This window comes from Camelus ferus, chromosome 23 (genome assembly GCF_009834535.1).
Source record: "Camelus ferus isolate YT-003-E chromosome 23, BCGSAC_Cfer_1.0, whole genome shotgun sequence".
NCBI classification, from domain to species: domain Eukaryota; kingdom Metazoa; phylum Chordata; class Mammalia; order Artiodactyla; family Camelidae; genus Camelus; species Camelus ferus.
In genome coordinates this window covers 31,938,536-32,153,532 of record NC_045718.1, presented here as the reverse complement: position 1 = coordinate 32,153,532, position 214,997 = coordinate 31,938,536, and the positions used below count along the sequence as shown (strand labels likewise).

Below are 214,997 nucleotides of genomic sequence, written 5' to 3'. Positions count from 1 at the left end.
TCTGCAGTGCACCACATCACTAAGGCACAAGTCTGTTCCATTTAGAAGTTACGTTTCTTCCTGCTCTCCTTAGGGCGCTGGTCCCCAAACTGGCTGGCACATTATGATCCCCCAGACAGCCTCAAAATAACTGATGGCCTTGTCCCACCCCTAGAGATTGTGGGTCTTGGGTGTGTCCTGGCCTTGGAATTTTTTAGAAGGACGCCCAGACAATTCTAACTTGAAGACAATTTGAAGGCCACTGGGTTTAGCTACTGCCAAATGTGTAAATATAACTGACCTTCCCACAACTCAAATATGTCCCACCCTGTTAAGACACATGCAAGAGAACATTTCCACGTCAGCACAGTCAGGGGCTAGTTTTACTCATTTATCACCTGCTGAACAACTTCTAGCACCAAATTTTGCACTCCTTTCAAAACCAAACATTAACTGCTTTAACACAATGTAAGAAAAAGCAGAGGAACGCTGTAGGTGAGTTGTTTTTTGAAAATGTTTTTATTTTCTTCTGATTGTTATTATAGAATATGTTTTATTTCTCGTGGCACTGACAATATCCATTTTTGCAAATAGTATTAGGCTCAGCATATTTTAAACATCAAGTTAAAATGGTTATTTTTTTGCTGCTCTTTGGCATCAGAAATAAGTGGTAACAAGTCTTCCTGCTTCTTACCCAGGCTCTTCTGTGACACACCAGCCACTAAGTCAGGGAAAACCGCAGGTGTCCTTTAAGACTTCTCAGGGAACCCTGGGCTGGGAAGATCTCACACCATCTTGGATAACAAATTTAACCCTTGACAGGTTTTTTTGCAACACTGACCTTTGACAATGGTGTATACTCAGCATTATACCAATATTTGGTGACTTATTTATACATACATAAACATATATATGTATGAATATATATGTATGTGTGTATTCAATCATGTTTCTCTTGCCTGTAAAATCTTTTTAGAATTCAGTCTACTAGACTTCATAGATAGATGGCTGATCATTCATTTATATGTATTATGATTACTGACTTATTTGGAATTTTTCTAATATTTTATTGGTGTTTTCATTAATCATGCTTTTCCTTTGCTCTCTTTCTCCCCTCTTTCCTGCTTTCTATTGGATTGTTTATTTTCCTTTTTTTTCCTTCTACTAGTTTTGAAGCTATACATTCTAATTCCATTATTTTTCTAGTTACCTTTACGTATCTTTTTTTAATTGAAATATAGTCAGTTTACAATGTTGTGTCAATTTCTGGTGTACAGCATAATGTTTTAGTCATACATATATATTCATTTTCAAATTCTTTTTTCATTATAGGTTACTACAAGATATTGAATATAGTTCCCTGTGCTATACAGAAGAAACTTGTATATCGATTTTATACATAGTAGCTAGTATCTGCAAATCTCAACCCCAATTTATCCCTTTCCACCCCCTTTCTCTGCTGGTAACCATAAGTTTGTTTTCTATGTCTGTGAGTCTGTTTCTGTTTTGTAAATAAGTTCATTTTCTAGTTACCTTTAAATTGTCAACATGTTTGCTTAACTTTCCATATCCAACCTACTTCGAATCAATGCTTAAAGAGGACTAATCCTCATATGTTTCTTATTGTTGTCTGATACTTAATACTTCTTTGTTTTTATACTGTGCCTTACCAAAATAGTGTTTTTAAGAGTCACTATTAAGATTTCTCACTTTGTTTACTAGTTTGTTTACATTTGTTTCTCGCATCTCACTCTTACGTCTTGGTTCAGTTTCCTTCCAGTTGACATACAGTCTTATTCATCATTCAGTGAAGATGCAGGAACGGTCAATTCAGTTTTTACAGGTTGTAAAATTTCATTATTTTACTTTCCATAATTGTTTAGCCAGACATGGAATTCTTTATGGCAGTAATCAGTTGTCTTCTGGTCTTGGTTGTTGCTGATTTGAAGTCAGCCTTTTTACCCTAATCTGTTTCTATTGTAAACGTTAAGATTTTCCAAAATTTCTATGATTTATGTTTAATTTTATTTTTTAGCCACCTTAGTATATTCTTCATGTTTCTCGTATTTGAGGATTTGCGTGTTTCTTCAAATATGGAAAATTCATAGCCATTCTCCCTTCAAACATTACCTCCCCCATTATTTCTAGTCACTTCTTCTGGAACTTCCATCAAACACATATTGAGCTTTCTCACCTATTCTTTTTTTTTTTTTTTTTTCTTTTTTTAATGGAGGTACTGGGGATTGAACTCAGGACCTCATGCATGCTAAGCATGTGCTCTACCACTGAGCTATACCCTCCCCCTCTCACAAATCCCTGCACTCCTGTTGGCCTTAAGTTCACCACAGCTAAATTATTAGAACATTCATTCTCGTACACCCAGGCATCTCTTGTCTGTGTGACCCACTGTTGTCTATGGCAGTGTACCTAATAAACTCCTTTTCTATACTCAAAAAAAAAAAAAAATCCAGTCTTTGTGTGGCCAATTTCTCAAATGGTCCCCAATAATCTTTACCTCCTGGTATTCACACTTCATGTAGCCCCTCCCATACTGAACCAGGGCTGTCTCTGTGACCAGTGGAATATATCAGAAGCAATGTGGGTGGAGCATATAGCTCAGTGGCAGAGCCCATGCTTAGCATGCACAGGGTGCTGGGTTCAATCCCCAGTACCTCCATTAAAATAAATATATAAACCTAATTACTTCCCACCCCAAAAGGAGAGTAGAAGAAAAAAAAGCAGCAGCAGCTATGTATGACACTTCTCAGATTGTCATAAGAGACACTATGGCTTCTGTTTTGGTCTCTCTCTTTCTCTTGGATCACTCGCTGGGAGATGGGGCAGGGGGCAGCTGTCATGTTGTGAGAATCTTGCAGCCTGTGGAGAGGTCCATTTGGTAAAGAACTAAGGTCTTCTTTGAATAGCCAGCGAGGAATGGTTGACTTCCGACAGGCCTATTTCCCCTCAAAAGCCAACCATAGCGCCCCTAATCCTCTGAACCTGGTCCTGGCCCAGTACTTGTCCTGGGCTGGGTCATATTTCCTCTTGCTCCAGAAAATACCCAGGACCATCTGCACAGCACACACACATCCCTTCAGCCGGCCTTGGGCAGCCGGGGCCCTCCGGCCCCAACCAGCACAGTCCTCAATGTGGAGAGGAACCACGCCCGGAAAACCACCCTGAGGCAGCAGCTACTAACCTGTGAATCAGTCCCCTTAGGACTTGCTGCCTGACATGGCACCTGGCTTCTCTTACATCACCATAGCTCTCAAGTGTCTCTTCTTAGAGGACACCCCAGCCAGCCTGCCTGCCCTTCCCCACCCTTGGCCATGCGGTCCAGTGTCCTCCAGCTCTGCCTTCAGGGTAAATAATGTGTGGATTAGGCCCTGTCCCTCAACATTCTGCCGTCGTGATCAGGCCACTCCCAAGCCTTGCGGTGTCCTGGATCCCGACCCTCCGGAACAGCTCAGCACCTGCAAGCGCACTGTTCATCCCGTCCCCCGACCTGGGGCAGCCACGTCCCCCAAGATCCAATCATATACGGGGAAGGGCTAAATGACTTCCCTTTCCAGTGGTATTTAAACCCTAGATTCTTGCCAGCCCAAAATATCCCCAATTAAACAAATGATGTAGCGAAAGTTTGATTTAGTTAAGTGAATAAACTAAATTTAAATGATTTCTCTGATTCTTGATGTTTTAGGTTATTACCACCATACTTCATTGTGTGCAACGTAGGCAAATTAAAGTTAATTTTATGGTTTTTCTTTTCTAATGATGGAGTCACCTAAACCTTAACCTTAGGAGTGGAAATTCAAGAGGTGTGAAGTGATCAGAGAAGCTCTTTGGCAAATGCACACAGGCACCTACCCTTTATCTCCGTATCTCCAAAAATCATATGAAAGTCTTTCCCTGGATGAACAGCCTGCCCAGAATCGTTTGGGTCTTTTTCATCTTTGCAGGCTTGTTGGTGACGAGGCCCTTCAATTATCTCATAAAAGTTTCCATCCTCTGCCAAATTGCACCACCTCCAACCACAAGATACAATTAATTCTTATACTTAAAGCAAAATGAAGCCAACCACACCTTTCAACATTTTTATTCTCAGGCACCTTGTGCAGGTTTGCCAAGAGCTAGCAAACACAGTAGTCAGCTTTTTAGGCAAAAGAGGGGGAAAATGGTGAAAGAATTAAGAGAAAAAACTGAGTTTCAATAAAGAGGAAGAAATTCTGCCTCAAGACTGCAGTTGGGGGTAGTTATAGCTCAGTAGTAGAGTGTGTGCTTAGCATGCACGAGGTCCTGGGTTTAATCCCCTGTACCTCCATTTATAAAAGAAAATAAATAAAAAATAAAAATAAATAAATAAACCTGATTATCTCCCCTTCAAAAACAAACAAAAAATAAAAAAAGACTGCAGCATCAAATCCAGCCAGTTTCCAGCCTACTGGCCTCCTAAAACCCTTGGAATTTCCTACCATGAGAGGGGATAAAGGAATTAAAAAAAAAAATTATGTTATGTTGCTAAGATGACTTCTGGACCCATCTAAGTTTGGGGACTGATTCCCAGAAGGACCAATCATGTGATTAGAGGGTTGGAATTTTCAGCCCCACCACAAACCCCTTTGCTTCCATACCCAACCCGAGACCTCCAGGGAGGGGAGAGGGGCTGGAGCTTGAGTTCAGTCAACAAAGCCCAATGATTTAATTACTCATACCTATGTAATGAAGCTTCCCGAAAAACCCCTGAACTATAGGGTTCAGAGAGCTTCCGCACTGGTGGACATGTGGAGATGTGGGGAGAGCAACAAACTCAGCGAGCATGGAGCTGCACGCCCTTCCCCATGCCCAGCCCTGTGCCTGTTCCCGAGCTATACTAACCCAGCAATCTGATAAGTAAAAATATTTCTCTGAGTTCTGTGATCCGCTCTACCAAATTACTGGAACCCAAGGAGGAGCTCATTGGAACCTCCCACCTGGAGCCAGTTAGCAGCACAGGTGACAAGCGGCAGAAGGGGGCGGGCAGTCTTGTAGGACTCAGTCCTTATGCTGTGGGATCTGATGCTGTCTCCTGGTATCTACCAGTGTCAGAACTGAGTTGAATTGTAGGACACAGAGCTGGTGTCGGAGAATTGCTTAGTGTGGGAGGAAAACCCATACGCTGGAATTGGAGGCAGACTCATACCAGCCCTTGAGGGTGAATTAAGGAGCCTCCTGCCTGAGGTGGGAGGAGATCTGAGAGGAGAGGGCAGGATGGATGGAGTCTTAAACCCTCTGGCTGATTGTAGTTTAGGAAAGATACACAAATCACGTTCGTATTAATTAGAAGCCTAATTAGAGGTGGAAAGAGGCCTGGATAAGAAGTTGTAAAAATTAGATTCTAGTTTTGGTTCTGCTACTAGAAAGTTGTATAACTTGGAAAAGTCATTTGGAATCTCTGGGCCTGGTTTTCTAATCAATGAAATGAGGAGTTTGGACTAAACTAGCTTTTGGAGAAAAAATATTCTTCTGACTATTAATAAACTTTATTAAAAAAAGGTCTGAGAAACTTAACAAAATGGAGAAAATTTCTTTGCTGCAGAAAGTGGCTTTTCATGGTGTTTAGTATGTTACTGTGTATTGTTAAGCTCCAAAAGGCAGACGGAGTATACAATATTTCACAAGGTATTTGCTTGTGAACTCACTTGTGCCTGGGGCATTCTAATCAGCTGCAATCTGAGGATCTTACTTTGAGAAACACTAAACTAGATAATCTGTAAAGTGTCTTTTAACTCTAATATTCTTATTCCATCAAGCTGGAATGGCACCAAGAAAATGGGCATGTGTCAGGTGTATGAACGGCATGCTAAAGTGGGAAACATGTTTTATTTTTACCAGTATCTTCTTTGGATTTTTCTCTCCTCCTAATTGGCATCGCCATTTTTGCCATCAGCCCAGCTGGAAGCTTTTGGTATTTCAGGGGCAAATTTGACTCTCAGCTGTCAATCGACCCATTGCCAAATCCTGACCATTCATCTTTAGTGTTATCTCTGAAACTCATTTCCATGTCAGGAACCCTGCTTCCAGGATTTACTGATGGACGGATTTCTGGATTGTTGCTTCAATGGTGGGAACACTGAAAATCTAACTCGTGAGAGCATGAAAAGTCAGTCTCGTTCTCTCTGCTTGTCCATTCTTTACCATGATGCCAGAGGTTTTTCTTCTAAACTGTGAATCTAATCAGGTCACTCTCCTTGGCAAAAATCTTCAAAGGTCCCACGTTATGACAGAATAAAATTAGAAATTCTTCAAGGTCTTTCATGGTCCAGCCCTAACTTATTCTACATTTCCTATCTCTATGAGCCAAGCTCCCTGCTCCTTGAAAACATCTTATTTCATGCCTTTTTACCTCTATTAATATAATTTTGTCTCTTTGGGCTTCCTACCTTGTATTTTTTGTTATCAAAACATTGTCTCCCGTAAAACATTTGTTTGATTCAAAATTCGGCTCTAATGCCATGTCTTCTTTGAAGCTTCTATTGAACCCTTATTTAGATATGTGCTCTCTGTACTTAATTAGACCCTCCTTTATCTAATGTGTTCCCTGCCAGTATTGTAGTGATTCGTAAACTCATGCTAATCATTCTTCAAACAATGGGCGAGGTGGGAGGGTATAGCTCAAGTGGTAGAGTGCATGCTTAGCATACATGAGGTCCAGAGTTCAATCCCCAGTACCTCCTCTAAAAATAAAACCTAGTTACCTCTTCCTACCCACCCCACCCCCCCCCCAAAAATCGAATAATGGATAAATTGAACACAGGGGAATAGTAAGTGCCTGGAAGAGGCTTATTAAAAGCTCTGCCTCCAGTTTATGTATAATTCCATTTACTTGTTCACTCATTGGACAACTATTTATTCCGTGCCAGGCACTGGGGAATATAAGCATGGGTAAGATCCTGCAACCAATCCCTGGGTTCCCCCAGGACAGCTCCAGGGGCTGGAGGAGAGACCCAAGTGAGCAGCCCATCACAGACCACCCACGCCCTTCTTGAGCAGTGACGAGCAGATCACACTGCACAAGTGCCAAATGCCAATGCTCTGATGGCTCCTTGGCCCAGGTGGTAAGATTCTCTCATTTGAGATCCTTAATATTCCTTAAAACCCAACATTAAAAAACAAACAAACAAACACCTGTCCTTTGATCAAACCTCCAAAGCCTCATTTTCAGATTCATCCTATTAAGTCTCTAAAACAAGCCTCTACTAAACACTCCGCAAATCCGAGCACACTTACTGGAGTATTATTTACTGTAACCTCCATGAAGTGTGCAATAAACACACAGAAGTCCCCAAAGCTGAAGGCTGGAAAGATGCAGCAGGAAGATAAGTAAGCTTTGATGATGATTTCAATGGATGGTAATTTCTTGCTTCCACGGATACTCCACAAACACAGCTGTCAGATATGCATTGTGTAAATCAGATGCTAATTAAATTAAATTCCCACTAGAATTAAGGCAGCAAAGTAGTTTGTCTTATTTTCTTGCAAACTGGGCCTCTCCATCAAGACAGCTGGGGCATTGGCATTTCAGGTACGTGGAGAAAACAGCTGCAGTGAAGCACAGCGACTGCTCTCGTAATGAAACTGCCATCATTAACAGGAAAATAGATGGCATTTATTTTCCAACTCTCATTTTATTTGTACTCATCCCCACCCCAACCATGAGTTTCTTTTCTATGTCTGTGAGTCTGTTTCTGATTTATAAATAAGTTCATTTGTGTCCTTTTGTGTGTGTATGTGTCCTTTTTTTTTTTATTCCACAAATAAGTGATATCATATGGTATTTTTCTTTCATTTTCTGGCTAGCTTCACTTAGAATGATGGTCTCCAGGTCCATCCATGTTGCTGCAAATGGCATTATTTTATTCTTTTTTATGGCTGAGTAGCATTCCATTCTATATATATACCAACAGCTGCTCTACTTGGTCATCTGTTGATGGACATTTAGGTTGTTTCCATGTCTTGGCTATTGTAAACAGTGCTTCTATGAACACTGGGGTGCATGTATCTTTTCGAATTAGAGTCCCCTCTGCATATAAGCTCAGGAATGGGATTGCTGGATCATAAGGTAAGTCTATCTTTAGTTTTTTGAGGAATCTCCATACTGTTTTCCATAGTGGTTACACCAAATTATATTCCCACCATCAGTGTAGGAGGGTTCCCTTTTCTCCACAGCCTCTCTAGCATTTATTGTTTGTGGACTGCTTAATGATGGCCATTCTGACTGATGTGAGGTGATATATCATTGTAGTTTTGATCTGCATTTCTCTGATAATTAGAGATACTGAGCATTTTTTCATGTGCCTGTTGGCCTTTTGTATGTATTCCCTGGAGAATTGCTTATTTAGGTCTTCTGCCCATTTTTGGATTGGGTTGTTTGCCTTTTTGTTATGAGCTGTTTGAGCTGTTTATATATTCTGGAAATTAAGCCCTTGTCTGTCTCATCTTTTGCAAATGTTTTCTCCTAGTCAGTAGGTTGTCTTTTTGTTTTGTTTATGGTTTCCTTTGATTCACCCTCATAATAAATTTGCCATCAGTAACAGGAAAATAGACGGCATTTTTGACAACACTAGTGATGTTTAAAATGTGAACAATCTAGTGGAAACGCAGCTGGACTGGGAAAGAAGAGACCTGGGTTCTGATGAAAGTTTTGACAAAAGCATTTTACAACTCTAGCTTTAGTTTCCTGCTTCATCCCCTCCACCTTCCATCCTCCCCTCCTTAATATTAACAAACTTCTGTTTGTTAGTATCAACAAGTATATCTCATACATTCATGGGAGAAACTCAGGGAAGAGTAACTAGAGGAGGTAGCTTAAAATTCAGGCTTATATAGGATCTTTAGCAAAGAACAATAAAGTTGTAGAGAAGTAACAGGACAAAAGAAAGCGGTTTTAGGCTTCTAAGGAAGGAAACTGTGGGAAGGTAAACATATGGGAGGAAATTAATGGTAGATAAAAGTCTAGTTGGTAAAATTTGTTATGTAGATTTCTCTAGTGCCATCTTTGGACTGATAAGAGTCTAGAGTTGACTCCCAAGATTTCCTTTTGTCTTTCCTGATAGAGAGGAAGGAGGGACACCTTGGGTAATTTACATCCTGCATTTAGGCAAATCAGGGGGAAGCAAGGAGCTTTTCTAGTATCTGCTTCTTCCTGATTGCCTTCAATTCAAAATAATCCTTTTGGCAAAGTGGCCAAAAGGATTTGGGGGTAATGTATTCTCATTTCCTTCAATATCATGCTCCAGAAAACTGTTCAGATATCCTGCTGTTCCTCTGGTCACCCCAAGGACAAACTGCTTACCTCGACCTCCTATGTATATCATCCATAAGTGTTAGGGTTTCAGAGCTCAACAAAACTCTACACTCAAGGAGACCAGACCAGAAGAAGAGACAGAAAAAGCAAATAAACCATTACAATCCAATGATAGAAAAAAAAATAGCTAGCACTTATTATAAGATAAACATGTTTAAGCATTTGAGATATTAACTAGTTTAAACCTCATAACCAGCCTTTGAGGTATGTTCTGTGATTATTCCCAATGTATAGATGGTGAAACTGAGACACAGAGAGAATAAGTGATTTGTCCAAGGTCATTCAGGAAGAAAGTGTTGGAACTGGCATTCAAACTCCAGAACAGTCCTGGAGTTCAGGACTTCAGAGTAGAAAAGGTTTGGAAAGATTGTTGAGGCAAATTCAAGTGGAAATCAACAGAGTGCTTGACAAACTGGAATAACTTTCCACCTGAGATTAAAGGGGAAAAAATGTGTTTGTGTGTGTGTGTTTTGTGCATATGTGTGTACATGTGTGTGAGCCTATGAGTACACAAGCGTGTGTGTGTGTGTGTGTGTATGTGTGTGTGGTGTGTAGCTGTTTAGCTCTCCTTGGCGCTGCTTCTTCCAACAGTGGTGAGGGGTTGCAGTGAGTCATCTGCTGTCTCCCGTCTGCCAATTCTTATCGTGCACCATTTCTGGGACAGACAGCACAGGGTATTCAGCCATGCCAAGCAGCCCAGACCCCAACCCTCTTCTCTGTATTAGCCTTGATTTTATTCAACAATATCTATCTCAATTACCAAATGAGATAAGGTATAGAAGAGTGTTTTGCAAACAATTAAGTGCCATACAAATACTAGTTATTATTGTCACCACCACCTGCAGAACTGGTCAATTACTATCTCTTTCTTTCCCCACATGTCTGAATGCTGTGAAAAATCCTCACTAAGAAAGTCATTGAGAAGTCCCCGTGTTGTTTTTGGAACTGGTCACTAGGTGTTGCTATTTGTTAAGTTAATGTATTACTAACCTTCTCCGCTGGTTCCAAAATGCCTGGGTTTTTTTTGTTTGTTTGCTTGTTTTGGTTTTTGGTTTTTGTAGTGGTACTGAGATTGTTTCTTCTCTATGTGATTTTGAGAATTACCCATTGTGTTTTCCATAATTTACAGTGAGATAATTCAAAATCAAGTGAGGGAGACTAAACATCCTTAGACTATCCTCTTTTTCCTCCTTTCTTGCCCTTGATTTTAACAATGATCTTTTTGACTGCAGTGTCTGCAGTGCAGATTATTCCTCAATCTTTATTTCATTCATTCAACAAATATTTATTGAGCATTATACATAGGCCAGGCATTGAACTAGGAGCTGCAGATACGAGAAATAAATAAATAAAGTGAAGTTTCATCCATCACACAGCCTACCCCAATAGCTCTTTCTTGGACAACAGACCCACATTTCCAACTTTCTGTTGGGAAATGAACTAAATAAACACACATGTCTTTCTAGTTTCTGCACTGAAAATCCCCTGCAGTAGCATCCATGTAGCTCACCTGCACCTCAAACTTATCAAATTCAACTCGAGTACAATCTCTTGCCTTGAATGGAACTATAACTTTTATGCCATTGGGCTCAAAAAATTGACTTTTCTCTCCTTTCCTCCCACTCCCAGTTCATTGTCGCATCCAAGCTTTGGAACAGGTCTTCCCTTCATCTCCCTCCCCAAAGCTACTAGCATTCAAATCCTCAGGCTCCATTGCACGGACCACAGTGAGAGACTCCTAACTGATTTCCTGGCTCCGTTTCCTCTTGCTGCCAACGAATCCTCTACACCGTTGACAGCATGATGTTCTTGATCATACATTCTTTATTCTAAAATATCTGCATCTCTCTTTAGCACCTAAAGCTCTTCATCATCTGACTCCAGCCAACATAATCTGCACTCTACTTATAAATTAGCAAAAAGTGGGCCGAGAAATATTTCTGTGCCAGACATTATGCTAAGGCACATGGAGTAAAGAGATAAACAAAACCAGACCCTTCTCTCAGGTTAAACAGAAGAAAGGCATTAAATAAGTGTTATAGACTGAATTGTGCCCCCCCAACCTGAAATTCGTATGTTGATACCCTAACCTGCGGTGCCTTAGAACATGCCTATTTAGAGATAGGATCTTTAAAGAAGCAATTAAGGTTAAATGAGCTCATATGTGTGGCCCTAATCCATTATGACTGGTGTCCTCATAAGAAGAGGGAGTGACACTAGGGAGGCACTCACCCAGAGAAAAGGCCACACAGCAAGGAGGCAGCCATCTGTAAGTCAAAGAGAGAGACTTCAGGAGAAACCAAAGCTGCTGACACCTTGATCTTAGATTTCCAGTCTCCAAAATTACGAGAAAATAAACTGTTGTTTAAGCCATCCATTCTGTGGTATTTTATTATGGGAGTGCTAGCAAACTAATATAATAAGTAACTACAAAATATTTTGGGGAAAAGATTGCTGGCTTGCATACTGGGACCACAAGGAGGGACTAGTTAACTTAGTTCTCTTTTCTGAGCCCAATGGTGCAATATTATCTGTTGTATTGTTTATTGCTCTCCTCATATGTCCAATTTTGTCCAGTCTCCATGGATTAGCCCCTTGATATTTTCTTCACCTGATACCCCCCCCATCCTAGCTTTAATATCAAAATTCTTAACCATCCTTCAAGGCCAACGCCATTGCCAACTTCTCCACAAAGTCCTTCCTCTGCTCTGAGCTTGATTTCATTTCCCTTTCTGTTTGGTTCCCGGACTATTTTGGGGGTATGTTTCTGATAGTCTTCATCTCCCACAGATTTGTTTATGAATCCATATTTTTGACTTATCTGTTCTTCTCAATTATAAATGTCTTAATAGAAAGAAATGTCTCTCACTTATTTTTATATTCCCGATGGGACTTATTACAGCAGATACTCAGTAAATATTTATTTCATTTGATTAAGGGAGGAATTCTGCTGGAATAAAGAGAATTATATATTTTTGCTTGACATTTTAATGAAAATATATTGTTGTTCTCTTCTCTAAAAAACAAAAATAACAACAAACCTACAGGTTCCTTTTCTGTTCTCTTGATCCCCTGGTGGAAGATTCAGCCACCTCGTTGGTCCTGCAGCATCACCGGTCTCTCCACATGTTCTGTCTCCTGATGATACTGGTGAAGAAAATATTTGGCCAAGTTCTTCAAAGCCATGTCAGTCATCACGGTCAAAGTGGTAAAATGTTAGATTTAAAGGGGATAACCAGGAGAAGCTGACTATCCAAATATCTTGACTTGTCATTTTATCTAAATCTAGATAAAGTCTGGGTTAAACAAACATATGCAGAGTCCATCTTGAGCACACCGCTCTGGGAGTGTGAGTTCTAAGAGCTAAAAAAATAAACGTTAGTATTGAAGTTACCTTGGAAGTTTCTGGAGAATGAGAACTCTTACCTAGAAGTTTTTCTGTCTCTTTTGCCAAACTTTCTGAAGATCTAGCCTCCACCTTAAAACTTCAGGGAGTCCAGAGAACAGCTTCCGAATTCCCTCACTTACTCTCAGTCGCAGGCAAATAATCTCAACCCTAAATGTTTTCTTCTTCTTTTCTACCTTTCAGCTAAGCCTTAATAATAGTGGAATTAGAATATCCCTGAAGAACTTCACAAACACAAGCATGAGTAATCCTGGAATGAAACAGGAGAAAAAGCTCTCTGTTTTGCTCTGTTGTGCTGTTAAGACAATAATCTTCATATAAACCTAAGCTGGGGAATCTTGTTCTCATTAACTCAGGGAAATTCTACACCACAATGAAAAGGAATGAACTAAAGTTACTCCCCCAGCAGTTTAGATGCATCTCACAGACATCGTGTTGAGTAAAAGCTTCTAAAAGAGTCCATACTGTATTATTCCATTATTACAAAGTTCAAGAACAGGCAAAATGAACTTGAGTTATTTAAGGATTAAGTGAGCAGATTCAGGCAAAGTCCTTGGAACAGTAGATTAATTGAAACTCATCAATAAGTGGGAGCCACTTTTATTCTCATGGCAGACAGTCACTAAAACCTCTCTGAAATAAATTGTACTCATTAAATGGTCTTAATGAAGAGCCTCAGAGTGCCCTGATGAAAGAGTGACAAATGAGCCGCCACTAAGGTAACTACTCAGAGAAACAGAGTATCAGGACTTGCAGACAGAGGTGATGTTAGCGGTGAAATGAGGCTTACTGAAGGGGAGGAGGCAGAGAGGGGTTGGGGAATAAAGATCTATGGCACCTCTTGCCTGGCTCAGGCGAGGGGTGGGCTGGGGGTCGGTGGCTACCACGGAATTTCTGAGAGAAAGATGGGGAGGTTGGGAGAAGGAGGAAATCATGTGTAGGAGAAGCCCCAGAGAGGGATGTAGAGGACCCTTACATCACAATGCCAGCAGCCTTCCTCAGGCCACTCCAAATAAATACAATCTAGGACCAGCACTTTTGATAGTTTAAGAAAACCCCCCAACAAGCTTGATTTGGAAACAGCTTCAGGAAAAGTCCCCTAACTCTAATCTAACCAGATCACTGCCAGAACCCTCCCTCCTTTAAATCTGGAGCAGCCCTGGGTCCTTGATCTCTTATTCTCTAAGGCATCAGCCCACTCGCTCATCCTGTCTCTGATGCTCTGATGAGGCTGATGGGATGGATAGGACCACAGGCCTTCATCTGGTTCCAGAGTTATGTCCCACGGCTGTGTGCACCATTGCACTCAGGCTGGCTACATACCGAGTCCACCAGTACCTTGCTAATGCTTGGGTCTCTTTTCATCTTTGGCAACACTGTATGCATGCTCAGAAGTGTTGAGTAACAAAAATACCATTAAGAAAAAAAGTTGGAGCATTTCTTTCTCCTTTTCTATTTACTTTCCTTTTACTCAGGCATTTTCAGGTTTGAAGAAATGAAAATAGTGGTTTGGGGGTTTATAACAGATGTTATCAAGAAGGCTTTGAAAGTGCTTTTTAAATTACTATATTCCTTATACTTACATTTCAATGTTTAAATGTAAAAAATGTCTTCGTAAAGTGCCAAACTGCACTTAAACTGTCATTGTAATCTTAATGGACAATCATAATCCAAAAGTAATTATAATCCTTAGTAATTATAATGGCACCATTAAGTTCTTCACGTCTCGAGATTTGTTCTACATGAGAATGACTGTAACTCGATTATACTGCCACAACCCCAGGTCATCACATAATCGCACTCATGAAACTCGTGACTGGTGACACCATAGATATTTAACAAATACTATTTGATTTTCTTATCCTGATCGTATTTCCTTCTTCTTCACCTCTAAAGAAAAGTATGAAGCAAGGGGAGAGTATGGGCTTGGAGAAGGAAGAACAAACTATTCAGGAGATTTTTCTAAAGAAAGCACTAATTCAAATTATGTTTTGGTAATGGAAACGCAGCCTTAGGCAAAAATCTGCGGACTGGTTGGCATTCCTGTAGCTAAAGCAAGCACAGGACCTGAATCTTTCATGCTGGAGACCTTGAGAATAGCCTAAGGTAAGTAGACATTTTGGGTTGGCTGAGATAGAGTGAATTTCTGAAGACTAGTCTCACAAACTTTGGCTCCCTAATGAGCTGAACTGTGTTGAAACATTTCAAAGACTATTTATACCTGTAGGATATTCTTTGTCCCCAATATATTGTGTCAATATGTTTACAGAGTTAAAGTTTCTGAAGATAAGACCCAGACCACAGGATCGTCCATGAGCACACAGAAATTGTATGTGAAATTGTGTGTATGTGTGTGCATGTGCTTGGGGGAAGAGGTGTATGTTTTTCATCATATTCTCAGAAGGGGCCATGACTGGGATGAGACTGAGAATCACTGACCTCTGGGTGAAGTCCTGAAAACAGTAACAAGCAGCCCAAAAGCAAAGCCCGACACTCCTACAGATCCTTCTGGTCAAGACTCTCCACCCAAGCCCTGTGGAGAAAGAGAAATTGCCTGCTGTGGACTGCGGGCAGGTCAGCCCTTCAGCAAACACGCAGAGGGTGGATGAAGGGGAGGTGTCCTGGCTGAGTTCATGAGCTTAGACCTTAACCAAGGATGAGATAAGGGGCTTGACTTTTAGGCTGATCATTTCAGGTCTTTGGGGTTTATGATCTGGCCAGAGGCCAACCTTCTTCAAAGTAGCACATCTTTTTCTTAAGCATCCTGCCTCAGGTAGGAACTCCGGACACATGGTGACACTGGAACAGATGCAGGCACGTGGAGAAGGAGAGAAGGGAGGAGAGGACAGAGAGGTAGGGAAGGTTGGCCCAGAGAGACCGCAGTCTCAGGCTTGCCCCAAACTTCATGCCTCCTTTTGGGAAGGGTGGAAAGGCCTGGGGCTATAGAATTGGCCTGGTAAATTGAGGACCTCGTGTGCCAGTGTCTCAGCCCTACTACTAACTATTACTGCTTCTTTCAGTTAATTCTTGAAGGCATTTTTTAAAAAAAGAAATATTTTTCAAGGAAATAAGGACCCATGTTAATACTTCTTCAGCTAATACCTCAATTATTAGTTAATAACAAGGGTTAGGAACAGGGAGGAGAAATGGAAGGGCGGATAAATGTCTCATAATTGAGCCTAGGGAATCCATCTCCCTCAGAATTCTTGTTCCAGCCACATTAAAAGATATTAGTGGTCTAAGTGTCAAAGGTTCAATAATCATATTTTTGAAGGAAAAATTTCCTCAAGTGATCTGACAAGTCTAAGTGTACTTACACAGATAATGGGATAGGATATTTGAGATTATAGTGAACTTCAGCCAAAGGTAGCTCACTCCCATTTGGTTTACAGGGTTACACCCTTCCCAGCCTAACAATTAGATCTGCTGGCTAGATGCCATGTGAACTGTAAGACAGGAGTTATTTTTTTTCCCCTTGAAAACTGTAGGGAAAATTACTGCTTTAAAACTTGAGGTATTATTATACTTTTTATTTGGGCACTTTTGTTGAAAGACTTTCATTTTTTTAAAAAAATTCTATTTTATTTTCATAGGTTTCAAAAATTAAACTATTACATTTCAAGAAAAAGCGATTATTGGCCGTAATAAATTCATTTGAGCCGCTAAGGATGAACTCTTAAGGAAGGTGCAGCGAAGTCCTCTTGATGTTTTAAAGGGCGTGTGAGGGCTTGGAGTTCTGGAAGTGTCAGGCCAGTCTGTCTTTTCTGAGAAACTGGCATTTTCTAAGATATAGAAAGAATGTTATCTACCTCTGTCAATTGAGATCTCTTTGGGACCTTAAAAAGAAAAAAAGCAGGGAAGTTTATCTTTCTCTTTGGTCTATGAATAAACAGGAAGAGAAAGGTGAAAACTGAGTTAGCTGGGTAACCCAATATTTTAAGTGTTTCAAGCTGATTTGTCCAAAACAGTTGATTCTTTTTGTTAATTAAAAAAGCACACAAAACAACCTACATTTCACATCATGACTGAACAATTTTAATATTTCAAACATACACTTGTTAAAGTCACTCTGGATGATTTTATTTCCAGGCTTATTCTTTCAACATCTGCTTCTACAAAATGATTCATGCCACATTTGTATGTAAAGTACTCAAGTCTGAAAAAAGGAGTAACCTCTTAAACGAAAAGAGGTCTTTTTCAAGCCATATGTGCTGCATAGCACGGTAAACCTGCTACTGATTTTACTGCTCAGCTTTTTTCATTTTATGTATTATTTAAATAAACATTCATTTGAGATTTGGAACTGTTTGACAGTTAGCTTTCCTCAGTCATCTAGAGTCACTCACTGTTCACCTTACTGTTGAGTGTCTATTTTTCCTTCTAGTCACACTGGCAGCTCCTTAACTCTCTTCTCATAATGCCTACCTTGTTTTTTTTTTTTTTTTTTGATGGGAGAGGTAATTAGGTTTATTTATTTTTATTTTATTTATTTTTAATGGAGGTACTGGGGATTGAACCCAGGACTTTGGGCATGCTAAGCATGCACTTCACCACCAATGCCTACATTTCTTCATCTATCATTTTATCATTCCTCTCTCTCTGTATTTGACTTTCCTTAGTAATAGGAAGAGATTAAATTTACATTTTTCAGATCTTCCGGTTGGAAGAATGACCCCTTGTGTGTAATACAAGTAAAGTTGAGCTCTTCCTTCCGTGAACTTTTGCAAAATTCATTAGCTTGAGAGCCAGTTTTTGGTATGTCATATGCATATATATGTGCCTTTTAGCAGAGGCAGGGAATCACAACTTCATTTGGAAAGCCAGCGGACACAAGAAGATGGTGGACTAAAGTCCTAAAGAACCATCTTGCTCAAGTTTGAAAAGTTTCTTTTATGAAAGAAACAAGGTGAGGTGAGGAAGTAAAGTAAAAAGGTGATAAGTTGCTGCAAATATTTCCTGGTTCCTGCAAATACTTCCTAGTTCTGGCCAGACTCTGGGGGGAATGTGTTAAATTCTCTCCTTGCAGTCATTCACAGGTTGGTGTGGTCAGGATGTTTCCTGTGAGCTAAACAAAAGTATTTTAGCTTAATGCTCAGGCATGGGAGGCAGGGTTCCTGGAGATGGGCCATTATGTATGTATGTATGCTTTAAGTTATAGGCAACATTCCTTTTGTGATTAACTTATACACAAATTTTTTTGTTTAAAAATAGAGTGATAAGATGAAATGATAATATTGGTGTCCAATTTGAGTTCACTTGCATCAAGCAAAATATATTAACACACACACACAAACTTTTTCCTGGATTTCTTTTGGAGTCTTAGAGTCAGAAGTTAGGTTATCTGATTCAAACTCTCACCCATTTCTCGTTAAAATAATGGTGGCAGAGGGTCACTCAGCTTCTGCTTGAAGAGGTCAAGTAATGGGCATCTCCTTCTGCCTGTTTTGAGTTACTTTTATTTCACTGATTCATTTACTCATCATTTACTGGACACATACTATGTCAATCACTGAGCGAAGGCACTGTTGTGAAAAAGACAGTCATCTTTTTTGGTATATTTCCTGTCCTCCAGGAAATGTAAATTCCTGTGAGGAGAGACAAATATGGAAGTGTGTGAGATGCAGTACAGTGTGGTCCTTAACACTTCAGAAAGATGAAGTCCTTTAGTGACAGGAGTCATTACCTCTTCTTGGAGGACACTGAGAGGCTTCAGAGAGTCACACCACACGTGGTCTTGAAGGTCAAGTGGAGGCAGGTTGAAGAAGAGGAAGAAGGAGGACATTCCAGGTAAAGAGAAAAATACATTAATTTTAACCCAAAGACAGTCAAAAGAAAGACTGGAAAGACATGGTGGTGGTGGTGGTAGTGATAGTGGTGGTTAGAGGTCCATCTCATGAAAACTTCCAGTGGGAAAGTAGGTTTTGTCAGAGGGGATGAAGAGACAGGTAATTATGGAGAGAAATATAGAGGGAAAAGGTGGAGGATGAATCTGGAAAGACAGCTGGAGGTTCTGAGTAGGAAAACCTATATCTACTAAGGAACTGAATTTTATCCTATCAGCAACAGGAACCCAACTTGTGTTTTCAAGTGAAATAATAGTAGCTGTCACCAATATTGCGATCTCAATGTGCTGTGCATTGTCTTTAGATCTTCCTGCCACAAGTATCTTAGATCTTTTGACTTATTTAGAAATTATACCAATCCTATGAGGCAGGTACTGTCCTTATCCCTATTTTAAGATGATGAAACCAAGGACAGAGAGGTTAATTAAGTTACTTGAGGCCACACAGCTAGGATGTGACAAAGTTGAAAATTGAACCAAGCATGAGAGCTTTGGAAAAATAACTGAAAGTGCTGTGGACTATGGTCCAGAGTTAGTGGCAAGAAGTCCAGTCTGAAGACTATTATAAAAAAAAAAAAAGGCAAATTTATACCAAGATAGTGGCTGGGATGGAAAAGTACATCAAAAGGATTCTGTGCCAGAATTCTATCTCGCACATGCTAGTTACGGGATCCAAAGCACTCCGAGTTCCTCCGAGTTCTCTAGGATGATTTCACCAGACAGCTGTGATGGAGAGTCCCATTAGCAGAACTTAACAATGATTTATTACACGCTCACTGCATGCAGGGCTCTGGGCAACTTTACTTTCAGGTATCATTTGCTTCATTTTGATTACAACCAAATTTCCTTACAGGAATATAGTCTAGCGTTTAAAACATGGCGTGGTATTTCCTCACTGCACAAGTGTTCCCAGAGAGCTTTTCTTTTATATTTTCTGACTAAACTGAAATAAGCTGCTCAGTGTCTTGCTATGAATCCCTGTAAGAAAGTGGCTAATGTTTTGGCAGCATTTTGGTGGGCAGTGGACCAAACACTAATGCTTTTGGTATATAATTTTAACCCAAACACTTTCTTCTTGTTTCAAAATTTCCCTGGACTAATAGTAGCCTGCCTAAGGTCTGATTTTTCCTGACTTCATTCTCCGTGCATGCCCTCTTCATTCTGCACATACTCCCTCTTTGTAGGGGACGGGACTAGGGGTTGGTGGGTGGGTGTTGCTGTTCACGTTAAGAACCTGCTGTTGGTCTACTCTGACAAGGCAAACCCAGGTGATTTGCTGAATACTTACAGGGATAGTTAGGGATGGCTGTCACACGCCCAGGCATTGGTCTCAATTTATTTTGCCAGGGAGTAGATATGATATTTGTTTATTATTCAGTCAACAAACTTTGATGGAGCACTATTATATGCTAGGTTTTGTGTTCAGTGCTTGGAGTTGGAGATGAATAAAACATGGTTTGTGACTTCAGGAATGTTACATTCTAGCTCCCATATCAGTTAAGTTCCAGTCAGGAAAAAGAAGCCACACCAGTTATCTTAACAGAGAGAATTTAGTATTGGGAATCTGTTATATGGGTGATGGACCACTGAAAAGGGGAATTAACTGGAGCACTGAGATCATAGAGAGACAGTAGCTGCAGGAAGCAGCTCATGCTTTGGGGGCTGTGGGAACAGAAGGAAGAGCAGAGTCTGCAGGAGTGGGGCCTGGGGCTTGGAGGTAAGGCTGCATTTCCATAGCAGATACTCTGAGGGGCCTGATGAGGCTGGCTTTAGGAGTTGGGCAAAAGATGCTAACTAACTCCTAAGAGCCATTTGCAAGGTGAAGGGCCATCAGAAGTGACGCTGACAGGAAACAGGAAGTAGACTGGATAAAACAACTCCCTCTCCTGCCTCCAGGCTTCCAATCTCCCTCTCACGCCCTGTGCTGGGAACGTCTGCCAAAGGAGAAATGTCTCCAGAGCTGACACCCCTGTGGAGACAGAAATGCAAACAAATCCGTCATTCTAGCAGGGGGTCCAGGGTGAGCCTAGCTGGAAGTGAGAAACGTTGGAGCATGTTGCAAGTGTGAGAGCTGGATTTCCAGAATTTGATCTGTATGCTCTTGTCTCAGGGCCTTTGCCCTGGCTTTTCTTTCCATTTTGGAACATTTTTCCCCAGACAGGCCCTTTATTTCACTTTTTTCAAGCCTCTGTCCCAGTGTCACTTTTTGATTATTGTAATTGCAACTGCCACCCTTTTATTGTGCCCTATTTTTTCCTAAAGTATTTGGAAAATACTTTAATAAGTATAGTACTTATTATAGTACTTAAGTAATAAGAAATAGCCCTCTATGATCCTGTCTTATCTACTCAAGGCAGATACAACCAACCTGTATAGCATTGTTTGCTTATCAAAAATTTTAAGAGAATGTTAAAAACAAAGGAAGTGTCTTTTTACGAATTAATCAAGATACTTTTGTAGAGAAGGCATATTCCTCTTTAAGACATATATCCAGTCCATTGTGTTTCACAGAGAAACTTTTTTTTTTTTTTTTTGGAAGGGGAGGTAACTAGGTTTATTTATTTATTTTTAATGGAAGTACTGGGGATTGAACCCATCCTGAGTTCAATTGATTGAACCTCACTCTACCACTGAGCCATACCTTGTCCCTCCTATAGGGAAAGTTTTGTCTCAGTCTTCTCAGCCTAGCTAATTTCTTCTTGGAAAATAAGTTTGCATCATTGAGACTCAGAGCTGAAAAGTCAGTCTATTACTCTACCCAGTGGTCAGACTGTCAACCTAAGAGTAGAAGTGCATGTCTATTTCAGTTACCAAGCCTTGGAGTGAAATCTTTATTGAAGAGGAAAGACTTGTTTTCCTATTACTGTTGGAATTTAACAGGTAAAGCTTTCTCTGGCAGGAGAATTCCTGCTTAGCTCTGATTTTGTTGGGAAGAAAACAAAGTGAGGTTTGTGCCTGAGTCAGATATGCAGAATGCCCATTGCTTTTGCAGAAAGAAACACAAAGATTGGAGTTTAAAATCATTAACTTGCATAAAAATCCTTCCAAACACACCCACCCAAACTTTCGGTTAGTGAATATCAAGCCAAGTTTCCCTGTTGGGTTTCTCTTTGACACATGGAATCGCCATTGGTGGGGGTTTTAAAGAGGTAAAAATATCTGATTATTATACAGTGTGTCCCTGTAGAAATCACATGTTTCATTTGAATTCCACAGGGGAAAAGAGGTGAATAAGGCACAATTTTATTTCTATTTATAAATATGTTTACTTCTAGAGAGTATGAATCAGTGTTGAAAATATTTTAATGGGATATACAAACTTATAAAATTAGACCAAAATTAGACATTGTAGGGGGTGAGATGGGGAGCTAATGTTTAATCGGTATAGAATTTCATTTTAGGAAGATGAAAACGTTCTGGAGATGGATAGAGATGATGGTTATATAATGTCATGAATGTTAATGCCAACGTAGTGTGCACTTAAACATGGCTAAAGTGGTAAGTTTTACATTTTATATATCTTTCCACAGTAGAATCTAGATCAAACTATTGAAAGTCATGTTCTTAGATATTTCAATTGAATTGAAACATTTCTGGGGCAGCTCCTTTTTTAGGAAGGAAACACCATCCTTAATGTTATGAGTCATTTTCCTCTTTAGTCTAAGTGATACTATTGGATTATAGAAGATTGATATCTTCATAGAAAATACCTTGCTTTTGGTGCCTGGCAGTAGAGTTGGGAATTATTCATTGGCAAACACTGGGTGATCTTAAGTATCACCCAATTCATAGTCTTTTACTAATATAATTTTATACCAAACTGTTTATACTCCAGGAAACATGCTGTTGGGACTGCCTCCAACTATGGACTAGTTAATTTTGCCACAAATTACTAACCTACTCCGTGTCCAAAGGGAAGAGAATATCGTTTTAGACATAAGTGCTAATGATGTTATTGTTTATGTTGGTTGTGAAAAGAATAAATAAATATAAGGAAAACACTCATGTATGAACTAAAGAGAAAGTAGAATGTGTAAATAAAGTTTTAAAACATCTAAGCTTATTAGCTTTGTTAATTAACCCATCCATCTGTCTGATCCAGTTGGTGAGTTCTGAAAAAATAAAAGTAGGAGAGATTTCCTTAAAATACTCTTCTGGTTCAAAGTAACATGTCTATTACCCACTGTCACTCACCAGTGTCTCCTGAATGGTTGTCATGATTCTGCAGTCAGGCTAGTACCATTATGTAGATACGAGTAAACACCAAAGGCCAGGAAGTGGCTGGGAGGAGGCTGGGCAGTAGCACACTTTTAAGGATTTCACAGTAGCCTCCTGGGGTTTGCACTCTCTGCACATCAGATAATCAGGTAACTGGGCTGGGAGAGAGAAGATTTTGAACTAGTCTTATCTCTGGGACTATTGAACCATTTGACCTTGGAGAAATCATTGTGTCTAACTAGACTTTTAGGTCCCTCCTCTGCATAATGAAGAATTTGAAATACTTGGTTTCTAAAATCTCCTTCCATATTTACATACTGATCATATGATTTGCCCCACCCATCAACCCCATGGTGACTGTGACAGTTTTCCTGTAGGGACCAGGCAGCAGTGGAAATGTGCAAATCTTCCTTCTGCCGTTGGCTTGGGGAGAGAAGCTGATTCCAAAGTTCTGGTGAGAAGAGGTGGATGCAGAAAAGAGAGCGAGCAGGCAACCTTATATCTTGGTGTCTTGTGAACTGATATCTTGGTGTTTAATTGCTAGGAAAAGAAACCTAGTAAAACGAACCCAAGTCAAATGGGAAATTTACTGGAAGGACACAGAATTTTCATAGAGGTTAAGGACAAAGTTTAGCTAGACCTCATGAGGGACTAGAATCAAAATTGAAAAGATGGGAACTCAGATGACCACCTCTCAGATAATTCTGTCTTCTTTTTCCCCCTCTTTCTCTCTTCCTTATCCTTTCTCTCTCTCTTTGTGCTAGTTCCTACCACCCTCATTTCTCTATCAGTGTGGGACACTTTGCTCATTCCTAACCCAATCCTAGGTTTACATGACATTTCTATCTCAACATGAAAACCAGTTGGAGCTCTGTATGTCAACTCTAAAATCCATGCATGCGAGATTCTCTTAGTCTATTTGGGTTGTGTCTACATCTACTCCAGTTTGCTGCAACAATAAGTATGGATCATTTGGCTCAGTGCCTATTCAACAGGGGCTCTGGGGGCACATTATCTTAAACAAATTACTTTGGTTACAAGAAGCAGAAATCTTCTTTGGCTGATAAGCAAAAAAAAAAAAAAAAAGTTTTGGAAGTACACAGGGATATCTCCCATAATCGAAGAAAACAGGGCAAGTCATGGGTCCTTGGTAAAGGGTGTCAATAGATCTTTTTTTTAGGGCACCACCATTTATATGATTCAGCTCTAATAGCTGTCTTCTCTCTGTGTTTCCCTACGCCATATTTAAAATTCCTTGAGTGAAGAGTCTAAATGCCCTAGTTTAGGATGTGTTCATAACTGAATTAATCTGTTATATAGGAGATGTGATCATGTGACCGACCACCTTGTCCCAGTTTTTCCAGGACTATCTCAGTTTAAGCACGAGAAGTCCAGCTTCCAGGGATCCCCCTCAATCCTGGGCAAAGTAGGATGGTTGGTCACCCTAGAACATGATCACTTGGGCATCCATAGGTGGCTCTTTAAAGGATTGCCCTATGTATTGGGCCATTCCTACAAAAAGGAATTGTGGTGAGCTACAGGGAAATATCTCATAAAAAGTCTATTACATTTTATTTCTTGGTGGCCCAACACACTCCCCCACCTACACAAACCCCCCACATACACACTCTCTTCCTATTCTTTCAAAGACACACTTCTCCACTACATGATTCGGTTATTTCACATCCTACCACAAATTGACTGCTAACCTTCTCAAAGGGAAAAAACTCAAAACCACGTCCTTCTACTCCAGGCAGAGGAGATTTTGTGCCCTTTAGGTACAAATTGTCTACATGGTATCCAGTCTTCCTTTCTGTTTACCCTAATCCTATCTCCATATATTGCAACATAGTTTGTTGCTGGCAAAAGGAAAAGAGATGAAGGGGGGAAAAGGTTGCACAGTTTCCTTTTAAATAGGAAAAATGGGGCATGGTGTGTAAGAGGGTATTTATTAAACAGTAGTAGCAAGCAAGAAAACAGCAATAGAGGGAACAGGTCTCATTAATGTAGCTGGTAATGAGGTTTCTTCCTCCTCGGCCCCTTCATACCATGGTTCCTATGGCTTCACCTGGCAACTTGGTTGGGGTGATCTGCCCAATGGGCAACCTGAGGGGTCTGTACTCTGGTGGCCCTGCCTTTATAGAGTTGAAGTAGTCATCCATTATTTGTACACCTGGGTATGGCAGTTTGAGAAAGCATCCTCACAGGTAAAGTGTTCTCTCCATGACTTTCAAGTTCTTATTTTTATTCGATGACTATATCCATCACCCTAGTCAACCTCATAACTCAGCATTTTGTCTGTTCCCTTAGAGATCTACACTGATTTCGTGTTGCACAGAGTCTAAAGTCCAAATTCCTTAACATAATACACAGTAGTTTTCCTGATCTGGGCTTGCCTCCTCTCTTTGTGCTTCCTCTTGCATCTCTGATTTCAGACTTTGCCAGATTAACTGTTCCCTCCTCCAGCTCCCTGATCAAGCCAACTCTCTCTCTGGCATATTTCTTCTCTGCATGCCCTTCCCCACCTTGTCTGACCTTTAACTCTTACTCATCATTCATTTGCGTCTCAACTGAAGAGCCATTATCTCTAGAGTCTTGTATCTGCCCAGCTCCCTACACCCCACCACTGCCTTTAGCACTGCCACAGTTCCTCTAATGCTTGATAGTTTCATTGCACTTGTTTCCCATATATCTGTCCCTATACTACCCTAAGCTTCCCGAGGGACAATTTGCTGTTTGATTTATTCTCTGCCCAGTTCATTGCCCTGAGTGCCTCCCTCGCTCCATGATAGGGACTTTCATCTGTTTACAGCCTAGTTGTTTAACGAGTGATATACAGCAGGTGATAAATTTTTGGATTAAGGAATGAAGCAAAACTGCCTTGTGGTGTGATTAACCTCTGTTTATATTTATGTCAACTTTCAACTAGATAGCGAGGGCAGGGGTCAGTGTCTGAGTCATCTAGTTCCACACGGGGCGTGAGCAGAGTAGACCCTTGGTCAAGCGATTGCAGATCGGTTGACTGATCCGCTGGAGAGCGAAGCATAAGAAAGCCTTTCGGAGCCTCGCCCCTTCAGGGCAAGCCCCTCCGCTCCCCGCCAGCCGCCGGCGACCCCCTCTCTCCCTCCACTCCTCTCGGCGCTGTAGGCAGACCCCGCGGTGCCCCGCAAGCCCACAGGCAGGCGGGGAGCCGGCGGGGCGGGACTTCCGGTCCCGCTCTTGAATGCCTTCCGGCTCGAGGCGGAAGCCGGGCTCCGGTCCGGATTGGAGCCGGAGAGTCTCAGGCACTTGTCTCCTCAGTGGATGTCTCTCGGCCCCGCCGCTCCCCCGCGCCGCGGGACGGGGAGACCCGGTAGGGACGGGAGAGTCGGGACTCCCCGCGCGGGCAGAGGGAGAGCCGGGACCCCAGGTTTGAGGGAGGGGGCCAGGACTGGGGGTCGGGGAACGAGGGGGAGCCCTGAGGGCAGCCGTGAGGGGCTGGGGAGGGAGGCACCGGGGACCCTGAGGCCGAAGAGGCCCTGACCAGGGGAGGGGACTGGCGGGTGACACTAGGCAGGATGCGTCTCGGAGGAGAGCAGTCCCGCTTGGGGGAGTGTCCCAGGACTTGGCAGACTGTGAGGCGGCACGAGTTGGCAAAGGTTGACTTCCAGGGGAGGTTTGAGAGGAGGCAGTCAGTCCTTCTCCTAGAGTCGTAGATGAGAAGGACGTCTTGACCTAACGGATCAGAAAGATGACCAGCCACCTATTGGATGCTGAACTTGTATTGCTTCATTTGCAATTACGCTGGCTTTTTGATGTGGGTTTATTTATTTATTTATTTTACCCGTGTGGATTTCGGGGAAGAAATTTTACATTCTCAGGGAAAACTTGAACTCTTCCTTACCCAGGTCCAATTTATACTGCATTTCTTTGTCAAACAGATGGTGCTTTGAAGTTGTCTTCATACAAACAAGCCTACCAAAGTTTTCCTTTTGGAATCTTCTCTACCCTGCAGAGTTTAGGTTGTCTTATTTCCTTTGTCATGGAATGAATTTCTAAGTGCGTTTAGAATTACAGTGATAATTACATGGAAAACCAGTGCTGTCACGTTTGCGATACAGTTTATTGTTTTTCTGCCTAACTTTCTAAAATATTTTTACTGAAAATTATCCTGTTGCGTCTAGTTTTTTAGTTTAAACGGTAAGGCAATTTTAGATTAGGGTGAAGCCAATTACTAGCAGTTCCTAAGGATTTACTGTTCCTTTTTATTTCTGCTACAAGGAGAACATATTTGCTATTGGCAGATTTCTAAAAAATATTGATAACCCAAAATCTGTTGCTATAAACACATTAGCATATGTAGTTTTCCTTATTGGCCATCGTGTAGTACGTGGACTTGCTTTTATCATTATAAGGGGTAATTATTATTAGTTGTAATTATTGTCTACATTTTACTCATGTTTTATTGACTGTAATTAATATGTACTTCCTAATCTACATCATATAGTGTCTCACTTCTGTGAATTACAGACTCTTTTAGCTTTGGGTAGATGGCAGATTTGGTTTTTGTCACAAACTGAGCAAGGTAACTAGGGAGAACCCTAACATTGTCATTGGTTGAGGGTGATATCTGATGATTGAACCTTTTGCTTGTTTCCAGTATTTCATATTTCAAGTGTTACAGTTTTTTATTTTTAAAATTACTGTATTGGTATAAATAACTTTTAGATCTGACTTGGTGGTCTGACTTGTACTAATTCAAGTGAACTGGACCATTTTATGTTTATTGCTGCCTTAGTGTCTTGCTAGCTTATAAACTCTTTTTTCCCCCTGGCTTTATTGAGGTATAATTGACAAATCAAAATTGTGTTTGTTTAAGATGTACAACGTGATGATTTGATATACACATATGTTGTGAAATGATTACCACAATCAAGCTAATTAACAAATCATAACTTCACATAGTTATAGTTACTAATTTCTCTCTCTCCCTCTCTTTTTTTTTCCCTCTGGTGAAAACACTTAAGGTCTACTCTCTTAGCAAATTTCAAATATACAACAGTATTATTAACTGTAGCTTATAAACTCTTAATAGCCTTGGAAATTTATGCTTGAATAAGATCGATGGTTGTAATTTCCTTATGTTTAGGGGCACAGCTGATACGGCAAGTGGAAGCATTGCCTAAATACAGATAATGCTTTAACATGTGATTGAGCATATTGAATAAATTTTCAAATTAGAAAATGAAAAGATGACACATGTTTAAAGTTATTGAATTAACTGCTATGTAGATTTGTATATGTCTTAATTCAGTCTTACTTCTTTAAAGTAGACAATACTGTTTTTTTCTGATAAGGCTTGATCTGATTTTTCCATATAATCTTGCTTTTAAAATGTGTTCTTCCCCCGTTTTCCTTGGTTTTGGGAGATGATGTAGTTGAGAAAGCCTGCAGGACATTAGATGTTAGTTCTTAGGAGAGGAAGTTCTCATTGTTGACACACATAATCCCTGCCTTCTGTGGCAAGTTTCTAGTTATATATCTGAGTAGTATGTTTAAAATTTTATGCCTTCTGTTCTGGATAATCTTTGAAATTTTTGTTCTTTGTTCTAATTGTTGAGTCAATTTCTTAGCTTTCTCAAGTTAAATTCTATGTGTTGTTCTATAAGATTTAGATGTATTTTATAGTTTAACCAACAGTGGCTCTTTTAAAAATCAGGGTGCAGAAAATTGCTAGTTATTCTTATGGATTTACTTATTTCTGCTGCAGTGAAATATGTGTCTGTGCATTGGAAACACTATTAAAATAGCAATAGCCAATACTGTCTTCATATATACATACTAACCCATTTTGTTTTCCTTAATCACCAGTTTGTAATATATGAAGTAACCTGCTATATTGAGTTTTCTGGTTCTAAACTCTTGTGATTATCAATTTTGTTATTATATTGTCCATTCTCAGTTACCTGTATACCCTAGTTAGAAAGTCATTCCCTGCCTTTTGATAGAATTAGGAGGATTTGTTGCAGTTGAGAATACAGCTTTTGGACAACAAGGTACCAAATAGAGTGTTGACCTTCTGCTGATTCACCATCCAGCTGCTGCATTGCCTTTTATGCAAGATGGCCCTCAAAAAGATTGACTGAGACATAATCGACCCCTTCTTTTAGTATCTCTTTTTGTCCTTTTGCTGAGTTAGACCTTTTCTCTCATAGTGACTAAGATGAACTGGGCCTCAAAGTGACACCAGGGAGTCAGAGCAGCCAGAAATACTGCAGTCCTGTTAGTAGAGCCTTATCCATCCACTGAGTCTGATCGCATAAATCTTGGCCAATTTTCCAGGCTCCTGGTTTGCAGTTATGGCTGTGAACCACTTGTTTATGTTATTGTTGTTTGAAAAATAGTTTTAATACTAAATCATAATTGATCAGAATTAGATAAGTGGACACTACTTAGTTTTGCTTAGAGTGAGACATCACATTAATTTATACATATGCTTTTCTATTAAATTGATAATGATATACCTCACAATTGCAAATACAGTAGAAAACAGATTGATTGCCTTTAGTCTTTGTGTTGTTTTTATTGTTTTTTTTTTTTTTTTTTTTGTAATTTGAGATCCTGAGGAAAAGAAAAACTATTGGATAAGGGGTTTCTGCAGAGGTTGGGGAGGCTGACAGTTACTGGTGACATATTGAGTGGATGATGTTTGGAGCTGTCTGCACTGGTCAGAAGGGGTGTCTTCACACTAAGGTTGTTTAGAATTGCCAGTGCCTGATGATAATAAAAAGCAGAAAGACTTTTAGTTGCCTTTATTATTGTTTTAAAATACCCTACAGGCAATGTGCCCCCTTATTGCCTATAGCAGGCAGGGAAAGAAATCCCTTCCACCTCTGTGAGAATGACCTGGCGGAGATTCCTGAAGTCAGAATTTTTATAGTAATTAAGAGTCATGGAGAGGTTTGAGGGAAGGGTTGAAATATGAATAAAGAACTAATTTTGAAGGTTATTTTCAATTCTTAGAGGATAAAGGCACAGAGATTGATGAGAACACTGTAGATGCGAGATGACCAAGTGCTGTATATGAGTTTATTTGTCTTAGTTAAAGCCGAGGAGGGAGGGAAGGCCCTAGGAAGTGGTATATAATCCAGTTCTAGACTTCCCCATAAGAACTAATAAGAATAGAAGTATTAGTCAACTCCTAATATTTTAAACCTAAATGATGACTATTTCATAGTAGTTAAATAAAGTTGCAAAAATAAAACAGTGCAAGGAACCACCTGTATACCCTTTATTCAGATTCACCTGTTTTTAACATTTTACCTCATTTGCTTTATCACTTAAGAATAAGAGTACTTTTGATGAAAGTAGAAAACTCGCATAAAATATACTCCCAGGTTCAACTGCTAACTTTTGTTCTTTTCCTAATGAACAGTTATCTCTGATCTAAGTCTCTGAGTTCTCAAGCTAGAAAGGACCTTGGGAGATAATCTGATTTGACTCCCTTGAGGATGGTAATGTTGACCAATCCCAGACAGATGGGTTTTGAATTCTAAACCTCCATAGCCCCTCCAGGGTCTTATCATCCAGACAGGTAGGTTTCCTGGGTCTTTTTGTTGCTTTGTGGCTTATACATTTTAATTTGATCTCAAAACAAGCATGTAAAATGTTATTTCCTAGACCTACCTGAAATCTCACTTACGTTCATTTAAGTCCACCTCTTCTGAATCTCTTTTCCTTTTCCTATAGAAAACAACTGAACAACATCCTTTTTAAGAACACTTAACTATTCTGTAATAAATACCTTGTTAACGTTCCTTGGGTAAGACTATTTTTTTTTCCTTTAGACTTTCTACCTAAAACATGCTTTCTATCTCTTTAGTCAAGTCACAAGGCTTTATCTTGGTGGATCTTTTAAGATTCTGGGTTTTTCATATCCTTTTAAAAGTGTGGTGAACAAAGCTTAGAAGAGTCTGACTAATGTAGAATAATAACAATGATGCTTTATGTATAACTTATTTAGGAAGTTCTTTTCTTATATAGTCATTTGATCCATGGGGCAGGACAGGTGGTATCCCTGTTTCAGAGGCAGAAAAACCTGACCTACAGAAAGGTCCAGGGACTTGCCCTACGTCCTGCAGAGCTAGGCTGTGTTGGAAGTGGGATGCAAGCTCAGTCTTCTAACCCTAAATCCAGTTCCCTTTTCCACGGCATCTCCTTGGAGGTCCTTACATATCGTGTATTGTTAAGTGTCCCTTAGGGTCACTTAGGCTCTCTCATTTCTTCTCCCCTTTCACCAGTGTCACTTGCTGTTAGGGAAATAAAGTGTTTGTTGACTCCACTTGTACTTTTTCTTCCACACTTAAAATAATATCACTGCAGAATTGGAGTGAACCTGTAGCAGCCCCTTAATCCAGTCTTCTACCTGATTTGGGTACCCTCATAACACTTCCTGTCCCAGAGGACTTGAGGCCCTTGCCTGGATACGTAAAATAACAAGGTGTTCACTTCTATTTTATGCAACCTTGGCTCATTGTTGGGTGGCTCCAGTTATAAGGTTATTCTTTTCTTTATAACAGATCCAAATTACCTGTTGTGTAGTCTGTTGGTTTTAGTGATATCAGCTAGAGAAACACAAGATCTGTTTTTGCTTTGATACATAAAATTGTCACATATTTAAAGATAACTGTCTCTTAAGATCTCTTCTCCAGGGTAAATAATGCTAATACCCAGATCTCTCACTATCTTAATCATCTTATTCTGGATGTGCTAGGTTGTCTGTATTTTGAAAATACAGCTTCTGTAACGTGGACACTATTTTAGATGTCTGATCAAGGCAGCAAATAGTGGGACTGTTACTTCTTGTAAAGTGGGCACCATACTCTCTCTGTTATTGCATATTCAGTATTATGAAGTCCAGATTACATTAATATTTAAGTAGACACATCTTGCTCTTATATTAAGCATTTGGTAAGCCAAAGCTCCCCAAAGTTTCACAAGAACTGTCTGTTAGTCTGGTCCCTGTGCTTGTACAAGTGATTTTTGAATAGAAATGCAAGACTTTATACTTATTCCCTATTAAATTTTATCCTGCCAGTGTTTCAGCAGTCCAGAATTTTAGCCTATAGAGATATATTTTGGTCTCAATATTCTTGTTTGCTATTAGCCATCCTTTTCAGCATTGTCTTCTCCACTTATAATACCCCTTAAAGCTTGTGTTGAGTCAGGGCTGGCTTTGGGCTGATTACAGCTAGGTAGCTAATGTGCCTTGTAGGGCTTAGAAGCAGATCATTTATGGATGATTTTATACAAAGTTTTCTGCAAAGAAGTGTGGCAAGTGCTAGTTCTCTGGCCCTGGTTGCCTTATTCCCTAGGAGACCCAAGAATTACTTATAGGCAATTCCAAAACCTTTACTGGTTTTACTGCATGTCTCTGAAGAATAGAAAAGACAAATTATTGGAATTATGTTCCAATATACCTGTCTTTATCTTAGCTTTCAAAGCTAAATGTAACCCCTTAAACCTAGAATAGTTGAAAAACGTGGTTTAGAGAAAGTATCTGGGGCCTGCCCTTGCTTATGTCTATAATTTTGCTTTGGAGTTTAGTCTTTGAACGGTGTATGACCTCTTATCCACACTCGAAAGATGTAAAAACTGCCATGAGCTATAAAAAGATTTTTAAAAAAGACTTGTAGAGGGAAACAATAATTAATATTCTTGGATTAGGCTCGCCAATGGCCTTAGTTCGTTTTATACACACACACACATACGTATATATAATAGGTTTATATAGAGGTTGTTTCCACTTTTAGTCAACGTCAAACCTTTCCATTTTAAGCTAGTAATCTTATGCAGACAGTGCAGATGTCGAACATTTCTGCCCTCTCGGAGTGTTCTGTTTGATGCAGTCTAGAGCCTGCTCTGTGTAAAACAAAGGGCAACTCTCAATTACATAATTTAATGTGGAAAATGGACTCAGTGTAGAATCTTTGTGTCTGGTGCTCAAGGGAGTTTTCTCAGTGATGACTGGGTTCTTTCATTGACACTGTTAATCACTGCCAGTTCTCTTCACAGTTGGGTAGAAGTAATCGCAGTGACAGATACAATGTGCTGGAGGACTTAGAGGTCCTAAGCACTTGGCTTTCATAGACATTTCTTGTATATTTTATACAAATGGGGAAAGGAGATGCAGAAACTGCTCCTAAATTGGGAGCTCTAGTATTTTTCTGTAAAAATTGTTTCATATAGACAGTTAAAGCTGTGTTTGCACCCTTCCTTGAAACACATTATTACATTTGTTTTGCCACTTAATTTTGGAGTGGGGGGTAATTAGGTTTGTTTATTTTATAATTTTTTTTTAATGGAGGTACTGGGGATTGAACCCAGGACCTTGTGCATGCTAAGCATACACTCTACCACAGAGCTATACCTCCCCGCCATTATTACATTTGTTTCAGAATCATGGGCAAGATTGGTGTCTGTGTTAATGAAATTTGGTCAAAAAGGTGCCAGTGATTTAGGTCAGTGGTTCTTAACCTGTCAGAGCCAACACTCTATTTTTATAGTAAATATTTTGCAGTCCCTCTTTTACTATCCTGAAATGAATTCGTAGACATACTGTAACTACTTGCAAACCTGACTGCAAAGAAATGAACATAATGTTCCAGCCATAATATAAAGGAGAAATAAAAATAAAGTCATTAAAAATATATTTTTAATATGTATATACTCTACATATATTAAGTGGTTAACTTTTTGTACCTGTATCTAGGATTGCTATGAATGAAATCATTACAAATGCAGACTTATGTAGGTAAATTGTACTTACATACACTGAATTATATTGCTGTCATTGAGATGATTTTCCAAAATGGTGAATAAGTCTTGACACAATTTAGAGAAAAGCTAAGTACAGTCTTATCTTGACTTTCAAAGCAGTTACCTTTTGGGAGAACTTAATGATTATTAAAAATGTGAAAAAGAGAATTCCTGTTTATATGTTAAATGGAGTTACAGTCTAGGCTTTGATAATTTAAACAGCTTTTTCATCCACATCTATTATTAGTGGAATTTAAAAAAATCATGAGGGATGCAGGATTGTCCTTTGTCGTGCAGTACTGTCCCCAGTGTTGCAGGACATCTGGCATTCCTTGCCTCAGTGCACCAAGTGCCTTCAGTGTCCCCAGTCATTGTCACGACCAAGAGGTGTTTTCACGAACTTTCAAAACATCCCTTAGGGTTTAAAATTAAATCATATTTTTCAGCTTTGTAAATGTAAAGGAAACCAATTTCTTTTCAGAGTGGGTATGTAGAACTATCTTTTTAGGTTAGGGATAACAGATATGTTTTAAGGTCACAATTCTGGTTCATTGGAGGTGGTTATCTTGAACATTGTGTTAAAAATTCTGAGGCAAAGTCCAACCTCAGTAGGAAAGAGTATTGTGATTGATTAGTCGTATCTGCCATAGGTAGACAGGGGAATGGCTGCATGGATAGCTGCCGATATCCCATCTCGATACAGCGAACTGTGTCTTAACCCATTGGGTACCAACACCCTCACCCCATGGGATTAGGAAATATGTGGGGAAGTTTTTGGTTGTCCTAGTGATGAGTGTATATGTGTGCGTAGTTAGCATTTACTGTTTGGGAACCAGGAATGCTGAATGACCCACAGCACTCTGGACAGTCCCACTCTGTGGGAAAATATCCCATCTAAACAGCCTTAAGTCCCTCATTGAGGAATACTGATCTAGCTTGGAAGACAGTCTGTTTCTGGAACCTGTTCTGAACCAGATGGTCACTGGCACTAGATATAGAGGTATCTTGGCACTGAATGGGAGCCTGCACCATAATGACCTCCGAGGTCTTTTCCAACTCCATGATTTCATGAGTGTAAGTCAAGGTTAGCAAACTCTGGCCCTCAGGCGCCTGTTTTAGTAAATAAAGTTTTACTGGAGCACAGCTGTACTCATTTGTTTATGTACTGTCATTGGCTACTTTGGGGCTACAATGACAGAGCTGAGTGGTTGCCAAAGAGACCGTATTTATGGCCTACAAAGCCTGAATCCTGCTGACCCTCTATAGAGAAAGTTTATGGGGACCTGGTATCAGTAATACTTCTTGAATGGAACCAGCATGTGGACTGATGTTACTAAGTGTGTCATTCTTGTGACCTTAATAGTTCCTGTGTATGTTGTGATTCTGAAATCTTTTTCTATGTCGGTGTAGCCCGGAAGACTAACCAATTGATGGATCAACAGTAAAACTTAGAGCTGGAGAATTCTCAGCTTGATTCTTCAAATATCACTAGATAAAGTAGTGCTAGGTCTACGACTTCTATTTGACTGGTTCTTTGGTCTTTAAAATTGGGCTGATAAATGACTTTCTTCACTGTCATGTTATACTAACTGCTAGTTATAAAACACTTTGAAAGCCATGAAAATGAGAAAAAAATGGAATCTCAGAATCTTCTGAAATCAGTTTCGGAGCTTAAAAATTCAGTGTAGAAAATATCACTGTTCTTTTTCTTCCCACGTATTTTAATAAAGAAAAGCACAGTGAGATAATAGCGTGGCTAATTTGTTGGCATTGTGTAGTAAATACTAACTTACAAAATAACATTCCGAGCACTTATTTAAAATACTTTAGTATTTTAATGAGGTTACAAGAAATAGGCATTTGTTAATCTTTACTTAAAAAAGAACAACTTACCAGTTTAAGTATTTAGTGTGTTAGTGTATCAGTCAGGGTTCTCCAGAGAAACAGAATCACTTGTGTATGTGTGAGTTTTTAAAAAAAGGTTTAATTTATTGAATTGGCTCACAGCATTGTGAGGGGCAAGTCCAAAATTTGTAGGGCATGTTGGCAGGCTCTAAGGTCATGTTGATGCTTTGTTCTTGAGGTAGAATTCCTTCTTCTGCGGGAAACTTAGTTTTTGCTCTTAAGTCCTTCAACTGATTAGAGGAGTCCCACCCACATTATCAAGGGTAATTGCCTTTACCTAAAGTCAATTTACTGTAGATATTAACCACGTTTACAAAATACTTTCACAGTAACACCTAGATTAATGTTTGATTAAATAACTGGGTACTATAACCTCACCAAGTTGACAGATAAGACTAATCATCACAGTTAGTATTTAGAATACTTTTGGTATGTTAAACACGTGGTGTATAAAATATTACATGATTAGTTAATGGGAGAGTGTGTATATTCATAGCCTAATAGTCTAAGGGGATTACCTGGGTTTTCAGTCATCTATCAGATAAAGAATGGAAAATGAAAAATTTAATCAACTATGTCACCCTTTGAAATGTAAGTTATCTCTTTTTTTGGTGGTTTTAATATGTTGTGTATGAAAATTTTTTAAAAATTTAAGATGCCTTAAGTAATTTTAAAAATTTATAACTTAAAAAAATATTTTATTTTATTTTAATAATAAAGTTTATTAAAAATTATGAATTTCTGTTTTTAAAAGTTAATGCTTTTGGTAATCTTTTTGCATAAAAAAAATTGTAGAGCTGGGAATTAGTTTTGAGCTTATGTAAGTCTAATTCCCCTCATTTATGGCTGAGAAACTGGTCCTAGAAAGGTGGAGTGATTTGCCTAGGTAATCTATCGAGAAAAAGAACCATGATTAGAAGCCAGATCTGGTTTCTGATCCTGGGCCTTTCTGCTACTAAAGTGATTAAATTAAGTTAAGTTAAGTGATGCTAATCATGGTTAGGTTTTCTGAGGAGAGAGATTTTGAGTCTCTATTTAAGGGAGTGAATATGAATGAATAGTTAAGAGAATAGTGGTGATATTCAGGCCATGCAGTGACCCTGGGGGGAGGGTGGGCAGGGAGAAGTGTGTTTATCATAAGATATATCCAGATGGACAACATATCCACTGCGGCACACAGTGACATGTGATACCCCTGCGGCTAGAAAAGATTTTGCTAGTAAATACAAGCTAGCCATTGGATGATTCATAGGGGATATTCCAGAGGACCTTAAGTGTAGTGAGTGCATGGACCAAAAGAAGTTCCTGAGAGAGCTTTCTTTGTTGAAGAGGTTAAGAATAGAGAAACATGCTCTCTTGAAGCAGCATAGGGCAGGAATTTGGAAATCCTCTAGGAGGGAATTTTAAGGATACAGGGCACAGAGAAAATATTGTAGGATGTAGGTGGATCCTTTAGAAGGCTGCTGGGTTTCAGGTACCATCTGAGCTTTCTTACCTGCAAAATAAGTGTAATTATACCTGATGCACATAGTTGTTATAGGAAGTAAAGGAGATAATGTATATCATGTGCTTAGCATAATGCCTGGTACATGGTATTCAATAAATAATCGCATTTATTATATTACATCATGGCAACTGGTTAAGGGTCTTGTAAAAGGTATCACTAGAGTAAGATCCTTTTTTTCCCCCTACTTCCCTTCCCCTAATTTTTTATGTAACCTTCACAGCTCTTTAGCATGCTTTTTGCCTCAGGTTTCTTATTTCCAGGCAGGTGTATATCTTGATTATGTGTAGTACTTCTCTACCTCTGTGATCCTCCAGCCTGTCCTTTTTTGAATAAACTGTGTATCTTTTGGGGGCCATACTTCAATTGCAAATTCCATTTCATCAAACTGAAAAGATGTACTTGACTACAGCGCTATCTCCAATTTTACTGCCCCTGTTTTTATTTCCCCCTTTTGGAATTTAACTATGAAGATGTGGTTGGAACAGGAAGTGGAAAGTACAGAATTTTGAAAAAACATCTCCCTTTTCTCTTCAGAGGGTTAGTCCCTTTAGGTTTGAGTAAAAACCAAAATATTTTGATAGATGCCAACTCCAAAGATAACTGGTTAAATAAAAAGATGTTTTCTGTGATAACTGTATCTTAAGATATGAAAAAACACTTAAGGATGTAGACTCAGTGGTAATCGGTGTATGAGCCCAGGATCCAGTAGTGAGATTACTAGATATGAGGCATAGAGTTACTTGTCTTAACTTTATAGTGTAACTATTTCTGAACCAGACCTGGAAACCACTTCACTTGTGTCTGGAAGGTTGGTAGAGTTTGCACCTGATTCAGAGTAATTTAGTGTGTTCAGTTATCATTCTAAGGAGCCTTTGCAATGCTTGATGATCTGTTAAGGAAGGATTCTTTCTTAGAACCCCCCTGAACTGGAAGAGAGCTTCTCTGCACAATTTTGTATGCTAGGTTTTACATTTAAATTGAGAAATCTGTGTTTGTGTATATTCATAGGCAAAAGGAGTTCAGAAAAGCTTGAAAGAGGTCTTTAAGAAGTAAGTTTGAATATTTCTTTCTAGTAATCCCTGTTTTTTTTCCCCAGAGATGCTATTAAATAAACATTGCTTTTTGCATGATAATGATTTTTCTGTAGTTTGATCATAAGGTAAAACAGCTTCTTATTTTCAGACCCCAGCGTTTCAAATTATATGGTATTCTGTTTCACAGTCCTACAGTTGGTAAGTATTGGTAGTCTATATAGGTCTATAGTAGCATTTGATTTTCAGTGAGAAATGTTGGCAATTATTGTCTCTTAGAAAAGCAGGTAAGTGGTGTGTTGGTCATTAGCGCTTGTTCTGTAGCACTTGGTGTACCCTCTCCTGCAGTCTCTTTCTTTCCCTGCTGTTTTCTCTTCCATTGATAATGATGCTTTCTCATCTTACACGTGCCCCACACATTAAAAGCACTCCCTTCTCTTTCTTTTGTCCCTTAATCTCTCCTCCAAGTGAAATCTCCATTTCTCTCATAACTGATAGCTAATCCATAATTATTTAAGTTAATTCAGAGTAAGGATGGAATGACATAGACCTAACCCTAAGGTACATTATGTAAGTTACCTGTATTTTAAAGTAAAACTTGTAAAACTAAAGACCTATTGACTCAAAGAATTAGCAAGTGGTTTAATATATAGATTGCTTGTTTGCCTTCCTTTTTTTTTTTTTTTTTCCTGGACTCTCAGTTTCTCAGAGAATGTATTTCTTTCCTAGAGGAGTTAAGAAGAGGAGAAAGAATAAGAGGAAGAGACAGGACCTTTTTCAGTTTAACAGATGGGTATAGCTGCTGCTTGACTTTTTCCTTCTCCAGATTCTTCTTCTGTAATCTCACTATAGATTTTTTGTTGGTTGTTTAAATACTCCTGTTATGGAATACAACTCACGTCTTAGTTACAGGTTCCTGTCTCCCAACCTGCCAAAAGAAATTCTCCTAATTTATATGTTGTCACGTTACATGTTCTTCTATGAAACTTGTGATTTTACTTTGTTTTTCAGAACAGCTGTAAGTTCTATTGACATGAATTTTTTCCATTTCTTAATATGCCCTCTTGAAAATGTCTCTAATTATACTGATCTCTGTCCATTGATAATATACTATTTGCCAAACACTGCACGGGGCATTTAATATCATTATATTCAGTCCTCACGACAACCCTTATATAAGGGGGATATTTGTATTTCCCTTTTGTAGATGAGGAAATTTTGGGGAGAGTAAATAATTTGTCTAATTTTATGCTACTTGTAAATGGTGGAACCAGTTTTAAAGCCTGTCTGCTTTCGCTTATGCACGCTGTTTTCCTCTGCATCTCAAAAGCACCCCAAATATTTTGGTGCCTTACCAATAGTACTTTTTAGAGAGTGTGAGCAGCATGTTGAGTCTATAATTTTTTTTGTTTTGTATATCTATGTACTCCTAAAAGTGTTTTATGACCCATTTGTTCCACTTTAAACTTTTATTAAAACAATCAGTTTATTATTGATGAATTTTTTTTCAAGGATGGTACCATAATTAATGTAGCATCCAACATAAAATAGATGCTTAAGAAATATTGGCTGCATGGATCAAAACAATAACAAAAAGAGAGGTGACAGTTATTGGGAGTCGGTATTCATATAAAAATTCATTTCTTTTGGAATGTGAGGCAGGAATGTTGCCCATATTACAGCATGCTGCAGGGCAGCGTTAGAATCCAAGCTTTGATTAAAATCACCCCAACTCTATTATTTCTTTCCTTTACAACCACAGGTTTTTGCCAGCTGAAAAGAATAATGGAGAGGAATGATGAATGCATTTCCATCTGCTGCAGAAAAAAAATTTTAGACAGTTTCGTTCTTTTTAAACCTAGATAAAAAGGGTGCTTTGAAATGAAGAGTAAATTAGTGGCTTACCTAATGAGTAGTTATTACATTCCTGCTCTAGAAGCCTGTTCAGGTGGTACTGACGGTGGTGGTTGCCCGTTAACAGTTCAGTCGCAAATAGTTTCTCCCTGGGGGATAGTATAAGCCTTCAGGCATTCTTAAGACTCTTTCCTTTTCGCCCCCAACTGAGAGGTTTCAAAGAAAGGTGTTACTCTCCCTGAACTGCTTAGGTTTTCTTAGGCTGTCAAGGTCAAAAGCAAACCAAACTTTTAAAATTATGTGCCGTAGATCCTTTTACTCACTGCAACGTGAGAGAACTAAGCTGTTTTGAAGAGCTAATATCTCGAATATATTGCCCTCCGCGCCAGCCGCTAAAGCTGTGGTGGTGGTGGTGGTGGTGGGACTCACTGATTTACCGCGCTCGCAGAAGAGTTGGTGGCTCTTGATTCTTTTTGACGTTATGGTTTATCATGTTGCCCCTCAGGATCACTTCAGTAGCAATGTAGTGTAGAGGAATTGCGTTAGTCACTCAATACTGCAGTCTAATTATTAGTGATTAGATCTCTGCGCTCAAGTGAGTAGATTAGTAGTCACCTTTATGCTTTAATAATTTTTAATGATTTCATTTGTGGTTCTTTGGTGTTGACTTCCAGGTTATTGTATTGCTGAATGTTGTATGATGGGCATTAGGATTAACTACTCCCATCAGGGAATGAGAACATAATTTCTTTAATCACTGCTTTTGACACTTTTAGTGTGGTGTCACAAAACAATTTTAGAAAGAGGATAATTATACTACTGGCTAATAATTTAAATATTTCCTGTGTGCCAATCATTGTGCTAAGTGCTTTACATCTGTTATCTAATTTAATCCTCACTGTAGTCTTATTAAGGGCCCTTATTATGCCAACTTCACAGATACAGAAACTGAGGTGTATGGGAGCTTGTTTAGCTTGCCTAACTTACACAGTGGTTAGAGCTGGGATTTGATTTGGGGTAACCTGACTTCAGGGCCATAGCCCTTTAACTGCTCTGCTGAACATCAGGCAATGCCTTCTGTTTTATACATAACTCTATTTAAAATTTCCACTCTTAAAATTCCCCCGTGTTGTTTCCTATTAGAGTCTATATACGGATTTTCCATTTCTATTCTACTAAAACTTTCATCTTTAGTTTTAGTGATTGCCAATTGGTTTCCTGCAAAACTTTGAAAGCTTGTACCATTTTTATTCCAGGTAAGGGGATTGTGTCACCTTGCTGACTGTTTGGCATACGTGTTTTCAGGTTGGGGGCACTCAATCCTTTGTATGGGTAGAAATGAACAGCTAAAGCATTTATGCTTTATTTTGGATTATAACTTTGGGGGCAGATTTGCCATTTTAAGTTTATCTTAGACATATACAGAAATTAATTTTTACTCTGTAAATGTGCAGATGGGGAAATTCTGGAAGCATCCTGTGCAGAAGAGAAAAAAGGTCACTCAGAATATGAAATTGGTCATAAGAATTTAAAGAGGAGGTGTGGGGATGTATAATCCCTGTGTAGGTTGTTGAATTAAAAGGTTTTCACTTTTTTTTTTGTCCTTGGAGTCAGCCTTTATACACTGTTATGGGAAATACTTGATTTACTAACCCCTTACTGAACACTTTTAATTTAATTCTAAATCCATGAAATAGTCTTCATACATCAAGACGCTGTTTTATTGTGCTTTGAGATTACACCCTCATTCTGAATTTTGACAAATTGTAATTAGGTAAGGTGAGTTACACATCTTCGAGGTGACATAATTCATAGTCATTCTTTTTCCTCAGAAAGTAGGAGGTGGCAAGAGCAGGTAGCTATTTAATAAAGAAGCCACTGAGTTTTCTTTATTTTATATGAAGTGTTAACTTTTACATTTTGCTATGGAAGGAATATTTGCTTCAGATTGAACTTAATCTTTCTTTTGAAAACCTAAATATGTTTAAGCATAGTTTGAGAACAGCAATAAGCTTGAGGTACTACACATAATATAATTTTATTTGCAAGCTTTTTAGTCCTGAATAAGGAAGGAATAGAAAGCCAGGGAGACTGAATTCTATGTAATAGTTGTAGTGTTCATGATTAAAATGTCTGCTTCAGTTTAAAACAACAACCTGCTTATTAGTGAATGTGCTTCAGTGTCATGAAAAGAAGGGAAAGGAAAAAGTTATTTGTACATTTTTGTGGCAGGCACTCTGCTAGGTATTGTGTGTTTATGTGTTATCTCAAATCCTAGGTTAAAAACTTTGTGTTAGTCTCTCTCTCTTTTTTTCTTTTTAAAGATGAGGAAACTGAAATTTAAAAAGCAGCGGACTTGTCTGTGGGTAGAGTGAATGCTTGCAGACCTGAGGGTTTGAACCTGGGGATATCTTATTCTAAGGCCTGAATTCATGTCATATGCTTTCTGTCTTCTTTTGAATTTTCTTCTTTTCTTAATCCATTTTTACACTTCAACTCCATTGGAAGTTTTCAGTACTATTTCTTTTCTTTTGGTAGTTACCCTAAGAAATATTAATATGTATACTTACCAAAGTCTAAATGTAAATACTATCTTTACCTTCTTCCTGAACAGTAAGATCAACCTCCTTCTGAAATAAACTATGTTTATTAGATGTTATAGTTCTGGGACTTGGTCTTTTAACCTCAGAAATAACAGAGTAGCAGTGTTTAGATTTACCCATATGCATTTATGTTTTCTTTTTTCTTTCTGATCATTTGATCGTTCCTTCATGCAATTAGCTATAAGATGAATTAGTTTGTAACCACCCCCCAACCCCCATGGGGCTTGTGTGGGAGGCCTCTGCTCTGGCTTGCCACCTTGCATAGGCCCTCGAGTTTTGCCTCGTATTAGCCTGTTTCATGTAGCCTCCCTTCTCCCCTCATCAAGTTCATACCATCAGGACTATGCAGATGTCCCTAGGGCATGCTGGCTTCAAAACTAACTCAGCTCTCTAAATTTGTACTTTCTTATCATTGCTGCCCTGGGAGCAATTCTTACTTCATTTATATCTAGCTCTGCCATACATTTTTTGGGGGGTGGGGTAGAGGTAATTGGACTTATTTATTTCTTTATTTTTAGAGGAGATACAGGGAATTGAACCCAGCACCTCGTGCATGCAAAGCATACACTCTACCACTTGAGCTATACCCTCCCCCTGCTGCCATACATTTTAAAAATATTTATTCTAGAATTTTTTTAGGTGATCTCCAGGCACTGGGTCCACATTGCCAGGAGTAGAAGTTCATATTGTCATTGTGCTTGATTGGAGTATTTTGTACCAGCCCTGAGAGGTAGGGAGAGGACTTGATTTATTTTAATCTGTCATGCCCCTACCTAGTAACTGGCAAAACTCTTTAATTGAGAGCATAAGAAATAACTGTTTGAAGGAAAATGATGAAGTTCAGGACATGCTACCTCAAAATATGGCACCTTGGCATGTTGAATATTTTAAGCTGAAGGGATTTGAGAAGTGGCAGGTCCAGGAGGGACCTTCTGACCTTTACCTAAGCAGCCCACAAAACCCTCAGTGTATGAGGTGTCCTCCCTGTACAGGGAGGAAAGGAGCGTCCTCATCTCCAAAGAAAGAGGAACACCAGAGGAATCGGAATGAACGGCCCTTGCTAAGTTCCCCCAGTTTACTACCCTTAGCTCATACCCCTTTCTGTCTTATCACATTTTTCCATGACTCTACTACTCTCCACCAAACTTGGTATAAAAGCACTCAGGCTGAACCATTTCTTTGCTTTTCATTTTCTGTGAAGTCTCCTGTGTCACATAAAACTTACATTAAATCAGTTTGTATGCTTTTCTTTTTGTTAATCTGTCTTTTGTTACAGAGACTCAGCTGAGTTAGAAGGGTAGAAGGAAAAGATACTTTTCCTCCCCTACAGTCCCTGGTGACCATGAAAGGATGGCTGGGACACCCCACTCGCTCTGGAAGCTGACAAAAGTCAATGAAAGAGCTTCCCCTGAAGATCATGTGAGAGATGCCCTTCCTGTATCCAGAGGAAAAGAGCATCCCTCTCTTGGAAGATGGATGGACACTGAGAAGAATTTGAAGAAACTGGCCCTGCTAAGTTTCCCCCAGTTTACTACTCTTAGCGCACACTCCATTTTGTTCTGTCATATTTTTCCATGACTCTCTACTCTTCATCACACCTGATATAAAAACACCCAGGCTGAACCATTTCTTTGGTCTTTGTTTCCTCACAAAGATTCCCGTGTCCCATAAAATTTATATGAAGTAAATTTGTATCCTTTTCTCTTGTTAATTTGCCTTGTTTAGAGACCTAGCTGAGACCTTAGAAGGTAGATGGAAAAGATATTTTTCTTCCCTTGCAACACTAAGTGACTTCCGTCAAATGACCCCTCAAAATTTTCTTAAAAACTCCCTTTACTGGAAGCTTACATTGACTGCCCTCTGGAGGCAGAAAAAAAATCTGAAAACAGATCTTTTGATGGGACATTTAAGTATTGTTTTCTTTTGCGTCTTATTCTGAGATAAACAGGAGCCAAGGATTACTTGATCTGAGCATGGGTTGCCACATGTGGAGCTCAGGTAGGACCAGATATACCCTAAGAAAGTTTATAGCATTAGGCTGAAATTGCCATGAACACGTGAAAACTTATTTGTGTTGGAATTTTGCAGAGTTTGTTCTGAGGACTTGTCTTCTTCAAGGGCCTCAGTGTTCTTCAGAGAGATGATAACCGTCCTCCCATCAGTCCTCTTTAAATCTTAGGCTCAAAGATCGTTTTTCCTTTTTTACAAAAAATCTATACAAGAGAAGTTCTTCTCATGTGTATTTTAATTTATTTTTAAGTGAAAAAAACCACGCATTGTGAAAGATGGTGCCTGTAACTATTTTTACTTATTCTTCTTTCTTAGCAATAAATATTAGGAGGACATCCAGAAGTAGAAACTAACTTTAGAATAGTGTTTCCTATGTTCTTCTTTCTTTCATATAATCCTGTGATAGGATTATCTAAATGAGATGTGTTTTCCTTTTCTCACTAGATAAACACTGTAAAAATAATATTTTAATTGAAAAGATGCTTAACCCATATATTTTTTAATGGGTTCAGGTCAATGTTTTATCAAGTTGTTATTTATGTAGCAGGCGGTGTTAATTCAGTGTTTTTGGCAGTGACTTTAAATCAGTGCTGATGGAAAAGATGAGCATCCAGAGGGAAACAATTGCTTGCTTTGTTAAGTGGCAATGTTGAATAATGACTAAGGACATTCATTTGCACAGCCAGTATAAACTCCGGGCAGATATTTTCATGTCTTTTCCTCAAGTGGGTCATGTGATTTGGTGTTTATCACTGACTTGAATATCTTCAAGTCTTAAAAAAATCACATAACTTGACCATGAAATCAAGCAGCTGTTTCAAAGGACTCTTTGCAAGTAGATTTAATTTTTTTATTTTTGGAGGCCATCGCAATGAAATGAAGATTGTGCAGTTTGTGTATACATAATGGAACGTTCCCCACCCCCCCTTTCCTTTCTTGCACTTTCTTTAAAGCAAGTTTCAGTGCAGAGATTTCGACTATACGTTGTGGTTGGTCTTCTCCACATGGTCCCTGCTGTCCGCAGAGTTAGCTTTGTGCCAAGGCTAATAGGCCATTACATTCTTGTAAGTCTAATAGTGGGTATGGTGATGGGCAGCCCTCTTGCAGAGATGACAGTTAAGTCTGCATCCGTGAGATTGCCGCCTGTGCATTTTATTTAGATCTGTTCTCTGTCCTTTTGTTTTAGGCTAAATGGAGGAGGAGCCTAATGCCTAAAGAAGGGTATCTGAGTTTGTGAAGAACCTGCCAAGGTTGTTGTGGTGACACGTGTGACTGATGGATCTTTTGGATTAGATATCTGCAGTGTTTTCAACATATGTTTAGAATTAAAATTGTTCCTTGGTTCGTTCTTCTGCAGGATATGCGTACTGATTTCACTGTAGAGAATCTTTAATATGATGACCTTTGATTGTGCTAAAGTGAAATGCTTCTCTTAAAAACTAAGTCGTTTCAACATTGAGAATTTCAGTATTATTATCTGGTAAAAGCTACTACTCCTTTTTAAGTATTACACAGCTTGGCATTTATATACACATACACACGTGGAATTGTAAGTTAAAGTTAGGCAATAACATTAAAAAATGGGAAGATCATATCAGAGGCAATGTTTATTTCTTGGTAATAAAGTATCTTAAATTCATTTAACAGATATATGCTAAATGTCCATGATGTATACAGAACTATATTTGATGCTGGATATAATTTATAAATAGCCGTAAATTCTTATCCCTTATCCTTAAAGGTCCTACAGCTGTAACTGGTGAATGTTAGTGTTGTAGCAGGTCACATGAAAGTGATACTATTCCAGGACAAAGAGACCAGAGAAAACTTTATAGACATAATGACCTGGGCTGGGGCTTGACAGGATTTGGAGAGGTGTGTGTGTAGAGGAGGAAATATCCAGTAGTGGGAGCCAGGGTGAAGGTGGGACATTTGCAGGTGTGTTTGAGAGACCAGTTTGTCTGCAGAATATGGGACACGTGTTAGGAGGTGGAGATTGGAGCTGGGACACATAGGACACCAAATACCATCCTGAGGAGATTCTAAGTCTTGTGAAACTGTGAGATGCTTGATCATCCATTCATTAACCAACCAGCAGAACAGTGTGATGGATAAGAGCACAGACCCTGGAGGGACTAAACGTCCAGATTTGAGTCTTGATTGACTACCTGATGACTTAGTAACCTGTACAAGTGTCTGGACTGTCTCTGACAGATCTAGATTGTTGTGATGATAAATTTGCCAAATCACCAAGTCATTGATTTTACTGTATTTTCTAGTGTTAAAGGTCTTAATAGCTTTTATAGAAAGGGCCCTCAGTTAGGGTTACTGAGCATAAAATATATAGATATCTTCTCATCACTAACAAGAAGTTTACTATTTTGTTTAGTTTTTTAGTTGATTTTTTTTCAGTTGAGAATTTTTTAATGGATTGTTTTAGATAATTTTGCTTTCTTTTGGATACTGTTGAATTAATTTTAAGTTAAATTTTAAATGAAGATAAACGTAAATTAAATTATATTAAAAATTTAAGTTTAAATTTAAATAAAAATAAAATCCAAAGCACCCCAAAGAAATCACAGTTAATCAGAGCAATCTTGAACCCATCCTGTGGCTGGAATGGAGCCTTTGAGGGTTCTGTGTTTGACAGCCCTAACCATACCACATGTAGTGGGGAATGATTTTCACAAAGACAAAGTGGATGGATGTTTATTTGTTTTGTCATTCCTGTTGTTTGCTTAATCAAAAAAGGGAGTTTGGAAAGCATGCTGGATAGCCAGAGTTACAGCTTCTAGAGAGCAGACCTTTAATTAAGTGGTAAGGATAGCTGAGCTGTGTCACAAAGACAGCCTCACAGAAACCTTAGAGTGGCAAATGTGTGGGCATTAAGTAGGTCCTTCCAGACTATTAACTTTTTGTTCAAAGACACTTCATAGGCTCTGATCTTGGGCTGACAGTATTTAATGTTTGGATAGCCCACAACTGCCCCCTTGTACTACCTTATAATATGACCATAAACTACCTTTTGATCTCTGACGCTGTTGGGCAGTTTAGTTACATATTTCAAACTGTATTGCGAGACTTGTCATGGAGAGTGGCACGTGGGGTTTGGCCCAGGCAGAGGGGAGAAGGAAAGGCTCAGGCCCGGTGCTGTCCTTGGCCTCTAGTATTTATGTCCCTTTGGTTGCGTATATGACCACTGCTTTGCCATGACCATTTGAAACTGCAATGTGATGGATGGATTATAAGGCATTCATTTCAGATGTAAGAATTGGGCTCGAAATTCACCTGACAGAAACCAGACTTCTCCTCAGAGACCCCCAGTGCGGTAGAATTGGAGCCAGAGGACCTGGGCTTGATTGTTGGCTCCACCTCTTACTATTTGTGTCACTTTGTGCAAGACATATAGCTTTTCTTAATCTGTTTTCTCTTTAATAAAGGGAAGGATAGTTATTTCTATTGCAGGTTGTTGCAATGAGGCATAACTAAGATGCTAAGAGAGCACTTTATAAAGTTCTAAAGAGCTATTTAAACGTGAAGTGTCATGGGTAGATTGTGTGTCTTTGGGGGCAGGCAGTGTGTCCCCAGCCCCCACAGTGCTAAGGCACAGGGCTTGAAGTTGTGAGCCCCGTGAGGGCAGGACCTTGGTGCCCTACTGCACACCCAGCCTTCTTACAGAACTGTGCTTATCTCATGTTCTCTGTTTCTATGTTTAAGAACTTTTTAACTGCTTTTTATTTTTCTATTTCTCCATTTCCTCAGAAGTTTTATTATTCCTTCTCCATCTTAGGAAAAAGGTATAGCAGAACATAGCACCCTATCCTCTGGCTGGGTAGATAAGCTGACTCTTTGTAGGCTATCCCCTAAAAGTAGAGAGGTGGGAGGTTAACAACAAGGTTCACTTTTAGTTCTCTGTCTGCCTCGGATAAAAAGGAGTAAGATAGTAGATGGGAATCTGGAGGACACAAACATTGAAAGGAAAATGTTTGGGTAAAAGCTAGACAGACAGAGATAGGTTTAGCAGCTGAACGGAGAATTCAGAAATGGAGTCTGGTCTGGGTCCAGGAAAGATAATCTAGGCAGTAACGGGGTACACAAGGCCTTACCGTCAAGGCATTCTGTCACAGCCAGTAGTGCAGACCAAGCTCCCACATCTCTCGTATCACCCGGGCTGCACGCTGCCAAGATGCTACCCTCTTTGTATTTTTTATGTATGTGAACAGTGTTCGAGTACTGATCATGATAGACTTTATGTTTTTAAAGACATGCTCCTGTGATTCTTTTTAGTAAGCTAAAAATATCCTTCAAGTTAATTTTCTTGAAAGGGAACTGTTGACTCATATCCTGGCTCTCTTACACATGAGGTATGTGATATTGGGCAAGTCAGTCAATTTCTTTTGAATTTTTTTAATCAGCTGCAAAATAGAATAATACCCTTGCAGAATTGTTGTTGAGGTGGAAAAAAATACGTGAAGTACCTAGTACGGTGCCAGGTGCATGCTAGGGATTCAGTTAATGATGGGAGTTATTTTTTGATCTAGGCTTAATATGTGACTTTTTGTATATCATTTGGCAATACATTCCACTGATAGAATATGAGCACTTGCAAGTGTCGCTCTTGTGATTTGTTTTTTTGGCTAAATATGTATTATGTTCTTGCATAGATTTCTGGGAGAGCAGACACCATATTAGTTCTGTTGAGATATTTGCAATAACTCAAAAGGCATGTATTAAGCGTCAGAAGCAGCTTCATGGAAAAAAGATAATTTCAGATTTTGAAAGGGTCACTTATTTTTTAATTATATTTGTATCCTTGGCAAAGATAACCGATAGTCCTCTCGAACTAAATTGGAGTCAGTCAGGCCTATGCAAGATATACCAATTAAATCATCATCTCTCTTTACTGGAGTTGTCACCTCTCTCCCAAACCCCCACCCATCTTTGGTAATACAGTTGATTTTCCTGTTGCTGTATGACATGGACAAAGTAGGTCGTTGCCTCGCAAATATTTAATTTTCCCCCCAAACTATTTAAAATATGTTTTGTCTCAAGACAAAACATCAGATATATTTGGTATCATCCTAGTGGGGACTTTGTTACTAGGGTGGAAAGAAGATAAGCTTGAAAGAAATTGTGTGCAGTGGTAAATTTTATACTCCTTTTAGGTAACTTTGGCATCTATTTAGAAACTTAGCTTAATTCAGCAGACTTTCTGGATTTCTGTTTTGTACTTAGGGTAGTAGCAAAAAGTATCAAATAGAGCAAATAGAGCTTGCCATAGAGTATGAGTAATTTTGACTCGAGATAGAAGGAATATGATGTCTTACTCTCTAAGGACAAACTTGGGACTGGGATCTTTTAGTGACCACGAAGGAAAACACAATTGGGAAAAAAAAATCAGGCTTAAATTCTTCTATTCTAATGGTGTTTATAAGTGTGCACACTAGATTTTTGAAATATTCATACAGAGAAAGTGTTGTGACTGTGAAGCTTTATGCTCATTCAAAGATAACATTGCTGGATGAATTCTCAGTTCAATGTACAGAAGTAGTAATGTATGACCAGACTTTAGGTTTTACTCAAGACTAGTGCTTTATTATCACTTGGAAGAAAAAATTATCATTTAAACCGTGTAACACCTGGGAAGGACTATAATTGTGACCGGACAAACCTTACTTCCATTCGAAGACAGAATAGGATAACGAAAGGAGCCCTGGAGTGGAAGTCACGAATCTAGGTCTCTGCTTGTCTTGCATATCCAGCAGAACCACCTGTCAGCCAGGCCCGAGTCTCCTCTTCCTCCGCAGGTGATGGTAGGGAGCTCCTCACGCATAGGTGAAGGCTGGGTGGGGAGAAGGCAGAGGCAGCGTAGCAGGAGTGGGGCCCATGGGCGTCTAGGCCACTTCTTCATGTATCTTGCTTGGGCCTCTCACCTGGTCACACGTACATCACTTCCACTTGGCAATGGGCTATTGCTGTGCACAGCCAACTTTACGGCTTGGTGGGTCAGATGACACTCAGTTCATGATGGGCAGCTCAGGTCTCAGGGTAACTTGGTGGCCTGTGGTCAAGTGTTCGATTTCTGCTAAGGCCCAGTAGCAGGCTAGGAATTGTCTTTTAAAAGGAGAATGGTTATCTGAAGGTGATGTAGGGTCTTGCTTCAGAATCCTAAAGGCCTGTGCTGCAGTTCTCCTGTAGGGGCCTGCCGGAGGCTCACACAGTGTCCCTGTCTGCCACCACCGCTTCAGGCACTTGGGGTCTGCTGGATCGTGTGGCCCAAGTGGCAAAACAGCTTGCCCAGCAGCCTAAACCTGATATAAAGCTTCTTTTGTTCAGGGCTCCACTCAGACCAGCAGTTGTTTTGGTCCCTTGGTCAATGAGCCGGAGCAACACACCCAAATGAGGAATGTGTTGCCTCCAAAATTCGCATTGGCCCACTAAGCATTGTGCCTCTTTCTTGGTTGTAGAAGGGGCCAGAGGCAGCAACCTAGCCTTCGCCTCAGGAAGAATATATCACAACATGCCTCACAGCACTGGACACCTAGAAATTTCACTGAGGTGAAAGGCCCCTGAATTTTAGTCGGATTTATTTCCTACGTTCTGATATGCAAATGTCTGACCAATTAATCTGAAGTAGTTGCTGCTTCTCACTCGCTAATCCAGCCAGCAGAATCTCATCAGCGTAATGTACCAGTGTGATATCCTGAGGAAGGGAAAGGCAGTCAAGATCCCTGTGAGCTAAATTATGACCCAGGGCTGGAGAGTTGATACACCCCTGAGGTAAGACAGTGAAGATGTCTTGCTGGCCTTGCCAGCTGAAAGCAAACTGCTTCTGGAGGGCCTTATGGCCGGGTATGGAGAAAAAGACATTTGCCAGGTCAGTCGCTGCGTGTCAGGTACCAGGGGATGTGTTAACTTACTCCAGCAATGAAAGTACAGCAGCTGTAATTGGAGTTACCACCTGGTGAAGCTTACCATAATCCATTGTTCTCCAAGAGCCATCCGTCTTCCGCACAAGCGAAATAGGAGAGTTGAATGGGGCGTGGTGGGAATCAACCCCTGCAGCTTTCAAATCCTTGATGATGGCACTAGTCTCTGCAGTCCCACCAGGGATGTGGTATTGCTTTGGATTGACTGTTTTCCTAGGTAGAGGCAGTTTTAATGGCTTCCACTTGGCCTTTCCAACCATAAGAGTCCCTCCCTACTCCACAGGTCAGGGAGGAGCCAATGTGGGGACTGCTAAGTATGTGTATTACAATTATGCATTCTGCAGCTGGGGAACCCACAGGATGGGTTTGGGGACCCACTGGGCCCACTGTGACATGGACCTGAGCTAAAGCTCTGTTGGCAGTCTGTCCTCCGTAAGCCCCTTATCTGACTGGGGAGCAGTAATTTTTGGGTCTTCTGGACTCGGTGTCAGTTCAGAGCCAATGTCCATTAGTCCCTGAAAGGTCTCTTTATTTTGTTTTCCCCAGTCCACACTAACCCTGGTTAAAGGCTGTAGGTCTCTTTGGGGAAGACTGGAAGAAAGATGAACAGTGTACATTTCCAGTACACTGGAAATGGAAAGTACACTTCCTCAAGCGGTCTGGCCTTCTTTTCATTTAAGGGTTCTGGTCTGTAAACTGGCTAATATCTAGAAGTTGATTGAGGAGCCATGACTCTGTGTTTTTATAATTTGAGTTACACTTTTGTTCCTTTGACCTAGACTTTTCTGCTTATACAGATCAATTAAGAAGTTAGTAGGCTTCCTATCTGCTTCACTTCTTACGATACTGTGATCAGCCAACGCCACAGGTCTGTGTGAATCATACTATTCTCACTGCTGCTTGTTCATTACAGTAACTACTCCCACCTTGCCTTTGGCAGCTGCATGCACCACTTGGCCCTGGCCATCCTGGGACCCAGTCACTCCCACTGCATTTAAGTTTTCTGGTTGAATGGTTGCAGTTCCCAGTGTCAGATCTGACTTACAGAGAAGAGTGATCAGGCCGCACTTCGGGGATGCTAGGGCTCCTCTCACAAGTGTATTTCGCAAAGTATCGGTGAAAGGTGTATCTCCTGGACACTCCCACTGTGGGTGAGTAGGTATTAAATGACAGTTCGCTCTAACATTCCAGTTTCACTAAGCCTTTGAATCTCTTTCTCTTCATGAAACCAAGGGAGAATGAGGAGTTGGGCATTTTTAATTTGCTCACAATGAGCCATCTTTTGATGTTTCAGCCAACCAACCAATCTGTTAGAGCCCTTTCTGACTTCCCCAGCTACAACATTAAATGCAGAATCTCTGCTTAGTGAGCCCATATCAATAAATTCAGCCTGATTCAACTTTATGTTCCTTGTACTATTACCGCACACCCTTAAATATCCATTCCCCCACTTGTTCCATGGATTTCTGCTTGTATGAATTAGAAAGTAGTTCTTTTAGAGTGCATGTAGCATACCCCACTGTGGGTCACACTTTGTACCTCACCTTTAGGGACCTGCTGGGACTTTAGTCTAGTTATAAATCTACAAGATGGGTGGTGGAAATGAGTCAGCACTGCCTTGAGTGGCAACTGCCTCTAGGAAGATGGTTACTGTTTCATTAGGCAGTGTGGGGTTCATCCCTTCAGAGGTGGAAAGGCTGATATAAGTGTGGGGGATGTGGGCAGAGGCTGCTCCTGCTGGACACCCAGGACTGTTTGGTTAGACCCAGTCCAGTTGTGCCACATTTAGCAAGAAATTTTAAAATGTATGTACATTCCTATTGTTATTTAACATGATTTAATGGAAACGGTGTAGGATCAAGGTAGAGTTGAATTCTGGCTTTATAATTAGCCAAGTGGTTTTAGGCAAATAGTTCTGATTTTTAATTTCTGCATTTATAAAGTAGAGGTGATAATGCCTACCTGTGATAAAGACTGCTAACTATACCCTAGTAGCCATTTTTTCCCCTTTTTTTGAGAAATGCGATCCCCAGTCTCGCCCTGAGTTTTAGCCAGCCCACGATCACCCAACTACAGCTCAGCTAGATGTACCTAAAAGGGGCCCCGTGCCTAAGTTTGGGACTTTGGAATTCTAAAGGAAGAGATGTGAGAAACTTTTGGGGTCATCTTCTTAAAAAATATGTCATTTGTCCTGGATGTCCTCTTCTTCTTTTTCTTTTTGGGAAATGACAAGAATTGAAGCAGCAGCCTTGGATCCAGAGATGGATGCCAAATGATGAAGATGGCAGAACTGACTAGCTAGTCTGGGTTCCGTAAAGCAGAGCTGTTTACCCACCCCAGATTACTCACTTATCTTTGAACTATTATATGAGAGGGAAATAAACTTCTATCTTAAGCCCTTGTATTTCTGTTTTCCTTTGTTATAGCTGTTAACAGTTGGCTACAGTCTACCTCCTGGCTTAAATAAAACACGACCTTAAAGAGCTGTGAAGACTAGAGATTATAAATTGGCTAGTTTAATGTGTGACACCTACTAAGCGCTCTGTCAGTGTTTTCTATTATTTGTTAAATATTTACTTTCTACTTGTTGTGGGGGAGGCACAATGCTAAATGAAAGGCCATGATAATGATTTCTATTGTCAGTGGATTTTAGAAAATTGAGAACAAGGATTCTTTCAATTAAAAAAATGTAAAATAACTAGCAACAACCACTTAGAGAACATAATTTTTGTGGTGTCATTCATAATAGTAACCAAAATACACTTTATCTAGAATGAAATAAAAAGAAATGGGCAAGAGGACTTGTGTGAGAAAAACGTAACAATCTAATTTAAGACATAAAAGAATGTAAAAATGTATGGAGGAGGGGAGGGTATATAGCTCAAGTGGTAGAGCTCATGCTTAGCATGCATGAGGTCCTGGGTTCAATCCCCAGTACCTCCTCCAAAAGTAAGTAAATAAATAAATAGACCTACTTACCTCTCCCCCCCAAAAAATAAATTTAAAAAATTTTTTTAATGTATGGAGAGATTAAAATATTAAAATATTTACATTCTTTTATGTTGCTTAATGTTATAAAATGTCTTATAAAGGTTAGTTTATAAGTTTAATTAATGTTAAAAGCTCAAATAATGAAGTAGTGTATAATGAAAACCATTGATCCTTGGCCAACTCCTTCTCAGCCCTGGGTTGTTATTCCCAGAGGCAACTGTTTTTAATCCTTTTAGCAGTTTCTTCTGGTGTTACATCCATATTTTGGCTTTCCTGGATTTTGATCTTCTAATTTTCTAGTGTCTTGGCGACTTGCTCAGCCTTATCTTCCAATCTTACTATTATATATATTTATTTTAAGTTTCTGCTCTCAATTTAAAATTTCCAGAAGCTTTTTCTTGTTTTCTGTGTGTTCCTTTTTATAATCCCATATTCTTGTTTTATGGATACAATTTCACTTCATCTTGCTAAAGGTATTAATTACAGTTTAAAAAAAAACAATTTCTTTTTGCACTGTATGATCTCTTTTTTGTTTTTCTATCTGAGTTGGGTTTCTTTTTTTCATGTTAGAAGCATCTCTCAATTGTTTCTCAAATGTTTAGTTAATGCTGGAAATCTTAGTGGAAATTTTGTGTGCATAAGTTTTACTCTAGGGCTGTTAGGTGAAGACCAGATTTATTTTATTGAGACATCTCTGACTCTTAAAACTTAATCTTTTCTCTTGGGTTGATTTTTCTCCCCAAGGAGGAATCCATCTGTTTCCTGCCTAGGTGATATAAGGCTGGCCACCAGTTTCTGGCAATCGAGTAGGAGAAGAGAGCTGGTGGGTAGTGGGTGATTTCAAGGCTGAGTATAAATTTGTATTTACTCTCCTTGTTTTCAGTACAGTATCTTATCCTCACACTCAGTGCCTGTAGTCCCTAATTCAAGTCTGTCAGATTCAGTTTTTACCAGAGAATTGCTTTTCTTTTGTCAGAGTGAGAGTTTGTTGGAGAATTGGAAAGGAGCATCTAGTATCTGATGGTTCCTTATGGGAACTTTCTATCATCCTCCTGATTTTAGCCCACACATAACTCTGCCCCATCCTTGCCTTTCTAGGCTTCTTCATTGTTGGCATCCTTCTCCTCACTACAGATAGTTAGTTTTAACTTTCTGTTCTGCTAAGTCAGAAACTCTTTAACTTTCTGCTTTCCATCCCCCCAAATTTTATTAACTTCTTTTCTCTTTAACTTCTTCCAGGCTTTATCCTTACTGTTTAATGCTTACATTTTTTCCCCTTTACTGTCTTTTTAGTGGCGTTTCAGGAGCAAGTGGAGATAAATGCATGTATTATCTTTTATCCAGAAATCTTTGAATTTTTAAAAACAGTAAACAAAGTTTAAACAAAATAACTTGGAAACAAAAACACTGGTAAGAGGAGGTAGTTTGATGCTCTCTGGGTTTCTCCAGGGGCAAATCTCATTTAAGAATGTCTCCTTATCTCTCTGTCTCCAGCATCTTTACCCTTTTCTGCACAATTTGTATTAGCGCATGCAGGGCCTTTGATGTTTAGAATGCTCAGTTTTCCTGGCTCCTGGCAAACTGCTTTCCTGTGACTACTGAAAATCTCCCATGTCCAGCATATTCTTGTTTTTCTTCTTAAGCCATTTCTGTATGATGTCTGAATAACTGTCTAGTCTAAAACTTGTGCTGAGTCTAAATCAGTGGAAATTTTAGTGATAAACAGAGCTTTAACCTTATACCATATGTATCAGATAATATTTCTAGTTGTGTGTAACAAAAAACCTAAGTAGCTAAAATAGAGGGGATTTATTTGGTTTACCTATTTCCACCCCCTCCCCAAAATCTGCCTGTAGTCTTTTTCCCCCTCAGGTTTTATAATGTCTTTGGTGTTTTTTAAAATAATTTTAAGGATACTTATTCTGTAAGTTCTATCTGTACTATTAACTGAAGCTTTTTTGGTCTAATTTTATTGTTTTTTGTGTCTTCCGTTTCCCTCATGGTGGGTTATTTCTTCACGTGCTTTGTAACTTTGGACTGTGGGCTCATCTGTAGTAGGTCCAAAGTAGTTTTACGTTTGTTTTTGCTAGGTTACCTCTGGGGCATTATTGGCCTGAGGTTACTCTTTTTATAAATTCCTGAACCTCGGATTTCTTGGACCATGTAGGTAGTATAAATTTGAACTTCAGACCTCTGTGAAGGCTGGCCCACAACTTAAGTTCTCAGTGTAGACTTTTTTGGTCCATCTAGAACCCTGGCCGAAATAGTTAAGCTTCCTTGATGGGGAACTTGGTTTTATGAGAGCATTTTGTTGTAACTCTGTCTCTCAAGATTAAGGCCTCATTTCTAGCTATTTGACAGGTGTTAAAATTCAAGCCTCTTTGTTCCTGAAACTGGCGTATCTCCCCACAGCAGCCACAATCAATTCATAGTATGGTTTTCAGTTCGTGTCTCATTTTTGGATGCTCAGTATTTAATTTCCTTCTATGCATTTAAAGGAACATTTGTTTTATTTCATCCAGCATTTTGAGATGTTTAACGTCTTAGGTCTGGTTCCCCAGGGAATAGAGATTTGAGGCAGAGATTGGCTTGTAGGCGGTTTTTGAGGCAATTCTCTTGTTAACAACACCAGTTGGGAGGTGAGAGATGTAAAGCAGGACTGAGCAAAGGAAGAAGCCAGCTCATAGTGCAGTTGCAACCAAGACTTCACTTCTCTGGGGAGCTCTGGACCTGGGATTCACTGTCAGAGATATCCCAAATCCAGACACAGGGCCAGGTCTTCGTACCTCAGGGGATTCTGCCAACAGTATTTTTTATGGTCAAACTGACCTACAAGGACAGCTGCCACTGAGCTTCTGAGCAATACTGGTGCCTTTCTTACCAGTGCCTTCTTTACCTCTATGGGGAATGGAATGTCCTCTGTGCCCTCCTGTGGAGTACGGTCCGTGGGCAGCTTTCTCTCTCAGCCTTACCTGGTATATATGCTCTCTAGCATGCCCACTTCTCTGAACCTTTCATTTCCTTATTTCACTGTCTGCCACAGCAGTTCTGCATTTTTCCATCACTGATTGTGGGGCTTCACTTCTTTCAAACTTTCAAGAGCCATCTTAGTAGTGCATTAGTATCACTTCCAGGGGCCTTGCCATGGTGTTGAATCCTGTATCATGGGAGAATTCCCGCTCCCGGCTAGATAAGCTCTCCTTTGTCCAACTTTTCAATCTCCCGTGATCCAGCATCTTCAGGATCCAGTCCTACATATAGTCTTCTGGCTTCTGCTGGTACACATTGGCTAAGTAAGGCGTGCAGCTCCTTCTGCAGACAGTCCTTTTCCTTCGTGGCACTTCAGCCCTTCCCAAGCATAGCCATTTGTGATTGGCCTGGAGGCCAGGAGGGGAAGTGGAGGTTGATACTGGAGGACACAGGTTGTCTTGTAAGACAGAAATCTCTGCTGCATCTTCAGGCAAGGGAAGTGCTAATCCTGCAGGGTCAGATTTCTGGGAATCTGGAGGTTCAAGATTTTCGAGTGCAACACCCAGATATTTTCATCTTAAGTCTCAGGGTTCCATACCTTCCTAGCCAGAACACTGACCTTGTCTGTATGCTGTCCAGGAGGTCCTCTGACTTTTGTACTTCATCTTCAGTTGTTGATTAATCAGTCAATTGCCCATTGCACCAGTAACACCCAGTAAGAGCCATCTGATTCCATAGTCCTTATAATTCCTGCTTTCCCTTAACTTCTCAAAGCCTGAGATGTGATATCCACCAGTGCATTCCCCTTCTACTGGTATTTCATCCCAGATCACTAGTGGTGGAAGCTTTAACAGCTGTACTGCCACCTGCCAGGGGCTAACAGTACTACATCGCCCTCTAGTGATAGGGACTTTTGGGGGAGGTCAGTCAGTTCCTGGAGTGATTCTTGGTTGTGAGTCAACAGTAGCTAACACTCTTGGCAGCTGGGGCATTGAGTCTTAAGGCCTAAGACCTGGCCTAAGGCCTAAGTGAACCATAGTGTCCACTACAGAATGGTTTCAAGTATCCTAGTGTGCAGTATTGCCAGAAAGAAAAACTAGCCCAAGCATTTAGAACATACATTCTTATGGGGACTCTTTTTCTTAATAAGTAACAAGTTTGGATATGATTTTTTTGAGTCATTGAGTCCTCATTTTAGCAGAAATTTCATTTTCAAAGAAGTATATGAATCACTAATCATATTACTGGAATGAAAGATCATGATTTTGAGATAAACCTAGGCATAATTGATTTATTACTTTAAGGGGTAGATATTACTTTTTTGGTGATGGTGATACAATTTCTTTTTTAAGGAAGTTTTGTAATAAGGTATCATATTGCCAGCTTATTTAAAAAAAAAACCTTTTTACAGAACCAAGTCCTGCAGCTTTAACTTCTGAGATTCATGAAAAAGAAAAGTCAGAAGACATGCTCATACAGTCCAGTGGCTTTTAGTATATTCACAGATGGTTGTGCAACCATCACTTCTAATTTTGGAAAATTTTTAGCACCCCCAAAAAGAGCCCCATACACATCGGCAGTCACTCCTCATCCTGCTCCTTGTCCTTCCTTCCCCGCCTCAATGCTAGGCAACCACTAACCTACTTTCTGTCTTTATGGATTTGCCTGTTCTAGACATTTCATATAAATGGAATCATACAGTATGAGTCCTTTTGTGACTGGCTTCTTTCACTTAAAGCTAATATCTTTTTATTCTACTGTATATTCATCCTAGTAATAATTCTCTTTCTTATACTCAGAGAGTTAGAACATTGCAGCACAAAGCTGAAACGCTTTAAATACCATCTCTCCTTCATGCCACTACTGCTCCATCAGCTGTGGCTTGGTGAGGAGTGTCTAGTTATGGGTAGCAACCATATTACATCACTGCAGTGGCTGTATTTTAGCAGTCTAATGAATTACTCAGTAATGGATGAAGTCATTTCAGTAATGTATTTCTTAATTGATTCATTGATTCATTGATTCACTCGTCCATTCAAATTGACTTTCTGGAAGGATAGGAATGAGGTATCATGTATATTTCAGCCTGCTCTCAGAAAGAACTGCATTCCAAGTGATAATGGGTGGTGGGTTTGACTTTTTTTTTTTTTTCAAAAAAAGAAATAGCCTTTTTTTTTTCAATAGAACAGTCTAAGTTCATTTCTTCTATTGTCATCTGATTGTAAGAGAAGAAGAGTGCCTATTATCCTCATTGTTCTTATCTCAGTACCATCTATTGGTTATTTATAATGTGTTGGACACTATGCTCAGTACGTCACATGATTTATTCTCTATTATTCCAACAGCCTTGTCTGCTAAGCATTATTATCTTCATTTTAGAGGTAAGAAAAATGAAACCCAGAGGTTGAGTAACATTCAAATCCACCTCTGTGCCAGCTTAAGTGATCATGCAGTTCTTGATAGCTGTTTCCTGATTATTCTTTTATAGTCTGTGGTATTAATGTTAACCCCTACGAAGCTTCTGTGTAATGTGTTGGTCACAATTCAAATGATATCTTCACGGAAGCCAATGGAACTTTGTGGCTGTGTGCCCTGAGGCTCAGTAGCAGTGTTCCTGTGTGATACTGTGCCTGAGAAACTATATGCTCACAATTATCGCCTCATATTAATAGTGTCTTTTTTTTTTCTTCAGGCCGACATTTATTGGGTGTTTATAATGTGCCAGCCTCTCTGCTAAAGTCATGATCTCATTTGAACTTTAAAACAATCTATTTGATAATGACTTTTAGTGTCTTCATTTTTTCAGATAAAGCAGCTGAGGCTTTGAGAAGTTAAGATGCCTCTCTTAGGTACCCTAAGTTACATAACTGTGAAGAGACAGCACTGGGATATGAACCCGCATTCTAGTGCTAGAGCTCACACCCTTAAGACACTAGGCTGTGCTGGCTCTCTGTCCTTGAATGTTAAGAACAGTCATTTTTACTTATCTTTGGTGAGCTTGGTCTTTTCATTCCTATGTTGTTTCTCCTTAGAGAAAAAATCTTTATCTTCTTTCAAGGCCACTGGTCTTATCTTTTCAATTTTGATAGAATGGTGAATTGATAACCAGTTATTTACAGTTGTAGATTAATTGTATTTTAGTAAGAAAATTGGAAAGATAATGCTTGATCAAGCCAATTAAACTTTTTTTTATTATAAACGTCTTTCCATCGCAGAAGTAACACTTTTACTATAAATAAAGGGGAAAACACTGTTAAACCTATTGGTATATTTCTTCCTGAAATTTTAAATTTCATTTTAAATTCTTTTTATCCATAATTATCATGTAAAAGTAATTATCACCTTAAAGAAATTTGAACAATCAATAAAGTGCAAAGAAGTTATTTTTAAGTGGCTGCTGCATTAAAAACTGCACTGTGTATATATGAAATCCCAAAGGTAGAACCTGGTTTACCTTTAAGGATGGAGGGAGGCAAGGGAATGCTCTAATCTATTTTCTTTCTCTTAATTCAAGTAGCCTTTGGCTCTTTCAAGGAAGATAAACCCAGCAGTGGAGGTCTGTATGTATTAGAAGCATACTTTTCGGAGATGCTGGGTGCAGGAGAACATGCGTCCTGTTCCTACTGGCTCCTTTCAGAACCTGTTCCATGTTGCCCCATAACATGCATATGTCAAAAAGGCCCTCTCTCCTTCCTCCCTTCCCTGCTGAGTACAAGTTACACTTTCCTAAATCTCAAGTTTTCCTCAGTACTCCTTGATATATTCAGTAGGTTTCCTGGCACACTTGTACATGTTCTAATATTTAGTAATATTTTCTTAAGGAAATCCCTTCTCTGGAATTTTGGAATGCTTTCCTATGCCGCTCCTTTTTCTTTTTTTTTTTTAACCACCTACAAAAATTCTCTGATAAGGAAGTATTTCATTAGAAAATATAAAGGCTGGTAGAGATTTTACTTATGCTCCTTCTTTTAGCCTACTTTTCTAGGCTAAATGAGCCCTAAATATTTTTGCTAAAAACATCAAAAAGTTATAATAATTGACATGTCCTCCTTCTGTACCTACTGAAACAACTCATACATGTTTTAGGTAAGTTAGGTTTTAGAATAGAATAACTGATGAGTGATTTGAGAGTATTTATCCAAACTTTTAGTGCCTGTTTTCTGGACCTTATTGTGTGCAGTTTGGTGTACCAGTTAAAATTTAATTAGAGGGGCCGATTAGAATTGAGTGCATCTTTTTTTGCCTGTAAGATACAGAAACAGGCAATTACAATATAGTATGTGTAGGGGTAGGTGATTATTCACAATAGTATAAATGAAGTCAGTATATTGGGGGGCATTAAAATTTCATGGGTGAGCATGGTTGGGAGAAAATGTCTAAAAAGGCACCTTAGGGAGATGATAATGAAAAAAATGGTAAGAAGCAATGATCTGGAACGTAGAAACTTCTCGTGTAGTACACTGTGCTTAGATGGTACCATAAAGTAGGACCCACCTATACAGGATCCTCCTTATCTCTTATTTTATATATACTGTGTATTTTTATATTCTGGATGCTAACCTACTTTATTTTTTATGGTTTTTTTTTTTTACATTTTAAAATTTTCTTTCTTTCTTTCTTTCTTTTTTTTTTTAATGGAAGTAATAGGGATTGAACCTAGGACCTTGTGCGTGCTAAACGTACACTGTACCACTGAGCTATAGCACCCCCCACCCTGATGCTAACCAACTTTAAATGGCAAAATATCTTCCATTGATTAGAAAACCCTGCTACCACATGTTGTGTATTTATTTCGTCTCCCAAATCTGCATTGTGAGATTAAAATATTTAGAGTTCTTAACAGTTTTAGAATTTGTTTTTCTTAGCATGCATAAACTTGTCATTTAAAACTAAACAGTACAGATTTCTTTTCCTTTTTATTTAATAGGCTTATTCTTGTAGAGCAGTTTTAAGGTTACAGAAAAATTGTGTGGAAGTACAGAGAATTCCCATGTTCTGTTCCCACTTTCAAGTCCCACCAGTTTCTCCTACTATTGAAATCTTGTATTAGTGTATATGTTTGTTACAACTGAGGAACTAATGTTGTTACATTATTATTAACTTAAGTCCATAGTTTACATTAGGATTCACTTTCTGTGTTGTATGGTTCTGTGAGTTTTGACAAATGTATAATATTGTATATACACAATTACAATCTCATACAGAATAGTTTTACTGCCTGAAAAATCCTCTGTGGGATGGTAAATAAAAATAAGAAGTCCTTTTTTCTACCCATCATCCCAGTCTGACTCTAAGGAACTACTATTAGTATTTTCTTGTGTGTCTTTTCAGGATTGTCTTGCAATTTGACCTGTTAATAAAACAATACATTTTGGATCTCTTTCCATTTGGTACATATAGATATTTTCTGGTGGCAGTAGAGTCAACAATGTGGAAACCTCTTGAAGGAAGGGATTTTTGGTGGTGGCCTTGGGGACCAAACCCACGATGCCTTTGCTGTTGAGCAGTGCTTTTTAGAAGGAGACTGTCAGGTAGCAGAACTGATGCTACACAATAATGCCACTTAGGTATGGAAATTGAAGGTTATAACATATACTTCAAGGTTTTAGGATTATTGAACACAAAATAACATATTATTAACTAGAAGATGAAGAGAGTGCTCTGACATATGTGCATAATACATGTGTGTATTACATTCACCTCGTGAGTACCTTTGTCTAAAATAGAAAAGCTTTTATCTAAGACTTAATAATAGTTCCTCATTCTTGATATTTTAAACCTTTAAGTAGCTTTCATTGATTTTGTGATTAAATGCTTGTCCAAAAAAAAAGTGTATTATGCATTCTCTTTGAAATATGGAGCTTGAAAAAAATGTGAATCAGTCAGTGAAGTTGTAAGGATGTTTCAGGAAAAAAAAAATCAGGCATCATTTTAAACTTTCCTGTGAAATTTATTGTAAGAGTATTTGCCATGGAAAAATATTTCTGAAGGTTTCTGCATGTTAAATTCTTGATATGTATTAATTTTAAATATCAAAATTACATATTATTCAATTGACCTGGTAGACTTTTAACACTAATTGTGAAAGAAGGAGAACTTAGTGACAATTCAAATAAATGAATAGGCTTTTTGCTGTTTTCTGTTGACGATTTCATTGAGTAGAAATCAGCACGTTTTATTGAAAAACCAAGTGATGCATTTGTTTTCCTCGACTTTTTGTATTTTTCTTACCTTTCATATGCAATAATTTGGTAATGTGAACTTTTGATGAATCATTTAATTTACACTCATGTTCATAGCAGCATTATTTGTGATAGCCAAAACGTAGAAGCCACCCAAGTGTCCACTTGACAAATGAGCAGTTAGACAAAATGTAGTATAAATATAGAATGGAATATTATTCAGCCTTAAGAAGGAAGGAAAAAAAAAAAAGAAGAAGGAAATTCTGACACATGCTACAGTATGGATAAACCTTGAAGACATTATGCTAAGTGAAATAAGCTAGTCACAAAAAGGCAAATACTGTATAAGTCCTCTCGTGTGAGGTACCTAGGCATCAGATTCATGGAGATAGAATGGTGGTTTCAAGGGGCTAGAGGGAGGAGAAAATGGAGAGTTACTGTTTAATGTGTATAGAGTTTCAGTTTTGCAGGATGAAAATTTCTAGACATTGGTTGTACACAGTGTGAATGTATTTAACAGTACTGAACTATCCACTTAAAATGGTTACTAAGACAGTAAGTTTTATATGTTTATCTTACCACAAAATTAAAAAATTTAAAAAATCAATTTAAAGATAAACACATACAACTAATTTTGTCCAATGGAGTAGTCTGTCAAGGAGACGAGAAATCTAGGAGTTTGAAAGGCTTTTCCTAAGAACGTACTATCTCATTTCCTAAACATTTGGGAATATGCTGCTGATTTCAACTGCTAAGGCAGTGCAGGGGGAGAGCATCATTTTCGTAATAATTGTCTGCTCTTAAAAGGACCGTAGACTTAAAGCTCTAAAAATTTCTGTATAAAGGTTTCCTTTACATACCATCTGACCATTTATTTATATTGTTTATAGTTTTGTGTGTATGGTGTCTGCTTGAATAATCGAATCTAGAGATTATAAAGAGATACAAAGAAGATATGTATACTGCAGTGCTAAGATGCGGGTTGAAAAGTATCAGCCTTTCTACAAGAAAAATTTGAGGATGTAAAAAGAACCATAAATCTGCTTCAGAGAAAAAAGGGCAAATCACATGCTTCAAATTACTCCTGCTCATTTTTCTCAGAGCGATCAAATTATTTGATAACAGAAGACAGTATTAGTTTCTTTTAAGTGTAGCCATCAGAGCCAGGTTTTTATTTCCAGCATTCTTTAGTTAGCTGCTGGGTTCTGAGACAAGAGGGAAGAGAAAATGTGTTTGGCTATGCTTGTCCGTCCTTTTCACCAGCCATCAGCTTGTATTTGCAGTGTGTTTAGAAGGGTTCTTAAAAAATGATGACAGCAACAAAACCACATTACAGTGCGTAGTTATACCGCTTAGTTAAGTACTATATACGTATCACATTTTCTTTAAATTCTTAATAAATGTAAAAGTGAGCAGAGTACCTGATTAATCTTGGGTCAAAGACTTTCTTTTATCTTTGTAACACTAGTACTTAGCACAGAGGTAGGCAAATAAGAGGCTATTAATAAATGTTTGAATGAGTGACTAAATTAATGAATATGTACCAATTTGTGAATTGGGATAAATACGATTTTCATCTATAAATCTTTCTTTTATGAATGTAATGTTTTGTTTGCTTTCCCAAGATGTTCAACTCATTCCTTTTGAGTGTTTTGTACACATCAATCCAGTAAAGTTGGGCAACAATATTTTCTGATCTTCTACACTTTTATTGATTCTGTGTCTCCTTATCCTATCAATTATTGTAAAAGAAGAACTGAAGCCACCAAACAGAAATGTGAATTTGTCCCTTTTTTTCAATTTTGTCCAGTTTTGCTTCATGTATGTTGAATGTCTGTTTTTATATGCATATATATTTAGGATTGTTAAGTCTTTTTGATGAATCAACTCCTTTGTCATTATGCAGTGTTCCTCTTTACCCCTGGCAAGATTCCTTATTCTGAAGTCTATTTTGTCACATTTTAATAAAGCTACTCTGGCCTTCAAAAAATAAAATAAATAAATAAATAAATAAATAAAATTTTAAAAAGCTTACTAAGCTTTATTTAAAGTAATTTTATTTTATAATAGGACTCCATAACAAATAAATAAAGGTATATTTAACAAACATTTATGGTGCTTACTGTGTGCCTCATACTATTCTCCATAAGTCATATAAAACTCATAAAAACCTGATGAGGTGGTGGTTATTTTTATTGTTATTCCATTTACATGGGGAAACTGAGGTACAGACAAGTTAGGTAAGCTGCTCAAAGTTATCCAGCTAGTAAGTGTCTCAGCTGGGATTTGAACCCATGTCTGGGTTCCAAAGTCTGTTTTTAACCACCACACTAAGCAGACTCTTTATTTTTAACATATACCACCTCTAAGGATTGTTTCATCTCCCCAGAAGACTGCCCATATTGCTGGGGCTTATCTTATTATTATAGTAAATTTTGTTAAAATAGAAGTTTTCTAGCGGTGATAGTCAGTGTACTTAGCATCAAGCTATTTAATGAGTATTGCCATGTTATTTAAAAAGTTATGTTTTATAAGCTTATTTAACATATGCCTAGTAATATTTATATTAATAAAATGTTGATAGTGGGAAGTGGGTATTATTTTAAAAATTAGTTGTATGTGTATTGTGACTGTTGGGGTGCTTTAACTTTCTGTTGGTTTGGGTAAAGTGTTCTTTCTGCCTGACACACCTTTGAAGTGTCAGAGAAGAAGTGGGAGGCATGGAATCAGAAGAATTGGATTCTTAGACATCTAGCAATTATTTTTGACATCTGTGCTAGGTATTTAATGAATTTTGAACCTTGTAACGCCCTTGGTCTGCTAATTGTCTTGGTACCTGTGGAATTGGAGTGTTTCTGTTTCTTGCCCAATTCTGTTGTCTAGGAAAGAGTTCTGAAGACTCAAGCTCTAGTCAACTTTGAGTTTCAAATTTCATAAATCAAGACACTCAATTCCCATTTTATTTATGGTTATACACAGCCCTTCTTTAAAGCTTTTTGAGGTATTTCTTAATACTTTGATTGTTTCAAGTCCCCAAATAGTCTAAATTAAAAAAAAAAAAGAAGACATGTCTGAATTCACTGTGGCATATAGTAAACAAAACCTGTCATTAAAAAAAAAAAGAATGAACTGTTATATTCAAATATAGCTACAGCAGAAGGGTTAAATATGGATGGAGCACTATTTGTCTTTCCAGGTGTTAACTGTTTTAGAGAAGAATAATAACTACATTTCTGTTTTTTTTTTTTAACCTTTATGCCTTCCTTCTTTCCTCAAATAGCTAGACTTTTACAAATATAGTATCTGACAGAAATTGCTTTATATTAAAGATGAAAAATAGCAACTAGTATAATCATCTTCTATAAATACTAGTATTTTTCAAAGTATATTCTGTGGGATTTAGTCTTGGGAGACGACCTGCTAGAATACGGTATTGTAATCGTAAACTGAGGAACAGTCACGTGAACACTGCCTTCCCAACATACACGGATCCATGTGTCAGCACGCGCCTGGAGGACTTACAGTGTACATTAACGTATTAATGACACTGAGAAGTCCTGTAGTAATAAAAACTGGTTTGGCTTTGTTTAGCTCAACATCTCCTACAACTAGGAATCTTTTTTCTCCTTAATATTAGTTGGTTGTTGGATGCCCTTTGTGTTCCGGGGACTACTCTTTGAATAATGAGGCTCTCCAGTGAATAATGTAACAGTATGTTACTTTGATGAAGTATCAAGGTAATGGCCCATCAAAAATCCACCATTATATTTCATTTATAGCTAATAAATGGACTTTAGGGAATCGCATTTAGAAGCTGTTAGAAACTTAAGGTGCAGTGAATCTTCCCTGAATTTATTTTACTATAGTACCTTACATTTATTGACATGAACTTTCCAAAGACTTAATCTCTCTACTTGATAGAATGATAAACTTCATTAATTCCAACTATTTGGGATAGCTATGTGAACCCAAGATATTGTAAAAAAAAAAAAAAAAAGATTTTTAAAGCAATCCAATTTTACCACTGTAAACACTTCATGTAAAATTATACCAGCAAAATATTCCCAAGTGAAAGATTCTGGATGGAAATTCTTTAAAGAATAAATAATAGTAACTTGTAATTAGTTCAGGTGCAAATATATAGGCACTTTTGAAATACTTGAGATTATTTTAAAACATTACTTTCAAAAGTTTTAGCTTTTATTACATGAATCTTATTTATAGTATTTGCTTGCTAAACTATTTCTTTATAGATTAATCTAATGCAAATTCTTATGTCTTATAAAACCTTATTTAGCAATCTGTATCCTAAATGAGAGTAGAATGAAACATGGAAATAAGGCAGAGGAGAGATCTTCTCTAATGGTGCAGAAGGAAAAAACTCTCTTGAGCACTGATAAAAACAACAAACAAGAACCAAAGACTTGACTATTACAGCTAAAAGGAGTAGTTAGTAAATAATAAACCAAAAAGAAAGGCATCTGCTTGTTGAGTTCTGTAAAAAATCCAGAATGCAAGCCAAGAAGTGTTAAATCACAAAGAGCAATCAAAAGATGACAAAGAAAACAATGAAAAGATGCTGGAAAAGAAAGATGAGGTTAATAGTGGTGGTTGTAGCAGCCAAGATAGTTAGATGTTGGGGAGGTCTGAAGCAGGTGCCACTTCACAGAAGAGTCAGCATCAAAAGGAGCTAAAGCAGCAGCAGAAGCAGATAAATGGTGTCCCTGTGACGGTTGCCACTGAAAATTGGCGTAGTACACCCCTGTTGTAGTGTGGTGTTGGGACTAGGAAAGACGCCCCAGGGGACTGCAGTAGCTCTTCACGTGCTACCTTTTTACATGCAAAGCATTTATCTCAAGAATAGATCCAGAGTAGCCCATTCTCTACTCTTTAGTTTTGTATTTTAAAAATAGTATTTACACATTTTTGTTTCCTAAAATTTTGTCAAATCAAGTGTTCTTACCAGATTTAATAGACCTAATGTGTTGAGATTTCCTCCAATTCCTTTTTACTTCCTTTGATATTTTATATTCTTTTATGGTATAAGAAAGTATAGTAAAGGAGAGGGTATCACCCATTTTGTAGAAATGGGGAAATGAAGGTGGAGGTTAAGTGGCTTTTCAAGGAATGGAGGGAAGGATTCTCTCAAACGTAGCTTAGAAACCAGGAGTTTGGTATTTTTTAGTATATGTGCTGCTGAAATGAGCACAGGAGTTTGGTATTTTTACAGGGAAAAATATGATGGCTAATTGAGCAGACTTTCTCGAATTTAACTTTTTAATGCTTGATTCTACACTTAAGTATTAAATCTTTCAAGTGTTATCTATATCAGTACTGACTAATCTGCCTTTTCATTATTAATGGAGAGCTGATCCAGCCTCTCCTTTTAAAACAAATTCTAACATTTGGTGTTCATTAGTGTTGTAACCGAAACAAAAACATTTTAATGGTTGATCCCAGAGTATTCTGAAGTTAGTGTAACTTTGCTGGGAAGGTATTTAAGCTATAATATCAATTGCAAATAGGCCATGAGCCAATTTTCAAAGCTGTTTCTAAGTAAGACATAGAGTATTTCAGAATGCAAAAAAATGCATTATATGGCACTGTGCCACGTGGCAAGGAAACAGAATGAAACAATTACAACGGGATTTGTATTGATAATTGTGTTTTTAAGTGAGTACTTTAAGATACTGTAAAGCAGAGTTTAGAATAACTCCCCAGCGTGTTCAACAATTGTTTTTTTTTTTTTTTCCCAGTTGTTTGAAAGAGGTGTTTTGAATATAAAGAAGAATAGGAGTTGCTGGAGAACAATTAAAACAAACCCGACATTTAGGGTTTACAGCTAATTAACCTGACTAAAAATGGGATGCTTCAAGTTTTCTGACTGTACATTTCAAGAACACTGACAGTTAATGTATCTATCAAGATAAAATAATGACTTTTTATGATCTAGTAATTAAAAAGGTAAAACTTTCACCGAAGATCCCTCACTGCTTGTTTTCAGCTGGGCAAAAGATTTTGGCAAAAGGATTCTTCTTTTAAAGAAGTTTATGTAGATGCCAAAGAAAGGTACAGTTAAGTATTACTAACATTATATGTGCAATCAAAAGTGACTTTGCGCTTCATTTGTCATCCTAATGCAAAAAAAGAAATGGAAGACAAAATAATTAGATTGATAGTAAATAGAATCTAATGGTTTATATGTGTGTTTTGACATTTAACTATGGACATTATTGCTTGCGAGAACTCTTTTTTTTCATCTCCGTATTTTTTATTCAAAGTTGTTTTCATTTGTGTAATTTTTAATGGGAGATAAAAGGCTTAAAAAATCACACAACTATTAGATCTATTTTCAACAAGTATTTTCAAAACATTATGTGGATTTGCAGTATGTATTCACAGTAGCACAATAAACATTTCTTAACACAGTTCTTATGAGTTTCTGGTTATTTAAACAAGATGTTTAGGTTGTTTTGAATTACTTTGTTATGACTATGAACTGATTTGTTTTGTGTGTGTGTGCATTTGTGTATTTTGGCTTTATCTGGATCTCAACTAGATAGTTTAATGCCAATTCTATCATAAAATTATTTTGAAGCTTTACTCTTTACTTTCTGCCCCCTCTCTGTTATGCAACTTTTTGGTTGGAAATATGTTTTGCAGTATAGTATTTGGAATGTGTGAATCACTTGACATGCTTCAATATTTAGAATAGTTTACAGCGGAACTGAATTTTCAGTGACTAGTCAATATCATTTATCTACTATTTTTAAATTAAATAAATTGCAGATTTGTCAGGTTTAATTTATAGGATGAAAAAATGTTGGCTTTCTAACAGTTTAATTTTTTTAACATTTTTTATTGAGTTATAATCATTTTACAATGTTGTGTCAAATTCCAGTGTAGAGCACTATTTTTCAGTTATACATGAACATATATATATTCATTGTCACGTTTTTTTCTCTGTGAACTACCATAAGATCTTGTATATATTTCCTTGTGCTATATAGTATAATCTTGTTTATCTATTCTACAATTTTGAAATCCCAGTCTATCTCTTCCCACACCCCGCCCCCTTGGCAACCACAAGTTTGTATTCTGTCTGTAAGTCTATTTCTAACAGTTTAATTTTTAATTTAAAAAAGTCAACTCAGTTAAATATAAAGTTTTACTTTTTAGTTTATTAACTTGTTTTTTAAAATTTATGTCGGTTTATTATTTATTTTGTTCTAGATCCGCATTGTAGAATCTTGCTCTTAGAATAAAACATCATTAGATCCAGATAGGCTTGAGTAATTTTTTTAATCATCCCAGTGATACTTGTATAGTGTTCTGTTGTTTCTTGAGCCTTTTGTTTTGGGTGAATGTTGCCTTCGGATTTTTCTTGTCTATGCTGGCCAGTATGATTTGTCTGCAGAGTAAGAGCTATGGGTGTTCATCAGGAAGAAAAAAGACTAGAAAGCGGGTTGATTTGTTTGGAAAGCATTTTCAATGATGTCAACACTGCCATCCTGATTAATGAAATCAAAATGTCAATTTTATGATGATGAATAAGGATAGGCAACAAGTATGGGAGAGTTTAAGAGCTCAATGTCAATTCTTGACACTTTCTGTTCAAAGGTGAAGTAAAGCTGGAAATCTAGAAAGCTGTAAGAGGACACGATCTCTAAGTTCATTTTCTGATCATACAAATATCACTGTGTTTTATGTTATGGCTTATGTATCTTTCAGATTACTTTAAAAAATAGATGCTATATGCATGTAGTACAAAATTCAGAAGGAATAAAGGTATAGAGTATTAGTCTCTCTAACCTTGCCCTTCAGCCAACCAGTTCCTCTCTTGGAGGCAATAGCTGATACCAGTTTCTTAAATTTCTTTCCAGAGATTTTATACCAATGCATGCATATATGTAATGTGTGCGTATGTTTTACAACTTATTATTCAAATTGTAGTACAATAAAAACAGTGTAATATCCCCCTTTTCCTTTTTTCCCCTATTCAACAACATATCTTGAAGATCATTTATTTGAGATACATTAATTGAATGTGTAGTGTATATCCTAGGAATACAGATGTAAGCAAAGCTGACCAGATCTCTGCTCTTCTGGAGCTCACATTCAAGTAGGAGAGAGAGAGAGAAGAGAGAAAGAGAGAGATGGGGAGGGGAAGAGAGAGAATATTAAAATAGGGTTATGTGGTAAAAAAATAACTAAACTGGGTGACTTTTAAATGGAGACCAGAATGATAAGAAGGGCCAGGCTAGAGACCTAAAGAAGGCCAGTGGAGATGGGGTTTGGCGAGTGAAGGGGGTGGATGGGCAGGAGCCAGACCATGTAGAGCCAAGGTAAAGGATTTCATTTTAAGTGTGATGAGAGGCCATTAACAGGTTTGTTTATTTGCTTGTTTGTTTTATCAAGAGTGTAGTATCTGCTTTAGGTTTTTAAAAGATAGTTCTGGCTGCTATGAGGATTGTAGATTGTAGATGTATCAGTGTATGAAGAGCTGCTTGGTTTCCATTGTAGGGATGGGCAGAATTTATTAACTTATCCTCTTTGATGGACCTGTCTGTTGTTTCCATTCTTGGATTTTATATGAATAATACTGCCATGAAACTTTTTGTGTCCAAATCTTGTTTAAAACATTTAAAAAATAATTTGGAACAATGCTGAAGTGGGATGACTCATAAAAGAGAACTAATAATATGCACCTAAACTTTGTACTACCTAACAAAATTTTGTGGAAGGCCAAATACCTTCCCCCTGAATAGTGTGAGGGGCTTGGCAAGTGTCAGAAGCTTTACGTGACTTCAGTAACCAGTGTTGAACGTTTTTGAGTGTCTCAGTTTTATTTTCTTTTAAAATTAACTATTGAGATGTAATTTGTGTATAATACAATGATTCATTTTAACTGTTAGTTTTAGCTGATTCACAAGTCTATACAGCCATGTAACAACCACCACAGTCAAGATATAGAACATTTCATCATCTAAAAAGTTCCCTCGTGCCCCCATACTCCTCAGTTTCCCCTCCCGCTACCGGCCCCAGGCGACCACTGATCTGCTTTTGTCATTGTGGATTAGTTTTACCTGTCCTCAAATTTAACACAAATGGCATCACATAATTAGTTCACTTTTGTGTCTGGCTTCTTTTGCTCAGGGTAATGTTCCTGAGATTCATCCATGTTGTGTGTACGAGTAGTTTGTGTTTTTTTATTGCTGAGTAGTTTCCATTTTATGGGTATACCACAATGCATTTATTCATTTGTCTGTTGATGGACTTTGGGGTTGTTCCTAGCTTTTTGGCTATTACGAATAAAGCTCTTATGAACATCTATGTGTAAGTCTTTGTGTAGAAATATGTTTTCAGATCTCTTGGATTAATACTCAGAAGTGGAATTACAGGGTCACATGTTAAGTTTATATTTAACTTCTAGAGAAATTACCAAACCATTCTCAGAGTCATCGTACTGTTTCACATTCCCACTAAAAATACATGAAAGTTCTAGATGCTCCACATCCATGTCAATACATGATACTGTTTTTTCAATGTTAGCCATTTTAGTGGTTGCATGGTGGTATCTCATTTGGCTTGAATTAATGTCTTTTCATCTGCTTATTTTCCATCCATGTAGCTTCTTTTGTAAAATGTCTATTCAAATCTTTTGCCCATTTAAAAACTGAGTTTTCATCTTGTTACTGAATTGTGAGAGTTCTTTATATGTTCTAGCTACAAGTAGTTTATTGGATATATGGATTGTGAATACTTTCTCCAGTTTGTGACTTGCTTTTTCATTGGCTCAATGGTATTTTTTGAGGATATACATTTTTGTTTTGATGGAAGTTTAGTTTATCAATTATCCTTACATGGTTTGTGCTTTTTGTGTCTTGTCTAAGAGATCTTTGCTCAGCCTAGGATTTTGAAGATTTCCTCCCAGATTTTCTTCTAGAAGTGTTACAGTTTTTAGTTTTTAATTTTTTACTTTTAGGTCTGTAATCCATTTTGAGTTGATTTTTGTATCTGAGTACGAAGTTTTGTATGTGTTTAGTCAGTAGAAATCCATTGAAAATGTTTGTACATGGAGACAGCTTTAAAGACAGTGTAGAGGTTACAGTGAAAGGAGGAAAAGACAGATGGTGTGAGTTGATAACGACCTGAACTAGGACAGCAGTCATACATGTGGAGAGAGCAGGGAAGATGACAGATTTTATGGCACTTTAGAAAGAATTGGATGGATAGTAAGCATGAACTGGATGGGGAATAAAGATGAGAATAAAGCTTTTGGTTCCAGGAAATAGTATGACCTGTGACCAGGACTGGAATATAGGATAAGGAAAAGATTTATGGTGAGTGAGAAGGGTTCTGTTTTCACACTATTGACTTATGTGATAGCAGGACACTTAGTCCCTGTCCACATGCACACATGTTGGAGCATAGCCAGATTCTTAGTGAAAACATTTCTTTCTTTAACCCTCAGTAACCAAATTTCTATGTTGTTACTTAGCCTCCATTATGTTAATTTTTATGGCTTCCCAATATTAAAGTTTTGAGTGAAGCTACTATATCTGCTGTATAAAAGAATGGTTAAAGGAAAAAACTGATGTCACCAAAATGGTTTCCGCTGTATTTCTCTCCTGTTTCCATTACAACATAACCAATAATACAGTCTTTCAGGTTTTGTCCAGATATGTAGACATTGCATATCATACTTTTCACATGAGTAAGTTTGAATTATTTTTTATTTATTTTGATGCTCAAATTATCCCAAGAACGGCCAGTGAAAACGGGCTGCTTCAGGCTGACACTTGTGTCCTTTTGACATGTCCCTATGATTGCTTGAGCATTTTCTTATATTCTGTCCTAACAAAATATTCTAGACTCATTTTGTACTTTCCTTTCCTAAGCCCTGTACTCAGTCATTTCTCCAAGCAGCTCTGGTTCTTTTCAGTGGAGAATGATATTTGGAAACAAAGATCTAGATACTAGCTGTGCTCATGGCTACTAAGTCCTCATTGCTTTTAGGTCCTGTCAGCAGACAGAGCTTGGACATTATATATAAATGTGCATGTATATACACACAGGTGTGTATTTATATAGTACATATTTATACTTATTTTTATATCTATCCATCTATATGAATAGCCATGAGTTCATATCTGTACCTTTAACTGTAATCCAGTATCATGGGATTCTTTTCCTAGGCTTTCTTCCCTATGTAAGGAAACCTGTCTCCCATTAACTGTAATATATTTACTTATTTTCTCAGTTCCCTTGACTAGAACAAATCTTCTGGCTATAATTGGCCAAATTTTTGCTGCAGGACATGCCGACTTTTCTCTCTCCAGCAGCCATGCCCAGCCCAGGGCAAAGGAAAAAAGATGAAAGAGAAGGCAGAGGGAGGGAGGTCCTCCTAGTGAATTTTGGCTCAATGATTCCATTAAATGAAAAGAATTGAAGGAAGAAAGGGGTTATACCGAATTTGAAACCTGAGAATAGTCAGTCTCTCTTCTAAAAAAGAATTTGTTTCTGGCTTTCATGTCACAAGCTAAATTCATAAAAATATATTTTTTAGTACTTTTTATGCCTTTTGTTTTATTTTTGACATTTTAATCTTTAATCCCCCTAAGAGTTTTTTTTAGGGGGGGAGTATTTTAGGACTTAACTTTAATTTTCTTTTTCCAAATGAATAGCCAGTTATTTCAACACTAATATTGACTAATCTATCTTTTCCCCACTGATTTGATTGCCATCTCTGTTGAATCCTGTTTTACATTGTTTTGTTTCTTTACTTTTATGTTCTATTTATATGTTGGTTTCTTCCACTGCATGCCTGATAGCGGGGCAGTGTAATATTACCTCAGGATGATTGTGATCATTAAATGAGAATTGCATATAAAATGATGAGGGCCAGCCATCTAGTAGAAAGTAGTCAACACACATTCACCATTATTATTGTCTCAGTGTAAAAGGAATCAATTTTTAAAATAGTAGGAGAGTAAATTGCAATAAAAAGGGAAAAAGCATAGTAAGAACTACTGACATCTCTTTTCTTATATAAGAATTTAGAGCTCCTAATTTTTCATACCATGCTTATAGAAATGGCAAGAGCTCATATTCTTTATGTACAGATAATTTATATTAAAAATGCAACCAAGATTAAATGACACTCAGTTATTCAGGATTATAGGTGTTCCAAATTATAAAGTCATTGAAAATTCTGTATTCCATGTTTAATCTTGAATAGTGAATGCATATACTATATTACATTATTAACAAAATGTTGCTGATTTCAGTACCTCATTCTAATATTATTTTCTCTGAATGCTTCCTTTAGTTCTGTGACTAAAATCATGTAAATCATTTGTATTTTTATAAGATCAAATCAATACATTTTAAAATCCAAGCATCTGTTCTATATATGTTCCACACCTGTGACAAGATGATTTTAACCATTCACTTATAAAAGAGAAACACATTTCTAGGGGTACCACAGCTTTGAAGCATACGTTCTGTTTTTTGCTTAGTAACCATGTGAAAAATACCAATTACTGAAACTCTGAGAAGAATGAAGTTACTTGTAAACCTAGTATTCATACAAAAAAGGCCCTCTAAATCAAAACCATACTGAGATGCAATAGACCAAATCTGTATAACATAAACCTTTCAAGATCAATGTAACTAAAAAAATATCCATGATCTGGGAAGGCAGCTTTAACAAAACAGTATTGTTAAAAATAACTAAAGTGAAACAGCTGGCAACCAGTCTGACAAACATGTACCATGACAGGAAGCTTTGGAACCCAAACCACCTTAGTGAGTGTGCAGAGTAAATGTTAGCGGACTGTTAACAGGCCATTTTTTTTTTTTTACATTTTTAATAACATCTTAATGCATTTGAAGTATTTTGACAAGTGGAATTATGGAATTTCCAAAAATTAAAAACCTAAATAAAAGTACCATTTCAGTTGAAATGAAAATCATGGTATAGAATGTTAGAAGTCAATTATATCTCAATAAAGCTAGGATAAAAAAGAAAATCATAACAGTTTCAGATCTTGATGAGAGTGCAATTTAGATGTTGGTATAGTGTCTACTAAGAGAGAGAATGTATTCTAGTGCCATTTTCATGATTAGAAAATTGTCCTCAAGAGGAATACAAGTATAAGAGGTCTAGGGATGCCTTTCAAGTGTCCGAAAGACAGGCTGTATAGTGAGCATGGCTATAAAAACATAGAGTTGGCTTTGAGATCCAACAACAGGTCTGTTTAAATCCCAGCTCTGCACTGGTCCGTTGAACGGTATACTTAACATTTCTGTACCTCAGTTTCTTGAGCTGTGTAACATATACGGTAGATCTTCTAAGGTGGTTGTGAGATTTAAGTGAGTAAATACATGAAAAATGCTTAGTGTGCTATTAGCACTCGAGCAACGCTTGGTGGACGTTGGCAGTAAAGTTCAGTGTAAGCAGACGTTCTCCCCTCATGCATTTTTGCTCCATCTTTCCTCTCTCTTCTGCTCACTCTTATTTTTTCCTCTTTCTCTTTTGTTTTCTAATTTTCCCACTTCTGTTTTTATTTCACTAACTTCCTTGTTGTTCATTCTTTCTTTTAACTCTCTTTTCTCCCACTTACCCCAAGTTTTTATTATCTTTAAAAATTTCCAAGGGGATGGGTATAGCTCAGTGGTAGAGCACATGCTTAGCATGCACAGGGTCCTGGGTTCAGTCCCCAGTACCCCGACTAAAAAATAAATACATTAATTAAAAAAAAATTTTTTTTTATATTTCCCAATTCCTTTTATTTTTGTCTGACAGACCCAGTGGCGACACTTTCTTCCTTTCCTAGGCCTGCCTGTATCTCTGCCTCGGGGGCTCTTAACCTGAGATCACTGAACGCCCTTCAGAGGGTCTAAAAACCCCTGAAACTGTATACAAAATCTTACGAAGAAGCATTTTTTAAGGGAGAGGGTCCATAGTTCTTTACCAGGGTTTCAGAGGATTTCACGAATTCTCCAAGGTTGAGAACCTTTGCTCCATAGGATGTAACTGCTCCCTCCCAGATGACTTGCTGGGCTTCTGTGCCATTTGCCTCGCTGGTATCTGGGGACCTTTTTTACGTATGGAAAGGTGCTCATCACTCTGCTCTCTACACTTAGAGAGTACATGAGATTTGTACCATTAGAATTTTTTACAAAGGAACTTAATTCTCAGGTAATTTATTAATTGTTGCATTACTACACTGTGGTTTCATGTTTGCATGCAAACAGCTTTATTTTTCAAAATGTTAGTCGTCTTAGAGATACAACATTATGTATTCTGTAAAATTTATTTTCCCTATTTCAAATATTCATAACAAATGGCCAGCTTAACGTAAAACAAAGGAGATATTTTTGAAGTTAATTTTATTTTTTTCCATTTCTATATGATGCACACAAGCCAACTTGGAAACAAAGCATTCAGTATTTTAGGTGCTAATTGTCTAGTGAAAAAACAGTATATTTGGAATCAGTTATAAATTCATAAGGAAAAAAATTCAAAACTGACAGCATTTGGGGTTTCTTTTAAGCCTTTGAAGAAAGGCATGTCGACTATAATAAAACAGTAATGTAGATTTTTAGTATGTTTTTTTCTATTTGGCCAAAGAGCCAGAGTTGTTTTCTTAACTTAAATCGTCATACACATGAATCATCATGACAGCCTGAAAAATTTAGAACTCCTCTAGGAAAAAGAGATACCCAAGTATCACATTCTTCATACATCTTAGCACGTGGGAAAGTCTAGAGAAGAAAAATATTCCTTTGAAAATAGCGTTTCTTTCATCTCTGCACTGGTAATTCTGACCTCAAAAAGAAAATGCCTGTCTTCAAGAGTCTTGATTCTACTGGGGAAAAATCAAACCAAATTAACAAACACAACTCCCCTCCCCCACCCCCTTAAAAAAAAATACTGGTGATTTGGCTTAACTAACTAGGTGCCATAATTGTGTGGAGCTTAGTTAACACAGCACCATATACATATGTAACAGATATGAGCTGAGTGCCTAGCACACGCTGGGCTCTGGGTGCATAATACTAACATGGAGCTTCAGATCCTTGCCCTTGAGGAAAACAAATACACATTTATATATATATGTATATGTATATGAATATATGTATACATATACTATATGTGTTTGTATACAAATAGTGAAAAGTGCAGTGAAGAAATGAATAGGGTCTGAATTTTGCTTTAGAATGCCATCTACCATTAGTAATTTGATAGAAAAAAGAGAGCCCTCACTTACTCTTTTTTTTTTTCCCTCACTTACTCTTGATGAATCTGTTTTCTGTGTTTTAATAATAAAGTTGATGGCCGGCTGTGATTTTTTGGCTGTTTCAAAAAGAAGGCACTCTAGTCATCCAAAAAATGTTTGTGCCTTGAAACATAAAATTTGCTCTGGAAGTGAAAACACGTAGCCATATATGCAAGAGATGTTGGCCGCCGCCTGTACAGGGGAGTGAAACTGGAAGAGCTTTATTATTTTTCATAACTGAGTTTCTTGACTTGTAGATCCTTTAACAAGGCTGAATCATAGAAGCTGATGTCCCAGAGTTCCTGTTTTGGAGAAAGCTCTGAACTCTGGGCTCTAAGGAATAATATGACTATTACCAAAATAAATCAGACCCTTTCATTTTTCAGGTGATAGAGTGATGTGCTTTAGTGCCTTCCTTTTAGGTGATTAGAGGAGGACCCTGTTGCGGAGCCTAAAGAGTCTGATTCAGTTTTTCTTTCCCCATTGTAAATGGCTAATTGTATGCCTACCCAGAAGACTGTGCTTTGAAACCTGAGTGTTAAGGGTATGATGGTGGTACCCAGCTTCTTGAGATGATCAAGATCTGGGGGAATGGGAGAATGGCTTCCCTAGAGCACTAACATTCTGTTTTCTGGGGAACTGAGGCAGTTCAGTCTAAATCATCTGCAGACTTGTCTTGGGAGCTTAGGGACCCTTCAGGGAACCCTCAGGGCTCTCAGTGGGAGTAGGTTTGTCAAGAAGGGAGAGGTTTCTGCCTGTCCCCCCCACTATTCCCCTTAACTAGGGAACTAGATACAAAGCAAAACAAAGAACTGGAAAACAGTACACGAATTCCTTGTCATAGAACCTTCCTGAGTTAGAGCATTTATATACCAGCTCTTGGTATGAAGAGGCACCTCGTCAAGACCTTTCACCTGGGCTCCCCTCTTCTTTTCTCCTTCTGCCACTCCTCCTGTGCCCCTCTCCTCACACAGCCCTTTTGTAGAAAGGAAAGTAAGGAAAAGAAACACAACATTTGAATTTCCACACTGTGGGAGCTATGTGAGACCAGTTCGAAATGATAGATGTAAACAGTTAATTGATATTTGAAAGCCCTAAAAGCTATAGTCTTGAATCTTCTAATTAAATGGGAAAATATATTATCTTCATTAAGAAGAGTATATATGGAAGTAGCCAGCACACTGAACTATTTAGCAGGCAACATATTTTAGCCAATAATGAGTTTTAACCTTCACAGGACTAGCACATGGAAGTCGTTATTATGTCCCAGTAGATAGGTCCATGTCACCATACTTCTTAAGTCAAGAAAGCAGCCCTCATTATGCACGGCTTTCTGATTTTCTCAGTTCATATTATTTGGTTGATAAATGCTTTCCAGGTTTAATGAAACAAAATTTAGAGAGATGACTAGCTTAACTTTGCAACGTTAAATGCTTCCTCCTTTTTATTTCAAAACATGTTTTTCTCCCTACCTTTTGAAGAGATTTTGACTTACTCAAATTTTGCATAATATTAAGAGTACCATAATTTATAAGCTATAAAAGTTTGAGGGCTTCCTATCTAATGTGCCTGGAATTTTTCTTCAATTATAGGAGTGGCAAGACCATCATTCTCCAGTTTCAAAAAAGAATGCAGCTGCTTGCAAGGGGAAAGCTAAACTAACAGAACATTTAATATTTTGAAAAATATGTCCTGGGGGAAAAGGCTTTTCTGTTCAAAAAGATATTAAATGATTTAGCTTGGCAGCTCCAGGGTGTGAATATTTTGAACCCCATCACTGTCATTTATTTTTTACTGAGTTCAATTGGAAAAACTGAAAACTATTCTGACATGTAGTCCTTTATTAGAACTCAAATAAGCCTTTGGCTGCAACTGCCTCCACGTTACTGTGATCTGCGTAGGCACATTCCACTTTTAGTGGATCAGTGTTTAATTTTCAAAATTCTCAGCAAATAGCAGAGCTGCAGCCAAAAATTCCTCCACTGAGATTCCTTCCGGCCCAGATGAAACTAATAGTTCCAGGCGATGTTGCTGTCATTCATTACTAATCCAGGTATGGCGGTTTACTGTTTTCAATTTTCTTTTTCTGAACTTAAAGGCAGTGTGTGCCTTTTTTCCCATGAGAAGCCAGTGATAATGTGCCTGAAAGTCCGGCAACTGGAGATCGTGGGCCTTTTCTACACTGAAACAGCTAGGCTTTGTTTTAGGGCTATCGTAGATACGACTTTGATGATAGACATGATACAATGGAGGACCGGCTTAGAGTAGGGCATTAAGGAAAAATAAGGACGTATTAGGGATTTGCCCCAAGTGTTTGAAGTCAGTGTCGCAAAAGGCAGCTGTTTCCTACCGCAAGTTATCGCTGATGCCGCTTTCCATTTGGGACAGAATGTTGAATTGGATGGACAGTTATGTTTTTATGCTTCTTTGAATTCTTGTTGTAAAATTAGTAGAATTTTTCAGAAACATTCAAAATGTTATCACCAATGATCGTATTGTTAAAGTCAGAATTATTTTGCATTTTGACCTGTCTTACTTGATACTTGAAAACTGTATGTACAAAATGAAGATCATAGAATTTGGAATCGAACAGTTCTGGCTTTATCTCAGCTGGCTCTGTGACCTTAGGCCAGTGATAGAAGATCTCTGAATTTTTTCATTCATAAAATGGCCTAATAGATGACAGAGTTAGTGTGAGGATAATAATATGGTAGCTATAAGGTACTTACATAAAGCCTAGGGCATATTTGGTACTCAGCAAATGGTAGGTTATATATTTATTATAAATTATCTCTGTGCAATCTGTCTACCCACCACCCATATACCTGCTTATCTGTTTATATTTATCTTCTAGTTGTTGGGTGGCCTCCCCATTTTTGCTAATCCAGCTCTAGTCTGTTGAAATTTAAAATATGAAAATATTCAGCATAATAGATAAATGAATGAAAAACTAAAGGGTTGCTGGCTATCTCCCGAGAGGCTTCTAAGGTTGTATTATCTTAGTGTGGCTTTGGTCTGGTGGTGTGCAGCATCCTAAGAGTAGATATCTCTCCTGGGGAGACTTTACCAAGGTCATAGACCAATGTGTGTGGAGTTACTACCTGCTAAAGGGAATAAATAGGATGATTTTTCTAGCTAGTACTGGAGTTTACCTGTGGGAGAAGTCATCATCATAGGGCGATTCCTTGGGGAGCAGGGAATGTAAAGAAAGGGAGTTGGTTATCGGATTCAAATATTTAGCCGTAAGGGTAAATATGGTAGATTGACCACATGTGGCATTTTCTGCTCCCAGTGAAATGATTGTAATAGAATGGAGAGGTGACAACAGTAGAAGAAAGTTGAACAGAATTTTGGAAGCTGGAAAGTAGATGGACTGATACTAACTGATTCAGGAGAGCAGAGAACATAGAGTCCTAAACATTTGAAGGGTGGAAGCAAATAAGAAGCAATGTATTTGAAGAGCAGAGCCCTGGAAAACCACAGAAATGGAGGATACCAGATATTTCTGAAGGCCAGCATGCTGGTGGAGTTGAAGACAGGATTGTTCGAAAATTATATGCGGAAGAGTAGGATTCCTGGGCTCCTGCCTGTACTGCATGCTGCCCTTTCCCCGCTCTAACAGAAGACCAGGGCATAGTTGAGGGCAGGGGCATATACCTGTTATGTGCTTGGCATTGTTGTAGGTACTGGGGATATACTGGTGATCAAAAACAGACAAAACAAACTCTTATTTTTGTGGGAGGAGACAAACAATAAGCAGGAGACACAATAGTGATTTGTATGGTATGTTAGAAGCTGATCAATACTTACGGAAAAAGAAAACAGGAGGGAAAGGGAGGGCAGGATGGGAGGGGTTGTAGTTTAAAACGAAGTGGCATAGCAGGAGTCATTTGAGCAATAACTTGGAAGACAGGGAACAGGAACGAGCTGTGGGGGTCACAGGGGAGTGTCGCAGGCAAAGGAACTTCTAGTGCAGAGACCCTGCTGTGGAGGCAGGCCTGAAGCAACAAGGAGGTTGGCTGTTGAAGGGAGTGAGAGATGAGGAGCATGGGGTGGGTGGTGGAGATCACGTGGGGCCTTGTTGGCTGTTGTAAGGATTTGAGGTGCTCAGAATCAGGGGAGGTAACAGGGTCTGACATAGGTTTTAACAGGATCATACATCAGAGTCTGCATACTGGGTTGTAATACTCTCTACCCGCTTCCGGGTAGCACCCAGAAGGCCGCCAGGCTTACTACCACCTCTCTCCCTCTAGCCCAGCAAACACACTCAGGAGCATGGAGGAGATCTCCAGGGAAAGGGAGCTAAAGAAAGAAGAGCTACAGGTAGGCACACTGCAGTCCCCAGTGAAAAAGGTGATTTGTGATGGTTGAATCTATCAGTCAGTAAGTTCTACCGTCCATATATAGCTTTTATTCATCTTTTTGTTGTTTCACTGTTTACTTTAACAGACATGTTAGAGGAAAGCCTCTGACACGAAAGAAACCAAAACAAACAGGAAAATTTAAAAAAAAGAATGTGAAAGGAACAGAAACAATGTAGGAGCAAAAGACATTTCAAAAAACTTTAATTAAAATCCTCAGAGGTAAGAGAAGATACTGTATCTATAAAATAACAAGATGCTCTAGAAAGTATCATTTAAAGAATAAATAAAGGCTTTTGGGTATTTAAAAGATTATTATTTCAGTAGAAGGTTTGGGAGATAAAATTGAGACCATCTTCTAAAAACACTAGATTAAAAAGACAACGAGACAGAAAATAAAATGGTGATGGAAGATAAAAGAAGATATAATTAAAGGAAAGCCAGTGTGTCTATTATTTGACTAGTAGGAGGAATTCCATGAAGAGTTTGGGGTAAATTAATGTTGCTTCAGTCAGTGATAAATTCTAGACTAAACTCTGTGAGGTCTTGTTCATTATCACAGCATGTACACATAATAGGTCTTCAGATGTTTTGACTGAAATTATCCTCATATTGAGAAGATGTATAGAAAACTGAGCAAATTAAAAAAAAAAATAGGCGGCTAATTAGAAGGAAACATTTTTTTTTCCAGGAAAGGAAATCTGATCATTATTCTTTAAGTGGTTCAGTTGTCATAATAATAGTGTAAAACACCCAATATTGATTTAACCAACAATTGTGATGTAATTATATTGAGTAAGTAGGGAGGGAATGCTGTAGATGGCTAAATCCACATCACCTATAGTAGGAAGTCAACATGTAATGCTTAAAATGTAAAATTGTAAAAAGCAATTATGAGCATGTTTTCTAGAAGTACTAGTGGAAAAAATAGAAAGTGATAGCTGGAGAAAGGAGAGGTAGGGGCCACTTTCCCCCCATTGTATGTCTTGTAGAACTACTTTTTAAACTATGTAAATAGATTGTTTAGATAAAAAATAAAAATTAAAGATATTTAATGGCACTGGGCTACATCTTGCTGCACACTGAGGCAATGCTCATCTCCAGACTGTGACTGTCCGGGGGTGAAAGAACCTTCTCTCTGGACAGCCCTTCTCTTTTTTCCCCTCTGCTTCCAGTGTCGATGCACCTCTCTTCTGAATTAATGTATTTCTTTAGACATGTTAATACAGGCAGTCAAATCATAGCCAAGTGGCCAGGAATATTCTGCCTCCAAGTTCTCGCCTCTATTTTGCGGTGACTTTACATTTTAATTCTGAGGATACTTTCCCCCAAGACTTTTAAGTCATTGATGGTTATGTTATTGTAACTTCTAAGGACTGGTAACATATTTCACTGTCAAGAAGGCTACTAATGTTTCACTGTTGTTCCAGTCAGTTACATATTGTAGACTCTGAATTCTGTGAAATCAGGGACTATGTTGTTGCTTTTGTTCGCTGTCTTCTATTCAGTGTCTATCACAGTTATGTGCATATAGTAGATCTTCAGATATTTTGACTGAAGTCATCCTCTTATCTCATTGGAAAGCAGATTATGTAGTGTTTAAAAGCATGGCTTTTGAGTTAGAAAAACCTGGATTTGAATCCCATCCCTGTCACTTACTAACCATGTTGTTCCACTTCTCTTCCCAGACCCAGTCTCCTCATCTGTGCAATGGGGTCATTGCTCCTACCTAATGGGGGTTGTGATGAGGACTGAGTGGAATAAAGCAGGTGAAGTACTCAGCACACAGTAAGTGCCCAGTCAATGTTCACTATTGCCATTTCTACCTTATTTTTGATTGATGTTACTACCATTTGCTCAGTCTTTCAAAAACCCAGTCTGGCTGTGAAGTAAGAATTTTTCCTATTTGTAAAGCATTCAACAAGTGTTAATGACTCGAGCGTATTTCTTCAGTTCTGTCCTCTTATTCTGTGTCTGAACCCATGTCTTTCTTAAGTATTATCACTTTTTGTTTTCAGTTAACACCTAAAAGCCATCCACTTCACAAATATATTTTCATCTTCTCATCATTTGTTGTTCCTGATCATTGTATTATTGTTCTTTCAAATCACAATGAGTGATTAATTGGTCATTTAAAAATATTTGGCATCAATAAAGCAAGTTATACCCTCCCTAATCCAAATTCCCTAGTAATGTATTGCAATGTAGATCCCATTACAACTCAAATATTTTTTAAAGCAAAACTTCTGTTTTACTTATTTTTAGGAATGTGTATTATCTAACTTCTAGTATAATGGGGAAGATGTTCTAGTCCTTCACAAAACATTTTCCTCATAAGGTGTTTTGGCTGCATTAAAAGAGAGCGGTAAGAAGATAATTCTGCAACGTGCTTTTCTGAAAGGCTTAGAAACCCTTGTAAGACTGGGATGTACTCCAGAGTAGGGATCTTGTTTTCCACTTACCTTTGTCCACTGTCTGACATATAGTACAGTCTTAACTGTTGACTGAATGACTACATTGATGAGTGAATTAGCTATAATGTTTTGTTTGTTTATAACTTTTTATTTGGATATCAATTTAAACTTAAAGAAGAGTTATAAAATTAGTATGAGGAAACCCTATATGCTGCTTACCCAGATTTACTGATGATTTTCTAACTTAAAACGTGCTTATATATGTATAATGTTTTTCTGAACCATCTGAGAAAAAGTTGCCAACATGGTGCCCCTTTACCCCTGAATTCTTCAGTGTACAGTTCCTAAGAACATTCGCTTATATAAAATACAGTACAGTTATCAAAACCAGGACATTTTGATTATATAGCCTCGATATAATACTGTTTTCTGATTTGTAGTCCATATTCAGCTTTTCCAAACTTGCCTCAGTGGTATCTTTTATAGCCTTTTTTCCCTCAGTCTGGTATTTATTCCAGGATCAAACATTCCATTTACACTTGACCCTTGGATAACATGGGCTTGAACTACATGTGTCCACTTCCGCATGGGTATTTTTCAGTAGTCAGTGCTACAGTACTGCTCTGTCTATGACTGATGCCGAGGGACCACAGGCAGGGAGGGCCAGCTGTTAGTTATATGCATATTAGCCCCTGTGTTGTTCAAACATCAGTTGTAATTTCCATGTCTCATTAGCTTTCGTTAATCTGAAACAGTTACATAGCCTTTGTTTTCCTTTCTTGACCTTAACCTATTTTAAAGAGTAGAGCTCAATTATGTTGCAGAATCTCAGTTTGGGTTTGTCTAATGTGTCCAAACTGAGGGCAGTTTTGGTGGAAAAACCATAGAAGGGAGGTTGTGCCCTTCTCAGGACATCTTATCAGGCAGCCCATGACATCAGTTTCTACAAATATTACTGATTTGTCACTCGGCTAAATTCTATCCATCAGATTCCTCCACTGTAAAATTACTGTTCTTCCTTTGTAATTGATATGTAATTTGTAGGAAGGTCTTTTGAAACTGTAAATATCTTGTCCTTCCTCAAACTTTGACTCAATAGATGTAGCACCCATCATTCCATTCTTCCACATTTATTACTTGGCATTCAACTCTAAGGAAGAACTTCCTTTTCTTCTTTATTTTTAATTTATGTTATTTCAAACTCATAGACTCTTACTTTATTCAAGGAGTTATATTGCATTACTGTCATTAATTATTTTGATGCTGGAATTAGTCCAGATTTGGCCAGTGAGAGCTCCTACAAACTGCTCCTCTGTCCTTTTGATATGTCTTTATCATTCTTTGGGAATTTCTCACTTTCTGGTACAACAAGATGTTCTAGGTGCTCTGTGTGCTTTCCTTGCCCCAGTTCTGGACTCACTCTTTTTCTTAGGTGCCCTGGTGCCTTTTACTGGAGAATGGTATTTTAAAGCCAAGATGTGGGTTATTGGTGTGCTCATTGCTACTAACGTGTCATTGGTTCTAGACCATCTCAAGTCTCAGATCTCTCAGACTGAGCTAGGGAATATGTGTATGTATACTATGTCTAAATTAAAGTTCTGTATCTAAGAGTTCATATTAATTACTCCATTGAAATCCAGCACCCCAGGATTCATTCTAGTCCCTCTCCATGTTCATAACTCCCACCTCCAACAATGAGAAACTTAGCTCTGTGATATTGTTTTGTATTCCCAGTGTCTTATCCAAGCCTTGTCATTAAATGATAAATACACGTTTTAAGTATCTGAGTAAATGAATGAGTAAATGAAATAGTTATTATGTCATCTTTGTACATCCTCATGGCTGTGATCAACGCTTGGCATGAGGCAGATGATTAAAACTTTCTTGAACAAACAGTTCTCTTCTCTCCAGTATCTTCATTTTTCACTTTCAAACTAGATGAGATATGACTCCATAAGAGTACCCTTATTTTCTACCATTTACAGCATGAATCCAGATAAATTATTCAATGAATCTGAGCAGTCAATCCTTTTTCTAGTAAGAAGTCATAAAGAAAAATAAAATTTCTGTATAGGAAAAATAGTTCCTTTCTTTTTTATTTAAAAAAAAGAAAAACCCTCGAATGTGGGCAGCACCATTGAGAAGGTTTCAGCATTTCTAATTACAAAAACTGTAGCTTGCAGAGTTTGTCTGGCATATATTTTACATTTGTCAGCTCTGGCGATGTGAAATATGTTCTTCATCTGAATTCTCTTCCTATACCCCGTGCCGTCAGGCAAAAAGAATGTCCATCTCACTGCTGCTTGTCATTAAGCTGCTATAAACAAGAATGCTTGAAGATAACTTATGAGCCAGTGACTGAAAATTTCTGATAACCTTAAGACTCATTGCCAAATTATATTATTAACTCTGTGAGTAATCTGGGGGAAAAACAGTAGGGTTTCATTTACCTATGCCCTCAAAGGTTTTAGATTAAAATTTTAGGACAGCTATGAATGATGTTACCTCTTGAAGTGGATTTTTTTTTTTCTCCTTAAACCTCAGGAAATGTGGTCTATTTTTCTCTCTGATGTAATTAAAACTAACAACTCCTTGCTCATAAACTCTAAGTTTATCCCTAGAAACTTGCTTAAAACTACTCTCTTCTATTTTTGCTTTTTCTATTTAACTAAAGTACGTTAAAGATAGCATGTGCATTGTAACTTCTAGTATATAATTCGCAGTGTATAATTCCTCATGTCATTCTGCCACAAAAGTGGGAAAGAAACAAGGGGTTTAGTTTTATATTCAGGATGACTTTTCCACAAGATTGGCTGAGGATTATTTTTGTTTTAAAGATGTTTTTCTCCAGCATAGCTTCTTTAACCCCTTATGGAAACATTTATTTAAAACTTTGTCCCCCACGCATGTAAGGGGGAATTGCCGGAGTCTGCTTCTTTTAAAGTGAATAGAAAAATCAAGACATTTAAAGCACTTCAGTCTGGAAAGCCTTTCATAAAAAAAAACTTTATAGCAGTTTACATAAACAGTCTTCTTTCCCAAGATTAAATTTTTGAGGGCAAAGTTTTAAAGGTTCTATGGATTCATCTCTTCTTTTTTTTTTTTTCTCATAATCATGTTTTTATTTCAGTCTAAAGGTTTCCTTTTATTTTCCCATCCAGTTTTATTGGGATATAATTGACATACAGCACTGTGTAAGTTTAAGGTGTACAGCATAATGCTTTGACTTACATGCATCATGAAATGATTACAAAAATAAGTTTAGTAGACATGCATTATCTCATATGAAAATTTTTTTTTCCTTGTGGTGAGAGCCCTTAGGATTTACTCTCTTAATTTTCATATATAACATACAGCATTGCTAATTATATTAATCAGGTTGTACTTAACATCCCTACTACTTTTTTATTTTATAACTGGAAGTTTGTACCTTTTGACCACTGTCGTACACTTCTCCCTCCTCCAACCTTCCTCCTTACCACTGGTAACCAAAATCTGATCTTTTTTTTCTATGAGTTTCTTTGTTTTGGAGGTATAATTGACCTACAACCCTCTAAATTTTTGATGCACAATATAGTGACTCGATATTTCTGTACATTACAGAATGATCATCACAAGTCTAATTATCATTTGTCACCATACAAAGATATTACGTGATTATTGACTTATATTCTTTACACTGTACATTTCATACCCATGACCCACTTATTTTGTAACTGGAAGTTTGTATCTCTTAATCTCCCTCACCTATTTCTCTCACCCCATACCTCTCTTCTCTGGCAAACACCTGTTTGTTCTCTGTATCTATGACTGTTTCTGTTTAGTTACTTTGTTCACTTATTTTGTTTTTTAGATTCCACATGTAAGTGAAATCATACAGTATTTATCTTTCTTGGACTTATTTCACTTAGCATAATGCACTCTAGGTCCAACTATGTTGTTGCAAAAGGCAAGATTTCATTTTTTATGGCTGAGTAATATTCTACTGTGTATATATATACCACTTCTTTATCCATCATCTGTCAGTAGGCACTTAGGTTGCTTCCTTATCTTGGCTATTGTAAATACTGCTTCCACGAACATAGCGATGCGTATATCTTATCAAATGAGTGTTTTCATGTTCTTCAGGTAAGTACCCAGGAGTGGAATTGCTGGATTGTATGGTAGTTCTGTTTTTAATCTTTGAGCAATCTCCATACTGTTTTTCATAGAGGCTGCACAAATTTACATTCTCACCAATAGTGCATGAGGGTTTCCTTTTCTCCACATCCTCACCAACACTTGTTATGTGTTGCCTTTTTATAATAGCCATTCTAATAGATGTGAGGTGATATCTCACTGTGGTTTTAATTTGCATTTCCCTAAGGATTAGTGATATTGAGCATCTTTTCATGCACCTGTTAGCCATCTATGTGTCTGATTTGAAGAAATGTCTATTAAGGTCTTCTGCACATTTTAAAATTAGGTTGTTTGTTTTGTGGATGGTGAGTTGTATGAGTTCTTTGTGTATTTTGGATACTAACCCCTTGTCAGATATGTTGCTTCTCCCATTTGGTAGGTGACCTTTTCATTTTGTTGATAGTTTCCTTCACTTTGCAAAAGTTTTTTAGTTTGATATAGTCCCAACTGCTTATTTTTTATTTGTTTCCTTTTTCTGAGGTGACATATCCAAAAAAAAAAAATATTTCTAAGGCCTATGTCAAAGAGCATATTGCCTGTGTTTTCTTCCAGAAGTTTTATGGTTTTATGTCTTATATTTAAGTCTTAAATCCACTTTGAGTTTATTTCTTGTATATGGTGTGAGAAAGTAGTCCAGTTTGATTCTTTTGAACATAGTTGTCGTGTTTTACTAACACTATTTTTTTAAGTCTTTTCACCATTGTATATTCTTGCCTCTTTTGTCATAGATTAGTTGCCTATACAAGTGTGGGTTCATTTCTAGACCCTCTTTTCCATTGATCTATGTGTCTCTTTTTGTGGCAGTACCGTTGCTATTTTGAGTACCGTAGCTTTGCAGCATAGTTTGAAATCTGGGAGCCTAGTACCTCCAGCTTTATTCTTCTTTCTCACTATCATTTTAGCTATTCAGTGTCTTTTATGAGTTCATTCAAATTTTAGAATTATTTGTTTTAGTAGTGTGAACTATGCCATTGGCATTTTGATAGGGGTTGCACTGTATCGGTAGACTGCCTTGGTTAGTATGGTCATTTTGACAATATTAATGCTTCCAATCCTTGAGCACAGTGTATCTTTCCAGTTGTTAGTGTCACCTTTAATTTCTTTCATCGGTGTCTAAGAGTTTTCTGAGTACAGGTCTTTTACCTCAGATTGATTCGTAGGTATTTTATTCTTTTCGGTGCAGCTGTAAATGGGATTGTTTTCTTAATTTCTCTTTCTGATAGTTTGTTGTTAGTGCATAGAAACACAACAGATTTTTGTATATTAGTTTTGTATCCTGCAGCTTTACTAAATTCATTGATGAGGTTTAGTAGTTTTTTGGTGGCATTTCTAAGATTTTCTATGTTTAGCATCATGTTATCTGAAAACAGTGACCATTTTACTTCTTCTTTCCCAATTTAGATTCTTTTTATTGATTTATTTTTTGTCTGATTACCATGGCTAGGACTTCCAATACTATGTTAACTAAATGTGGTGAGAGTGGGCATCCTTGTCTTGTTCCTGATTTTAGAGGAAATGCTTTTAGCTTTTCACCACTGAGTATGATATTAGCTGTGGGCTTATCATATATGGCCTTTATTATGTTGATTTTATCACAAATGGATGTTGAATTTTGTCAAAAGCTTTATCTGTATCTTTTAAGATGATCATATGATTTTTAGTCTTCAATTTGTTAATGTGGTGTATCCCATTGATTTGCGGATACTGAACCATTCTTGCATCTCTCCAGCCTATCTTGTTGCTCCTTCTTTATATCTTTAGTTGTAGAAGATCTTTTCTGCTAGTCTTCATGTTTTTCTCATCAGTAGTTGCTCTGTAAATAGTCGTACTTTTGTTGTGCCTGTGTGGAGAAGGTGAGCTCAGTGTCTTCCTACTCAGCCATCTTGGCCACTCCTCTGGATTTATATCTTTTAAGTATAGGCATATAAAGCTAAAATCCTAAAATTGTTGCTTAAAAAGGTACTTTGGGGTGGGTGGTGTTGTCATGTCACAGATTCCTTGCTGCCTGTTTTGGTTATCTTTAAATAGCTCCAGCATCAGCCTAGTGTTAATAATTTTTATATAGCTTAGTGTTAATGACTTTCATTCCACACATGTACACAATATTAACTATTAAAGGCTGCTATACTTGGCATATTTCCAAAAATGTCTGCACTTTTTAGCCAAAGTTATGTTTTTATTTTCTCTTCGAATTTTTACTTGAGGGCTCTTTCTCCGATTTTTGTTTGTTTTGTCTGGAGCAAATAGCATTTTCTCTCCTTCACTGTCTTTATTCTCCCTTCATCTTTTTTCTGTGGCTTCTTTTATTTTCACTTCTTTATTTTACAGGAGAATGTAACCTCAGAAATATGATCAGTGCATGGTATTCTTGAGATAGTTTTGTATTTCCTTCTTCTGTACATGTTTTTAGCTCTTTTTTTTTTTTTAATTTTGGGGTTAGGTAATTAGGTTTATTTATTTACTTTTGAACCCAGGACTTCATGCATGTTAAGCATGCACTCTGCCACTGAGCTATACCCTTCCTTTGTGCATGTTTTTAAAGTGAGCAAAAGATCAAGCAAATTAAAACCCAGGCATATCTTAATATCACTTATGAGCTAAAGGTAATTACAGATATTAAATTACTCATTGCCATCCCTTTCCTATAAACTTGCAGTTTCCTAAGCTTTTTTGCCAGTTGAAGTGAAAACTAATATTTTTTGTACTTTAAGAGTGCTGCAGAATATTTGCAAAAAAATGATATATGAATATTTTAAAAGCTATACCTTAAAATTTAACTGAAGGAAGTTGAAGGCAAGGACCAGTTTGAATTAGAAAACAGTCTAAGGTGCAGAACCGTAGACTGATACCGTCTTAGCAATGGGACTAGCCCAGGGTGGCCACGTTTCTTTTTCATAGCTATATCCCGAATACAAAGCACAGCGTCTGCCTGGAATAGTGTAGATGCTTGGTAAAGATTTGCTGAGTGAATGAATGAACCTTAAAAGTTTTGGGGTTACTTTTTAATTTTACAGATGAAAAAACTTCATCTAGAAACTGAATGGCTCAGGCAGAAACAGAACCCAAGTTTCCTGATGGCCACTCAACACTTACTACACTTTTAAAAGAAATTAATTTTATTTTTTAAGATGTGTAGTAGTGGGATCCAAGCCAAGCATATATAATAATACGAGATTTTTAGGCATACTGCTTCAATGAATTGGCCATTATGGTTGTGATTAGCATATGATTTGTCAGTAAATATGTAATTATAATGTTCTTGTAGAGATACATAAACTTTGCTTTCTTGTTTAGTTAATTTTTTTTTCTTTCTTTTTTTTTTTGTTTTTTTTTAGTACTGTTTGTACCGTTAATTTGTAAGTAAATCCCTTGTGGAAGTTATACAGCAGTTCCTTTAGTAAACTCTTTCTGGGCTCTCATAAAGTCTGCATTCATTGAACAATATTGTATCATTGACTTTAGCGTGAAGAAACTAGAAATTACCTAGTTCAAGCAATGAATTATTTAGAGGAGGAAATGGACCTCCATGTAGTTAAGTAACTCAGTGTCACATCAGTGGTTCACAGCAAAGCTAGAAGCAGAGCCTGAGTTTTATGGTTCCCTGTCCAGTATATCTTTATTGTAAATGATAAACTTCTAACTACCATATAATATAAGAAGTCAGGGTCTTTTGGTGCAGATTTATCTAGGCAATGATATATGTTAAAAGATGGAACACTGATGGGTAACCTTACATGTAAAACTGATTTCAAAAGGAAACTTCTCTCTCCTCCCTGGTGCTCAAGCTGGTGTGTTGATTGCAGAGGGAGAACTAAAGGGAAAGGAGAATCTTTTGGTGTTAAGTTTGGAGCAGACATTTGGAAAGAGTCTGTACATCTCTCACATCTATCAAGAGGAGCGAGAATGATTATGAGGGGAATAAATTATGGTATGTCTGTAGTGTGTCGTATTTTTGTAGCTATTAAAAAGACTCGGTTAGCTGTGTGTCTACTGATCAGTGGCACAGCTGTGATCATAGTGAGAAAGGCATGTTGCAGTGGGATATGTAATATCTCATCAAAACTAAAGTAATACCCTACAAACGTATGTGATGTTTACATCTATTTGAATGTACGTGGAAGACTAACCAAGCTGTTAGCATTAATCATCTTACGGAGTCGGATTTGGTGGAAGAATACTTAACTGTTTTTCATTTATTGTTATATTGTTTAATTTGCTACAAGAAGCACCTAATACTTTTGTTATTAAAGAGCTCTAATAAACAGAAATGAAAATCAATCTATAGTTTTTCGTATTTATGATTTTTAGATGAATTTATAATAGTGAAGTTAGGAGAATTTCCTACAGAAGAAGATTATGGATTATCTGGCTACTGAATGGCTAAACTCTGGTAGTTTCTAATACACTGCAATACTCCAGTAATAACGTATATACGGAAACATCTTGAAGGTAATTTTTAGATATGCTTTCCCTAAGATCAAACTTTTCTAAAGTTCATATTCTTGATTCACATAATGTTAAGCATTCTTCATCTTAGTTTATTTTAGAAATCTATTTCATTTAGCAGTGAACTGAGTAAATTAGTACATTCACCAATGAAAGATGACTATCATTTCCACGTGAAACCAAGCTAACAAATTCTCATAATGCCCCTGATTTAATCAAGGCTTGAACCTTCCTTTTGCCAAAAAAATGTATATGTAGTGTAATTAATGTTTTTATTTAAAAAGAGAACAAAATAAACTCTTTGCATTTTGTAAATTTTCATCAAGTTCTAAGGTTCTGAGCCTTCAATAACTCTGAATAAGTGTAAATGCCCTTGTAATTTTCCAGCATTAGAGATGCCTCAGGTCCTAAGAGATTGTTTGTTTGTTTTAAATCAGAGGTACTAATAAAAGAAAAATATTTTTGAATGTAAATATTTACCAGGAATCTGTTAGTCATAGGGTTCTTGTAACACTAACAAAGCTGTTCTTCACATAAAATTTAAAAACTAGTCAATTTAAAAACTATAAGAAAAATACCAGTAACAGTTTGAGTGTATTTGGGATGGAGGAAACAAAATACTAACCCTTTTCCTGCTGGTTAAAGTCTGTGTGTCATAATGAGTTGATCTTGTACCAAGCTTTTATGTTTTCAGTAAAGTAGCTCTGAATTAATGTCTTTAAAAGACCATGAGATTGTAACCTAGAACTGATTCAAGCACTGCAGTTTAATGAGGGAATGCTTTCTCTCTGAGGAGCTAGTAAGGCATGCGGAAACCATGGGCATCTGATCTAAAAGCTTGTGATAACTTTACGGATTAGTTGATTCAGACTACGAAGGAACAAAATAAATTATACATGATGAAACAATTACAAAGAAAACTGGAGAATCGTATCTTATCCTTGATCTTTTCTACATTTTGAGAGATGTTACTTATTACAGGCATCTAAATTTGCATAGTTTAGTTTTATAAATTATAAATTTGCATAGTTTCCTTTTCAAATGAAACATTAAAGTTAAGCCTTCATGAACTCTGACCATCTCTTGTACCTGCTATTATTAATAACTCCAAGTGAAAATTAGATAATTATCAGGTCCAAAGAAAGCATTAGTTTACTAATTTTGTAGAGAGGGAAAGGCAAAGATAGAAAATGAGAGCAATTTCCGGGTTTGTGATGGGGTGGGGCTAGTGGGTCATTGAGCTGGGACCTTTCCATTCTTAAATTTAAATTTTTAATATTATCCCCAATTAAGGTCATAATATACTATCATATGTGTTTTGTCTCTGTCTTAAAAACATTAAACTATAAAATATACTATAAATTATTTTAACTCTATTTTGGCTTTGTTTTTCTTTTCCCATAGACTCGGAGCCTAAAGAGATTTTAAATAGCCAGAGCCTCTCTTAACCTCGTAGAGGGGCAAAGAGTATTTTAGATAGGAAATAACATCAGAAAACATTTATTAGGTGCTTTTTGTCATGAATGAAAATTAAAAGAGTTCTCGATCTTACTGTTGCATTTTGAGATACGTACGTGATTCTAAGGTTTACCTGGAAGAAAAAATATGTGAAAAACAGCCAGGAAGATTTTGAAAAGGAGAATAATGAAGGGAAACTTGATCTGTCAAGTAACAAAATGGGATAATAATAATATTTACCTCTTAGGGTTGTCATGAAAATGAAATGGTATTATTTCTTTAAAATTCCCAGAACAGTGCCTGACACAGAACAAATGTTTCATAAATTTTAAACTGCTATTCTTACTTCCCTGATTTGGATATTGATTTTATTTCATAAACATTAATTGCTTGCTGTGTTTGTACGGGGAGAGGTGTGGCTGATCAGTCATGGTGGAGGAAGAAAAGAACAAGGCTCGGCTTCTGGAGTTTATAATGTGATACATCTTTAATCCTTACTAAGTAGATTAAAATGCAAGTAGCGTACCAACACTTTGGTGAGCAGTTTTGTGTTTTCTGTGCACAAATCCTTTTTACCAACAATTTCACTTCTTAATGAAATACGCTGAAGATATTCCTGCGTACAGGAGACATGCATAAAATAGTTCTTTGCAGCACTCTCTGTAATTGTAAGATATCAAAACACCAAAAAGAAGAGTAATGTCTTCATACTGTTAATCAGTTAGAAAGAATGAAATAGAGCTGTGTATGAACATGAATCTCTAAACCAACACTGAGTGAAAATGTTGCAGAAAGAAATGATATGATAATATTTATATGAAGTTTGAAAACACACAAAATAGTACATGTATTACTTATTGATACATGCGTAGTAGAAGTGTGAGCTACGCATGGAAAGGAAACCTCGAATGCATGATAGAGGTTGCCTCTTTGGAGGGAAGAAAGGGAAAAGTAGCCCAAGACGTTCCACAGGGACTCCATCCTGCTTGTAATATTTTCATTTAAAAAAAAAAAGGCACATAAGTCAATATGTTAGAATTTTTATAAAGCTAGGAAGCAAGTGCATGGATATTCATTATATTAATCTTTTTATTTATCCTAAGTTTGAAATATTTCACGTGCATGCAAATTAAGATAGATTTGAGCAGATTTTCTAAAAGGGGCAAGAAGAGAGGGAAGGAACTTGGCCTCTGGAGTCAGAGAGGCTGGGGCTTGTCCTCTCTGCCTCCTGGTGCCTCTGTGGCCTCGGGCAAGTTGCTTTCTCTCTCGTAGATTGTTACTGCATCTATGACATGAGGATAATAATTTCTTGATCCCAGTTCGTTGTGAGGAATAAATAACATACCTAAAACGGCTTTTTTAGTTCTTGAGATGCAGAAATGCCAAGCACTGGGAACAAAATATGAACAACAGCAGGCATTGTGCCCGCCCTTACATAACTATAGATCTACTGGGGGAAATAAATGATCAATTAACCACCCAAACACATGTAAGTGGTACCTGTGATCTGTGTCTTAAAGGACAAGTGCAAGGTACTGCTTCTAATAGGGAGTATTATGGACTGAGTATTTTTGCCCACTCCCCCATGCCCCCAAATACCTGTGTTGAAACCCTAATTACCAGTGAGATGCTATTTGGAGATGGGGCCTGTGGGGGAGAATTAGGTCTTGAGAGTGGAGCCCTTGTGATGGGATTAATGTTCTCTCAAGAAGAGACACAGGAAAGTTTACTTCCCCTCCCCCGCCTGCCATGTGAGGAACCAGGAAGAGGGGCTCTTACCAGAACCCAGCCATGCTGACACCCTGATCTTAGACTTCAGCTTCCGGATCTGTGATAGGTCAATGTTATTTAAGCCACCAGGTCCATGGTATTCTTGTTATAGCAGCCAAACTGGCTAGGACAGGGGGATTTGAACTAGTTGGGAAAGTCATGAGGGGCTTCCCGGAGAAGTGCCTTAGAGCTGGGCCTTGCAGGAAAAGAGCAGAGGCTTCAGTGAAGGAGGGAGGGTAGAGTGGTCCAACCTGAGGGAGCAGCCTGGACTGTTGTAGGAGGGAGCACAGCCATCAGGACTGGAAAGGAGGCCAGTGGTATGGAGTGGAGGGTCCCGGGGGAGGGCAGGTGCAGGGTAATGCTGAAGAAGTAGGAAGGCCAGATCTGCAGAGCTCTGTAGCCCCCGTTGGGTAATTTGGGGTTTGAGAAAGCATGTGGAAGACGCTGACCACTAAGCAAGAGTTTCTTAAAATTAGGATGAACAGAAGAAATGCTTGAAGGACAGTTTGGAAACAACTTTAAACAATGGGGCATTGTTAGGGTGTACTAGACAATGGTCTGCTGAGCTGGCCCAGAGCAATCAGAGCTCGTGTTGATGGCCTTTTAAAGAAGACAAGAGTGAGGAAGCACAAGTTGCATCCACAAACCAGTGGGTGTTTGTTTTAACTGTTGTGCAGTTGGAGTGTTGGTCACCCAGTGATCCTTGCTTGCCAATAATTGCTCACCTTAATGGTCATCTTCTTTAAATATGATAGAATCCTTTGTTGTACAGATTCTAAGTTTACATTGTTTTACTCAAACACAGAGTTAGAGCCAAAAATAGTGAACCAATACGAAGAAATTTAACAGTATTCTAAATAGATTCCATTGGGTGTAACCACTGTTACCAAAATGACCAATGAATACTCCTTAACCCCCTCTTCAAATGAAGTGCTTAATACATTAATGTCTTAAGTGTTTTCCATACATTAATGAATTAAACAAATACTTGTTGAGAGTTTACTGTGTCCAAGGCACCACGCTGCGTGACACACGGCAGGTGATTGGTAAATGAGTTTGTTGACGTATTCCTTCTGACTCTGAAAGATCACTCCCCTCCCTTCCCCTGCTATGGAGCTGCTCCCCTTAGCTTCTGAGGCATTTTCATGTCACCTCCGGCAATGAAGGGGTGACCAGAAATTGGATGAGAGAAGGAGAGAGGATGAGAGCTTGTCTTCCAAAATAAGTTAAAAAAAGGGAAAAAAAATCACATTCCTCATTGGTCACGTTTAGAGAGTGCTAAGGAATCAACTTATTATGAAAACTGGTAAGTAAAGGGAAAGAAAGAATCAAGGACTTAAAAGTTTAAAAAAATAGAGAAATATGAAGATAAACAGGTTTTAATGACTGCATCAAATTCTGCTATAGGGGTGGACTTTAATTTATTTAACTAGCTCTGCTAGATAATTTGTTTCTTTTCTCTTTCTCCTCTTCCTTCTCTTTTTCTTCTTTTTTTCCTTCCCTAAATAAAGAATAGTACAACAAATATCCTTGTATATATTATTGTGATGAACTTTTAGGTGAGTCATATGGTAAACTGTGGCAATGGGATTTCTAGGTTAAAGGGTATTTTTAAAATGTGTATTTTAAAAATATTAATAACAATTACCGTGTTTGTCCTCCAGAAACGTAGCCCAGGTTACATTACCTCCCACAGGCATAACAGGGTACATTTCCCCTCACCTCTGCCAGTGTGAGGTCTCAGCAAACTTAAATTTAGCCTGTGTGATAAGTAAAGATAGCATCTGAATGCTTTGACTTGAATGTAATTTGGTTATGAGTAAGTTAATTTTAATTTATTATTATTATTAATTTTTGGCAACTTGTTCACATTTTTTGGACTGTACTTTTTAATATTAATTTCTAACCAGAAGTCCTTAGCTTTAATGCTTCGGTAGGTTCCAACGTGCTTCGTGGCTTCGATTATGCTCACAGACGTTTGGCTTTATAAGGAGGCACCGTGGGTGTTCTAGAAGGGTCTTGAGGGGAGGAGATGTGCTCTGTGATGAGCTTTATGGAGAATCATATACTACTGTCAGCGTAGGTGCCCTCTGTGGGGGGTAGGGATCATAATGATCAGCAACAACACTTTATACATAAAGCATTTCTGGAAACTGTAAAGTCATATGGAAATATGATGTGTTACGTTGCTTGTAAGTTTACTTACTTTGAAAGCAAAATCTTCAAATGTTCTGTTTAATTCTCAAAAGATCTTTAAGGGAGCTTCTGTAATCTTAAAAAATTAATTTCAGGAGACCTGAGCGCTGCCCTTCAGTATACTAGCAGCACAGTTTCATGTGTAAGGAGAGGCTAAGCGCAAATACTTGCTTTTAGGGTATAAACAGAAGCAGCATTTTAATTAATGTATGTTTATTTGGCAGCTTAGTTTTTTTATTTTTTCTTCTCTTCATTTGAGTAGTTAAAGACTCGGCCCTTTGGTAAACTAGGGGCTCTAACAGTTTTGCCCTATATTAAAGCTGACTCTCACAGGAGGACTTTTGAAGACTTAGTTGTCTTAACTGTACTTGTTAGTGTAACATTTGTTTTAAAAACAGAATTATTTAATATCTTAAGTGCCCATCTATTCTCTGGCAATGACACCAGGCTCAGTTGTTTAAGACCTCAATGATATATTTTCACTTTTCCATTTCCTTGGCCATGTAAAATATGTTGAAGTGCTTTAAACCCAAACAAGCACATTTGATGCCTATTTATCACACTTGAGTATGTTTAGAAATGGTTGTTAAAAAGCGAAGAGTAACTGTTGGTGAAGGAGGTGGTAATGATGAAATGAGTGAACTGTGTTCTGTTTATTTATTTATTTATTTTAGTAACCTCATGTGATAGCACGTGATGACGTGAGGGACTGAAGACATTTTTGAAAATATATAAGGAATATCTGTATATTATAGAATTTTCAGTTTCTGTAAAATGTACTTGTCTACATTTTTGCCGATAGGGTATAAAGAATGTATTTTAAACGTAAAGTCATTTTTTAGAACTTAAAACTTATGAACAAAAGAAGAAGGCTAAAAAGCAAGCTAGTTGCATCAAAAATGACAAGATTGATATCCATGAAATATAAATTATTAAAAAATACAGATTGGTAAGAAAAAGACAGTAAAATCTTAACAGACAAAAAGTCAGTTCACAAAAAAAGGACATATATGTCACTAGCCTATATTAGAAAAGATTTAGTTTCTTTAGTAATCAAAGAAATGTACATTTAAAATAAGATACTGTTTTCACCTAGTAAGTGTGACTTTCCTGAGTGTGGAGAGAGAAGACCACATGTAACTTGGTGGATAGTCATCCTAAAATATAGTGTCTAGAAGAGTTCTAGAAAAATGTTATGTATAGGAAAATTGGTTTTAACTTGTTTGAGAAAGCTGGGAGGCCTACTATATCCTGCTAAAGCAGAACTTGTCCATATCCTTTAGAGCTGCTGATAAAGAAACATTTCAGTTCACATTAAAGGATTTTAATAAAGGAACAAGATGTGGACACAAGTGCTTTTATTTTTTCTTTCTCCTTGCATTTCTCTTTACAGTGTTGAGGTGAGAGACATGTTTACAGCTACTCCATAATGGATTTATTGATAAAAGACTGTTGGCATTAGGGACAATTCAAAGTTGTAAAATTAGCTACATAATATTTTCAGTTGTTGTGCTTGAAGGTTTTCATGAGTCATTTATGCCTTTAGTTTTGGTTTAAAGGAAAAATACTGCTTTGATGATCTTTAATTCTAGATTTTGTAAGGGACACAAAAGATATTCTTATTTTTAAAAGAGTGAGCTGGAACAAATTTTTGAGTATTTCATATGCATTTATGTGCATTTATGTATCCAACATGTACACATAAAATAAGACTATTGTACCAAATTAAAACATTATGATGGCAGTTAATAAGAATGGACCAATAAAAGGGAAATTTTGAGGTGGGGAGAATTATGGACTGTAATTTTAATGATTAACACTTAGAGAAAAGGAGTTTTTTTGTTTCTCTAGAATTGGAATTTTGACAAATCTTTAAAGGAAATGCTGTATGAACATACAAGGAATGATCTAATTTCTATCTGAAATTGACATGGAGAAGTTTCACATTTTCTTAATTTTTTTCCATTATGGTCTATTTGCCATATGTATTCATGTGAGATAATCAAGAGTAAAATACTTGTACATTGCAAATAATTTTATATAAAATATACATTGCAAGTAAAAAAATAATTTTTTAATGATTTTTGTCTCATCTTCTAAGATTTAACCTCTAATTTTAATTCCTCCTTGAAAGCGTGTGAATTTTTCTTTACTTCTAGAGGGCTAGTCCATCATCCGCACTACAAAGGAGCAGTTTCTCATTCTATTTTAGTAATCTGGGAATGGCAAATATTTAGAAGAACTCCAATACAATGGCAGAAGGAGAAGGAAATTGAAGTTTGTTCGGATCTTCTCTTGTCTGCACTAGATTTAAAAGTATCTTTGTCCAGAGAGGGAAGAAGAAGTATTGAAAATTTTCAGGTTAATGTAAAAGGACTAAATTTTTCTCTTCGTAATTTATGAATGAATAGAGAAAAATATTCTCTGTGTTTACTTTGTTTCAGTTTTAAAACTTCCTATATGTTTTACTTTTGGGCCATGTCTCATTTCTCTGACTTGGTTTTCTAAGGAATTTGACAGAACAAATAATTTTATGATGGAATTATATGAATTTGTTATCTTCTTATTATAGGTTAAATCTACTTTAAATAAATGATGATAATAATCTTAAACATCAGAATAATGTATCTGTATGAATATTTAGAAATTAATATAGTGGAAACATTTAAAAATATTATAGAAGCTAAAAAAAGATAAATTTTTACAAAGAAGATTTTCAGAAAGAATGCTGAAGTCTATCACATGTAAAACTTTGGTGAAATATGTAAGATTATGATTGGACCAGGCTTAGAATATATATATAAATATAGAAAAAAATATATAAATATAGAATATAGATATATAAATATAGAAAAAGTATATCTCCAAATAGCAAAGAAACTTATGAAATAGTACCATGACTGAAAGGAATACCAATTAAAATAAGGGAGAAGAATAATTTCATGTCTTTCAAACTAACATTTTTTGTTTTTTAAAGATGATAAGGCCTGGTATTTGTCACGTTGTAGGGTGTAGAGTGCAATTTGACAATGCAATTTAAGCCCTGTAAATATGTTCATAGCCTCTGACCCAGTGATTCCAAGCATGAAAATTTATCCCAAGAAAATAATTTAAAAGACAATAAAGGGGAAAGCAGAAACCACCAAGGGTGTACGTATGTACAAAGTTTTTAATAGAAACATTCCTTTTTTTCTAGTTTCCACATTTTCCAAAATAAAGATCACACATTATTTATAGAAAGACTACACAAGAGTTACAAGAAGTAGTTGCATAGGCATAAGCATACACAGGTTTGTTAATTATACACATATGATTGTGAGTGTGCTTGCAAAAGGTTTATCGGAAGTATATACAAGACTCTGGAAGTGTACAGTGTGTAGTGTTACAATTCTATACTTAAATAAGGAAAATTGGCAATATACTACATTTCCTTACAAGTGGACAAAATGCAAAACACATCCTCTGTACTAAGATGGAGGGCAGTCACACTTTATAAGATGAAAGGGGCTCTGAATGTAAAGAAAGCTACCAGACTGACAGCTCTTTAAAGACAAGAACCCATCTTGACTTACTGATCTTCGTAGAGTACCTGTCAACTGGGAAGTTGGCTCTCAGCAAATGATTACTGTTGGGATCTGTTATTTTTTAATTTCTCAAAATCCTGGTTGCTAATTAGGTTCCCAAACTCCTGCTGGGTGACTGCATCAGAGTCACTTGGGTTATTTTAAAGATACAAATTCCTGGGTCTTCCTCCTCTGAAATCCTTATTCATTCACTTAGGCCCAGGGACTTTTTTTTAAACTTTCAATTTTGAAATAATTAAAAACCTTCAGAAAATTTACAGAGAGTTCCTGTGGACCCTTCACTAAATGTGTTACTATTTATATTCAGTTTAGGATTTTTATTTATTTGTTTATTTGTTTTGTGGTTATGTGAAATGTCATGGTTCTGAGTCAGAGCAGTACAAAAAGGTGTACTCAGAGAAGTGTGAAACTATATTTTAAAAGTCCTCCAGATGATTCTGATATTCAATTGTTTTCAGAACCACTGGTCTAGTTTAAGAGCTTTGAAGTTAGAACTGAATTTAAATCCACTCTCTTCTCAGGTATGTAATGGGGGTAAGTTACTTTCCCTCTCTGAGCTCTGATTCCTACTTCTAAGGATTGTGAGAATAAAAAATATATATATGAAATGTTTATGACAATGCCTGCAAAGGATGGGAGCCCACATAATAGTTGTATTTATTCTCTCATACATCCATTTAGCAAATGTTAATTGCATTGCTACTGTTTCCTGAGTCACTGTACTATTTCTCAGTGATACAAGATAACTAAGCCATGGTTCATGCCCTTGAGTAGTTCACATTTTAGAGGGCTCAAAGCAGTTTTTCAGAAAATACAATGATTATTTCTTACATTGATGTGCAATGGGGCTAAGGCAATAATTAAGTCATGCTTTTATGGAAGCTGTCTCTGGAAAACCTAATGAATGCAGGCTGTGTATGTATCTCTCTGGTGAACTATCATGGTTAAAAAAAAATCTGGAGACACAGATAGCTATGTATCTCTGACTCTGAAATACAAGTCATTTCAAGGTTTTAAAAATGTATAAATACTAGACAATTTGAAGTTGAATTTGCTAGTGAGTGCCTGTGGACAGGTGACAAGTGTTCTTAGATACTAGAACATTCAAGTGATATATATGTCACTTGTTATAGAACAGGGTTTTTTATTTTGTTTATTATTTTTTTACAACACTTCCTCTATGACTTTTTAAATTCAAACTTAAACTTTTTTTTTACTTCCAGTTTAATTGTGGTATAATTGACATACAACACTGTCTAACTTTAAGGTGTACAGCATATATGATTTGACTTACGTGCATCATGAAGTGATTGCCACAATAAGTTTAGTGAACATTGCATGTTAACATAAATAACATATTTTTTATGTAAAGTAACTGTATTTCCTAAAATAAAAAAATGAGAGTAGTGGCATTGTTGTACATTGTTTACAAATCTCTTTAAGTTGTGGCTTAATAGAAGACAGCTGGGTTTTCCTATCTGCTTTTACACTCAGTCTGTTGCAATATTGCACGTCCTGTAGCCTATAGAAAACTCCATTGGACACTCGTGAGAGGTTAAGAGTGAGAAAGGCACCTAATGACTTGATATTGTTTCATGAAAATAGTTTTGATCTTATAGATCCCCTGAAATGGTCTCTGGGACCCTGAGGTGTTGCCCTGCTTCCTAAGCCTAGGAAGGAGTTGCTGGGGCTGTCCAGGAGCTCCAAAAGGCTCAGTCTACTTCTCGGAAGAGGTTTGGCAGGGGCATAATTTGGGGCTGCTTTTGGGGTGCAGCCAGCCCCTCTATTTTATTCTCCCTGATTATGTCATATTTGCAGTCTCAAATTAAGCACCCATATCTCACAAGCTCCTATGTTGTGTCTGCTAAGTACAGTAAAGGTGATCTTTTCTAAGTTGGCTGAAAAAATGCATAGGATTTGCTCAGTTTTTAGTTTTTCTGCTATAAGTTTTCATGTTACTACTTTCTGTTAGTAAACATTAAATGGCAAGACAAACAAACAGTTATATTATCATTAATTTAAGACCTTGAGATGATCATATAAAATTTATAAGCTTGTTTCTCATTTTGATATATGGCTCTTGGTTGAGTTTTGTTAAAAAAATAAATACACAGAAATATTGTCTGCTATGAAATTATTCCTAATTCATGACAGCATTAAAAACATCTTTTATGGCATGACAGTTCATGAAGAGCATCATGATTTTTCAGTTCTCTGCCATGTGAAGAAGTTTGAAAGCCCTTGTAGAGGGCAACTTGGAAGGAGATGTATAGGCTTAAACCAATGTATTTATCTTTTTGGAGGGGGAGAGGGTAATTAGATTTTATTTATTTATTTTTTTAATGGAGGTACTGGGGATTGATCCTAGGATCTTGTGCATGCTAAGCATGCACTCTGCCACTGAGCTATACCCTCCTCCCTTAAACCAGTGTATTTAATATTAACATATAGAGTCCCACCATTTCCAGTATGGGGAGATGAAGGGATGAAGGAAAAGATTTTTCAGTGATACCTCTCCAACTCAGATAACAGAGCTGATGCACAAATTCCTGTTATGTTTCTCCTGTACGTTTTTCTGGTGCTGATGATCAAGAGAGCTAGCTGGGCTGTGGAAAATCTGAATGGTGAGTGGGGAGAGATCACCTGAGACAGGGAGCAGAGCAACATCCTGAGGTGTGTTAGGTAACAGTCCGGAGGATAGAAGGGGCTGCCACCCCCGTTAGTTTGCACTTGTTTTGTGTGCTATCAGAATCAGGTACTACCTGCATTCACGAAATGTTTATTGAGTACTTACTATGTGCTTTAACATTACATTGAAAAAGTCAACACAGCCCCCAAACTTATTTTCAAACAAAGCTCCACTGACTCTAAGAAGACAAAGTTTAGATCTCTTTGGTAAATAATACCTGCATTTCTTCCTTAAGGAGGATTAACTTAGTATTGGAGGCAACTGAGCACAAATGTGGCTGGCTGGGGGCCAGTTCTTTGAAGTTCCTTAACTTGCATGGACTAACCCTGTCAATTCCAAAGGTATAGGAAGCTGTAGTGTACTTTGATGTCAGAACTGTTTTGAGAGACCATCTTATGTTGCGTTCCTTTGAAGCAGAGTGACTCAAGGCAATCTTTGCTTACATAGGGCCAATCATTTGACCTAGAAAGCCTAGAAAGAAAAATCCTTTGCCAAAAAGGGAGTTGAAAAATAGCTGCAAGTGATTTGAAACATCATGTTTACTTAAAGAGTTTCCAGAGAGATCATTTGGAGTTAATCTGGTTTACCTAAAGGCAGAGAATTAGTTGTTCAAAATGATTCCTTATGGGAATTAACAGTGCGATGTAATGCGTCTCTTAGAATTCTTTGGGCACCAGCATGTTCAACTGCAGGCATTTCTGGGTAGGGCCAGTTTACTGATAAATGCACAACTACACAGAAGCACAAAGTGTGTAGTTAAGATATTTTAAAAAGCCAGCTAAAAAGGACTTTGGGAAGAAATCATCACAGAAGTTGAAGTTTCAGTTTCAGAGGTACCAGGTTATCAGGTTTCTTCTCTGATGTCAGGTTAATGGGAAATTGGAAACTGAAAGCTGGTATGTATTACCCTCCTACACCTTAAAATATTGCTTGTTAAGACAGGCACATTTTTTAAATACTTGTTTGAATACCTGAAATGCAAGCCCTTATTTTCTTGCCTGCTTGTCATCCTTTTGATTGGCTGCTCTTCTGATCATAGCCAGAACATCTGGACATTTTTCATGCAGCTGAGATTAAAAGAAACTTGTCAAGGTATCTTATTCTCCATTACTCTTAAATTCATTGTATAAAATTCTTGTTAGTTTCAGGTATCATAGTTTCCTGAACCAGATAATTATTTATAAATGTCACATTGGTTTTGTTTTTAATATTTTCATTTTTGAAATAATGATGTCTTTGAGAATGGGAACAGAGCTTTTGTCCTAATTTAGCAGGTTGGAATGGGGTTTGGAGGTCATAATAGCAGAGACATGACATGGCTGACCCATTATCATTTGATTGTTTAGTCACTAATCTGAGTTACTGATCCTGGGTTCAAACTGGGACACTTCTGAGTCCTTGGCTACTACAAATTTCTAGAATATTGACTATGGAACTTTAGGGAGTTCACAGTTTTGGGTAGATTTGCAAAGTGGGTCTGCCTGACTGTTAGGAACAAGCTGGCATTTCATACCACTTGTTTCATTTCAGATCATTTCTAGAAGATGGTTTGGCTTTATAGAGTTACCCCAAATAGTCACAACATGGCCCTACTTGAATTTCCTCCATTCACTTCTAAGTGATGGGTGTGCAATGGAGAGACAGGCCCACCAATAATTTTTAATTTTAGACATACTAGCCAATCATAATAAGCATCACATGTGAAAGGCTGGCTGCTACTATATGTGAATGAGATGAAGCAGATCTCTACCTACAAATATATATAATATATATTTAACAAACCATCTTTTAAAGAGTAAAAATTTCAAGCTATTACATATGTTGAACAAGTCAATCTTAAGAAGGAAAAGATTTTTAAAGCAAAATTTTCTGTAGTATTTTATTGAGTGAAAAGAATTAAAAGTTTTCCTTTTAGTAAATTTTTTTTCTGGAGCAAGGGAATACTGAGGGTGGGACAATATAAAAATGATGAAATTAGAAGGCCCAAAATAATGGGAGAGTCTTTTAAATTTTGAGTTTCTCAGTGTTTTTATCAGAAAGTATTCTGATAGCAGAAAATTCTGCTGCACATTGAAGTTAACAGACAAACCACAAAGTGTTCAAATAATCCTTACTTTGTCCCCAAAACTAGGAGAGAGCAACTAAATCTTCCTAAACGTCAGCAGTGTTAATTCATATCAGAAGTATGAAATTTTTAAGGTTTTTTTTGTTAATGTTACTTTAGTAACAACCTTACCTTGAGTAACCGACTGTGTTAGGTTTTTTTTGTATTTTTTTTTCTATTTGAAAGAACTCTAAGAGATTTCTTAGTTTATTTAGTTGTTTACTTGGTTTTAATCTTGAAACATTTCTGAGATTCTAACTTTTAAAGAATACATTTTATACTTTGAGTCGTATATGTTTTATATTTCTGATTATGGTGATTGGGGAAAAGGTGTTGGGATCCTTTTTGAGGTCAAGAATTTTTAAGTTAAGAGTGAGGGAAGAAAAAACCCTCAAAATGTAAGTAAGCTCGTATTAAATAAATTGGTGTTTAATCCCTTGAAAGCCAGAGTTTTGTTTGGTGTCCAGTTACCGTGTGTGCCTTGCCTGTTGAACTGATTGATGATAGGTGGATCTGTTTTCCCCCAGAAAGTGTTTTTCTGCAATTCCTAAAGACTCCTGTTTAAAAGGAACTCTTCCAAGAGATTTTCAGATTAAAGGTGACAGAATATAAATAGTAGCACTTGGGACACTATCTCTTGGCTTTTGTGATACTGTTTTTCTTCCAAATGTAGTTTTTACTTGGTTTATCATTTTCCCCATGTGACTGTTTTTCTCTTAGTCATAGCCACATATTATTACAACTACATGAAATATATATGTTTTGGAGCAAAGGCCATAATAAACATAGAAAAAGGGAAATACGTATTATGTTAGAGATATGGGATAATGGGTGAAAATAATTATAAAAAATGTCTTAATATTGCTGGCATTACTTCAGCAGTACATGACATTCAAAGGAAGACAATTTATGTTTTTGACAATCTCGAAAAAAAATTTTTTAATAAGCCTTTTTCATTTGCTAGTTTGGAAAAGAAACCTTAATGAAGAAAGTAATGAAAAGTTTTATACCTTGAGTCTATGAATTTAAATCATTTTGGGATCAGTCATAGCTGAGAGCTGTGCCTTTCAAATTCTTTTTCTGGCAAATATTCTTTCTTTTAATATTTTTTGAGGGAGTAATTGGGTTTGTTTTTAATGGAGGTACTAGGGATTGAACCTAGGACCTCGTGCATGCTAAGCACGTGCTCTACCACTGAGCTATACCCACTCCCCCATTGGCAAATATTCTTAAATATTAAATATCAATTTAAAGAAAGGAATACTACTTAGAAAACCAAGTTAGGAGAGAGTTTTGAGGAAGAGGAACTGTTAATGGCATCAAATACTACGCGAAGGTCAAGTAGAATGAGACCTGAAAAGAGATCTCATTTGCCAGTTCGAGGCCATTAGCAACCTTTAGTTAAGACCAGACTCAGCAGCATGATGGAAGTGGAAACCGGGTTTTTGTGTGTTGAGGAGTGAAAGGCAAATGAGGAAGCAGAAAGAGTAAATATAGTAAATATTTTTATATACAATATATTGTATACTTGTGCTATAAATGTATAATAAAGATATTAAGAGTTGGGAGTGAAGGGAAGGGGATGAGTACAGGGGCACAAAAGTTCTAGAAGATGGCATGATTGAAAAGCCAAGAGCAGAAAGTCATTGGGGTTAGGGGTGGGAGTTCGAGGTAGGGAGATAAAGATACCAAAGAGACGTGTTTCCAGGTTGGATTTCCTTCCTTTTTTCCGAATCCCAAATGGTAGAGAAATCAGGAAAACAGGGAAAGTAAAATGCTCTTGTAAGAATTAAGGTTTGGCTATCGAGGCAGAGATTGTGGATTCAAAGGAGTCCACTGGTACCAAGTCCAAAGCAAGAGCAGGAAACCTTGACTTAGGGCGTCACAGGTGAAGATGCACATTTCTGGGAACTTCACGGTCAGTCTTGCTTGTGGCCATTGCCACACATTAGTATGTGTTTCTAGCCCTGTATATCACTAATTGTGACTCATTCTTGCAAACAAAATAAGTATTGATAAGTTGATTCACACACTCTATGTTGTATGATTCCAGTGAGTAACGTTCCAAGAAATAACAAGCTTTGACAGCAAAATAAGTTCCTCACTTGGCAGTTTGGGCGTGTGCTTTGCTTCTATGTAATGTTATTAATCTGCTAGGAGATTTGAATGTTATATTATTCCAGTGCTTCCTAATAATAATCAAGGGTTTCCAGTGTTTGGTATTTGCCACAGGCTGCAATTATTTGTAAATACTTTAATAGGACAGATGCAAAGAGAAAATGTGACCGTGGCCCTGTAATACTCCAAACTGAAATCAGAAACTGATCTGTCACCTGAATTAGCAAAGCAATATTGACTTTAATGGCAAAAGTAAAATCAAGGCCAGCAGACAAAATAAGTTCATTGTTAAAAAAAAAAAAAAAGGGAAGTGGGCTTAAATGAAGCAAAATATACCTGAATGTCAGGTGAGGGTCCTCTTCCAGGTCATAGGCTTCTCCTGTATCCTCACGTGGTGAGAAGGGCTTGGGGTATCTCGGGAGCCTCTTTTATAAGGACACTAATTTCATTCATGAGGGTTCTGCGCATATGACCTAGTCACCTCCTAAAGGCCCCACATCCTGATACCATCACACTGGGCATTAGGATTTAATGTAAAAATTGGGGGAGATACAAACATGCAGACCACAGCAATTTCTTAGGACAACAAAAAGCACTTTTCATAAGATTAAAAAAAATCTTTGGATAAATTGGACTTCCAGATAATTACAAATTTCTGCTCTTCAAAAGAAACCATTTTAAAAATGAACAAGCAAGATACAAAGTAGTACAAAATATTTGTAACACAATGCCTGAAAAAGGGCATGTACCTAGAATATTTGAAGAACTCTTACAACACAATAATAAGACAAACAATTGTTTTTAATGGGCAAAGTCTGGAAAAGACACTTCAGTTGTTTAAAACCCACAGTGAGATACCACTTACAACCACCAGAGTGGCTGAAATTAAAAAAGACTGAGAATAATAAGTATTGGAGAGAAATAGAACAAATGGAACATTTCTGATGGAAGTGTAAAATGGCTTAACCACTTTAAAAACAGGCAGTTTTTTCATAGACACACAGACCTTATGACCCAGCAATTCTGTACCTTCATATTTACCCCAAGGAAATGAAGGCATATGCCCACAAAAAGATTTATTCATTCATGTTCATATCAGCTTTATTCATGATAGACGAAAAGCTGGAAACAACCTTAATGTCTATTGGTAAGGGAACAGGTAAACAAATTGTGGTGTAGTTCTTCAGTGGAATACTCCTCTGCAATAAAAATGAACAGCAGACTGATACATGCAACAGTGTGGGTGAATCTCACAGACATATGGTGAGTAAAAGAGACTTGGCACAAAAGGGTACTTAGTGTGCGGTTCTAGAACAGGCAGAAGTAATATATGGGTTTAAAAATCAGATCATTGGTTGACTAGGGTAGGCTACAGCAGGGAGGTGGGCTATACAAGGGTACAAGAAACCTTTTTGTGGTCGTGAATATATTCTGTAGCTTGATTGGGTTAGTGATTACCTGGACGTATCTATCCATTTGTCAACTCATTGAACTGTATACTTAAAATCTGCACATTTTATCATGTGTAAATGATACTTCAATAAAATTGTTTAAAAATAAGAACATGATGAAATTGTTTTAAAAATAATTAAAATATTGTTGGCATCGAGTTTCATGTATTTTTGAAGATGCATTTGTCACTTAAATTTATGAGGAGTTGTTCTATGTTTCTAGGATACTTTATTAAACTTTCTAGGAGGCAATTCAGTGATCCTGTCATGAATAATTTAATTTTGCACCTAATAGTTGTAGTTAAATGTAGAAATAATGAGGTAGGCCCCATTCCCTTGTGGGAACATTTCTTAACATCTGTAGCTTTCACTGTCATTTGAGTGTTTTATATTTTAAAAATACATAGCAGTTTTATTATACTTACTCTGCTATATTTTCAGAGGCTAAAATATTAGGGGGTTTCAGTTAAACTACACATGCCTTTAAAACAAAACGGCGTTTTGGATTCACTTTCCAAAAAAAAGTTTATGTCTAGTCTGAATCATAAGAATATATCTTTTTCAATCCAGGTCTTAAATCTTTACAGTCAGTAGTGCATTTTTACTGTCATTTTTTTTCTTCTGCTTTGTGTCCTGATGTCCTGCAGATAAACTGTTGACATCTGATTTTCACTAGCCATGCTCTTTGAGAAAAAACATAAGCTTTCTTATTAAATCCTCTTATTTGTAAAGTTCTGGTCACCTTCTCAGGGATTATAGCTTATAGTATATGGAAGAAATTTAACTGCAGGGATATAAACATTGTTTTGAATGGAAAAATCTGCACTGGCTGATGTATTATAAAAGTTTAAGCCGGTATCAAAAGTTCTGTTTTAAAGGCGGTAAAGAGAATTTTTGGTAAACTCAGGTCATACAGCAGGGGAGGAAAGACAGTGAAGTTTCAACTTTGTTTTTAAAAATGTGGCCTCGTGTGTTCTTTAAAAGTAAAAGTGACTCTGTTGAAAAAGAAATGGGAAAATTCGTAGATAATTTATAACTCTTGAAGTCCTTCCTGCTGCATTTTTAGTTTAATAATAGCAAGAATAGTCTTATTCAATAAAAAGTGCCTAACAGTTTCAAATGTGTCATCTCATGTGACCTACCCAGCAGAGCAGCTCACTGCGGAAGGTATGGTTTCCACTTTTGATAGATACTGTGTGAGGTTGCATTCAGGGTTTGGTTATATACATTCCTTTCATTCCTTTACATCTCCCCCTATATATCTGAGCTCAGCTTTTGACTAGTTTAAATTAAATTATCTAGTTAGTGTACTTGGGTTCTGATCTTCCTTTTCTAAGCACACACCTAACATTGAGTTTAACTTTTGTGACATTTAATCTTTAACGTTTCCGGAGGAAAGATGTAAATGTCTTTTTAGAAAATAAATTGTAAATACCCTTTAAAGCAGTGTCTAAATGAAGTAACACTTTATATGAACATAGTCTTTTACTTTTCCGGTTGATTCCTACAGCCAGGCTATGAGAAAACCAAAGTTCACAGCAATTATGTTTAATATGGTTTTTCCATGTCCTTGTGGTGTCTCCCCGAAATTTTCAACCTGTTGATTTTAGGTGGGGGCGGGAAATCAAGAAAATAGGGTCTCAGATTCTAATGCTAAGAGGAAGTTTATAACAAGTTTTTAAGGTTATTTGCCTTCAATATCTGCTGAGAAAATTAGAACATGTCTTCTTAGTTAATGAATGATCATCTGTGATTTCCAAGTTGATGAAATGGTTAACAGTAATGAAATAAGTGGTTGAGAATAATGACAGGCATTGAATCCCAAATTTTATGTGAATCAAGTATGTAAAATAAAATCTCCTATTTTAATTACGTGTTCATTGCAAAGGGTAAGGGCCTTATTTTATATTGTCTGGCTTGAAGGAATGAGATTATATAACTAGAGGGAGAGGAAATTTAATGTTAAGTACTCTGTAGAGCTGTCTGTAGCCTTAATAAAAGTTTTCAGAAAACAATGGTTCATTTTTAACATCATCAAAGTTTCTGACTTCAACAGTTCAAATAATTATGTTATAAAGTTTGTTTAATAGAGGGTGTAATATGTGCTGTATAATTAGGTACGTTGGTAAGATTAACTAAAATAAGCAAAATTCAGGTAGTTTAGTTCCTAAAATCCTAACAAGATTCATGTATTGAATAGTGTATATATCCTTATTAACATTAATCCTGAGAATTGAGATTGACAGTACAATGGTTAGGAGTTTAAGCTCCGGATGCCTAGGTGTAGAGGTCAATTTTGCCACTTTCTCATTGTATAACTTGGGACAACTTTTGTAAGCCTTAGTTTTCTCATTGATAAAATGAGGATAAACATAGTCCTTGCCTCTATAGGTAAGAAAGAGGATTAAATGAGATAATGTACGTGAAGCATTTATGTTTATATACACACTCACATGATACAATTAATTTGGATTATTATCTATATCAGTAGATGAGATTCATAAAAAAGAAAAATCTATTTGATGAGTGGTTTTGACTTTGTTGATTTTCATACTTCTGTTTTCTTTGTTCTGTCGGTGATCCTATTGAGTAATGAATCAGTCAGAATATGGAAAGGTAGTGACCCTTGACAAATTTGCAAAACTAGACAGAGTATAGCTAGATCATCTGAAAGACTGAAACTTGGCTGTAGTTACACTTTAAATTAAAATAGCAATAGTCAAAATAACCCAGAATCTACCTTTAAAAAAAAAAAAAGAGCATTATAAGTTAACAGAAAAATTGAGAGGAAGATACAGGGATTTACCATACATTCCCTTCCCTGCCACATGCATAGCCTCCTCCACTAACAACATTTTCCACCCAAGTGGTATGTTTGTTACAGTTGATGAACCTGCACTGACACATCATAATCACCTGAAGTCCAGAGTTTACATTACAGTTCGCTCTTGGTGGTGTACATTCTGTGGGTTTGGACAAATGTATAATGGCATGTATTCATCATTATAGTATTATACAGACTATTTTCTGTGCCCTGCAAACCTCAGTGCTTTGCCTATTCATCCTTCCCTTCACACTCAACCCCAGCAGCCACCGATCTTTTTACTGTCGCCAAAGTTTTACCATTTTTCAGTGTTATATACTTGGAAAAATACAGTATGTAGCCTTTTCAGATTGGCTTCTTTCACTTAGTAATATGAATTTAAATTTCATCCATGTCTTTTCATGACCAGATAGCTCATTTGTTTTTAGCGCTGAATCATATTCCATTGTGTGGATGTACAGAAGTTCATTTATATGTTATTCATCTACCTAAAAATATCTTGGTTCCTTCCAGAATGTACTTTTAAGGCAGGATAATAATTCACCTGAAAAATTAGAGATAGGAAATCAAAATAAAAATAGTGAACTATGATTTCAGTTGATCACAATATGATTCCAATTAAGTTAAGTGTGATCTCATTGTGAAGAAACTATGATCTCAATTAGTTAATTATATAAACAGAGTGATGGGTAGGGGCTAAGGCAAAAAGCTCAAGGGAAATGTAGAACCAAGAGAGGTTTTCTTTTGTTTGCTTGTTTTTTCTGACGCAGGTACTGGGGATTTAACCCAGGACCTTGTGTATGCTAAGCATGCACTCTACTGCTGAGCTATTCCCACCCCAACCAAGAAAGGTTTTGGTTTGTTTTGTTGTTACTTTAAAATGGGAAAAAGCGTATTTGTAAACTGATGGGACTGATTCAGTAGAAAGGGAAAATTTTGTGAGAAAGATGAGAATTGTTCGACAGTGTTCTTTAGTAGGTGAGGTGGAGTGGAATCTAGTACACAAGGGTAGGGGTTAGCCTTAGAAGTGAGAATAGTTTATCTCTAGAAACAGATGAGATGGCAGAAAACAAATTTGTGTACAGATGTTGGTAGGTGAGTAACTGTGACAGTTGTGGAAGTTCCTTCTGATTTCCTGTGCAGTGAAAGATACCCAGGTCGCTGAGTACAACCTGATGATAGAGAAGGATCTGTCAGAGGTTTGAAGAGCCACGAAAAAGTATGAAATAGTCATCTAAAAGAAATAGAGAAAGTTTTAACAGTGACTAGAGACAAAAAGGTTTCGTACCAAGAATGAAAATTAAGATTGACCCCAGGCTTCTTAACAGATGCCAGACAGCTGTGGAATAACATCTTCAGAGTCCTGAGGGAAATAATTTAAGAGTAAGAGTGAAAAGAAGGCATTTTGGAACCTGCAGAGACTGAGGATGTATCCTATTCATAGGTTTTTGCCTATAGAGCTACAAAAGCATATGCTTCACCTAAAAGGAAAGTGAACCCAGATAAAAAGTGTGAGATGCAAGAGTCAATATGAACAAAGAAATGGGTAAATATTTTGGTATGTCTGAATAAGCACTCATTGTAAAAAGTAAGTTTTAAAATGTAAAGTTGTTCAGCCATAAAAAAGAATGAAATAATGCCATTTGCAGCAACATGGATTGACCTAGAGATGATCCTATTAAGTGAAGTAAGTCAGACAGAGAAAGACAAATATCATATGATACCACTTATATGTGGAATCTGAAAAAACTGATACAAATTTTATTTACAAACCAAAAATAGACTCATGGACATAGAACACAAACTATGGTTACCAAAGGGGAAAGGGTGGGGGCAGGGTACATTAGGAGTTTGGGATTAACAGATACACATTACTGTATATAAAATAGATAAACAACAAGGACCTATAGTTCCCTACTGCACAGGGAACTATATTCAAATTCTTGTACTAGAAAAGAATCTGAAAAAATATTTGTATGTGTATGTATATGTATAACTGAATCAATTTGCTGTACATCTGAAACTAACATTGTAAATCAAATACACTTTAAAAAAATAAAATTTTTAAAAAGAGAAAAGATCCAACAATAAAGCTTGTCCCTAAATCCAAAATAAAATAAAATGTGAAGTTGTATATTTGCATATACCTACTCATATAATAATGTGAGGAATTTGAAGAATTTTATAATAATTTTGAAGAATTTGGTTTTGTTGTATCAAATTGCATAAGTTATTGTGTTTTTCCCTTTGAGTGAGACAACAAAAGGTTCTGTAAGCTGGTTTTAAAGAGCTCATGTTATTTACGCTGCCTTTGTGATCACTGTTTAGAAATTTGAGGTGTAGTGTGACCTTAGTCTACACTATGTAAAATCAACAGGTACCAGAGATATTTGACGTTACTTTCCAAGTATACTGAACATTATTAGTAGTCTAAATCCTTGATTTATCGGATCCCAAAGATATCCCCAGGCTCTGAGAAGTTTGCTCAGAGGCTAGGGAAGAGATCTGTATGTTAGAATACTTACTTTTGGGTAGTCCCTCAGAAGGAGATGGTAGAGTGAATAAACATAGAAGTTGTGCTTAAATAATTTTAAAAAATTTCCTTGCCTTCTTCAGAATTTGTGTTCAGGTCAAATGAAACCTAGCATATATGCTGTGTACTCCTGTGATTCCTTTTATGGCAAAGAAAAGTAGCCTGCTTATTCCTTTCCCTAATCAGGAAGAATGAAGCTTGGACAACAGCTGAAAAATATTCTCATGTCCTTTATATAAATTTAGACATCTTTAGAAATCCCTTGAAACAAAGAGACCGTTTGATTACCCGCCAATGTGAGGTTTTTCATCTGTTTTGTTTTTCCAGAACCAAAAAGTAATCTCCAAGGTTGAAGTCTGAATTATGTGTTAGACAGAAGATATATTTATGTGAGTTTCCTAATCCTCTACTCTTAAGTGATCAATCAGCCTTCGGTCTGTTACATCATGATAAGTCATCACTGAGCCATTTGTTCTCAACTATACCAAAGATGTTATTTATATACTAACATATTTATGGACTTTTTCAGTATCATTTAACACATTAGCATTCTTGATATTCAGAAGAGGCTAAAAGTTCATTTGTAAAGTCTTTTCTCTTAATATAATACTTTATATTAGAAAGGATAACTTATCTTTAGTTTATTCAGGGCCTCATGTTTTAACTAGTAAAATGATTTCTACTCATTTGATTATATTATTAGACTATTTTATTTGCCTTTTAAACTATATTTTACTATGTTACTAGAAAAATATAAAATATACTGCAAGTGATGTTTTCTGGTAAATGCAAATTATCACTTATTTTCAGGATGATCTTACTTACTTTTTAGATAAGGATATTACTAATGTTTCTAAAATAAAAAAGAAATTAGCTACCATAAACCCTTTTAGGAACAAATTGGAGCATAAAAATACAAAAATAAGATGGCTTATGACACATTTAGTGTTCTGTTGGGATAACATTTTATTTAAATAATTTAAGAAGTATTGCTTTCCTTCAACGTTAATTCCAAATCAGGCTAGTCTGAGATACGTATTAGTAATGCTCACAGTGGAAAATATACACCTGTGGCAGGAGAATATGTCATGGTAAATATGTTTATACAGCTGTGTGGTAATGTTAGTTATTACAGAGTACATTTACAGAATCATGTAATGAGCCTCATTTTCAAGCAACCATTAACTTTGGCTTAGAAATAGCTAATTAAAGAATAACTCCATTTTTCAAATGCAGACTGTACAAGCAATATATAGCATCACTGTAGCTATCTGCAAACTCAGGATGTATAAATGTGATTATAAGTATGTGTTGGCTCTCTAAGAAACTACAGGCTTCTTCTTGTAAGACTATTTCTTATTTATAATTTATGCTTTCATTGCATATAATGCCTCCTCTTAGTACCAGACTGAGTTTCCATTAAACTTTATTGCGTTAACATGGACTCTTCTGTCATGCTTTAATAAAATTATAACGTTGATTTAATTGGGCCTGTGTGAAAGCTTCCTTTGGCATTAATAATTCCATTTATTCCATGGGGTTATTAGTTTTGGATAACTTGTATGACTTCATTCAGATTTGTACCCGAATATGAATAAATAGTATTTAAAAATTAAGTAAGCATGAGTAAAAGCAAAATTTAAAATGTACCCGTAGGACTTTGAGGATTTGAAAAAAAATATTTGATTCAAAAGACTGAGTAAAATGTTACCATTAAATATGCATCGCTATAATGTTATCTGTAAAAATGCTTTATCTGAAAAAGTTAACAGGCATTAAATGGTTTCATCCTTTTGTCTAACTTCTGAGCATCTGTTGTGTGCTCTGTTAAGCTCCAGAAATACCAAGATGCAAGGTTTATTTCCTGCCCTCAAATATTTTAGTTTCCTTCTATCTGGAGAGAACACCAAGCATCAGCTTGTAATTACTAGCAATTACTTTTTTAAAACCTACTACAGAGAGGAAGATACTACAAATCTATTCAGTTTTACATAGTGGAATCTTTATTAAATACTTAACTCTTTTTAGAATTTTCTAAAGTGGATTCTAACTTATAAGAGGGCCAGGAAAGAGAATATAGTAGGTCCACTGTATTTCCATTTCCACTCCTAGAAAAATCAGTTTGAAATGCTTTGGGGGTCAGTAGTTTTTGATTGTTTAAACAATTTAATCTCTAAGATGGACATAAAGTCATGGAGTGTTTGGAGCTGATTCAAGGTGAAGTATGAAAGGTTTTGACCTCAGTATTTTTCACAACACCAAGCACGGTGACTAACATATTGCAGGTACTCTATAAATATTTATTGAATTGATGAATGAATAAATAAGGATTGATAAAGAAAATACTGAAAATGTATTGGCAGAAAAGGGAGAGCCTTTAGCAGAGGGAGGACAGAAATGGCAAGAATTGTGAAAGGGTTTGCTAGGTCAGACAAGAGATGAGTCTAATTTATAGAGGGGCTAACATTAAACTGAGTAGCTTTAGTAAGAGAGCAGTAGATTATTACATGAATGTCTGGTCTGGGAATTAGTTTGATTAACTCTGTAGGATGAAGTAAAAGGGGAATGAAGCTAGAGCTGTGGTTCTGAATGTTGGTTGCTCAGCTAGCAGCTGCAGCATCATCTGGGAGCTCATTAGAAGCACAAATTCCAGGGCCCTCACCTGAAACTGCTGAATCCAGATCTGGTGAGGAGCGGGGAAGGGGAAGACCCAGCAAACTGTGTTCTAATTGTCCTTCCAGGGGACTCTAGTGTCAGCAGGCTTATTAGGTGATAGGTAACAGCCATGAGATTCAGGATTTTATAAAAAAGATAACTTATCACTAAGGTCATTTCCAACTGTAAACTGAGTGATTTAAAGATTTGATGATTTAGTATAACTGTGCAGAAATTATTAATCATTGAATGTAGAGAGTTTTAAAAGAAATAGAGATGTTTGGACTTTGGTGCAGTAACCTCAGGCTTCCAGCTTTACTGGTAGAAGGACACTTACCAGTTTACCCAGAGTAACTGGGAGACGTATTTGTAAAGTATAATGTCGGTTTATCATGCTTTGGTGGGAATAAAAGTAGCTCAAACCAGAATAATACACCTTCTTCCATTTGCTGTGTTTATTCTCCTAGAAGGAAAATTATAAATGAAGAGGTTCTGTGATGGACAGAGAATTAAATCAAAGGCAATTGGATATTCTTAAGCATTATTTCTTTTGAAATCAATAACCTAATGAATTTACTTTCTCCATACTAAGAATATTTCAGTGTAAAATAAATTGAAGTCTTTTCCAAAATCAAAGACTTCTTTCTCTTGGTCAATTCTGAAGACCCCTGATGGATTTTTTTATTCTTTGACTTGTTCTGTTTCTTTCTTTCTTCCCCTTACTTTTTTTGGAGAATTCCTGGGATTATATCTCTCCTCCTTGTGATGTTATTATAGGACACTTTGTAAATGTGTTGTATCCTCTTGCTTCTTGATGTGCTTTGGGATACCCTCCCTTGCAGTATACACCTCCTGCAAAAAGAGCTTCTGCGGATGGGTTATTTCTGAGAATAATGTGTGCTAAATGGATTTGGATTGATTCATATTAATTTCAGTTTCTGATTCAAGATAAACTTTTCTTAGAACTATGTCACCAGTAACACACTGTGTGTAGAGAATAAAAGGATTCAGAAACAGATGGATCAGGCACTATGGTTAGTGTTTTATACCAATTAGCCCATTCATTTTCTTAAATTATAACTGTTCCAAGCTCGTTATGATTTACACAGGCAATTATCAAATTCATGTGGTTGACATGCACAGTATGGTTGTTTTTAATCAGAGCAAAGAACACATTTATGCCACTATGATTGTTTATGAATGTGTTAATGCTCTTCTGTTGTGATTCAAGATTCTATTGACATGTTTTCGGATATGCACATTTACTTTCACTTTTTGTATGGGAGTTATTTATTAAGAATCTATTCTGTATTCGGCACCACACTGGGCACTCAGGTGCAGGCAAGAGATACAAGAGACTTCTGGTCAGGATTGCTCCTTAAGGTCCTGTTTCCACACCATCCTCCACACAGCAATGACAGGATAGAAAAGAGAAAACTAAAATGACATGGCTGACTCAGAATCAAAACAAACATCTCAGATGACCAGAAAGTGATCAGGAATAGAAAGCTGTAGGTAGGACTGGAACTGTGAGCCTGCCAATCTCCTGGCCAGGAGCACAAATTTGCTCAGCAGCTCCTCTGGAGATGGGAAATGGAGCAAGCTCACTGCTGGAAGGAAGGAGTGGCGTGAGAAGAGCCCTTTATCCAGCCTGACTTCCATTACTGTGACTGGAGGTTATAGTAAGAGGTTGCCAGCGCTGCCAACCTTGGGGGCCATGGTGAGAAGCCATGGGAAGCTGTGAGCCATAGAGAGAAAGTAGGATGAAAACACAGGTGAGTGACCAGAAACTGAGTCAGTGTCTTCTGGCTCTGTAATATCCCTAACATCACTGTAGAGCTGAAGTTTTTAAATGTTGTTATCCAACTGTTACAGAGCTAATAATCGTACAAAGTTATAGAACTAATGATTGTACAAAATCTGGCTGGGAGAGGGAGCAAGTGCACGCAACTACAAAAAGAGTTGTCAGGAGAGGAGAAGAAAGAAAAGCTAGGTTAAACAAAACAAAAAATACTCCCATTTAAAAATGAACCTGCAAATGTAACTATCAAAACATGTTAAAGAACTTCCCCTCCCCCCACAAAAAAATTAGAACATGAATTCACTACTATGCACCTCCAACAAAGGTTATAAAATAAGTATGTTTGGGATGCTCAAAGAGCAGAGGAGATAATATCTCAGATTTTCCAGAACTGCTGTAAGCCATGAGTCACCACATCAAAAGTGCACACAGGTACTAAGCAGGGTAAATAAAGGTAAACCCACACCTAGAAACACTGTAGTAGAACTACCTCAAATAAAAGAGAAAATATGAAAATGATTGGGAGAAAAAGGCTTTACTTAAAAGAATTACAGCTAGACCTACAAGACTTCTCATTGGCAACGTAGATGCCAAAAGACAGCGAACTAAAACTTCAAAGTTCTGAGGGGAAAAAAAGTGCATAGAATTGTGTTCCCTGCTAAATTATCTCTGTGTTGAGAGAAATAGGATGGCATCCTTTATAAAAAAAAAACCTGACTTTTTCTACTTTTTCTAGGCAAAATCTAGTATTTGTATCCTATAGATGAGCAGCATACATTTCTTTAAGATTTAAAAGTAATTGATTTAGGGGCTTTCTTTTTTCTTTTTCTTTTTTTCTTTTTTCTTTTTCTTTTTTTCTTTTTTTTTTTTGGTAAATTCTATCTTCTCAAGTTGTGTTTTCTTTTTTTCCTGAGGGATTAGCTTAGATAATTTGAAAGCCTCCATCTCTTTATGTTATTTTAACTTACGGTTAAACCTGTTTTTCACTTTGTCCCTTAGTTTATCCTTAGACTGAATAAATGCTGATTAAGTACCAGTATAAAGTAAGGGTATCATAGGGTCAGAGGGTGTCTTCTCTAAACCAAAGCCTCTGGCTCTTTCCAATTTGAATTGTCTAGGCGACAAAGATGTCTTTGCAACAAAGGGACTGGGAGAACTTGGATTTACTTCATTTCAAGTGTAAGACTGTGTGGAGCAAAGTTAAGGAAACTTAAAAGGAAGGGCACCACTATTGGGTGCCTCTTTATTTTAATGAGAGCGTGAGGTGGTGGGTGCCCACTCAAGGAGTCCTGAGGAGTGGGTGCACAGGGGCAGGCAGCAATCAGCACTCCTCTGACCCTTGTCTGTAAACCAGAGGAAGCTGACGCCTGTCTCCGGGAAACCAGTAGTCCCCTATTTTCCATAAGCTCTTAACTAATGTGCTTTAACCAAGTTCCCATGTGTCCGGACTTATAACGAATGTTATGAGATTTTAGGAAAAAATAAGTTGGAATTTCAAGAAGAACCGCAGTGTTCAAGGGTGCTTAGTCATCCTTTTGCAATAACTGTAGATCCGTGTAGTGTCACAGTTTTCTTCCTCTGTGTTTTTTTCTCCTAATAAATTGTATTAAAGCCAAGATTACTACTCTGTGTTAGATTATAGCATAAAACACCTAATTTTTTTCTGCCTTATCTATTTTCAGTGTTATATTTTGTCCTCTCCCCTCAGTTTCCTGTTTTCCCCTCAGACTGCCTCAGTTTCTGCCTTGTTTCTTCTTTTTTTTTTTTAAATAACAATTTTATTTTTATTGCTTTATTTTTTAGTGGAGGTGCTGGGGATTGAACCCAGGACCTTGTGCATGCTAGGCAGGCGTCTACCCTCCCCCTCCCCCACCTTAGCTCTGTTCTTCCCCGTTATTTGATGTGTGTCTTAACTTGATCACCCTGATACCACGGCTGTTTTCTATTCCCCGTATTCCTTTTACCATTCGTCTTCTGTTACTCCTTCCCTTACTCTCTCCTCTCCTACCCCTGTTTGCTTTAGTTTCCTCATATGTTGAACTCTTTTTCTACAAGGGATTTCTTAAAGTTAATTATAGGGGGTTGATTCATGTATTAATCAGATTGTTCCTTTTAACTTTATTCTCGGAGCTTATTAGGCGGCAGAAAGTAAAAGGCAATCACACTATATTCATAAGCTTCAGTAAACTTTTGTTGAACTTATTTGGTTATTTGAGGTTTCACTAAAGAATGTGAGCTAGAAAAATAGCAGTGTGATAGGGAAATGCTTTCATGTCTGAGTATTGACAGATGATGTAGTGGGAGCAAGAATGAAGTGTAGCCGCCATATGCAGTGATGTGATCATGGGACATGAGACAATTTGCAGGACTCTCGACCCACATGACTAGATTTTTATAGCATGAATGCTAAAAACAAAGATAAAAATGTACTTTAAAAAATTTTGAACTATACTTCAGAGTTTTAAAATAAAGTAAAAAAATAGTGATTGGAACTTACTACGTTAAAAAGCTGTACTTCAGTGTTGTGGAAAGTATTGCCCCACCCTTTCTCCTTGGTTCTTGGTAAGTCACTTGTATTTCTTAAAAAGCTTAGCTGTGAAATAGAAGTGAAATATAAAATTGACTGAATCATTTTATAAAATATTAAAGAATTAAGCAAATAAATTAACAGATTAAATTTATTTTTCATGGATAATTGGTTTTCATGTATTAAAATATGAGCTCATATGTATCGGTATAGAGTGGGGATGTTATTGTTAGACCCACCTTATCCAAAATAGGAACTTTCAAGTTCATGCATTTATTGAAAAAGAAGTTGGTTCATAAAATGTTTAAACCACTTGAACTATAGTCTTTTATTTGCTTAGCAACAAGATTTTACCCTTGATAGGCTTCCTTTTCCTCTTTCCTTCGCTTTTATTAAAAAAACTTTTGTCTTTAAAAAAAAAGTCCCAAGATATTAGCATTAAACCTTCAATAAAAGAGTAGATGAAAAATAAAATAGGAGTCTTTTACTAGCATTCATCTTTGGGATAACTTTTATGAAATTTGAGATTCAAACACTCTTTGTTTCTGTATCAAATTGATACACTCCAGAGCCAACTAGGGATAACTTATTTTATTCCCAAATTTGTACTTGAAAGGGAGAGTAGTCCATTTTTAAAACAACATTCTAAACAAAAAAATGGACAAGGTCTGCTTGTATAACTAATATTGTTACATGTTTCTCTTACCCAAGCCAGTGTAGGCTTACTCTGATTCCAGGTGATCCGAAGGAAATCATTAAAATCTTCGGCTGTTATAAAATTCCTTGCTCCTCTATTTGAAGTTAGTTTTGATCAAAGGGACCAGGATTTAATTTTTTAGAAAGAACTTTTTCAAAATAAAAACTCTTTTAGGGAGACTTGCGCAAACTCACAGCTGAACCTTTCAAGTGTACTAGTACCAGAATCCAGATATAAATGTGTATTACTATATACAAACTTAATTGCCTTTCAAAATGTATTACACCAGTGGGATATTCGTTTTATGCTTTGAAGTTGGGATCAGAAAATTTTTTTGTCGTGTCCTAGTGACATCTGTGCGTTATTATTAATTTGGATTCAAGTTTCCTTTGGACCAGCTCAAGGGGCTTTGCCCTCAGAGACAAGATGACATGGGCACCAGGACCTTACCTCCTTTTTCAATTTTCTCACCTCCCCCTTTTTATCACTTGCCCTCTTGAAAAGGATACAGAGTTATTTATCACTGCGAGAATAAGCACTGTCAATACTGGCTCCCTCTTTGGAGGTATGATGAGAGAGCTTATAAAATTTAGTCTTTGACAGTGTCCAAGAACATAAGGAAGTTAAGCTCATAGTAGCAAAGATTGAAAATCTTTCATATACTCCTGGCTTAATGAACTCTGAGTTCAACTGTAGTTGTCCTGGACACAGTGGTCAAGTACCAGTTGTCAGTGTGTCCAAACCAACAGTCAGCGAATATTGCACATCTTATCAGAGATTAGGAAAAGCAATTATTTAGAAAAGTTGGGCTTCTTTGATCTAAGTAAAAGGTACACTTTAGCTTTATGCAAGATTAGGGATTATTTTAGAGATTTGTGACAGTTCTCCTTGTTTTTATATAAGGGATCTGAGCTTGATCCTTGATGCAAGATTTGAGTCCTTGCAAAACCAACAGGGTGTGGGTACATATTACTAAGGCATTCCACTTGGCAGAGGAAGGAATGAACACTGCATTGCCTAATATCCCATAGGGATGGCAAGGGGAACTGCATAATGTTCCTTCGCTGTGAATGAGGGCTGTGTTGACTGTGTACTATGTAAGGGAATGTGACTTGAGGATATTAAGTAGAACACACGATACTTAGGAATTCTTGGTCGTTGACTGAGATATCCAGGAAAGCAAAGACGGTTGGGTGACTAAACAAGGCAACGCCTCAATTTAGGAACAAAACAAAGAACTAACTAGTATGATTTCTCCAGATCTTCAGTTTTTTCATCTTTCCTTCTCCTGTAGTATAAGGCACTTTCAGTGACAGACCTTTGCAAAGTCTAAATACTGGATGTTACTACTAACATTGTGATAAATTATCTCTTTTCTGTTTCTTTTCAAGGCAGAGGTTGTCTTGGTGGTATTCTGCTGTTAACATAAACTTGGAACTCTGATACTTGCTTAATAAATAAAGTACTTTCCTGATGCCAATAATTGTGTAAGCTTATTTTGTTGTTGTCGTTGCTTTGTATTCAAAGTAACCAAATTCCCATCTCCTTTGGTGTCTCTGTCCAAAGGCAGTGCTTGGACCAAAGCTTGTTACATATTTGTCATGGTAATTTTCATGATACAGTTAGATTGTGAGTTTTTATTACCAAGGAATAGAAGTGTTTAAATTCACTTTAAATATTTTCTCCCTACATTTTTGTCAGAAGTTTAGTGATCTTAGGTTATTTGGATACCTGAAACTGGTTAACAAAGAAAGTTGTGGCATTTTCTTTGCTAAAGATGTTTAAGGTTAAGAATGCCTCCACTGACTGCTGCAAGCTTTATCTAGCCCCTGTGACAGTATCTTGAGTCTTTGGGGCATGCCAAAATCTAGTAGCACACACATGGTAACTCTGTATGTGCGTCAGACAGCTATATTGTCACATCCACACTTCTAAACACTGGAGCTGGAGCATTTACCAGTCCATACCCAGGAGACTGTCTGGCTGACAGCCCAGAAAGGTTCACCATTCAGGGATGGGAATAACCAAGCAGAGCTTGCTTTAGGCTTTTAACACTGGGGTTTGCCATGAATGTGTCTAAGATGCCTTGTTCTTGAGGAGGCTGGCTGGGGAGCACACCAATCATTGTGATGATTTTTTGTGTGTGTGTCTTTGAAGTGGCATTTGCTGAGCTTAGTGTTGTGCTGTTAATACGTTAAATACATTAAGATAAGCTTTTGCTAAAGGACACTATGAACGCATCTACAAAACAGAAACAGACTCCAGGACATAGTAAACAATCTGGGGAAAGGGCATGGGAAGAGATAAATTTGGGAGTTTGAGATTTGCAAATGTTAGCCACTATATATAAAAATAGATTAAAAAACAAGTTTCTTGTGTACAGCACAGGGATCTATATTCAATATATTATAATAACCCTTAATGAAAAAGAAAATGAAAACAAGTATACATATGTATATACATGACCGGGACATTATGCTGCACACCAGAAACTGACACATTGTAACTGACTATTTCAATTAAAAAAAAAAAAGAAAATGAATGAAATAAAATTTGAATCTTATGAAAAAATGATGAGCTTTTACTATACTTGACCTGATCCTACTTTCTAATATACCCTACTTGTAAATGTGCTCTTTCAGCCAGATCTATGTTTTGAGCCTAACAACACTGCTATGTTGGCATGTTTTACTATGTTAGAATACATCTCACATTCTTAAATTCAGATAGAAATAAATATCCTTACTCCTTTCCCACTTGTTACTGATTGCATTATTTCTTACCTTTTTACAGCTATCTCACAGAATTTTATTTCATATAAACAACTTTCTGAAGCCAGGCATAGCATGAGTTTCATAATTTTGAACTGCTTGAACTTCTGAATAACTAATGAGTGTGTTTTCAACATATAAAACAACTCCCACTACATTTATGAAATATCTAACCTTAATAAACGTCTTCTGTCTTAGAGGTTGGGTAGTGTAAGGTTCTTTCATTGCCAAAGATAATATTACCACATATTACAGAAAGTATAAATAAATGAAATAGGATTTGAATTTTCATTTAGTTTCTTGCATATAACTTCATTTTATATCAGAGAATGTGATGTGTCATAGTGTTAGTTAATCTAAGCCTTTAGCAATGATGACAGGTGTTTGTATGCAAGTGACACGTATTTTCCTATGAAGTCTGACTTTTGGAAAAATTAACTTGCACGTATTTTTATTTCATGACATAAGGAAAGTAAGGGTAACTTTCTCCATAAATATTAGAAGTCTGACTTACAGAAAATTCCAGTTTATTGGCCATAATCCTTCTGAACGTATGCATACCACATTCATTTAGATTCATTTAAAGTTTGGTAACTGCAGCTGAAACCATTAGAATAATGTTCTAATTAGACTAAAGTTGAGATCCAGTAGTCTTCATTCTCGGAGTGTATTTCAGGCTAGGAGCATCTATTGTAAAAGTAAAATATCTTATTTTGAAATCCTATATTGCAAACCCAAAATATGTTGGAATCTCTCCAGGGCCCATGTGCTTTGCTTTTAAATCATCATGCATCATGAGAGTATATTCTTAGATGATCTACAGTCTAGTTATTTTGTTATGGCTGAAATGACCCAGCTTGTTTTTGGTATAAAACTATCAAATCTGAGCCTCCACTCCTCCTCTAAAATATAACACATTCTTCATGCTTTGTGTGGGAGAAAGGCTCTCACACAGCATGCTGTTTACGCTGCTCATGTCAAGACAAGATGTTCACCAGAATACCAACATGAAACCTATAATAAACTAACCTGCTTGAGTTATTTTTCACATTTAAAAAGGTTTTTTTCACTAGTAATTTTTTTGTTAAGTTAGGAGGGCTCAAACTTGCTTATTTTTTGTATTGCTTGATTAAGATTTTTTTTTTCTTTACAGAAACGACTTTTTCTCTGAAAGTTACTTATCTCTGTGCTTTTTGCTTAAAATACACATCCTGGCTTCTGATGCTTCATTAAAATTTTTGGGAGTGTATTGAGTAAGTAAATTTCATTCTGGGTGACTAAATTGCTTTCTTGATTATTGATAAAATGCATATGATTTCCTAATTTTTAATCAAATCAAACAAAGGAGGTAATAAAAGTTAAGATTTCCCAGATTTACTTGTTTCCAAGACATTTTATCACAGAAATCATATTTGCTACAATAAGATCAATTGGCAATTAAGTAGAAAGTCTATTGCCTATTAAATTTAATGGCTCACTGTGGAGGAAATCTCTTTCATTTATTTTCATTGTTTAAAAATAATTTTGCTAATGCCAAAGAAAATCATACCTTAGAAACCAAACAAAGAGAAATTTTTAAAACTGTCCAGGAGTAAGCTTGCATGTTAGCTTCTGGAGTGACCTCTACTGGTTTGGAGAAAAGGGTGAAAAGCCAATTACTGGCATCTCTTATTATTCAGCAGAAATTTAATATTAAAGAATTTAAAAGCGGAGAATAGTGCAACATATTGCAGTCATTTTTAAAATATATTGAATCTTGGCTGTTGTTTCTTTCCCACAACCACAGTGGAAGTGGTCCTTGGGGCCCATATAAATCAGCAGGCAAATAGGATTTTGTGTACTGAATTTTATTTTGCAGACTACATTTTAAAACTACGCTTGTTCTATTTAATAAAGGATTTAGGTAATAGTAACAAATTGTTTAAAAAATCATTTTTTTTCAATAAGTATTTGTCAAGTTACCTGCCAGATACTAGATGTTCTTGAGGGATACCAAGAGGATAACACTAGAGCTTGTGCTGTTCAGTATAGATTAGGGGGTAAGAGAGGTATACAAGTGACCAAGATTAAAAAAATTAACACATGCTAAGTGCCATAAGAGAGCTCTCAGGTTCATATAACTTAGAAGAGGATGAAAGAATTCCTGGCTCAGGCAATCAGAGAAGGCTTCATGGAAGACATGTTCTTTGTCATGTGTTGTAAAGAATGGATGGGATCGTGGCAGTTGAAAACGTGAACAAAGACTATTGCAAGGAGAAGGAATAGCATAAGCACTGAGGGGGTGTGTGCAAGCTTGTCTGGATGTCAAGCACATTCTGATTGGCAAGGGCACTGAGTAGGAAGGGAAAGGGCCCAGACATCAGAGGGTCTTGCGTGCCAGCTAAAGTGTTTAAACTTCACTCCGTGGTATTGGGAAGCCATTAGTGTTTTCTGGATCAGGAGCAGCTTGATCAGATCCATCTGTTATGATGATGAATCTGGAAGCTCTGTGTTGCCTAGATTGGAAATAAAAGAGACCATAGATTAGGTCACTAATCTAGTAGACTGTTGCAGTAATTCCAGGGAACGTAATACATAGAAGGTGAGAGAGAGACTGGAAAGGAGAGGATGCATTTACGTGGCAATGGCTAGGTAGAACAAATGAACAGGGTAGATGGTGACAGGTCACCGATGACTCTCATCCGACCTCAGATGCAGCATGGATCAGGTGCTCAATAAATAAGTATTCAAGTTAAAATTTGGGGCTTAGATGACTGAGTAAATAGAAATAGGAAAATCAAGAACTTGTTTGAGGATAAAGTAATTTGTGTTGTAGGTCATTGAGTTTGGGCTGCTGGCAGGACATTTTGTATTGAAATGTCCTTAGATAGCAAAAGTTGCAAAAGTGGGACTTTGAAAAGAAGTTGAATGTGATGACATAGGCAGGAAACATAGAGCAAAAAAGACAAAGGACAGAGCTCTGAATAATGCCTAAGATTTAGAATCAGAGATTTCAGAGGATCTGCCAAGAAAATGGAATAGAGATTAAAGAGGTAGAGGGTGTTAGAATAATGGAAACTGAACAAGGAGAAAGGAACGTTGCCAGTGTGGTTGGGAAACGAAGAAATGTAAAGAAAATGAGTATTGAGAAAGGGCCACCGAATTTTGTTTTTGAAGGAACAGTTCCATTAGATGGTAAAATTGTAAGAAGTTAGTATCCACTAATCTGAAACTTCCAGCTACCATGTACATAATAGATAAACAGCAAGGTATTGAATGTAGTTCCCTGTGCTATACAGTAGGACCTTGTTATTTATCTGTTTTATATATAGTAGTTAGTATCTGAAAATCCTAAACTCCCAACTTCCCCCACTCCCCCACTCCCCATCCTGGTAACCATAAGTTTGTTTTCTATGTCTGTGAGTTTGTTTCTGTTTTGTAAATAAGTTCATTTGTGTCATTTTTCTAGATTCCACATATAAGTTGATATCATATGGTATTTTTCTTTCTCTTTCTGGCTTACTTCACTTAGTATGACCATCTCCAGTTCCATCCATGTTGCTGCAAATAGCATTAGTTTATTGAAGAATCTGTGATAGATGAGATGAAAATCAGCAGCTCAGAGAACCCTCCAGAGGTGAGAGTCTGCTTTTGGTTTAGGCCTCTGAAAGTTTAGGGGAGACCTTTGAAAGGCTGGCTCATAAAGTAAGTAATTGCTGACCATAAGATCTGTATGAAGTAGGTACAAAGCAAGTCAACCTAGAAGAAGACATGGTAAGGTCTCCAGAGCTGGAGGTCACCATAAGGGTGAAGAGCAGGTTCCTTAGATGTCAGACTGTGGAAGATGAGCAAGGTCATAAAATTTTCATCTGTAAGAATTGTAGCTTTTGGGGGTAGAGTTTCCAACAGGAAGTAGTATTTAAATAGAAGCTATAAGATGTTTAAAAAGGTAAATTGTCAGGTGAGAGGAATATATAAGATGGATGCACATATTTCCAACATGATGGAAAGGAATTTCAGCATCCCACAATTATTTGGTTCCTGCTCCAGTTTGCCTGCAATGTGGTCTTTGCTCCAAATTCGCTAACTCAACTTTGACTGTATAGTTTTTTCTTAATCCAAATTTGAATAGTAAAACTGGAATTTATTTGATCCATTTGAGCGATCTCCACATTCATAAAAACTGAATTCAGAGTCAGGAGGGACCTGTGAGATCATTCCTTCTAATGTATGGACTTTGTAGATAGGAGGCCCTAACCTCTGGATTAAGTGACTAGTTCAAGGTTACAGAGCTAGTGAGTGGCAGAGCTGAGACTGCACTTGAAGACGCCACTGATTCCCAGTTCTGGCTGTGGCTTGAGCAGCATGATATTCTGGGCTGACGTCTTTAGTGCGTACCTATCAATCTATTCCCTAGAAACACTAAAACACAATGTAGAATATTATCTGCCAAGCTTTCCTATCATTTACTTTTTTCTGAACTTGTACTTTCCAATCACAAAGCGATTGACGTGACCATACTGAAATAAAGATCTTGCTGAAGTAGTACACTTCCATCTACCTGGGATCATAGTTTCTTCATTCATAGCTATGTGGACATTTAACACACACAAAAAGATTAAGAGATGCAAACATTGCACTGTATACCAGACACTGACATAACATTGTAAATTGACTATACCGCAATTAAAAAAATACATAACCTGAAAAAAATTAATAGATAGAAATTCTAAATGTCAATAAATATAATAAAATCTAGAATTACACTTTAGACAGATTTGACAGAGTTCATTAACCAGCAGGTGTTTTTTTTCAGTTTTTAAAAAGTACCAAGTGTTGTGCCTCTCCGGCCAGCTCTGGCCTCTCTGTCCTACTCCTATACTCTTCTGTCTCCCTAGTAATGAAGAAAGACACCAAGTAATGTGACCTAAGGAAAAAAAGGAATATTGGTTTCAGAGAACATTAGGACTTTGCACGGTTACTAGACTTTTCCTTTTCACTCTAAATAATATGTTGAGAAACATCCTGAATCGATTGGAAATAATCCTGATTATTATTTATAAAGTAATAATGTATTCCATGTGACAATGCCAGAAGTGTACTTTAAATTGTATTGTAACTGTATTTTAACGTAGACCCATTTTTAAATAAAGCAATTAAGCATACAAATCAGTAACTTTGGTAAAAGTGTAAATAAGGATTTACATGTTGATGAGTTGGAGAGCTCAGCTCTTTGGCTTCTGTGACACCTTGACTAATTTAAGACATTTCTCGAAGTAATTTAGGGGACCCACAACTCTAGAACTTTTGTTTGCATTTCTTGCAGCAACATGCACAATGAAATGGGATTAGTTGTTTTAATCTAAGCCAAAGTACTATTGAAATGATCAAGGGATGTTAAAAAAACCTTTGTTATCATTTTAATTCTTTAATTCCTTTTGGGGGATTTTAAGGTATTACAGCATTTGGCATACATCTGGTATGAAACCAGCACACCCTAAGATTTCAGGACTGAATCTTTTAATAGATTTACTTGAGTAAATACTTCTCCTTTTCCCTCCCTCCCTCTTTCTATCTTTCACACCCTCCCCCAAGATTGGCTCTTTTCTAGGTAAACTTAGAAGAAGCAGAGATAAAAGTTACCTTTCCTGCCCTCCAGGAGCCCATACATTGTCTTTAGTACAGTGGTTCTCAAAATGTGGGTTTAAGACGAGCATCATCAACATCACCTGGAGACTTGCAGAAAAGCAGATTCTCAGACCCCACCCCAGACCCTCAGCATCAGAATCTTTGGGGGTGAGACACAGCGATCTGCCTCCCTCTAAGCCTTCTGGGAGATTCTGATGCACACTCAGGTTTGAGAACCATTGGTCTCATGACTAGAATTTTATGCTTTCCTTATTTTTCTATCAAGATAGAGTCCACATACCATAAAATTCACCATTTTAAAGTGTACAATTCAGCAGGCTTTAGTGTATTCACAAAGTTATGCAACTGTCACCATTACCTAAGCCTGGAACATTTTTATCACCCCAAAAGAAAGAAACTTCATACCTATTATCAGTTACTCCCTGTTCTCTGTTCCCCCACAGCCCCTGGCAACCACTAATCTCTTTTTTATCTATGAATTTAACTATTCTGGATATTTCATATAAATGGAGTCATACAATATGTGACCTTTTGTGTCTGGCTCTCACTTAGCATAATGTTTTCAAGGTGCATCCACATTGTCATGTATCAGTGCTTCATTCCTTTTTATGGCTGAATAGTATTCCATCATACGTATGCACCACATTTGATTTATCAGTTGATGGGCATTTGAGTTGATTCCTTGGTTGCTGTAAATAACAGTGCTATGAACATTCCTTACAAGTTTTTTTAATGAACATGTGTTTTCAATTTTCTTGGGTCTATACAGTTGATTTTCCTTATTCATAGTAGTTATGTTCTATAAAGTCTCTGCAAACATTGAATTAATGAATATTGAGTCACTGCTCTGCAGGGAAATACAGGATTAGGGATGTCACATTTTTGACATCCCATCAAAACATGACCTTGTTTTGTGTTTGTTTCTGTTTAAAGATAGCTTATCTAATACACATTGTTGATTCATTAACACTGAACTTACATCCAACAGCACTGTAGCTCGTGCCTAAATGAAGCTTCTCTAACACATGCATTTTCTCCATAAGGCACATCACAGCCTTCTTAGCTTAGGAATGCTAGACAGCACCACACATGACACTTCAGGGCCATTTTAAACAGTGAATTTGCCAATAAAAAGTACAAAAAATGTGAAAAACATAGACTGCAGAAGGAACACTTCTTTTCAGTGTCAGAGCTGAAACAAGGAGGCAGTGTGTCACCTTGATCAACCTCACCTAGGAACATGTGTCTCGGAGAAGGCAAACTTTTCCCCACTCTGTGCATGCATGCGTCTGAATGCCTGTGAAAGCATAGTGAGGATTATCTTGTGGGTACAAATAAATGTTAGTGTGTAGGCAAATTGGCAAATACGGAATCCACAAATAATGAGCTGTGCCTAGGAGTGAAATTGCTGTGTCCTGTAGTAACTCTGTGTTTAATTTTGTGACAAACTGCTGGGCTTTTCCATAGTGGCTGCACCATTTCACATTCCCACCAGCAGTGTTTGAGGGTTCCAGTTCCTCCCTGTCCTTGTCAACACTTGTTTCCTCCCTGCCTTCCTCCATCCCTCCCTTCCTCCTTCCATCCTTCCTTCCCTTCTTTTTTTGATTATAGCTATCCTAGTGGATGTCAAGTGGTACCTCACTGTGGTTTTAATTTGCATTTCCCTGATGATTAGTGATGCAGATCATCTGTTTATATGCATATTAGCCATTTGTATATTTTCTTTGGAAAAATGTCTATTCTAAAACTTTGCCTATTTTAAAATTGGATTATTTGTCTTTTTATTGTTGAGTTGTAAGTTTTTTATGTATTATGGTTACTAGCCTCTTAGAGATATGGTTTGCAAATATTTCCTCCCCTTCTGTAGGTTTTCTTTTCACTTTCTTGAGAAAGTTCTTTCATGTACAAAAGTTTTTTATTTCAATGAAGTCCGATTTTATCTATTTTTTTTTTCTTGTGCTTTTGGTGTTACCTTCTTAAATTTTGAAAGTGCTTTTGTGGCTGTAGAATTTTAAATACTGGCATCAACAGGACCACAGATTTATAAAAAGCAGTGTCAAATTTATTTAACACACTGTTTTTGTTTAGGAAAATTGAAGAGAAATACTTATAACGCTTTAAATAATACTTCCCTTTTTAATAAAGAAGACTCTGCCTCTTTGAAAGACTCTGAACTTTCTGCCCTAAAAGCAGTTTCAAGAGTCATTTGTGAAAGAACACAAGAATCCCCAGAACTTGGAAATAAACACGGACTGGTGTTTATTTGTTGTTCGTTTAAATGCAGGAGCCCTATGTGTCAGAAAAACTGAATCTGTAACACTTAGGTTAGCCCAAGCTCGCAAATAATATCAGTTAACATGGCTTTAATCTACTAAGTAACTTTAAATCCAGAAGATCAAAGGAACTTATAACTAAAAACAGTCCTTCGTGCAGTTTCCCTGTAGAAGCAGGAAAAGGCTAGAAATTACATGTCACCTTCATATCCTGGCTTGCTGACCTTGTGCTCAGATCAAGCCCCTCTGTATGCCAGCTGTTACCATTATTAAGACCTCGCCCCCAGGAGTTAAGTAGGAGAAAAACTCTCCTGTCCTATAGGAGAGCAAACACGGAAAGTCCCAGCCCCTAACATGCCTAATTCAAAGCAATCTGCATGTGCTTGTCACTCAGTCTGTCCTGCCGCGCCGCGGAGCTGCTCCTGCGACTCCCTGGTCGCTCTCCGTTGTGCGGCGTTTCTGGGGCCAGTTTCTTGGGCTGTTGCTGCTGCAGTCGTTTGCAGACCAAACTGAGCCAGGGACGTTTCTTCTCTTAACAGAAAGGTAATACATTTACTCATGCTTCTGGATGCTTGAATTTGTTATTTGGGGAGAATTTATTCAAGAACTGAACTTTGCTCTGTGCTTCTCAGATGGAATGTAAAATTCCAGCACACAATTTTTTTTTCAGTGCAAACTTTGAACGGCATCTGAATGCATTCAAATCTTATGAAGGTTTTTGAATTCTAGTCTAGCATGGTAAGGTAAGCTGTTTCTTCAGAAGACTTATTAAAATGTGCTTTTTTAAAATGAAGTTGGAAAGAAACCTCAGATTTAAAGTCGTTTGGCTGTTTTATGCTTTGAGATTCTTCTTTAACCATTATCTGTATCAGAGAATTTGGAAAATATATGCTTCTTTCATTACCAGGTGATAGACAACTAGATGTAGGAATCACTTTCATCATTTCTGTGACTTACACATTGTAATAGTGAAATAGTAGCATCTTCCAGCTCATAAAAATAGAAGTGTGAGGATAATCCACTTAGGGGCTAAGCTTCCACAGCAAGTTTAATTTTTATCAATGTTCATTTCAAATGCACCTCTCACTATACACCCTCAAGTTGTATTTGAGGCAATTAAATGTTGCGTGCATGGTATTCATTTTAATTATGGCAATATTAACTATATCATGATTGGATTTACTACTTAAAGTAGACATCAGAATGTACTTGCCATATTTACTTTTGCTTAAAATTAGAATGGATAATTTATGTGTGACTGGTAGAAAAATTCAAACTAGTTTAACTTGTGAAATATTTGTATGTTTGGTAGTAAAGTGTAAATTTTTAAAAAACCAAGTGGATAAAAATTTCACAAAAACTGAGGTATTTCATGCAAATTATTGACTGGCCACAAATGACTTGCTTCAGTGATATGCAGGAAATGGAAACCATACTTTACAGTTTGCTAAAATTTTCTTTAACAGATATTCCTGTCGAAAGAAAAAAAGGAGTATGTCCTTTTTACCCACAAGAGGGTTGTTTTAGATGATAGTATTTATAATTGAGAAAACTCCAGTTGCCTTTGATGGCTGGGAAGTCACTAAACTATGTAAATAAACTCTAAACTAGAGTGTTCCACTTGTAGACAGTGGGTTTACTACTTCCCACTGGTTTTAATGTCTGCTGACACATTTCTACTTTTTAAACTGTCAAAGTATATAGCCTTAGCATTATGTTTTTTAATACATCTCTTAATAAACTACCTTAGAATGCTTTCATTGCCAAATCTTGAATATTAGAGTATTTTATTGGATTATTATACTTCATTTGTCAGTGTTTGTATAGTATACAAAAATAAGGCAGAATATTTATGTATCCTCCGTGCTTCATACAGCTTCCATCTTAGAGCTGAATTATAGAATTGTGAGCGTAAACTATTTGGATTGGTGATGAAAAAATATGTAATATATAAGTGTTTGAAATGATTTACAAAGCAGTTTAGAAAATACCTGTGAACCTTGCCTCAGTCTGGGACATGATACATATTGTAAGATGGATTCAGCCGACATTTTAACCTAATCTTGTCTTTTTTAGTTTACATTGAAGCACTCAGCCCTTTTTGGCAATCAGGGAAATCTGCTCTTCAGTGCTTGCTGTGCACCAGTTCTTTACCTTCCATTCTAACGACTGATTTCTGGGATTGGGTCAGAGCGCTTGCAACTTGTGCTGTTACAAGTGCTTCAGGCTCTCTTACAGCTCAGTATGGGTGACGGACAGCCTTGACACACTGACTCTCTGAACATTTCCGATTGTTAAAAAATTACAATTCTTCCGCCCAAATTGACAATTCCAGATCGCATCCTCACACAGGAAGTAAAACTGGGTGTTTAGGATCAAGACAAATGAACTGCTCAATCTCTCAGTCTTTTGGAAAAAATAAAAAACAAAGCAATTTAAGTATATTTGAAAAGCAAGAGTTGGGGAAGAGGGTGTCCCTTTGTTCTTTCTCTCTTAATTTCTATTCTTTCATCATTCTAATCGCTATTAAATAGTCTCATTTATTTTAGGCTCACATATTAGATGAGAATTATTCACAAGGAACACAGTAGGTGCTTATTATGTGCTTGCTAAATAAGGACATTCGCCTAATTAACTGAAAAATGCCATTTAATTATCTTTATGAACAGTGTAAATGTAGTTTCAGTTCATCCAACATATGCAAGAAAACAATAGCAGACTTCACAAGCATTTATAGTGATAATTTAAGTAGGGAATAGGAAAAGATTTATGAAAAGGTAAACCCAGACTCTTGCTAAGAATTACTTTACTGATCCAATTCAAGGAAGAACAATCATCAAAATTTGATGTTTTTCTAAGGTTAAGGTAAATCTCAGAGTCCTTTAAGGAAAAAGGTATCTTCAATTCTGTCTCATACAAATGCCTTGAGATACGTTTCCCAGGTTGCTCAGTAGACTAAAGGATACCTTTGAGACTTTATTTGCTGGACTCTGCAGGGAAGAACCCATTTGGGGAGCTCTAGGAAATCTGATTTGCTGCTTCTCAAACTTCACAAAACAGCAGGGAGTGGAGCCTGGTATCAGATCCTTAGCATTTGTGGGGAAAGCTCAGATCATTCCAAGTGTGGTATTAGAAAACAACACATTACCATCTGAATCAGACAGCTTTCAAGTGCTTTCTGGTGACTGATCTCAGTTTTTGGCTTTATGGCAGACGTTTAAAAGATTCCTTCACATTCTTCTGCCTCACAATATGTGGATATTGAATTGTCTTAATTTGATTTACCTCAGTGGAGTTTTTTCCCTTTGAGCTGCGACGTTTTGAGGTTTTGAGATGTGTGAAGTATTAAACATTCATGGTGTCTTTAGACATGCTTGTGATCTGTTCAGCATGACTTAAGCTCAGTAATATGATCCTGTTTCTCCAGGGGAAGAGCTGTAGTGATACAGATAGATTGTTCAATTGTAAAGTTGCTTGTTTTGCAATTTTAGTTGAGGCAAAATAATTTCAGATGAAATCTTGTGGCCAAAGACAGACCTATCTCATCCTGAGGGTCCTGTTCATTACCAATGCATCTTGTAATTAATTCTTTTTTAGTGGGGATCTGGGGCTAGGTAGCAGGCCTGGTGTCTGCAAGTTGCCTGACTCTACAGTTGAAACATTTTAAATGCTTAAAATGCAATCAGAAGTATTTTTCTTTTCTTTCTTTTTCTTTCCCTCCCTCCTTCCTTCCTTCTTTCCTTCCTTCCTTCCTCTCTTCTTTTCCTTCTTTTTTTGGCACATAACCTTAGGGAACATGCTCTTTTAACAGAGAAGCTTGGGACTTCACGTTGGGGACATATTTTTTCTTGAGGGTTAAATAAACTCATTAGTCACATTGGCTGTATCCTAAACTTTATTCAAACGATCCATAAGTGACTGAGGCTATGTGACAGGTTGTTTTACATTTCCACAGCATTGTTCCACGTGAATTTTGCACTGTTGTCTCTCAAACAAATGTCTTATTAAGGATTTCTCTTTGCTGCACCCTTGTCCCCACCCTTCTAACTTCAAAAATACTGTAGGTGAAATCTCTTTTCATTGTAACCCCAAAGGACATCAAGATAATCCGGATACTATAATGCACATCTAGTACCAAGTACCACCAGGTCCATATGTTTTTGAAAACACAGGAACATTATGTGTTTTAAGCAGTGTTTTCTGAACCAGCATTGAATACTATGAGTGGCAGTTGCTTGCTCTTATAAATTGATCAGCATTCATTACATAAAGTATAAATCAGTGGTTCTCAACCCCAGCTGCAATATTAGAATCCTCTGGGGAGCATTTAAAAATGCTAATGTCCACACCCCGTTACAGTATGCCTTAAATCGTAACCTCTGGGGTCAGAGCCTTGTGGCTGTAAATTTTTTTATATTACAGAAATGATTCTAATGTGCAGAAAGGATTGAAACTGCTGTAACAGACTTGTAATTTTGTGAATATTTGTTATAATTATTGTGTTCCCTTCAAGACTTGCAACAGAGTAAGTGAATGTCTCGGCTGGTTCTTTGGTTAGATAACGACTTATCAGAGGACTTTCTAGAACTTTTTTGAAAGGCTGTTGATTGACATTTCTTTTTTTTTTTTAAGATGTATCATTTATTGAATCAATATCAGATTGTTTCCATTTTTTAATAATTTGACCTTTCTCATGGACAAATGTTTGCATTTAGAATTATTATTGTTTAGGATAGGTTCCCAGAACTGGAATTACAGAGTCAGAAGAGAGGGATACTTTTAAGACTGCTGATAAATATTGCCAAATTGCTTTCACAAAGAGAATTCTTATTTTTATTTCCACTGGCAATATAGATAAATACTCATTTCATTTCCCCTCCCTCGCCAACTTTGGGTTTCATCTTCTCTTAATCTTCTTTAAGTTGATAGGTAAAAAGAGATTTTTTTAAAATTAAGTTATAGTCAGTTTACAATGTGTTGTGATTGACATTTCTGATGATAGAGAACTCTAGTTTTATTTTGTATAGTCTTAGATTATTGTGCAAATGAAGATAAGTCTTCAGATTTAGGGTTAGAGGAAATTATAGCAGCTTAATAATTTGAAACTCATCTGAAATAGGAACTCAGAGATAAAAGAACACTCTCTCTCTCTCTTTTAAGGGCATTGATGCTTATGGACACAACACATAACTGTAGGGAGAAATGGCAAATATTTCATGGAATGATAATTTTGGTGGATGAACTTGGAAAAGAGATCTCTGAAAACTGCTTTAATGACTGCAATACAGTGATAGTGCTCTTAAAATATATATACTTAGGAAGATCACTGTTTATGCCAAAAAGATGGTGTTATCGACTATCATTTATCCCAGACTGTAAAAGATCAAAGATCAACTTTATTTACACCCACATTTCTCTTCCCACGTAGACCTGTTACCAAAGGTACATTAAACACGAGAAAAATGAGACTGTTTCCCCAACCCTGAAATTCCTATCACTCACCCCAATAGGTTTAAACTCTGCTTTGACAACCTAACTCATATCTAGGAATAGGACCGCTTTCCAAATTCAGGATTTTCAGCCTTGCTGTGGCACGTACACTACAATATCGTCTTAATGTAATTTAACTCTTATCTATCAATATAGTTTTGTAAATCTGGGGAGGGGGAAACTATATCTGTCAATTTTAATTTTTCTTCTATATCATTAAGCAGTTTATAAATATGAATGATTTTTGTAAAAATGAAACATATAACATTTGTAGTTTATCTTTATCGACGCCTGTATCAATATCAATCTTGTACATAATCATATTTAAAAGAGGTTATATAAAAATGTTAGGTATATTTCATTTGCAGAGATGGTGTTTGTTATCATATGTTGAAACTACTTTCTTAATAATATAAATTTAATAGGCAACAATGAGGTTTTATTGTAAAAGAACAGTGATCCTTAACCTTCAGATTTCCTAGAACTTGATCAGTTTGCTTTCTCATGGTGTGATGGAAATCATAGTAATATCTAGCGGGTCCTTATGAAATGTTTGTTTAGTGGATTAGATTTTCAAATGTATAATATTGTTTCTTTGGGAAAATAGCTTCTAATTTATTGCAGTTTATGATTAAGGAGAATGATAGCAATAATACTTGATTTCTGTAGAGTTCTTTGCAACACATAAAATGCTTATAGGTGATTAAATGAAGACATTTATAAGTGTTCTTATTGAAGGAGAGTTTAATGGTAGAAAGTTCATGAACTCAAAGAAAAATAAGAACATTTAATTTGTCTCTGAAGGGGAGAAGATTGTATTTCTTTATTTAAGACTGTTCTTTTTAGTTGCTTAAAGAGGGCCTGATTCTTTGATTAAACACACAGATTTTGCTGTCAGGTCACAATTATCTTATTTTGAAATAGTCCAAATACTACATGACAGCAAAGATGGATCTATGGCCTCTCTTTTCAGGTTTGCACAATATGATACATGGGTGGATAGCACCTTTTAATTCAGTGAAATATGTCTCTGACACTCTTAAATGGTGAATTGTACCTTTTAAAACTGTCTTGGGGAATATTGAATTCAGGGACTATTTTTCATGTGGACCTTCAGACTAAACTTGATATCAGTAGCCTCTAGTGGTCCTATAAAAAAATAGTTGAACTTGGCATTGCTCTAGAAGCATCCTGAGGTTGTTAGAAAAGCCTTACTTTCAGAGACATGCTGGTCTGAGATTGAATTTGGATTGATTATCCCTATAATATTTTTGACCCTCAGTTTTCTCTATAGTGGGTTTAATAAGATCTTCATGAAGGTGTTGAGTCAAACGCTTTCCTCACAATACTTCATCTATAGTAAGATGATTTGAAAAAAAATTTTTTAAATAATCCTTTGAAGGGAAAACTATTCCTAGAGACAGAGCCTGGCTGCCGTCCTGCCATCCAGCTGTAGTAGCTCATACGACAGAAGATGCCAAAATATGATTGTCAGTTTCTCTGGCGCATATAGAGAAGCTGTTTATTTTCTGGCCGTAGCACTAAGTATTAATAGGCCATCTTGGTACCAGTGATAAGAAATGAGGCCACCATTTTAGAAGCATCAAGCAATTTTAGGGGACCGATTTCATATTAGAACAGATTTGGTGCGTAATGGATACAGGTACTTTCCAAACTGCCTATATACCTGGTGTGAAAAAAAAGACCTCAGGTATCTTTATATGTTCATCTTCCAATATCTAGTATCACTTGAGAGAAAAAGACTGTCTCACCCAGTTAACTGGGCAAGGTGCTTCAATCCATATACATTACACCAAAAAAATTAAAATCTGATTGGTTGTTATTTTTATGCACACAGCAGTTTAGGAGTCATGAAATAAGCCATAATGAAACTTGGTTATCAATTAGAAACTCTAACTGGTAAAACATGTTACTTTTCTCTGCCTAAATTAGAAAAATGGGCCTTTATTTCTCTGTCAACTGTTATCATTTCCCTACTTGTTTGATCCATTCTGCTTTAATTGTGCATCATTTTGTCACTACTTAGGCCTAATTCTCTTGTAGCCTCCCCACTAGTTTGTGGTTTTGCCTTGTTACACAGAGTGTTCCAGGGACCAACAGTATGGGCACGTTGTTGGAAGATTCTTGCCCCACTCCCAATGGACTAGATCAGAATCTATGTGTTAGCAGCATCCCCAAGTGATCCTTATGTTTGAGAAACAACTGTATCAGGGTTTTGTGTTTTGTCTAGTGAAGCTGTAGGGAAGGGCGCAGCACTCTTCTGAAAAAGATGATTGGCTACAGTATAGGATCTTGTTTTTGATCCAGACTTGCCATTTATTGTTAAGTTTGGTGTTCATGAATCTGATGAAGCAAAGGGTTATTCTAGAATACTTTATCTGAGCTTGGGGACTGTAGTTTCACAGGACGCCCTCAAAATCTCGGTAGCAGACTTCCCGGCCTTACCAGTTGAGACTCTGTGTCTCCAGTTTTTTGTTTTGCACAGTGGAGTGGTCATGCCTGCCATGCCTATTTTTCTGAGGGCTGTTAGGGGGATCAGCTCAAGTGAGATCACGTGTGTGAAAGTGTTTGGCAGTACCTAAGAGGTGAACCATTGTAACTGTTGATGGGGAGGAAGATGTTGTTCCTCCAGGCCATCTGAGCCCTGTGTTTGTTAAGGATAGTGATGGCTTTGCTGAGTGGTTGCTGTGGTAATTGGAACAGGCCTGTGTATTCTCTTTCAACATTACATTTAGATTTTAACTTGACAGTTTTCTGGCCACACTAGCAGTTCTGACTTCCAATTTCAAGGAGCTACTATGAGGTGTTCATAACACTTTGTAAATGTTGAACACCTAAATAGACTGAATGCATCTTTTGAGGTAAATTGTGTGTCATTAACAAATTTTGGTATATAGTATGTTGATGAATAAAACTTCATATTCAAACAGTTCCTACTATGATTATATGATAGCATTTTCAATGAGTTACCAATTTTAGTGTTTCAAACAGGGTAATCTCCTTTTATCTTGTAAGTGTAAGTTTCCTGAGTCCCAAACCAGACTAGGGTACAATTGTTTGAACCTTCTAATCACGTGAGCTCTGATGACTTTTCTCTATACAATTCAACATGGTTTAAGTGCCTCTATGTTTCTTCTCTGTGTTGTCTGCTTAATGCTTATGAAAACTAGTCATGGTGTTTTTGGTTCATAGATAGCTTTGGTCCAAAAAATAATAATTTATGTTTCCAGAAATTTGGAAGCTATGAGAGAAGATATATTGAAAACCTTTTTCTGAATAGTTTGTATTTCTCTGTTCTTGCTTCTTAACTCAATTTTGATTTCCTGTTTTATCCAATTATTTAATATATTGTGTAAAGTGTTACTGTGTGAGAGCAGATATATATTGGAAGATAATTTAAAATGCATCCGGTAAATAGATGACTAGTTATCCTTTAAGGTAAAATAAATTTGTACCTGTTTTTGCATTTTAATAATAATTACCTTTTGTTCTTATTAGTCACTGTGCTAAAAGCTTTATATGTTGTTTTATTAAAATTTATTACTATAAAGAAGACTCATTTATAGTAAAAGTTGCAAGCAATACAAAAAGTAAAATGTGAAACTCTTGTCTACTTTTCCATGGCCCAGTCCAACTCTCCAGCAGGAAACAATGTTAGCATTTTCCTGTGTCCTTCTAGAAATTATTTATGTATATACTGATAACGTATGTGTGTCTCGCCTGCTTTTTTTTTTTTTTTTAATGAAATAGGTTCATACCATATAGGCTGTTCTGCAGTTAGGTTTTATTCACACATAAAGACTTACTTTGGACTTCTTCCCCTAACAATAATCCTGATCAAACTCATTCTTTTTTGTTGTGCAGAATACCCAATGTATGGGTATAACAGAATTTAAGTCCCCTATTGATAATTTAGATCGTTTTCATTTCTCACCATTATAAGCAGTGGTGCAATCACATCTTTATCCAGACACTTATTTTTACACATTGTTCAAGTATATCCAAAGGATAAACTCCTAATAGAAATGTAAGTCAAGAGATGAGGGCATTTTAAATTTTGATTAGTAGTGCCATGTTGCTCTCTTAGAAGGTTGTACCAATTTGCATTTCAAACAAATTTAACTCTAAGAAGAACCAAGACTTAGAGTCTCTAAGAGTGTAAGTAACTTGACCCAGATTCTCAGAGTCAGTAACTAGTAAGAGTCAGCTTTCAAATTCATACCTACTCAGGCCATTTCTTCTAAGCTACAGATATCTCCAATGCCATTTTAAAACATAATTTGAGCTTTGAAACTAGGAAACATCATTCTATATTTTTTGTATATTCTCATCACTCAATCAAGCAATAGTAATTATTATTCCATTGTAAATACATATCCCTTTATGGTTTTCAAAACATTTTTACATTCTCGTAATAATCCTATGAGATGGACATTGATTTGTATCCTGGTTTATATATGTAAAGAACTGAGTGAGGCTCAAAGAAAAAAAAATCTTTAATTTAAAAATCTAATCAAAAGATTGTCCTTGGCCAAAGGACTCATAGTCCCCAAATGGCTAAAGGACTCAGGACATGAAAATGCTAGTAGAAAAGTGAAATAGGGGGTGTGAGATTAGTGGCTTTGGTTGTATTGATATTGGCATATTATATTCATGAACAACAGGAAATACACTGAAATATCTGGCTGTGGACCTCATCATACCTCAAGCCAGCACCTCAAGACTAGCTTTCTTTTGGCAGTTCCTGTGTGTTATGGCCCTGGGGAAAACAGGTGATTTCAACATAGCTCTTTTAAAGTGGTTCATTATGTTTGATCCAAAACATGTTTTAAACTTCCACCATAAATACTGTTACCCCTGCACTTGTAATCACATAGCCTTACATTTATCACAATAATTCCTTTTTATGATGTTGAATCTTCCTCTATCTCATCTTCTTTCCGGTTCTCTCAAAATTTTTTCTCATTTGTTTCAGTTCTAATGAAAGAAGGTCTTTCTCTGTGTGTCCTTAAAGTTCAACTCGACTTCAGATTGAAACTTTGCTATTCTCCTGGTCACCTGAGGTCTTACACAAACACACCCACTGAACTTAATCTGTAGACATTTCTTAGAACACATTTTTGTGTATTTTTCCTTTTTTATTATTTTTTATTTATAATTCACAACTTATTTATAAAGTCAGTTTGATTGTTGCCATTTTATGATTAAAGAAACTAAATCGTAGAAAGCTCATATGACTTAACTTCAAATACAAGCCAAAGTCAGAGTTCAAATTATTCCTTACTGTCCACTCATACCTACTTTATAACAAGAAGTCTCCAAGTTACAAAACAAGTTGTGTTCCCAAAATTCATTTTTAAGTCAGTTATTTGGCACTTGAACCACGCTGGGGAAAAAAATGTTATAAATGGTGATTAGGTCCCTCGGCTGGCCTGCAAAAATCTATTTAACTCTTTTGTAACTACAGAATGATGCATTTGCGATAAAAATGAGAGACAATGATAGTTGTAATTCTTGTGACAAAGAAGAAAAATTATTTTTCCTGAGGAAAAGCAGATTCAATTAGAAGATAAGGAAACAGATGAAATTTTGGAGACTGTAGAGGGGATTTCAGGGCAAATTGAAGGGTGTTCAAGGTTGATGGCACTCTGTGTTAAGCTCAGTTTCACGTGAAAACTTGGAGGATTTTTGTGATTAGAGTCTTTGCACTAGCATAACTCACCCGACAGCTGTGGTTGGAGTTGGTAGGATTGATTGAATTAATATTTAGAGAAAAGACTCTCTGAGATGATGTTAACCAATCTAGGATGGTAAGAACACACCCAAACCAGAAAACGTCTTCCTTCTACCCTGATGGAAGGGTCAGGAGGAGGTCTTGATCCCCCCCATTCAGCCCAGCAGATCTCATCAGCTCGGGCAGCTCGGCTGAGGTCGGAAGAGAAGGCTCGGGGGTATGAGTCATGGGTGGAGGCAAGAGAAAGCATGTGCCTTCCGTGATTCCTGTGGGGTGTTTGTACAATGAGGGTTTTGAATTCTGAGAAATGACTGCATTTATCTCCTCCAGCGATTGCTTCTTACATGATCTAGACTCTTTCACCGAACCATACAAATAAACATTTTAAATGTCAATTAACATTTTAAGAAGTCTAGTGCCTTTTTTAGATGGCCTTCAGTTGCTATGTTTTATTGTTTCCAGGATATTTGCATACAGCTTTTTCTTTTGTTCACAACAAAAGGGAGGATATGTCCTTCAGTCAACAGAAGCTTAAGTGAGCAGGTCTTGCTGTGATGGCATATTCAGAAAGTCATGGAAGGAAGATTAGAGTTTGTGCCTCCTGGGTCAGTTTGGGGCTCATACCAGTGTATCTACCCTGGCTTCCTACTAGTTGGATAATCCATTTAACTACCATTGCTTTGTGCTGAGTATATTATTTGAATGTTTTATAGTGGGTCTTTATACGCAGGAGTGATTTACTGAAGGAGAGAGCAACTGTGTTCACTGCACTTCAGAATCCTTCTTAATGGTCATTGTAAAAGGAAGTTGGGATTGACAGACAGACCACTTTCAAAAGTGATGATAAAACTGATGAGAAAAGTAACATCTACTTGATTTACATATATGTTTTGATGTTTAGAAATGCTTTGTCTTTTCACTGAAACAATTTATAAATAAAATTTTTAATTTCCACATTAATTCTTCCATTTCTTATAGCACTGCTGTTTATATAACTGAATGTGTGTATGTGTGTGAGTGTTTGATGAGCTCTGTCCAAAAAGTAAATAAATCAGTAATGCTAAATTTGCATCCTAGTACAATGAGTATCCTCTGGGTATTAATATTGATACCATTATTGATACTTATAGCTGATAGTGGTATCTTCTCTCTCCTCCCCATCCCCACCCCCATCCTAAAATGCTCTAATTCTTAACTGACACTTGCACAGCTCGGATGAGGAGAAAAGAAAGGCACAGAAAGTAGGGGAGGGGCGGGAAGGAAGGAAGAGGATAGGAGAGGGTTCTCAAGGTACGTGCAGTAGCCGGCAGGAAAGAACAGGGGGCCGAACGCATTGGCTGCTTCTCTTCCAGATGCTGCCGGCCTTCCCCCAACACTTTTCCAACTCCTGAAAGAACCCTTGCTTTCAAAGAGCTGTTTTCCTTTTTTAAAGTTAATTAATTAAGTTGAAATATAGTCAGTTTACAATGTTGTGTCAGTTTCTGGTGTACAGCATAATGTTTCAGTCATACATGTACATACATATATTCCTTTTTATATTCTTTTTCACTATAGGCTACTGCAAGATATTGAATATAGTTCCCTGTGCTATACAGTAGAAACTGGTTGTTTATCTATTTTATATATAGTGGTTAGTATCTGTAAATCTCGAACTCCCAATTTATCCCTTCCCCACTGGTAACCATAAGTCTGTTTTCTATGTCTATTTCTGTTTTGTAAATAAGTTCATTGGTGTCTTTTTTTGGGGAGTGGGGAGGATTCAAAGAGCTGTTTTTTTATTATTTTTCCTGTCTTTTCTATATAATTGCCTGCTGGACTGTAGCCTGATGATTTTCTATCCTTTCTTTTCTTAGGGCCAAGAAATTGGAGCATGGCTATGAGCAACGGAAACAATGATTTTGTGGTTCTGAGCAATGGCAGCATCACAACCAGTGCTACCACCCCTGGTCCCCTCACCCCCTGTGATGGAGACCTTGCAGCCCAGCAGCTCACACCCAAAGAAGCACCAAGAACAAAAGTGAGTCCAAATGGATGCCTGCAAGTTAATGGCACAGTTAAATCATCCTTTCTGCCTTTAGATGACCAAAGAACGCCTCAGAGGTTGTCCCAGTGCTGCCATCCTTGCCCATACCATCACCCTTTGACTGGCCATGACAGTCACCAAGAGTGCCATCCCGAGGTTGGCCCTGCAGCACCTCCCACTTTGGCCTCGTGTTGCATGCAGCCACACGCAGAGTACTCTGCATCTCTCTGTCCAAACCATTCGCCTGTGTATCAGACTGCGTGCTGTCTCCAGCCCTCTCCATCCTTCTGCCTGCATCATCCGTGGCCTGACCATTTTCAGCATCAGCCAGTGCAGCAGCACATAGCCAGCATAAGGTGAGTGGTGTGAAAGCTTTGCTGGACGTTAGCATTCAGCTGATTCTGTGTGAATGTGACAGCTTCTGTTGATTTCTCCAAAAGAAGGAGGGAAAAATGTGTCAGGGAAAGGAAACCAATGAAAAATGTGCATTTCATGGATTGTGTGAAGCCTACTAAAATGCAAATGAACGAATATTACACCTGTTTTATCTGTTGACATCTTAGTCAATTAAACTCTCCCTTCCTTTTTTCTTGTCTGCGAGCTGGGTAGGTGTCCCTGGTAGGCTTTGAATTGTAAAGTTCAGTATAAGGCTTTATTGTTAGTAATTTCTGTTACTAAACACGGGGGTTATATTTGTCATGAGGCAGCCTAAATAGGAGTCTTGTATTTGCTATTATTGATAGTGGTCAGTGTTTATGAAAAAGTGGTATAAAACCAGTTGCTTCCTTACGGCTCTACTTACAATTTTTAGTCATGTTATCTGGGTGACTATGTAATATGTTGAGATCGTACGAAAGCAACAGTTCTTTCACAGCAGATGAAACCTATAAATTTGTAGCACTGGACTTGAAAAAATAATTTTTGTAGAGCATTTTCAGATCTGGTAGAGTGAAAAGTACTAGAAAAATCTCTATCATTGCCACATCCTTCCCAGCTCAGGCCATTGTTTCTCTGACATGCGCTTTTCAGCTGTTTTTCTCATGGGTAAGCCACATGTATTGCAGGTGAGCAATGGTAATATATTTTATGAAATACTGGGTACTCTGTAGAGACCAAGAACCATTTCACATTTTTTGGAAATAAAAAGTTTTTAAAGCGCTAGAAGAGAACATTTTCTTTTTAAAGTTAGGGTATAATTTATATACAGGGAAATGTGCATATCTTAAGTGTACAGTTTGATCTGTTTTGACACCTGCATACACTAGTGTAATACACACCTCAGTCAGGTGTAGAAACTTCTGTCACCCCAGAAGATTCCTACTGTCTTCACCAGAAGCACAGTTCTGAGTTCTGTTACCACAGATTATTCTGTTTGCTATAAAACTGTAGGTACTCTTTTGTGTCTGGCAATTTCGACTCAGCATAACATTTTTGAGACTGCCTGGTTGCTATGTGTATTCATTTCCCTTTTTATTGCTACGTAGTAATCCATCATATGCATGTAGCAAATTCACTTTTAATTTAAGAGTCAGTACAGACTTCCATTTCTGTAATAAATTTTAAGTCATGAGGACGTAATGTACAGCATGGTGACTAGAGTTAGTAATGCTGCATTGTATTTCTGAAAGTTGCTAAGAGAGTAGATCTTAAGAGTTCTCATCACAGAAGAAATTTTTTAAGTATGTGTGGTAATGGATGTTCACCAGACTTCTTGCGATTATTTTGCAATATATACAAATATCGAATCATTATGTTCTACACCTGAAACTAATATAATGTTATATGTCAGTTATACCTCAATAGAAAAAAAGAGTCACAGCTAGACAGGGATTAAGTAATAAATACTTTTCAGCTTTATCAGGTTTCAGATGCTGTTGAGATGATCTGGTTTCACTCTTTTAAAAAGAGAGGAAGAGAAAGACAGAGAGTGAGGAGTCCTCTGCAGTGTTTCTACAGGGTCTGAATCCATTTTTCCATATCAGATGTGAGAGTCTTTTAGTTTGAGGAACTATGTATGATAAGAACACTCTCCAAAGTCATTTCTTAGAAGGTTGGTCCTGACGGCACTGTGCTGCCCGGCCAGTTTTAGGCTCTTTCCACTCTGAGTGAGACTGTGGTTAAGTGGTTGATTTTGAAATTGTATAGTCATAAAAACATTGATATTTTCGAATCATAAATTATATGGGTGCAGAGTGTGAGATGAGACAGATAGTTCCACATTCTGAAGACGACTCCTCCTTTGAAAAACTTCACAAAATGGTAAAACAACGCACAAGCAACCAGTTGTTTCAATACCAACAGGCATGTTGGTTTTTTCAGGACTTTGGCTTAGCGCTTCTCAATGACCAAATTTTAAAGGAATGAGAGTCCTATGTACATACAACTTTAAATAGAATGGCATTAAAAAAAAAACTGATAAAACAAAATGCCATATTTTTCCATCAGAAAAGTTGTAAAAGAAACTGGAATATTGTGTGAGAAATTTTTCTTATTAAAATTTTATCTGAAGAATTTGAGCCTTTGATAAACTGTAGCAGACATAGAACCTATTTTTTCTTTTTTCTTTTTTCTTTTTTTTTTACTGAAGTACAGTCAATTACAATGTGTCAGTCTCTGGTGTACAGCACAATGTCTCAATCTTGCATATACATAAATATATTCATTTTCATTTTTTTTCCATTATAGGTTATTACAAGAGATAGAACATAGTTCCCTGTGCTATACAAAAGAAACTTTTTTAAAAATCTATTTTTATATAGAGTGGCTAACATTTGTAAATATCAAACTCCCAAATTTATCCCCTCCCACCCTCTTTCCCCAGTAACCATAAGATTAGATTGTTTACTAAGTCTGGGAGTCTGTTTCTGTTTTGTAGGTGAGTTCATAGTGTCCTTTTTTTTTAGATTCCACATATGAGTAATATCATATGGTATTTTTCTTTCTCTTTCTGGCTTACTTCATTTAGAATAACAATCTCTAGGTCCGTCCATGTTGCTGCAAATGCTGTTATTTTATTCTTTTTATGGCTGAGTAGTATTCCATTGTATAAATATACCACAATTTCTTTATCCAGTCATCTGTTGATAGACATTTAGGTTGCTTCCATGTCTTGGCTATTGTAAATAGTGCTGCTATGAACATTGGGGTGCATGTATCTTTTTTGCATTAGAGTTTCCTCTAGATATATACCCAGAAGTGGGATTGTTGGATCATATGGTAAGTCTATTTTTAATTTTTTGAGGAATCGCCGTACTGTTTTTCGTAATGGCTGCACCAAATTACATTTCCACCAGCAGTGTAGGAGGGTTCCGTTTTCTCCACACCCTCTCCAGTATTTATTATTCATGGACTTTTTAGTGATAGCCATTCTGACTGGTGTGAGGTGATACCTCATTGTAGTTTTGATTTGCATTTCTCTGATAATTAGTGATATTGATCATTTTTTCATATGTCTATTGGCCATTTGTACAGGTGTGGAATCTTTTAAAAAAGAGAGGCTAGTAGCTAGAGGAGAGGTGTATTCGGATTAAATCCTGAAGGACATTGTAAACCACAGTAGGAGAGCTCTGGACTTTATCCTGAGACCAGTGTGGAGGCATTATAGATTTTTGTGTGTGCATGACTTTTTATATTGTGAAAAATATACTGAACATAAAATTGATCATTTTAACCATTTTTATGTGTACAGTTCAGTAGCATTAAATACATTTGCACTACTGTGCAACCATGACCACCATCCCTTCTCTGGAACATTCTTCATCTTCCCAAGTTGAAACTCCATACCCATTAAACAATAATTTCCCACTCTTCCCTCCCCCAGCCCCTGGCAACCACCATTCTGTTCTCTATCTTTATGAATTTGACTGCCCTAGGTACTTCATATAAATGGAATCATACAGTATTTGTCCTTTTGTGACTGTCTGATTTCACTTAGTATAATGTCTTCAAGGTTCATTCCAAGTCATAGCATGTATCAACATTTTCTCCCTTTTTAAGGCTGAATAATATCCCATTATATATTGATACCACAATATGTTTATCCACTTAACAGCAACTTGGGTTGCTCCACCTTTTGGCTATGGTGAACACTGCTGCTGTGAGCATGGGGGTACAGAGATGTTTGAGTCCTACTTTCACTTTTGATTATATGCCCAGAAGTGCTGTGACTGGATCATATGGTAACTCTGTGTTTAGTTTTTAGAGGAGCCACCAGACTGTTTCCACAGCTGCTGTTTTACTTTACATACCCCCTCAGCAGTGCCCACCCTTGCTAACACTGTTATTTTCTGTTTTGGTTTTTTTTTTTTTTTTTTAATTTTTATCATAGCCATCCTAACGGATGTGACACTACAGATTTTTAAGCAGAAAAGACGCACTCTCAGAGTCACATTTTAGTAGCGGTCCATAACCTGTGTTGTGGAGAGTAAACTGTACCGGGTCAGGACTGTTGTAGGGAGGGAGACCATTAGAAGGCTTGCTGCAGTAATTCAGGTGAGAGACAATCCCAGATTTGGAAATAATTTCATGCTAGAGAGATTTATGAGGTAGAATCTACTAGATTTGGTGAACAACTGGATATGAGTGAGGAAGGGAAGAAGAATCACAACTGATTTTCAGTTTCCTGGCTTGAGCAACGAGGTGGGTAGGTGGTAATGGCAGTCACTAAGATGGAGAGGATGGGGGAAGAGCTCTGAGCAAGCAGGGCTTCTTGGGTGGGGCGGGGGGTGGGCAGTAATAGTGGAAGAGTGTGATCCTTTGGGATTTCTTGAAAGAATGAGGATGCTGGATAATTCATGACAATTACATTAGGAAAACTATACTGTTGGAGATTATCCTGGAATGAAAACTGTCACTTTTAGACTCAGCCCAGTATGCATTTATTTGCAGGACTGTGCTATGGGAAAGGCACCCAGCCAGGTACTATGTCTCTCTTTCTCAAACCAGTAAGATGAGCTCGGAAGCAAATGTGGATGTGGAAATAGCTACTGTGTAAGGGAGAGCAGGGCGTTTGGGATAGTCTACGTGGGATGTCCTCGCTAAGAAATTCTGAAAATGAGGATGTCATACAACACTTCGCTGCCTTCTATTACTTATTCTACTCAGCACTTTTAGGAGAATTATTGGAACAAAGGTTCTAGAGGCTGATCTCCACCAGGAACTCTCTACGTCTGTTTGTTTTCCTTTTGTGATTTCTGGAATGTTGCTTTTTAAAAAACTGATCATCTCAAATACTTAAGGAAGTATTATTCAATTAATGTTTAAGATGAATTCATGACTTCATAAAAGTACACGGTGTTCACATTGCTTAAAGAGTGTCTTGAAGGTTGACGGCTCTCTAGGAAAACTGTATAGATGAAAGATTCTAGGTACCTTCACATGCTATTGCTCTTTGCACCTGCACCACAGATGCATGCCCATCTGGTTTGTATTTTGTTTTATTTTTTAAAGTTGCTATTTGTTTATAAAGTACTTAAACCATAGAGAATGTTTTAAGAGTCAGTCAAATGCAAAATATAATTTTATCTCAGTGTATTTGCCACCTCCTTTCAGTTGGTCATGCTCCCATTCCTCTTTTCCCCACCTTTTGCAGTACAGTAGATTCTCATTCATCCCTTCTTGACTCTTTGAGCTGTAATAAATGTTTCTAAAAGATTCATTAGAATCAGTCACCTGTGTGTGTGTGTTTGTTTTTTAAAATTCTCTGCTAATCTTCTGATGGATTAAATTAAGATCATTGCAAGGATCACATTTAGTGTATCCTCTTTTAATTCCATTTATCACCAAACATTAAGTAGTTTAAATTGATCTCATTTTAAAGCTTCCAGCTTTTTCGTTTGTAGATTCCTAGCGTCATACTCATTTGCTCGGCTGTTAATTCACGTGACTGGTTGAGAGCACTAAGGAATTAGAAAAGGCAGAAAGTAGTGTTGCCTACCTAGGAACACAGCTGATACCCACAAGTCATCAGGATCACCTGGGGAGTTAAAGAAGAGAAAAGTACCATAACAATAAGGAAAAGTTTCTTTTGCAGTGGAAACAATAAAGAACTCAGGAGTTCAGAGGTGGGAAGGATCCTATAGGTTAGGGGCAGCCTGAGAAGAGAGAACTTGAGTGACCCTTGTGGGAGGACCAGACATGATAAAGGGACCACAGGAGGGAGAGCACAGAAGGTGGGGGGAAGTTGCAAGGGGAAAGCGTGCAAAAGTGAAAGCATGCAAAAGTGAAAGCATCCTTAAGCAAGAGTAAAGAGAACAGGATGGCCAGAGTGAAGGAGTCATTTGGATGGTCAGGAGAGAGAGCTTTAACTAGTTTTACATCCTGAACACAGTCCAGTTGTCTGAAAGTCTGCATGGAAATGTTCTGCTCTTTGTCCTACAAAGATCTGGAAAACGTGTTTCAGGAGCCAGTCACGTTCCATGTGTGCTGGTTGATGCGAGGTTTTGAGTTATTCATTTGGGAATCTTCTTATTGCCATATTAAAGTGAAAGGGTCATGGTATTATGACACAATTAATAAGGAGTTCTGCACCCAAAAATAGCACACAAGATTTCTAATCCAAACTATACGTAACTTTTAATTTGGTGTTGAAAAATGTTCTCGATCGTAACAGAGGACTCTCTAAGTGATACTTGGCAATGGCCAGAGACTCATTATCATGGTAGGGAACCTGTGATAGTTTTGGGTACCTGCCAAATGCATTTTTATTTCTGGGAGGGTGATTTCTTAGACAGATGGTCACTTTGAATGTTCCCCGTGGCACCCTGGAGGAATTAGAGCTATACCGAGTTAAGAAGGTTTGGCAGAGGGGACCATGGACCCTAACATTAGCTCAGACCCTGAAAGGTTAAATAAACATAGCCCCTGAAAGGTTAAATAAACATTGTCCCTGCCTCCCCATACATTGTGACTATATAATTTTTGTAACCTATATTTCCTTTCTCTTTGGGTTTTTTAAAATTACTTTTCCAATTTCAGACTCACTTTTCTCAGAGGTTTTTTGTTGTTGTTTCCCCTTAGGACACTAGTTCCTTTCTGTGCAAGGAACTCCTAAAAAGTAAGAAATGAGAATTCTTGTATTATGTTAAAAGAGAGAGAATCTACGACTTGAAATCTGGTTCCTTTGTATATGGTGTATCACGCCCAGGGGTATATTCTAGACCTGAGCATCATTTTCCAAAGGGTCTTACTTTGCTGCACCTGGCCTGCAATGATCCACCCTTCCCTTTTCCCTAATCCCGGGCGATTGCGTTATTTTATTTAGCTAGGAAATTTGAACCAAAAATCACTCTGAACACTTCATCAGCAATGCAGCATGAACCTGGGCATTGACACAGATCCCAGAGTCTTTGATTTGCCCGAATCACCAGACTCAACCCAGATGGCTTTTCTAAGATGGAGCAACGAATGGAGAAATTCGAGGTTAGTTACTCACTTACTTAGCAAGAATTTAATGAATACTTACTAAGTGTTAAGTGATGGAGACAGAGGTAAAAACTGCAAGTATGGTCCCCAGATTCAAACATGTGGAGGTGATGTGGATGGGATAAGATACTTGGATTTCAGCATGGGCTGACCTGGGTAGAGAGACTTCTTTGATCAACAAATTGACTGCATAGCTGCTGTATTCTCTGGAGCAGAGAAGTTAAATGTCAGGGCTTTTGCAGAGGCACAAGCCAGGCTTATATATTAATACAAAAAGAGAACCAGACTACATATCATTTTATACATTCATTTTCCTTTCTTTTTCTCTCTTACCATTGGAAGGTTTCTAATAGCTAAACAATAAGCATTTGTCTTTAAATGCAGTTGCTATAAATTGTAACCTGGCCACGATTGCAAAGCAGGTGTCTTTTGCAGGAAGGAATGGTTAAACTGACTTCTTTAGACCTGTGCTGTTCAGCAGGGTCCAATAAAATGAAAAATTCAGTTCTTCACACAAGGCACATTTCCAGTGCTCAACGGGCACTAGTGACGTGCGGCTACCATATTGGACAGCACGGTTATGGGCCACTTCCATCGTGGCAGAAATTTTATTGGACAGAATTATCTTTCTTGGCTTTGTTTAAGCAACCGAGACCCCTTTTTAACCTCTGTAGCAGCAAATGGAACCTGGATGAGGTAGAATAACAGCAGTATTTGACAATAAATACCCTTTTTTGTCAACAGCATTCTAATTAATTGGAGTATGATTGCTTGTATTTTGTTTAAAATATAACAAAGAAATGACAAAAGATAAAATCTGTCGTCATCAAAAATCTGAAGGACTGAAGCCCTGTATGATAAAAAATTGTAACAGGTAGGCAACATCTTCTAGAGGTCACAGTTACATCTTACAAAAACTGCTGCAGATCAATCCGAAGGCAAAAGTATCAACTTTTGAATTTACAGTTGCCTGGGCTTTTTAGAAGTAGATCTAAAATATAAATTAAAAACAAAGTTTTTCTGAAAAGTAGATAAATATAGCTAGCCTCTAGAATTCATCGTTGGTGCCACATAACCACTCTTATTTTTTCTTTTCTCAACCATGTCTCCTTTCTCACTGCTGCATAGTATGGGGTAGGCAGAGCAGGGGCTTTAGAAGGGACACACTGTGTTTGAATTCTGGCTCCGCCATTTGATAGCTGTGTGATCTTGGGTAAACATTTCACCTCTCTCAGCCTGAGTTTCTATCTCTGTAAAAATGAGAATAACAGTGGCTATTTTGCACACAGCCCAGAGCTAGAGCCAAATCTGAGCCCCCTTCCTCCCCTCCTTCTACTTTTGTCCCCTGCATTTTCTCCTGTGAAGTTTTTGTTGTTTTTATTCTTTGCTGTGGGTACTTAATTTTGTTAGCATTGTTTCAGAAATCAAACTATCATTGATTCCTGGTTTAAATAAATACACAATGTATTGCTTTTCATTCTTATTTATACATTGCATGCTTTACCGCGTCGACTTCAGAAAAGAGCAAGTGGAAAAGATGGTCACTAATTTGCCTTCTGGAAGAGGAAAAAGGGATTGTTAAGAATAAATGCGCCTCTCCAGCCTCAAAGACTCAGAACCTTTATACTTTATACTAATTGTATAATCTGATTATGACAGTTAATTTTAGAAGTCTGGTAAGATGTAATCTTGATTTCACTGAAACCAAGGTTTATTTTTACATTCCTTGAAGTAGTCAAAATTAACTTTTTTAAAACAGGATAATGTTTGTAAAATTTAAAATGTTCCAAGCTGGCTTGCCAAAGTAAGTCAGCTTGGCAGTCAGGCTGAGTGAAGGCCGATTTTATTAGGAGGACTTCTTGTAGAGACTTCTTTATGCTATAAATGAACCGATTTTAGAGTGTGCTATGCCTCATGGAATGCATTGCACAGTCTGTAATACATTTCAGAATATGAGTCCTGGTCATCTTGTACTTTAATAATAATAAATGTCAGGAAACAATACCCCCTTTATTTCATAAAATTAATTAATGTAACATTTTGGAATGAAGCAAATATGTATTTTTTAATCACCCCCTTTCTGTAGTACTGCTGCTTGTTTAACAGATCCTAGAGAGTGAAGGAAAAAAAGGAAGGGTCCAAATTTTTCTTTTTCTTTTTTGTTAAAAACATTTAGAAAGGTAAGATATTTAGCAAACACTAAAACTTAAAAGACACCGTTCCAGATCAGTTACATCTCTAATTCCAGGGAAAAGACAATTGTACTACTGCCTCTTCTTTCAAAGCTTAAGTGGATTGTTAGGTGTAGTTTAAAAGAATTGATAGAACTTAACATTTATAGGAGAATTTTTATTGCTGTACTATGTTGTGTTCTTTTCTGCAAAATTGATTCTACAAAATTATATCTTTTTTTTAAAGAACAAACCAAATAGTCAACTGGAGTTTGAAAGACAGCCTAGTGCCTGGGGCATATTTGGAACTCAAATATTTGTTGAATGAATGATTGCCCACCCCCCAAATTCTCAGGACATCTTTCTTTTTCTTTTAATTGCAAAAAATTGACAAAGCTGAAATTTTTTCAAAACCTCACAAAGTCATATTGGTCACTGCCATCAAGCAGTTCATTGTCTAATAAGAGAGCGATGATGGGGTGAAAATAACCACAGTCTCTGAGTACCAAAATCAGAGTCATGTAAGTCCCAAAGAGAGATGGAGTCATAGGAGAGCCTAGAGGAGGAGTCATGGGAAATGAAAAGGGTCTTTCACAATTGGAAGGGAGACCAGCTGCCTGAAACAGGGGAAAGGAGGCCTGGAGGACGTGGGAGTGGGAGCCAGTGTGAAGCAGCCTGGCAAGCGGTGCCCTTTGTCTCCAGATGGGCCCTGAGGAGGCGGCACAGGGCACGCTGCCTACTAGGTTCATCTCATTCAACCTTTGGAGGACAGTAGCTACAGTGAGTCAAAGAAGACTGCTCCCCGAAACAGTGGGTTCCAGTGGTTGTGGAATCATCATGAAGCACTTACTAGTGTCTAAGTACTTTATATTCGGCAATTACCTGGTTCTGATGCCTTTCACTCTTTGCTATTTCCCTAGGCTTGTTGAACCTTTTTTTGTACGGCTTTTTGTGTATTTCCAGGGCCTACCAAGGTGCCTAGCATTTAGTCAACATTCAGAAATTGTTGAATGATCGAAACTGGGAGTTCAAGATTTGCAGATACTAACTACTATACATAAAATAAATAAACAACAAGCTTCTACTGTATAGCACAGGAAACTATATTCAATATCTTATAGTATCCTATAATGGAATATATGTATGTATATGTATGACTGAAACATTATGCTGTACACCAGTAATTGACACAACATTGTAAACTGATCATACTTCAATAAAAAAAAGATTTTGAACAATAAAGGGAAAAAAAAAAAAGAAATTGTTGAATGGAATGAATAATTGACCATCAGCCACATCCTTCTTATGCACAGCTCAATTTTATGACGTTTTATTTTGATAATGAAAATCAGGCATAGTGGTCTCCTGGACTAAGATACTTTCCAAAGCATGGGAGAAGGTTTAAAAGGCTCTGTCTCCCTAAAAATGCTGTTTTGTTCATTGTTGTTTGAGCCTCTTTGGGGGAATATCTCCTCCTGTCCTTTAAATCTCCCCACAGTTGCGCTGGTTTCTAACTTCTCAAAAAATTATAGCCTCATTCATGAAGATGTGAGAAAGAAAAGTTAGGCACCCAGTTCACTCCCACAGCTCTTAGTAAGCTTCTTTCATATATGATTCTGGAATCCGTTTGAGAAAGACAGGGAGGGGCCAGGAGACTCCGTGCTCTGAGGAGAGTCAGCCCAGAATAACCTTTCTGTTTGCTCAGCTCTGGCCAGCTCCAGGATATTTGCAAATCTAATATAAGTGACTTTATAAGCAATCAGCAGATTATAAAACTGGCAGATGAAATACAAATTCCTGAATACGAGTTTGGGCTTTTCTTTGTTTGTGTGTATTTTATGACTTCGAAAGAATAAATCGAGAGGGTCCAGAGTCAGATCTGATGCCTTATTCTTTGTGAATTTGCTGAGTTGTTGGTTTAGTTAAACCAGTTTCTTTTCCCCATTTGAATAATACAGGTCTCTGATAGTTATCAAATAGTTTGAGATTTAAGTATGATGCTTTTTATCATGAATGTGAGCAATTTACTATTTCTGAACACTGTTTTGTGTGTCTAGCAAGAAGCAAGGATGGACGGTTAACACACACATTCCTGCAGACCCTGTTTGTGCGTCTGTGGTCACTTGGGCCTGCCCAGCTCCCCTTTCCTAAAACACTGCTCTCATTATGTCACTCCTCTGCTCAGAAACCTTCCATGGTTCCCCTTGACCTGGCATTGAAAGTCTTTAAAGGGAAGGAGTGTGTTTTGTGAGGGAAGGAAAGGTGTTTCAGGGAGGAGGAATCTTCTAGCTGTGGTCAGGAACAAGGTGACAGAGCTCAGTGAATAAGATTACTGTAACAGATTTTTCCCCCTACATTTTAGAAGTTAAACAGAAATCTGCTTAATAACTGTAGCTTCGTTTCCATTTCTATATAATCAGGAACTAGACTCATAATTTTTTTTGGTCCTGGCCAACACTAAATATTCTGGGTCTTTTTTTTTTAAGATATTATTCCAGGACTTTGTGCTTTAGCCGTCAGCCATTGGCTTACCGTATTGGCTACCAGAAACAAGAACCACTTCATTGTAAAGCAATCCTTAGGGGAGATTTATTTAAATGTATTATTTGATTGTTAAAATATCTCCCTCTGAGGCAGAGTTAAACCCTACATTGAGCTCCAAATTGTTTTAATTTTTTTTAACCGCCTTACCCTTGACCTGTATCTCCCAAAGCTTAAAATTCTAAGTGAGCAGCGTTAGTGTCTGGTGAGTATTTTGGCTTGAGAATTTCAAAATTCATTCCAGCATTCCAACCTCTTAAGATAGTTAAATTTAATAAGATTTTTCTGGCTTTCTTATGAGCTTTTCTTGGATCTCCTATTAGTGATTATTATTCACATCTTATTAAGAAAAGTATATACTATACTCTCATTTAGCATGTTTTGTGCGGGGCTCACAACAACAGTCTGGCATGGAGAGGCTTGACTTTCAGGGCAAGTGCTTTATAATTTAGTATAAATTTAAAATGTAACACATGGGGCTATTTGCTTTATAACCTTCAGCTAAACCATGCAAATTTAACTTCATGAGCTGAGGAAGACTGTTTCCTTTTAAGCAAAGATTCTTTTTCAACCATTTAAAAATATTTTTAATTAACCAATTGTCCTTTGCAGAATGCTAATTGCTTTAAACTGCTTCTTAAAAAGGGGGGGAGAGCAAAAGAGGCATTCTTAGATTCCCCTTTTGGGGGTCTGCATCACACAGGACCAGCACCCTGTGGTATGTTGACCTCCAGTCCTGCCTCCCCTCCTCCTTATAAGTGGCAGGGACAAAAAGTATTTGAAAATGAATTTCCCATGCCCCGCTTCCCTCACCTTTCAATGAACAGCAGAATAGCTGCCCTTTAACTAGTGATCTGCTGGGCCTTGGAACTCTATCATCTTAAGAAGAAGTAATTAATTAATTACGTAAGAGGAAATGACGCCCCTCCCCCTTCTCACTCAGTTCTGTATAACACAGTTCTTTTCTTGTTTATTGAAATACCTGGAGGGAAATCGCATAATTTCTTGCTTGGTTTTTAGGACCAGGCTCTACTAATAAGAGAAAACTTCCTTTTTTTCACTTAAATTGGAACATGAAAGTCTGATTTGTTCCAGCTTTACGGGGTTTTGAGTCTGAGTGGGACAGACAGGGAATATTGTATATTATACACAAAGCATATTTGTCTTATGGAGCATCGCATAGAAATGCCTTCATGGGTTACCAGGCTCGGTTACTAATTGAGGTAACGGTTAGGAGATCCGATGAGTGGGCAGTTTTGCCTTTCATCATCCCCATTGGACAGACATCCTTAAATGTCAGGTATTTTTCTTTTGCCATCAAGTTTGGTTAGTTGGCATGGGGATTTATAAATATATACAGAATGCACATTTTTATCATTGTTCACGGCAGTCTTTTATCACATCTCTGCGATATTCTTCATGTCTCGAGGGGGAAAATTGCAAATGATTTAACAGCTAAATTGGAGATAAGTTTTTCTTAGTTAATAAATAGCAACTGTTTGCTTAAGTGGGCTGTAAAATAGATAGAAGTGAAAGACGTCAAAGGAGAGTCAGCAGTCGGATTGCCCATAATCCATAGACAGTTCAGCAGTTCGCTGCCTTCGACTGGCGTATTCCTGTCAGTGATGAGAACATAAATTTTTATACTTAACGTTTGGACGTTCATTATTGAAAGTAGTAATGGTCATAATCAGGGTTCTAGATATATCTTGAGAGGTAAATTCAACATAAGCATGATTTTTAGTATCACATAATTTAGACACTAAATATTTTAGTTTTCCTTAGTTAAAATAACTAACCTCAGATGTTCTGTTTAAAAATCATGATTTAAAAGAAAAACAATTCATCACTGTGAATTAAGTCTGTAAAATTTAAATTAGAGGACACTTACATAGAACATTATTCATGTTTCATCAAGGTTTCAAAATGGGAAGAGATGAAGGACATTTTGAAGAGGTGTGTCTCCTCTTCTCACCTACAGATGTAGGCTTTGCATGGAAATATAATCACCTGTAAATTGCTTCTGTGTTAATGAGGTACTTAAATATATCTAGTCATATAAGCAATTAGGAATATTCAGCTCTCCATCAACACTGCAATTTAGATTACACAACACTTAAATTATTTCTTATTCTGCTATCACATGGGTATCTCTTTTATGTAATTTTATGGTAAAATAACCTTTCTAAGAATTTTAATAGTAAGTTCGATCATTACTACAAATATCCTAAAATATTCCAAAGTAATACTAGTCTCTGAGTATAAAGAATTTTTTAAAATTGTGAAGTGGAACTTGGTTATGCATTGTGCCTGTATTTGGTGAAGAAAATGGACTTTAATGGCATAAGGTCTCAATTAAATTTATAGTAACATGGTTTTATTGAACCCTTACTGTATACCAGACATTGTGCTATGTTTTACATGCACTCTCTGATTTAATCCTGAAAACAGCCCAAGGAATTCAGAGCTATTTTTGTCACTTCCATTTTATAGATGAAGAAACTATGACTTGAAAAAATTAAATAACATTTAAAAGATTAATTAAATGGTTAATAATAAGCAGTAGAGTCTGAAATTGAGTCCTGGTCTGTCCAATTGTGAAGCCTTTCCTCTTCGTCACATCTCTGTGCTGCCCAAACATAAGAGAATGATTTTTTTTAGCTAAATTTTTTTTTCATTTTAGTAGGAGTTTCAGAAATAATTACTGAGTGCTTGCTACATAGTAAACATTTGTGCAAATTCATTGTTGAAACCGCAGAGCTGAGATCACACAGATCACAGATCACACAAATAATCGTGACAAGCACAGATGACTTGCCTCGGGCTGCCCAAGTCGTCTTCAGATCACAGGAAGGGCCTATTCACGGTGCCACCTCGCACAGACCCTGAGGAAGAACCCCCCTGATTTCTCCAATCTCTTTGTGCCTTGTCTGCATTGTACTTAAACACCAGTGGGGGACACACAGTGGGTTCTTGGACATGCTAGTGGTAATAAATAGATCTTCCAGATTTTAGGTGTAACATATTCTTTTTGTCTAAATTGAATTCTCCAGTCTAAATGTCACACTCCATGCTGTCATCTTCAGAGTTTGGGATGCCTTTGCTCCAGCTGCCAGACTACCAAACAGTGCTTGCTGTAAGAAAATGGAAACTGTAGACCTTACTTAATGTGACTTCATGCAGTCTGGTAAAATTCAGTCCTCACTGCTAACTCCTAAACACATTTCCCACAGCAGCTTTTTTTCACATGCTCCTCTGTCTCTAATTTACTTGAACCGTAGTTTACTCTCTCAACCCCTGATCCATGGGCAGCATCACCTACTACTATATTATGAGAACAACGAATCTTTTGCTAGAGCAGAGCCTAGAGGTTCAGAGGCTGGACTCTGCAGTAGACTGCCTAGGCTTGAATCCTGCCTCTAACACTGACTAGCTGTGTGAGTTTGGGCAACTTATTTAACCTTTCTGTGCTTCAAGTCCTCATCTATAAAATCTCTACTGACCACCTAGGATTGTTTCAAGAATTAAAAACTGTTTAATATATGTCAAGTTCTTAGGACAATGTGTGGCACATTGTGAAGTTCCATAAATGTTGACTATTATTATTTTTGATATCTTCATACACTTAATGCTTTTACTTTGTATAACCTCTTTCCTTTTTAACACCTTGCAGTCTAACTTTTAACCATCATTCCTTTCCTGGTGATACTCGGGTCAGGGACCTTTTTGACAAACTGATCTCATTTCTTCTCCTCCTTAGTTCAATAGCATGTAATCCCTGTTCACCATCCCTTTTTAAACTGTTCTTTTTTTTGTGCATTCCATGGCTCTATGCTTTTCATGACCCTATGCTTCTCCTTTTATCTGAACTACTGCGACCCTTTCTGACCTCTCTCACTGTTAACAGAGCCTCCTCTTCCACCCTTACTTGCCTGTCATTTCCGTAATACCTTGCTCACTGTTTTTTTTTCCCTTACCCTCCTCTCCACTGTTAAGAATTTCAGATCTCCATTTCTTATCTGTTTTCTTCACTGTCATGGATATTCCTATGTTCACAGTAGCATGTGTGACATCTTTATTTAAATATCCCACCAAACAAAGGATCAGAATCTAAGATCTCTACTTTCTCAGTCATGTGGACAGATATTTCTAAAACTTCAAAAGATCAGTTAAGACTCATCTAGGAGTTACCCATTTAAAATGATGCCAGGACTTCATTTTCACCTATTTCCCTAAACTTGAACTAATTTGAATTCTAACTACCAAAGGTTCTACTTAAACTTTTTTCTTTGGCTCTCTTAAACTAATCTATGGCAATAGAAGCCTGAATGTTGGTTAATTCTGATTATGATTATTGACTGGACGAGGCACAGGCGAGCCTTTTGGGTTTCTGGGATATGTCCTATATCTTGATCTGAGTGGTAGTTACATGAATATAAAATCCATCAACCTGAACACTTAAACACTGTGCCTCTTATTGAAGACTTGGTGAAATATGAATGGTTTAAAAGAATGACATACAATGGTTAAGAATCTCTCCCCTTTAATTCTAAAATATCCTTTCACCTTCTTAGCCAGTCCTTTATACACTTGGAAGACAGGGACAACAGTCTATTAATTTTTATATTCCTGATTATGTAGTGGGAGGGGGATTGGAGGCAGGAGGAAAGCTTAAGGGCTAGCATGCTCACTGCATCCCAGGAAGAGTTTTTTTAATAAACCAAGTTCCACTCTGAGCTATCACCTTACTGTTTAAATATGTATATATATTTCTCCTTAATTTGAAGATAGCAAAGTTAAGCTGCAATTTTATTTCGCAATCTGTAAAGTAGAATATTCTGTGACATAATCATATTCTTGCACATTTCTTGCCTTATTTGCTTTCACTCTTGCATCTTCTGTCAGCCTCTCATCTTCTTATTTTGGTACTTGAGAGCAGAAAATGTGTTTTTACTTTTCACTGCTCAGAAGTGCACACACTGAATTGGAATTTTTAGGGTGTGGAAGAGATGACAAAAATGAATGATTTAATAATGCTGAGAAAATAAAGGGCTGTCCTTAGGCAGCCTTCCTTAGGGAAGGTAGTAACTCATCTTTCCCATCCTTCTGCCAAAGATTTTATGATAGAGGTAAGCCAAGATTATGAAGAGATTTAAGTTTTCCATATGGAAGAGCCAGATTTAGTGCTGGGAAGAAGGAAAAGAAAGGGTGTTTTTAACATTTATTACAAGGGAGGGCTCTTGATTTCTACATATGTAAGCCTTTTCCTCCAAAATACTTCAACCTATGACATAAGTCAGGTTCTGGGAAAACTTATTATGCTCAGTTGACTTAGAGTTGAATGTGAGTTTACTCTGTAAGAAATATCTGTGCACAAGGGAAGCAGATGGGAAATTTGCTGTAATACTGCCCTTGAGGTTCATGCAGTTGTCTTGTTAGGAAGTTGTTCTGACTGAGCTGAAAAACTTTTGAAATGTCCTTAAGGATCTTTGTTCTAGACTGTCATCTACCATGTGCATGTCATCGGAGAATTAAATTTCTTGTATTCGGTTGGGGGCCCCTTTAATCATCTCTTTTGATCTTTCACTAACTGAAACTGCTTTCAAGTTACAAATGCAAGAATAATGCTGTAAATCTATTAGTTGTTTAAAAAGAATTAGGATTTCCTAAATGCATTCCCTCCTGAGACTTGCCTATCTTGAAGCCAAAGTAGCTAAAACAATGTGATTCTGTGAAAAGAATTGGATCAGTGGGTCCAATGGGACAGATAAAACAAACCCTAGTCTGTATAAAGCTTTACTACAGTAAAACTATGTGATAACTCAAGGGGCTCCTGACTTCCACCCCCATGGGGCCAGGCTGAAATTCTTATCTTCTGATCATAGGCAACCCTCTTTTAGGAAGGGGGGAGGCAGAAAGTGGATCTCCATATTTCTCTGACTTTCTCAGCCCAGTTTCCCCAAATCTGGCTTAATAAAATAGGCACCATCTAACTGAGAGATTTCTGTTACCACTATTGTAGTTCCAGAAGGACCAGTCAACCTCAGAATCCACATTTGTTCCCACTGCTAATTACACCCAAGTGAACAACTGTTACTAGATGGCACCAAAACACGTACCAGCACAGATTTGGAAGGTTCAGCCAAACTGTGGAAATTCAGTCTCCTAGCTGAACAGGTGTGCCATGATCAGCTCCTTATTCTCACAATATCAAATGCCATATATTTTATAAAAATGAATTTTTGGACTCTACTTCTCTCCTTAAAGTGAGGGCTTACAGAAAATAATAGATGAAGCATCACAAAGAAATAGGGCTGGTCTAGATTATTAGTAAGTGAAATTGGGAAAAACTGACATCTGGATCAAGGATAACTCTTTAACTGTAAAAGTAGTCATCAAAATTACAACGGAAAATTACAGCCATTGAAAATTTTAAAATGCATGTTAAAAAGCATATCACAAACTAGGAAAATTTTGATGTTTTGTAGCTTTAATACAGGACTCTTAGAAATAAATAGGAAAGATATATATATATATGCAAAAGAGACAAATTAATATATTGATGTGATTACAACTGTGTGCATATGTTAAATAAATTTGGGGAAATACAGTGGAACATTATGCAGCTACTAAAAATCATATTTTCAGAAGTTTTTAATTACATGGAAAAAATTCATAATAAGTGACAATACTTCACGCATCTAGTATAATCCTAATTGTGTGCATAGTTAAGGTGTATATTTAGGCACAAAGGAAAAATACTGAAAGGAAATAGATCAAAGAGAATTACGGAGGCTAGACCTGTGTAGTAAGAGTGTGGCTGATATTTTTTCTTCATCATTGTCTGCATTTTTCAGACTTTAAAAAAATGTATGTGTTATTTTTATAATCAGAAAACAAAACCAAAATGAAAGCAGAAAATACATCGCCTCAGAATAACTTCTTTTTTAATTCTTATTTTTTATTTAAGTGTAGTTGATTTACAATGTTAGTTTCGGGTGTACAGCAAAGCGATTTAGTTACACACACACACACACACACACTTTCAGTTTCTTTTCCATTACGGCTCATTACAAGAAATTGAATATAGTTCCCTGTGCTATAAAATACGTCCTTGTTGTTTATCTGTTTTATATCTAGTAATATGTATCTGTTAATCCCAAACTCCTAATCTATCCCTCACCTCTCCCTTTTCCCCCTGGTAGCCACAGTTTGTTTTCTATGTCTGCATGTCTCTCTTAAAAAAGAAAAAAAAATTTTTTAAGATACCAATTTTATTTACAAACCAGAAATAGACTCACAGACATAGAATAACTCTTTCAACCTGAGCAGTCTTTCATGTTTGCTCTTCTGGTAAAACCCATTAGGTTGGTGAACTAGGTGATTCCTGACCACATCTTGCCACCAGCGTCTTTGATAACCTCGTATGATTTCCTGTGCTGTTTTTCCCTCCTGTGACACAAACTAGCACAGATGTGTTACTGCCATCACACTTTATCATTCTCCCTGCTCACCTGATGTTAACACAGGGATCTCTGCCCCATCCTCCTGCCTCGCCCTTTTTTCCCCCATTAATCTATGTATCTAGCCATTTAAAAAGGCAATCTCTCTAGCTAGTCACATAAAGAGCCAATATTCATTTTCAAAGCCTTTTAAAAATTTTTTAGTCCAACTATTTAATCTTTTTTTTTTTTGGAGGGGGGTGATAATTAGGTTATTTATTTATTTAATGGAGGTACTGGGGATTGAACCCAGGACCTCAGGCATGCTAAGCGTACCCTGTACCACTGAGCTATACTCACCCCACCCAAGCCTTTCAAAACACTAGTTCTTACTTACCTAATTGGGGTGGGGGGGCGGGGAAGGGTGCTGTTTTTCACTGAATATTTTACATGAAGTATTTTAACGTAGAATTTTGATTAGGGGAACCTGGCTTCCCAGCTTGTGCATGGCAGAGTGTTGAAATACTTCTGTGATGACTTGAATTCTCTAAAATTCCGCAAGAGAATACAATAGATTTTCACAGCAGGAAAGGACCTTAGAAATAATTTAATCCAACTCTCTTTACTTTACAGATGAGGATATTGAAGCCAGAAAGGTTAAAACCCAAAATTAATCCCCAGTTAGTAACAAGTTTTCTGACTTCTCACTGTGGTCTTTTTAATACGTTATTCTTAGAATAAATTCCTAAACCTTGTTTCATGGTGTTTGGTCTGATAAGTTTTGGGGATGTGAACAGAATCTACAGCATTATGAACTGAATACAGTGAACTTACAGTTTTAGCCTGGTGACCCTAGCACCAGAGTGTAACAAGGACCTCAGCACAGCTTGAGAACACATGGTCCTGCCATCTTGAGGTTTTCCTCATTTTTTCCCTCAGAAAATTCTCATTTGTTCTCAGTCTAATTCTTTTAAGCATAGCTGATTTTTTTTTTTAACCTCAGACTTTGAGAAGAAAACCTTCTATCAGTATTATTTTTATAAAAACTGTGTTAGAGTTTTACTTTGACCTTTTTTATTAAAGCTTTTGACCATTGAGTTAAATTTAACTTTTAAAGAGCTAAATATGAGAAAATTAATTCAGGAAGAAAAATCAATTTCACTATATCTTGTTCTTAAAAGCATAACCAAAGAATTTCTATAGAAGTTGAGGGAATAAATCTATCCTCCTGTCCAGTAAAATGAAGATATCACAACAGCTGCAAGGTATTGGTTACACTGTTGGAAGTCATTTTGATATAGTGGATTTTTATTATTTTTTTTAACTTCCCCACCCCCAAAGTTTTTTGATAGCAGGTGTGACTTTTAACCTTCCAAGCTCAAACTTGTATGATACTGAGTAATCTTGTGGGGGCCAAAATAATACAAAATATGCAGGAAATGAGTTTCAGAAAGATGAATAATCTTGTAATGTTGAGCTCAAATTATAGTTCTTACACTGAACAAAATATGGACATGTTATACTAAAAATGGAAAACCAGAAATGTTGGAGAAAACAATTGGCAAGTTTATGAATTATGATTATGTTTATACTTTTGATCTCTAGTCTAGTTGATGAAGATCTGTCCTATTAATAAAATAGATAACATTTTCAGAAATGCAAATACACCTTTACTGAGGCTTTAATTAATGTACAAACTCTTATTCATATAATTGTACAAGCTCTTACTTGTATAATTTGTACACTTTGTCATGAAGATGCAAAACCTTTTTACTTTTTTACAGATAAGATGCATAAAATTTTGAAAATAGGGATGTGCTTGTGTGTCTTTCTTACCTTAATGAAAGTAATAAAATACATTTGTTGAATCAGGCTTGATGTAAGTCCCCAAAATGAATTTAGAAAGCTATGCCCTCAACTTCCAGATTAACCTTTTGGACACCCTCTTTGTGTTGTGTTGTGATTCACATTATCACTAGCTTCATTTCAGTAGCCACTACTACTATTTATTTTTACTACCACTATTTTTAATTTATTATATAAAGATAAGTGTAGTTTTAGGCATTTCTAATTATACTTAAAGTACATTATTATATATAAATATTAAACAATTGAGAGTATGGAAATGTGTTATACATATAATATATAAACCTTGGTTTATCCAAAATTTCATCAAAATTTTTTCTTGTTATATATACATATTTTAACATTATTAATTATATAATTCTATATAATGTAAAATTATATAAAATATATATTATATAAAATTATATATTTTATAATATAGTATGAAGTTACATAATTATATAAAATTGTTATATAATTAATAAATATATTGGTTTTATACTTAATATTATTATATAGTATATATAATAATATGTATTTATAACAATAGATTTACATATTTATAAGATTCTCAGAGGCTTTCTGAATCATGAAGGGAAGATTAAAGTCTGTCCTTTCTTTTCTTCTCAGCACTGTCTACCTAGAACACTACACCAGCTCCCAACCTGGTCTTTTCTTTAGCATTTCCTGCATCTTGCCATCGGATCAGTCATCCTAAAATGGTGTTTCCATCATGTCCATTCTTGCTCAAGGATCTTTAGCAACTTCCTGTTTCTCTTACCTACTTTGGTCTCTTGCTTCCCGCTCCCTACTCCAGTAAGCTGCCCTCCTCACTTTCCCTCGTAAGTCCTGTTGGCATTGCTCACGCTGCTACGTGAAGGCCTCTAGCATAGATCTTGGTACAGTGTTTGTTTCCTTCCCTCTGCCTCCTGTTTATCTGTCTGAAATCTATCTGTCCTTCAAGACCTAGTTCAAATTCTACTTCTTATGTCAGGTTCAGGGGCTACTCTTTGAACTACTCTGTTCCCCCTTCACTTAACATTTTGTACTATACTTTTAAGGCCAATTATTTTCTTGTATTATTCCCTAATAGTTTCTTGTCTGGAAGTCACATTTTCCTGGCAAATTGTCCAAAGCAATGGTTCAAGTTCTGACTGTGTAGGCTCTATTCCAAGACCTACTGAACAAGGTCCCTGGGGAGGACCCTGGAAATCCCTTTTTAAAATAAGCTACCCAAGTGATTCCAATGAAAATCAAATGACTTAGTGTCATTTAAACTGTGCAGTAAATATTTGAATTGAACAAAATTAACTATAGATTTTGTATTTAATATATTTTGTTTTAAATTCTTTGAAAATGTACGTATAGTGTTACCTCTTTTCATCTAGTATATAGTTAGCCGGGATGCCTGCTTTCTCCCCAGATTCTTTATCAGTGAGAGAAAGTTTCAAATAAAATATTTCAGCCACATGTACCTAAATGAATACATATGAATTTTCCTTTATAAGGTTCTTTTCACTTCTTTTAAATTATACAACTAATCCGTGAATACGTTCTCCTGAAGAATTCAAAAATACAAAGTAAAAACTCACTCTTGATTCTTTCTCCTATCATGAACGTGGCAGTTGATTTGCCATGATTCAGAATTTTTAACATAAATTTACATATTTTGTGTATTGTTTTTCCAATAAATGCCATGTGAATTGTTTTGAGATTTCTCATGTCTCTTTCCATACCAGCCTCTGTGTGTGTGTGTGTGTGTGTGTGTGTGTGTGTGTGTGTGTAGTGATTGTGTACAGTGTCCCATAGTTAGGATGTACCACCATTTATTTAGGCATCCTCCTATTAATAGATGAACACATAGGTTGCTCCCATTTTTTTCTTTATTATAAACCATACCTCAGTGAACATCCTTGCATATGTACTCTTGTGAACAGGTAGCATTTGCTCTTAAAAAAGGTCTTCCTGTTCTGCTCTTCCTCCCATTTTTGGTTCACCAGCAGTATCTCATAACCTACACCAGTGCACTCTTTTCCAGACTGTAGCCAAAAATTATAGGATCAAGTCAGAAAATTTGCATTCTAGACCTGGCTCTTCATTGACTTGCTCTGTGACCTTGGACCTTTTTCTCCTTTGTTATATGACAACAAAGATTAGAGGGATGACTTTTAGGGTTTCTTACAATTCTAACAATTTCTTATTCTAATTAAGCTTGTGGGTGAAACCCATTCATTTTTATTATATTCAGCTAGTAGCAAGTGCCATTTGAATCTAGTAAAGTAAACCATAAAGTTTCACGGTGCTTATGAATAGAAGGGCATTACACCTTACTCCTCATTAGTCTTCAGCGTTACTTCTTAACTCATGCTTGAACGCCATTTCCAGATGAACTGCTTGTAATGGCGGTGGGCAGCAGCAGCAGCAGCAGCAGTAGTAGTAGTAGTAATAGTAGTAGTAGTTAGTAGTAGTAGTAGTAGTAATAGTAGTAGTAATAGTAGTGATAGTAGTAGTAGTTAGTAGTAGTAGTAGTATTAATAGTAGTAGTACTAGTAGTGATAGTAGTAGTAGTTAGTAGTAGCAGCAGTAGTAGTAGTAGTAGGTGGTGCTGGTAGTAGCAGCAGTAGTAGTAGGTGGTGGCGGTAGTAGGTGGTGGTGGTGGTAGTAGTAGTTAGTGGTAGTTAGTAGTAGTAGGTGGTGGTGGTAGTAGTAGTGATAGTAGTAGTGATAGTAGTGGTAGTTGTTACACCTTTTTTCCCTTTGGCTAACGCTCAATAGTTTACAGAACACTGTCACTCATATAGATCATTTTTAGGCGTTATCAATTTCTCATAAATCCTGAGAAATTAAAGGACTTGTTGAAGATCATTCAGCTAATGAGTTTCAGGGCCCAGACTTGACCTCACATCTTTTGATTACTAAGTTCACTATTGTCTTTTTTAAAATTTATTTATTAATTTATTTCATTTTATTTTGGGGAGAGGTAATTAGGTTTTTATTTATTTATTTGATGGAGGTGCTGGGGATTAACCCAGGACCTTGTGCATGCTAAGCATGTGCTCTACCTCTGAGCTATATCCCCCCCGCTTAAGTTCACTATTTTCTTAAAGACAGTTTCCTCAGACTCATATTTATTTAATTTATGCTGGATTTCTTTTTTTTTTTTTTAACATTTATAGAGAGCTGGGTATTTATTAGATGCTCTTTAAATATTTGCCCTCCATTCTCAACCTTTTCCCCCACTCCTAGTTTACTTTATACATTATATAGTGGTGGGACTCTGGTCAGTTATGACAGTTTGAGACGTCGAGATGACCAGTACTTTTGAGTCAACGTGTCTTGAGCAGTCAGGAAATACATTACACAAGTCATTGTGGTTATTGTTATCCCTCAAATCACTTGACATAGACCATAAACATTTAGTTCTGGTGCATGAAGATGAATTAGAGGCCAAGCTTAGTCTACAGTGTATCTGTTTCATCTTCACCTTGGAACCCATGTGCCAGTGATGATTCATGGAAATACTTAGTGATGAAGATTGGTTTTGTTTTTGTTGGAAATCTTTTAAAGAATGCTCCTCAAAGTGTGGATTTTTTACTTTCATATACTTTTCTTCCTAACATACCAGCACCGAACTGAAGTTTTTATGTGCAGAATACTCTTTTACCAAAAGGCAATATGGCACACTCCAACTGAGACAAAAATATGGGACTATTGAGACTAAAATGTCCTATTTTAAGCACTTTCTTATTTAAATCTGGTTACTACCATGAAGCAGAAAATCTATTTCCTTCATAGCATTTTAGTTGTTCAGAATATACAAAGCTATTTTTTCCATAGCTTTGATTTTTCCTGAATGCTAAGAAGGGCTATTTGGAATTTGTGAAACTTGATGCGGTCCCTTTCTAAGTTGTGATATTAATTCTGCAGCTATGTCAACAATAGAGTTCCCTGGATGGGTGGCATGTTTTCATGTTTTAGTATTCCCAGGTCCCTCACTCTACAATCCCCTACTCTTTTCCAGAAATTATTAAAAGAGAGAGAAGAGGTGAGGGAAATACAGAAACAGACCACTTGTAACTGTTCTAGAATTTCTTCTGTTTCTTGTTAACTTTTTCCCCTCCTATACTCTTTCTTCAACATCTAAAAAAATTTTTCTTGCCACGGTATCTCCCCCAACCCCCATTGTCCTGAGTGCCTCCCACCCTCCCTCCTCCTGAGAACTTTACAGTCTCATTAGCTGCCCCCTGACTGATGTATGTGCACATACCACGGTTCACTGGTCGTTGGAGCGCTGGAGCCAAGGTTCTCAACTGCTATTACACTGCTCACGTGTAAAGTGCCTGGGGCAATTAATTGCTAATTAAGAGCACCGAGTCTGTAAGTGCGTTATTTTGTCTGAAAGCAGGGTTGAGCTTAGCCCTGCAATCATGTCACTGTCACCCACTTGCATGCAGAAACGCTTTCTTAAATGGGAGAGAAAGAGCGACACTCCAGCTTGCCGTCTGGGAACTGTGCACAACTCAAGCTTGTCTGCACCACAGCCTGGTGGAGCACGCAAATGTCATCTGCCCTGGGGCTTTTTCTCAGCAGAAAAAAGGCTAAAACCCTACCCAAAGAACAGGCAGATGTTCCTACCTAAGATTAGTTTTTTATTTGTTTTTTGGCATGGGTTTTGACCAGATGGTATTGAAAGGTAAATGAACCTTGGGAAAAACATTGTTTCTCTCTTGTGTGTTTGTTTTTACTAGTTGTTATTTAGCAACACAATACTGAGGTTAGGATGAAAAAAATCACTCTGTAGATTTTATTCGATAGCTATTAAAGGAGCAAATCGGAAAGATCATATAAATGGAGGAAGACTACTTTTGAAAGTATATGGTGGATTCTGTTGCTTGCTCCTTAAACAGATATGTTCTGGTAAGAGATTGTAAGGACAGAATTAAAGATGGCAACACCGTAAACCATAAATCAAACAGGTTTCATGTGTAACCTGCAGTTGTGGTTTCATGTGTTTCAAACATCTGTTTGTCATGTCCATTAGTATAAAAACTTCAAAGGGATCTAATGTTTTCCCGGGAGGTATCTTTGTGGTAACCTCAATTTTTCTTTCTTAACTGATGTTCACAATCTCTACTTATTGTCTCAAATTTAACATAAAATGAAGTCTTACTCAAGCAGAAAGAATGTGATGAATATGTAGTTGTTCCTGTCTCTAGGGAGTAAACGAGTTATGGATGCATGAATTTCTCAGTTAAAAAAAAAAAAACTAGTGAGGCTGAGTTGGTGAAAAGAGAATGTTTACATTTGTTACAACCCAAAATGTATATAATAAAATATACTGTAACTGCATAGTATGATCTAGCCCAGAACTGTGGCTCTGGAGATCACCTTAGATCTAGTGACAGCAAGATCTATTAACTTCTTGTGAAAATTCAAGAGGTATTTTTGAGGATGTGGAACTTGAAAACTGGGAGTAAAAAATTGAGATTTTGTGTAACAGTTAAGTGATTGGCTTCTTTGGTCAGTATCTTACTCAACCTCTCTGTAAAAATAAATTTTCTCACGAAGCTCATAAAATAGCTTCATCATTGGTGTTCAGATAACATGTCCTTTACAAAGCTCTGTGTGGTAGTGGTGATGGATGAACAACTCTGTGGAAGTACTAAAACCCATTAACGTGTACACTTTAAATGGATTAGTTATTTGGGGTGTGAATTATATCTCAATAAAACATTTAATCAATATATAATTATATTTGAAAATACTGTGGGGTTTTTTCCTTGATAGATTTACCCCCCAAAAAACGAAACGTTCTTCATGACCTCTTCAGTAGCAAACATATGTATTGAAGTGCTCATTTTGTGTAGAGCACATTTCCAACTGTACCAGCTCACAGGGTTGGGGGTATGGGCCTTCCTGCTGCACGTTTAGATGGCCCAGCAGGCCACTCACTACCACATCCACGTGCTTCTCCTCCCCATATCTGACACGCATGCTCACCAAACCTATGCATGCCATTTTATGTCATTTAATTAAATTTTTAAAATAATCCATTTATGTATAGGCTCTAAAAGAAAGAGTTGTCCTTGTGAAAAAATTGTAGGCTTTGGAAAAACTAGGTAAATGTGAATTGCTACAAAAAGAAATTGATACTGAATTAGGCATGAGAGAAAGAACTATAAAAGATTTGGGGGAACATCACCAAAACCTAGATCATATATTGTAATTAGTCTACTTGCGATACTCACAAGTATCCTAAGTCCTCCAAAACTAGAAATCATAGACAATGCAGTACGATACGTAAGAAAAGATTGGCAGCAGAGTATACATTTAAGTTACAATTAGATATTTAAGGAATGTATATGGCACTTTTTTCAAATTTCTTACTTTAACCTTTCTGATTAGCCATCAGATTAACGATTCCTGCAGCATTGAATAAGAGAACAGGGTTCAGAGACACACATGAAAACTTAGATAACGTGGTAAAGTGGTAAAGGGGCGTCGGATTGGCAGCTAAGAATGGGCTGAAGTTATAGACTCTTGTGTGTGTGTGTGTGTATAACAGAGAGAGAAATAAACAAACAGAAAATAGAACTAAATCTACCTCTGTTGATATTTATGGCCTCATTTTCTTCCTGTCCATTGACTACTGACTTCAAAGCTGCTGAGCCTGAGAAAAGTAATAAAAGATGCTCATTCATTAATCCAGCAAAGTCTGATCTGACAAAGGATCATACATTACACAAGGTTACCGAGATGTGAACACAAAGAGGATATAGTCCCTGTGTATGCTTTTAATGTCAGTTTTTAGCTTTTGAAAATGAATTCTCTTTATTGTACATACATAAAAAGAATGCATTTTGGGGGGTATTCTTTAGAAATGCTGTGAATATTCGGTTTCATACTTGTTCATAAAGCAACAAGTTCTCATGCTCTTCTTACTGAAAACTCTGGCTTCCAATTCCACATCTCCCAAAAGAAATAATACTTCTTCCTGTATGACAGATGAATACTTTATAATTATCCCTATGTTGTTTCTTCCCCTTGGTATTACAGACAGACACACACAGGACTAAGAGCAGTGGATTAGTGACCAGGAAATACGAGTTCTCGCTACAGCTCTGCTCCTAAGACCCTGAATGACCAAAGGGAAGCTGAGGCCCGTCTCTAGAAACAGGACTGGGGTGGAATTGGAACATGTATTCTCTAAGATTGTTTCCAGTGCTTGCAGTCTCTGGGATTGTTCCATTTCTTTGACTTTATTATTTTTAATGGACTTAGAGCCATTAATGAAGACATTCACATATAAAGCATGAATTTAGGACATATGCATTTTTCATGTAAACAGATGAATACAAAGTACGTTCTAGAATGTAAGTTCCATGAAGATTGGAACCCTGTTGGTCTCATTCATGGCTATACCAGGAGTGAAATAAATGTTTGTTTTTTTTTACAGAATGAATACATGTATGTAAATGGAGAGAGAAAATAAGAAAGGAAACTTTAGATCTCAAAGAAATTCTAAAGTAGGGCTCTAACTATTTGGAAGAGTAATAGCTTGAAGTAGAAAGATTTGAAGATAGATTTTTCATTTTGTTTTGTTTTGTTTCCTCAAAGTATGGGGCAGCATGCTGGAAGATTACAGGTTAGGGGAGAGTACACAGGTAGGAAATTTGTTCATTTATTCAACAAATATATAAGTAGCCTCTCATTGTAATGGTTGTCAAACTTTCTGATCTCATGACCCCTTTATACTTTAAAAATTATTAAAGATCCAGAAGTATTTTGTTTATGTGAGTTATTTCTGTATGTACCACACTGGAATTGAAACGGTGAGATTTCACATTTTTAATTTACCTCATTTAAAATAATGACAATAAGCCCTTTACATGTTAACATAAATAACATTTTTTATGAAAAATATAGTTTCCAAAACAAAAAAAATGTTTAATGAGATGATTAACATTGTTTCACATTTTTGCAAAGACAGTAGGATTCTCGTATCTGTTTCTGCAGTCAATCTATTGCGGTCTGCCATTCGGTTGAAACATATAAAATTATGGAGAAAATCTCGCCTTAACCAGTGATGGAGTTAGTAAAGGGAAGCCCTCACAAACCCTGTGAAGGGTCTCAGGAAGTCTCAGGGGTTTTCATCCCATACTGTGAGAGCCACTGTATTTGAGAAGGATGAAACATGAGTAGAGAATTTTGTAGCTGAAGAAGGAATTTCCAGTTGAAGAAGGTATTGATGTCCTATTTAAAAAAAAAAAAAAAAAAGATGTTAGGAGATCCTTGATAGGTAAGAAGCAGCTTAGATTGGAGGCAGGTATGTGGCTTCCAGTAGTGAGAAGGATGAGGGAATCTGTAGCTGTAGGTTTGGAGAACGTTGCAGGGTGTGACTGTGATTCCCTTAGGAGGGTGTGATTAGAGTCTGGGAAGGTCTCACTTACTGGTGTATAAGACAGTCAACATTCATTGTTAAATCCAAAATCTCTCAAACGAAGATTGTCTTTTTTATCCCTTCTGGATGTTTCCATAAGGAGAGATAGCAAGCAAAGGTGTTAAACACGTATATAAAGCATTTGTTTCACCTATGATGCCTTGTTTCTGATTCTTTTTCCTTTGCTTTTTTTCCAGACCATCCAGACCTTTCAAGTTACCAAAAAGGTAAAGTAATCTGGGTCATCTTATTAACTAGTGACATGCTTTTTTCCTCTTAGTATTTTCTTTACATTTTGCTATTGTTTTCACCTTCCTCGTTCATATTTTTGTGAAGGAAAAATAAATTTCCCCTGACTTGGTTGCTTGAGGAATCTTGTATCTCCAAAAGTGGTTTTAATCTCAAGGTAGACGTTTAGCCTTTAAATTCTGCTTGAGTTCAATCATTTATATTTGCCTAATTATCTCGAATTCTTTTCTGTAATGGAATGGCTTCTCAATGTCTTACTTGTTGATGAGAGAAGGACCGTTTGGCCAACTACCATGACTTGAATTCATGGCAGCTTATTTCAGATGGGTTGTCTGTGTCGCTTTCTAAAAATTTTTGCTTTCATATTAAGATGGAAGGATTCTTTTTTAGGGAAATTGTCGAGTTTTAGTTTTTCAGTGGAAAAGCAAAATTTTCAATGGACAAGAGTTTCTGAAAAAAAGCATGTCGCATCAGATGTCCTTGTACACTGTGTTTCCAGATACAATATTATTAAGAAACTCTTAGTGATCTTTGAAATGTATTTGCTTCTTTAGCTCAGATGCAGATAACTCTGAAGCCTACCTCAGGAGTTATCCTCTCTGGAGTAAAATTACTACATAAATTTTAATGAGGAAATGCCTTTTACATTAAAAAATTATTTTTGAAAATTGTGGTAAAATAGAGCATAAGATTTACCATTTTAACCATTTTAAAGTGTACAATTCTGTGGTATTAAGTACATTTGCATTATTATGCAACCATTACCACCATCCATCTCTAGAGCTTTTACCCACTTGTAAAATTGAACCTCCATACCCATTAAATAGTACCTACTCATTTCTCCTCCCCCCCCCAGCCCTTGGCAACCACCATTCTACTCTAACTCTATGAATTCCATTACTCTAATACCTCATATGTGTGGGATAGTACACTATGTGTCCTTTTGTGACTAGCTGATTTCACGTAGCATAATGTCCTCAAGTTTCACCCATGTTGTAACATGTGTCAGAATTTACTTCCTTTTTAAGGCTGATTGATATTCCATCGTATGCATATACTACCTTTTGTTTACCCATTTTTGCAAAAAAATTATGGAAAAAGATGAAGGAAAGAGGTTATACCAGTAAATATGACATATTAAGAAAATGAATTTCCATTTTTCTAGAAACTATAGGGTCTTCTTCAATGACCAGAAGTTTTCTATTTTGAAAGATTCATATATGTTTTTTTCTGTTCATAGATTGGTATTTATTAAAGTCTTAATGTCTTATTTTTGGTATATACACAGATAAATACAACTTCTTCCTAAAATTAGTCTTTTCTGATTTCTCTTTCCCACCTCAGTTGGAAGTAACCTCTTCCTCTGTTGAATTCACGAAACATTTTATCTGTATCCCTCCAAAAACACATCTCCGTTGACCTGGTTTTGCAGGTATTTGTGTACCTGTGTGATATTCTGAATTAGGCTCTAAGTTCCTTGGAGTATCCCATGTCTGCCATTATTTTATTCCCAGAACGCCAGCCTCCTTACTAAGTCATACTAATTGTTGAATGAGTTTATTCCTTCAAGAAAGAGGGAGTTCTGTAATGTTTCCTTCTGTGAAGTCCTGTAGCATCAATCATTCCTCCCACTAAATTGATAGTTGATGCCGCTAGAAAAGTTTTGATAAACAACATCTTGAAATGCTTACCCTTAAAGGACAAGAGGAATAGGGAAGAGATATTAAAGGAAATAGAGAAGAAATCGAGGAAGAAGAGTTTTTTTTTTTTTTAGGAAGAAAGCGGTAGCTAAAGTGTTAAACATTGCTCAGGTTAAGGAGGATGAAAACCAAGCCTGGTTAATTAATCCTGGCGGTTTCAGAAGAGCCAGGAGAGCAGAAGTCAGGCTATCAGGGATTAAGGACTGGGTGGTTGGTCAGGAAAAGGAGGTATTCATACTCTCTGAAGCCTGGCTCTCTGTTCAGAAAGGAAGGGGAGAAAGAGGAGAGTGTTTGCAGAAAGGCTGCAAAAGGGCAAAAGAAAAAAATCTTTGTAAGCTGAGAAAGGAAAATTTACTGTGGAGGGTCTCATTGTAATACAAATGGCCCATTTTAAACAGGCCCCCATATAATGTCACTTGAGCATAAGTTAGCCCTGTGACACTTAGTTTATTTGTTTTAACAGTTATTTCTGATCTTTTTCCAAAGTAAACCCAATAATCAGGTGCTGAGAATCTATGAGTAGACTTGAGGGACTTGCTGTTGGATGCTCATGAAAACTGCAGTGTGGCAGGAGGCTCCCGGCCCAGGCACCAGGCAGCGTGCCCTCTGACTCAGATCCCCAGGTCACCCGCGCGCACCCTTCATTCACCCTGCGCCCTCTGTTTCTTCCTTTTGTAAAGGGAGGATGAGCCCTTCATCTGTGTGTACTGTTTGAGACTTAACCTGTTGAGAAATGATGTGCACTGTTTACAGCTGGGCCACGGATAACACCGCGGGCCCTAGCCTAAGTGGCTGGTACGGCAGTAGGGCCTCAAAGAAAACTGTCCCCCTGCTCAGTCACTGCAAAAGGACTGCCTGCTGCAACCCGGGATCCCAGAAGTGGGCTGCATTTACAACTATGTTGCGACGTGGTCTAAAGAGTTACAAAATTAGATCAGGCAGCTGAAAGATAAATATTACATGGTATGCAGAAGAAGATATTAGGGTCGAAGGAGTGATCCTCTTGAAAATTTGTCTAATGCACATTCAAAGGAAAGAGGGTACAGATACTTCATTCTGATTTACACCATGGACTATGTCCCTGAACCCAGACTCACCCTGAGTGGAATTAGCGAAAAAATATAGTGGTCAGGTTTATAGGCCATTTTTAATTTCCTTTACTTCACCAATCTTCCTGCTTTATTAGATTCTTATCTTAATATTCCAACCATTGTCTGGGTTTTGTTATTGTACGTGTGGTGCAGTGTGGGGTCTTAGCACAAATAGCCTCAACTGTTTTGTAATATTTAGGAGAAATACTTGTCCGAGTACAGTTCACTCAGACGAGTTGGGCCTTCCCCCCGTGGTGCTTTATGTTCTCAGGACGGTGATTCCACTCCTTAAGTGCGAACAGTTGTCTCTAGGAAAGGTTGGCCTGCAAAACACCTGCTGGGTGAGGAAGTGGAATTGTAATATCGTAAGGTTAAACGTGTTTGGAAGAAACATGCTGAAGTCCCTGATGCCATAAAGTTTCCATATGTAGTCAATGCACGGATACGGTATAGAGCAGTTGCTATAAAATCAAAACCAAATGTTTTCAAAGGCAAGAAAAGCAATTATTGAATGAGGTTTTCCAGGTTGCTAATGCATGTGTGCAGATTTTCCAAAAACACAAACAAAAAGTCATTATATGAGTAAATTAAACCACAGTAGGAAAACTAAGCAATTTGGGGCCCACCGCCCTCTACTGATAACATATTTGTAGGTAAAAATGCATAACTTCTGATACATTTGAAAGAAAATTGATCCATTTAACATAAAGTATAATGAGTAATTGTATAAGCCCAGGGCCATTTTCATTTCATAGGGCTGATATTTTAAAGGTCTAAAAATGTAAAGGACTCTTTTTAAGTCTGAAGCAATGAACAGAAAGTCTCAAATGTGCTATTGACAAAGGACTTTATTGCTTCAAACCAGGTACTTTCATCTTAGTTTGCATTTGGTGGAGGCGGAAATATAGTGTAGAGTCTGTAAGCGTTGGGTGTGTTCTAGAAATACAAAAGCTTCTGACCACTTGGTGTTTACATTTGAACAGCTACAATCAGCATATTGTGATTTACATGTTTTCATTACATTCAGAATTATTCTTGAAAAGTCATTCCATCTTATCAAGCGTAATTTTTCCTTAATGAGTTTTTAAATCCAGAATTTGCAATCTAGTGAATAATGTTCAAACTTAAAGTCCTTTGGGTCGAGGTGATTTTGCAAAGAGGAATTAACTATTAGTGTGGCTTATGAATTTAATTTTCACATGTCAATTTTGAGAAGCATCAGTAGCAAGTTTGGGAAGCAAATTCCTGATGCCTTTTGTTTCTCTTGTGTTTGAAGCAAGAAATAATATCATCGTGGTTAAAAGGCCAGACTCTAGAACCAGACTACCTAGGTTCCTCACTTTGTGGCTTAAAAAAAAAAATTGAGAGGATATAACTGACATGTAACTTTATGTTAGTTTCAGGTGTATAATATAATAATTTGGTATTTGTATATGTTGCAAAATAATCACAATAAGTCTAGTTAACATTCAGCACCACACGCGGTTACAAATTTTTTTTTCTTTCTTGTAATGAGAACTTGTAAGATCTACTCCCTTCGCAACTTTCAGATATACAGTCCAGTACTATTAACTATAGTCGCCGTGCTGTACATTACACATTACATCCCCAGGACTTGTTTTATTAGCCGGTCTAGCTTGTGACTTTGAACACGTTCTTTAACACGCCTGTGCCTCAGTTTCATCTCATAAAGTTGTGGTGAGAATTAAATGAGATGATCATCTGTGCAAAGCATAAGAGCAACTGGAACTCCTACTGGGTGCAAGGCTATTCTTTATTTTCCCAAGGTTGCTTTTAAAGGAACAATAATGAAAAATGCCTGTGCAAGTGCTCCCTTAAAGCATAATTATGTTATATTTTAACTTCCCTATTAAAATTTAATTTGAACATCACAAAGCCAGATCTATGAAGTTGAGAGATTAGAATATAAAAATCAGTCCATTCTTAGAGACATATAGTAGCTTTTTTTTCAGAATGCCGTTGTTAGCCGCCAGCTTTCTTTACACCACTGGCATGATTTTGAAGAAAAAATTCAAAATATATTAGCAAGAAGCCTATTTCAAATGAGCCAGAAATAGCCATCAGAGCAGCCCAGGTAACTAACACTGTTGAGAACTTCACAGTAATTGCTGACAAGTTAAATGTTTCTTCTCAATAAAAAACTCAAGTAGCCTGAAGTTGGCAGGGTACATTTTGAATTTGAGAAAAGTTCAGTTTAGTCAACTTCTGTTGAGCACTCAGTTCGTATCGAGATCTGGAAGCGTCAAGTTAATAAGGGATGGCCCACGATCTTATGGAAGGGCCCCAGAAACAGGTCTTTCAGTGGAAGATGGTGATTGGGGGTGTGGGGAGGGTGCTGGAAGAAATAGCTTGATGGTAAGATTTGGTAACAGAGAGGAGTTTGTGAGGTGTAGTACGAAACTAAAGCCAGTTTGATTGGAGAGTGAAGGGAGGGCAGGTTCAGGGGTGTTTGTTCATCTAATCAATCAATAGTTTCTGAACTCCTTTTAAAAGGCACTGTTCAAGGCACTGATAGTAGACTCACTCACTCACTCACTCACTCAATCAAAAGTCTTTGCCTTCATGGAACTCATAGTCTAGTGGACATGGTCATTATAGTTATAGCTAAAAGGAAAGTTAATAGGTTTATGGGAAGCTTTAGGTTTGCTTTGGTTATTCTTAAAGTTTCTTCTCTTTGAAATTGTTTATGGGCTAAGTTCTTTTGCAAGAACTAATGGAATAAAAGTATGGAGGAAGGGAATAACTGGAGAAACAAAAGTCCTGGAAGAGAGTCCAAGGAGGATGGATCTTCTGTTAAAATATATTTCTTTCCATTTAGGAAGTAGAGATTTAAGATCTTCTTTTTCCCAGGTGCAGATGTAGCAATAAAATGTTGTTTGTCAGAAATAAAGTTGTGGTATACATATACAATGGAATACTACTCAGCCATAAAAAAGAATAAAATAATGCCATTTGCAACAACATGGATGACCCTGGAGATTGTCATTCTAAGGGAAGTAAGACAGAAAGAGAAAGAAAAATACCAGATGATATCACTTATACATGAAATCTAAAAGAAAAGACACAAACTTATTTACAAAACATGAACAGACTCACAGACATAGAAAACAAACTTATGGTTACCAGGGAGGAAAGGGGGTGGGAAGGGATAAATTGGGAGTTTAAGATTTGCAGATACTAACTATTGTATATAAAATAAACAACAAGTTTCTACTCTATAGCACAGGGAACTATATTCAATATCTTGTAGTAACCTATAATGAAAAAGAATATGAAAAGGAGTATATGTATGCATATGGATGACTGAAACATTATGCTATACACCAGAAATTAATACAACATTGTAAACTGACTATACTTCAATTTAAAAAATGGGGAAAAAAAGAAATGGACATTATTCTGAGTCTGAATGGCCTGTAACAATGACCACTGCTGCTTTATCACAAAAATGAAAGGAGAGTGATCTTCTAATTTTCTACTACAATTACATATAAATATTTATAATCTCATTAGGTCTTTTATTGATAAATCCCTGTACTAGGTCTGAAATATGAGGATATAACAAATTGCTCTCTTAGGTAGCAAAAAACTTTGCTCTGCTTCTAAGAGGCTTTCTGTGTGACTTCTCCCTGCCTTTGCAGTTACGCGGCCCTGATAGCGGACTGGCCTGTGGTCGTCTTGGGCATGTGCACTGTGTTCATCGTGGTCTGTGCCTTGGTTGGCGTATTAGTGCCAGAGCTTCCTGACTTCTCTGACCCATTGCTGGTAAGGAGAATTGAGCCAGTAGAATTTGTTTATCTATTTTCTCTAGTCCAGGATCATCTCAAAAGATGAAGCATTTTAATACATGCTGCACTGTGTTGTTTAGTATCCCATTTCTTTTAAAACTTTCTCAAGTCATCAGTAAGTAAACAGCTCTCTGTCAGGAAGGTGAAGACATAGCAGTGCTCTCAGGTTCACAAAAAGGATCAAGGAACGTGCTCACCATCAAAAATCTGGAAATTTGCTTCTTGGTCTCCGTGTTTAAACTAAAAAACAGTAATTTGGAGAATCTGCATACTGTAAAAACATTTTCATAGAATCTTTAAGACTGAATGTCACTTCTTGCCCCAAAGAACTGTAAGGAATTTTAGTATAACTAAGAAATAGCAGGGTCTGTTTTTAAGTAAATGTCTCTCTGGGGTGGAATAGTGAGGAAAATGTGAGCAAAGATAATGGTAAACTCTTTGTAAAATGCCACTACATGCAAAACAATTTAATTTGACCGTGATTTTTTTAGAACATAAAAATAAGTATTTATTAAATGCTTAGGTATGAATTTGAAAAAGAAGCTTCAGATAAGTTTGTTTATTTTTTCCTCTTCCCTGAGACATGTAAGCTACCAAAGAATCAGATCATTTTGTCACAGTAAATAGGTGATCATTTTTAGGTCAAGTCATCTGCTTTAATGCAGTTCACCTCTGGAGTCGCTGAGAGGAACGTGTATATTTTCTGTTGAAAACTATACATCACCTTGACGTTGCTTTCCCAAGCTGTTGTGACTGTACTTGGCCTGAAATGAAGTACACTAATGGGAATTTGTAATATTTTGCCTTAGGGTTTTGAACCAAGAGGGACTGCAATAGGCCAGAGGCTGGTCACATGGAATAACATGGTGAAAAATACAGGATACAAAGCAACATTAGCAAATTACCCCTTTAAATATGCAGATGAACAAGCCAAAAGGTAATCATTTATTAACTTTGAGACAAAACGCAGCTAATGAATTCCACTTTTGAACATTGCCTGAGCAAACAGATTAAATCGGAAGTGTGTGGGCTCGAAATCTTGGCCACCAAATTTGTTCCAACTGTCATTGTCTTTTAAGATTTTGTTGTGTGAGGACGAAAAAGTGAGGGTTTGGGGTTTCGTTTTCCCTTTTTCAGAAGTGAAAGAATTTATGTTGGTTGCTTATGTTAATCCTTCCAAGTTAATATCATGTGGTAAATAGGCCATGACTTTGAGGATGTACTGTTACCGGGAGGCTTGTCAGCCTTGAAATGGTGAGGGCTTTATTGAAGATCAAACTGTTGTTCCCTTTCAGCCATCGGGATGATAGATGGTCAGACGATCATTATGAAAGAGAGAAAAGAGAAGTGGACTGGAACTTCCACAAAGACAGCTTTTTCTGCGACGTTCCGAGTGAGTGACATTGTGGGTGACAAACCTCTCACCGTTCCCTGGCACTTGGGACTGAACACGATTAATAGTCTAGACCGCCAGGAGTGTGTGGCTGGTCCCACAGCCTCATTCTTTTCTGCTGTGCTTCAAGAGATTTTAGCTTAATTAACTTGTAATTTTACTTCTCTAGGTCAGTCAGCCACTAATCTGAATTTCTTTACCTAGAATTAAAAATTAGTAAGAAAGAGATGATTGAATTATATTTGGTTTTAAGAATGCTATAAATCTAATACAAATTCTTGACACTGCCCAGAATCTCAAGTCATTTGAAAAATTCCTTGTATGTATTTTTGGATTGAACCTTGAAATAATCTACTGTATTAATTTTTAAATTTTTAATTCATTCAAAAAGCATATATTAATAGCCTTCTTGTGCCCACCTCATCACTAAGCACTAGAGGGAGAGAAATGAACAAAATAAAGCCCAGAGGTCCAAAGCTGGAAGGCCTCAGGGACCTAGCTCATGGATGAATGAGAAACGCTAGCTGGGCGTCAGACAGCAGGAGGTGACGGTGCAGCAGAATATGGCCTTGAAAAAACAAGGGCCCAATACTGTCAGGAATCCAGATTTCAATGTGGAATCTCTAGATCTCAAAATGTTGGCAGCAAATTCACCGAACAAAATCTGCTGTGGCCTGGCATCACCCTAGTCCAGTCCCTCTGCGCTGCTGGGGAAGGAAGGGGTAATCGGTCTCTAGGAACCCTGTTTAAGTCTGTAAGTCATTGATTAGCCCTCATGATTACGAATGAGGAATTGTGGATAACTCCAATTTCTGATTAAATGAATATTAACATTGACGCTTTTTGGGTTTCAGCTTTTTGTTATTGTTGAAAGTCCTTCTAAAACGTGTATTTTCCTATCTCCATAAATCACTGGGGGGACCTGATTGGGTCTTTGATGTTTCTAGATCTTGTCAAACCACAGGGTCTTTATTTTGAACACTGTTTCACTATATAGTAATAGAAAGTAGGAGATTAGAAAGAATGTTTAACTGATCCCAGAAAGCAATGCAAGTTTCTTCTTCTGTCTCTTCTTTTAAAACATATATTAGATATAAAACAATTAAACAATAAGGACCTAATGTATAGCATGGGGGACTATATTTAATTTCTGGTAATGAGAGAAATGGAAAACAATCTGAAAAAAAATTTATAAATACAAGTATGTATATAACTGAATCGCTTTGCTGTACACATGAAACTAACATTGTAAATCAACTACACTTCAATAAAAACAAGAATTAATTTTAAAAGACATATTAGAAAAGTTGAACACTGGTTAGTTGCACAATTTTGACTAGTTTATTTCTCTCAAAGTGTTACCATATACTGCTTAACCAACATCTGTCAGTTAATATCTTAACTGGGAAGAACATTAGCACATTCATGAATACATTGTATACATTTTAGTAGTCAATGCTAAGTATTGTCCCATGAGTAGTAGGTTCTGCCTTGGCTAAAGCCATCACTGGCTCTTTAAGAATGAAATGTGCCAGTTGCCACAAGGCTTGTTTTGGTCTTCAGAATCAATCGACATATGTTAATAGCCATTGGATGAAGGCAAGAGTTTACTAAAGAAAACTTCATGGTCATGAATAAAAGCTCATGTAATAAAACTGTTTTCATAAATTTGCAAACTGATTTTCTTTGTCAGCACAATTGGGCATTTTAGATCATAGAAAACTAACCTGCTTTGTTTCAGTTGGTTCATATTAATTTTTTTTAATGGCTGAGGAAGCAGAAATACTACTCATTGAGCACCTATTTATCAAGATCTCATTAAAGTCTCACACCTATTTGAGAAGGTGCTGCTGTCTTTATTTTACGGATGGGGAACTGTTGCTCTGGGAAGTTGGTAGTTGCCTACGATCACCCAGGTAGTAAATGACAGAATCAGGTTACACCCAGTTCTAACTCCAAAGACCATGCTCTTTCTAGTATATCACACAACCTCCCTATTCAGAAATATATTTGGTATTAGTATGATCTCCAAAATTTTTTTCTGGAACTCTGAACATTCAGTCAGAATGTGGACTGTGTCTGTAATCCTGGCCAGCATTCTGTACTTAGTTGACTGTTTTTAGTGCTTTGAAATTGATCACCTGCCATCTTTGCTCTCTAGTTAGCTGCCAAAGAGAACATCTTTATAATCCATTCTTGATATTCCCCAGGGCATCATCCTTCGATGTTATATACCATCATGGTGATGCATTGTGAAATGAAGAGGCAGGCATTCAGTTAATTTTCTGCTGAATGTTCCTACGGATTATTCTTCCTAATTACAGTCTGATCAGAACTAGATTTGTTACATAACTCCTATGAATTTTAAGATATAGTGACTAGACAAAGGCTTTGAGCTAAAGCAATATTATAAAATTACTTTCCTTTCTTTTTTTTTTTTTTTTTAACATTTTCTCCAGGAATTTGTTGAAGCACAGGATTGCCTACTGCTAATGAATTGCCTATGTGGTTTCCCAGTTTGAATTGTCTCTGAATGCTGAGTCTTATGAAATAAATGAATAATTTATAACCCTTTTTCTTTTCTTTTCTCCTATCACCAGGTGACCGATATTCCAGAGTAGTATTTACTTCAGCTGGAGGGGAGACACTGTGGAATTTACCTGCAATTAAATCAATGTGCAATGTAGATAATTCAAGGGTATGTAAAGTAAAACTGAAATATATTTAGTACAAGTAAGGTTATACTTTAAAAATTCCTTTTACTGCCAAAGCACTTAAGCGGCTTACCTACTGAGGAGTAAACACCAGCAGGCTGGCTTTGCATTCTTTCCGATCCCAGGATCAAAGTGTCTCTGTTCCCCCACTTTTAAAACCTACTATCTTCCTTAATAAAGACTCTTTTTTCCTTTCCCACTGTGTTCTTTGTACATGATAGTCTTCTGTATTATTTCACAGCTTATTTCCTTTCAGGTAATTGTTAAGCCTTTTTTTCTTTGTTTGCTATATTTCCTCTTTCCTAATCTAGTTTCATTGTTCACTCCATTTACCCCCAAGGCAGTTGTCAGCATCTTAATTGTGCAGTGAAATGCTCACCTTTCTGGCAATCAGTGGGTCTTTGGGGCCAGTACTGTCAAAGGGGAATTTAGGGCACAGGCTAGGAAAGGAGATGCCAAAGGACAAATACATTATCTATGGAAGTGGCCAGGGTTCCAATCCAGATTGTTCTGCACTCTAAACACCGTGCTGCTTTGTAAGACAGAAGGATGCGAGGAGACAAGCACTTCCTCTAGGGCCAAAAGATGTCAGTCCCAGAAAACGGAAAGTCACCCGTTGAGCTTGGGAAAGCTGTCAATTTCACATGTTCAGAGGTAGTTTATCCAAGTAGAAACTGCTGCCTGATGTCACTAATGCACTTGTCCAAGCACAGTAACCAGGCAGAAAAGGAGCTCATGGTGTTCTTAGCATAATTCTAGAACGTCAAATCACTGGTCGGTTGATAATCTAATCACATGCCCTGCTAAGAGCCAGCCTGACAACCCAGTGCAGTCACCTGTCCTATCAACAGGGTTTCTCGATGGAATAGGAGGTAGAAAGGACGCTCTGAGATCACCTACAGACTGGCACTCTCACTGTGCTGACAGAAGTACCCAGGTCACTTAGTTAGTTAGTCCCAGATCTCCTGGCTTTTTTCTTCATTCTGAGAGGCTGCTTATATGTTCTGCAAATAACTGTCCGTTGATTAGGATATCGGGATTTTCTGTGCGTGCCATCTTGTCTCTGTGCAACTCCAAATAGATCAAAGTCACAAACCATCTATAAACAGCCCAAAGTTTCTCAACCAGTGGTCCCATTTCCTTCTGTTCTACAGCTATCGGCATGTTATTTGGAAGCTGCGAACATACTTCTCTTGTTGTGGGTTACAGCCCTTCTCATACAGAAAGTGAACTCTAAAGGACTCTAAAGTAGTATGCATGCGGAGTACCTGCTCTGTGCAGGACTTTACGCTGCACCCTTTACATCCCTCACGATGGACCTGGGACCCTGGAATAACACCTTTTGGCGGCTGAGAAGTTTAGCTTAGAGAAGTCAGTCGGGTTACTTGATAATCACGCCTTGGATGAGAACAGTTCACTAACTTCTATACCTTTTCGTCCTCATTCTGCCCTTGCAGTTGGTCTTTAGATCTTCCCTCCCTTGAAGACTCTGAAGTGATTGAATTCACTCAGCTGATTAATAGCTGATGTTTACTGAGTGTTGTTGATATTTGTCAGGAAGTGTTCGGAACACTTTAATGAATTATTTCATGTAATCCTCATGGCAGCATTATGAATGAAACACTGTTGTTTTGCCTATTTTATAGATGAGGAAGGTTCACACTGGGGGTAAGTGGCAGATGCAGGATTTGAAGGCGGCCAAGTCTAGTTCCAGGGTCGTGCCTCTGCTCACCATTCTTCATGCTTCCATAACACATATCACTGCCCCCCAGTTTTGTTTTGTCTTGTACTGTATGTGCCATTTCCCACACAAATGAACCTCAAAGAATCATCATGGCCTCGAATAGGTACTTTTTTAAAAAAGAGCTAGCAAGGCTGGAGAGTAGAGCTCAGTGGTAGAGGTCATGCCTAGCATGCATGAGGTCCTGGGTTCAATCCCCAGTACCTCCATTAAAATAAATTAATTAATTAATAAGCCTAATTACCTCCCACCTCGAAAATTAAAAAAAATTTTTTTAAAGAGCTAGCAATTTATTCTGTAAGTACATGTTAGATCTTAATGGACTCAAAGACTCAAAAGCCAGTAAGCAGTACTATACCATTACAGTTTTTATAAGTGAACACTGTGTATATATGTATTTCAGATGGTAAAAGTCAGCATTAATATCCCGCATTTCCAAATATTTGAGTGGTGGTGAGTGGCAAACTTGTCTCCAACCTCCCTGGCAGCCAGAGCAAAAAGGAATTCATAATCAGAGACAAAAGTCATATAAATAGGGTAACAAATTTGATTTTTAGAAGAAGCCCGCCTTTCCCTTATACTAAGGCAGGAAATGACCATTCCCCTTAGGCTTCATAAAGGACATGTGATGTGAAGAAAGTTCTTAACAGCAGGTTTACAAGAAGTACAGTACTGAATCTTAGCTGATCTGTAAACCATATCTCAGGTTGTTTGGTAGCAGGAAAGCATTATAGAAGCATTTCTACACAGGATAAAGCAATGAAATCTAAATACGTGGTTTCTGATGGTTCAGTTTGATGCATTTGCAAAGTTTAGACTGTCTAAAGGAATAGATGTACTGTGCTTGTCTGAGTTTTTTTTTTTTTTTTTTTTCTCTACTGGGCTCGTAATAAGGATTGGAGAGCTATGAGTTCAAGTCTGTAATCCCCGACCACAACTCAATGATTTGTGATCCTCTTGTGAAAATTTGAGGAACAGACTCACATGTCTGAATGAACTGGCAAGCCAAATATAGATCCATGCCAATAAATGAATAAACTGAATTCAGGGCCCCAGAATTCTACCTCAAGGAACAGAGTTGTAATTTTAACTTTTTAAATTACTACTGTTGTGGGGGAAGAGTATAGCTCAGTGGTAGAGCACATGCTTAGCATGCAGGAGGCCCTGGGTTCAAGCCCCCAGTACCTTCATAAAAAATAAATAAATGAATAAATAAACTTAATTATCCCCCCCAAAAATAAATATTTGTTTTGTCAATTGCAAATGCCCTTATAGTCTAGTTCAAACTCTGCTGTGAACCCAAAATAATATATGTTTCTCATTGAGATAATGTATCCAGTGATATCTTAAATAATAACTACTGGTTAACAGTTCAGATTTCAGATTATGACTGTACCTTTTTAAGTCTCCCAGCTCTGGAGCCTTTTAGGATTTTTATTTGTTATGGTGGTTTGAGTAAACTCTGTCCTGAGACCACTTGGCAATCCCCCCACCCTCTAAATCCTAGCTGTTGACCTAAGCACTTGATTATTAACATCAATTTGAATGGGACACACACCAAATGATACAGAGCAGAAGAGCTTAATTGTTGGTGGGTTGACTCCAGAAAACGTCTGGTAATCAGTGTAATATCGCAGTGAGACCAGATGTTTCAATTGTCGCCTGTCTTGTGTTTATAGCACATTGAGTTCAGACTCCCGATCTCATTTGAATTACATGCCACTTAGAGTTCAGACAGGCATTGGCTTCCAAAGTGAAGAGCTTCTGTTTCTGATGCTGTTGTCTACCTCCCCACAGAAATGCTTGTTTTCTTAGACTCTTTCAAAAGGAGCCTCAGTTGACTCCCTTGATCTTCTTCATAACTTTTCCCTGCACTTTGGTTCCTACTGGGTGCACTGGCAGATAGTCGTTAGTAACAGGAAGTGTGTTTCTCTAATCTTGACTCTGCTGGAAACCATTTGCCCTGTTTCTTAGCCTTTGCGTGTTGCAGCAGTTGGAGTTCAGACGAGTCATCCTAAAGAAGGGAGTTAAAATTCGGTGCCTAAGACCCGTTTTACTAGGGTAGCTTTTATGGACCAGCTGGAGCCTCCCTACAGCTTAGAGGACTCCAGAAATGTGTTTTCTAATGTTGTTTTAAAGAGGACTATGGAGCGCTTGCTGTTTGCCTTTTTCTTTCCTCTCTCGGCTCCCTTCAACTCCATACAGGAGGAACTCAGCCACGTGGGGAAGGAGAGTCCAGCAGTTGACTGAACCTGGTATTAAGCACTGAATTTTTTCCCCTTTTCTCCTTTTTCAGCCTCTTAACATATCTTCAACTTAGCCAAAGTTTTACAAGTTTAAGATATCATTTAAAACTCTGCTGGTTTCTTCTTTTTTCTCCTCTTCCTTTACTCCCATTTTAAGCCAACTTCACCCCAGCTAACTAGGGAAGTGTGCAAAGACATGTTATAAGCACATGAGCAAAAATGGTTCCCTAAAACACCCCTATGTGAATACCTAGAATGAAAAAGGCTGTGTTCCTCAGGAGAGTCAGACGAAATTGCTCTCACTAATGCCATTCTTATTTTTATAAACTTCAGAGATTTCTAAATCATTCCTATGAATCCCTTTGCCAAAACTATGGCAAAAATATAGCTGCCTTCTGCATGAAGATATATATACCTGCTTGCCAAGCTCTTTAAGCCCCACAATATAATCTATGACTCTGTATTTAAACTGTCTCAGTCACAAACGGCTGTTAGGGCCGCTGTCCCATCGCACTGACAGACTTTGGCGGTCTCCACAGGTTCACGTAGACCCTTACCTGTAATGTGCTGCGTTTCATGCTGAATTGCAATGATTGGTTTTCTTGTCTGATTCCCTGCCTCATTGTGATCTTGAGGGCAGGACCACTTTTCCTTATTCATCTTGCGTAGGTGCTCAATAAATATTTTTTCCTTTTGGCTGGCTGGCTGGCTGGCTGAGTGGGGACACGTGGCCTTACCCCCCGAAAGCCTAGATAGTCCTTGAGCTCCATTCCTGTAGGTTCAGGGAACTGGCATCCAGCTCAGGGTAGATGTCTCTTCTCTGTCCTTATGTCTTACCCTGTAAGAGACTCCTCAAAAACTGTTTTCCAAAGGTTGTACATCAGTCAGTACCACCTTTGAATTTGAGGTCTGGCCCCCTCCCCCTCCCAAGGCCTATTCACATTTATTTTTGATAGCATCCAGCAAAGTTGTATTTGGTCTATGTTTATCATGGCCAGCTTTTTAATCTTTGGTCAGATACACACATTAAAAAAAACCTGCAATTATTGGAAAAGGTTATTCAAGGACAGAATTCTGTGCCTTCTTTCCCCGTTTTAGCTGGCAACCCTGTTTGCTTTATCTTCGGCAACTGGTTATTTCAGCAAGTACAGACACATTCCCTCTAGCTGATAGTGGGTTTCATAATGAATACAGTTCATTTTCTTCCATCTGAAAACTCTCAGACGCTGTGGTTTCATTACCTTTCTTTCATATCCCTAGGCTGACCCCAGGGACTCGCCTATTATTTCTTTGTGGAGTAAAACTGGTTATCTGAGAGATGCTATTCTAGGGTTTCATGTTATTTATTAGGTGGTTCAGTTTCCCCTGAGTTAACATATGCGAATGTTTTCACCTAGAAACAATTACATATTACTTATCGTATTCTTATGAATGTCAAATAATTATCACTCTTTAAAAATGAGCTTAAAAATGAAGCCTTTGTTAAAATGAACATTATTTCAGCACACTTGTATAACAACCCATTTGATTCATTTTTCTTTACCCCGAATAGAGTATCTCTTTTTTAAAAAAAGTTAACTTGTTATTATGGAAATATTCAAGCAGATGCAAAAGTTGAAGAGTAGAACGAAATCTTCTGTACAGGTCACCCAACTTTAGCAATTCCCAGTAGCTGGCCAATTACATGTCATCCACAGGTCGCCACCGCAGGGTTAGTTCCAGGAAAGTATCCTTATAGCCAGGGCTTGTTTAATTTCAGGTAACGTGGTTCATGAGAAAATATTTCAATGCATGGTTCATCAAGCCTACTTAAATAAAAAGGTGGTTTTAATCTTATTAGAAAAGAAAATCCTCACGCCCTTCTTGAACTTTGGAGTTTCTGCCCTGGAACAACCTTTTTTAAATAGAGATAAGGGAATGTGATAGGAGTGGTCGTCCTTAGCCCTGGCACTTCCAGAGAGGTCTCTGGACAGCCTCAACAGCGAGGGAATATTTCTTCTTCTCATCTTCAGGGAAGAAGGGCCATTCACATAATTTATAGATTTTTAAGGCAGTGGAATTGTGCCGGCTTCATTCTAATCTTAGCAATGCCAGATTTGGCACTGGAACGCTTTTTCAATTTTCTATGACAAGAACAGCCATAAGAAGAAAAGCTTTCTCCGGGAATAGTGTTCTAAGTGAAATACTGTCCATATTAAATCCAGAATTGTTATACTTGCTAATGTGCAGCAGACCCTGTTAACCAGAAGAGAAAGCTCCCCAAAAGGGAATTTAGTCTACTTGAATAAACTTTGAAGGATGTAGAAGAAATAATTAAATTCCTACTTAGGAACTGTATATGTGTATTTAAAATCATATATATACTTTAAATTTAGAAACATTTCCCCTTTCTACTCATATATCAGGACACAATTTTATTCCAGGTTTTCCATGCATCTTTGACATCATTTCTTCTGATACCACCAGAATCACTTTTTTTTATAGTTAAATATACAGTATTTATTGATATAAATATATAGCATTAGGTTAAGTAGGTATAGAGAACAATATTTTGAAATGTCAAAAATCTGTAAAAAGGAGATTTACTAGTTCTGTAGGCACTATAGTCCCTGCTCCGTAACTTTCAACTAGAGAAAGTTACGTCCATGAATATCCAAGATGGTTAAAAAACTGGTTTCAAACTTTTCCTGTGGTTGGTTGGGGCCCTTCCTGCCTTCACATCTTGAACTTACTTTTGATTAAACAACCCTAAACTAAAGTGCACACAGAGTAATACCAATAAGTCTTTACCTAATTAAAAATATCTCCCAATTTTTATCTAGATTTTGTTATGCGATAGCACCTTAAAAAATACGGTTAATTTATCATATTATGTTAGTTTCAGATGTACAGCACAGTGACAGAATCACTTTTTGATTCACTGCTAGTTTTCTAGAGAATATCATCTTTGCCTCCAACTAAGTTGACTGAAATACAGTACCTTTGTCACCAAGAATTTCATGCTGACTACCAGAAAGTTTAGGCAAAGCCACAAATGTGTTTCCTATATCAATTGGACAATTGTTCTCTTAATTAATCCCATAAGTGTATATACATGAGCTTCACAGCCTGTCCATTGTATTGCTTTTTAAAGTGTCTTTGAACAGGCGTGTTTACTAAAGAGGTGTTAATTTTGTCTCCTTTTTGAAACTAAGCTGGCATTGACTGAAACTGTTTCACACTTGTGTGTCATCCCCAAACAGTGGTTTGTTGTTCAAAATGCACCCTCTGCAACATTAAGAGAGCTTTGGTGGGGGACTCTCAGCTTGTATTCAAACTGATACCAAATTCAGAGGATGCTGATTTAGCTTCTGTGACTTTCCTATCCCGCAAGGCCACCGTAATTCAGACCTTTCAGTGAACTGATTTTAAACAGCAGTCCTTCCCGCGTGTCTCTGTCTCTGCAGATCAGAGCGCACCCCCAGTTCGGCGATCTCTGCCAGAGGACCACGGCTGCTTCCTGCTGCCCCAGCTGGACGCTGGGCAACTACATCGCGATTCTCAACAACAGGTCCTCCTGTCAGAAAATCGTCGAGCGAGACGTTTCTCACACCTTGAAGCTACTTCGGACCTGCGCCAAACACTACCAGAACGGCACCCTGGAGCCGGACTGCTGGGACATGGCGGCCCGGAGGAAGGACCAGCTCAAGTGCACGAACGTGCCGCGAAAGTGCACCAAGTACAACGCCGTGTACCAGATCCTCCACTACCTGGTGGACAAAGACTTCATGGCCCCGAAGACCGCGGACTACGCCACGCCCTCCTTAAAGTACAGCATGCTCTTCTCGCCCACGGAGAAAGGGGAGAGCATGATGAACATTTACCTGGACAACTTCGAAAACTGGAACTCCTCCGACGGCGTCACCACCGTCACGGGGATTGAGTTCGGCATCAAGCACAGTCTGTTTCAGGATTATCTTCTGATGGATACCGTGTATCCCGCCATCGCCATCGTGATCGTGCTTTTAGTCATGTGTGTCTACACCAAGTCCATGTTTATCACCCTGATGACTATGTTTGCAATCATCAGTTCCCTGATTGTTTCCTATTTTCTCTACCGCGTGGTCTTCAACTTTGAATTTTTCCCTTTTATGAACCTCACCGCACTCATCATTTTGGTTGGAATTGGAGCGGATGACGCCTTTGTCCTGTGTGATGTGTGGAACTACACCAAGTTTGACAAGCCTCACGCCGAAACCTCGGAGACGGTGAGCATCACTCTGCAACACGCCGCCCTCTCCATGTTCGTCACCAGCTTCACCACCGCGGCTGCCTTTTATGCCAACTACGTAAGCAATATTACGGCAATCAGATGCTTTGGGGTTTACGCGGGGACCGCTATCTTGGTGAACTACGTTTTGATGGTCACGTGGCTCCCGGCGGTGGTCGTTCTGCACGAGCGGTATCTTCTCAATCTATTCAGTTGCTTCAAGAAGCCCCAGCCACAGATATACGATAACAAAAGCTGCTGGACGGTGGCCTGTCAGAAGTGCCACAAAGTCCTGTTTGCCGTCTCAGAAGCATCTCGGATTTTTTTTGAAAAAGTACTGCCGTGCATCGTCATTAAGTTTCGCTACCTTTGGCTGTTCTGGTTTCTTGCCTTGACGGTGGGTGGGGCCTACATCGTGTGCATCAACCCGAAGATGAAGCTGCCCTCCTTGGAGCTGTCCGAGTTCCAGGTGTTCAGGGCGTCCCACCCTTTCGAACGTTACGACGCTGAGTACAAAAAGCTCTTCATGTTCGAGCGCGTGCACCACGGAGAGGAGCTCCACATGCCCATCACCGTCATCTGGGGCGTGTCCCCGGAAGACAACGGCAACCCGCTCAACCCTAAGAGCAAGGGGAAGCTGACGTTAGACAGCAGCTTTAACATTGCCAGCCCGGCTTCCCAGGTCTGGATTTTGCACTTTTGTCAAAAACTGAGAAATCAGACGTTCTTTTACCAGACGGACGACCAGGACTTCACCAGCTGCTTCATTGAGACATTCAAGCAGTGGATGGAAAACCAGGACTGCGATGAGCCCGCCCTGTACCCGTGCTGCAGCCACTGGAGCTTCCCCTATAAGCAAGAGGTGTTCGAACTGTGCATCAAGAGAGCCATCATGGAGCTGGAAAGGAGCACGGGCTACCATTTAGACAGCAAAACCCCAGGGCCGAGGTTTGACATCAATGATACCATCAGGGCAGTCGTGCTCGAGTTCCAGAGTACCTACCTCTTCACACTGGCTTATGAAAAGATGCATCACTTTTATAAAGAGGTGGACTCGTGGATTTCCAGTGAGCTGAGTTCTGCACCCGAGGGCCTCAGCAACGGCTGGTTTGTCAGCAATCTGGAGTTCTATGACCTCCAGGACAGCCTCTCTGACGGCACCCTCATCGCCATGGGGCTCTCCGTGGCTGTGGCCTTTAGTGTGATGCTGCTTACCACATGGAACATCATCATAAGCCTCTATGCCATCATTTCCATCGCTGGAACTATATTTGTCACCGTGGGTTCTCTGGTCCTGCTGGGCTGGGAGCTAAATGTTTTGGAATCGGTCACCATTTCGGTTGCAGTTGGCCTGTCTGTGGACTTTGCCGTCCATTACGGGGTTGCCTACCGCTTGGCCCCGGATGCCGACCGAGAAGGGAAGGTGATCTTCTCTCTGAGTCGCATGGGCTCGGCCATCGCCATGGCCGCTCTGACCACCTTCGTGGCCGGGGCCATGATGATGCCCTCCACGGTCCTGGCCTACACCCAGCTGGGCACCTTCCTGATGCTCATCATGTGCATCAGCTGGGCGTTCGCCACCTTCTTCTTCCAGTGCATGTGCCGGTGCCTTGGGCCGCAGGGTACCTGTGGTCAGATTCCTTTACCTAAAAAACTCCAGTGCAGTGCCTTCTCCCATGCCTTTTCCCCGAGTCCTGGTGACAAGGGACAAAGCAAGACACATACTATGAACTCTTACCATTCAGATCCCAGGGGCCAGAAATCTGAAATGGAGCACGAGTTTTATGAATTAGAACCCCTGGCGTCCCACAGCTGCCCGGCCTCTGAGAAGACCACTTACGAAGAGACCCACATCTGCTCGGAGTTTTTCAACAGCCAGGCCAAGAATTTAGGGATGTCAGTACACGCAGCTTACAACAGCGAGCTCAACCAAAGCACCAAAACTGAAGCTGGCACTGCCTTGTTACAGCCCTCTCTCGAGCAGCACACCGTGTGTCACTTCTTCTCTCTGAATCAGCGATGTAGCTGTCCAGATGCCTACAGACATTTGAAATATGGCCCACGCTCTTGCCAGCAGGTGGCTGACTGCTTGTGCCACCAGTGTGCTCCGACTGCGAGCGGTTTTGTGCATGTCCAGAACGGCCTGGCACCTCTGAAGGCTGCACAGCCAGCCCCCGAGGGCCTCATGCATCCCATCCCACACATCCACCACTGTCCCTGCCTACAGGGCAGAGTGAAACCGCTGGGAGTGCAGAATTCTCTGTCTAGGGGTTTCTTCCTCCACCCAGTGCAGCACATTCAAGCCCAGGAGAAAATGGGGAAGACCAGCGTCCACAGCCTTCAGAGCATAGAGGAGCATCTTCCAAAGGTGGCAGAGCCATCGTCATTTGTCTGCAGAAGCGCTGGAGCTTTACAGAAAGCATGCTGTGATCCTGAGACTCACCCAAGGGGACTTGGTAAAAGTAGAGACATCGGAAACATGGAGGGCAGCGGAGGGGCTGCAAACAAGGACTCGGGTTCAGTGAATCAGACCGACAAAGCAGAAAGGCAAGTGGAGCCGGGCTTGTCACAGACTGATGTCATTGTGAACTCAGAACATTTAAATCAGAGTGAACCAAAATTTATATTTAACCATTTAATGGGGGAGGCTGGTTTTAGGCCCTGCCCAAACAATCCACAAAGTTGTGGCAGAATTGTGAGAGTTAAGTGCAATTCTGTGGACTGTCAGATACCAAACATTGAAGCCAATGTGCCTGCTGTATTAACACACTCAGAACTTTCTGGTGAAAGTTTGTTAATAAAAACACTTTAATAAATATAGTATTAAATCAGTGCCTCAATTGTTCCTTTCAAATGGAAGTAAAATCTAAAAGTTTAAGAAAGGGAACCACAAAATACAGGAACACTTTGTTTAAAACCATGAAATATTTTTAGATTCCATGTGAACAATCAACAACTCGAGTTTCTAATGAGTGTTGGCTTTTTTTTTTAAATACCCCACCCTGCCATTTTGAATTTTATATTTTCGAAAAGTATAGTTGTTTTTTTCACATTTATACCCAGCTTAAAAAGTTATTGTTTTCTCTCTCTCTCTAACCCTCCCATAGCAGAGAGTCAGAGATTTAGAGTTTGAATTACTTGGGAGTTTCATTTCTCCCTGGCATTTATATTTATCTGATACCCTTATTCTGGAGCATTTAGTTGTCAGTAATTAGGACTTTGGATTGTTCAAAATAAATACTGGTTCTAAGAGAGCTACACAACATTAAAATGTATATTTTTGGTGAGGCCTCATTCAAAACTTAATTACCAAGCATTTAAATAGTGCATTCCACCTGTCTGCATAGGTAGACTTTACTTGAAACAAATGACACATTTATATCCAAATTTGTGTCTTTTTCTGCATTAGCCAAAACATACAGTTGTTCTATTATTATAGCTCCTAAGCCAGGAGTCACAGGCATCATCTTGTGTCAGGTGACAGTTATGTTAGTGCCACAGAAAGAAGAGCATAGATGAAGAGAGGTGATCACCTGAAAAAGTGCTACACTTCTTAAGATAAGTTGCCCAATGACCAAGATAGCCCCAGGTCAGATGAACCTCAGCCCCTTGAAGCCTTCAGAGAAGAGGAACTTGTTCTATGAAGTTTTGTTCTCATCTCTGACCCTCAGGGGACATGTTCAGACAGCTGCCTTCTCCTGTGTTAAGCAGCGTCTCAAGATGCGCAGGGATGATTTTATTGTGCAACTAACACCTGGAGACGCAGAGCCTTCGGGCGGCATCTTAAATGACACTCGTGTATCTTGTGTTAGATCAAGCTACAGTCATCGAGCTGTTGGAGCTCGCTCTCTGGGTAATTCCTCATCTGACACAGCCTCCTTGCGGGGCGTCATCTGAAACTGTGTGCATTCCTGCCCCGTTCAGGGAGAGTTCCACTGCCTTCTGCTTCCTTCTAGGCTCTGCCTCCAGTTTGGTCCTCTGGAGAAAACTGGCCGGAAGATTTCTAAATACAATGTTCTTTCCAGAAGTTATATTATTTTCTAAGAATAGTTTTCCAAATTAGAGCCGCATATTATTCAGGATCTGAAAAGAGCTATCAAGAGTTGGAAGGGGTTACATTCACTGACTCCAGCCCACCTCCACCAAACCACGTTTCTGTTAAGTAGCTCTCCAGCCTTTGCTTGAATACTTCAATGACAGTAAACTTACTACATGCCTACCTTGGTTGAACCCAGATCTTTTGTCCTGTACTTTTAGTCCTGTTTGATCCTCATTCTGTTCTCTGAAGTGAAAACACACATCTCTCATCTTTCTGCCAGATGGCATCCCGAAAGATACTTGAAAGCAGTAATCATGTCCTCCCACTAACATCCCCAGTTCACTCAACAGTTCTTCTCATGACTGGGTTTTAAGCAATTAAAACACTGATTGAGCAATTATGGTCTCTGGACAAGTAAGATTGTCAAACTCCCTGCCCAATTGCAGGACCCAAAACAGGCTGTGATACAGCACAGGAAGGAGGACCAGCCCCAGGGAGACAGGATGATAGTCTGTTAGTTCACTTAGAGATGGAAATAACTTTTGGCTCAAGCATGACAGCTGCCTCTCAAGCAGCTTAGAGGAAACTCAATCCACTAGGTCTCTGCCGCACTGTTAGCACTGCTGCTAAGCTGCCTCATCAGACCAGTTCGTTTTTGGCCCTGACGTTTGGGACCACATGTACACCTCCAGTGCACTTCATTCTGTTAGAAAAATCTGAGGAAGTGGGGAAAGGAAGGGAACACTTGAAAATAGGACTTCACAATCCCCAACACTGGCTTCTTTGTTTTTCTTCTGAAACGTGTAAGCATAAAGTTGGCTAGTGCAAATTTAGCGATCCAAAGAATTTTTTTTTTTTTTTTTTTTTTTTTTTTTTTTTTTTTGCTGAGCACAGACACAGATTGAATTAAAGGGCACCAGGAGAAGCAAACTTCTTTACAGAGAGTCCAACCTGAAAAACTTTCACATGAGCTGTGTTGTTTCATTTAGAAAATAAAAACTGAAGAGAAAGGGTCTTAGGAGGAAGAGAGGAGAAACCCTTTGGTTACCAAGTCAAGACTCGATCTGCTCGCCACACAACAGGCCAGTAAATCATGAGCTGAAGTGACAGGGCAAGGAATAACGACTTTATTCGGAAAGCCAGCAGATCGAGAAGATGGCAGACTAATGTCCTGGAGAACCATCTTACACAAGTCAGAATTCAGGCTCCTTTTATACTAAAGAGGGGAGAAGCTGTAGTTGGTTGTTGCAAACTTCTTGGTGTCAGGAGTCCTTCATTCTTGCAGCTGTCCACGTAGGTCAGGGCACGATGTTCCTGTAATCCTCCAACAAGACAAACGTTATAATCTGTCCTGCAACTTTTTATCTCTGTATGAATGGATAAGTGTCATACCCTTAAAGGTCAGAGCCTTGAGAATGGGCTGTCCTGTATATTTCAGGTGACAGGCAACATTCTTTTACAAAAGGTGCAGAACCAGCATGACTCAGCACAGGAAACAGAGCCCGGGGTTAGAGTTAAAGGAACAGATCCAATATGGAGTCAGATTTGTTCCTCCCTGTTAACTTTGTCTTCTCCCTTGGGCCCCAGTCAGGCGCTGATGTTCATCCGCACTGCTCTGCACCTGCTCTGGTTCCAGGAGGCCAGAGGGGCCTGTCTTCCCTCCCACTCCCACCCCTCTTCTTAATTACCTTGAACTTTGAATGTGGCTGGACCCTTTCCACATTAATTACATCTACAGACTTTGGATTTGAATTGACTATATTTTTCATGCAGGAATTTTGTAGCTAATTCGTTAGCTGCGACTGGAAAGCTTTAAAAAAAAATTATTCCTCATTACTGGGCAGCCAAGGATCACTGTTTCCAGTTCTGTTCCACAAAGAACTTTCATCCATTGTCCTCTTCTAGAGAATTGCGACACAGAGAAGAGACTAAATTGTACATAGGGAAAAGGGTCCTATTTGCTGATGAAAAGATTTTCATACTCTGTTACAACAGAATATACCTTTGAGATCTGATTCTGTGTTACCAATGTGTTCCTGACTTCTTCCTTGCAAGATCACTTTTTAAAATTCCTTCTTGATTGAAAAGTGGAATAGGCCAAGAGCACAAAGTTTTTCACATAGAAGATCTGTATTGTCTGAAATAAACCACACAGCCTCATCTGTGTATATTCATTTCTTGTGTGTAATTGCTATAAAATGCACATCCTCCTAAAACAATGCTCTTTAAAGTTTTGCTAAGACCTTATTATATTACATTTCATTACAATAATCTATGCCCCAGCCTTAGTCATTCCAAATTTTTAAACTTTTGCAACGGGTGATTTGAAGAGTAATTTTAACAAATGTGGTCTGACAGAAGATTAGGAAATGTTCCTCATTCATATTGTCTCACATGGAAATCATCTTTCTACCAGCAGTTAGGACAGATTCTAAAGGAAATATGAGGAAACAATGACTTTGAAAACAGCTGTATCTTTTCTCTTTAATGAGGAGAGTCATTTTAGAAGAAATTTTAAGCCTCTGTTAAAAAAAAAAAACAAAATCCAAAGACTCAATTGGGTTTTCTTCATAAGTTTCTGACATAGCCATGAAAGTAGAAATTTGTTGACTCATGAGAGGACTTTTTTTTAATGCAGAAGGAACTAGCATGTTCAAATATCCTTTATATCCTCATGGATCTTTCCAGAATGTTTGCTGGCATTTAGTTCATTTAGTTTGTTTATTTTCAGTTGTTGTTATATGAATTCACAATGTTTTTTGTAAAACAGCCTCTTTCATTAATGTTTGATTTTGTACACCAAGAGGTTTCTTATCTTTGCATTAAATATATAGAAAAAAAGATAAGTAATGAATATCCATGGTTGATTAATAGAATATTGTGCCTTTTGTTCTTAACAATGTTTTAACTGCCCTAATTTTGGATTTTTTATGGAAAAAAAAAGTGTCATTTCTCTTTTCATCAGCCTTAAAAACCACAGCATGCACACTTAACTCATTAAGTAACCAGGATCAACACAGTTTCTTTCAACTCCCCTAATCCATCAGTTAGAACATGAACTTGACAAGTTCCAACTAGGACACAGTTTCCTAACTCAGCAGAGCCTAATGGATGTTTGCTGCCTGAAAGTCTGCCTTCCTGAGACCTGGAGCGTGAGAGTGCGATTTAAACTGGGGGAGGGGTGGGCATGGAATAAATAATGTTCTGAGTTCAGGAGTCACAGTAGAAGAAAGGGCTCTTCCAAGCCTTATGGGTTTTCTTTTAAGGAAACTTGAGACCCACATACTTACAATTTTGAGTAAGAGGTTGAGTCAATGCCCCAATTTGTTGACTGGAATTCTGTAGAGCACACGTGCCCTCTTCCTAGGGGATTTAAGCCAACATTTAAAATACTGGCCCACACCTCCACCATTCTCATCCGACAGCTGAAATTGGATCCGTTTCATGATTTTGTGCTTATTACTAACGACTCTGTGCTCCCTCTGACCCTGTGACTATCACAGTGAAACTGAAGTTACACTTTATGTCCTCAAATCAACTGGAATAGCTATATTTTGACATTCACTCTTCTAATCATATTTTTTTTTCACATAACTTTCTGTCACACAATCTACACCTTCCTAAAAAGTGAAGAGTAGATTCTTTGCCGCAACAGATATTTTTCTTTGTAACCTGCTAAGGTTCTTATAAGAACTGGTTTTAATTTGCGACAGAGTAACAATCAGGGTAAAATTTGTTCTACTTTACCCACTAATTGGACATTTTTGTTCAATGAACTGGACTTGAGCTTTCCACTATTTAAAAGTGAAAGGATTTGCTAAGTAAATCAATAACTGAAACAAGATTACAAAGAGCCTGGTTAGCCTGCTTAAGAGAACAAACCTCTAAGAGTTTAAAAAAAACTACTCTAGTGTTACTGCTTTTGCAACATAATATGATCATTTACAAATCTCACTGATTTAAAAAAAAAGTCTAGGTTTTTCTTTTTTTCCACATTAAATAAAACAGTTTAATAGTTTTGTGATAGTTAATAATTGTCCTTTAATTGTCTTAATCTATAGAATTTATCCTTTTTATTTACATAAAACATATTAAACTGGCCAGAAGCAGTATTAATAGGCCAGAGCAAAAAGTGTAAAGAGATATAAAACAAATTGTACAACCTTACAAGGTAGTGGCTGTGTGTGTGTTTTTAGGTATGGATACCTAAATTACACATGTATGTGTGTGAGTATCTCCAGGCAAAACTTTACCAGATGTTTTAAATACTGGTTGAGAATATGAAATATCATTTATTTTACAATAGCCTTAAATGTGACCTTTGTTGGATGCTCCCCACTCCTATGAGAGTTGTTCTACCTTGAGAAGCTCTCTGGTCTTCAGGGCGACCTCGTTCTCTACATTCTGGCAGCAAGGAAGTGCTTAATTCAATGTAGCCTTGAAGCATGGGGCATGGAAAGCCACAAGCTTTATCCTCCCTCCAGCAAAATTTCTTTTCCTGCAGAGATCAGAGGAAAGGCTTTTGAGAAACACGCAAGTCTCTGGCAACATCCTCACTCAGACTGATATTCACCAGGGTTTGTTCTTTACTATGGTTTGATCTCTTTCACCTTCAGTTTTCTGAAGCGCATGTTTGTTATTTGTCATGTATATCAGATGAAATAGATATATACTGAATACTCTTGAATTGTTGAAAAATTCGTTCACAGATCCCAACTTGAATTTCTTTGCCCTACCCTGAAACGGACCCTAGGCTGTGATTAGCAGGTAGGGTAAATTTCCTTCCGTGAATGACTTCCCTGCCAGTCATGACAAATTACACAGCACTTTGGTAAATATCTACACGTTACCATCAGAGAGTAAGCGTAGGTTAGAAAAGCCAATTTTGAGACAAAATTCAATCCTTTCTCTAAATCACTATGATTCAGAAAACTAATTTAGGTACAAATCCTGCCTTGGAAACAAAAACTGTGATTTTTCTCATCTGTGAGTTGATTCTCTAAAACCACACTGGGTTGGGCGAACTCATCTTGAGCCCCTTCAGAGATGGAGGGAAGGTTTTATATTCTCTGTATTTTGATGTCATACTTGGGTCTTGGAAGAGTCAGGCTGATCAATCTATTCAAGCAGTCTGAGCCGTCCTGAAAGGAACTACAAGTGACGTCACTTGCTCAAACGCCACAATTCCATTGGAGTAGGGAGTCTCTCTGACACCAAGTTTTGCCTTCAGCACCCATCACCTGCTATTATAATTGTCTGGTTATCTGTCTCCTTCACTAGACCAAGCTATTGAGAGCAGGCACTCTTCAGCATCTTGCTGTGCTGAAGTAACAAAACTTTCCCCAAAGTCCATTGCACTCGGGACACAGAGGAAGGCCTCTCATGATGTAGAACCTCTATTTCCAAGAAAGCTGCAGTCCTTAAAAAGCAAAATTGATGCCCTCCAAGAAAAAGGAGTTTGCAAAGCAAATCATTGCACAAGTAAAAACATTTTTTTAAATGGGCGATATGAAAAAATGTTGAAACTAGGATTCAGATAGTCTCAAGCATTTTAGAATCACCCAGGTCTGAAGCAGCCAGTCTTTAAAAGAAAAATCGGGAGATTTGGAGTTTAAAAACCAAAGACTTAGATTGAAGAGCAAGACTAGCCACTTTCTAATAATTCAGCTTCCTCCTCTATAAAACTGATGCTACCTACCTCACAGGGTTGCAAGGATGAAATAAGATGAGAGCTGGTGAAGGGGCCACTTGCAGACATGACTGTCCCGGGAGCTGTTATGCCAATCATGTCGGTCTCTTCTCCCTGGAGCACAACCTGCACAGATGGAGCAGCCGTCCTTGGTGAGCCGATTCTTTGTCCCACAGATGCCATCCACACACCTGCCCGCACTGCGACGATTGTGTATATTGTGGAGTAGATAAATGTGTGTACTTACATGTTTTCAGTGTGTGTATTTGTGCAAATACTTCAATATAATAAAAATTTTATCCCGCTCCAGTCTCACTATGACCATCACTGTATTTTAAATAAGCTCTATTTCTGTATGTTCCAAAAGTTGTATCAGTGTTTTTGTCTATTATATTCTTGGGGTAGCACAGATATATTTTCTACTCCAACTTTATAAGCTATTTTTTTTGAAGTTATCTCTCATATTACCATTGTATTTGTTTATAGTTTGTATGTCACCTTTATGTGAGTCTCATTTAAGTTAATTCAACCTACACTGTGAGATGTCTGCTAAGTTTAGAATAAATGAATGAGCAAACTGATGAAAGGATGGCCAGATGGATGGATGGATAGATGGATGGATGCTTGAAATAGTCTGGGCAGATATTTTTGCCCAACTTACAGATGATGAAATCGAGGTTAAGGGACTTAACTTGATCACTCAATTGACAAGTGCCAAGCTAGGAATTCTGGGTTTTTTCCATGATACAAACCTACCATGATTAAGTCATTTTAAATGATTAATCATTCCTTGATATTCTCTTGATTTTAACAGTCTGTATGACCATTCTTATGATGCAATTATTCACTATCCTGTTAAGCTTTATTTAGTTCTTATTCAAGGTAGATACCTATTTTTCTAATTTTTATTTGCCGTTTATACATGTGAATACTGCCACATGAATTTTGTTTCACGTTTATTTTGAAGAATTGAAAAGTAAACCCCAAGATCCACAGTGGTTTTTATCTCAATGAACTGAAGATGAAACTTTCAGAAAGTGGACAGACACAATTCATATTTTCCAGAAGATACATTTTATTTTAAAATCTCCTAATGTGAAATTTTCACTAATATAGACTGACTTTCCCTTGATTTGTCTGCCATCCGTGTGTAGATTCATTCATTTATGCAACAGATCTTGCTGGGATCCTGCACTGAGCGAGCTACTGTCTCAGGTAGTGGTGCCCACAGATGACCAGGTCCCTGCCTTCCAAGAGCCCAGAACAGTAAACAGATCCTTAAAAAAGACAAATGACTGCCTGGAAGAAAAAGAAATTTTACAACACCTGTAACAGGCAGAGGATGGAGATCTCTATCATAACAATTGAAAAGGAAAGGACCACCTGTTGAAAAATGAGCAAATGATATCAACAAGCACTTTACAGAAGGAAGAATATAAATGGACAATCTGCTCACTGGATGACTTACCATTTTAACCTATCAGGTTGGCCAGAATTTTAAAGATAGGTACGGTCCAGTGTTGGAGAGAATGTAGGGGGAAAGGCTCTGTTCAGATGTGTGAAAATCAATCCACTATTTTGAAAGAGCAGAATCTGACACTTGTGACTGTTTATGGTTGTGATACAGGAGTGCCAGAAGTGGTGGTCTGACTGTGTAAGGGGATTTTCGTGACAAAAACCTGAAACAAATTTAACGACAACCAATATAGACCCCGTGGTTAAATAAAACTATGGGTTAGTTTGTATTGCCCTTAAAAAATGATGCAGCAAATTTATAAACTGGTCACGGTATTTTGTTAAGCAGGGAAATAAAGTGTTTAGAATGATATGCACAGAACTTTTAGCAGAGACTCCTTCTGGGGAGTAGAGAGTTGAATGTGGGAGTAATTTCATGTCACTTATGTGCTTTTCCCAGTGTGATTGGGATACAGATGATTAAACCTTTGTTTTAAATATTATTGAAATAAGGCAATTGTTAAATGTCCAAATGGCACAGTTCAGCCTAAGTGCTGTAAGCGAGGTATGTACCAAATATCATGGGAAAGAGAGGAGGAGTCCCGAGGGCTTACTCTCTATCTACTGAGCCCCTTTGCATCCATCATCCATTTATCCCCTCAATGACCTTCTGAGATCAGCAATATTATCCCTATTTTATAGATGTACAAACTGAGGAGAAGAAAAATCAGGGAACGTTCATAAGGTCACACAGCAACACAGCGGCAGAGCTAGATTTTAACCCAGGTCTGTCTGGCCGGCTCCCAGACCCGCACACAAACGCCTGGTCCGGGTATTGTGGGTGGTGACCAGAGGGAAGAGCTACAGCCCAGGCAGAAGAAACTGCACAGGCAAGAGACGACCTAAAAGAATGTAACCTGATCAAGGGGCCGTCGCTAATAACAGAGGACAGTTGTTAAAACTTCTCACACGTGACTATAAAAGAATGGCAGACTCTACAAGTCACAATAAAATCAAAACCTTTTTTCTACAGACTTCCCCTTTTCCTCTAAAATTGAACTCTGAACAAGAGGCCTCTGGAATGAAGGCAGAACAAGAAAATATAGCTCTGAATCTAGACTTCCTGTCTCCCCCAGTGATTAGTGAAAGGGTAATTCTGCATGTGTAGTGAACTTCCGTGGGTATCCCAAATTTTACAGTCTCTCCATATTTTGGAAGCTTCCCCCAAGTTGTGAGTCTACCTTCCTATCATAGCATCCAGAACACTGCTTCCCAGCCTCCCTTGCCCCAAGGCTGCAGACACGTGACAGGTTCTACCAAACCGAGGCAACCACATCAGATTTGGGGTTGAAAGTGATGCCACAAGCAGGCATCAGGGCATTTATTTGCAAATGCAGGTGCTTCTGGGTTAGTAGATGACAGTAGCTACCTTACCAGGCCCATTCGTCAGTGAGGGGCTGGGAGGTGCTCCTGGGAGCTTGGAAACAGTGCCTCCAGCCCTTGCAACATTTCAGTGAGTTTTTTAATATCCCTCAATAAATCCCCACCACTGAAAATCAGCTAGAAGAGATTCTGTTGTCTGCAGCTCAGAACCCTGATCACCATAACAAGGGAGCTCTAAGGGGAAAGGAAGAGGTTTCTCACAATCTCATCAGTCTCAGCCTCATACAAGGTCCCTGAGGTCAGTGAATTCCAATCATGTTTAGGATTTACCCTGGAGTTTTAAATTCTACCCAGAAGCCATTGAATCTTCTATTTATTTATAAGTATTCTAAAAATGCTAGTAATAATGTATGGACCTCATAGAATCTGAAACATCCCCTCCCCCAGCAAATGCTAACAGTGCAAAGAGCTCCACCCAAATGCATGATTGCTGGGATGGAGGCAGGGCTGTGCCTAATTCCCCAGTGACTTCCCTGTGAGACCTGCTCATCTGAAAAAGAATGTGAATGGAGGGGAGGGAAGAGGAGGGGGAGGCTTGAGAGATACCTTTAAAGTCCTTTGATGTCCTTCAGTGACTACGATCTGTTAATGCAGGACCTGTGCAGTAACATCCTGGAGACAGTTCGGCTGGAGGTCACACAGCCTCCTGGGCTTGTCCTGGGCTCTGTCCACATTCATGATGGGAGGTGAGTTCAGAGGTCTGACATACAAAGAAGATTCTAGTCATGGCAGTTTGCTGTGGCCTAGGGGAGTTGTATCTTAAGGAAAAAGCCCTGAGATAGATTCCCCTCTGCCCAGGGCAATTTAGGAAAGCTGGGCTGTCTTCTGGGATTAGCATTGGGCCTGGAGGGGGGATTTGCCCACTGAGGCTATGGGAGGCCTGTCTTGTGGGTAAGTGATGCTCTAGAGCTCTGTCCTCTTTGGAGTTAAAGGCAGAATTACTTTTCTTTATGTAAAGAGCCAAATTTTGTTAAAACAAAAATAAAGACTAAGAGACCAACTATTAAATGTTGAGCAGGACAGTTTTACTGTCCAGTCAGGAACTCAACTCATCAGCTGAGGCCCTGGAGGACAAGGTAAGAGGAAAAGGAATGGGGTAGATCTTTTAAGCCAATAGCATGTGACCTGTCCCTGTGCCATATTTGTAAAGCAAAGACTGAGAGTGGTGACTGTCACCAGCTTGCCTCAGGGGCAGGCAACTGGGCTGGCCGGAGGAGGCCGAGCCTGCAGGGTTCCAGTGGGGTCTGCCATCACCTGGAGAGTCTGCCCCGTGTTGTTACCAAGTTCAAGCTTGTACCGCTCACTGCATCACAAGCCAATAAATCAAGAGACGGATTGCTGGGGCAAGGATTAGTAACTTTATATGGAAAGCCAGCATACTAAGAAGATGGTGGACTAGTGTCCCAAAGAGCCATCTTCCCAGAGCTGGAATTATACTGAAAGAGGAGGTAGTGTGGCTGCTTTGTTGCAAACTTCCCAGTGCAAGAATGCTTTGCTCTTGCAGCTGTTCACATAGATCTGGTCACAATGTTCCTGTAAACCTCCAGCAAGACAATCGTCATTCTCTGTTCTGCAAAGTTTTATCTCTATATGAATGGAAAAGTGTCATAGCTTTAAAGGTCAGAGCCTTGAGAATGGGCTGTCCTGTCTATTTCAGGCTCCAGGCAACATTCTTTAAAACCTGTGTGGAGGAAGCATGACTAAGCTCAGGCAGCAGAGCCCAGGGTTAGAGCGAAAGGAGCAGATCCCATATGGGGTCAGGTTTGTTCTTCTCTGTTACAGTGTCAGCTGGTGGGGTGGCCAGTGGGGGTGGTCAGCTTCTGATCTGGGCTGCCATCAAGTGCAGAGGTGAGAGGCCCCGGCACAGAGAGTGGGGGCCTGACTTCTGCGTAAGGTGAAGTGGTTTTCTGTGTGTTCTCACAGGGTGCCCGGGGCCAGGCCAGCCTGGGCCTTTCTCACCACCATCCTGCTTGCTGTTACTTCCCTCGGGCTCCCTGTTCCCTGCTTTCTCACATGCTGGAGACCCCTGAGGCGCCCACCCCACCCCCTGGGAAAAAGGTCCTGCTCGGCAGTGACTGCTCGGAGTGGGGCAGGAAGCGCCGGGGCGCAGGGGGAGAAAGGGCGGCTCTTCCTTATCTGCGGCTGGAGCAGTTTGAGAGCAGTAAACAGGAGGCGGCCCAGCCCTGGAAATGCCTGCACACGGTATTTCTTTTCAACTGGAAAGAAGGGATATCCTGACATTGATCAGTGAGATGGGCCCTGCTCGGCGTCTTTTCCAGACCTGCAATCGGAAGGGCCGGGACACAGGCTTTGTCCTGTGAACTGAAGGCTGGGACACTCCCAGGCCAGGAGCGACCGCATCACTGGTCACTGTTTGACACGTGCAGACTTCTGCCGAATCCACAGTCACCCAGGCCCATGGGGACCCTCTGAGGATGCAAGGAGGACCACCTGACACGGGACCCCCGAGGAGAGGCACAAACCTCCCACGGTGCCTGGGCAACAGGGCAGAGCTGGACACTAACATCCCAGATGGACACTGAGGCTTGAGAACCACCAGCACTTAAAACTCGGTTCGGGTGATTGAAGAACTGGATTTCAAATTTTAATTTATTTCCTCTCAAATGGCTCCATGTGGCTGGCGACTGCTGCAGTGGACAGCCCAACAGCCCAGCTCAAGCTTCGGCGGTTCTCAAACTTTCATAAACACAAGCGTCACCCAAGCAGCCTGGTGAAAAGTGGACTCTTAGGGACTAGGTTTCCTCAGGTTGGGAAAGAGGCCCCGAGGCGGGGGCGTGTTGATGAGCATCCAGGCTGACTCAGGGCCCCTGTCCATCTGCCCCTCCCCCTCCTTCCTTTGCCCCCAGTGCCCAGCCTCCTCTGTGGCTCTCTTCTTTCCCTCCAGCACCTAATCTCCATTCTTTGCACTCTAACTGAACAGACAGTGAATGCTGAAGGGCCAGGATGAGGCTTGATGGTGAAGGACTGGGGTGGGGAGGCCAGACTGCATCCCCTCAGCCAGGGTGGTGGAGTCAGTCGGACGTGTGAGAGTAGACAAAGTAAATCTTTGAGCCTCAGTTTCCTCATCTGAAAAGGAGGGTGGTTAACGCCTACAGTCCGAGACGTCTGCAAGGGTTCAGTGGCACAGAGTGGAATCCAATAGTGGTGGGTTCTTGCCTGCATCCCACAATCCCTCACTCTCTTCTGGTCCCTTCCAGAGAAACAGCACCTTTGCAAATTAAGCATCTCACCTCGTGCCTCTTGTTGGGATCACAGACCCACCACCCAGCTGTAAATACGGCCTCTACTTGCCCCCCGATATCTTAGAATTCTGAACTTGGGGATTTTCATAAGAAAGTGCTTAGCAGGTAAACTGAGGATTTGGGCTGGGAAAAATCCTGCCTGGGGCTTTCTCCAGGATAGGGACCATGCCCTCCTCATGGCAGATTAAGGGTGTCTGAAACATTCTAAAGAACTTGGGGAGGCCCGGGCATTTGACGAGGGTCTCTAGGTGAAGCCAGTAATGACAAGTTGTCCTCACAACACGCCAGTAGCTCTCTGGGGCCCCAAGACCTCAGAAACAGCCACTGCATCTCAAGCAGTTTGTAGGGTCAGTCTGGATCCAGTTGTTAAGTCTGGCCACCATCCGTCCCCTGCTCTGGGTCCCTCAGATCCCCATTTCCTGAGTAAGAGAGAAGCACTTTGCAGTGAGGAGATGGCTCTTTAATCCCAGCCCCGCCCCCTCCCCCCAGGGTCGCTGTAGAGGCTGATGGTTTCTGTCTGCCAAGCTCTTCTCTATAAATGATCGGAGTCTCAGCTTTCTCAGAGTGATCTTATTACCCCTGGTGGCTTCAGGTTCAAACAGTGTAGTCCACCTTCCTGGAAACTAGATATTGGGCGATTCCAGGGCCAAAGCACAATTATTCCCTGATGTTGTGAAGGATCCGGGGGTGGGAGGCAGCAGCGGCCTCACCTCTTACAAGTTCCTCTGATTGCTGGGGAGGGGCTGGGGTCAGGGGGCCAAAGGAAGCTGTGGATTCCTGAGGGAGGAGGCAGCCTGCAGACCTCATGGGATCCAGAAGGCCCTTGGAGCTGGGACCACAGTCCAGGTCAGCCTGTGATCCTTGTGCTCCTCTGGGCTCTCGGGGCCCAAGTGGAGAGAGATGAGAGGCTGCCCTCCAGGCAAGGAAGGCCAGGCCCCCCCCGGAGCTGGCCTGGCCTCTGGGCTCAGAGCAGTGGTGCTGCCAGCCTGGGCTGGTCAGTGCAGACTGACCTCACATGAACGGCGCGCCTGCACAGAACAGAAGCTCCGTCCAGTTTAAATTCATGGGGCGGACTTGTTAGAGGAATTGGAGTGCCTCAGGGACCCTAGGGCAGGCTTCCTGAGGGACTGGAACCAAGACAACTGCTCTCCCCCAGGCTCCATCTCTGTCTCTGGGCAACGTGACCATCTGTCTCGGTGTCAGCCTCTCTCCCTCTCCTCTTTCTCCATGTGAATCCGCTTCCTCTGCCCTGTTTGCACACGGCCCATCAGGACTGTTCCAATACGGCGCCCCCAGCCCTGAGTCCCCAGCTCCACCAGCCACCTGACCAGGGCTCCTGGAGTTCCAGCTGCAAACTACGAAACCAGTAACCTGATGGGTCAGGCCTCCAGGACAGGTGCTCCCCACCTGTTCAGTCAGCTCCATGGGAGGAGCAGGGTCACTGGGACAGGGCT

General features: G+C 37.9%; 1 protein-coding gene across 6 annotated transcripts; it reads left to right on the top strand.

Moving 5' to 3' along the window:
* Positions 1–26,036: 26,036 nt before the first annotated feature.
* On the top strand, positions 26,037–200,486 carry DISP1 (dispatched RND transporter family member 1). Of its 6 annotated transcripts, XM_032466642.1 has the most exons (10): positions 26,053–26,140; positions 83,108–83,177; positions 84,904–85,003; positions 148,432–148,957; positions 178,660–178,689; positions 185,165–185,288; positions 186,121–186,248; positions 186,607–186,704; positions 189,305–189,402; positions 196,852–200,486. In XM_032466642.1, the coding sequence occupies exons 4-10, from the start codon at positions 148,449–148,451 to the stop codon at positions 200,464–200,466; spliced, it is 4,602 nt and encodes a 1,533-aa protein (XP_032322533.1). In that variant the 5' UTR covers positions 26,053–26,140; positions 83,108–83,177; positions 84,904–85,003; positions 148,432–148,448; the 3' UTR covers positions 200,467–200,486. The 6 variants fall into 6 exon arrangements, with proteins under 6 accessions (XP_032322532.1, XP_032322533.1, XP_014417636.2 ...); XM_032466641.1 differs by lacking the exon at positions 83,108–83,177 and having other exon boundaries at positions 26,037–26,140; XM_014562150.2 differs by lacking the exons at positions 26,053–26,140; positions 83,108–83,177; positions 84,904–85,003 and adding an exon at positions 121,254–121,411.
* Positions 200,487–214,997: the final 14,511 nt, after the last annotated feature.

Coding starts and splice junctions, on each gene's coding strand:
- DISP1 (XM_032466641.1), top strand. CDS start 148,449: ATGGCTATGAGCAACGGAAACAATGATTTTGTGGTTCTGAGCAATGGC. Junction 185,289..186,120: donor ACTTCTCTGACCCATTGCTG/GTAAGGAGAATT, acceptor ATTTTGCCTTAG/GGTTTTGAACCAAGAGGGAC. Junction 189,403..196,851: donor GCAATGTAGATAATTCAAGG/GTATGTAAAGTA, acceptor CTGTCTCTGCAG/ATCAGAGCGCACCCCCAGTT.